Source organism: Mustela erminea, chromosome 2 (assembly GCF_009829155.1).
Source record: "Mustela erminea isolate mMusErm1 chromosome 2, mMusErm1.Pri, whole genome shotgun sequence".
NCBI classification, from domain to species: domain Eukaryota; kingdom Metazoa; phylum Chordata; class Mammalia; order Carnivora; family Mustelidae; genus Mustela; species Mustela erminea.
This window is the reverse complement of record NC_045615.1, coordinates 57,749,248-58,016,493: the sequence shown is the minus strand read 5'-3', so window position 1 is coordinate 58,016,493 and position 267,246 is coordinate 57,749,248. Positions and strand designations below refer to the sequence as shown.

General features: G+C 39.3%; 4 protein-coding genes across 6 annotated transcripts; 2 read left to right on the top strand and 2 right to left on the bottom strand.

The window, feature by feature from the left end:
- The first annotated feature begins 24,649 nt into the window (after positions 1–24,649).
- Positions 24,650–43,781, top strand: C2H4orf54 (chromosome 2 C4orf54 homolog). The gene is made up of 3 exons (XM_032332984.1): positions 24,650–24,921; positions 25,758–31,240; positions 41,434–43,781. Exons 1-2 carry the CDS (start codon positions 24,848–24,850, stop codon positions 31,201–31,203), a joined length of 5,520 nt encoding a protein of 1,839 aa, XP_032188875.1. The 5' UTR covers positions 24,650–24,847; the 3' UTR covers positions 31,204–31,240; positions 41,434–43,781.
- A 15,629-nt stretch (positions 43,782–59,410) lies between these two features.
- Positions 59,411–115,731, bottom strand: MTTP (microsomal triglyceride transfer protein). Of its 2 annotated transcripts, none has more exons than XM_032332979.1 (18): positions 115,378–115,731; positions 97,716–97,903; positions 96,290–96,433; positions 90,506–90,613; positions 89,243–89,359; positions 88,792–88,931; positions 86,933–87,083; positions 84,662–84,819; positions 80,555–80,723; positions 79,616–79,723; positions 73,794–74,006; positions 72,065–72,276; positions 69,745–69,842; positions 69,500–69,621; positions 67,917–68,144; positions 63,917–64,041; positions 61,568–61,738; positions 59,411–60,094 (listed from the first exon to the last, which is right to left on the bottom strand). In XM_032332979.1, exons 1-18 carry the CDS (start codon positions 115,448–115,450, stop codon positions 59,923–59,925), a joined length of 2,697 nt encoding a protein of 898 aa, XP_032188870.1. In that variant the 5' UTR covers positions 115,451–115,731; the 3' UTR covers positions 59,411–59,922. The 2 variants fall into 2 exon arrangements, with proteins under 2 accessions (XP_032188870.1, XP_032188871.1); XM_032332980.1 differs by lacking the exon at positions 115,378–115,731 and adding an exon at positions 103,415–103,631.
- A 19-nt stretch (positions 115,732–115,750) lies between these two features.
- TRMT10A (tRNA methyltransferase 10A) lies at positions 115,751–134,439 on the top strand. 2 transcript variants are annotated; one of them, XM_032332982.1, is made up of 8 exons: positions 115,751–115,887; positions 121,489–121,694; positions 122,530–122,692; positions 124,046–124,117; positions 125,173–125,247; positions 127,623–127,772; positions 129,446–129,551; positions 130,746–134,439. In XM_032332982.1, the coding sequence occupies exons 2-8, from the start codon at positions 121,510–121,512 to the stop codon at positions 131,012–131,014; spliced, it is 1,020 nt and encodes a 339-aa protein (XP_032188873.1). In that variant the 5' UTR covers positions 115,751–115,887; positions 121,489–121,509; the 3' UTR covers positions 131,015–134,439. The 2 variants fall into 2 exon arrangements, with proteins under 2 accessions (XP_032188873.1, XP_032188872.1); XM_032332981.1 differs by lacking the exon at positions 115,751–115,887 and adding an exon at positions 115,996–116,245.
- A 6,527-nt stretch (positions 134,440–140,966) lies between these two features.
- On the bottom strand, positions 140,967–173,693 carry C2H4orf17 (chromosome 2 C4orf17 homolog). Its single transcript, XM_032332983.1, has 9 exons — positions 173,449–173,693; positions 166,658–166,877; positions 158,541–158,750; positions 155,946–156,010; positions 150,054–150,197; positions 145,777–145,858; positions 144,216–144,402; positions 143,255–143,298; positions 140,967–141,774 (listed from the first exon to the last, which is right to left on the bottom strand). Exons 2-9 carry the CDS (start codon positions 166,782–166,784, stop codon positions 141,587–141,589), a joined length of 1,047 nt encoding a protein of 348 aa, XP_032188874.1. The 5' UTR covers positions 166,785–166,877; positions 173,449–173,693; the 3' UTR covers positions 140,967–141,586.
- Between the last annotated feature and the right edge of the window lie 93,553 nt (positions 173,694–267,246).

The window sequence follows — 267,246 nt, the reverse complement described above, 5'->3', positions numbered from 1 at the left end:
TTTGTGCTTAATCATCATGGTTTACCAGAAGTCAACACTCCTGCATGTAGAACAGAATTTTCAAATTTGTCCTTCTCTTTACTTGGCTCAACAACATCCAAGCTTGGAGATTTCATATCTTAAATTTCCCCCCATAGATTAAGCAATATAGCCCATCGTCCTTTGACAGAGAAGTTGTGAGACTTCTTGCTAACGGTAAGCAGTAACAGAAGTAAGGAGTATAAATAGTTATTTTTATGAGTGCTAATTTCTCCTTGGACTAATGCTCATTTTGGAGTGTGAATTGTCTATGCAAATGATTTGCCCATTTTTTAATTGGATTGCTTTTTTGGGGGGTATATATAGTCTAGATATAAGTCCTTTGTCAGAGATATACATATAAATGAATATTTTCTCCTAGTTTATGGTTTGTCTCTTCATTTTTTAAAAAGGTCTATGACCTTTTTAGGTCTATGACCCATCTTTAGTTAATTTTTATGTACCGTGTGAGGTACAGTTGAGGTTCATTTTTTCCCCATATATTCTAGTTTTTCCAGCTCCCTTTGTTTAAAAGACTTTTCTTTCCTAATGAATTGTCTTAAAACCTTCGTAAAAAAAATTTAAAAAATGGTTCTGTATATATGAGTCTATTTCCCAACTTTCTAATCTGTTCCATCAATTTATTTGTCTGTACTTAGGATAATTCCACATTATCCTGATTACTATAACTTTATAATAGATCTGAAAATCACCTTAAAAATTGGTGAGTCCTCCAGATGTTTGTGGAATCATGTTGGATTCATATTGGAGTCAATTTCTACCAAAAAAATCTAATTTTTAAGTTGAGATTGTATTTAATGCACAGATTAATTTAGGGAGACTTAATATCTTAACAATATTGTGTCTTTTGATCCAGGAAAATTCGAAGTCTCTCCATTTATTTAGATTTTTTTGATCTCTTCCAACAATGTTTATAGTTTTCAGTATAGAGGTCTTACACATCTTTCATTAAATTTATTCTGAAATATTTTATGCATTTGTTGCTATGATTAAAAAGTATTTTCTAGGTGTTTTCTGCAAGTATACAAAAATAAGATTAATTTTTTGGTACATTGACTTTGTATTCTGTGACCTTATAAATTAATTTAGTAATCTTCATAGTGTTTTATAGATTCCTTGGGAATTTGTACGTTAACAATCATGTCATCTGAGAATAAAGATGGTTTTACTCTTTTCTTTTCAATTTTTGTTAGTTTCCAAGCCCTGTTGGAGGGTTTCCCTCCCTTGGCCCTACTGACACTTTGAGCCTGTCTTATGCATTATAGACTGTTTAGCAGCATCCCTTCCCCACCAGATGCCCGTGGCACCTTCCACCCACTCCCCGCCCTCCACCCTTCTGCCCTTCTGAATAACTTCAGGCAGGGGAGGCTGGTGAAGTCTCCAGGGGGCAGACTGTGCCACAGCAGGAAGAGGGGCAGAAAGAAAATAGCTCGAGCCTGGGAGACTGAAGAAAGGCACAGAGTCAAATAGACAAGAAGGGAGTTCCAGAAACAACAATTTGGCCAGTGTGATGGGAGCAGAAATGTTCAAGAACAGGGATTGTAGTTACAGGAGGGATGATGTCTTGGGGTAAGTTTCTGAAGGTCCAGAAATGCCAAAAATTTGTTTGTTTGTTTGTTTTTTCCTCATGTATCAGAGCAGAGCCCTGAAGAAATCAAATTAAATCTTAAATAGAAGACTGGTATTGAAAATAGATGAAATCAGAGAAGCTTTATCAAAATGTGCTCTGCAGGAGGAACCTTGGAACCTTCCCTTGAGATGGCTCCTGAGGCCCCTCCATGGCATGTCTCCTCTCCCCCTGGTGTTCTTTGAAATACGGATACCAACAGCAACTTTAAGTAATGAGGAGTCATTAATGGGTTTTGAAGCTCAGAAGGCAAGCTTTTCCCTAGTTGTGAGCCTTAAGAAAGTTATTTAGTCTCTCTGGGGCTCATTTTCTTTTTTGTAACCTGAAGATAATACCTTCTAGAGAGGTTGTAACAATTAGAAACAAAGTACTTGGCACAGTGCGTGGTGTGTAGGTGTTCAAATAAGTGTAATTGCAAAGTTAATGATCGTGACGATAATAATGGAAACAGAGGGTGTCGCCCGGCGCTGAGTTCCAAATTCCCGAAGTCATTATGAGATCTGTGTTCGTGACTGGTTCTCGGCTGACTCCAAAACCAGGTTCAGAAGACTGCTCACGCTCTGGAGCCGCCACCTTAAGGACCTACCGCTTGTGCACCTGTGGCTGCTCCCGGGTCTCTCTGGGCAGTGCCGTCCTGCCCCAGGCAGTCCTGAGTCGTGAGACACAATGAGCTTGTAGTGGACTCTCTACAGCGGTTCTGCATCCCTCGGCATGCCGCCAGCCAGAAGCACCGCCAGCCAGAAGTGCCATTCTGGTACGAGCCTGGTACGTCTGCGGACCACGCAAAGAACGCCCTCCTCGCCACCGAGCATGGAGAGGAGCACATTTCCTACTCTAGATGATCCTTGCTCCAGCTCTGGAGTGCCAGGAAAAGTAGCAAGTTACATTCTTATCCCTTCAGATTCCCCATATGCCCTTTTACGGAGAGAATAAATTTGAATTGTGTCCTAGCTGTGTGCATGCTATCTGTGGATAGTCACCCTTTATTTATTGATTTGTTTATGTGACAAAGAGAGAGAGCACAAGCAGGGGGAGCGGCAGACACAGGGAGGAAACAGGCTCCCGGCTGAGCAGGGTGCCAGATGTGGGGCTCCATCCCAGGACCCTGGGATCATGACCCTAACTGAAATCTTACACTTAACTAACTGAGCCACCCAGTCACCCCGATATTCACCCTTTAGAAATCACTTACCATTTTTTTATTTATCATAAATAAAACAAACTGATATGGAATTCCCAGCATGTGCCAAGCACTGGGTTAGGTAGGCATTGAAAGTACACTGACAGACCAGCCTGCAAAGTAAGATTGTTAAAATGCTAGTGATAGATATACATATCAAATATATCATATATAAGAAATATATATTATATATAAAATATGTAATATAGAAAATATACATATTATATTACTATATAAGAAATATATATTATATAAATATGTAATATATAAAATCTGTGTATTATATATAGAAAATATGTATTTATCAAACTCAACTATATATATGTATGTATATAGACTCAAAAGATATTTAATGTGGAAAGTCAAAACCCACTTTTCAATGTGTTTGTCTTTCCAGGGTGACTTCAGTGGCCCTGCCAACACCATCTGCTCCAGTGCAGAAAGACTACTTAATAGCCAAAAGCAGCTGCCAGTTCAGGCTTCAATGTACTCTTTCAGTTCCCTCCAAGATGACCTGAGTTGACCACCCTTCTAGGTAAAAAGGATTCAATCTCCATTTGACAATAAACCCTCAACCTGGGGAAAAAGAGGTCACATCAGCCTGGATGACTTTAAGTCACAGGAGGGTAGGATTTTTACGTTATCCCACCTCAAAAAGGCAAGAGTGTCAGTCCCTCAGAGGGTGACTAGGGTTTGGTCTGATCTGGGGTCTGACTGCTTCAGTACCACTGATGCAAGGAAAGATCATATTTCTGGAATATTGACATAATGGTTTTTCTTCCCCTGATATTTTGAGTTGCAGTAGAACACAGTGGCTAATCCCTAGGAAGGGGGTGCAGGCAGGGCGAAGGTGGGGGAGGCTGGGGAAGGAAAGGGAGTGAAATACATTGGCCTTGAGACTTTTTCCATTCTTAAACTTGAAATACAAATTTGTTTTGTTATAAGCTACCTTAACTGCTAAGAAGAACCAGTAGAGAGCTTATGAGAACAATGGCAAAGGGACTTGACCTTGGCAGGGGCACAGGGGAGGTCTCTGAAGAAGTTCCTGATTGAGATGAGATCTGGAATGTGGAGAAGCTCCTGGGGTCTGGGTAAAGGGCTTCTGAAGAAAGAGGGCCATTTCCGGCAGAAGGAAGGGCACAGGCACGAGCCCTGCAGCAGGAGTGCGCATGGCGTGCTTGGAGAAAGCGCCTGGGATGTGAATGGGCCCATGCTGGGAAAAACTTGTATGTTCTGCGGTGGCAGCATAGCAAGAATGTCCTTTAAAATGTGGGATTTATGGTTTTTCAGGTATGGAGGGTCAACTGATCAGGAGATGGTTATCACTGAAAAGGTCATATCCATAAATTCCAGGAGGAAGGGTGCTATGAGGGAGCACAAGGGTCAGTCAAGAAGGTAAGGGTGTGAGGGGGAAAATGTGAGCCAGGATTGTCGTCGTGGTTTCCGTGGGAAGGAATGTGCAAAGCAGGGAACGCCTTTTAGAACTGGCAAGTCTGAATAATTTCAGGGTGCTCTGAGGCAAAGGGTCTGCCTGGAGTTGTCTGGTATCTGGTTCTGGGGGTGACTGAGGCAGGGAAACAGTGGCTCTGAGTGTAAGAGCCCGTAGGGGAGGTGGGTGGTGGTGTGGGCCCTGGGTTGGCTGGTTTGGGTATGAAACTCACACTCATAGGCATGTTGTTTGTTAGCTCTAGTAACTGGCTAGTCCTGGGAGGGGAGTCTCTCCAGAGTCAGCAAGCCCTGAGATGTCAAAGGATCCAAAGTGCAGAGTAAAAGACACGATTAACCAGTACATTGGAAGAACATCAGGCAGAAGAGTGGCCAGAGTTAGCAAGAGGGACAGATGATGAGGAAGGACACCTTTCTCAGTGTTTCTGCAAGACTTCAGTGAAAACAGAGCTTTCCAGTTTTTGTAATCCTTTTCTCCTTTGGGCACAAACATACAGCTGGACCGGAAGTCTAATCTGGCTTGCAAGAACATCTGTGCTCAGAAGTGTCCCAGCAACTTACCTTCCAATTAGTCTTGATATAAATTACATTTCCTCCAATATGTCCTAGCCACATACTGGGCTAAGCCCAAGTGTTGGGTCTCTTCCTTGGGAATACATTTTTTCTTACATTCTTTGGCCAAATAGGCCCTAGGGCCGTGGTTCTCAACTGGGGACAATTTTGTGGGATATAGGACATTTGGCAACATCTGGAGACATTTTTTATTGTCACAGCTTGGTGGAGAGTCCTACTGGCATTTAGTGTGTGAAAGTCAGGCACGTGGCCAAACACACTAAAATGCATGGGACAATCCCCCCACCCCCAACAGAGCAACATCTCTCCCAAAATGTCAGAAGTGCGGAGACCGAGAAATACTGACCTAGATATTTGTATCCTGGAAGTGAATCAGGCCAGAATTTAAGCCTTGGCCCTTTGCAACAGAATTTTTCATTAATGATCACCTGACCCTGGTTATATTATATTTATTATTTGTATAATTTTTCTCTTAGTCTCAAGAAGTATCTGATTTTCCTCCTCCCTGTTCCTTCCTTATGTGTGTTCCTGGAAGAGAAGTCCTGAAGAGCATATGTGGGAAGAGTTGCTTAATCTACTCTCTTAAAGCACCATTCCAAAGCTCTTTCAGTGATGGTCTCATATTTGTTTTATTTATTTTTTGAGTGTCCCTGTTGCTTTATGAGATTGAGTCCAGTCAACAAGTCTTTAATGATTGCCTGCCATATACTTAGCATGTGTCATTCTCTGGAAATCTATCACAGTGCCTGACCCAGCTGTACATGTAAGGACCTGGCCCATGGGAAAATACATTATCTTATTTACTTCTCCCAGTAGACCTATAATTGGGGGATTAATACACCTCAGCTTGCATATGAGGCGATAGAGGCTTGGAGAGTCAAATCATGCCTAGATCCCATGGCTAGTATGTATTTGCTTGGATTTGAATCCAAGCACATGGTCTGACCCCAAAGCCAATGCCCCTCTTGTGGCCCTCCAAGACTCCTTCCTCTTGATGAAAACTGGAGACCACAACTCTTTACCCCATTAAGAACTATCCTCCAGTTGGCTCTTTTAATTTAGAGGAATTTAATTGATAAATCTAATTTAATTTAGAGGAATCTGTTAAGCTCATTTAGCTGAAAAAAAGGAAGCACAGTCCTGAACAAAAGGAAAATTATTAACCAAGGGAATAAACAGGCCTCATAATGGCCTGACTCCCATTCTACTAGAAAGTCTGACCTGCCAACATTCTGACTCCCACCTAATTAGTAGCTTACTTGAGGTATAAACTAGCAGAGATTTGTTAGGGATAATGACGAAGTTGGGGGACATTTCCTAACATTACTCCAGTTTTATTCTACAGATTGTTCCCTGGAAAAGTAAACCAGTTCTCCCAGAGCCCGAGGCGAGCCTTGAATGTGACAGAAGATGGAAAGTCTCATCAGAGCAGGCCAATTCCTGCTCCTGATAGAAACTTCTCATCCTCAGATATCAGCCCCCTCCCAGCCCTCAGATGATCTCTTGTACCTCGCAGACTGTCAGCAGTTTTTCTTTTTAAAAGTTATATCTTTCTGTATTGTTTTAATGGGGTTTTGTTCCCTGTTATGTCCATATTGCCACTATAAAATAAGACATGAACTAGTTAGCTAAGTAATCTTTAGGAAATACATAGAACTTTACCTTATGGTAGAGCTTTAAAAATAAGATGCATAAAGAAAGTTGCAGAACAGGACATAAGATGTGATGTAAACTGTGTTATAAAAAGAAAATATATTTAAATATATTTTAGATTTTTAAATTTTTTTTATTATTTATTTGATGGAGAAATCACCAGTAGGCAGAGAGGCAGGCAGAGGGAGAGGGAAGCAGGCTCCCTGCCGAGCAGAGAGCCTGATGCAGGGCTCAATCCCAGAAGCCTGAGATCATAACCTGAGCTGAAGGCAAAAGCTTAACCCACTGATCCATCCAGGTGCCCCTTTCAATATATTTTAAAAGGTACAAATTTTCTGGACTAAGACAATGGCTGTCACGGGGAAGAGAGTCTGAAGAGGCCAGACAGAGGACAGACAGCAAACATAGGAGAAGTTTGCTTTGCAAAGATGTGAAGACCTAGTCCACCTTCCCAGGTAGAATTCTACAGATGACAAGATACATTTTGAAGTCTTATGCCTCATCTGTAATTTAAGGCATTAGGTTCTTGATTTTTACTAAGGGCTGTGCTTAACTACAGATCATAGAGACTCCTGATAAAATACTTAGTCTATCTCAAACTGTTTTGCACCCCAGGGATCCACATTCTGATTTCAGATGGCTGTGCTTCCTACCAAAGTAACACATTTTCCTTGCACCAACGTATTACACTCTTTATGTCAATGCCCACCCAATCGGCACATTTCTGTTGACCCCTAGGGACGTTAATTTAGTTGTATGTCATTTCAGCGACCACTGGGCACAGAGAGATTTGTATGATTGGCATCCAGTCCCTACCCAACCAAAACAAGACAAGTTATTCAGCAACTGATCTCAGCTGAAAGCAGAATCAGTAAGTCTCTATAATGGTGGGTTTGCCAAGCAGAACTCTCTGGCCCTCCGACCATGTACCGACCAGTTACAGAGAGATCCTCCAGGTCACACCATTCACTCCACACCCCCGACTATCCTCCTCCTCCTGGTCCAACTTTTTTTTCAGGATCATACTGCAGTCTCTGCTGAAATTTAAGAAAGACTTCAAATCAGGGACACCTGTTGTAGTTGGAAATGACCATGTTGTCTGTGTTATAGTGGCCATTGAGCCTGACAGCTGCACAAATGCAAAGCCAGTCAGGGTCCCCTTCAGTAGAAGTGACTTCTCTGTTTGGGGGCAAAAAAAAAAGGTTCCAACAGAAGCTCAGAGCCTAGACTGTTGCTGTGAGTTTGTCTTTCTTGCTTGTTCTCTTGTTTGTTTTTACAGAAAGAACATTTTCTGGTCTGTCTCAAAGTGGGGAATCATAAAAATAATATGTATGTCTATCTATCAAAACATTTTATTTTTTCTTAAAACATAAATGTCTATTTTCCAGTGACTACTGTAGGGCCAAGGCTTGATCTGAGTGTGGACACACTGTTTGGAGTGAGGTTGTTGCCCCTTTTTAGTGAACCCCACCTTCTGATATGCCACGTACAATTTCCAGATTGGATTTCTTTACAGCGGAATAAGAACTCCAGGATACTCTTGAAACAGTCTGAGAGCATATTCCACTTAGATTTTTACAATCTTCCCCTACAGCGTTGACTTCCCCACGCATCATTCCACAGCCATATTTTTAGTGACTTGTTTTTTATTAAGTTTTCCCAAAGCCTTCTCCTTAGTAGTCATAGAAAAGAGGACTCTCATTTCACTGGCTTATAGAATATGTGATTAAAAGAATGTCATCAACGAGTACAGCTGGCATTGAGTGTTTGGGGGACAGAGCCCAACTGATCCTTGACCGGTCAGCAGCCTAGCTGGAAGGAGCAGAGCAGGTAGGTGACAGCAGGAGCAGCCAGAAACAATGCCCCATTACCACTAAAGTATCGTCAACAAGTCTTACTCAACTCCGGGAGAAGGTGAAACATATGAAGAAGGTTCATGGCATATCTACTGTTTATTAGTCTCCGTTAGGGTCTTGCAATGCTTTTGAAGCAGCACTGATGGAACTTTATGCAGAACAGAATATAGGACAGAAGTGGAGGTGATCTTGGGGAATTGGGTTCATCACCTTTCTGCTCCTTCTAGTGCCCTGATGTGGCCCTTGAAAAGCATCTGCAACACCTAGAGCTGCGTGAAGCATGATATGCAAACCTTGGACAGATCATAATGGAATGATAATCAGAGGTCTAAAGACACGGTGGCCAGAATTTGGTTTTTCAGGTTCCCAAGCTTCAACTTTTTCTGTTCCATTTTCTGACTTTTATTTCCCATGCAACTTGAGGCTGTCCCTCCTGGAACCGTTCTGCCATCTGGTCACCTCTGCATGGCAGCCAGAGACCAGGAAAGAACAGAGTAGAATAGGCTTGGCATGGCCCTTACTCTGTGGATAGCTCTCTGAACTTCTTGCCCCTACCATCTAATCCCCTACAAATCAGGGTGTGCTGGGAGAGGCAGCACTTTCTATCTGACCTTTCTACAAGACTGTTACTTTTCAACACTCTGCGGGCTGAAGAAGTGTTTTTATTGCTAAATACTTGGTCCCACTTCTGCCTTCAAATTACATCCAGAGAAGGTGACATCTGAGCTGGGCTCGTTCAGAAGAAGGGGACAGAAGAGTGGAAGGGCAGTCTAGGCAAAGTGAATATAAAATGCAAAAGCCTTAGGTTGAATGAGCCAGTACATTGTTCCAGAAGCAGAAGGTGAGAGCAGGGGCCAGAATGATGAAGGGTCCTATATCCATGCTCAGAAGTGTGGAGTTTGTCCTGAAGGCCATAGAAAGTCATTATAGGGTTGAAGGCCAGGGCATGGCCGGGCCAGCTCTGTGATTTAGATGGCTCGCCCTGTCAGCACGAGAAAACTGGTAGTGGTGGGAGGTGGAACTGAGAGGAGGGAGACCAGATAGGAGATAGGTGGCTATAGCAATGCTGGGGAAAGATGAAGCAGTCCCCCACGAGGGCTGTGAAAAGATGGATGGAGGAGAGGAGGCAGTTTCCTAGGGATTAAGAAAGCCTGTACTTGGAACATTCTCCAATGCTGAGGAGAAAGATTAAAATGACCAAAGCAACTTGAGGGAGCATGGGAGAATATGGACATGATTGAGCTTTGATTCAATTGCAAGGAATATTCCAGAGCTTCTAGTTTTCCTATCGGGGCTACCCCACAGATGGCCGGACGAGCTGTATAGTACCAGACGCTACAGAAGACGCTACTGACACACACTGCCCCGTATTCAGACCACAGCCCCTTCAGGTTATACAGTGCTACCATCTTGCTTCCTATGGCTGGGCAAACAAAAATTTCCAGAGGAAGTCTACATAGCGAGGTGTTTAAGCCCAACTAAAGAGAAGAGGTAAGTGTAAGGCAAGATGGTGAATGGTAGCTTTTAGGATCTAATGCAAGACGGAAAGAGTCCTTGCTCCACACGGGCAGGCACGGGGAGATGAGAAGAGTGTGGATGACAGCAGGACCTCAGGCCGTTGAAGCAGGACACAAAGGAGGTGGTATGGAGCACTAGACATCAGAACGGCCTGAGACAGAACAGCCCACCGATGTGGCGTGGCTCCGGAACCTAGATACCAGCCAGCCCCATCACGGACACACTGCCATGGTGCCCCCTTCAAGGGCTCTGGGAATGGGCTGCAGGGCAACCTGGAAGTCTGTCCAGTGCCCAGCCCCTCAGCAGCATCAGCAGCCACACACCATGAGGCACTTTTTTTCCCTCCTGTGTGTGGGAAAGGCTGCGGTTTGCACACACACACACCCCAGGTATGCCGTTTGTTCACCATTCCTAGTGCATCTGAATTCTGCAAAGTCAACGAATATGAGTCATTGGCCCTCAGTTTACCTACTTGATAGAGTTCTAAGAACTTGTGGGTGTACGGCACAGAGACCGAGTTTCAACATAAGCTGGAAGTCCCTACAGATGAAAATCACAAACAAAGGTGCCACGCGCTATGTAGAACGCAAGACCGGTGCCGAGCAGTGCCTGGCACAGAGCAGATGCTGCCCGAAAGTTCCCTGAATTCACAAATAAATGGGTTGTGCTAACTAAGCACTTCCACACAAACTGCCTCATTTGATCCTAACAAGTCTGTGAAGTAGGTGTTGCTATCTTTGTTTTATAGAAGAGAAAACGGAAGCTCTGAAAATTCACTCACCTATGTGCTCAAGGTCATGCAGCTACTAAGTGCTGTGGCTGAGACATTAACTGAGATCTTTTGTTTCCTTCCAATGCTCAAGAGCTGTTTGTAAAAGCTTCAGTCTGCACAATTCTGATTTAAAGGAACTTACTGAACAATCCTCTGGTAAAGAAGAAAACCATGCCCAATGCATATGTTGTAAGTCATTTTGGGAGTATTATTTTGGATTTTCCTGGAGTAGGGCTCTCCAGCTTATAAATGCCTAAATTCCTAGTTTACACTCATTTTAAAGATTGAGTAGCCAAGCACATAAATGATACAAAATGGCTGGTAACTACAAAAGGAAAAAGGGGGGGAAAAGCACAATGAAAAAAATATAGACTTCTTCTCTTCCTTTGTCCTGTTAGAATGTACTTCTCTTGTATTCAGCTAGCACTACAGAATGTTTTATTTCTTTTTTTTCTGTCTGGTTCAAGGCTGAAATATTTGTTTTCTAAAATTGGGACCCTAGTTTGTTGGGTTGACTGGATAAACTAATGAAGAAGAAACTGGTGTGTGGAGGGGTGAAAACCTGCTCCCCCAAATCACCGATGCTAAAAACCATAGATGGATGAAGTCCTAAGCTTTCTTCTATGCAAACGTGGAGGCAGCGGAACCCCATGGGGCAGGAAGCTCCTCTCACAACTGTCACTGCTCACGTGCACCACAGCGGGTGGGCTCTGATCACGGGTGTTCAGATCCCCATGCCTCTCCGCCTTGCCTGGGGGCTCAGAAGCCAAAGTAAGTGCAAAACTTTACGCCCTCTGGTGGTAACCCCTAGGCCTCCCACTGAAGACAGTGTTCTAGGTCCCTGTCCCCAACTGCTATTGAACTCTGCGTGCCGGGTGTGCTTTGTCTCCTGCTCTTTTTTGGGGTGAGAGTGAACAGAAGCCCAAGGATCGGGTGCTGGCTACAGAACAAAGATGTTGACTTCCATCAGGATCAAAGGTGAACATAAACCAAAAATAAGTACCGCACCTTGACCATCAGAGTCTTCCAGACGAGAAAACAGAACATGTTCTGGCAATTGTATCAGCAGACACCACTCAGGAGAATTTGTCTAAAGCAACGATTATCTTCACTCCATCTCCCCAGTCCTTATCTGACTGACAGAGGACTCACTTCATGGACACAGGACATGGATCGTGGCAGCCTGACCTAAGGTAGTATTTTTAAGAATGGCCAAGACTTCAGCCTGGTCTGTGATTAAACTCTGTTCATTCAGCCCTCCCCGATTCAGAACTCTTGTTGTTGTTTTTTTGTTTTGTTTTGTTTTGTTAATTAATTTACCTAAAACGCTGAGCGGAAATGATTGAACGTCAGATTTTAAAATAAAGAAGAAAATTCGCTTTGGATTGCAGTCGATCAAAGAGTATACAGGAAGATCTAAACACATCCAGGCATGCATCAAATTTTGATGGAGGTGGCAATGTATTCTTCAGCGGGCAAACTGCATATTCACAATGGTGTTTATTGACGTGCGCTATATTTAGCAAAGGCAAGTCTGATGGAACTTAGCTTTGAGCGAGCTGTTTGATCCTTCCTTTCATCGCTGCGTGGTGGGGAGGACCTTGGCGAGGCCTGGTGGGGGAAAAAAATCACCACCCAGCCTTCCACCTCAGGAACCACTGCTCTTGTGACCAAACATAGCCCTGCTGCCTCAGGAAGGTTTGCATAAAAGGGATTGGTTTTCATTTGATTCTGCAAATGAACTCCCTGTGAGAGCCTGGCAGAAAGGAAGAGAATAAGAAAGAAAGAAAAAAAAAAAATTAGGCAGCTCTGGCCAGGTTCCAAATGCTTCAAGCTGACAGCACAAGTGGTTTAATCTGCTTCTTTAGAGCTGAAGACATGCTTCACTTTCAAGGCCACAAACTTGGGACTTAATGACTGATTGCCTGAAATTCTGAATTTTTTTTCTGGTAAAACAGAAACAAAAACAAAAAACAAGATATGATGTTTGCACGATCCTGCATTAAAATGTTTTTAATTGTAGAAATGGCCCCTCCTTAAAAAAATTTTTTTTAAATTATAAAAATGCACGACTTCTCTGAGAAAGAATCATTTTGCATCTGTTGTTATCATATGATTATATTTGAACTGTTTAGAGCAGAAAGATATCCCTCCTTAAGATGGAATGTATGGAGCTGCTGGATCTAAAATAATTGTTATTTATTGACTGATCATTTACCATGGGCAAGCATTAGTCTTGGTTTTGTTACAAAGATAAGTAGCAGTGAAACATATTCACTGTTCCAAGGGGCTCACGACCTACCAGGTGAAACACAAATCTATGGCTATGAAAAGATACATGTTCGAATTTTCATACAGTGCAATGCGCATTACATGAAAGGTATGGGCAAGATACCGTGGAAACAAGGAGAGGTAGTGATGAATTCAGCTGGGTGGTTTTGGCTTCACCTGGATATGAACATTGGAGCCAGGCTTTAAAGAGATGCTATCTAACAAGACTTAGGAGTCAGGCCAGGACCAGATAGGGACATATTGTACGGCACTGGCTAACGGTGAGGCCAGCTCTGTTCAGATAAGGAGACTGGGCCAGAAACGGGATTACTCAGTTGCTACCACCTGTCAAAGTGCCATCAGATCTCACCTGAGCTGGAATGCTAGGCTGCTTGCTGTCTTCTTGCTTCACCTTGCTTCACGCTTCTGTAGAAGTCTTCTCTCTCCAGAGCCTCAAGACTCACCCCTTTAACTCTTTGCATCATGTATTTCTTTAACACGTCCTTATAGATACCTAGCTCATAGCAGGCCCTCTGCTAGACCCTTGGAATACATAAGTCAACAAAACAGAGAGGAACCCTGACCTTGTTGAGCCTATCTGCTTACAGTGGAGATAGTCACAGATGAAAACATAATGGATGAGTGTAAAGGAGTACTTTTTATAATATATTAGAAGGTAGTAAGTATGATTTAAAATTTTGAGCAGTGAAAGGACATCTGAGTAGTGGTGTTGGGAGTAGCTTGGAATTTTAAATAGCGTGGCCAGGGTAGAACTCATGAAGAAATTGACCTTAAGTGGGAACTTAAAGAAGTCAGAGGGAGGTCATGGATAATGAGGGAAGAGTGTTACAGGCAGAGGGAATAGTCAGTGTAAATAGCAAAAAGTAGAATGGTACCTCCTGTTTTCTAAAACCATAAAGAGGCCATTATGGCTGGACCAATGAGCAAGAGGGAGAGAAATAAGGATGAAGTCAGAGACGTAAGGGGGGTGATCTCATGTCAGGTCTTTTGAATATTATAAGGAATTTGGCTTTAATTCTGTGGTAAATGGGTTTTGAACAGGAGAATGACATGCTCTGACTTATACTTCCAAGAGGAAACAAATCTGGCTGTCCTGTTGGAGTTAGGCTGTAGGGGAAAGGTTAAAACAGCACAAATGCTTGGGATCCAGCTTTACTAATTGGAACAGAGAAGCTAGAGGCTGAGAGCAGGGGAGGAAGTGGAGAAAAGAGGGCTCTGGATGTATTTGGAGGACAGAGCCAATAGGATTTGCTGATGGATTGGACAAGAGGTGAGAGAATGGGGGGTTCAAAGACGACACCAAGGATTTTGGCCTCAGCATCCGGAAGGATGGAGTTCCCATGGGCTGAAATGGGAATAGCTATGAGTAAAAGAGATTTGGGGATAAAATAAGGGGTTCAATTTTGGACATATGAAGTTTGAGGTATCCATTAAACACCCCAGCAGAGACCTGAATAGGAGTTCATGAGAGAGGTTAGACTAGAGATATTCATTTGGGAATCACCACTATCTAAATTATACAGAAAGTACTGAATTTCTTGGGTGAAATCACAAAGTGAAAGTGTAAAGAAAAGAAGAAAAGAAGACCGTGTGCTGAGAAAAAAAGAACAAACATAAAAGACTGAAGGAGCAATTAATGAGGTAGAAGAAGCTCCAAGCAACATAGTTTCCTGGAAGCCAAATGAAGAAACTTACAATCAAGGAAGTTTCAATCAAGGAAGAAGGAATGGTCAACAGTGACAGTGTCCAATGCTGCTGAAAAAAGTAGAGGACCGAAAACCACTGTTCAATCCAAGGACTCATCTGTAACTCTTACAAGAGCAATTTTGTTAGAATGCTGAGAATAAAGTGTGATTGGGGCAAATCATTCCCAGCCTCTGTTTCAGAACCCTGTTCCCCTGTTCCCCTGTCTGCCCTGCATTTTAGCCTTCTATGTACTTTGCTGTTTTCTCCTTTCTGTCTTCATATCTAGTTTGGATTTGGTGCTTAGCTCCTTTTCTGTAGTTATAACTTTGAGTCCTTTAAATAATGACTGTGTCCCAGCCACAAGGCCTCCAGATGCCACAAATATAAACCCTTCCTAGCACTCTTGGACCCAGAACCTTTCTACTCTGATATTACCCTCATGGTTTATTGCTACTGGACTTAGGTTCAAGCAGAATAGACGCAAGTGTCAAAGAGCTTACCACAGATTGGGTTGTCGGCAAAACTTCCTTGGTGCACGGATCTTACCACGCTTCTTCTTCTCTGCAATCCAGCCTTTCAGTTCTCTTGAGGCCTGGATATGACAGTTGGCTCTCCCCTTCTGTGAGGCTGGAAGAGTCTTCACATCTTGAGCTGACCACATGTCTTGAGCTGACCAGAAGGCCTAGTTTCTCTTAGTGGGCATTGTGGCTTCCAGAGAGTTCTACTTCCCTCATAGCTTGTCTTCCTCTGAATTCTTTGAAGCTACTTTGGAATTTTCTCTTTCAAAGATCATCAACATTTGCAAATCAATCAGTGCGATAGAAACAAATCAATAAGAGAAGAAAGAAGAACCACTTGGTCCACTCAATTGATACAGAAAAAGCATTTGACAAGATACAGCTTTGTGGGCTTAGCTACATCTCCATAGTAGGATTAATTTAAAAGACTACATAAAGTTTGCTTTCGTTAAAGAAGATTGGGCTGTGTTTCAGTTTCATGATTAAGTGTGATTTTGGCTTTCCTTTTTCCATGGAAATTGACAAATGAAGGGAGAATACCTAGTGTAGGACAGACCTACTGATGGTGACAAGTTATCTGTTATCTTGGTGCATCCCCTGTTCTCCATATTATTGGCCTTACACCCAGCGGGTTGAACTAAATGACCTACATATTCATTCTTCCTGCAGATCTCTACTCCTCCTCCAACAGGGAAATGACAAGCCCACTGCCTTTCCCCCTGAGGCTATCAAAGGTGAAAGGCTTGGTTGAATCTTTGTTTCTAAATGAATATCTTGTATTAAAGATGATCTCTGCTTGCCTTTTGTATATACCTTTGACATATCTTGGGCCAGTAAGTTATGAAAACTTTACGAGATGGTTCCAAAAATATCAAAACTCATTCCCAGGGTGCCTGGAGTCATGAGGCCACCCATGGAAGCAGCAGCAAAACAGCAGAGGCCTCCCTATATGCTGGACAACATTTTAAGCACTTCACATGTCTTATCTCCCTAACCCTCACCCTGACCCTATTAGCTATTATTACCAAGGTTGGGGAGCTGCCTGGTGTCTCATTAAGAGTGCTCTACATTCTCTACTCACCAAACACAGGGGAGAACATTCTTACTCTCTCCATAGAGTCTTCAGTATGGTCCTCTTTGTGTGAGCAGCTGTCGGAGCTGAACTTTCAAAAGTGCAGCTCTGCAAAGTGAGAACTGAGGAAGACACACCCATCCACAGCAAAAGGGTAACTGTGAGGTCTAGAAGTGCATTCTGAGAGACAAAACACTTTGCTTAGAAGTTGGAACTCCAGGGGCACCTGGGTGGCTCAGTGGGTTAAAGCCTCTGCCTTTGGCTCAGGTCATGATCTCAGGGTCCTGGCATTGAGCCCTGAATCGAGCCCTGCATCAGGCTCTCTGCTCAGCAGGGAACCTGCTTCCTCCTCTCACTCTCTGCCTGCCTCTCTGCCTATTTGTGATCTCTGTCTGTCAAATAAATAAAGTAAAATAAATCTTTTAAAAAAAAGAAGTTGGGACTCCAGTCCTCTCCACGCCCACTTGCACTGCGATATGAATACACACATACGTGAAGTATTCACTTCAGCCATTTCAAATGGTTTATTTGTACCGCATGCCACAGTAGCAGAAATGAAACATATTTTAAATGTCATGGCTTAAAAAAACTCAAGTACTACTCCAAAAGTCAACCATGTAAATGAATCATTTCATAGAGGAAAGGCAACAAATAACAAATAGGAATTTGAAAAGAACGGGTCTCTGTCTTGGAAAGAAAAACCTGCCAGTCTTTCTAGATAGTCAGGTGGGTTTCGGGTGACCATTTGATTTGTCCAGTTAAGGTTGTTGGTATTCATTAAGCTTTTTGCATGGAAACAGTATCTAAGGTCTACAACTGGTTCCAAGTGGGCTCGTTTTGAGCCCAGAATGGGGAGCAAGCCTTCAGAATAGAACTCAGAGGCCAAAAGGTGTCTCTAACGTCTGAAATACCATTCTTCAACCCAAGTGCACTTGATTTATGCAAATTCAACCACTCTGTGGGGGTGGAAGGCTGGGAAATAAAATGTTATCAAATGTTATTTTGTATTTATTATATATTGAATACACACATGCACTATTATATTACATATTTTATGTAATTATGCAGATTCACATATTATGTAAGCTGTGTACTGAAAACCCTCAAATCAGACTTTACGAGCAAGTTAAAGGATTTCCAAGGATAATTTTGATCTTATTTGCTGTCCGCCTTGAACACAATCCTAGAATCCCAACCAGCCTGTGATTCCTTTGAATTAAATGGGCCTTCAGAAGGCAAGAAGGCCTATGGGATGGGTGTCTTCTGGGCCCAAGAACTCATTAATCCAAATCTGATAGTTACTAAGGTGGGGTCTCTATCTGTCAGACCCTGGAATTCACCAGAAACAGATAAGGAAATGAGGTTCGAGCAATTCAGGACTATTTTTGATCAGTCTGTTGGGTTTAATCCAGATCATATCCCAAAGTCAGTAAGAGCGTGTTTTGTGAGCTGCTGTGTTAAAAGTATGTTGTGTTGAGTTAGAAATGGTTTTCTTGCCCATGAGTTGGCTTCTGTAGCACTATAGGTATACAGAGAGGACAGTTCACCAGAGTTAGCTCCCCACCCCCCCCAAAAAATACTCTGCACCTATTTCTATTCTTAGAGGCTGTGTGTGTGATAATTATACAGAGACAAACTCCAGTCTTATGGAAGAGAGTATATGTTTACAGGGACTAAAATAGTAGCACATTAAAATCAGGCAGGTGTTTGACGGGGGAATGCAAAACCATCTTCTCAGAGAGGCTCTGGAAGTTTTTATTTAAATGTTTTCAGCAAAATAAACTGTTACTAGGAAAACATGTTGTTATAAATATAAGAAGGGTCCACAGGCTTGAAATGTATCTGGCTGATTTCTCCTTCCTTGTAATTCCACTAAGCCTACATGCTCAGCAGTGAAAGTCGGATCTCATCACGCCCTTGATCACCCTGTCTGCTGGCAGAAAATGGTCACTTTCTGATTACAGCAAACAGTCTTTCCTGATTGATGACCCCTCACCTTTTAAAGATTATGTATTCAGAGATCTCATTTGACCCAGGAGTCTCTTGCATGATATAATGGGCCAGTCTCCAGACATCTTACATTCTCTGTGGGAGAAAACACACACACACACACACACACACACACACATATGAAAGTGGGTGTAAACAGCAAAAGAAGAAAGAATTAGTGTGGGCAATGAGGTAAGAGTCACTTCATGATGGTGACGGTCGCCCAAGGACCAGAGATGGGGGGCTGGACCAGGATTCAGAGGGATTTTGAAACCTCCAAAACAGGATGGTTTGTATATAAGTACATATTTATTTCCAGGATAACTGTCAGATTGAAGTTGTCAGATTCTCACCGGGTTTTGTGAATTAAAGAAGATTAGAAGCATGGCCATAGGAGATCAATTTAACCAGTCTTGAAAGATTCATGAAGTTACGGAAGGAACAGAGGAGGAAGGCTGTTTCAGATAGTGGGGAGAATGCAAGACAAGCAAAGAAAGCCTCTGAGAGAGAAAAGCACAACAAGGCATACTGGAAATGGTTTTAGACTGGTGTGATAGGAACAGGGGATTAATATAGAACAGTGAAGAGACGGAATCCGGAGAATAGGTAGGAACTGAAATGAAACTGAAGAAGATTGGACTGTCTCCTACAGACTGTGGGGAATCACTAGACCCAATTCAACTGAAGAAATGTTGAGCATCTGATACATACAAAGCAATGTGTAGTGTCCTGGTTTGGGGGCTGGGGATGAGAGAGACACGTGTGAGGGAGAAGGACCAAAATTTGCTCACAGCCTAATAATAGTTAGCAAACATTAACACTTGTTCCCATGCTTACTATGGGCCAGCCCCTGTACTAAGTGCTCTAAGTGGTTTATCCCAATCAATTCTCAAACCCCTATTGAGGTGTACCCTACTGGCGTAAAAGGAAATTACATTACTTGTCCTTAGTTATACTGCCAGGAAAGGTGGAGTCATTTATTCAAACTCAGGCACTGTAACTCCACTGCCCAAGCTCTGGAACATTCTGTCGACTGTCCCGGAATATCCTGAGCTGCTGCTGCACGCCAGAGACAGCCATGACCCAATGTCTGTCATCAATACCAGGGTATTGACGCTTCTAGAGACTCCCAGAGTTTGCCGAGTGCTAGGTAAAGTGGCAAAATGAATACTGCATGTTTCTATAAATAGTCAATTTTATCTCAAGACTTGAAAAAATATATATGTCAGCAGATACAAGAATATAATGCATGTAAAAATCACATTAATTTTTAATGAACACTGCATAACATGCATACAGAAAAGCGAATGATCATAAGCATACCGCTTGCTATACTTTTGCACAGGGGATGTGTCCAGACAACCAGCAGCCAGATGAAGAAACAGAACTCTTCCAGAGCCCTCGTCTGCCCCTTCTCTGACACCACCCTCAGCAGCAGCCCTCACTCAATACGTTTCCCCTGCAACTGGCTTCTTATCCTAACGTCGCATTTGTAAGATGGGGCTATATTGTTGCAGGTAGCAGCAGCTAATATAAGTTAACATTAGTTTGTGGGATAAAACTTGATGCCACAATGAAGTTATTTGCTTGTTTAGGGAAAATTCCCCCATTTTGGAGGGAATGAGTTTGAGACTCCCCTTCCATTTGAGCACCCCAGTGACCGGTTTTGAGCAATACAGGAGAAAGCACTACATCTGGCGTCAGGAGAAAGGATTCTAGCCTTCGTTCACTACTCATAGCTGTGTGACCTTGGGCAAGTCACTAAAGTTCTCTGAACTGCTTTCCCTACATTAAAAATTTAAAGAAGTGGCGGGGGCAGGGGGGCAATGTCTAGGAGACCACACTGAGAGAGGAGAGAGGAAGGGTAGAAGGCAGTGACCATCTCATGGTTTATGACTGTATGAGTTGTCTTTGCTTCAGTTCATAGCTAAATGGGCTTCACTTAAGGAAAGCATGTAGAGGAAATAAATTTTTTCTAAAATAAAATTATTTTTTTCTATTACAAAAGGAAAGCATGTTTGTTGTCTTCGTCCAAACAACACCAAGCTGCATAAAGGAAAATTTGATGATAATTGTTCAATCTTACCTTCCCAGGGTACAGAAGCAATTTTAGTTTTGGGTTTATGTATCTACATGCCTCCTGTTGCTTCAACTCTCTGTTCCCTTAATGAGTTTTCTTATTGTTGTCTTTGAAATGGAATCATGCTAATACATTTTCGTCTGTAATTTTCTTTTTGTGGAAATTCTTTCAAGACCGGAACATTGTGGTCCTGTTCATTAAATGTCTGCAGAATTATTGTCTGCACAATGTACCATAGCACGCATGCACAGTAATCAATCAACCATGCCTCTTCTGATGAATATTAGGTGATTTCTAATTTTTTGCTATCACAACGTGTTGCAATAAACATCCCTGCACATATATTATTAAACCCTAATATTCCTATTCTGCGTGATAGATAGAAACCATCAGAAGGTTTTTTAAAAAGTTGCTTCATTTGCATCTCGAGACTTGAGTTTGGAGAAGATTGGAATGTGAGATTTGAAGTGAGGAAAGAAATGAGATCTTAAACAATTTTCATTATATTCCAAGTAGTCAGAGAGAACAGAAAGCTGAAAAATAAAATATTAAGTGTATCTTTAAAAGCTCATGTTTGAAATCGCAGAAGTCTGAAATCAGAAATGTGGGAAGGGGAAATTGTTCCTAAAGGAACACAAAACAGAAAGATGATTTTTGCCCCCAAAAGGCCATATGAAGAATTAAAAAAAAAAAGTCTTGTCTAAAATCACCGAAATGTCATTCGTGTCATTCTGTAGACAGGCAGCTGAGCTGATTGGCTATTTCAAGTCTGTTTCAGCGCCAACCTAAAAAAACTTTCAACAGCTCTTAAAGCCTAATGATGCATCTTCCCTCACCTGCTGCTGTTCTGGATCCTCAGCAGCCTCCGTCTTGGGGACCCTGCCTCCCGCCTCCTAGCATAACTGAGAGCCAAGAGCCGAGTCTGGAAAGATGGACAGTGCTTGGCTATTCGAAATGGTCATATTACACAGAGGAAGATTTATTTGTCCCATCAGCGCTTCCCTTTGAGACAGGTCTGGAAAGGATAATTTTCCTTTTCCTAGTAAGATCTGAAACACTAAAATCTGCACTCCTCCCTCAAGAGGGAACTATATGGAAGCTTCTGTCAGGAGCCAGGGGGAAATGGAGGTGGGAAAAGGAGGGCAAAGCCTAGACCACTGAGAGAGGAGGTGGGGAGGGCAGGAGACCAGGGAGAAGGAGCAACTCCTTGACACCGGTCCTGACAGGAGAGGAACAAGTAGGCAATCGCTTCGCACCACCTCTGCCCTCTGTGTGCAGACTTGAGCGTCAAAGTTTTATTTCTGGCGGTGAACTGTTTCTTCCTGTCCTTCCAAGTTTTAAGGGCATAGCTAAGGGGTTGCCTCTACGATGTGCATGGCACGCTCCTACTACAACGTGCTCTTCTTTGCACAAGTCTGTAGTGTTACTTATTCATCCTCAGGGTACATGCTGGTTTTTTATTCACAGGGATAGTTTTACACTAATTCTTTTAGTCTGTTTCCTTGGACTTTATGGTGACCAGCTGGTCCCCCGTGCAGGCAGCTGGTCAAGGCTGTAGGACAGCGAATAAGGACAGCAATAAGCCTGTGACCTCTGCCTCACACACCGAGGGCTCGATCACTGACGGAGCGTGGTGGGCTTGAGACCCTCAGAACCGGGTGGTCAGGGCACAGGCACGATGAGTCATGACAAGTCATGCCTTCCCGTTTATTCCATAAAGTGGGAACAATCGTTGCTCTCTTGTAGTGTTTTTGAGAGGATTAAACAAGCCAAAGCACAAACTGACCTCAGTAACGACAGAAATAAACTCTTTCCGGCACCCCCAGGGAAAAATAAATAAATAAATACAAATAAAAATAAAAAATAACGTGATGCCTTTCCTTCCGATGTCATTCTTAGGCGCGCCCACCTGGGCCGGGAAGCGGAAACAGCTGGCCACACTCTGGTATTAAGCAGTGACCAACAGAGAAGCCTCCTTCCCATCAGGGTGTGTGACCAGGTGTGCAGGGGTCTATGGGAAGCCTTACACAAAATTTAAAGTAATCAGAAAATCTCTCCCAGCTTTTGCACGCCCCGAGAATCTTGAGAATGTCTGTGTTTGGTAAATCTTTTGTCTGACTTCTGGTTTGAGCCCACGTTGAAACCTATCTCTAGTTCCTGTCTAATAGTCTGTATCTGCTAAAGGGTTCTTCCTTTTGAATGATATATTTGTCTGTTGTATTAGGCCACTGTCAGGGACCTGAAATATAACCATATCCTTTTTCCAGCTGGTGGATAGCCTGGTCTTCATTCTCAATTTCTTTAATCATGTTAAAGTTTCTCATACAATGATACATTTCACAAGACTTTCAGGGAATGCTAAGAACTTTCTCTGCAGAGATAAAAATAATGACACTGAGTCATTTCCTTTGTTGCTCTTTGAAATCCCATATAAAGTTATCTACCAAGGATACCTTGCCTGGTCTAGCAAGAATGCTTGCTTAACATGGGTTAATGCTGGTGGCATTAGTCACTGTTAATTGCTCAAGAGTTGAGATCAGGTAGGCAATCACTGAGTTCATCTGTAGAAAAAAAAAATGACTATAGTCATGTTAAGGAATAAAAGGCTTGACGGCTACCAAATGAGTATTTCTTAGTAACATATACCAACAGAGAACTGAAAATGCAGGGGCAGGCAGTTTGGAGTTCTTAATTGTGTTGACTTTACCTTAAAATGGGCTATTGTTTTCCATTTATGAGTTTCTTTTTCTTCCGCTTTTTTCCCCATCTTTTAATAGAGTCTGTCTTATTCTGAATTCTCTGTTTGTCTGAATTTTAAATAGAATTCATGGTTTGAATGAAACATTATTTTTTGGAAATTGACTTTATTTAAGAAAGATTTTCTTACAAGTTTTCCTCCACTGGTGTTCGTTTAATTAGAAAAGAGAAAAAGAGCTGCGCAGAGAATTCAGAGGTAAGTACCTCTTTTAGGATAACCCTTTCTTTTCGTCTCTTGGGGAGCTTGGGCTAGGGCTATGTTCTCTGGAGGGAGCTAGACTCTGGAAGCAGGTTTTCATAACTTCAGGCACCAGGCAATTATACTTTAACCTACACCCAGGGCATCTGACCTTCCAATTTGGTACTTTGCCAACTGCAAGGAGAAACTGCTGAGATACATTGAGTTATCATGACAGACAGGGCCATATGGAAAGTGCTGGAAAATTCCTCCTTAGACTATAATTGTCTTGATGGACAGACATTCTGCCTTGTATCCTCTTTGGAGTGTGTATGGCCCACAGTGTTTGAGGCAGTGTTCAGAATTTATTGTCCAAGGTCCCCAAGAAAGATTAAAATGGGGCATTGAAATTACTCTGCTTGCTTGAAGCAACCGATTATATTTTATTTTGTTTTATGTGTAAGGTCATGTTCCTTAAGCTCTGAGTATATAATGTATACACAGGTTGATAATATTTAAAAAACAAAACAAAACAGAAACAATTATGTGGTTAGTTTGCAGTCACGTGGATGGAATTGCCTAGTGGACGCCTTGTTCCCCTCTAATTGTGCACTTGGTGCCACAGAGAGCATTTGGGCAGAGAAGCCAGCAAGCCTCTGCAGCATCACAGTTCAGGTTCAAGCTCAGGAGCCAGACTGCCTGGGTTTGAGTCCTGCTCCCTAATTTCTTAGCACCTCTGTGCCTCAGCTTTGCTATCTCTAAAAATTGTACCTCACTCCTCAGGTTGTTATGAGGATTAAATAAAATAATACATACGCATGTAAAATTGCTTCGCGTTGTGCCTCACACACAAGAAGCGCTATATTATCTCTTAGTTGTGATTATCTCTTTTAAAGTTTTATTATCATTAAAAATTGAGGATTTTGTGCCATTACGTCTGGCTCCCCATAATCAAAAAAGTTGTTCACAAATTTAGCAAATTCTCTCTTTTCTTCTTGTTCTTTCATTCCCCTTCTCTCCCTCTGTTTCTTTCTGTTTCCTTTTCTCTTTTACTCTCCACCTCACGCTCTGGCTTATATCCACGCGATGACACTTGATATTTCCAGTCTTTCCTTATGTCATGTTTCTAATGGGAATGATGTGGGCAGAAGCAAATTGTCATGGGGAGAGTGGGGCTGTCGTCTCCATATCTCAAGTATGGGAAGGTAAATGCTTCAGTTGTTGGGGGCTCCCACTCCATACCTACCCCCACGCCTTTCCCGAGGAAGGAACATTTTTCTGTGCGGGGGTGGCATTCATGTTGGAAGGGGATGGGTGAGGATGTTATTTTTGTTCCCCACAAATGTGGATGTTTAAAATAGTGCTTTATTCAATCGGCATAAGTGACACATAGACTATGTATAGTGGTGAAATTGGGCCTGGCAGGTGATGAGGGCCAGCTCTCACCCAAACCAAGAGTCGTGGTTCTCCACTGATAGCACCCAAGGATCTGTGCTGAGGGTGGCCAGCACAGAACCCCCATCGTGGGGCGCCTGGTAAATCCCCTTGCACAACTACTGAATTATCTGACGTGGATGAACCTCAGAGCCAGTGAACTAGGACTTTGGCTTCATGTCCATGGGTCATGCCAGCGGGTCACATTTCCTCTCTGAACCTCCCTCCAAGCCACACTGTACGCATGAAGGGTAAGTGTATTCCTTGTTCTTTTTTGTGCCTTTTGATTCCACACCCTGCAGGTCTGGAATTCAGCCAGCCAAAACAAATCATGACGCTGCAGCTCAGGTTGTATTAAACTGAAAGTTTATTGTCTTGCCACAGTCTTAGAAGTTTAAGGAACTTTTCTCGAGATCGATTGGATATGTATGGATTTGAAGCAGTGTTCGTTTTTGACCCCATTGCTCCTTTTTAGCGACTATACATAAAGGACAATTTAAAGTGTTATGTCTTAAGTCTTTGAAAATTGCCCTTTTATACTTCAGGTCAGTTGAGTAAGGATTCTATAAGGGATTCTAGTTTCAAACAGATTTTGCTGTATGGAGTATAACTTCGGAGAAAAAGAGGGATGGAATATTTTATTCCTCTGAAAGTTTTATTACCAGAACTGATCTGATTTGAGATGAAAGAAAAAGAAAATGCATAGATTTTTGAGGCAAGCAGAGAGCCTACCATATGTCTAGGAGAGACTTTGAAATCTTTCTGGATCGTCCTGAATTCGTTTGAAATGCAATGCAAAATTTGGATTTTGTGTAAGAACAAGGGGATGAACCCGTTTAATCACACTTGAGAGTGAAAGATAGCGGTGAGTAAAGAATCCCTTCACACCAGCTAGATATCTCTACACCAGATTACACAGAGCATGTGGCTGTTGCCAGTGAGAACCCACATGCCTCCCTCCACGCTCAAACTTCCCTTGTCGTCTCAGAGCCTCTTCTCTCTCCCCTCAAGTGTGGTTTCAGTATGACTAGGGAATAGACACTAAAAATATTTCTGGAATGACGTGACCCACTCTCGCCCCATCCAGGAAAGGGACAAGGCTTCACAAGAAACAGCACATGCTTTCCTTTCATTTCTGGAAGTCCCTGGGTCGACCTACAGATGCTGCTCCTTCCGTGGCCGATGGCATTCAGACTCCTCGCCGCTGCCGACGGTGCCAGGCAAACAACTGGACAGCACAGCTCAGCTACGGGAAGCTGGCCACAATCTCGGCCGGAGCAGCAGCCCCCGGGCCCCAGACCACCTCTGCCACCACTGCCCGGAGCCTTCCCCCCTCCCTCAGGCTTGTCCCGGCCCCGCCAGAGGGGCTGAAGAACTGGGAGGTGGTGGCAGCAGCCGCCGTGGTGCCTGTAGCCTTGAGCCCGGTCCAGGCACGTGGGGCCCTGCTTCGGGCCACTCTGCAGCCCCTCCGGGGCCAGCGAGGGATCCGGGCCAGCCCCAGCGGCGCCGCTCACCACTGTCTCCTCCTGTCGCTGCAGCTTGGGCAAGGGCTCGAGATGGAAGCCGCCACTCTTGAGCTGAGTCCGCAGGCCAGACTGAGGGAGGTGGGCGACCGGGGGAGCAGAGCTCAAGATAGCCAGGAGCTGAAGCAGCAGCTGCCACTGCTGCCCAGGCCACCGGCCTCCTCCCAGCGAGAGGCAAAGTATGTGGAGATGTGTGCTTCTGCCGCAGCCTCAGGGGTGAGTCCCCGCACCGGGAGACTCACTCTGGATCACCGCCCGGGCGAGCAGAGGACCCCTAGGAGTCCCAGGGAAGAAGCCCAAGAGGAACGGAGCAGTCAAGAGAGGAAGGCTCTGACCCCCCAGAAGAATCCTGCTGCCTTGGAACTCTCCAGATCCCAGCTCTCCCGCACCGATGAGCACAGCAACCTCTCATCTTCCTCCTCCTCCTCCCCAGTGGACAAAGCAGAAGAAGGTGGCGTTTCCAAGATGGATGATACCACCACATCAGCAGGGGCTCTGGCCACCTCGTCTTCGTCTTTAGGCTTTGAGAGTGACAGTGGTGAGAGTGCCCTGAGCTGCCAGCCCAGGGGAGGAGGAGAAGGGGGAAGAGCAGGAGGAGGAGGAGGGGCAGACAGAGGGGGGGGAGGAGGAGAGGGAGATGGAACAGAGTGCAGGGACATTATTGCCAAGTCTCAGGGCAGCAGGGACCCCCCCAAAAATGAGGAGGCTCACTACATTACCACCCACGAGATCCAGCTGAGCGAGGTGGAGCAGGACATGGATTTTGACGTGGGACTGGCCTCCCGCTGGGATTTCGAGGACAACAACGTGATCTACTCATTTGTGGACTATGCTTCCTTTGGTGGCAGCGACGAGACCCCAGGGGATGTCACCACCCCGACTGAAGAGGACGACGACAACAGCTGCTACCTCAGCACCACTCCAAGCACCCATGCCACTCAGACTCCAAGCCCCACCAGCAGTGACCCAGCCCGTCCCAATGCAGACAGCAGTGGTCGCCACACCAGCAGCACAGAAGTGGGCAGCAGCCCCTCTGACAGTGACCCCACTCCCCCACCCACTGGGCCTGGCACTGCCACCCTAAGTGAGCCCTTGCCTGAGCCCCCGGAGGCAGCTTCAGGGGCAGCAGCCGTGGCCGCCAGCAGCTGTGGGAGTGCAGCAAGCCAGATCCTCCTATCAATCAAACCGACTTCCCGGGCTATAAATGAGCCTAGCAACGTGCGTGCAAAGCAAAACATTATTTATGCTGCCAAGCATGAAGGCGACATGAGCCTCCGCGTCTCTACAGCTGCTGAACACAATTCAAGTTCACTGAAGCAAGACCCGGCTGCAGCCGTGGCTCAGGACCATGCAAAGAAATTCATCGCTGTCCCTGCTCGCCTGCAAACCCGGTGCGGGGCCATCCGGGCAAAGGAGCTGGTGGACTACTCCAGCGGGGCCTCCAGTGCCGTGAGTGAACTGGACGATGCAGACAAGGAGGTGCGCAACCTGACCTCCCGGGCCTTCCGGAGCCTTGCCTACCCCTACTTTGAGGCCCTGAACATCAGCTCCCGGGAGTCCTCCACACTCTCCGAGGTTGGCTTTGGGCGGTGGTCGACGTTCCTGGATTTAAAATGTGGGGGTGTCGGAGCCAGGGTGGAGCAGAGCCTCCTGAGGAGTAGTGCGGCCTCCGTGGCTGCAGGTCTGAGGAAGGGCAGTGGGGCCAGGACGACTGCAGACCAGCTCTACATCCAGTCCAGGAAGTCCCAGACCAAAGCCTTGGAGTTCGTGGTCAGCAAAGTCGAGGGGGAAATCAAACATGTGGAGACACCTCTGTGTTTCCAGAAACAGGTCCAGACGGGTTCCCGCGTGGTCACCCTCCTCGAGCCCCTGAATTTCCGCAGCGAGAGCAAAGCCAGCTCAGCCACTGGGCCCTGCAGAACCGCCAAAGGCTCCGGCAAGGGCCCTGGGTCGGTGTACACAGACGATGGCTCGGAGGCCTCTGAGAGCAGCAAGCCCGCCTCCCGCGCCGAAGGCCCCCAGAAGAAGTCCAAGTTTGCTTCCAGTCTGCTCAAAAATGTCATCTCCAAGAAGATGCAGCGGGAACACGAGTTCAAAATGGAGAGGGGAGAAGTCACTGACACGTCCCACCATAACCCCTCCAGCACCTCCAAGGAGACGGAGGGCCCAGCCCGGGGGGAGAAGCCACGGGAGAGAGGCCTGCAGAGGCAGAGTTCTCGCCACTCAGAGGCCGGCTCTGAGTACACGGTGGTCAGCGTGTCCGACGCAGGTGCTGAGGGCTCCGTGGCAGAGTCTAAATCGCCAATTTTCAAAGCCAGTGCTCCTCGGGAGAGCAGTGCTGCCTCGGGTCGAAATTTCGCAGATGGACGCACTGAGGAAGTCTGTGAAATCAAAAAGAGTGCATGCGAGACCGTCAAAGGCATCTTCCTCCGCAGTCAGAACAGCGCATTCCGTTCCTGGAAAGAGAAGGAGGCCGAGAAGCGGGAAGAAAAGGCCCCCGTTGGGAAGCTGAAGCTTCCCAAAGGGGGCGACTGGAGGGCTGATCTTGGAGAGATCTCTGCCAGCAAGTCCACCATCATGTCGCGCCTCTTTGTCCCCAACATCCAGCAGACCCCCAAGGACAAGCAGCCGGGGAAGCAGGCCACCAAGTACCCTGCCGCCCAAGCCACCTCCACGGCAGTGATCCGGCCCAAGGCTCCCGAAATCAAGATCCGGCTGGGGAGTGTGCAACAGCCGAGCTCGGACTTCAACATTGCCAAACTGCTCACGCCCAAATTGGCCAGTGGCAGCGCCTCTAACCTCTTCAAGACAGTTGAGGACAACAGCAGGGCGCAGCAGAAGCTCTTCCGGGGAGACAACCTGGAAAAAGTGCCCCAGTTCCAGGTGAGAGACGTCAGAGACAAGTCCAAGGCCCAAGGCCCCCTCCATCAGGTGAGAGATGTCAGGAAACTAATCAAAGGGTCCGGGGACAGCAGTGACAAGGGCAGTGTTACCCCAGAGCAGGGGCTGACCGGGCCCAAACCCAGGCAGCTGGCTGCGGCAGGGGGCGGATCCAGATCCCTTTCCCCCATAGTGATTACGTGCCAGGCGGTGGTTAACCCGAGGGAAGAGAGCATGGACCGAGAGCCGAGGGAGAACGTAGGCCCTGGGGGCAGCACCAGGTTCTTGAATTCGTCCTCGCCAGAAGGGACAGTCTTGGTTCACAGGGCGTCTGGCAGGCTGCCTGTGGCCACCATTGCCCCCAATAAGCCTGAGCAGGGCTCCTACCTGCCTGTGCTCAAGATCGTCTCTAAGGCTTCTGCTCAGAAGACCCCAGAAAAGGCCAAGGAAGAGGAGGTCAAGGAGGAAGGGAAAGCCCCAAAGACTTCTCGGAACGCCCTGGAGAAGCTGACGGCTGCCGTGAGGTCCATGGAAGAGCTGTACAGCTTCAACAGGAACGAGTGGAAGCGCAAAAGCGACCCCCTGCCCATGATGATGGACAGCCATGTCCTGTCGCTCATTGCCAGTGAGGAGAGGGAAGGGGCTGCAGGGGCGGAGGGGGACCCAGACAAGCTGGCCAAACGACTGGGTGAGGTGGAGGAGCGGGGCACCGGAAACAAGGGAGGCGTGGTGCTGCGGGGGGGTCCGCTGGAGCGTCTGCAGCGGAGGAACTCCAACCCAAGTGCTGAGAGCGTGTCTGCCCGGGCAGCCGCCTTCGAGAACATGGCCAGGGAAAGACCTCGATCCCTCTATATCCCCCCAGTCCACAAGGATGTGGAGAGAACTCAACCCCTGCAGCCCCTCCCACCCCTCCCCAGCAACCGAAATGTGTTCACGGTGAGTACCAGCAGCACCCAGAAAACTGGGGGTGTCGCTGGCAAGTTTCCCCAAGGGCCTTCTCCAGAGAGTCCTTCGGCGGCAAAGGGCATCAAAACCCAGGGACTCCGGTCCCTCAAGATCTCTCCGGCCACTCGGGCACCTCCTGATGAGGTGACCACTAGGAAAAACAGCAGCAATTTGGAAAAGAACAATAGCGACTGTGAGAATTACCTGTCCATCCCCCTTAAAGGAAGCTCTTCAGCGGGAGAACTTCCTGGCAGGCCCGGGGCTGGGAGGGAGGGGCCCCCAGCTCCCGCAGCCCCCTCAGCGGCCACTCTCTGCAGCTTGCCCCCTCTGAGCGCCCGCAGCCAGGTCCCCAGCAATCCCAAAGGCTCTCAGGTCAGTGGAACCAGCCGGCCAGCTTGGCGTACCAAACCCGACACCCCCAGGGAGACAGTAGCTGCCGCCACAGGGCCACAGAGCCCGGAGCATCTCCCCACTGCCATCTACCACCAGCAGCCGCTGCCTTTCGCCCTGCAGGGAGCCCAGCCCCAGGTCCTGTGCTTCTCCCCACCCAGCATGCCTGCCGCAGCACCTGCAGGCCCAGCTTCAGTCCCCACAGACCCCTTCCAGCAGCCACAGCCCCAGCAGACCCAGCGCAAGATGCTCCTGGATGTGACTACCGGCCAGTACTATCTGGTGGACACACCAGTACAGCCCATGACCCGAAGACTGTTTGACCCTGAGACAGGGCAGTATGTGGATGTACCCATGCCTTCCCAGCAGCAGGCTGTGGCTCCCATGTCCCTCCCTGTGCCTCCCTTGGCCCTGAGCCCTGGGGCCTATGGACCCACCTACATGATCTACCCTGGGTTTCTCCCCACGGTGCTGCCCGCCAATGCCCTGCAGCCCACGCCGATTGCTCACACTCCAGGGGGAAGCGAGCTCTCCTCCATGGCAGCAGACCCCCCTGGCAAAGAGGCAGCTGCGACATTCACTGAGGCCCCATACTTCATGGCCTCTGGTCAGTCTCCTGCTTCCTCTTCCTCCTCGGCCCCGGCAGCCACATCCCAGCTTGTGGGGGCCAAAGGCTTCACCCAGCTGCACGGCAAGCCCGTCATCAGCATCACTTCGCAACCCCTGGGGCCCAGGATCATTGCCCCCCCTTCCTTTGATGGCACCACCATGAGCTTTGTGGTAGAACACAGATGATGCACCATCACCAGAGAGCAGAACGGAGCAGCTGCTGGTGAGTGAATGTTACTTTGATAATCAGTTTTCAGGGATTAAGAGCAATCCTATTGCTTCGTGTTTGAAGTTGCAGGGGAGGCGGTATGTAGAAAGGGGCATGTTGGGAGAACAGAACTAAAACCCCATCCAGATGATTAAGGAGCTAATTTTCTTACCAAGTTTCCTCTTCTTCCCACTCCTCAATCCCCGAAGCCAGCCTCTCCCCCATTGACCTTTTCAAACTGCCTGAGTGTTTTTCCCACCGGTGAGTAGGAGGGAAGTGAACCTCAGATCTGTCAGGTTAGCCTTTAGCGGAGGGTGGCAGGCGGAAGAAAGGAAAACCCGGTCTGGATTTTGTGGAGTGAGCTTCACTCTGTTCCCCCCACATCCCCAGTGACAGGAGGCAGGAACATCCAGAGAGATCCCTGGGAACACTGCGAATCTGGTTGCTCCTCACAAGGAGGGAGAAGGACACTGACATTTTCTTGTTCGGAGGATTTCCAAAATCCATAGAAAGGCTTCTCTCCCCCCACCACATCTTCTTTCTCTTGATTTTTCTTGTTTGAAGGGGCTGTATATTTTAAGCTCTTGTTTTTGTTTCCAGACAATTACTTTCTCCTGGGATGAGGTCAAGATCTTTAATATCTCTCTCTCTCTCTCTCTCTCTCATACACACACACACACACACACACACACACACACGACCTCCACGAAAAGCGGCGAGATCCTCCACCTGCAGTGGCTCCTTGGATGGGCTGCTGGGTTTGATCCAGTCTGACCAGACTGGATCCACTGCGCTCAGCTGCTAAACCCTGTAAGATGCTCCTTTTTATCTCTGCATCTCTCCCTTCAGAAAATAATCGACCTCCACTTGCCCCCCTCTAAAGAAGTCAGATAAAGTAGATCCCTAACACCTGAATTAGTCCACATTCACAGACTGGAATCCTTCCTGTAAATAAAACCATGGAACTTGACAGGAGAAGTGAGCTTGGCTTGTCTGACCCAGGAAGCTTCAGGTCAAACACCTAAGACAGGAGCAGCCTTCACATAGGAGCCCAAGGTGTCAGCAGTGTGGGGACAAATCTGCCTCCTCGGTTTCCTGTTCTTTTCAGAGTAGGATGTGTTGGCTTCCTATATCCTTCTGGGACTTCACTTTTCGATAAGATTGTACTGAACAAAGAAGGTGGAGTTCTTTTCTGAACTGAAAGGAACAGAACATTGTTTCTTTGAGCAATGAAAGAGCCTTAAAGTGGGATCGCTGAATTAGAGACACAGCTTGGTCTTCTCACCAGTGGTGTGTTCTTGGGCACACACATTCTCTAGCACTCATGACACTTGTGTCGATAGTATCTACTCCTCAAAATTTATCTGAATGTCAGATGACATCAGAATATATTTTAAAGTATAAAACCTTTTCCAAATTCACGGACTATTACGATGCATTATGCTTATTAGACTTCTAGACATTAGGCCACTGTTCAAAACTCCCTGGGTTTTGCTCTAAAAATTCAGGGGAGCCCAAGCCCCATTTTCCTTGCACTCTAGAAACAGATGATTCGAAATCTTCTTCTCTAAGAGTTTGCAACCGGAATCACAAAGAGGGGGTGTGAGGACTAAAGGTATATAATGCATATTTTATGCAATGTAAAAAAAAAAAATCCAGTATGCATTGAAAGACGCTCAGAATTAGACACTTAGTCCTGCAGGAAGAAAAGAGTAGCCTCTCGACAAAAATACTGTAATCTTCCAGACAGGTGGTATGTTTACCTAAAGCTATTTTGGGGCAGCTAATCCTGTGAGGCCTTTGTGTGAGCCATGGAGGTGCAGAAGCAAGGGGAAGAGAGGACAGGGCCCAGAGCAGGGAGCAGCCGGGCACACACTTGTATGCCGTCCCTCTAGCAGCTGCTTTTGGCTTTTCTCCTGTCTGCTGAGTCTGGAGAGATTAAGCATGGAGTTGTTGCCGTCAGACACAAATATAAATCTGAATTCTGAATGTTGGAAATTTGAACAGTAATGTTTTTTTTTTTTTAACTTTTTCCCCTTTGAAAGCATAGTCTTTTATTTTGGTCCATGGCCCTAAAGATAGAAGTACAAAAGCTGGCTTCTCAACTAGGAAGACTGGTCAGGAACTAACAATCAGCATTTTGTGTACAAGCAAAAATCTACCATCCAAACTCAGATAACTAACTAAAATCCTTCAAAACTCACCTTTCTGAGAGTTTGATACTGCTTTCCAAAGAAAGTTAGATACATTTTTTGAAAAAGTGTGCAGTTCTTTCTCTTGTGTGCAAAAGATTGGAAACATTGCTCGGATATATAAAAAACAATTACACTGTACACACTCATCGATCAACGATGCCCTCATATAGATGGTCAGGGTGAGAAGACTTGGGAGCTGGTTTCGGTTCATGATTTCCTTTGAAAACTAGACTGACTTCAGAGATATTCCTTGAGGTAGGGTAGGAGTTTATGTGCCCCTTTCTACTAAGAAGTCACACCAGTGATTTGATCCAATCGCAACATTTCACAGAGAAGAAAAATAGGGCTTAGAATGGAATGGCTTTGTCACAATCCCCAGGGAAGGAGATAAGCCAGGACCTGCAGAAGGGGCTCTTGGCTCCCAGGCCACACTTGATAGGAGGCCTGGAGCCAGGGAAGGATGGCAGAGAGCATAATGAGCTCTGCATTGTGACAGCCAGCACACCTGGGCTCCCCTCCGTGCTTCTCTGGACTTGTGTACAAAATGAATGTTCTAACGAAATGCACTCATTCCCTCACTCATCCAAAGAACACGAATTACATTTTTACACTCCACCAGTCACAGCGTACTCTGTGGCGAGGCCGTCCACCCATGTGTGCCCCGGTGTCACATGCCAAGAGCCTGCACGCCAGCAGGAGGCCACACAGACCCGTACGCACAGAACTGCAATACAGGATTCAAGTCCTGTCTTAACCTTTAAGATTCCTTCCAGCTCAAATAATAAGTATTTCATCGCCTATTTTTAGCGGCACGTTGTAACAGGGAGCTTTGCTTTCTCCCCCTGTCTCCCAGAGCATAACCAGCTGCCGTGCCTGCTCCCTCAGGGTTAGGTTCTGAATTTCCCTGTGGTTTAGCTCTCACAGGTGGGTCTTGCTGCTTCTTGCCTTCCTGTGGTCCACTTCTCAAACTTGGCCAGATCACAGCCCAGCTAAGAGGATAATTAGCAATATTGCTTCCTTTATCCTTCCTTAGTAATGAAGTCGCACATGGTGGTCAATGGATGGGGCAGTTCACAGCCCGTGACCCAGCAGGAGCCCGGGCATGACACATCAATGTGCTGGGGACACCGGTTTGTCGTTCGTTGACTTCTGGGTTGAAAGTCCCTTTTCCGCAGGATCTTTGATGCTTTTTCTGATGAGATTGGTTTTGGTTGAGCTTTCTGTCATTCAATACACGTAGCTGTATTTTTCCTTCCCCAACATATTCACATTCATGATTTTTCCTGCCCATCCACTTTGATACTGTATTTTTTTTTTAAGATTTTATTTCTTTATTTGACAGACAGAGATCACAAGCAGGCAGAGAGGCAGGCAGAGACAGAGAGAGGAGGAAGCAGGCTCCCCAACTCCCCGAGCAGAGAGCCCAATGCAGGGCTCGATCCCAGGACTCTGGGATCATTACTGTAAGGGCCTATTTAGTCAGAGAAGCTCCGTCTGGTTAACCAGTGATTTTGTTGTTTATGCAGTAAAACTTAAACTGATCCTGCCCCCCGCCCCCAGCGGAACTTACTTAAAAGCAAGTCCGGGAAACCAGTAGAATGTGGTCGACCAGTCCCTGATAACAGAGCCCAAATATAAGAGCAGGTCAGGTCAGGTGGAGACAACAGAGCCCAAATGCAGGGATGAGTCTCCAGGTGGAGACGTCCAATCAGTGGAGTGTGCATACTGTCCCCCTAGCTACCAAGGAGTGTGGGCCCCGCCTTTTAGGTGACTTTTGGGCGCCAATTCTGACCAAGGTGATAGGCTAGTTCAAATAGCTACTATGGGGTGAATTGTAATTCAATTGGCCACCTGTGTGTGACCTAGCATGACTACAGCTTTCTCTGTGTGTTGCAATCTCATTGGCCACCTGTGTGTGGCCAGGCTCAACTACATGGCCTTTGCTCTATAAAAGTTAGTCTGTGAGGCTAGGGGTGGTCGCCCTCTCTGTAAGAGGCGGCGGCCCCGAACGGTTGGTTTGATTCTTGATGCTTGGCGCGAAATAAAGCATTGCTTGACCTTCGCTTTGTATCAGTCTCATTCCTTTGATTACAGTCACAGGACCTGAGCCTAAGGCAGAGGCTTTAACCCACTGAGCCACCCAGCTGCCCCCTCGTATTTTTGTTTTAAAACATTCATTGAGACTTGATCACCAATGCCATTTGCAGGGCATAAAGATAAAATAAATATGTGATAATAACAAAAGGAAACTTTATTATTATTTTTTAAATTTTATTTCTTTATTTGAGAGAGAGCATGCCCAAGTAGGGGGAGGGGGAAAGGGAGAAACAGGTTCCCTTTTGAGCAGGGAGCCCGATGCAGGGGCTTGATCCCAGGACCCTGGGATTGTGACCTTAGTCAAAGTCAGCTGCCCAACAGACTGAACCACTCAGGTGCTCCAAAAGAAAACATAAATGGGTGCCATGCCTGCACCACAGAGGGTCACACAGTTGTTTTGTTTTACTGAAAAAAATCAGACGATTTTGTTCCCTGTAAGACTTGATCCATTTGTCTTCTCATTTCCGAGTGTGCTTTATGTTGCTCCTACACGTCGGTGTCTCTCTCTTCCTCACTTCCACCGGGTTCTTTCTGCCCCTCAGTGCAGCCCCACACAGCAGCAGCTGAAGTGGAAAGAGAGTAGGGCTGGGAACAGAGGCAGCCCTCAAGGACTCCTCAGATCGTCAAACCCTGTCCCTTGCGTTCAGATTCCTGGAAGGGAGGAGGGTGAGCGGCTGGGGTGACTGGGTGATGGACATAAGGAGGGCACGTAATGTGATGAGCACTGGGCGTTAGGCACAACTGATGAATCATTCATCTCGACATCACAAATGAATGATGTACTGTATGTTGGCTAATTGAATTTAAATAAAATTAAATAAAAAATAAAATAAAATTTCAGGAGGAAATTGGGGCTCAGAGAGGTTAAGTGACCGTTTTTACATCACAGTGTCCCTGAAGGCAGAGTTGGGACTTGAAACCCCAATTATCCTCTACAGAATCTCTTCCCAGCTGGCTTCCTTCCTGCTCTCCATTTTTGCCTCCTCTTTTTCTCTCTAAGGCCACTCTTCTCTGGTGGCCCTACCTCCTGGTGTCTGTCCCACCCGTTCACTCCCCATCCCTTTCTTCCCTGACCATTGGCTTAGGAATTTAATTTTCACTGCTTTTTATTTTCTTCTTCTTCTTCTTTGGTGATTTCAGTCCCTTTCAGGGTCTCCATTTTCCCATTTGCTTTTGCTGCTTTAGTGTGATGCTCCAGCTGCTTCTTCCTGTGTTCACCTTTTCTTTTCCTCGGTGGGTTTTCATCACCCACTGCACAGCCTGAAGGACAGGAGCTTGTGGTCTGCTGCCCCACCTGCCCGTTCTCTGCGGCTCCGTGCCAGAGGCGGGGGGCGGGGGGTGCGGGCATTGTTGGGTAGGGCTGCCGGCTGCAGTGCAGCCTGACTCTTCATTTGTAGTGCATTTTTCCAGCACCATTTATTGAAGAGACTGTCTTTTTTCCACTGTATATTTTTTCCTGTTTTGTCGAAGATTAATTGACCATAGAGTTGAGGGTCCATATCTGGGCTCTCTACTCTGCTCCACTGGTCTATGTGTCTGTTTTTATGCCAGTACCATGCTGTCTTGGTGATCACAGCTTTGTAGTAAAGCTTGAAATCAGGTACTGTGATGTCCCCAGTTTTATTTTTGTTTTTCAACATTTCCTTAGCGATTCGGGGTCTCTTCTGATTCCATACAAATTTTTGGATTATTTGCTCCAGCTCTTTGAAGAATACCGGTGGAATTTTGATCGGAATGGCATTAAAAGTATATATTGCTCTAGGCAGTATAGACATTTTAACAATGTTTATTCTTCCGATCCAAGAGCATGGAATGGTCTTCCATCTTTTTGTGTCTTCTTCAATTTCTTTCATGAGTGTTCTGTAGTTCCTCAAGTACAGATCCTTTACCTCTTTGGTTAGGTTTATTCCCAGGTATCTTATGGTTCTTGGTGCTACAGTAAATGGAATCGATTCTCAAATTTCCCTTTCTGTATTTTCATTGTTAGTGTATAAGAAAGCCACTGATTTCTACACATTGACTTTGTATCCTGCCACGTTGCTGAATTGCTGTATGAGTTCTAGTAGTTTGGGGGTGGAGTCTTTTGGGTTTTCCATATAAAGAATCATGTCATCTGCGAATAGAGAGAGTTTGACTTCTTCATTGCCAATTTGGATACCTTTTATTTCTCTTTGTTGTCTGATTGCTTTGCTAGGACTTCTAACACTATGTTGCACAAGAGTGGTGAGAGTGGGCATCCTTGTCGTGTTCCTGATCTCAACGGGAAGGACGCAAGCTTTTTCCCATTGAGGATGATATTTGCTGTGGGTCTTTCATAGATAGATTTGTAGTGCATTTTATAATTACATTCCTGAATCATTTTGTTTGTTTCTGCTTTTCCCCTCACTTAGCTGTGGCTTCCTCTCTCGCTGATTATCTGTGGCTGCTCTTTTATTATCTTCCTAATGTCTTCTTTGCCTTTTCTCCCTTTTTCTTTTCCTGGATTGTAGCTTCCCTCCAGCTTATTCTTTTGTACTTTTCTCTGCCATTGGATTGCCTTTATATTTTCTTCTCTGCCATCTATAAAATTAATAATAAATGAAAAGTAATAGCTACTGGGGATTAATCACTTATTACGTATCAAGCCTTAATATCATGCCATTTGATTCTTAAAATAAGGTGGTATATTTCTAATTCCTGTTTGACCCATGAAAAAATCACCTTTCCCAGATGAACAGATCAGCCGCAGTCCAGACCCTTCCAGCTCCCTGGCCCATGCTCTCCTGGATGACCCCTTTGTGCTGCTTTTTTTGCTCTCTGGTCTCCAGGCCTCAGTTTCTTACGGCAAAGTGTCCCTGTTCCCTTCCCTGGGAAAATGGGGAAGAGAATCAGGTAACAAATTGATCCTGAATCTGGCAAGATCTAGCAGATACCAAGTCTCCGTGTTCTCCATCCTTAGTTATTCGAACATCTTATGCCTCAAAAGGGATTCAAGGCAGGTTCAGAGCTTCCAGGAGAGGCTGTGGTGCCCAGTGGGTGGGGGAAGGGAGGTAACTGTGGTATGTGGGGAGGGGGCGGTGTGGCATGTCCAAGTGAGTGGAATGGCTTCATGCGCTGTAGTTGAAGGAGAGCTGTAGGAATTTGACTAAAGGCCAAGTGTATGCACCTTGAAGTTGGGCAGCTCTGGCTCAAATTCTAATGCTCGCATTACTTTGGACAAATGACTTTTCCTCTCTGGCCTTGGCCTCTTCAACTGTAAAATGGAAATACCTTGCAGGAGTGTTGTGAAGATTGAGTTCTAAAACCATTACAAAGGACATAGCAAACAGCTGTGAACTTCCTAAATGCCTCAGAACCCTTTAAGAATCCTTGATGGGCCCTCACCAGAGCAGATAATTGGCCCTTATCTAGGCAGATTTCCAGGGTGCCATCAGGGGCCTGCATCCAGGATTGCTTTGTCTTTGCCTCAACTGAAGGTTGTGCCCTCAGCCCTGTGGTCCCCTTTGAGCTGGCTTATCTTAAGGGGCAGGCCCGTTGGCTGTGGGTCAGGGTACTCTAGGACCAAGACCTTCCAGAATGTTATACAACTCTGGATATCGTTTACCAGCTGCATGTAGAGATTTTCCTTTGTGTCTGGGCACAGGTCTGTGTGGAGCAAGGGAAAATCTGACCCAGCATCCCTGCTGAGCTCTGTCATGTTCTGGTCCTATAATCATGGGAAGTCATCGAGGCCCAACTGCCTAGTGACACAGTGTCATCACCCCCTCTCATCTTTACTGACTTATTTGTGATCTCAGGTTAGGTTAAACTGGTGGGTCTTGTTATTTCATGCTTAATAGAAGTCGGAGCAACTTTATTATTTTCAAAATTTCAAGTAAAATTCCTTGGAAGTTAATGTCAGCAGAACCCGTGTCCTGTGAATGAAGGAAGAGGCAATATCCAGACGGTGATTCCCTAAAAATGATCCCAGCAGATTGTATAAACAGATTCGTCCTTCGTTTCTCAGAGTTTCCTCACCATCCCGTAGTTCACCTCCCACCCGACTCCACCACTGTCTGGAAGCCCCTTCCCCTCCCCCTCCCCCACTACCACCCTGTGTCTTTCTCACTCTGCTCAGAGAAGCTTCACAAAATCTTGCCCCGTGATGGACTCAGCCTAAGCTGTTGTCAGATCGTTGGGTCCTTGAATCTGAAATTATTCTTCTTAGTCTTCTATTTTCTTCTTCTCCCCTTGTAATTATATTTTCCTTTCCTGCTGCTGCTTTATAGGTTCTAAGGTTCAAAAACTTAAATTTAGCAAATGAGACGTCTCCAGACCTACCACAGCCCCTTTCATCTTGAGGGTCATTCCTCAATACATAAAACATAGAAGAATAAAATAAACAAACATGAGATATACACCCATGAAATCATAATTATTCTCTTTTTAAATATTTCATTTATTTATTTGAGAGAGAGGGCACGTGTCTGAAAGATAGCATGGTGGGGAAGGGCAGAAGGAGAGGGAGAAGCAGGATCCCCACTGAACAAGGAGCCCCAGTGGGGTTCAGGGCTCAATCCCACCACCCTGGGATCATGACCTGAGCTGAAGGCACACACGTAACTCACTGAGCCTCCCAGGTGTCCCAATAATCAAAATTATTCTTATAGACTTTTTTTCTCATATATTTAACACAGGTCAATTTTTTAGATGACAGGATTAAAATATCCCTTGCCAAGCTACTCTGATTGCATATGATTGATTAGATAGCTTTTATTTGATACTTTTCAGAAGTTATTTTTTCATGTGATAGAGTCTTCTTAATCCCTAACAAATATTACCTGTAGGACAGTCTATTTCTGTCTCCATAATATTGTGTTCAAATATCAACTTTCAAATGTTAACATAATTTTTTTTTTAGGCAAAGTGTTAGTAGATTTACTATATATAGAGAGAGATCTACAGAAAGGGCTCATTTTCAGTAGGCTTTTGAACTTGTCAATGCTTGTATTAGAATGGATTTAACTAAGTTATAGGCTCTAATCAATGAATCTCATTTTTTAAAAAAGATTTTATTTATTTATTTGACAGAGATCACAAGCAGGCAGAGAGAAAGGAGGAAGCAGGCTTCCTGCCAAGCAGAGAGCCCAATGCAGGGCTCGATCCCAGGACCCTGGGATCATGACCTGAGTCAAAGGCAGAGGCTTTAACCCACTGAGCCACCCAGGCGCCCAAGAATATCTTATTTTAATCAAAATGCAGTGTACAAAATCCAACACAATTTAAGTAGTGATCATTCACTTTTAAGAATTCCCAGTATATAGAGGTGCCTGGGTGGCTCAATGGGTTAAGCATCTACCTTCGGCTCAGGTCATGGTCTCAGGGTCCTGGGATCAAGCCCCACACCTGGCTCTCCACTCGGCAGGGAATCCGCTTCCCCCTCTCTCTGCCTGCTGCTCTGCCTGCTTGTGAACTCTCTCTCTCTCTGTCAAATAAATTAATTAATTTAATTAAATCTAAAAAAAAAAGAATTTCCATCATAAAGTTTACTCCCTTAACTAGATTACTAGCTCATGGTAAATTTCAGATATTTCTCTTTAGCTTAAATATAATTTCTACATGCTTTAAGAACATATCTATTACACTGTTTTATCTCTACTAGGGATGATTTCATTGAAACTAAACATTTAACTCTACAATCATTTTCAAACAGTTGCTTGAATCTAATTCAAGTTCCAAAGAGAGGTTCCACTCTGAGTACTTTCCTAAAGTCAATATAATGTCTAAGTAAGTTCACAAACACATTTGCCAAACACATATGAAAATGTGAACATCATTAGTGATGTTGAGATTAGCCAAATAGTTAAATAAAATGTATCTTGACATTTTTCTTGCTTCTTGAAAAGTGAGATTTACTTTTAGAACTAATGATCTTTTCTTGACTATGTTTGTCTACAGGAGCAAGACAGAAGATGGACTATTCTATAATCGGAAGGTTGCGTCGTAGCAACACTAAGAATTCAGCTGAAAAACTTCCTCTACATGTGTTATTCTTAGGTTTTGCTTCTTATAAACCAAGTGTGTAAGTTTCTATATTTTCCTGAACAACCCTGTTAAGACAGTTTGTGTTATTTTGGTGTTACTAAGCTGAGTGAATGGTTGCAGTTTTTCCCCTGTAAAAGGATTTCTTTTTATACTTTAATACAGAAGACAAACTTTCTCTTCCTCTTTCCCTCCTGTACTCATGACTAGGCAAACCATCCCTTCAGTGTTCTCATAGTTCAATCAAAACACACAGAATGAGATTGGTTCTTTTGTAAAGCGTGCCGGCAGATCAATAATTTGGATCACAGTTCTTCTTAGAGCTTCTCGGAATATGTGAGGATCAGATGGCAGAGTTGGAACACATGTTCGATTTTAAATACAAGGGGTCTGCATTTTGAATCCTATACCAGCCAAGCCTAGTCATTCCCTCGGTTACGTTCTACATGTTCTTTTATTGGGCTTAGCATGATTTCAAATGTGATTGTGAAAATTAGTGGTTTTAACACTCTCTGTTGCCTTCACGCAGAATGGCTTGAAACACTGAAGAGCCAGTGATTGTGTTTAAAATTAAGTTCTTAGTCTCAGAAAGGTATGAAATACCTCTTTTCCTCTAGGAATCCAACTTTGTTATGAGTGGATAGCCTTTGTTGGTCTTCCCTCCCTCTGTAGTTGCATGTTCCTCTCTCACTGATTGTTTGGAGCCCGAGGAGTGGCCTGTTTGGGGCGGGCGGCAGAGTGGAATGTACATTGATTCAGTGGTCCTGATTCTCTCCAGCTCCCGCCATACCGAGAGCAAGGACTAGGACTGTATCACTTGCTCTTTATGGGCTTACGATGCATCAAGAATCCAAATCACAGAATCTTTCAGCGACTTTCAATACTGCCTCAGTTGTAACTCAATTCTGAAGGTTATTTTAGTGAGTGTTTAGTGAGTCTTGAAGAGTTGATTGAACAGATAAATATTTAGATTGTCATCATTAATAAGTGTGTCAACATATATTCAACAAATGACACATTAGAATATTTCTTATTTTTAAAGAGAGAATAACTTGAAGGTTCTCCCAGACTTTCTTTAAGGAATCTCATCTTATCTATTTATTTATTCGAAGACAAGGCATCCTGGTAAATTTATTTTAGATCCTTATTTTGATTTTAATGATCATCAGTCTTTGGCTTCTGCCAAAAATTTAAAAAATTAAAAAAACACTTTTTTTTCTTGAAACCACTGCATTTTATGCTACTCACAACTGAAGATGTGAGTAAAAATCCAAGATTGGTTTTTATATGATTTATGTAATCTCATTACTTTGTAGTTAGGCTTCCTATATCAATCTCCTTTTGGAAAAATAACTCGATTTCACTTTTAGGGCCTTTCTTAAAGGGATCTTGCTCCAGAAAGAAATACTGTTGGGTAGAAGAAAAAGTTCAAGGCAGGCGTAGTCAGCTCTGGTCACAATTCAATTAATGCCCTGATAAGTGGCAAAATGAAGTGCAAAATATAAAACAGCCTCTGTGCATAGACAAGATGCCCTTGTCCCGTATTGAGGAAAGCCTTAGTCCTTGGCCACAGAGGTCTTCTCACCTAGGTACAGCAGCCGCTTCACCCCAGAACTAACTATATTTTTCACCATCAGAGAGCTCTTACAGCATCAGCCGTTCCTCGTTTCCTGTAGAGACTGGCTGGGTAGAAGGTCACTTAATATTAAAGGAAGAAGGTGCGATCAATTTCAAAGATCTCCAACGTGTAATACTCAAAGCAGCACCATGAATTCTCAAGTATTTGAACACATCTGGCAAAACTGACTGAGGAATCGGGTGGAGACAGTACCAGAATTGACGGGACTGTTTTAAAACCATGTGTGATTTTCAGGAAAAGGTTGATCATGCTCATATCGAGGGATTGTCATCAGTGATCATACTGAGTAGTCAGCTGCTTGCCAGGTCTTCAAAAAGAGACATTTCTTTCCTCGCCGATGTGGTAGAGTTATTACCTACCAATGGCCTGGGGATCCCAGAAGCTATTTATCCTTATTTATCACCAGCAGATCTCAGCCTTCAGTTCTCACATTGAGGTAAACTAGGACAGAAACTAGGAGAAACTGGTACAGAAAATACCAGAGAGGCCAAATCCTCTAAGAAGCTGTCGAGGACATAGGAAATGTCCAAGGGGTTAAAACTCTAACTTTAAAAATAATATTCTAGGAATGCCACATTGTTTATCGATAATTTTATGGTTCTCTCTTTCATCAAACCAAAAAAAACCAAACAAGCGCTGCTGGCCATTTACTACCTCAAGTGATGGGGAGGAACATGTTTAAAGACGTAAGGTAAATCTAAATCCTTATTTTCAGTGTTTTATTATTTCCTGAGGTTGCCTTGGTATTTGAATGAAGTGGTTGTACCCTTCCTATTTCAACAGAAGTTAAGTGAAATAAAATAAGAGTCTATGAAGCCTTCTTATCCATCAAGCTATTACCCTGACACTGTCCCTTTAGGTTCTGAACTAAGCTTTTATGTTTTGTATACACAAAACCACAGATAACACATGTAGCATTTCCTAAATAGTGCCTCAAACTGGAGTTGAAATAGAATTGTAGAGTCTGGCTTTTGCCATTTCCTCTCAAGGTTATATGCCAAGGTTACATGTGCGACTCAGTTTTCCAGAGGAACTGTGGGGCATTGTCTGCAGAAACCTTGACCCATGGCCTCTTTCCCCCGTTGGTTAAATGGTCAGGTTGAAATGGACTCCATTTGAGCTATTCCTGGAAAACTGAACACATTTGTAACCCGTTTGAAAACTTTAATCCACTGGAATATCTTTTCTTAAGAGCACTCACTGAAATTGCCCTCAGGATTAAATGAAGCCCAAATATGCCGTTAGTGACTTTATAGTCTATCTGTATGTCTGTATATGTCTTTATTCGTTGGCGTATATGCAGTTCTCTACATACCACTGAGTAAAGAAGCTAAACCAAATTACACTTGGACAGCTTTATGACAAATCTCACCTGTTAGCGCATGTTTCAAATTCATTCTTATAACACTAAGAACTATCTAGTGATATAAATTTCTTAATTTCAGATTTGACTTCATCATTCTTGCCTCTTAAAGAGCTATCATGCATTTTAATGGTTTTCGTACTTCATAGAAGTGGGAGTCTGTGTTTGCTACAAACGGAATTCTCATGCTACCTGAAATTATACTTTGGACTGCAGGACAGTGTTAATTCTTAAGTAGATTGACTGTAATCTCATGATAAGTATATATATGTGTGCACAAGAAAACACATTCAGTAATAGTCTCTGTGTTTAAAAACTATCATGGTATACATTTTCCTACGTGGTGCTTGAGTTTCATTCTACAGTTTACAAGGTGTAGGTTTGCACCCCAAATTCTCAGGATATACTATTTTACCCAAATACTTGAAAGAAAAAGGTGCCCTGTATTTTATCAGTACTGTTGAGGGGAAAAATTATGTGTAGGCTTGTTTTAGGGAACTACTTATAAAAATCAAATTCATAAACTACGTTAGGCTTTTTCATAATTTCTGAGAGGATATGCAGATAGCTATGATATATATATTTTCAAGAGACTGTTTCTATATTCTTACCTAACTTCTGGGTCCTAAGTAGACCTCACAGGTGCATAAAATCATTAATAAAGCATGTAGCATTTGCTAAATTGTACCTTGAGTTTGAATCTAATCAGAATAGCATCCTCTGGTTCTTTGGAAAAAAAGCACATCCAGCTGAGGCACTTGTGACTACAAGGCCCAGAGGAAGATTCCGCAAATTGGACTCATTTGTATGCCCCATGTCTCAGAAGAGAACTGAGGGTTCCCAGCAGTGTTTGTAAGCTGTTAACATTCTAGTTTCGTGTTGCCACGAAAGTGTATTATTAGACTTATTCCTATTTACTTCAAAATGGTGCAGAACACACACACACACACACCCCGCATCTAATTTGATTTCTTTTTTTAAGTTTCACAGTTGCTTTTTATAAGCTAATGTTAATGGCAGAGTCCTTGCCAGGACCCCTGAAATTACTTATCCTACTTGGATCTCTGTTCTAGCAGGTGGTCCTTTCTTTTTCTCCCTCTTTGAGGATGTAGGTTTCTATATTTACATGTAAGTCATATTATTGTATAGTAAAAGGCCGTGGTGGTGGAAAGGAATGTGAAGACTGTGGAAGTTGTGTCCCAAGCAGAGGAGAGGAAATCGTGTGGTAAATGATGAAAGACATTGGTTAATGTCGAATTGTACTTCTGCCTATGAAAATGCCAGAGGTAAATGGAAAGAATGTGAACATTAAAACTGCTCTCAAGACACAAGTCTTGGTGGAAATGTTCCTACCCGAGGTCTGATTCAATTAGAAGATAGAGTGAACTTGGCCAATGGGACTGTGAAATCAGCCCAGCAGCTCTGAGAATTACATTCTCGGTGTATTGCAGATGGAGAAAACTACTTAGACAAGGACTCTGTGAGACTGGCCTACTTACCTTTAACTGCGGCAGTCATAAGTGATTGTGCAATCTTGTGTAATGGTCTTTTATTTTGACTCTTTGGGAAAAAAAATGTTTTGTTGTTGTTGTTTTTCCAGTAAAAGCAACTGCAAAGAAAACATGCACTGTTTGTCTCTATTTTGACTCCGAAAACCAAGCTGTGGACAATTTGACTTTCTTCTGTATTTTAATTTAAATCCTCCACTTAACTAAAATCCTCTGTTGTAATGGTTCACAGCCAGGTTGTTTCAGTTTTCCATTGCTGAGGGTAAGCAGAAGCATCGCGGCTTCAGACAACACAAATCTTTTATCTTCTGGTTGTGGGGCTCTGAAGTCCGGCATGGGTCTTTCCCTGTACCAGAGTATTTCACCTGACCAACCAGCTGAAGATCTCTAACTGCTTGCATCATTGAGCAGCATTGTGAGGAGCGCCTGCCAAGGGGTGTGATGTTCTGGTGACACTAGAGACCAACCTAGACAAGTGTCCCTGAGGGCCCACTCAGAGGCCCAGGAAGGTAATTGTGCTTATGCCCCTCAAAGCACAAATATTAGAGGCACACATTTCGGACACCCAGAGCACGGTGAGAATCAATGCTGTAGCGTGTGTTCCATAAGTCAACCGTTAGTCAACCGAAGTGACTATAAACATTAAGATAAAAGCCCCCCCCAAAGATTTGAGTCCACATTCCACAAAGAGAGACATTGCAGATCCCTCACATATGTCCAGGGGTTGGGGGTCATGGGGCAAGAAAGAGTGGAGGACAGTTACAAACCTTAGGTTTTCCTGAGTCACCTCTGGCTTCCAGCTCTTGTTTCCAGTGACTTCTCAAATTGCACTGGAGATTTTGCTTCAAGTGTTCACTGTTACTCGGCACAGCATCGCCCTGTAGACTTTAAGGCCGTACACTCATTGAATCCTGAGTGTTCCAGACTCGAAACTAGTTGTACAGCAGGAACAGGCAGAAGGTTTAGGGTGCATGGGATGGAGATTAGCAGGTGCCCCCTCTCATGGCAGCCAGCGGCCTTAGCAAACACCTCAAACCCGAACCACGGATATCCCCGTTCTAGATCATCTCTGGCATCTCTGGCGCTAGCTAAGTTCACAGGCTTTGGAGTTCGTCTGTGCATCAGCCTCTCTCCCTGTTGCTACAGCCCTCTCCCTCCCTTCATCCTCTCCCTCCTCTGTTCCTTAGCTCGCTGCCTTAGAACTGTCCAATAGCCTCTTATTTCTTACACAGAGCCATTTAGCCACCTACTGGAGCCCCGCTAATGCAAGCCCACTACAATATGTGCAGAAGACCTCACCTTCATAACTCAGTACATCCGTCGTTCAAAAACCATCTCTTGAGCTCACGAATCTGTCATTTGGGTGGGGCTCAGCATGGAAGGTCTGGGTCTGCTTTACCCAGCAGCTCGACTAAGGACCAGAGACTCTACCTCCCAAATGGCTTACTCAAATGACTGGAAAGCTGATGCTATTCAGCCTGCCCTCTCCAGGGGCTGCTTGAACTTCCTCAAAACATGGCGGTGAGTTCCAACAATGAGTATCTCAACAGACAGTAGCAGATGTTGCCCGTTCTCGAGGCCTAAATTTACATAGTGACATGGCATCACCTTCTCCATAGTCCATTCGACAGGCAAATACAGAACCCAGATTCAACGGGCCGGAACACTGATCCCACCTTCCTCGACAGGAAAAGTGTCAAATAATTTGGGGACATGTTTTAAGACCAGCATCCTCATTAAGGTGTGTTTTTAAACAGACACTTTCTTTTAAAGGAACTCTAAAGTTGGTTCTAAGGTTAGTATAGGCTCAGTCAAAGATTCTAGAAAAAATCTAGAGTGAGAGTAGCCTATACAAGGTTTAGTGGGCGTGATTTTTCTGTGTGTGCTCAGTATATGTCGGAGTCTCATACGGCAGAAATCACTCTTGCATTTCTAGTGTGGAGGGACTCAACATCGTTTAAGAATGAATGAACGCCTACTGAATGCCAGGTGTTGTGATTCATGAAAAGGTTAGGATTTCAGAAAGCCTTTAAATATGGTGAGAATGCCTGATACGCTGATGAAGTTATCTAGTCTAAGCCTTGTCAAAGGCATGGAGAATGAAAGAGGAAACTGGCTGACGGCCACAAAAAAGAGATCCATGCCAATAACCCAACATGGGGCAGGCAGGGAGCAGAGGGCTAGGTGTAAAGAGAATCAGGAAAACCAGAGCAATAGCAGGAGACCAAAAGTGAAGGAATTTTGTAGTTGTCCAGGGGGCATGGAGCTACAAAAGAGATAGTATACCTACACTGGAGGAGATAGGGAGAGGCAGCCTGGCCAAAGTCCTTTGATAGGAAGCTTACCCGATAGAAGTGTTGAGAAAAGATAGTCATCAAAGACATAGTCAAAACTAGTATTTCTCTCTGCCCCTTGAAGTTACAACCTTGATCAACAGATTGTCCCTTGAGTGTCGTCTCCCCTGCACCGTTATGTACTTCAGTACCATCAGATACAGAATAAGAACAGGTTTTATTACATACATATGTATATGCACGCACAAACACACACTAGAAATAGAGTGTTGCAGAATAACATTATTGGATTACACATATTATTATAATGTGAGAATTATAAAGAGATACTATGTATTACCTCTAGCCTGAGGTTAGCACTCAAGAATTATTAACTGCAACAATATGCATCTCCACGGCAGTGTTTCTGCTTCTGAAAAATTCAAATTCACTGCTTTACAGGTTGCTCAAAAATATTCAAACCATTTATTGGGACACATTCTAGTTATAAAAATAAAGCATGTTCTTTGAAGGAAATTTAGAAAATGTTAGAATATTCTAGAAATTAGGAAAATTTGTAATCGCCCAGAGGTACCCACTACACAAATGGTCCCCTAGTAATAAATACTTATAAGTATATGTAATACTTTACATGATATTTTATGGTCTACTTTTTTGCTTCATGGAATTATACACTGACCTCCTTATCTCCCTATATTCTTAGATGACTAATTCTTAACAGCTGTTTCTTATTTCCTCATATGGCTGTATCACATCATGTGTAATCAATTTTATATTTTTAAGTACTTAGTTTTTAGTTTGGGGCTATAAAAATGATGCCTCAATGAACATCACTGAACACAAATTTTTCCAAGCATCTCTGACTACTTCCTTGAAATAAAGTCCAAGCCCTGTAAGTGGAATTACTAAATAAAAAGGCCATGAATATTGTTAAAACTTGTGACACATGGGATTTTGAGATGTTTTCCTACCTCTTATATTCCCCCCAAACATACACTCATGCTCTTGAAACTTCATATTTAAGTATTTGTGTAAAATTATCCTAAATATGAGGGGTGAGAGGCTCCTAATGATTTGCTGAAATAGATTTTCATTGTAGAAACTACAAACTCTTACACACACACAGTTTACAAACATTAGGAGAGATCAATGTTTTACTTGATATTAAGTCTCCTCCTCTTTCTCTAGAGCAAGGATCTCAAAGAGTAACCCCCATACTGACAGCATGGGCTTCAGAGAGCAGACATCACCTGTTCTCAGTGCAGATCCTCTGCTTACCTCAGGCCAGGTGAACCTGAAATGGGCAGGGGCGGGCATCATCTGTGTTTTAACAGGCCCTCCAAGAGAGTCTAGTGCACACCATTTTGGGAACCACCGCTCTGGACTCCAGTTCACCAACAACCACAGGCTGACACTTGGAAGGAAGCAAGAAGGTTGATGCCGCTGAGTAGAGAGCTCTGGTCTTAGCATACCATTTCCCAGTGGAATACTTCCTTCAAGATCTTCATTTTCCTCAATGATTTTTTTTTTCCTCGCAGAGCCAATGGACATCTGCTTCAAGGTTCTTGTGAATATTTTTAAAAGATAGTGCTTCAGAAATATTGCTTTCTTTCTTTTTTGGCAAAGTTAATCTAGCCTTTATTTCTTTCTCCTTTGTTTTTTGTGTTGTTGTTGTTTTTGAGGGGAGTGTAAAAGCACTGGGCCATGATGAAAGGGGAGAAAACTGATCTATTCGGGAGGATCTGACTGAAACAGATCTACGTTGAATAGCTCTTTGGCTATCCTGAAAGCAGTCTGAACATCCTGAAAGTTACAAACGCACTGACATCCATAGGGAACACCTCAGTACTTACTGACCATCACACCCTCTGTGGAGGATACTAAGGACTATATACATAGTCCTGAGCTTGAGAAGCTCATACTGTATTTGGGAAAATAAAATATTTACATAATGAAAGTAATTTTTTAGCAACACGAGACAATGAAGAAGGGTAGTCACTCATGTCGGTATGGTTAATTCCCAAGTGGGTGGTGTATGTAATAAGCATACCTGGGAAGCAGGTGTCCCAGCAGCTGGCAGCCTCCATGCGCAGGAAACGTGGTGGGAGCTGGGCTTGCTAAGATCCCTTTGGGCAGAAGGCAGAAGGAAAAACAAGAGCAGAGGAACTGAAATAGTTGAATGCTGGTGTGTTCAGAGTGTGCACGCTAAAGAAACAGGAGGCATATTGTTTATGAAGAGCAGCACATATGAGGCTGCAATGAAATGTTGACCTGAGTGTGGAGGGGAATGGATTTCCAGGCTTAGGGACTCAGACTGGACCCCAGGTAGTTAGCAGAGTGCAGTAGATACACACTTGAACTCTAGAGGGAGACTCCTGATTTAAATCCTGGCTCTGCTCTTTACCAGCTGTGAGGTCTTAGACCTGTCACTGAGTATTTCTGTGCTCCATGCCCCACGGGTGGTTCCTACTTTATACGGTTGTTTTAAGAATGAGATGATCAGATACCTATGAAGTATGGCACCTAACAGATGCACCTAACGTAAAACACTTGGTAAGTCATCCATGGCACCTAACAGATGCACCTAACGTAAAACATTTGGTAGGTCATAAAGGTGTAAATAATTTTAGGTTAGGCATAAATAATTTTAATTTTTAGAAAATTGTTTATTCATCCAATAAATGTTTCATATTCATGTCCCCCTTGGATTTCTTTAAAGGGCTAATGTCTTCTGAGAAATATATTAGAATACCACTGCTAGGCATGTCTTCATATCTCAATAATTTGGAAGATTCATCTCACACATCTTATTCCATGACTGTGGTTACATGGTTAATCTTCAGGCAAACTAAGTGTGAGAAGTATAAAAAAAGAAGTGGGGCTAGGTACTCCAAAGTAGAATAGTGACTCACTTCTACTAATGAAAGGAATTGGATAATTTATGCTTTTAAGTTTTCATATAAATTACAGTTAGTTAACATACAGTGTAGTGTTAGTTTCAGGTGTACAATATAATAATTCAGCACTTCCATACATCACCCTGTGCTCATCAGAGCAAGTACCCTCCTTAATCCCCATCACCTACTTCCCCCATCCCCAACTCACCTTCTTTCTAGTAAATATCAGTTTGTTCTCCACAGTTAAGAGTGTCTCTCAGTTTGTCTTTCACTGTTTTTCTTCCCCCTTTGCTTGTTTGTTTTGTTTCTTAAATTCCACATATGAACGAAATCATATGGTATATTTCTTTCTCTGACTTATTTCGCTTAGCAGAATACTCTAGCTCATCTATGTCATTACAAATGGCCCAATTTCATTCTTTTTTATGGCTGAGTAATATTCCTGTGTGTGTGTGTGTGTGTGTGTGTGTGTGTGTGTGTGTGTGTACCACTTCTTTATCCATTCATCAATCAATGGATGCCTGGGCTATTTCAATAATTTGGCTATTATAGATAATGTTGCTATAAATATATCATGGTAGTTTTGATTTGCATTTCCCTGATGATAAATGATGTTGAGCATCTGTTCATGTGTCTGTTAGCCATCTGTATGTCTTCTTTGGAAAAATGTCTATACATGTCTTTTGCCCATTTTTAATTGTATTATTCATTTTGGGGGGTGATGGGCTTTATTAATTTTTATATAATTTGGATACTAACTCTATATCAGGCATGCCATTTGCAAATATCTTCTCCTACTCCATAAGTTGCCTTTTAGTTTTGTTGATTGTTTCCTTCACTGTCCAGAAGCTCTTTATTTTGAGGTAGTCCTAATATTTATTTTTGCTTTTCTTTTTGTTTCCCTTGCCTCAGAAGATGTATCTAGAAAAACGTTGTTATGGTTGATATCACAGAAGAAGGAATCAGGTAGTTTAAACCTACATAGAACCTATTCTGGAGAGAATACATCCAACTTTTTTTTATTGAAGTATAGTTAACATACTGTGTCATATTAGTTTCAGGTATACAATATAGTGATTCAACAATTCTATACATCATTCAGTGCTCATTACAACAGGTGAACTGTTAATCCCCTTCACCTAGTTCAGCCATTCCCTTACCCACCAACCCTCTAGTAATGACCCGTTTGTTCTCTGTATTTAAAATTGTTTCTTTGCTTGTCTCTTTTTCCTTTGGTCATTTGTTTTGTTTCTTAAATTTCACATACGGGTGAAATCATATGGTATTTGTCTTTCTCGGACATATTTCACTTGATATTATCTTCTCTTGGTCCACCCATGTTGCTGCTAATGGCAAGATTCTTTTTTATGGCTAAGTAATATTCTATTATATATGCACATGTATATAATATATATGATTTATATATATACACGTGTGTGTACACACACACACACACACACACATATATATATCTCACATCTCCTTTATCCATTCATCTATCCATGGACACTTGGGTTGCTTTTCTATCTTGGCTATTGTAAAAACAATGCTACAGTAAACAAAGAGGTGCATGAATCTTTTTAAATTAGTGTTTTCATTTTCTTGGGGTCGGTACCCAGTAGTATATGACAATTCTATTTTTAATTTTTTGAGGAACCTCCACACTGTTTTTCACAGTGGCTGTGCCAATTTGTACTCCCACCAACAGGGCAGGAGGGTTCCTTTTTCTCCACATCCTCACCAATACTTCTTATTTCTTTTTTATTCAAACCATTCTGATAGGTGTAAAGTGATAGCTCATTGTGGTTTTGATTTGCATTTCCCTGATGATTAGTGATGATAAGCATCTTTCATTTGCATGGTAAAGGAAACCACAAACAAAATGACAAGGCAACCTACTGAATGGAAGAAGGTATTTGCAAATGACATATTCAATAAGGAGTTAGTATCCAAAATATATAAAGAATTTATACAACTCAACACCAAAAAAACCCAAATAATCCAATTTAAAAATGGGCAGAGGACCTGAGTAGACATCTTTCCAAAGAAGACAAACACATGGCCAAGAGAGAACAAACTTTTACATGTAATCCTAGAAGATTATGGCAGGAATCTTTCTAGTAAAAATAGAAGGATGAAAATAGCGTACAGGTTTTATGTGATGTTCCAAGTCAACTGTGAATAAATTAAACTTTTATTAATAGGAGGGTAGCAAATGATTACAAATTCATTGTAGATTAGCTGTAATCCCATGATGGAAGGTAAATGATGAACTAATGTACCACCAATGATGGACTCGTTATTGATCTAAATTTTTATATTCCTTTATAATCTCATCAATTAGAATATGGAATTACACAGTAGGTTCTCTGACAGCGAGAATTGTTTACAGTCTCTGCACACTCAAACTGAAGGTACACAGAACACACTTCACTTTGGGGTTTCAGATATCGTGGATAGTAAAGGAATCTGATACACAGCCAAAGGAAGAGGCCAATTCTGGTTGACGAGTGGCTGGGATAGAAGTAAAGAAATCATGTAGCTCAACTCAAATTTAAACTCCTTGGTTTTTCTTCACCTCTTCTTTCTTTCCTTTATGCTCTCTTAGGATATTGAACACATTTCTTTCACAGCATTTATACTATTGTGCTAAAACTATTTTTAGCCATATTAATTCCCTCACCTCACTGATTTTCTTGAAGGCAACATATTTTACTTTTTTTTTTTTTAACCTAGTACATTTCTTGATCCAAATAGACCCACCATGTTGTATAAAATGATGGATTAAATCAATGAATAAATTATATGGATGGAATTATCATACAAACCTGGGCTGGAATTTTTCCCATTCTTCCTTCCAAACCCCTCTCTATGCCTTACACCATTATAGATTGTGTGGATCAGTAGGCACTCTTGCCTCTGCTTCTGGTTGGTTTCAGCCAAAACTGACAGGAGATCAGAGGAAGGAAAGAAAGTGAGGTCACAGTGTTTGTTCCCCTGGTTCCTTCTGGGGGAGTGTGGTGAGGGCTGCTTGTGTTTTTTAATTTGAAGCCATAGTTCCATAAAGTTTATGTTCTCTGGGTTCCAGTGCTTACTCTCTCCCTTGACCTTTCAGGCTCCCTATTGTTATGAGCCTCAGGGTGCTGCACCATCCACTGTGGCTTTCCTTCATCCTGCTCCTATCTTTGTAACATTTATTGAGCTCTTCTCAAATTACCCACTTCGGATGTGCCATCCGTTTCACACAGCGACTCTGTGCCTGCATGGTCCCTGACAAAGAAAGAGAACCTGATAGTAGGGGTGTGGGGTGAGTAAGAATAGACAGAAGCTTAGACACAGGACATTCTGTTCGAGTTCCTGAAGAAGGCTGAGGACTGAGCTGAGATGCAGTCTTCTTCCCAGTGTTTTCTTCCCTCTCAAAATGCTATCCATCTCATTTATGATGTGGAGTCCTCTTACTGTTTTCTCCAAGAACTCTACTGGAACTTGTTCATTTTATGGCTGAATTTTAGATCCATTCTATGTTTTCTCATGAAAATACTTACTCTTTCTTCTTGGTAATGATCAGTCACACAGAACAAAAGCAAAGCAATTTGTTAAAGAAAGAATCGATGAAATCTGAAGTCAGCTTGGGCATATGGAGAAATGGGTAAAAGTCGTGCTGTCATAAAATATGAAAATGATTTTTATAATGTGAAACTAGTGATTTCATGATAAGCAAATAAGCAAACCTGGTAATCTTCCTGATCATCCATGATGCTTATGGGTGAAAATACAGAAAATAGATTAGCTCCATGGAGTCAGAATATAAAATATTGCTTTATTCAGGAGTTCTGTAGGACCACATATTAAAAGTTAATATTAGGGAATACTTACTAAGTGCTTGCTACATACCAGGCACTAGCCCATTACCTTAACTTCATCTTTACAACATCCTATGAGTGGCTGCTCATTTTACAGGTGCAGAAGCTGAGAGGCTGGGAGGTTTGTATAGCAGGAGCGCATGGAAAAGGTGAGACTGCAGGTGTGCAGGAGTATCTTACTCCAAATTGCCCTCACTGCTGTACTGCCCTACTTCCTGCCTTTCTGCATGCTCCATACAAGAGGTTTAGATATCCAAACCATACTGCACTAAGCCCCGAGAGTTAGAGGACCACTGTGCTCCCCAACTAGTTGCAAGGTAAAGGCAAATAAAGTACCAACGAACCTCGTTGATAACAAATAAGATCGAAGCTGATTGTTAAGTGAGAACATTGCTCACCACCTCTCTAATATTAAAAACAGCATTAATGAGAGTAGAAAACATTTATCAAATGCTACTGTATGCTTGGCACATGCATTATCTCAGCTTAAAATAACCCAGTGAAACAGAGATTATCATACCCATGTTAAGGATGACGATTGAGTCACATGCCTAAGATCATTCAAACAGTAGGCGGTGGAACTAGAATTCCAAACAGGGCCTCCTTTCTCACTCCCTGCCATCCCCACTGATCTTTAGTTAACAACTAATCTGATGAAGAGTAGTGAAGCTTCAGTTGATCTGAATCGGGAAGATTCTTGACGCCAGGATAGATGCTTTCCTCCTCCCCATATTTAGGGAGGGCACAGAGACTATTTAGATCCTTTAAACTTTCAAATAAGATTTTATGAATTTTCAAATATATTACTTAGTGAAAATAGAACTAGAGCCGTTCCCAGATGATGTAAGCCTGCCTTTTATGTTCTGTGATCATGACTGTCTGTCTGCCATTCCTCCTCATCACCGTCTTTACCGGCACTATTCTCTTGGCTATGGCTATTCTTACCACCCTTATTCAGTGGTGTCCTAGAGATTCTAGCCAATCCAGCCATAAGATTAAATTAAAGAAATTCAGATTGGAAAGGCAGAAGTAGAATGATCTCTGTCTCCAGATGGCATGATCTTTTACATAGAAAGTCCTAAGTACCTATCAAAATTAATTAAGTTCAGTAGGGTTGCAAGACTCATGATCAATATATAAAAACACTTGCAACAAACAATTTAGATTTGAAAGTAAATTTGAAATTTGAAAATAATTTCATTTATAATAGCATCAAAAGGAATAAAACATGTGGGATAAATTTAACAAAAGAAGTATAAAACTTAGACCCTGAAAGTCGTAAAACACTGTTGAAAGAAATTAAAGAACATTTAAGTAAGTAGAAAGATGCTCCGTGTTCATGCATTTAAATTTAAAGTGGCAATATTCCTAAAACTGATACACAAGTTCAACACAAGCCCTATCAGATTCCTAGCTAGCTTCCTAGCTAGCTTTGTAGAAATTGACTGGCTGATCTTAAAATCCATATGGAAACTCAAGGGACTCACAACAGCCAAAACAATCCTGAAAAAGAACAAAGGAGGTGAACTCACACTTCCTATTTCAAAACTTACCACAAAGCAACAGTAATGAAGAGAGTGTGGTATTGGCATAAAGATAGACATACAGATTAATGGAATAAAACTGACATCCCAAAATGATTGTTTATAGTCAATCGATTTTAAGCAAGGGAACTAAAAACAATTTAATTGGAAAGAGTCAGCTTCCAACAAATGCTGCTGGGACAATTGGATATCCATATACAAAGGAATAAATTTGGACCAGCTACTACACACATTATATACAAATTCACTCAAAATGGAAAAAATACCTAAATTTAAAGCTAAAACTGTAATACTCTTCATGGAGGAAAGATTGGTTGGCAAAGAAAATAGAGGTCTCTAAGTATACAAGGACTCCTGGTACTATCAGAGACGGAGACACAAGACCCACAGAAAAAGGGCATTGGCTATTTTGTAATACAGTTGCTGTCCCACATTGGCCATTCTCTTAACTACTGTCTGGCTTCTTCTAGCAGCAAATTTTTAAAAACCAAAATGATCTGGAAAATATAGTATGAATATAGAATTCACAAAGTCAGAGAGCAGGTCTTGGAAAAGACCACTTATATTTGAATCCCGGTTTTACTATTATTTAGCTGAGAAAATGTCTTCTGTGGGGTGAATTGTCCAAATCTCTTCTATGCCCCAGTTTCTCCATTCAATTGTATTGGCCAGCTCAGTAACCACGAGCCCCACAGGGCTATCAAACATTTGAAATGGGGCTAATCCAAATTGAGATGTGCTACAGGGTATGCAAATTATATAGCACAACTCAAAGATCTATTCCTCCCCCCAAAAATATCCCATTAATACTTTTTATATTTATTACATGTTGATACAACACTTTACATATATTGGATTAAAAACATGTTATTAAAATTCATTGCACTGGTTTCTGCTTATTTTTTTTAAAGTCACTGCTTGAAAGTTAAGCTTCTGTGGCTCACCTTATAGTTCTATTGGACAGCAATGATCTATAACATGGAAATAATAATGCTACCTACTCAATATTGTTATGGTGAGAATTAAATAATCTAATATATATATGATGTTTAAAATACCTGCCACATAACAAGCACTAAATAAGTGTTAGCTTTAAAGATATTTCTGAAGGCGGCCAGGTTCAGAGAAGCAGGGAACAACTTGTTGTGTGCAGAGATCTAATGAGATACAGGGAATGGCAGTAGGCCCTCCACAGCAGAAATGCAGCCAGACTAAATCCTTCAGGTTTGCAGGAAGAAGCGGACAGGGCAGAGGACTCATGTCCAAGGGTTGTACGCTTGTCCGGCAGACACCTGTGCTGAGGACAAAGCTGTCTGGACACTGATGTTTGAAACAGTGAATTGGTCAGAATTAGAGACAGCAAGTGAGGCTTACAGTGGTATTTCTGGCTCCAGTACATCATTTCAAAATATGGATTATCACTCCAGCCCTCCTAGACTTCTACCTTGTTCATCCAGAAAGGAGTCAATGTTTGTCCTATGCTTCAGGTTTCTTATCTCTCTGGAGGAAGTTAGAGCTGGTCATTCTCCAAAAGGGCGACCATGTTTGATGGAGCCAGGCAGACAAGCTGTTGGGAAGTAGTATAACACTGATGTCCAGGACACCACACACATCACTCTTGAGTCAAATACTATTTTGCATTTTACAGAAGCAGTTGTGGTGTGTTAAGCATCACCTGGCTGAGGTTCCTTGGCCCATGACATCTTTGGCTTAGTGCCCGAGGTCAACTTGCTTTTGCATGAGTGTATGTAGCATGAGTGTCTTTACAGAATGCTTCTCCCAAGACCAATGCCGCCATGACACATGGCCCCTTCTAGGTTTTGATTCCTGTCTTTCTTCTCATAACACCACAATGAAGGTACCAGTCCAGAGCCTTATGGAAACTGGAATTAGAGCTCGTTTTCAAGTTTGCAGGTACTGACAAGGTTCTGACTGTTGGTAATCTGTGGCTCATGTTCCACAGGGCTCTGACCTCCTATTAGAGAATCCATCCTGTTCTATAGAGTGTCAGAGGCTTACAGTGTATGTGTCTGAGCTCAGAAAGTGGCAGAAAGAGAGAAATATGGTGTTCAAAGTAATGGAAGACAAAGACAACTCAATAGGATGTCCATATATTTATTTCATCACATATCATTTAAAATTTACAACCAGAGGTGGGCTAGCTAAACTTCCATTGCATGTGTGTATGTGTCTGTGTTTAATGGACAAATGAGCACCTGTGACCTGTTTTGAGGTTATCACTAGCAACACATACATCTTGTTTATTAATAGGTATTTGAAAACGTTTAACATGGCTCTTTTAACTTGTACAAATAAAGACAAACTTTTCTTGATTTCATATTTTAGAAGTCCAAATCCATCAGGTTCTTAAAGCAGTAGTAAATTCTCTTGGCCATTCTGGGTTTTGTACAGACTGTAGTCAAACAGACTAGAACTTCCAGCACAAAACACTTGAATGAAGAAAAACTAATGAACATATGAAAATGTCCCTTATAAAGGACAGTGTCCCACATTGCAGTCTCAAAGGGACACAGCACAAGTAAAATCAAATGGAGTTTTTGAAGTTCGTATTTCTAACTTGTACTGCTAAGTCCAATATCCTTGCAGGGCAGAAGGCAGAGGGCAAAATGGCGTTCTTCTAGCAATGTGACCATGTGGTCAGTGGAAAGATGATGCTGTGTTTGAATTCTGTGTGCCTTCTACCTCAGTGCTTCGTAAAACTAATGACAAAGAGATAAATATCCAACCTTGAAGCTGTGAAAAAAGTCTTTAGAAAGTCTTATTGCCTCCCCCAACTTCCCCTCAAAAAAAAAAAAAAAAAGGTAATTTCTTGTTTGTTTGTTTGTTTTGTTTTTGTTTTTTCCCCGATTAGGCAAGATATTTGGTAGAAACAAGCATGTGTAAGGTCCTATAGAGGGCTTCAAAAACATTGACTGAAAAATCGTTGAAACAAAGTTGGGTTCTCCTGAGGGTACGTGTGTTTTGTTTTGTGTCTTACAGACAATTGTTTCTCCTTGGAATAACACTTTTACCACTGTACCAAATGGGATGGACAGAGGTACCAGAACACTAGGAATGCTGCTGGAAGTGTCTCATACGTTGGCTCAAAATGACACTATCAGTACTACACGGAATTGGGCCCATATTTAATCATTTGAGGTTTTTCAGAGGTTTTTACAAAAATCTTAAATACAGGTAAATATGTAAACACTGTGCTCTCAGAGAGCAAGTATATAGGCATGTCACATCGTATCCCTTCTCAGAAGACAGATCCAAGTGAAACCTTACCAATCAGTCTCAAAACCAACCGCCGGAACTACTCTCAGGCTCAGGGGCAAACACCACCTTGCACATGTCAGAGTTCTCTTGGTGGAGCGGGAATTCAGATCCCGCTATGAGGCTTTCTTTTCTTCTCCGAGAGACGTAACCTCTGCCTGTGGATAGCCTTTCATACTTGGTCTCAAATTGCCTGCATAATGACAGCAACAATAATAAAATTACACACATATTAAAGGGACCCCACACTCCTCTGAGCCAAGCTACTAAGCGTGTGTACTTGAAGCTTATGTTTCAAAGCAATTTGAGAAAGGACGGGAGTGCCAAAGACTACCAGCTTCCATTCCCATGAATGGGGTAACTGTTTTCTTCCCTTTTCTTTCTACACCGACAGATATATTTTGAATGCCTGGAATATGGGAGTCCTGACATATATTTTTCTAGAATGAAGGACCAAATTCCTCTCAGCTTTTTGGAGATGCTGTTAAGCTTTGCAGGCCTTGCTATGTCTCCCACCCCTCATTCCAGGAGCCCCACCTTGGGAGCACTGCCCTTTTGAGTAAGTGGCAAATCCAACTGGATGGAGGCTGAGAATGCAGACAGGCAAACATTTCTAGAGCTCTGGGCCAAGTGGAATGTGGAATGAAACCAGTTAGTCATGAGCTTGGCTTGGTGGTCACTGTATTTCGACCACTGGAAGGCTGATTTTTTTTTTAATTCATTAATGGAGATTTATTCTAAATATAAGCTAATATAAGACAACAGCTTTTATTCTGTAAAAATATAACCTATTCATATTTGTACTGATATCATTTATACATTCCTCATGAGTCATGAAATATCAGCACAATAAAGAAGGTGCTCAACTCTGGTCTTCTTATTGAAGGAGATGATATAAGATATGCTTGGTATTTTAAATATCCAATTGCCTTCATGGTGAATAATGTGTGTCGGAGAGACCTCTAGAACTACAGAAGAGTTGATGCTATCCAAAGCTTCTATTTCCATGTGATAGTATTGTTATAAACAACCGTTATAAGATTCAAAGGACACAGTGTAAATGAGAAGCTGTAGGGTAAAAGAGGTGATAGGAAGCTTCATGAACAATCAGGTATTTGGTATTTGAGACTCTAAGAGTTCTACCGAAAGCATTTTTTTTTTTTTCAATTCCAAGTCCCAAACTCTCAAGTTTAACCCAAAACTTAAACAAGACCAAGTTCCTATTGTATGATTACCTAAGAATTATGAATTAATTTGGGCTCTTAAACCAGGGTAAATGATTGCCAAGTATTTTGTTTTGAATTTTTGGTCTAGGAGATAGTTGTGAAGTTAGCTGATAATAAGTACACGTTCACTATTTTTGCTGAAACTACGTGGCAACTCTTAGGGTAATTCAAATCCCTTTGTTACCTTGAAAAAATAATTTCTGGACAAGAATACAATATTATCCCCAGAATCAAATTAATTAGTCCTCATATTTTCTTGGTATCCTAGAAACTGATTTTTAAACCTTATTAATTATTCTCTTATTTATTTAAAGGAAATTTATGTTTCACTGTATTTTTACCATTTTCTTTCAATTTCTGAAACTAAATGCTCAAAACTGGGTGTATGTTCCTGGAGAACTGGAGACTGCCCAGAACATTCCCCGAGCACTGCCTCTTACCTGAATGGGACTCCATCCTTGTCCATCTGCATGCAAACCAAGAACGGGTACTGAGAAAACTGCACCGTGGACACAAACTCGAGGCCGGCTTCTGTTTCTGCACTGATTTCCAGCCCAGCTTTCACAAAAGAGGAGTCAACGGTGATGCTGCCAACTATTGCCAGAGCCACCCTAAAGATTGAGGCCAAAAAAATCCCTGTTACTATCACATTTAATTGATCTGGAATCTGGACCAATAGCTCTAATTTCGCAGGGTCTGAACTTGCAACTGGAAGGAAACATATAAAGGACTACTGTAAGACCTAAATGCGCTCAGAGTTCTGCTAGCAATCAGGGCCTGGCTAGTCCCCTGGATGAGGCCTTGAAGGTCTGCCCTTCCCCTGCACCCGCCCATGGCCTTCAATTCCAGATGTCAGAATGAAGGATCTAGCAGGCACTACTGTGTGATAGCAAGGGCCAAAGGGAAAATGTGCCTGGAACCTGATCCTTTCAAGTCAGAACCACCTGAGCTAGCTTAAAAAAAAAGTCTAAACTCACAAAGACAGCTGACGTTCAACAATTTTCTTGGTAACTATCTCTCTGTGGGCTTCTATGGAGCTATTTTGGTTCCATTTCATTACTTTCTCTAAAGGGTCTTCAGAGACATAAGTCTATGGTTGTCCAGATATTTGAAAAAAATGTTGTGTCACCAAAAACTATTCCTACAGTGAGGCACGTACAATGAATTGCTCAAGGAAGAACAAATATGGTGGGTTCCCCAGTAGTTGCCTAGAGAACTAGACAGGCAGATTGGGTTGACAAGGGAATGTGGCTTGGATGACAACGGAGGGATAAACAATCCCAGTAGAAGGTTTACCTCTAGGATCACTCTAATTTAATTTAATTAGACTTTAAATGAAATTGTGTGAAATTATTCCCCCAATTAAATCAGAGCTCTATGCACAGGCTTTTCTGATAGAAGGATACTATCAAAGTTGGCTGTGAAAATTAAAGTCCCTGTTGCTGTTGTTGGTGCAAAAGTAGGTCAGAGGTGGTTTCATGCAAGTCCCTGAATCCCTTACCATATCTTCTAATATCTTACACTCAACAAAGGCTTAAGAGATATTTTTTAAATGAACAAATGAAAAATTAAAGATAGTTTGGCTACAGCATGGATACTGGTAAAGTCTTAGGGATACTGTGTCCTTTTTAAAAATCCAGATAATTTTGGGTGTGGATCTTGTTGATTTCTTTCAGCAAAAATTCAATTCCATTTAATTTGCGGGAACTTCTATCTAGAAAATAACTCAAAAAAGGGGAAAGAAGATAGATTCACTGAGAAGCCCTAAATTAAACTTCCTATCCCTCTGATGGCCTGTTTCATTTCTCTTCTTAGGTTCCTTTTAGTAACACTGTGGGTCACCTTTCACATTAAAATGTGCTGCCTTTTGATTTCTCAATGCCTTAAGTACAGTTTCATAGAAATCAAAACTTTAATTTTACCACTCCTATTTCACTTCTGCCCCACCGTATTTTTAAATATCCAAAAAGGGAAAAATCAATTGCACTTCCATTTTCTTTTCTTCAATTCCACAACAAACAGAAGAATAATTCTCCTGATTATCACACTGGTTTAGAACCAGTGTCTTATTCTCAAAATAAAACACGTCCATTTGACTCAACATGTACATTAGAAAAACTAAAAGAGTTGAGAACATTTTATTTTAAAAAAATAATACTAATGAAAAAACTTAAGGACTTAATATTTAAGACTTCGATTCTGCAACATGTTTTTATTTTTCTCCACTGAAGATAGCAAAGGAGTAAAGATTTAAAATCCCAAAAAGATGGATACCTGGGTGGCTCAGTCGGGTAAGTGGCTGCTGTTGGCTCAGCTCATGACCCCCCGGTCCTGGGATTGAGTCCCACATTGGCTTCCTTTCTCAGCAGAGGGCCTGCTTCGCCCTCTGCCTGCAGCTCCTCCTGCTTCTGCTCTCTCTATCTCTCTCTGACACGTAAAATCTTTTTTTAAAAACTTTCAACAAGAGGGATAAACTAAAAAGTTTGCTTTGAAGTCACCTTTCCTGACAATTTTGTCAGTTACCAAAGTAGAATAACCAAGAGCAGATGAACTTCTCATTCGTGAAGCAAGCACACCAAATACCAAGCATGATGATTCTTGGCTGAATCGATCAGATAACTGGCCTACTCATGAGAAGATATAGAAAGAATGACTTCCCATGGTTTTTTCCCACTCCGTGATTTAATAATTACAAATAGAAAACATAGGTTTTGAAAAGGCAGAGAGCTAAACAGTTCCAGAAGCATATCTCTGCAGTTCATTGAATAGAATATTATACATATGCTTACCGATTTTTCACCCGGGTTTTAGACTCCCGATACCACAGGCTAAACTCCATTGCACCTGAAATGTCAATAGCTATACCACCCTGGACATCCATATTGGCCTTTAGTCCAGATTGCAACTGAAGCTCCTAGAAGCAAAAATATTTAATAATAGTAATAATAACAATACGCAAATTTAGTCTACCCCTTCCCAAAGGCATGTTCAATCTCCTGCTATAGATAATGACATTTGAGTTGTGCTAAGGTTGGAGTCTTTCTTGAGGCTTGGAAACACATTATCCTAATCTTGATCCCTAGAAGCAGACTGTGCATTTGCTAAAGTATTTAGTCAATGTGTTTGTCAGTATTTAGCCTTTAAGTCTTGCATTTTCTGAGGACATTAGCTGGGGTGATGTTGGCTGAAAATTTCTTCAGCTGGATTGCCATCACATTGCCTGCGGACAGTGTTGGAAAAGATAATGGCTCTGGAGAAAAAAAGGCTCAGTATCTTTAATTTTGATATCCCTCCACAGATCTTAGGTTCGTGGTAGCCGGCAGCACGACTAACTTCCTTATGTAACTGTCCTACTCAGACCAAACAAGACCTGATTTCCCTAACTAAAAATGCCACGATTTTGCTTTCTAGAAAGGATCATATTTATCTTTCTGAATTCTCTCCGCTTTCTGAAATAAGTGGCAAGAAATCTCAATCAAAGGCATTGGTTTACAACCAGGTATACCAAAAAGTCTCCTTGTGGCATGAAGCTACTTTCAGTCTAAAAGACACTTGGATGAAAGTGTGAGCTTCTTAATATAGAACTCAGGACACATTAGGAGAGAATCTTAAGAATACTTACAGCTACATTTAGTCTAGAACTAAATATGGTTGTAGTGGGATGCCAGGTTGTCTCATGCATCATAACTAATATTGAAGGAACACAAATTATCCTGAGAAAGCTAGAATAATTATGCCCAAATTTTAACCAATGCCTATGAACTACAGAATCAAGATTTCAGAGTTCTGCATTTGAATTATAACCATGATTGTTCCCAAAGCTCAGTCACTTAAGTGTCCAACTCTTCTTTTTTCAAAATTTTTTTTTTAATTAATTTATTTGACACAGAGAGAGAGACAGAGTATAAGCAGGGGAGTGGCAGGTAGAACGAGAGGGAGAAGCAGACTCCCCGCCAAGCAGGAGACCTGTTGTGGGGCTCAATCCCAGAACCTTGGGACCATGACCTGAGCTGAAGGCAGATGCCCAACTGACGGAGTCCCTCAGGCAACTGCAAGCCTCCGACTCTTGATTTCAGCTCAGATCATGATCTCAGGATCATGAGATTGAGCTCCATGGTCAGCATATAGCCTGCTTAAGATTTCCTCTCTCCCTCGGTCCCTCTACTCTCACCTGTGCTCACTCATACATGCACACACACTCTATCTTTCTCTCTCTCTTCCTCTCTAAAAAGAATAAAAGAAGAAGTGTTTCTTTCTTTGGATCTTTTCCTTTCTTCCCTATTTGAAAACTATCATCTTGTTAGTCCATTCAATAAAAAAAAGTTCTTTGACGTGGATTTTGGTTTTCCCATTGGCCATATATTAGGTAGATGTCAAAACACACCAAATACCATGGAAAAGTCTATTTCACAGCTTTGAGACAATGTGCCTTTTGTGAAGGGAGAGCATTTCCACTGCAGTCTGGGTTTTAAGGAGTGCCTTGACTTTCTGGGAAGATTCCATTTCTCTCATGCAAAGGGACCATGACAGAATTCTTAGATGTAGTCACAGAGGAATTTTTCTGAGCTCCCATTGAAGGTCTAAACATTAATCCTTGTAGAGGGACACACCACTCTTTCTTTGTGAAAGTGTCTCAATCACATAGTGCAGTGGTTCTCATTTTTAAGGGTACAAAGTAAGTGGAACTAACACTTTTGAGTACCTACTGTGTCCCCAAAGCTCTACATTTGGTATGTCATTTAATTCCCATACTAATCTTCCATGGTCTACATTACATCTGAAGATTGAAAAGGAAATCAGGCCTGGTAGCCACACATGGAGGCAGAATGAATACCCAGACTGTCTCTAGGGAGGATACTTTTCTATTACCACACATGGCTATCACACAATCATAACTCTCTTGTCTCCTGGTGTGCAAGAAATCATGTTCTGAGAAATATTGTAATAAAGATCATAGGCTTATGTCCTCATTTGACCCAGAATGCATATTTATTGAAATTATTGCCTGTGAGCTACAAGAGCAAGATACATTACATTTGTATTGTAGCTAGTGTGACCCCTTGATCTTGGACCTCTGGTCTCAGAGGTGTCTCTTAGAGTTCAAACACTGATATTTTGAAAAATTATCCCATTGCTTCCATTCAGGAAAATATGTTCTTTGCTGGCTAAAGAGGATCTCCCTATTAAGCTGACTTTATCAGACATCCTTCTCTGAAGAGTAATCCAATTAGCCGAAAAGAGAGAGTGAGAGTAAGCACAGAGTAATTCCATCTGCCCTGGAGGCTTTGACAGGCTATCCACTGCCAAAATTTCCTTCAATGTCAGCACTTGACCTAGAGTGGTATGTGCCTCTGAAGCTGGGATGGCATTACTGGATTGCTCTGCAGAACCTGGGAGCTTCAAACAGCTTATTTGTATAGTAACCCCTGATCTGCCAAGTACTCCAACAGGAAATACACAGACATCGGGTTATGTTTTAATAGCCACAGGATGATCTTTGGCTTAGAATGCACTTTAGGTGCCCTCTCTTAACGAACAGAAGAACTTTACAAGATCATCTAGATCAGGAGTTGGCAAACTACGTCCTGCAGGCTAATCTGGCCCACTTGCTGTTTTTGTAAATACAATATTGTTGGAGCACTGCCACACTCGTTTGTTAATATATTGCTGAGGGCTGTTTTCACTCCAGGGTGGCAGAGCTGAGTAATTGCAATAGAGACCATATGGCCCACAAAGTCTAAAATATTTGCTTTCTACGCTTTACATAAGAAGTCTGCTGAGTCTGACTTCTAGATTATTGTGTTTTCATCAAGTTTTACAGTCTAATTCTGACCATCAGAGATTGTTGATGGGTAGCTGGGCACACACAGATGGGGCTGTACTGTCATGATTCCTGTGTCTTAAAATGTAGATCACTTCCTCAGCCCTCTTATGCCTTCTTCAGAGATTTTATTCATTAAGAATCCATCTCCCTTTCGGAGCACCTGGGTGGCTCTATTGGTTAAGCACCCAACTCTTGATTTCAGCTCAGGTCATGACCTCGGGGTTGTGAGATCAAGCCCCACATTGGGCTCCATGCTGTGCGTGGAGCCTGCTCAGGATTCCTTCCCTCTCCCTGTGGCCCACCCCCATGCCACATGCACACACATGCTCACTCTCTCTCAAAAAATTCATCTCCTCAGAGTTAATACTGCAATAGATACATGCAATGCAAAATTCTGATATAATCTGAGAACTGTTTCTTTATATGTGACCTTGGGGATTAAGGAATAGGACAGGTACTGCTGATTGTCCTTCTCTTCATTCATATTTACTACAACACAGACTAGTTTAGAGTGACAATGCACCCTTTGCAAAACTACACTTACCAGTTTTCCTTGCAGCTAGGGATATCCATAAGACACAGTTTTGACCAACAACAAAAGGGCTTAGGTTATTTTCTCCATAATTTCTTGTTTCTGTTAGCATCAGTATTTTCTCTTTTTTTTTCTTCTAGTTTTATTGAATTATATATGACATTACTGTACTCATGTTATATTGATTATTTTCTCTTTTGCCCCAACGGTGAGGAGGTGTTTTCATCAACTAACAAAGGTGAAAGAAAACCCTGCTTCCCTATAACAAAGAGGAAGCAGAGGAAGGGCAGCGATACCAATAGGGTGAGTGTTTAGAACGTGAACTCCTGGATAGGCTGAACCTTGTCCTGTATCCTCTGAGCACAGAGCACATTTCAAATGTGCCTACAAAAGGTTAGGTATTCAATAAATACTTGCAGAATGAACAGATTACCTGGGAATGATCTGTCAGCAGAATGAGTCCCTTCACCACACTGACAGGGTCACCAGATGCTGACAGCATTTTGGACATCAAATCACTGTATCCGTTGAAGAAAGTGACAGGTCTGAGCTGAACATCAAAGAGGATGGCTGACATGCCAGCGTAGGAGTCAAGGTTCTCCTCCCCCTCATCGGGAGTAGCTGCAATCAAGGCCTCCAGCCCTTGGGCTTCAATGACCACCTGGGGAAAAAAGGGAGAGAACAGTCCTGAAACCAGCTCCTTGCCTGCCCCGTAAGTGATGGTGAGGCTTCTGAGCTGTGGCTAGAACTTTCGTAAGGCTCAGAAATTCAGACATCTGCAGCAGCTAGGCAAACAACAACAACAATAACAACAACAAACTCCATGTCTGAACACAGGTTTTCTTCATTTAATGCTTACAACCATTTATCCCGTTTGTAGATGTCAAAAAAAAAAAAAAAAGTCACATGGCAGAGGTAGAACTCAAACCCCTTCTGTCTGACTATAAAGGCCACGAGCTTTCCATTTTATGATAGCATCCTTGAGACTCCTAGTCCCTCTCCCTCCAGGACTGTCACACATAATGGGTCAGCTGTCTTGCAGAGCTCCTAAAAGGAGATGGAGAAATGTTGGGACAGTGGCTATGAGGCTGCTGCTATGAGAGGGAGTACAGCACCCTAAGCCATGACTCACAACCTTCCTGTCCAACTTCTCTCTTAAGCTGAAAGAAAAGATGATAGAGGCTCGCATCAAGATCTCTCTCATACATAGGAATCATATATATTCTCGGTCCCCCATACCCACTGGGTGTTTGGCATTTCCGAGTGCATATCAGCAAACAGATGGTGATTCCTCAGGACGGAAGGGCATAGTATTCTGACTAGAGTCTCATCAAAGGCTATAGTAATACAATATGGATGAGAACTCAAGTTTGTGTGGCACTGGATCATTTTAATGCTTAAATGAGCTTATTGAGAAGGTTATATTTTGATCTACATAAAAACTAAAAAGAAAGTATATTTTATGATTAGGAAGCCTTTATAGATCGTAACCAAATTTTGGATAAAACTAAAGAGATGGAATTCAGCCAGTTGTCAAATGCCTACACTTTATTCTTTTTTCTTCTGGTAGTACTGAAAAATATAATGGACTCTTCAGAGTCAAAATTTTTATTATAGGGAGTCAATTTCTTCATAGAATCACCCAGAGAAGGAAAATATATTCCAGAGTTAGATACATGGAACATTAAGGACTATACCTATAAATAAAGATACAATATTTTTAAAAAAACATAAGTGAAAAATATTAGCACAATTTCAATGTTGTGAATAGGTTTGCTTTGAAATAACAAACGGATGTTTGGCAAGTCCAGTAAATCAAATTACTTAGGTTTCAAGTTCATACTTGGAATTATAAACCATATAGCTTCCTGCAGATGATGGACTCGTGAGCAACTTAAAGCAGAAGCCACTGTTAACTCATGCATCCTATGGCGTTATCATTGGTATATATGTTATTTTACTTTGGACTAAGTTTTTACATACTTTATGAAGCAAAACTAATGGAAAATGAGTTACCTGGCTACTGTGAAGGTTAGCTTTCCCAATGTACTGAAAGATGTTGAGGTTACTTCTCCTTAGGATGCCAGAACCAGAATAAAGAATGTCCAGGCTGTAAGTAGACGCCGAGTGGGGAGCACCTAATCACAACCACAAAAAACAAACAAACAACAAAAACCCAAACCCCTGTAATTTAGCAACAGTTCCAGCAATACCAACTTGGGGAAGGGAAGAGAGGGAGAACCACTTTTTGGGTGACATACGTTCTATGTAGCCAGTGTAGGCAGAAGAGGACCCACTCTTGGAGAAACGGTCATAATTATGAGTAACCATTTCCTTCAGAACTCGACGGACCATTTTGCTGCAACAAAGAAAAGGAAAAAGCTGCACATTCTTTGTAATGGCTGCTTCCCAAGTCAGATTTGGAAAACAAAAACAAAAACAAATCCTCAGGGAAAAGAAGATGGGGCCCAGTGTTCCTCATGCCACTCCAAGACTGGGGAGGTGCCCGCTGGAGTGCCAGCGTTGGGATTAGGGCTTTCCCCTTCATTCCTCAGATATGTGGAATTTGGGCTGGTATCAAAATGACAGCAAGGCGAGGACGCCCAGCTATGAGTGGCTTCAGCCAACTGGTGGACACACCTCAGGAGTGGAAAACACATGTTGTATGAATCATCATGGTTCTCTTGTTAAGTACTATATACTTTCAAGGAAAGCTATACCAAACTGGGGGTGGGGTGGGGGATGGTGTGCCAATATATTTCTTTAAACATTTTCCTATGCTCTCTCACATTATCAGTGGCTGATGACATGCCACAGTTCATTTCCAGGAATTTTTTCTACTTACAGAGTTTTCAATTAAAGAGACATCTCAGTAAAACCCATAAATAAATGATTATCTCCTCTAAAGTAAGTCTGAAATCTTACTCCTTTGCCTCTATCTTGTCTGCTGTCTAAGGAGTGTTGAGGTCTTCCAATCCTGATTACTTAATACTAATCATATCAGTAATAATAAAATTATGGCAATAATACAAAAAATATCAAAAGAATCAGCTAAAGAAATCTGGATCTAAATCTGAGGAAGAAAATTATTGAGGGGAGGGAACAGTAACCCTATAGGTCCCCCCTACACTATCACTAAGTTATAAGGTATTACTAGCCTGGACAAGAAGGGATGAGGAGGTCATGATGGCTGTCTTCAAATATTCAAAGGGCCTGCACATGGATGAATGATTTGACCGGCTCTTCTCTGCTCTACTCCAGGGATTGGGGCAAAGAGGGCCAATAGGAAGCTTTCAGTTACACAAAGAAGTACTGGTGATAGTCTTTGAATAATGACATAAGTTCCCTCAGAGGAGGGGGGCCCCCTGCCACTGGACTAGCGCAAGCAAAGATTGGACACCACCTGCCAGGAGACTAGATCCCATACCAGAGAGAGATACCAAGCAAAGTGGCCCTATAATGTTCTTTCCACCTCTAACCATTCTAGTCCCGAGAATCTGCAGTGTTGCGACAGCTTCCTCACCTTATCCTGGCTGCTCTCTACCCCAGTGCCTCCTCTTTTACTGTCCCCTGCATCATTAGGTTCACAAGACAAGGGTAGAAAACCCACCCAGGATCTCCTCCACAGAGTCTTATAAAAGCAAACAAAGAAACAGAAGTCAAATCCATTCCACTTGGAATACCTGGCTACAGACAGACTTTGCTTCTTCCTCCCTCGCTCACCTGCTCCTTCCTTATCTGTCCTGCTCTTTTCTCCCTTCTACTCACTCCTTCTGTACCTCTTTCTTTCACTGCCTTTAATTTTTTTTTGTCTTTATCTATTTTCCAAACTCCCCCATAATCTGTTTTCCTTTTCAACTGGAAATGCTCAAGTTTTATCTTTCCTGGGGATCCTGCTGTGCAAGTAACTCAGGGAAAATGGAAATTTCTTTTCCAGCCCTCTCAGTTCAGTGAGGAATGGCAGAGAGCTCTGGGGAAGCCCCACTTTGAAGGGAGACATCAGTGAATTCAGAAGAAGAGACCTGAGAATTAGACGGAAGATGAATCCAGTAAAAGTTACTGAGAATGATGAAGTCTGCTGATTCTCCTCCCCATACCTTGCATAGTCCCAAAACATGAGCCATGCCTGAAGCTTTTAACTTAAGTAGTAGATTCATTGATCTGTGATGGATGAGGCTTCAATGTTAGATCACCAACATTTGGAAAGTTAACATGAGAAACGACTTGATAAGAACATGTATCACTTTGTTGCACTATTGATAAAAATAGTCCTATCAAAAATGTAGTTGGGTTTTAAAACATTACAAATGTTTGGCAATATATATTTACCAGACTGAACAGGAGACCTAAGTAAAATCATAGAGTTTAAAATCATAGTGCCAAAGTAAAGTTGTTTTATCTGGCCCGCTAAATAGTTCTAGGAGGAAATTTGGCAAATTCTGGTTTTATATAACATAACCTAGCAAAAGGACCACACCATTATTATTAGCCACATGTGTACTACACCAATGTATAAATAAGCTTGAACAAATACAATAAGTTGGCTTAAATAAACAGGGAAACAGATGCACTCCATCATACCTTGCAGGCATTTCAAAACGTAGGATGTCTTGAACAACAGCAAGCATGTATTTATTCATTTCTTTGGGAAGCTCCCCAATAGAGAGTAGAATGTTTTTTACTTCCATGTAGGATGGATTGTTGTTTAAAATGATAGTGGCTGCGGTAGTGCGTACAGTTTTTTCATGAACTTTACGATTCTGGTGGTATATCCTGTTCAAAGTCTTCTTCACCTGTTCAAAGATGTTCAAACTTAGTGCATATCTAGATTTTTGAAGTTGATATTGTGATAGGAAGAGTTAGTGCTCTTAAAAATAGTCACATTCTCTTTTATTTCCCAGGGTTCTTTGCGATTAGGTTGGGACCATAGTTCTAGCCAAAGGACCATGAACAGAACTGCTGCGGGTGACTTCTGGACTGAGACAGTTAAGAGCTTGTGTGTCTTCTCTCTCTCTTCTTACTACTATTGTAGTAAGCTCAGGGCCACATTTTCCCTTACCTTCGTTAGGCATGGCATGAATGAGAACCTTTTCGTAAGCTGAGATTTTTGAAGCCCATTTGTTATTGCAGCATATCATGGCATTAGCTAACTAATATTGATTTTTAAAGATGGTACTAAGGAGCAATGGCTCTAGTAACTGTAGTAACTTCCTTACAATGAAGTCCCTCAGGATCTTTCCTTATCCTTTTTAAAAAAATTAATAAACTTCCTTTTTTTAGGACACATTTAGGTTCACAACAAAACCAAGCTGGAAGTACAGAAAGTTTCTCTATACCCCTTGCTTCTTGTCTCCCCCTGCCAGTATACAAGCAACCTCCCCTTCCATTAGCATCCTGCTCCACGGTCGTACATTTGTTACAGTTCACAGATTTATACTGACACATCATTGTCACCCAAAGTCCACAAGTTACATTAGGGAACCCTTTTCTTAATAAAACATTAACACCAAAAAAAAATCTGCCAAAATGCTGGCACTCTGTGGCGATAAATAAGGGCAACAAATGATTTTGTTCATTATCAGCACTGCCTAAAAATATGTGATATGAGCAGGGAAGGTTTTATATTACGCATTTATAAATAGTTCTTTCAATTCCACCTTTCTCTGCTTTTTTCAATCTCCCTGAAATACTGACCTTGTTCTCAAGCAGAGAGGAGTTAAACAACTCACCTGAGCACAAACAACTGGGAAAAAATAGCCATAATGTATAGTTCTGTCTGTCTCAAAAGCCCATGATGCTAGCTGTCATGCTTTGCAGCCTACCAACTTTGACCCAAAAGTGGTAGGAAGGTGCTCAGCAGCAAACTGGAAATATCATTCTCAGCAGGCAGCCCATCTTGAGGTTTAAAACTTTTCTGTTCTAACCCAAGTTTAATTTAGACAGCTTCCTGAAAATGCAGCTATAGGAACCAACACAGGAATTCTTAAGCCAGGATATTTCAGTGTTGAAACATTTAACAGCATCTTAAAACTTACGGAAGTAAAGGTATTTCTGGAAAGAATTTGTTTCTTAAAATAAGAGGATGTGCTTCAATATTTATGCTTTAGGATACAGGACATTATCTATTCAAAATGTAAGGCTGCTTCAGAATAGCCTTAAATTCAATTTATGAGTTATTTCTAAACAGGAAAGAGAGATCATTAGTTTGCGGAGGAAAAGAGACTGACTTCAGAGAACTTTGCATTTGACTCAAGTTTAGACAGGCTTCTTTTCCTTCTGTGAATGTTGCAAATACTCTCAGGGAATTTACCTCATCAGTTATGAAACGGACATCATATCTCTGGAGCGTGGTGGTGGCAAGGTGGCTGATGGGCCCTTCCCCTGCCTCTGCGTACTTCAGAAGGAGTGGGATGCCTTCCGGGAGCAGTGCATTCTTCAGAGACAGGAGGTACATCATGGTGTCCTCTTTTTTCTCTGCTCTTTCGAGTCCTCCCAGGATTAACTTCTTGGCTTCTACCACTGCCTAAAAAAATCACATACCACCTCAGACATATGTATAATCATATATTAAATAAGGCTTGGACAAGACTGGCTTCACTCTTGGGCCCAAGAAAACAACCCAAGTGTTAGAAAATTTTGCACTGGTTGGCTGACCAAGACACACAATGAAAATGGACACATATACTTGATGAAGGTATTGTGTTTTTTTTAAAAAAATGCATACGCTAACATATTCTTATGAAGGAATGAGTACAATAATTGATATATCTACTTGTGAACACATTCTGAATGTATAAAGTCATTTTTGATTCCTTTGTGATTGGTTAGTCATAAAATTGCCTGTTCATTGTATTTCTAAAGCAGCAATTAGATGGCACCTAAGTGATGCCACGTACATTTTCTTAAGTAACAATTTGGTGAAAGTACTGAACTTGACCATAAGGTCTCGTTCTAAATGTTTAAAAAGTGCTCGTTTCCACTTGAATCCAAATTTGATTAATGCTACCATACAGTTCAAAAAATATTTCTCAAATGCCTTCTATGTGGAAAACACTTTTTTTGAAAAGCTAGGTACTTTTCTGGCCTCGGGGAAAAAAAGAATTGAGTATACGTTAATAATTTAATGGAAAAGCAAATTACAAATGGAGACACCTAGATTCTGGTCTTTGCTATTACATATGTTTTAGGGGATTCAGTTTCATCTTTAAAGATTCTTAGGGTCTAATCCATCCATAGGGTTTGCAAATTCTGAAATTAGGCGGCAGGTACACAGACACACACACATACAATAGGGGAGAGAGAGAGAGAGTGGGAGATAGGGGTGGAGAAAGATATAAAAGGTCCCCAAATAGAAGGAAAGATACTAAATTTCATGTGTAATCAGAGAAATGTTATTTATTAACTATCAGATTGATTAAAAATTCAAAGGTTTGATAAATACTTTCCTATTGAGGCTATGGGGAAATAGGCATTCTCTTGCATTATTGGTAAAAGCATAAAATGGTACAATTCCTAAGGAAGATAATTGGCAAAAGCTAACATATCTGCATTTTGTTCCAGCAACCCTAGCCAACAATAAGAAAATATCTCCAACAATAAGAAAAAATGCCTACATGCATTTTCATGCAAGATCTTCATCTCAGCATGATTTTTAATCACAAAATAGTAGAAACCATCTCATGACCATATGCAGGAGATTCTCAATACACTGGTCCATAGACATAGTGGAAAACTAGGTAGTTATGAAAAAGAATGAGAAAGATCTCTGAGGACCAGTATGGGGTAATTTCCAGGGTATACTGTTAAGTGGAAAGAATAAGCTACAAAAGAGTGTATATAGAATGCTGTATTTTGTGAAAGAAAAAAAAGGAAAACATGTGTGTACATCTGCTTACTGTTGCAAAAAGAAACACAAGGAGAAACCAAAAACTAATGACAACAGGTACATGGAGGAGGCAGGCAAGAAAGGGTGAAAAGGCTAGGAAAGGGAATGGGACACCTTTGAGAATGTTTTTAAAACATAGTTTTGACTTTTGAACCATGTTAATACTTCATATATACAAAAAATAAAATTAAGTCAACAGGGATGGAAGATTGCCAAAATTGAATTCAAAGAGAAACAAACAAATAGAAGTATATATCAAATATAATTAATTAATTAAACATAATTAAACAGAAGAGAATAACAAAGACTTGATGCAAGAGACTTAGAATATAGAACTCTGACAGTACACATTTAGTGGGCTACATCCTAAAAACAAAAGAGCTGTGATGAAGTCTTACATTTTATTTAGTTTGACTTTTGTAGCAATACTAGTGTAGGAATTCCAAAACTATTTTGTGTGTGTTTTAGGTTTGAGTAAATGAATTTTAATATATTGATGTTCTTGAACACCAAAGTTCTCTCTGTAGGAGAAGGAAGATAAATGTATGGAATGGAAGGAGAGAAAGAAGTTTGTTACATTGGACTGGAATTAAAGATAACAGTATGAACTCACCAACTAATAAATATATATATATATGTACTTTGTCCATCGTAAGGGCCTACATGCAACTGTATTCACTCAGTAAGAACTAAAAGCATTTAGGGGTAAAATGCCAGATGTCTGCAACTCACTCTCACATAGTTGAATCAAAATAGAAAATAATTGAGATAAAACAATGAGATAATGGAAATATGCAAGATGTTAAAAACTGGCAAATTAGGTGAAGGAAACACAGATGTTCATGGAATTATGCTATTCTTATTTTCTGTAGGTTTGAATCTTTTCAAATACACATTTAAGGAAAAACGAAATTACAATGCAAGGAAGTCAAGACATAACAAAAAACTAATAAGAAAAAGAAATAGGGGACTTTGTACTCAGTGAGTAAACTTGTCTAGCTGTCACTCCGACTGCCATGGGGTAAGCAAGAAATTTCATGCTAGTAAATGCTCAAAAACTTTAGCACTCGATAGGATGGCAGGTACCTTTTGGGCAGTCAGAGCATTGTATGTCCAGTAAATAGCTTAAATTTTTGCTGAGAATACATCATTTTCTTTCTATTCATATGTCCTCAAATTAAGCTATAGGTAGATGAATATTCCACAGCAGAATGTTGAAACACAAACGTGAACATTTACAACAATCCCATCTGGTGGTTAATCATCTTCCAAGATGCATTTTTTAAAAAGTTCCCCCAAGATATTAACAAAATTGAATGACAGTGAAAGGGGATAGTCTTAAGCTCCCTACAAGATAACTTTAAAGATATGATGAGAACTTGGCTATCCTGTTTTCAGCCAAACTTTACATTTAATCCTTTGTTCAGTTTCCTTCTTATTCTACATTCTACTCTCTCCCAAGGTTGCAGCCACTCTGTTCCTGGCCCGAACTCCTCTTCTGGGCTGCAGGTGGCTATGGCCATCTCTCTTTTGGACTTGGTGACCCAAGTCCAAAGTCTCTTTTCAAGTCTCTTTTCAACTTGGTGACCCAGAAGATTTCAAAATTAACATGGTGAGAACAAATTCATAGCTCTACCCACCTCCCAGTCCCAAACTAGGTTCTATAAACCGTGCTAGTACCACACCTAGTACCCTACCCTGGAACCTTACTAGTCATCCAGCTTCTTACCTCTCTCACACTCCCCACATCCCATCAGTCACTGAGGACTATTAAATCTACCTCCTAACTGACTCTTGAATCTGTCTCCTTCTCTCACCTTACTGCCACTGTGTGAACTTCACTAATTCTTGTCTTGTTGTTGCAAATATTTCCAATCAGATCTTGCTGGCTTCTAATCCAGTCAACAGCTGGTCCCTGCACTCTGAATCTTTCTAAATAAGAAAGAAAAATCTGAGCATCTCATTCACCTGTCTAAAAACACACGATTCTCCCCTCTCTCTGCGGAGTGATGGCCGTTAGCCTCTCATTAATAAAGATCCAACTTATTTTCTCTCTTCCCTTCTTTCCTGTAGCTCTGCTCTCACCTATCTGCCCCACTAATATGAATACTTTGTGCTCCAGCTCCACAGAATTTCTCACTGTTCTCAGGCATACCCAACTCATTTTTACTTCAGGCCTTTTCATGCATTGTTATATTTCTCCTAGAATACCCTTTATTCCATACTATCGTGCCTTTACCTAAAAAGCTTTTCTAGACAAAGCTCAAATACTACTATTTTGGTGAAACCTTCCCCAGCACCCCCAAAAAGAAGAGTTTGCTATATATTCTGTATTCTCAGAGCATGTTGTTTATATTTCAATATAATTTTTTTGTTTCTATTTGATAAAAGGACTGGGAGTTCTCTGAGGAAGATAGAATATTCTATGTATCTTTATGTTAAGTAATAATAATAAGCACAGAGTAGATGCTTATTAAATTCTGCTGAATGGATGTTTCATATATGAATTCTGTCTTTAGTCAAGATATTTGATATATGATTACTGAAGTAAATCAGCTATTCAAATAATTATAGAAATTGAAAAAATATGTAAGAGGTCATATTTCTTTGATGTCATAGAAGTAATACAAATTTGATCTCTGCCAGAACTCAACAGGCTGATGTTCAAACATTTTCAATGCCATTTCTTTTTTTAGTAATCTTTCTCATACTTAATTTATATTCTAGTTTAGGTTGCCTCTTTTGGCACTATTTCAAGAATGTTCTCCCTATTATTTTTAAGAGCAAGCACTCAGCAAGGAAAATAATATAGTGGTGTCTTTTTTGAGAGAGAAGAAAAATGCTGACTAGAAGCTGACTGTATAATAAATGTGGACCAAAAAAGATTTTTTATATATTCAGCATCTTTTTTTTTTTTTTTAAAGATTTTATTTATTTATTTGACAGAGAGAAATTACAAGTACACTGAGAGGCAGGCAGAGAGAGAGAGAGAAGGAAGCAGGCTCCCTGCTGAGCAGAGAGCCCGATGCGGGACTCGATCCCAGGACGCTGAGATCATGACCTGAGCCGAAGGCAGCGGCTTAACCCACTGAGCCACCCAGGTGCCCCTATATTCAGCATCTTTAATCTATTTGCATTATAGAAAGATAGGCTGCTTTGGATATTAATCCATTTGGATTTTCTATATCTAGTTATGCTTATAAAGTAAGGTTTTGGTTTTCTATGAGAAAGATGTTAAAATTAATAGTCCACTCAGACAAATGGAGAAGCTTTGAGCAAATGAAATTAAAAACAAAATGTAAAATTTTGGATAATTAGAAGTAACTAAATTCCCTCCATCAAAACTCAAAACTGCACACCACACTTATTATAAAGCTCTCCTCAGGGCACTGCAGTCAGTCAGTTAAGGATCTGACTCTTTGTTTCTGCTCAGGTCATGATTTCAGGATTGTGAGATCGAGCCCTGCTTAGGGCTCCACGCTCAGTATGGAGTGTGCTTGGGATTCTCTCCCCCTCTCCCTTTGCCATTTCTGCTCATACTCTCCTTCCCTCTCTAAAATAAATAAATAAGCCTTTAAAAAGAAAGGTTCTCCTCAGGGGCCTGGGTGGCTCAGTGGGTTAAGCCTCTGCTTTCGGCTCAGGTCATGATCTCAGGGTCCTGGGATGGAGCCCTGCATCAGGCTCTCTACTTGGCAGGGAGCCTGCTCCTCCCTCTCTCTCTACCTGCCTCTTTGCTTACTTGTGATCTCTCTCTTTCTTTCTCTCTGTCAAATAAATAAATAAAATCTTTTGAAAAAAAGAAAAGAAAAGAAAACTTCTCCTCTAGGAGATAGCCCTAGAGTCTAATATGTTTCTGAGGAAAAGGACTATACCATACATGCCACTGAAAGCCACATATGTAGTGGGCACTCAATAAACATATATTGGTGAGGGAGTAATAGACTATTCACTTTTTAGGAAGTATTTGTTGAACATTATCTATGCATCAGCTATTATTTTAAGCAAGTGGTATTAATAAGACAAAGATCCATTTTTGCATGGCGCTTACATTTCCGTGAGAGACAGAAATAAGCAATAAATGTCATGAATAAATGAACTGTAAAGTATGCTAGATGACAATAACTGCTATGAAATAGAGAAAGTGGAGTAGGGTAAGGGAGATTAGGAGTGCCGGTGATAGCAGCCCAGTGAGTACGACATAGAAAGATATGGAACTGCACAACACATGAGGCTGGATTTGCACTTACTTTGAGTTTGCAGCCTTCATTCTGACACAGCTTCCTGACGAGGGCCCCAGCGATGATCATAACAGTTTCTCTGATGTCATTGCTCCCAAAGGAACCTTTGAACTTACTCTGTTAGCCAGAGTAATTGATAAACAGAGGTAAAATAGGTTATCAACACATTTAAGCATTTCCATGGGACATTTTTAGAAACATTTTTTTCAAGAAGCAAAGAAACCAACGTCTAAGGAAAATGTTTTATGGTCCTTGATAGCAAATTCAAAATTTTAATTTGGCAACACATACAAATTCACTTTCTAACTTTGAATTGAAGAGTTAATAGAATCTCTTCTCTCCCGGTCTTCTTAACATGAGTCTATGAACTCCCGAGGGGTTTATGGACTGTGTTCACTGTGTCAGTGAACCAAAAAAACAGTCTTTAAAAATTTGCATATGGGTGAAGAGGAGCTTCATGGCTTTCATCAGGTCTTCAAATGGTCCCATTTTCCAAAAAGATTATGAATTATTCCACTAGATTGTAAGTGGATAAGAGCACATTTTGTTTTTAAATCTTGGACCCAAGAGAAGTCTAGCTTTTGTTTCCAATACAATTTTTTTTGTATTAGAAGAATTGTATCTCTTCAACGTATTGTATATTAAATGCCAAGAAGAATTTTGAAGTCAAAACAAATCTTTTAAAATCAATTTCTGAAGCATAACCAAGAGTCATCTCCTCTGAAATTTTGTTCTATGTCATATTATATGATAAGTGAATATAATCTTTTAATTTCCTTATAATACAGTTTATGTTATTTTAAAGGAATTGCAAAGAAGATACTATGTGAAACAGTTGACTACAGTTAATGGATTAATGGATAGAAAATAATCCAATCACTGCCTAGATTCTTAATGAATATTTTAGTAGCTGAGAGCCTTTATTTTCCCAGTGTTCACTTGACTTACAATAAGGGCTCTCAGGAGTTCTTCATCGGGATGGGAGGCAAATCCACAGGCATAGAGAAACCTCTCCTGGAGGATAACACTACTGTCACTTTTGAAATCCAAAAAGTCCAAAATAGCATCTAATGAGTCTGAAGTCTGAGCAGAGGTGACAGCGTCCACCAGTTGAGGCCTACAAAAAAAGGAGAGTCATGGATATCAATATTTAGTGTACTTAAGGAATTATTTAAATCTCTACCAGTCACAGACTCTCCATTGATTTGAGTTTCCTAAAGAAGTGAAATTTTTAAATATAAACAAAAAATGATGGGGTCCATGGGTGGCTCAGTGGGTTAAGTCTCTGCCTTCAGCTTAAGTCATGATCCCAGGGTCCTGGGATTGAGCCCCATCAGGCTCTCTGCTCAGTGGAGAGCCTGCTTCCCTCCCCCCTCTCTGCCTGCTGTTCTGTCTAATTGTGACCTCTCTCTGTGTCAAATAAATAAATAAAATCTTTTAAAAAAATAAACAAAAAATGAATAACTTCCTCAAAAATACCCCCCATTTTATTTTAAACCTTTCATTTAACAACTCTCTAATTCAATGTAAACTCAGAATATAGAAACAAATTTTACTGTAATAGCCTAAACCAAACATAATTTGGAAATTTATATGTCAAAATTATACATGCAAAATTATAAATTAGGTTTAAATCCTTTTCTCTATGAGTAATACATCAGTTATTGATCTCAAATATTGATTCTCTTTTGTCTAATTAGCTTTGCAAATGTACACATTTCTCAAATGCCTAGTTTAACTCAGGCAGTATTATTTAAAGAAAAGATGGGAAATCCTTTTAATTTTAATTTATATCCGAGGGAGAAGATGTTGTTCATTTTTTCTAAAAATAAAAAATACCATGGTATAGTTACCATGTTCATGTTCAATGTTCAGCCATAATGGCTATGTGTGGACAGAGTAGAACTCCTATAGGCAAGTTCTAATTACATACACCAGCTGTCAGGCATCTGGTTGAGTCTGGATGCTAAAATTTCTGAAACTATTTGTCATAGTAATGAATATATTACGAATGTAGGTTTGTTCCACATTGTATAAACACACCATACATGTGTTTAGTGCTTTATATTTAAAAAAGAAAGAAAGAAAGAAAGAAAGACTTGCACTTTATCATTTTGTTCCTATCAAAAACCTAGTAGTGAATGAAGGAGAGACTGAGAGAGAATACTTATTAGGTGCCTATTACACAAGTACTGCACCAGAAATTTTAGGTGTGCAACTTCTCTTTTGCTTTCATTTCTTTGTCTGTAAGACAGGGCTAAAAATAGTGGTTACCTTAGAACTGTTGGGAGGATTAGATTACGTAATCTATGTAGAGCACTTAAAACACTTGATAAATATATGCTCTTAATAATACAATTATTTCATTTAACCCATGAGACATCTCTGTTAGTTTAGTGCTAATATTCCCCTTTATATATGAGGAAACAGACTCAGAGATGTTAATAGCCCCTAGCTATTAAGTGTATAGCTGGGGTTGGATAGCTGGTAAGTGTATAGCTCAGGTTTTTCTGACTCTGGAATCCATGATTCCATGGATTAATGTTAAATACATAAGTGTTTCCCAAAGTGTTGGGTTTTTTGTTTGTTCGTTTGTTTTTTTCCATGTGATTCTATTCCTATGAAATTCTGTAAGGAAAGGGATCTTCAAGATTAAGTTTAGAAAATGTTTAAGTAAACTTATATGTAATAATTTACAATTGAAGATGTTGAAAATTTCTGCAGCCAAGAGAATTATTTAATTTGGTTTCACCCAGCATTTTTCCAACTCGGTTGCTCACAGAATTATTTCCTCTTGGCATACTTGGTAATATTCTGCAAATTAACAAGGTACACACAATGGACACTTTGAGAAATGTTATATTCCACCACCCTGTCTTCCACTATGCTATAATAAATAGAAGGAATCATTCTCCGTAATATACAGACATTATAAGTGAGGATTGGAGAGGCTAAAAGTAAACAATTTGCTCAAAGATTGTACACTGCTGGAGGTCAAAATTAAAAACCAGGTCTCCCAAAATTAAAAACTTGCCTGGGTGGCTCAGTCTGTTAGGTGTTGACTCTTGATTTCTGCTCAGGTCATGATCTCAGGGTCCTGGGAATGCATCCCCTATGGGGCTTCCTGCCCAGTGCGAAGTCTGATTGAGACTCTCTCCCTCTGCTCCTCCCCCTGCCCTCTCTCTCCTTCTCTCTCTCAAATAAATAAACATTTAAAAAAAAAAAATACTGAACTAAACTGGGTCTTCTGATTTTAGTTCATCCTAGTATCCTTTCTATTACACTACGTTACCTGTGGGTTCATATTATATAGCATAATATTACATAAATATGAGTATCCCCTGCTTTTCCAAAGTTTGTTTTAGGCTACTTTGCTTTTACAAAAGACCTACGTTAGTACTGTTTTTGGTAACCAAAAGAAATCTGAAGAGGATTTTTGATTTTACAAAAAAAAAAAAAAAAGTTAAAAACAAAATAGCCTTCAACATGTTTTGTAGCAAGCCCATTATAGAGGCAGTGTGCCTCCTGAACAGCAAGTATGGTCACACCAATCCCCTTCCCTGGGACCTACACTGAGCATCTCAGCTTCAGGCCACCATAGCTTAGAACTGTACCTATGAGCATCTGAGCTATATCTCCATTTATTTTGTGTATCCATTTACAAGATGTGTTCTAAGGTATCAGAAAAACCTAAGAGAGATCATTTTTTTCGGTCTGAAAATGCTCAAAAATTTTCCATGTAAATTAATGGTAATTCTTTGCTTAACACCATTTTGGGTTACAAAAGGTTTAATAGGAAGTCTTCACTTATGGGTAGCAGAAGAAACCTGTAATCTGATTTAGAAACTACATCATGAAATTATCCAAATAATTGCTATCTTAAGGTTTTTAGGGTACAAATAAGGTTAAAGTTTAATTCAATCTCCATTCTAAACTAATAACAATTTTTTTTACTTTTCTTTGCCTTTCCTATAAAGATAAATCACCCTACAAACATATTTTAAAGTTCTATGATTAAAACAGGAGTCTGATAATCTCTGATTTTGTGTATTTTTCAACTTCTTGTTTAAATATTTATTTTTTGAAGAGAGCAACCAACTCCGGTTAGTCATATGGAATTCCTATCAATTTTAAAAATGTCCTTGAGGCAAGTAAATAACAAATAGAATCAAGAATGAACAACTTCTTCAAAAAAATCTCAATTCTCTTCTTGGAGAACTGAGTTCTTTGAACTCAGTGACAACAGCTACTGGTACTGTGTGTATGTGTGCGTGTGCGTGTGTGTGTCTGTGTGTGTGTGTGTGTGTAAGTTGGCCAATTTCCATTTTTTATTATGTTAATGGCTATTTTGACTGTCAAAGTAATTGAGCCACTTTCTGTATCAATAGGGTAATTAGTACCATACAGCTGAATTTGTATGTACAAATTCTATGTTACAGACAAAAACCACTTGCATTTACAAAGTAAATCTGAGAATTAAGTCAACTCTCTTTATTATACATGTCAATGAATCACACTTGGAGCAAACATTCAAATAATGCACAGATTTCTTTTTTCTAGATCCTTTTGACTATTTCCCTAGTTTTCAATTTTTCCATATTAAAAAATGGCTTTGATGGGTATGATCTTTAAAAAAATCACATTTTTCAATTGAAAAGTCATACTTTTTTTGTTTTTATAATCAACTCCAGAATCTTTTCAAATGTAAATTAATAGGTCTACGCACAGGGAGGCAGCACATGCTTACTGGGGTCAAGATGAAGCCCTGCCCTCCCTTATCTATGTACCAATGTAGACCTGATTTAAACTCATAAACACTCAAAAAATGTTCATTCTGACTCACTGCCAAAACTTTGTTCTCACATATTTCTGGCCAAGTGATTGTTAAATTATTGTATCGTGGCATAATAACTCTTTGATGAAAATGTAAAAACAACACAATAATTGATTTGGAAGCTGGACAGTTGGTTAAAAGGGGTCTTTCTTGCTTAAGAAGAACCAATAACCCAGAAACACTTTTCTACAGATAACCCCACACCAGATTCGGGAACTTACAGCACTTCCTTGCTTTCAGCCTTGAGGATCTGGAGGATCTCTTCTCTTCTTGCTGTCCGGAGATGCTGAATAAAGGCCAGGAAGCTTCTGACAGCCTCAGCCTTGGAGAGATTGTCAGGCTGCAGGTGTTTTCTGGTCGACTGCCAGTGCTCCGCCAGCTGCAAAGAAACCAGGCTGCAGGCTCATACCCCAGTCGGGATTCTGAACATCCGCATTGTCAAGGGACGCTCTCCCCAGAAAGAAAGCTTGCCTTGTAACTAACAAGCAAAAGAAGCTTTTTGTGTCTTACTTCCATATCCCTGATTGCCACCTGCCCCGCTCACATTCCTGTGACTCTCAGAGACAAATCTAGAGGCCTCCTGAACCCCTGTACGATTCCTCTGCAAGAGGACCATTTTTGTCTGTTAGAACTTAGCTCCAAAGAACCGAGGCTTCCAGGCCTATAAGGTCATTCATTACACCAAGGGAATTAGACCCAAGGCCAGGCTTTAACAACCGTCCTGCAATTGTGCAGAATTTTCTTTAAGGGCAGGAGATGTTGGAAGGGGGGAAAACATAAAACTGCTGAATAACTGTGTCAGGTTTCTTATGTACTGGGACCTCACTGAAAATTAATCTTTGTAATAACTTGAGCTCCCTATTCTATATCTTTATTTTATTGTTTTTAGGAAATGCAATGTTTAACTATGCTAAGGTCTGAACAGTTCATTATTTGCATGTTAAGTAGCGTAGTATTTAGATGAAAGCAATTCTCATACTATTGTTATTCTATTATGATTTTAACAATAGTAAATAATTCTAATTAGTGATATTCTGGCTTTGAAATATGCTAAATAATTGATTTTTCATAATTTACCACTTTTCCCCTCATTGTAAAAAATGTGTTTAATCCTGTTCGTGACCTCCAGCTCTCTAATTCTGGGGTATTCAGCATTCTACTAATATTTAAATTATTCGCTCCTAATAAGCAATAGACACATATTTTCTCCTTTTCAAATCCTTTTTGATTATATAATCTTAAGAGGATATCCCAAAGCAAAATTCCAACTATTCTTAGTTAAAGACCTACTGGGTCATTTTGAGGGCAGAGAGCATACTAGTGTGAATTCAGATTTTTTTCTTAAAAGGGTTGCAATAGTGACAATGTACTGAAATTGCAAAAGCAATTCCTCAAAGACAAAACCCTTCCTACAATAATGAAGAAGTAATTATCAAATCTAAAAATGACTTATAATTTTTAATAACCATGGGGAGAGAAATTAATAGTTCACAGCACTAAAAAAGATGATTGGTTTCATCAGTCACTTTCCTAAATAATTTCCACCTTCATATGACACATTATAAAATTTACTCTGCAACATTAGCTTATATATGGAAGAAAAAAAAATGAGATTTAAGAATGATGATTCTTACTTTTTGTTTTTTCCTTAGTTTAATTTTGATAAATTTGAGAAATTAGCAATGACTTAGTGTCTTATACTTTAAGCAAATTATGATATTAGTTCTTGATAATTCTACTTCTCTGAATGCCAATAATATCCAAGGGAATGGCATTTTCCAGTAGCTACCAACAAAGCATGAAGCCAAGGGCTTGTTCTCCTGACAAGAGGCTAAGTATTAGGAAATGCTGGACCCTAACGTCCTATACATGGCCACCATCACAAATGACTCATGCGATAAATGAAATTTCTCTTTGTTGGACTTAAAAAGTTATGATGACCTATGCTTTGCCTTGGAGATGTGCTATCTCATTTCTGTCCATAATGGTAAGGGAGTTGGGGCGTGGTAAAGAAAATTTTCCTAATTTAGCAGAGAGCTCAGTATCCTTTTTTAGTCCTCACATCAATACTCAGAACACTGAGCTCAGTAAAATATTTCACCTGAGGACTTACTGCTACTCAGTGGTAGAATTTTCAGGATTTAGATTCTTGTCCATGCTCTTCACACTACATGCTTTCCCCAAATTTCATTGGGCCCTTTACCCCCCACTGCATTCTAGGTATTATTATTCAGAAGCCGCCCTTAGGTCATAACATTTTTAATTTGAAATGAGTGGATGATGATTATTGGTTAATTACTGTTGGATTACACATCATCTCGGGTACATACTGTTAAGTACTAGTGCCATTTGAACTCAGTGGTGGCTGGTAGCCCTTCATAAGCTTTCTTCAAAGAATTAACTGAAGCTTCCATTGGAGACAAAAGGAAAATTAAATTTTAAGCCATGATTATTCCCCTATCTGACCACCCCACCAAGTTCTTCACACTTACAGAAGGGCATCCTTTACACTCGCTCTGGAAGTTCTGTCCCACGATGGGAAGGGCCCTGTACTCTGAATCAACAGCTTTAATTATGGCTGCAACCTGCTTTCCGGGTATCAGTCTTGGGCCTGCTTCAGTGGTCTTCAGCTCTAATTTCTGCCTGCACAACCAAGGAAGAGAAATATCACATTAGCAGCTTTCTTTCGAGTGAACAAGCTACCGATTGCCATTCTTTTGGCAAACCAGATACAAATTTCTTCACACTATGTGAGTCTGTGTCTTTCAAACTGCAGAAACCTCAAGATAATTATGAAATCTTCCTGGAACAACAATTTTACTCAAGGGCTTCAAAATCTGGTTCTGGATTTAAGAGAACACAGGGAAGAAAACTTGCTCAGATGCTGAAAAAGATACGTGCTATCACTTCTTTCAAATTTATCCCTGCTTTCTGAAAATATCATCTATACAACCATTTATTATCTAAGATAATTAGGAAATAGTATTTACTGAAAATGATTTCCATGATATTTTTGGCCTGAAATGCTTTCTCCCATCAAGATGTAGACTCTGTATGCTTATTCTTGATCCTGGGCAGGACTCTGTGATTTCCCCCAACTAAGAGAGGGACAGTAGAAGGAAACTATGTGACTTCTAAGGCTAAATCTTAAAAAGGAAATTCAGCCTTCATCTGGAATGCCAGCAGCACATGTCCCTCTGGAGACTTGAGCTGCCATGAACAAAGTGTGACTCCCTGAAGGTGCCATTTTGAGAGGCCACATGTTGATAAAGAGAAATGCTTGGGGAAACCATAGTAGTTTCAGTCTTCCCAGTCCAGATAGCAAATAGGTGAGGGAGCAACCTTTGAACCAGCTCTGGCCAGTGACTGCCACTGCAGAATAGAGGCCAAACAAGGCATGCCTCGCTGAGCCAAGGCAAGACCAGAATTCCAAGACAGAATAATAAAATGACGGTTGCTTTTTGCACCACTAAATTGGGAGTTGTTTGTTGTAGGGCAATGGAAACCTGATAGACCTGATAAGTAATTTAAAATATTTATTTTATACGAAAATACATGAAAAGAATATGGTGCAAAGCAAAATGCAAAATTCTATCCAGATGAGATTTCAAAAGAATTTTCAAGAATTTATGGTGTGAAGCACTTCTCCCAAGACTTTGCATCCACTGCACTTTGATATTAGAGCTACTTGAGAGAAAGCATTTGACAAGTGATGGCATAAGATAGAATATATTTAATGTTAGGAAATCTTCTAAATTAAAATCTGAAAAAAAATATACTCTTAGATTTAAAAATTCTAGTCCTTAAGCCCCTGTGAACTTCTGATCAGAGAAACTTTCTCACACTGAAATAATTGGCTTGAATACAGTATTATAAATCAAAAATACAAAAATCCTGTCATATCACTTTATGATGGAATTTTTATGTGTTTCTTAACAAAAACAAAAAGCTCAAAGAGAGAACATGCAAATGCCACCACTTTTTAACCTTACCATTGGAAAGATCTGACAGAGAAATTAGAATATAAACTAGAATGAATCAAGTAGTTTGCCTTTTTAAAATGTATTTCGATTCAATAAATGATTGATATAATTTTAAATGAGATTCTATTAAAAAACAGTATTTAATGTATGCCCTATATTATTGTAGATGACATGAAAACTAATGGTGAACAAGATATGATCACAGTTCTCAAGAAGCTAAAAGTCAAAATAAGAAAACTCTCTCTATATAGTAAATACATATATAAAACATATATACATTTAACATTTCTAACATGTATATTTAAAAGCCAAATACAATAATATATCAAAGAATAAGAAAGAGAATTTAAATTTCCTCATTATCTTACTTTGATACTATATTGCCTGCGATGGTCTGTAGAAAATTCATCCGAAAAGCATGTGTCTCTTCTGCGAACACAGCTATAACAAAGCTGTCTTCTATCTTATAGGTAGTAACAGATGTGGCTTTTGAAGTGACACCCAAGACCTAAATAAATAAATATGTAAGTAAATAAATATTTGTAGTTGCAACAATCAGCTTTTTATTTCTGAATCAAGTCAAATAGCAAACTCTCTTCTAATTTTCAAAAGAGCTTCCTCTTAAAACCTTTCCTTCACCACCCAAACTTGTAACATATGAAAATAAACCTTTTCATTTGGTATGTGTGAAACAATACCCTAAACTAAAAACTATAAATGTTCCCCAATTATTTGTTACCTTATTCTTCTATTATTTTAAATTAATCTCTATAAAATGTAATTATTTGGATGCCTTAAAAAGCATGATATCGGTCATACCTGATTTGAGGTTGTAAATCCAGATCTCTCTATTTTGCATGAATCCAAGGCCTTAATTTTGGTCACTTTGTCCTGATGAGCCTGGTATGTCACCTTACAATCTCCAGAGATATCTACCTAAAAAGAAAAGTAAAAGCATATTTTTAAGGATTTTCACATGGACCACTTAAATTCCAGTGGGAAGTGGCCCGAAAACTAGGGTTCCTGATATTGTGATTGGGGGCTGCTTTTTTTGTCCAGGCTGACAAGACCAAAGGACAGGAAGAATTCAGTCTTTTGTTGGGTCTTACGAGCCCCAATAATAAAGGATTTCCTACTTCTCTTTAACATCTAGGAAGAATTGGACAAATGACCTGGTCATAATCAAAACCTCTGGTAAGTGGATAATTACATGGGAAAGGGATCTGACTTTTAATGCTGTATGTATCTAGATGTGAGTATGGGCGTGCACTCGCTCTTTGACTAGCTGAATATAATTAGAAATCCTTAAAAACTTCTGGGATTAATTCAACTCATTATAAGTCACATTAACAATTTGAGTGTGGGGAAATGTATGTCTGTACAGACTGTTTAGCTTCTCTGTCCCTTCCCTTGGGTCTCAACTGGCACCACACATGGCTTTTATTCTAGTAAACTACCCAATATTCCCTTGGCCCAGCCCTGCCGATTAGATTTTTTTCACCCATTCCTGGGTTGGCTGAATTCAGAACAGGTAACTCAGACTCAGCCCCGCCTTTGACCCAAAATGTGATACTGGGAGAGACACTTAACTTCTCTAGTTTAACCCCAGTTTCTTCATCTGTAAAATGAAGGGGGTTGGTATAGACCTCTGGTTGCCCAAACTGACAATGCATCCAAACTCTCTGAGAAAACTGTTATAATACAGATGCTCAGATCCTCCCTGATCTATTGAATCAGAATCTCTGCAGGGAATCCACATCTTAAATAAGGTCCCCATGGGATAGTGATGTACAGTGATGCCACTGAAATGCTCCCCAATGTTTTCTGCACCTCTGCCATTTAGTCATTCTGTAAGTCTCCTTAGTATAATAGATTTGAATTTCCTTCATCCTGTATTTGGGTACAAATTGGGATAAATGGCAATCTGTTTCACATGTAAATGAGAATTAACCACCCTAGTTACCCTTTCTGAGCACTACCATAGTAGTAAATTTTTACTGAATTTCTTAAAATGGAAATCCATATAAGCAACTTCTGTAACTATGACAAATAATATACAGGATCCTTAATATTAGTAAGTACCTCATTGGTGGTTCCAGAGCTTAACTGCATCTGAAATAGGCTAGCCAGTCCTCTCTTGAGATTCTCTATAGCCACCGGTTCATTTGGATATGAGTAGAACTCTTTGACCTGGGGTTGGGGGGGGGGGGAGACAAACATATATGAAGCAAAAATGCATCATTTATCAAATTGGTTAAATAATTAGTGGGAAAGATCAGATTTTCACCCTTATCAGTCTGGAAGACAGAGATCTGTTACTCCAAAGCTGGGGATTTCTTTTTTTGTAAAAATATGTTATTTAAGTTTCTATGAAGCTAGACCATGAAAATTTGGGAGGCAGATAATTAAGGCTCTGAACATGATGGGCATAGCCTAGGGATGGAAAGAGTACACTGATTTAGACCGAGATTTCTGTGAAAGCAAGAAGGATTGCCCAAGGAAGAGAAATCAGGAATATTTTCTTTGAACATATCAATATGTTCCCTACCTGCAACACTGCTTGAAACAAAAATGAACCAATGTTTAAAACAAAGAAATCAGTTCTGGGAAGATAATATCAATTAACATACTTGAAATTCATAAGCTAGCACAACTTCTAAGGGCTATGACAAGGGCCTACACACGGCCATAAGATCCATGGACAAAATTCCACAGGGGTGATTTTCTCTGGCCCTCCAGAGCATTCATGTAGACCCTGGATATAAGGAGATAGAGATGGTTGGAGGATTTGAGGTTGGGATTGCTACCATTGCATGCCCTGACACAGGCAATGCTTTGAGTCCCTTCAGAACGCAGGAGATGAGGTTGAAATGAGGAGGATGACTGTGATTTGTCTGTAATAGTCAATGGCTTAGCTTTGCTTTATCCTTGACATTTATAGGCCCAAGGGTGATAACAATGTCTCATACCATTTTGGTAATTTAGGTCATGTTTAAGAAACAAGAATAAAAATACAGAGAATATTCTGGAAAGTCTGTCACTCTTCACCCTGTATTAACTCCAAACACCTCACACAATTTAGAAGTAGAGCATGAATTTGGCTTCCTTGTAAAAATCCTCAAGGTCTGTGGTAATTATAGCTGAGCATTCCTACTGGAAATATCCTGAATGCCTTCCTATTCTCTTTAAAACCAACCATGATTTCTCAAGTAAAACAGAAAGCTCAGTAATTACATAATGAATTCAATTAATACCAGTTGAACAATTCAACCTATATGAAAACTCCCTCACACCTTAGAAGAGAATATTCGGCCTGACTTAGCCAAACAAGTGACTCAAATCTCTATTTTTATTTTCTACATATACTCTGCCTAGCGATAAATTTACTAGGTCCTTTATCCAGCAATCAATTTTAGTCATTATACTGAACGAACCTATAAATTGTTGGAATTGTGTTTGTCCAGGTTAAAAAGGAACTGGAATGGTGACCTAAGCGTCTGAAAATCCATGGTATCATATTCTCAAACAAATCACTGGCAATTTCTCAATTCCAAGGCTGAGTTTCTGATGTTCTATTTTGTAAACTGGGTCTTCCTTCCTTTTCAGAATTACAGTGTAACTTCCTTTTCAAATTTCTGGAAGTATATCTCCAGATATCATGATTATTAAAGGTTCATAAGTGGATCGCTTAAACCCAGACACAGCCAGAAGGACTCACATAGTAGCAATACACATAGCCTACGACCTGTGATTTTTGTGGCTCGAGTCTTAAGTACTTCAGAAAGAGAAGAGGATCCATTAAATGGTGAAAACACTTGTATGGTCATCAGTATCCTCACTTTCCTTCCAGGCTATAAAATGTGCCTGAAGTATTTATATAAAGTTTTACTTAAAATTTCAGGCAACCTAGTTCTCTGATTTAATCTTTGGACTACAGAAAAGATTAAATGCTCTTTTATCAATGGCCCATGCCTATGGATTAAGCTTTGATCTTGACTGCTAGATCTCTAAAAAAATGGTATTAAGAACTTTTTTTCCCCTAACAGATTGAACAAGATAAATTGGAAGACAAAAAGAGTTTTTTTTAATTCTTCTATTAATATTTATTGTTTCCCTAAAACTAGAAAAGTGGACAAATCTGTTTTTCCTCACTTGTATGGCTGCTATCTTTAGGGCTTAAATACTGTTCTTTTAGTGCAGACCAAAGAGAATCAAAGCTCTGGTATCCGTACTAGCTAAACGCCAAACTGTTAGAATTGAGTAGGCTCTCAAAAATTTAAAAAAAAATAGTAAGTCAGAACTTCGCAGTTCAATCCATTTGGCTGTCACAGCAATAATCTTAAATTCATTATTTTGCAACAGGAACCAAGTAAGCTTTATTACATTCAGGCCATAAAGCTGATTTTCTTCATTCAGTTCTGAAATGAGCTCTGAACATCGGAGAGCACAGGACTCTTATCTAAATTCACAGTACCCACAGCTTCCGGAAAGCAACAGTGATACCAGCTAGTTACAAATTAAGTCTTAAACCCAAGGAAACCAAACATAGAGGAAGACGGGTGAGTTGGGAAAAAGGAGATGCAGTGCCTCTTTTTGTCAAATTCTGAGGGCCAATTTTGCCTTGGAATCCGTAGGGATTCATGATATTCTTTTCCTTGGGGGAAAAAATGTTTCCATACATCCCCTTAATTTTTACATTCTTTAAGAATAAGAGAAAGCAAAATTCCATTAACTGGCCCAAATAGCAAAAATAAACAAAAAGAATCCCAGCCAACAGACTTATCATTTTATTTAATCTACTTTTAGCTGGAGCGATGTCTTTACATACATCGTTGTTACACATATCTAACAGAGTATAGCTAGGCAATGACACGTTGGAAAACAGACGAGTGAAGATATATATGAAGAATTGAAGGTTTTCAAGGTGTCCTATTTCTTATATGTGTGTGAAGGAGCCAAACTGCCAGATTCAGGGAACAAATCAATGACCAGAAACAATACAAAATAAAGGGCCATCTCAGCAGCCACGAGGTTAATTTAATCAATAGTGACAGAGAAAACCAGAAATGGAAATCTGGTAATTATCCAGTTAATTGGATTAGCATTTCAGGCCCAAAAAAGAGTCCAATGCATCTTTTGCTTGTCAGTGTTAATCAACTTAACCAGGAAACTGTCATGTTTCCAACTTCACTTATGATTTGTAGACAAAACTAGAGCCATGCCCAAACACCTATATAGGGAAGATGAGTGGGCATGGAAAAAAGATTATGCGCAATAAATATGCATTTGAGTGTTTTAATGGGCTCTCGTTTATAATGCAAATGTAGGAGCTTAAAACAGGGGCTCCGGAAAGACAAAAAAAATACATGCTGCTCAGCATCCTTGAAATCACAGAAATTTCAGGGGGGTAAAACTTAATTCGAACCTGGGGTAGAACATATTTTTTAACAACACTGCCAATCAGAAGTTCAGATTTTCCTTTCACAATTCCTCTCATAGTAAATTGAAGTGATCATTTAAATAATGATCTTTCTGACAGTGATGTGGCTGAAAATTCCACATGGCATCTTAGTCTCCAGGGTCATATATTTTTTTTTTCCAACAAGTACTTTAATCATATCACTGATAGAGAGCACAGTGCACTTTAACCTGAGGCGATCGTAAATCATTACAATCACAGCTCATGTAGAATTGGCATGTCGTAGTCACCAATATAATGATGTGGCAGCTCCAGCCCAGCCTTTGAACAGTGAGGGCACCAAGTCCTTTTGTGTGTGTAACAAGACTTTGTACTCCACTGCTACCCAAGGAGCTATAAAATGGTAGGCTGTCATTAAGATTATAAATGCAACTAATATTTTACAGGCTCAAGTGTATTTACACATTGGAAGGCCAGAGAAGAAAAAAACAGTATTTCAAGTTGTTGTGCCATATGAAAATCAAGTGAGTTACTAGATATATTGAAGGATCAAATAGGAATATTACAAGTCCCCCAAAGAGGTGGTACTTCCCCAAAGCCTTACCACTGGAACAGTACAATGTAGAGGTTTCCAACCTAGCCTCTGAAATTAGACCTTCTGTTTTAATACCACCTCCACTGCTTGCCAGTTGTAGGACCCTAGGCAGGTTTCTTTACTGCTCTTAAATATGGTTTCCTAATCTATTACAAGATGCTTCCCAGAGCTGTCATGAGGATAGAAGAGATAATTCATGAAATGCCTTCAGCCTCTGGTGCACAGTAAGTGCTCAGTCTGATTTAGCTATTATTAAGCAAACGATAACCAAAGCCACTCTCAAAGTTCAACTCATTTTAACCCCAGGTATCCTTATACAATCATTCCTTTAGTTTACAAACATTCATTGAGAGGACACTATGAGCAAAGGCACTGAATCTACAGAGTTAAAGACACAATTGCGCCCATGAGCTTACTCTGAATACTGAATGCAGACGAATACAGAGAGAATCTCAACATACGGTGATAAACACCAAATATAAACGAGCCTAGAAGAATATGGGGTTTGGGAGAATGCTAGGAAATTCTCCCGCAACACCAAGTCAGTCGGTACAAGGCATGGTTCTGGGTACTCTGGGGAGGAAGGGATGGAAGTGCACGAAGGAGAGAGGGAGAGCCTGGAATATAAAGAGCAATGGGAATTTTCTCTACTGAAACCCATAATCCAATAATGAACACAAATGACCTAAGGACAGTGATAAGGGCTATGAGTAAGCTACAAGGTGCTAAGCAGGTTTTAAAGAGGGGTGATGATTTCCAACTGGTTAGAAGGATATAAACTTTATAAAAGAAAGGGCCTGTGAGCAAAGCCTGAGGCATGATAAGTATTTTGACAAGGAGAAGAAAAGCATTCTTAAAATGGGGATTCATATTTGGTTGTAGAAATTACAACACAAGAGTCCTTTTTTAGTATTTCCTATAAAAATGTACATCATTATTAGCAATATATCACATGTCTGAAATTTATACTTTAAAGTATTTGTTTTTACCTTTATTTTGAATCTAGAAAATTTTAATCTAGAGACATTTTGGAGATATATGGCACTTAAATTCTAATGATCTCTTATTATTTTTCTACTTTGGTACCTAAAATTGATCATCTTTACAGATACGTTTTTAGGTCTGTCAATATAGTATCTATGCTTTTCATAAGTCCACATATGTAATGTCTAGTAATTCACTGATCACAATTGTATCTTAATTCCAAACATATTTAGACCATTTTTAATAGACTACAATCAAATCATAAGTAATGTACACTTATAGAATTCTCTGAGCAAATTTCCAAATGGATATCATAGTATTCATACATTATTTTATTAAATAAAATGCTTTTCAAAATCATAGCTTTTAAATAAGCTCTAAGTACCTTTTTTAAAAAATCAACTCAACCTTAGGAATGCCATGCCCTTTCCAAAGCTTCAGTTTTGTACATTAGCCAGATACTGATATTCTTATGAGTTAATATCATTAATCCAAATTAGATCATTTAAATCTCATAATTTGTCTACTTTCCTGAATGATATAATCACCTGTGATGACCTAGTGAGTTACAGTATTTTTCTAATCCTTCTTAATTTAAAGGAATATACCTTTTAAGAATGCCTCTCAATAAATACTTGATTCTACTACAAAGATTTTCATAAAAATGGGAAACAAAAGGCTAAAAAATATAAGTGAATTCAATTCCTTGATTTACTTCTGAAGTATTTAATTTGCAATCTCTACTTATTCTTGAAAAAGTTCCATTACTTTGAAAGTGATGATATCATGATTACTTCAAAATAATAACTACTGATGGGAAGAAAAATTTGAAGTAGGAAAGATGTGGGATCCCCAAAATCACTTTTACCTTTCCATGGACTAGATGAAGGAGCACAGGTCTTTGTAAAGCTTCTAAGTTTTCTTTTCTTATGATTTTGGGTGGGTTTTTTCCTTTGAAAATGCTCTTCTCTCCTCTCTGCTCATTCACATTTTCAACATTTACATCTTTCATCTGGAATCATGGAAAGAAACCTGTTAGAAAAATTTGCTATGTGCATTTCCATTACAGTCTCTTAGAAAATAAAATGATAAAGCAATAAACAGGGTTGTCTATAATGTATTCTGTTGGTTTTCAATTCACGATTCTAGGACTTAGCCATTACCTTTAAAAGAATGGAGAAGGTACCCAAAAATTGGGTTTTTGAATTGGGTAAAAATTCTGATTCCTAAAGAAATCTGTGAATTCAGGTTTACAATAATTATGAATGGAAGGTGGCTCTTTTTTTGTCAGTTACTCTCCTTATTCATGTTGACGGTTGCTGTCTGCCTGGTCTCTTTACCATTTTTTTGAAAGGAATACTAACCCATTGTACTTCGCTTACATATGCAAAATTAAAGATGAACAGTCTGGTTACTGAAAAAGGAAGTACAGATGTTTTCCACAAAGTACTTTACTGTCCTATTGAGAAATGGCTCAGAGAGGTGGATGATGAAGTTTTGATCCAAAACTATGATACAACTATGAGAGACATCCAAAGAAGCAAAGATCACTTGGTACACGTATTACACTGACACCTCATTATAAAGTTTATCAACAACTACTTATCAGTTACAAGGGAACAGATCTTGGTCCTATGTACCTGTTTCACACTAACATGGAGAAGAATAACTGACTTTACTAGAGAAATCTATTGCCTTTAGGCTCTTAAAAGCAAATATGGAATCACTATATATTAAAACTGAAAGTTCAAGGCCGCAGAAGCCATTAAATTGACCTCCTTTCTCAACGCATAAATCTAATTATCATAACTGACCAAACACTGTGATGCAGGCCAATGCATGGTTCTTACCTCAGGAAGAACACAGAATTGGTTCACTTCCTCATTGGTAACTCTGTTACATGAAAGAACTCAGAAAAATTGAGACCTCCCTATTTATCTCTTCTTTATGCTAGAATGGTCTTGTTTTTCACATGACTATGGATTCCAGACTTCTCATTCCTAAAACATCTCAAGTGAATTTTAGTTTAAGTGTGCCTATTAATGCAAAATATAGAACTGAACATCATGCTATAGTTACTTACCAACATATACCTTCTTTTGCTTGACTCAACAACTTGGAAAGATCAGATCACTTTTGATTAGCAAAAACTTCAAAACTATAGATCTACTTATTTTAGTTATAGATAACAGACTAAATGGATACATAATGAAGAGCACAAAAGCATTGAATGATACTCTTCACAAAGACTTTGCTGACCTCCAATCTTCGCATCTCTGGTAGAGGATACCTACTGTTATTTGGATAAGTTGGTCATCATCGCCATCAGGATTCCTCCAGAGTAAGATGACATCCACATTAGATGAAATTCGGTAGCCTACACTGTCTTCTTGTTTTCCTTTGCCCCGATCAAGAAAAACTTCGGTGGAATATGTGAGTTTGTACAGCCGGTCATTATTTAATGAGAGACCAGTTGTGTGACCTGCATAAAGATTGTGACACAAGTCAAGTTTCAGTTGTAAGGGACCTGTCAGGCCAAGAACTGTGCTTTCTTGCTATAAAGCATTGCTCATCTAGCATAGTGGTGCCTGGTGGGAGCTTAGTAATATTTGCTAAATGAAAGATAATTCTATTCTCCATCTGCTAAAATTATAGACTTGGACAACAAGAAGAACAACTAACAAACAAATAAGCTTCCCTTTCAGAAAACTTTTGTTTGTATCCCTAATCAACAGTCAGATTATCTAATTTTGCCCTGATTGAACCATAGAACATTTTTTAAAGAAATGTCATCATATTGCTTTTAAATTATATGATTTCTCTTCTCCCCCAGCTTTATTGCGGTATGATGAATATGATTTAAAGTAAAGGGTTAGCCAGGAATCACTTTACAAAATTAATAAAAACATTTGTAATTCAGATATCATTTCAGTTTAACAGATCAATGCCACGGTAATTTTAAGGGCTAGAAGGCAATTCCTTGAATTGGATATTTAAAGACAATCCCCTGCAATGTAATTTACTCTATTAGTTATAGTAAATATATTTATTTAAGTTTATTTAACTCTAATAAACTTTAGCACAGGGGCACCTGGGTGGCTCAGTGGATTAAAGCCTCTGCCTTTGGCTCAGGTCATGATTCCAGGGTCCTGGGATCGAGCCCCACATTGGGCTCTCTGCTTGGCAGGGAGCCTGCTTCCCCCTCTCTCTCTGCCTGCCTCTCTGTCTGCTTGTGATCTCTGTCAAATAAATAAGTAAAAATCTTGAAGAAAAAAAATTAGCACAAAGGTACATTTTAAAGCTACACATACGTAAATTTAAATTAGCTGAATAAAATAATGTTTTATACATAAAATCAATCTTAATACAGGCTTTAATATGGCAGGGGGTTTAATGTCAAATAGTGTAGTGAGCCAAAATAATTGATACATGGAGCAATTCACCTACTCTCTAATTCAGGTTAACTTAATCCAAAGAAATGTGAAGGAGTAGGATCAACTCTTTCAAACCTAATGGGGTAGGTACCATTATTAGTTTCCTTTTACAGATAAGGAAAGGGAAGGGCACAGAGATTATACATTTTATCCAAGGTTACCCAGACAGTTAGTGATAGAGACAGGACTTGAACCCAGCCTGTCTGGCTCTAGAGACCATGCTCTTCCTTTATTACATACATCTAAACCTTTAGGTTGAACTCTTTCCCATTCCTAAGGAGTGAGTTAGGGATTCACTCATACATTCAATAAGGATATACTGAGCACCTACTGGGTGTTAGGCACTTTTCTATTTCTGGGGTTATACCTGTTATAAGCAGACAGAATATCTGCCTTTGTGAAGTTTACACTTGAATAAGGAAGAGATGGGCAATAAAAAAGTATATAAGCAAATTACAAAGTGTTAGAAATGCTAATGAAGAAAAATGAAATAAGAAAGGGAATAGGAATGTTGAGGGAAAGACCTTTCTGAAAAGGTAATATTCTGGGCAAAGGCTACTTAGGCTAGCCACATGGATATCTGTGGGAGGAGCCTTTCCCTCTCCTTGATCCCCACACTTTTACCTTCCCCTCCAACCCTCCCCCTCACACACACACATAAAGGTAATAGCAAGTTTAAAGGCCCTGGGGAGAGCTCAGCGTAGGTGTAATGAAGATCAGGAAGGCCCAAGAGGCTGCAGTTAAGTGAAAGACACTACAAAAGATGAGGTCAAACAGCTATCTATGGGTGACCAGGAGATTTTCAGGGACATGACAAAATTTGAGTGACAGAGGAAGCCCCTGGAAAGTTTTGGGTGGTGAAGTTACATGTTCTGACAAACCTCCAAAGAAAGGAGATCAGGAAACAAGAAATAGGAATCTAGAAAAGCCATGAAAAGGAAAGGTGGGAGGTGGGTATCTAAGAGTATGCATATAAAAACAGACTGTGTCTAAGCACCAATCAGGCAGAACCTCAGGTATAAAATCCAAGTCAGGAAAAACCTTGAAGGAGATAAAGTCTGTGACTATCCCTTGCCTCCCCTACCTCCACCTCTTCTACATTTTAACTGGGGACACGGCTACAAGTCAAACATTGGCTTTCTGGCTAGGAAAGGTATTTTGGTCAGAGAGGCCTACTTTTTATGATGCGTATCGAATTCCACAGAGGGCATAAAGGAAATACATATCTTATCTAATCCTCACAGAAATTCTGAAAGGTAAGCATTATACGACAAGCTGAGAAAAGCTGACTCTGCTTTCAATCCAACATAGCAGATAGAATGCAGAATTTGCTGTCTAAATTAATGAGATCCAAGTTTTGTGCACTACACAAAGATGTCTTCTGCTTAAAATAACTATGAAAATTTTGTAGGGAGGTAGCCTCTCTTAAATTCCAAAGATCTCCAAAGTATCATGCTGATCATTTTTTCCTTACTTTTACTTTACCAATCAAAAGAATGTGAAAACAGACAATATATTTTATATATATTATATATTATATATATATATATATATTATATATATATATATATAAAATAGATCAGTTCTTGCCTATGATTTGGAAGTGATAAAGCATTGGAAAAAGTATGCCTCATTCCATATCTTTTTCCCACTTTTTTTTTTTCTTAGAGAAAGAGAAAGGGATTGGGGAAAGGCAGAGGGAAAGGGAGAAAGAGAATCTTAAGCAGGCTCCACACCCAGAGCTGAGCCCAACATGGGGCTCAATCTCACCACCCTGAGATCATGACCTAAGCCAAAACCAAGACCCAGATGCTTAACCACCCACGTGTCCCTTTCTTACCTCTAACAGGAGATAAAACTTAAAAAGATTCAAATAAGTGGACTGCTGTAATACTGTCCCTGTTATCCTTTCCTCTTTGAAAAGTATTCCTCTGTTTATGTTATTCAGAGATCTGGCAACAATGGGCAATGGGAACATATTCTATTCATACTATTGACTTATTTCTTTCTTAGGCTATTGCTCTATAAAATATGCAAAATGGCACTTTTTGGAAACTAAGTTTAGATAAAACCTCTTCAATATGCTCCTTCAAATGCATTTAAAAATTTTAAGTGACTTAAAAGCAACAAAACTCTCAGTTTTGAACCTGTTAAGAAATATCTTAAAATATGCATTTACCAAAATTAGGTAAATTCAAGGTGAGATTTAAAGACAAATGCAGTATTGATAAGGATAGGTAATGGAATTTAGGATTCCAACAGAAAACTACAAGGCCAAAAGCAAAAGAGTAGAATGAAGGATAAGGGAAAAAGATTGGAAGATGATTCCTGTGAATGGACTGAATAGTGCAGGTCTGACTGGGGACTGAGAGAAAGACTGGAAATGAAGGGACAGTTCATGTATAGAGGTAAGAAGATTAAATAGAAAACTCATGCCTGGGTTAGCAAAAGTAAAAGTACTATAAAGAAATCTTGAGGAAAGCATTGAGAATAGATCCTGCCATGACAAAATACAATTGAAAAAAAGTAGGGAAAACTTGAGTCTTTAGGACATTCACACTCAGCCTATCTCTTCTAAGTAGACCCTAGTCCATACTAATTCTACCCTTACTTCTCTTCAGTCCAACCTGCACTCAGAATCCCCCCAGATCTGGGGATTTGCTAAGCAGTTGCATTTATAATTAAGTTTGAGGTGGGTTTTGAGGTTATACATGAGATCCCAAAATTTATAATGGTCTGATTTTAAAATAGACTTTTACAAGTAGTTTGTTTCTTAAATGTCAATCATTACAGAGGGCAAAGTATCTATAATGAAATCATGGTACCATAAGACAAAAAGTTATCACATCCAGGTAGAGAGAGCTGTCAAGTCCTCTACTTTTTATTTATGATATTTGACATAAGCAGCTTGTAGCCTGAAGCTAATGATGCTTCAGCTTTGGGGCTCTCCGACCCCTAAGCTCTTTCCGAGGACTTGGAAGGGGACCCTAGCAATGTGTACACATGCCATATCTTTTTTTATATAACATTTGCAAAAGTAAGATGTTTTTGCAATCTTTTCTCAAAGATGGCTCCTAAATTGCATAAGCTTCAGGTTCTAAAACTCCGGACTTGCCACTGAGCTTGTATACAACAAACTGTAGCTATCTGTCATGTTCTAAACTGTATTTCTGTATGTCATTGTAGTCTGTGTGTGTGTGTGTGTGTGTGTGTGTGTGTTTTAGAGTCTTCAGAAGTGCATGTATTGGAAAACATCAACTTATCCAATTTTCTCCTTTATAAAGTGGGAAAAAATAGAAGTGTACAATAACTACTATAGTTCAATAATTTTTCTCAAAATAATAAGGGTATTAGATTTGATACTATGATATATAAATCCCTCATATTTTAAACACTATAAACAATTTATTTGGCAGATATATCACATAAGGACTGTATTTTTAAATAATCAACACTTTGGAAATTGGTGAAAAATACCATCAAGAACCTAAAGTGTGATTTGCTTAGGTAAAATAATTTAAATTTAGTCTTGCATTTATTGCTTCAATAACAAAGATTGTCTCTCAAGAGAAATCTTGAGACTAATTTTATCTTAAGATCAAAAGCTACTTATCCCAAAAGTGTTTTAGAACTTTTTAAGTGAATTGTTTTATATCACTTAGAGTACATAGTTATTAAAACTGGATCCTATCATGCTAAGTTATGTGTTAGATCAATTGGTTTTTTACAGTGTGTCCTCTTAAGAGACTCTAAAAGTGTTTATTTTACATCAGGTACAACATGTAGAAATCCAAGGTGTTTGTTTATATACTAGGTGATTTTAACAAGATTCCATATTAATACTCATTCAGCTTTTAGAAACCATCCCTTTTAAAATGTTTGTTCTGAAAGGTATCAATTCCTATGTGTTTTTTAAAATCAACTTTTCTTCAAGTAGAAACTATAACTGGTAACACTATTAATCCAAACATAATAAGTCTTATTTCTTAAATCTATACCATGTAGTTTTATTTTCTTTAATTCACCAATTATGATAATTCTCACTTTTGAATGGTAATGCAATTAAATGCATGCTTTACCATTTCATTCATAATTCTTTGGGAGATCAAATGCCTTTTTCATTGGGTCTAATTCTTCTTGATGTCACATTGCTAAGCAACTAGAAGGAAATTTTAAAACTGGGTTTTTTTTTTTTTTTTTAAATCCTGTTTTACAATTCAAATGAAGGAGCTGCATTCAGTGAGTGACCAACAGCAGCAGGTAACAATAGCTGGCATTTCTTTTCTCTCTTTTAAAAATAGACCATGAATGAGAAACTGAAGCAAGGAGCACATTAGTCTAAGGGGCTGAAACTAAAAGGAACCTCTGTTTTCTTAATGTATGTAGGAATTTGAATTTGGTTTTCATTCCAACCCAGGCATGACTTCACGAATATTCAAAAGTTACGTAGTTTTGAAGATGGTTTAGTTAGGAACTCTTTCACTAGTCACACACACACACAAACACACACTTTTCCCCTCAATGATTAAAACTAAGGTTTAGCAAAAATACAAACTTACCTTTAACTGAAGCTGAATATGAGGAAATGAAGCAGAGAAAAAGCACGGCGAGGAGAATCATATTGACTAGCTACCCTCTAATGCATCCAGTTCCCAGCCAGGAGTCACTGAGAAGTGGACTCTTCTGATGGCAGCGAGGAAGTGACCCTCCTCAGAACCTGCAACAAGCATGTTTATCTTTGGGGAAAGGTCAGATTCCAAACTCCAAAATGAGGACCTAAGGTCGCCAAAGAACTCACTATTAATGATTAAACTTAGGTGGGCTGCAGTTTTCAGTCTCTCTACTTAATTATTATTTTTTTTTTACTTAAGAAGAAAGATCAAGAAAATTTTCACTTTTGAGAGCTAAACCAGTCTGCCTTCCTATAAATTCAGAAGTGTGGAAGGACGCTTGAGAAAAACTGGTGGTGATACTTCTCTGCTCAATGCACAGTCATCATCGTCCTATGTTAAGCGCTTTTCTGTACATTTTGCCACTTTATGTGGGAGGGTGGTGAGGATTCTCAAACTAAACTAAACTTAATTGAATTTTATTACATCATTAGAACTTTTTAAGACTATATGTATGCTATTATTTAAAAATCATTCTGAATTTTAAGAAATATTTTTAAATTTTTAAGTGGTAACACCACCAACCACTTCAAAATAATGTTATAGCAGATAGAGCTTTCCATTTTGAAAACTAGATTGTTCTCTTTATGTGTGAAATTAATGGGGTTGTAGTAAATCAGCACTATCACTAACATGCTAGCAGGTCAAGTGAGGATATTATAGCAGACCTCTAGCTATTTCCATGACAGGAAACACTTATCTGAGTCCTCAGATTGGCTAGGTGTCCCCTGTGCTTTCTGGATCCCATTTCTAGGAAAAGATTCAGAGGGGAAATTCTAGCCCTTAGCATTTTTGCTACAGAAAATTAATTGGGAAATTTCTCTAGAATTAAAGTGAATATTCTAGTTTGGTTAAGTAAACCAACTCTTGTCCTTGAAAACTTCTGCAAAAGAAACCTGCTATGAAGAAAACCTACTAAAATGAGATGGTTGGTGGGGAGTGGGGGTGTCTGTAGGGATGTTTTGGCAGGGAATAAAGCACTGGTGAAGGGCTTTATTTGAATGAACTTCAAAATACTTACAGCTATCTTTAAGTATAAACGGGTTCTTAAATCTTCCCTCTTCTTTCTCAAAGCCCTTTTCTAAAATCCTAACCTTAACATTATATCTTTTAGACAACCCAGATAAAAAACAGCTATCTTAATGGGGTCACAAAATGAAATATAAAATTTTTAAACTTCTAAAGTTAAGCATATTACCTCTTGAAATATATTTTGTATAAAGAATTGCAGGATGCGGGGGCACCTGGGTGGCTAAGTGAGTTAAGCCTCTGCCTTCAGCTCAGGTCATGATCCCGGGGTCCTGGGATCGAGCCCCGCATCGGGCTCTCTGCTCAGCAGGAAGCCTGCTTCCCCAGCCTCTCTCTGCCTGCCTCTCTGCCTACTTGTGACCTCTGTCTGTCAAATAAATAAAAATCTTAAAAAAAAAAAAAAAGAATTGCAGGATGAAAATTACCTTTATCACCTATTGATATTAAAACTTAATTTGCTATCCTAAGTTTCATATACAAATCATGGTTAAAGTACCTATACAAAAATAAAATGTTTGGCTGTGACTACATCAAAATTATAAATAATAAGTTTTCCTGGGGTAAACAGAAAAGGCCATTCTTAGAAAAATGCTTGTTGAAGAAATGTAGGTTTTTATGAATAGCAGGAATTATAAGTACAAGGTAATGTGAAAGTGCTTTGCTGCTTTACATTTGAATGGATTTCTATGTCCTCTACAATATCCGCATTACATACATAGTGATATGAAGCCATTATAGACACATAAACTTTGCATTCTTATTTGTTTAAATTAAAGATTGGTTTGATTCATGTGATTCTATGAAAACTATCTTTTGTATTTCCATTTGAGGCTCACAGTTACATAGAGCTTTAATGTTTGTGGTTAGACTATGCTATGCATGCATGATACGTGTCTCTTTGGGTAAAGTACCATTTGTTGTCAAGTGTTTGCCAGAGTCCAACCAATAAAAGACGTATCAGTATTGCTTCATAAAATAAATGTTGTTTCACTTGAGCATTTGCTTCAGACTAGAAAGAAAGCTTCTATGAATCATAGTATTAAACATTTCAGCATAGGATGTTCAAAGGAGCCTGTTTCTGTTAGTAATAAATAACATCATCCTTAAATAACATCATCTTTTTTTATTTTGCTTATAACTTTTACTTTGTACAAAGACATTTGAAAGACTTAAGACTGTTTTACCAGAAATAAAATAAGAATGTCAAACTCTTCCATATTCAGTGAATTCTGTGTACCGAAGAAGAAGCATTCTTCTCTGTTGCACGGTTGATCAAGTAGAGCAAATATGGTATAATATATGTGGAAGATACCTCCCCAAACTCGTCACCTATTTTACATGGCATATGAAGCAGGACAGAAGCACAGCACAGTATAAAAATAGCAGAAGCGGCCATCTATGAAGAAATTACTATGTATAATATCCTATGCTGAACACTTCAGATTTTTTCCACTATAGCCTAACAATCAATTAACATATTAGAAAAATGAGACTTGATTTAGTAAAGGGTTGATTTAGTAAATGAGGTAAATGAGGTAAATTTAGTAAATGAGGATTGTTTAGTAAAAATAACTTACGAAATAAAGAAAAATAAACCTTAAAACCTAATCACTACTCTATTCAAAAAATGTTATAGATAGGAAGTGGAAAAATTGATTTCTTAATGATGACAGAGAAATATTAATTGGGACTGTCACTAACTTTAGCAAATCCATCACAATTTTGTACAGTGGCGAACAGAGCACTTGACTGTTGTGTTTAGATGTTCCAGCCAGAACGTAAGGGGAAAAATTGATTTGTGTTAAGCCGGTCATAATCAAATAATAGATTTTAAAACAATTCTCTTGCAAGGAAATTCTATTGATAGTACATAATACAATGGAATATCTGCTATATAACTCTTTTGCAGTGACAAATAAGAGACTATGACATAAAGATGGATGACTAATTCCAAAGTGCAGTTGTGTTTCTCTTGAGTATCAGAGGTTATTAGGAGTTAACTCAGTTTTGTAGATTGGAAGATAAATGAACTTCACCCACTAGAGGTTGGAAGGAAATGTATTACCCTACCAGATAGAGATATAGTAAATTAGGCTATAAGATAGCTATAGAAGGGGGAAAAAAAAATCTTTATAACATTAGAATATTAGAACACCTTACTCTTTTCTTAGGGGAAAAAAAAACCCATGACATTAATAGGGGAAAAAGAATTAGGACATTTCAAATTACCCCTTAGTGGTCATAATAAAGTCTAATAGCATTTTTTTTTAAGATTTTATTTATTCATTTGACACAGAGAGATCACAAGTAGGCAGAGAGGCAGGCAGAGAGAGAGAGTGGAGGAAGCAGGCTCCCCGCGGAGCAGAGAACCCGATGCGGGACTCGATCCTAGGACCCTGAGATCATGACCTGAGCCGAAGGCAGCGGCTTAACCCACTGAGCCACCCAGGCGCCCTAATAGCATTTTTGATTCAGTGAGGGAGTTAGAATTTTCAAGAGGTCTTACAAAAAATAATTCTGTTAGGTTGAGAATATTCTTATGATGTAATGATCACTTTTATTCCAAGGCAAAAGTATAGGAGAATACACAAACTATTTTAAAAGGTATATCTTAAGAATTCTCTTGGGAAAAATAAGAACCTAGTTGCCTAACACATAAATGTCTTTCTTTAACAAGAATAAACTTGAGACTTAGGTTTCAAACATTTGAAATCTAAGGCTCTCTGAAAAGGATAGTAATTTTTCCAAAATGAAGTTATTAAACTTTACCCTCATCCCATCTACACACACACACATATATTTGACAACAACAACAAAACTCCTTATGGTTCAGTAGTAACCCAACAGCTCCCTAAGAGCAGTCTAACTACATTATCTTTGGCCACAAAAAAAAAAAAACCCTGAATTTCTAACGTTTAAAGGAGAGAAAGGATGACTCTCTTTCAGTAGACTATTGTAAAATAAAACAAAATTTAAATTTGGATCAGATTGATTTTAATTACTAAGGCAGTCCAGAGATTTCCCATATAGCCTACACCCAGTTATTCCTATTATCTTACAGTATTTGTAAGATTTGTTTTGGGTTTTTAAAATTAACAAACCAATATTGATACACTATTATTAACTAAGATACATGCATATCTCATTTCATTGCACTTCACTTTATTGTGCTTTATAGATCAAATTGGTGCCATTTTTCCAATAGCATTTGCTCACTCTATGACTCTGTGTCACATTTTGGTAATTCTTGCCATATTTCAAACTTTTTCCTTATTAATATATTTATTATAGTGATTCATGATTAGTGATCTTTGGTGTTACTATTTTAACTGTTTTAGGGCGCCACAAACCATGTCTATATAAAATGGAGAATTTAATAAATAAATATGTGTGCTCTGAGTGCTTCACCAACCAAGCTCTTCCCCATCTCTTTCCCTCTCCTTGGTTCTCCTTATTCCCCGAGACACAATATTGAAATTAGACCAGTTGATAACCCTACAATGACCTCTAAGTGTTCAAGTGAAAGGAAGAATCACATGTCTCTCACTTTAAATAAAAAGCTAGAAATTATTAAGTTTAGTGAGGAAGGTATGTCAAAAGCCCAGATAGGCCAATAGCTAGGCCTCTGATGCCAAACAATTAGCCAACTTTTGAATGCAAAGTTCTTGAAGGAAATTAAAAGTGCTAGTCCACTGAACACAAGAGTGGTAAGAAGGTGAAACAAACTTCTTGCAGATATGAATAAAGGTGGAGAGATCTGAATTGAAGATCAAACCAGCCACAACATTCCCTCAAGCTAAAGCTTAATCCAGGGAAATTTCCTAATACTCCTCAGTTCCCTGAACGGTGAGAGAGGTGAAAAAGCTGTAAAGTTTGAAGCTAACAGGAAAGTTTGAAGAAAAGTTGGAAGCTAGTAGAGGTTGGTTCATGAAGTTTAAAGAAAAGAGTCATCTCCATAACAAAAATGTGCAAGGTGAAGCAGCAAGTGCTGATGTAGAAGCTGCAGCAAGTTATCCAGAAGACCTAGATAAGTAATTCATGAAGGTGGCTACACTAAATAGATTTTTTGGTGTGGAAGAAACAGAAGAGGACGCCATCTAGGAATTTTATAGCTAAAGAGAAGTCAGTGCCTGGCTTCAGATCTTCAAAGGACAGGCTGTCTTGTTAGGTACAATGCAGCTTGTGACTTTAGGTTGAAGCCAATGGTCATTTGCCTTTCAGAAAATCCTAGGGCTCCTAAGAATCATGCTAAATCTACTCTGCCTGTGCTCTATCAGCGAAACAACAAAGCCTGGATGACAGCATATCTGTTTATCTGTTTCTAACATGGGCTACTAAATATTTTAAGCCCACTATTGAGACTTACTACTCAGAAGCCTTCCTTTCAACCCAAAATATTATTGTTCTACATCCTCTCCAACACACGTTGTTTCCTGTCTTGCTAATTTTGGCCATTCTAACTGGTGTAAGGTGGTATCTCAATGTGGTTTTAATTTGAATCTCCCTAATGGCTAGTGATGTTGAACATTTTTTCATGTGTCTGAGAGCCATTTGTATGCCTTCATTAGAGAAGTGTCTGTTCATATCTTCTGCCCATTTTTGGATATGATTATCAGTTTTGTGTGTGTTGTTTGAGAAGTTCTTTATAGATCCTGGATATCAACCTTTTGTCTGTACTGTCATTTGCACATATCTTCTCCCATTCGTGGGTTGCCTCTTTGTTTTGTTGACTGTTTCCTTTGCTGTGCAGAAGCTTTTGATCTTGATGAAGAGCAAGATCAAGTGGTTTCTTGAAATGGAATTTACTCCTGGGGAAGATGCTGCGACATTCACTGAAATGACAACAAAAGATTTACATAAAATTAATTGATGAAGCAGCAGCAGCAGGGTTTGACAGGATTGACTCCAATTTTGAAAGAAGTGCACTACTGTGGGTAAAATACTATCAAACAGCATTGCTGGGTGTGAGGTGTGAAGTAATAACTCACTGTGGTTTAGATTTGCCTTTCCCTGATGATTAATATTGTTGAGCTTCTTCTCATGTGACTATTGTCCATCTTAATGTTTTCTTGGTATAAAATGCCTACCCAGGTCCTCTGCTGATTTTTTAATCTGGTTGTTTGGGTTTTTTTTTATTGTGTATGTTCTTTTATATTTTGGATATTTACCCCTTATTGGATACGTGATTTGCAAATATCTTCCATTCAGTAGGTTGCCTTTTTAGTTTTTTGATGGTTTCCTTCACTGTGCAAAGGCTTTTTAGTTCAATATAATCCCTTTGGTTTGTTTGTTTTGTGTTTTTAGCTTCCATTGCCCTTGGACCAGGAGACTGGTCCCCAAAAGGTATTGTTAAGATTGATGTCTGAAACCTTATTGCCTATGATTTCTCTTAGGAGTTTTAAGGTTTCAGGACTTATATTCAAATCTTTAGTCTATTTTGAATTTATTTTATATATAGTGTAAGATAGTGGTCTAGTTTTCCTAACACCATTTCTGGAAAAGACTGTCTTTTCACCATCGAATATTTTTGTCTCCTTTGTTATAAATTAATTGACTATATATGCATGGGTTTTTCTCTGGGCTATATATTCAGTTTCATTGATCTATATGACTATTTTCATGCCAGTAACATACTGTTTTGAATGCTGTAGGTTTGTAGTATAGCATCAGATAGTGTGATACCTCTGGCTTTGTTCTCCTTCTCAAGATTACTTTGGCTATTCAGGATCTTCTGTGGTTCCATACAAATATAAGGTTTATTTGTTCTAGTTCTGTAAAAATGCCCTTGGTATTTCAGTGGGGATTGCAATGAATCTATAAATTGCTTTGCTATTTTAACAATATTAATTCTTCCAATCCATGAGCATGGTATACATATTTATCTGTGTCAATCAATTTCTTTCATCAATGTTTTACAGTGTTCGGAATACAGGTCTTTCACCTCAGTTAAATTTATTCCTAGATATCTTATTTTTGATACTATAATAAATGGGATTGTCTTAATTTCTTAGATAGGTATTAGTGTACAAAATGCAACAAGTTTCTGTATATTATCCTGCAAATTTACTGAAGTCATTTAACAGTTCTAAATTGTAATTTTAGTTCTTTTTAGTAAATAAAGCCTTTAGGGTTTTCTATACACAGTATCATGACATCTGCAGACATCTTCCTTACAAGTCTGGATGCCTTTTATTTCTTTTTCTTGTCTGATTATTGTGGCGAGGACTTCCCGTACTATGTTGAATAAAAGTGGTGAGAGTGGCCATCCTTATCTTATTCCTGATCTTAAAGATTTCAGTTTTTCACATTAAGTATGATGTTAGCTGTGAGTCTGTCATATGTGGCCCTTTTTATATGGAGACATTTCCTTCTATGCTCACTTTGTTAAGAGTTGTTTTTTTTTAATTAATTTTTTAAGAAAGATTTTTATTTATTTATTTTACAGACAGAGATCACAAGCAGGCAGAGAGGCAAGCAGAGAGACAGTGTGGGGAAGCAGGCTCCCTGCTGAGCAAAGAGCCCGATGATGCTGGGCTCAATCCCAGGACCCTGAGATCATGACCTGAGCCGAACGCAGAGGCTTTAACCCACTGAGCCACCCAGGCACCCCGAGTTTTTTTTTTTTTTAATCATAAATTGATGTTGAATTTTGTCAATCTCTGCATCTCTTGAAATGATAATTTTACCTTTTGTCAATGTGGTATATCATATTCATTTATTTGTAGATGTTGAATTATCCTTGCATCCCTAGAATAAATCCCATTTGATCACGACTTATGATTCTTTTAACGTATTGTTAAATTCAGTTTTCTAATAATTTGTCGAGAATTTTTGGATCTGTGTTCACCCAGAATATTGATGGTGTCTTTGGTTTTGGTATCAAGATAATGCTAGCCTCGTAAAACGAGTTTGGAAGTGTTCCCCCCTATTCAATTTTTTATGGAATAACTTGAGAAGGATAGGTACTAACTCTTCTTTCAATGTTTGGTGGAATTCACCTGTGAAATTGTCTGGTCCCAGACTTTTATTTTTTTGGAGACTTTTAAAATTACTGTTTCAACTTCATTACTTGTAATTGGTCTATTTAGATTTTCTATTTCTTTTTCTTTATGATTCAGTCTTACAAGGTTATGCATTTCTATGAATTTATCAATTTCTTCTAGGTTTTCCAATTTGTTGGTATATATTGGTCTAGTAATCTCTAAGAGAACTATTTCCTTTTCTTATCTTACTGCATTAAGACTCCCAGTAAGATGGTCAAATATATATATGTGTACTTTTTGTATTTTGTATTCTTTGAGTTCTGTCACTCCTCTTCAAATCTTCTTTTCTTCAGTCACTTTATTTCTGAGGTTTTTGTTTGTCTGTTTTATGTTGTTCTATCTTCTATCACTTAAAAAAAGTCTTTCGGGGCTCCTGGTTGGCTCAGTGGGTTAAGCTGCTGCCTTCGGCTCAGGTCATGATCTCAGGGTCCTGGGATCGAGTCCTGCATCAGGCTCTCTGCTCAGCAGGGAGCCTGCTTCCTCCTCTCTCTCTCTGCCTGCCTCTCTGCCTACTTGTGATCTCTCTCTGTCAAATAAATAAATAAAATCTTAAAAAATAATAAAATAAATAAAAAATAAAAAAATCTTTTGGTTTGAAATATTGGGTTATAGTTTTCATATGCTTTTTTCCCTATTTCATATTTTATTATAACAACTTGAAAAGGATTTAACTGTAATCCTTTTTGTGGTATATTTTTAAGCTAAATAAGTTATCTTTTACCTTTAAGAGGAAAGATTGGGTGTAATAGATTTCTAGCCTCATGGTTTTAAAACTTCCTTTTCTCATGTTTTCCTACAATGACACCTATGTATCCTTGTCATTTCTGAGCTCTGTCTCTTCTCTCTCACTTTGATTTGGACCTTAATTTTTCTTTGCCTCTATTGTCCCATTCCTGTTCAATTTGGATTCTATTCCCAGAAGTTTCTTCTAAGTGTTGGGCTTTGCCCAACAGGGGAGCTCAGGTTTATTAAGTTTTATAAGTTCATAAACTCCATATCTCTCCAGCACTTTCAGACCTTCCTGCTCCTCCCTTTCTACTCACCCTGAGATTACAGACAGCCCGTTTTGCTCTTGATCTCATATTGGTCTCCCTTGCTTTTCAGTAAATACTTGTGGGCAGTTTGGGGGTCCTCCCATTCTCATGGCCTTCAGAAGCTCTGTTGTCATCCTGTTGTTTCTTCCTACCCAGAAACTGATACTAAGTTGACAGTTTGTTCCCACCTGCTCATATTATAAGCTTTATGAGGCTTCTTTTTCACTTAGTTATGTTTTAGTCATGGTCTGTATTTGTTATTGTTATTGTTTTGCTATCCAAGGTGTTCAACCTGTTTTTAAAAAGAGATTCAGACTACAATGCCTCCATAGTTATCTTCACAGAGCTTCAATATTCATGTATTAATTGGAGAGGGGGTACGTTACATCAAGTTTTAAACTTTTCCTATATATTTGAAATCAATCAAAACACAAGTTGAAATTATTATATTATTCTGCCTTTTAGATAACTCCAGCTAATTTAAAAATCAATTTGTTTTGCTTTCTTAGCCTGAAATTAATGTACTCACAAGGATTAGTCTATTCCCATACCTCCCCACTCCCAACGTGCTGAAGGACACTCTTAGACTTAATGAAATAATACAAGTAGGCTTAAAATAATGCAATTTGTGATTACTGCCCAATGTTCTCAGGCCAAACATGTGGAGGAGCTCATGATTGTATTTATTACCATTTGTTATTGTTGTCATTGTTGTTGTTGTTGTTACAGATTTCTGGTTCTATCTGAGCCCCTTTCTCACCCTACAAACTACAGTCCAACTTAACAAACTGGCTGCTAATTATCTGACTGTGGTCCACATGTTTTGTTTAGCCTGCTCACTATTTAAAAAATGAACAAAATAGTTGTCAACACTTAAAAACCAGATTTTACATAAAAATCCGGTTTCCTGGCTTCTCTTTAAAAATTGAGATCTGGTGTAATGAAGCCCATATTCCTACTTGGAATCAGTGCCCTGACTAAACAGAGAATGGTCTCTCAGGTTCGTACTTTTCTCCCAGATAGTTTCTCTCATTGTTATCTTCTAGTCCTCATAGACATTATAGGTTTGCAACCCATGAACTTGAATCTCTTTTATTTCAAACTCTTATTTTGGCTTAAACCACTAAATATTTGCTAATGATTTCTAAATCTGTTTCTACTTAGAAATCCCACATACTCCCCGGAACCCACATATTCAATATCAAACTATTTTTTTTTAAACCTAATTTTCTCCCACTATTCCCTAAATGACCCAGTTAACATAATTGCGTTCCTATAGTTGTCCAAATTAAAAAACCCTTAGGGTTATTCTTTCCTCTTTTCTTCATCCTATCCACAGCTTTTCAATCATGTGCCAAATTGTGACATGTCTTTGTTTTTATAGCTCCCAATATTTGAATACCTTTTTCTTCTTTATACCTGGAAAACCACTTACTTTCCAACATGGAGCAAAATTATTCAATTTCTAAAACTATATTTCCTGTCTCCAAGAGCATTTAGTTGCTCCTTTTGATGTATAGGTATCTCAAGTACATTGTATGTTGTATGGGTATTTATTTACTGCTGGCTTGCCACTAGTCTATGGATTCCTTACAAGGACACAGATTATGATCTAGTTATCTTTGTATGAACAGTACTAAGACAAAAACATGAACTCGATAAACACATGAATTTTATAAATCAATGAAGGTTATTTCATATCATGAATTTACTTTCCTATACTTTCTATATTATGCTTCAATTTCTGATTAATCCCCCCCTTTTTTTGCTGGCACTTTTTTGGTGCTTGATAGTAGAATCATTGATAGTAGATCACTTAAATATTTGCACCACATGACTGTAGAGTTAAAATGGCTGTATCAAAAGAAAACTTAGACTCTGCCATGAAAATATGAAGGTTTTTAAGGTAACTTAAAAAAATCCTGCCTTAAATACATAAGGATGCCAAATAGTAACACTGAAAAAATATATTATTACTCATAAACAGAATCCTGAGAGGCACTGAACAGCTGTTGAAAAACTTGGCACGTCATTATGCCAGCCTGAGTTTAATGACCTACATGTGAAGGGCTACATATCCAATTACTAATCCTCACTCAGCTACTCTTTGCCCTGATATAGAGGCAGCTGGAAAAGAGATGCCCTACTAACATCAGAAATGGATCCAGAGTTTGTTGTCAATGTTCAGTTAAGAGATCTTTTAGATTTAAGATGAGGAAGAAACAGGGAGTAACCCGCAGTCTTATAGCTGACCTAGTTTTTCAAGTAAAATTTGAGGGTTTAAAACAAGAATGCTTTCAGTTTTGTGATGAGAGAACTCAAATTTTGAATTTAATTTTCTATTCATTAAAGCCTTTAAACATGTTCAAATATGTTTTCAAGTATCAATAATTTACTTCATAATTCTTCCCATACCAATATGGCAGTCTTCTATTCATCCATTCAAATCTCATTCTTATATTCAAATTCTGCAACAATCACCTATTAGAAGAAGGCTAAAATAAAAGCTAAAATCGACAGTCTACTAGATTATGTTTCAGTTCTCCCTCAAGTTGACTTGGTCTATATATAGCAAAAAGATCATATAAGGTCATGTATTATGAACAATGAAACGTCACATGATGTTTTGCAAAACTGTAAGAAAATTAGTTCAAGGAATGAATGGAGAGTAAGACTTAGGGTATAATGAAGAAAAAAAAATTAAACATTCTAGATTTAAATGCATCTTATTGGGAATTTGACTCACTCTTCCAATTTGATTTTCCATTTGAGTTGTGTGAAATCATGTGATACTGACAGCTTTCTTCCGTATACATCATAGTTCAGGCGTAGCTATGCTTTCCTCCATCTCCAGTAGAGAATTAAAGAGCTCTCCAACACTGCTTCGCATTTAAAATTTATAAAAGTAGTTATGCCTTACACCCTTCCTCTATCCCCATAGGAATATATAAATGAATACATGCCTGCAAGCATACACTTGCTTTGAGGTGCAAAAGCAGACATCATTGTAACTACCTCCCCTCCAAAAACCCTCACTCCAGACCCCGCCCAACATGAACTCCCTCCCCTTTCTGCAGGTCCAAATGTGGCGCAGTTTGATGACGTAAAGACGTACGCGCCCCAGCCTCCTACGCGTAGCCGTCGTCCCTGCCTCTGGGAGTTGAAGTTTCCTTAGGAAGATTCGTGAGCTCTATCAAGACCATTTCGAGAAGGCTCTGGGTTGGTGTTCTCAGTTCCCTGACAACTCCTCGGCTCCGTAAGTCTCTTGGCACTGCCTCTGGCTCCTGCCTACTCTCTGGTCTTCTTTGGGCGCAAAAGGGGCTCTTGGCGATGCCATTCTCGACTAGCAACACGGCTTCCGGGGGAGAGGGGAGTGGGGCTGTAGAAATGGAGCCGCGACTCCGTTCCCGAAGGAAGTGATGTCACATAGAGCGCGTCCCCCGCGCCACGCAGCTCCCTGATTCGCTGGCTGTAGTTTAATCCCTCCTCGAGTGCGTCCGCCGACGGGTGCCCTGGAGGGGAGTGTTGGGCGAGGCTCTGCCCACCCGCAGTGGGAGTGCCGACGGTCGGCGTGTGTGTGGGGGTCGGGATCCGGTCCCTAGTGTATGAAGAGAGTGAGTTTCCAAATAATGAAGGGAGAGGGAAATCTGGGCCCCGAAAGGCTGGCAAACGAGTGTGGTTCTGCCCCGTGGTGGCTAGAGACCGCGAGCTGTCGCTTTACCTCTTTAAACCCGCCTCACCGCGTTTCTCCCAGCGAGGGGCGGACGTAGCTGAACGCTCAAATGCTGAGAGCCCCAGGGAAAGTTGCTGCAGGTGCAGGTAGCCCCATGGTGGTGAGCCGAGGATGGTTTTTAAGAAGACAGGCGTTACTTGATTTCAGCGAACTATTTTAAGTGTTAAAATTCGGGAATTTTTTTCTAGAAATATAAAGAGGACAGCAACAGATGATGACTTTCTCCCTTTTGGTTTTGGTGGTTTTAATTCCTTCCCCTCTCCCTAGGCCAGCCCAGCTAAATCGTGCGCCTTCGATACCGCAGATCTGGCCGGCGCCTTTTAACGAAGGTTTTCTTTCCCTCTCACTTTTCTTAAACGACCTGTCACTGTCAGGTCATTCAACTCCATTTTGCAGTTATTCCAACATTCGTTTGGGTCTTTCAGGTGGGGAGGTTGTCATAAGTAATGAAGACTGTTTATTTAGCCCAATCAAAATCCTTTTTTTTTTTTTTTTTTTTTTTAACTTTTGACTGGTGTATGTCTGTGTTCCCTGCTGGAAGCTGTGCTGAGAACTGGAAATACAAGGAAGATTGAGATGACTTTTACTTACTTATTTGTCTCACACCAAATGGCCTTAGTCACCTTTATCCAGTTCTTGGTGTTATCAGACCACCTGATAACCTAATTCTTGTAACTAAGCAAACCAACTTTGTAAAAATTCTCTATTAGTGTAAACTAAATTTCACACAGATATTTCTATACAAAATATTCTTAAGTATTTGTTGAACGTGGTTGAATAAATGAAAATATACTGTGTCACAGCATGGGAGGGAGGAACACAAAACTGCTATGGAGCTTATAAACTGTGGCACAAACTTTAAAAAGCAAGTATACCTGGTAAAAAATGCCACATTTTGCTTCAGGTCATCTGAACAAGCTAGTATATGGTGAAATGCTTATTGTATGGTATCGGAAGTGAGAGTTGATACTTATCTTTGAAGAGTGTGATGTAAGCAGCAATATATTGGGTCTCAAGCTAGCATCATTTTTATTTTGTGCCTCAATGCATCTAGATTATCAAAGCTTAAAAAAATCACTCGCTGCAGTGTATTTTCTTAATTCAGAATAGCTTTTAAAATAATGAAATTGTCAACCAGCTCGTGACCTTTAGGCCAAGTTAAATTTAGACTACTCAGGTACGAAAGACAAAAGCTCCCCCTGGTGTACATGAGCTGTAAAACATAGCTATATATTGCCTTTTTTTTTTTTTTTTTTTTTTTTTTTAATTTTCACATTATAGAGCCAGTCAACACTTGAAGTTTTTTAACAGAATAAAGAATAGCAAAACACGATGCCATTGATTAACAGAAATGTTCTCTTTTGGAATATGAGTCATTGTTTTATGAAGGGAGCAATTTGTTTCCTGTGAATTTTAAGTTCGCATATTTAGCTTAGTGGATCGGGTTTAACTTATTTTCTCTACCTTGTACGGTTTTGCATACATGCATTGCTTTTATTTAATGAACTATGTATATAAAGGAAGTAAAATAAAAGTGATTCTGGGGATCACAATATATATTTTAAAATTTTCTTTCTTCTGATTTTTTCAGGCTTGCTGATTTTCTCCATCTCCTGTTTCTTAAGTTGAATGCTTATTTATTTTCCAGCTTTTTAAAAACACTCTTTTAACTCAAGGTTGTACATTGATCTCCAGTTTACCTTTTTGCTTGTATCTCTCTCATCCTAATATTAAGTCTTTCATGTCATTTTGTTTCTCTGAATTCTGAGATTGTCAGGATGTCTTCTAATTCATCCATTTCCTCTTGGGCTCCAGGTAATCTGGAGTTTATCTTATATCTTTAAATTTTTATGTCTTTATTTACTGGTTTCCAAATAGGCTCTTTTCCATAGATTCTTCTTTTGCTTATTTTATACCTGCTTTTGTGTCCCAATTTCTGGTTTAGTTTTTATTGTTCTATTGCTATGATCTCTGAAAGATTCCAATCAAATTTATTTTAAAGTCTTTCACATTGTCCTATTATTTTCAGTTTTTGAAGAGTGGATTTATCTCCCGATCATTGATTTTTCTGGGATTTTCCCATCATTTCTTTGTGTAACTTTGCTTTGCATAGTCCTCTTACAGAATTATCTCTACCCACCCCTCAAAACCATCTTTCTGTCTGCTGCTGAATTTGTGGTTGCTCCTATCCTGGCCCTGTTAAATGCTTCCTTCCACGCACAGCTTGCAAAAGTGATTCAGATTTCCAATTCTATAGTATTCTAAGTTAATATGTCATCTCATCGTTTGGCTCCAGTTATAGCTGAGAACTAGACACGGCTTCCTTCAGGTTTCCCCAGGTAACGAGTGTGGTATAAGCCTTTAGTCTAAATTTCATCTGTTTTCAGGCTTTTCTTCATGGAAAAAGGAGCCCCATCCCCAACACTTAGTTTAAGGTTCATCTTAAACTCTCTGCTAGGGGTGCCTGGCGCTCAGTTGATTAGACTCTTGATTTTGGTTCCTGTCATGATCTCAGGGTTGTGAGATTAAGCCCTTGCTCAGTAGGGAACCTGCTTCTCTCTTTCTCCCTGACCCTCTCCCTGGCCCGGCCCCCACCAGTGCATGTGTTTTCTCTCTCTCTCTCTTTCTCTTTCTCTCTAAAATAAGTAAATAAATCTTTTAATAATAATTTTAAAAAGTGTTATTCTCTCTCCCATCCTCTTTAAAGCTAGGAGAACTCCCAGTTGTCTTTACATTGCAGACCCAGCAGGAACAACATCTATTTTAGTTCTTGGTTTTGAGAGAAGCTATTCCTTTTTTGTTTCCCCTTGGATCTTATCTACTGTTGTCAGGTATTTCAAGATTGAGAGACAGGATGCCTCAAAACATGAACTTTTGGCAACTATCTCTAGGAATAGTCTGTCCCATTTTTGTATTCAGTTGCATAGGAATTGAACTGGAGCTATTTTTTCTCCTCTTTCAGTGATACAGTGTTCTCAGAGCCCTCCAGCAGTAGGGGTGAAGCCGGACAGCTCTTTTACATTCTTTGGAAACCCTCATTTTCTAAATAAGATTTTGGATTTCTGGGAGAGAGTAGAGTTGAAGCTGGGTTTGAATCTTCGCTCCATCACTTTATTTTCTATTCATTCAGCAAGTATTTAGAGGACTTTGTCCTAGATTTGTTCTAGATGTCTTGTTTCTTAGGAATTAATTAGTACTTTTGTAATTTGAGGCAAGTTATTTTATCTCACGGTGCCTTCTTTGTAAAGTGGACATGATGCTTTCTACCTCATAGGGTTGTTTTAAGGATTAATTTAGATAATATTATTTAGCATAGTAAGAATTAACAAGTGTTCATTATAACCACTTTCATCACTTTTAAAAACTTTTGTAATATATTCACTCATTTGTTTATTCTGCAAATAAATAATAAGCATCTACTGACATCCAGGCACTCTGTTAGTAATGTAATGTGGTGCTAAATGTTAGGCAAAAGCAGACCTCATCCATGCCCACAGGCAGTTTCCAGTATAAAATCAAATTTGGGTTGTCACTTCTAAGAGATATTTACCCACAGACTAAGGGTACTGTTTGGTTAGTGGCATAAGGAAAACTTGCGAACTCTTACTTGGATTATCAGATGGTTCTTTCCCCTTCAGTAATTTGTGACTTAGCAAAATGCCAGGGTTTTTGCTGTAGCCCCTGATACACACATCTTAAAATTTATCTTTCAGTCAAAGTCTGGTAACCTTTGTATTTTCTTAGTTATCCCCATGTGTCCTGTTATAACATTACATTTTTAAAGAAAGCGAGAACCCTAATAAAACTGCGTAAATTATCTTCTCCAAGGTTTTGTCCTTTCCGTTATCTGAATTGTTGGAATTTTTCTCTTAGATTCTAGCTTCTCTGCACAGACTTGTTAGCCATCTCTTTAAGAAGGAAGAATCATAGAGTTTTCTTTAATGCCAGTAGAACATTTGCAAATCATGCTTAGTCTTTGCTAGGGATAAATAAATTTTTAAGTTGTAGTGCTAGTAATCTATTAAAGAGAAAAGACATTTTAGTATTTTTAGCTCTTTCCTAATCTGAGGGTAAATTCAGTTCTGGACAACAGATATGAAGATGGGGGCAGTTAATCCAATTAAATATGTTTGAGATGGTCCTGCACCTCCCATGACTGATTATAAGATCAGCTTACATATTTTGTTCTATAGCCAAGACTAAGGTGGATATTTATAATTATGTATTTACAATGAAATATACTGAGAGGCAACCAAATTTGTTTTCTTCACTGTCCAAAATATATAAATCTATAACATATCTTTTGTTAAAAATCATTTCCGAGTGTATAACCAGGTAATGAAAATAACCTTTCCCTTGTACTGTAGCATTAATGACAACTAAAAAATGTTCTTCCCATCACTTTTTTAAAGTATCTTTTCTTTCATAAAGCAATATATTTTCATTATATAAAATATAGAAAATGCAAAAAAGTGGGTAAAAATTAAACATGATTATGTGTACATATTCTTTTTAAAACAAAGTTGGACATAATGTTTATATTGTTTCTGGTTTTTATTTTTTTCTACTTAGTATAACCATTTCCTTTTATCACTGAATAATTTGGGGACACAAGATTTTTACTGGATGGTTAGTATTTCCAGCCCATGTTATAGATGAATTGTAATTTACAGACCCCTCTTGCTGACATGCAAGTAATTTCTAATTTTCATTGTTAAAAAGTATATTCTGGTACATATACTCTTTTGCATTAATTTTGTATATATTTCTAATCCATTTACAGGATTTTATTCTAAGGAAACAAATTATTGGGTCAAAGGGTATCATGACATTTTAAAGCTCTTGAAACACAGATCTGCGTAACTTTCTGGAAAAATTGCCATGACTGCTAATAGTATATGCAAACACCCATTTCATCAAATGGTCTTTGCCAGTAAATGACATTTAATTGTCTAAATTTATATTTTTTTCATTATTGATAGGATTTAATTTTAATTACATCTTTTGGTCTTTTTTTCTTTTTTAACTTTCCGTGTGTGTGTGTGTGTGTGTGTGTGTGTGTGTGTGAGGGAGAGAGAGAGAGAGAGAGAGACTTACCTGTTCACATCAAAAGTTGCTTTTCAGTTTTTTCAGAGGCATCAAATAATGTCTTCTGAAATGTTGCCAGCATTTACTGAGTCTTCTAATGTTGAAAGAAAGCAAAGCTTAAGTGAAGATCAAGAGAAGAGCCAGAAGCCAAGATTAGGTGAAGAGTTTGAACCAATATCTAAAAGACAAATGAAGAAGCTAATTAAACAGAAACAGTGGGAAGAACAAAGAGAGCTCCGCAAGTATGTTTCAAAATGTATATATGTGCTGTACCATTCAGGAGTGCTGAACTTTGCATAGCCCTTTGACACATCAAAAGTAACTGTGATAATTAAAATTGGGGCTACGTATGTTGTTAGCACTGTCATTTGGCTGTTATTTGTTTCCATCTTGGTAGATTTACAGTACACTTTTTGTCACGCAGAGCCTATTGTGAGTAGCAGCACAGTTTCTGAAATAGCTGACTTAGATAAGGGATATAGTTAGCATCCGTGTCCTAGATATAGAACAAAAATAACCACCTCAGAAAGATCAAATTTGGGCCTAACATTGATTTTGCTAGAAAAACCTTTGGTTTTGGTGAGAGCAGTTAAGCTGAAGCTATTATTATATAATGCCAACATTTATTGAGGGAAAATAAACTATAGTTGGTGTAGATTATAGGAAAAGTATGAAGTGCTTTTAAAAAAACACTCTTACTTTGCTTTATTCTATATTAATGTTGTTTGAAAATCATGTAGGAGAAGAATGATAAAAGTAAAAATTCATCCTTAAGTCCAAAATTTAGTATTTTACAAAGTCTTAGTACAGTGTAATACCAATGATAAATGAAATTAAGAGTAGTGAGGGTCTGTGTAGAAAGTATTTTATTGCTTTTACAAAATAATATTCTTTCTATCTAAAGCTTTTTGGTGGACAATATAAAATAGCTGACATTTGATCCACAGAAGTGGCAGTTTTATGTGGTTCAGCCTGCTAATTCAAAAAAAACTATTGGCTTTTTTTGTCTATTTAGAAGAGTCTTGTAAATATCTGAATGTGTAAATAACAACAAAACGTTTCAATTCCTAATTTTAGACAAAAGCGGAAGGAAAAACGCAAGAGAAAACAATTAGAGCGACAATGTCAACTGGAATCAAACGTAGATGGAAATGACAGAAAACGCATTCGAAGAGATGTTGTCCACAGTACACTCCGCCTTATCATTGACTGCAGTTTTGACAGCTTGATGGTATTAAAGGTATCATGAATCGTTGTCAGAAAAATCCTGTAGGTAAAGTAGGTTGAGGGGCGCTTGGGTGGCTCGGTAGGTTAAGTGTCTGCCATTGGCCCAGGTCATCATTCCAGGATCCTGGGCGGAGCCCAGAGCCTATTTCTTCCTCTCCCTCTGCCACTCCCCCTGCTTGTGCTCTCTCACTCTCTCTCTCAAATAAATAAAGTCTTAAAAAAAAAAAAAAGTAGGTTGAATAATTCTTGCTTTAATAGGTAATATCACTTTAATGTAAACTTATGTACTAAAATGTATCTTAAATAAAGTTTTTCAAGATCATGCCCCCCTAAACTAGCTAATAAATTGCTCTTATATGCATAGAAGAGAGAGACAGACACGGTAATTAGATTATAAGACTCAGTAACTGTATATTAATCATAAAGATCCAGGAGTTTTTTGTTATTTGTCCTAATCAGAAGAAGAAAGTAAGAAATGTGATTGGTTTAATAGAATTATTTCTTATTTAGTAATTTGAGAAAACTGGCTATCTGAACAATGTAGGAAAGAAAACATGCTTTACTTACTTTCCAAACCATTAGTAGGTTATGAAATAGCAGTAGTGTGGCTCTACAAGAGTTTTTCTTCTTTTGTTGTCTTTTATTTATTTATTTATTTTTTGAAAGATTTTATTTATTTATTTGACAGAGAGAAAGCACAAGTAGGCAGAGAGGCAGGCAGAGGGAAAGGGAGAAGCAGGCTTCTGGCTGAGCAGGGAGCCCAATGCAGGGCTCGATCCCAGGACCCTGGGCTCATGACCTGAGCCAAAGGCAGACTAGACTCATAACGACTAAGCCACCCAGGTGCCCCCTTTTGTTGTTGTTGTTTTTTTTTTTTAAGATTTTTTTTTTTTAAATTTATTTGTCAGAGAGAGAGAGAGAGAGTGTGAGAGAGCAAGCACAGGCAGAAAGAGTGGCAGGCAGAGGCAGAGGGAGAAGCAGGCTCACTGCCGAGCAAGGAGCCTGATGTGGGACTCGATCCCAGGACACTGGGATCATGACCTGAGCCAAAGGCAGCCGCTTAACCAACTGAGCCACCCAGGCATCCCCCTTTTGTTGTATTTTAAGAAGAGTAAATACTTTCATGAATGAGCATTTTAAGTGGGTACAAAATTGAGTTACTGATCAGGGTATTGACTTGACTTATAGTAATTATTAAGTCAGTATGTACAGAAGTTGAATGGAAAATGTCACAAAGGACCTGTATTTCCAGAGGAAAAAGTGTACTGTCTTGACCCTCTCTTTTGCTTATTTTATTCTACTAAGATTATGGAATGGCCATAGGTGATTTTCAAAGTGCTGCTTTAAAAATTGCACTCTTTTATAGGACATTAAGAAACTTCATAAACAGATTCAGCGATGTTATGCCGAAAATCGGCGAGCACTGCATCCTGTGCAGGTATGTTTGGGGAATTTAAAACAGATTCCAGGTTCTTTTTTCTGGAAACTTCCTCTGGAAAAGGCGTAGATAATCCCAGTTGCCTATACAAGAATCTTACAGATGCTTTTCCCTAAAGAACAAAATGCCTATTTGAAAAATGTTCTAATTTGCTACAAAAATAAAGTATTTTCAACATTTTTTCCTGTGTCAGTCTTAGTCACACGCTGCACAGTCATTGTGTTTTGTACCCACTGACCTCATTCCTGTGTAGTTGAACATCTTTGCTAAAGGACATATATGTATTTTCATACCAGTTTCTCAGCTCTCAACTCCTTTCCTCACAGAAAATGAGGGAACTTCCCCCAGCTTGATGTGTGCCATCGTGCCTGTTGGTTAGGTTTCTTCTACCTAAAGGATTTTGAGTCTATGGCCATTTGGAGAAGTACTCCCACTGTTAAGAGTAGATTGGGTCTTTTTTCTATTTGTTTGAATTCTAGGTGACCTAAAAATGAACACTGGCTCACTGATGTTAAGAACCAGAAATTCTTAATATATTTCTGATTAGATATTTATTTTCTTTTTATCAAGTAATAGTATTTTTATATTTTTACGTCTTATATTCTTCTCACCCTTGATTAGACTTGGAATAGGTGTCAGGGTTTAGAATCAAAGGAAAATTATGAAGACTTTGGACTGGTAAAAAACAGTGGTGGCAAAAGAAACTGAATGAAAACTTGACATAAATGTAGGGAGTTTGTAGAGAAGCGATTATTAAGGGAGAGTCAGATTGTAGCTGCTTGTAAAATGGGAGAAAAATGTGGATGGAATACTCAAAGTAATGGGTTATGAGATACACCAAACATGTCACTTTTATCATACATTTATTCTTGTATGTTTTAAAGCATGTCACAAATTTTTTTTTTGAAATGGCTATATATATATATATATATATATATATATATATATATATATATGGTTCATTGATGATCAGATGATTTTAGAAGAAAAATAAAATACTGGACTCTGGTAGTTATTTGCTCTTTCTTTCTGTGTCCACCAATCTCTTTTATCAGTTTTACTTGACAAGCCATGGAGGCCAATTGAAAAAGAACATGGATGAAAATGACAGAGGATGGGTCAACTGGAAGGTAATTAAAATAGATGAACTCTCACATAATTCCAAGTATTTTTATGCTTAAATTTTTTACTTAAATTCTAAGTAATGCCAATAAATACAGGAGTCGACAGTCTCTAAACCCTGTATATCACTATACCTAAGTCTAATGTTACTAATGGTAGAAGCTAAAGAAACTGAAATGCCTATTCACATGTTCTCATTAAGTCTCACTTATTTTGCCACCTTTATCTTTTTATTTTGTTATTTCTTTTTTTTTTTAAATTTATTTATTATTTATTTTCAGCATAACAGTATTCATTATTTTTGTACCACACCCAGTGCTCCATGCAATCCGTGTCCTATATAATACCCACCACCTGGTACCCCGACCTCCCACCCCCAGCCCCTTCAAAACCCTCAGATTGTTTTAATTCTAGTTAGGTAACATATAAGGTGAAATTGGTTTCAGGTGTAGAATTTAGTGATTCATCACTTACATATCACACCCAGTGCTCCTCAAAACAAGTGCAGTCCTGAATTCCTATCACCCATCTGGCCCATTCCCTGCCCACTCCCCACTCCAGCAACCCTCACTTTGTTCTTTACTGCCAACTTTAAAACAGTTTTTTAAAACAGGAAAAATTTTAAAGTCTGTGTGTATAATCTCTACCTAGCAAACTGGTAATACATTACCAGAGTGAAATCTCTTTAAAACTTGGAAATGTACTTATATTCTGTTTCTACTAAATCTGTGCCATCCCGTATGGTGACCACTATCCACCTGTGGATATTGAACTCTTGAAATGGGACTGGTCTGAATGGAGATGTGCTATAAATGTGAAATATACATTGGATTTGAAAGACAGTATAAAAAAAAAAGAGAGAATGTACAATACCTGCTTGAAATTTTTAAAAAAACTTATTATATGTTGAAATGTTAACATATTGGGTATAATGTGTTGGGAACAATGTATTAAAATTAATTTCACCAATTTTTTCTTTTTTAAATGTGTCTACTGAAAGATTTAAAATTACATATGTGGCTCACATTTTCTTTTTCTTTTGGACTAAACTGTTCTCATTTGCAAAGATAACAAATAGTTTGGATTTAGTACTAATCCCTGAGGAACCTTGCCCTATTCTGAGAAGTACTGGGTTAGTCCTATTTTTTTTTTTTTTTCTGTCTCAGAGCCAGTTTTTACGTGATAAACTTTCCCTCTCACACTCACTAATCCCATAATACTGCCTTTTTTTTTTTTTTTTGGAGAGGTGGGTGGGGGAGGAAGAGAGAAGATCCTAAACTGGGACATGGGGCTTGATCTCATGACCTTGAGATCATGACCTAAGGTGAAATCAAGAGACACCTAAACGACTGAGCCACCCAGGCACCCCTGAATTTATTTTAATAATAGCCTATGGTATGAAACATTTTCTTCAAAAGCTTTCCTAAGTTTTAAAGTACAATATATTTACCAAGTTTTATACCCATGCCTATTTTCCTAAGAGATAATGTAATTAGTATAGGCATACTTTCAGTTATTTTCTGGCTTGTTAAATTTAATATTTATACCACCAGTTTTCCAGAGACTCACAAGTTAACTGGTCTTTACTTAGGGCCCTCTAGGACCCCCCATTAAGCATGGCCGTCAAATTAATAATACCATTTTCCAGAAAAGCAGCTATTTATTACCTAGTAGGTTATACATTTAAGGTGAAAAATCTCCTTCACTTTTTATTTCTTTAAAAATTACTAAGTAAATGCCATCTGAGTCTGGTGATGCATCATCTCTTATTCTATCAATGTAGTTTGCAAAATTTTGACTGCTGAGTGTTGTTCAGTCTTGTACTTCTGACCTGATAATTTTGGTGAAGATTTCAAATGTGATCTTTGTAGAAACAGATGTGTAGAATTTATTAAATCTATAGTCCTTTTGTGATGATACAGGCAGATGGATAGGAAGGATTGGAAGAGGCATTCTTTGGTTAGAGAGAAGTTTGAGCAGATTGTGGCCAAAAAAATACATTTGTTTTGTTGGAACAGAGCCAAAGTTAGAAAGCTACATTAGTGCCATATTCAAGAAAGAGTTACCGAGTAAAAGGGTTTAAGTTTCATCCTAAATCATTGAAAGTAGGGTTTTTAGAAAGTGAGTCTGCCATTGGTATATAGAAGTAAACTGGAAGGATCTGGGGCTAGAGACAGGGAAATAGCAATAGGAGGCTGCTTAAATAATTGGGGTGTGAGGTGATGAGGAATTGAAGTAGTAGGTTCTCAATAATTGTAAAATATTGTTTCATACTTCCTTTCATATGCTCTCGGGTGGCTTTGCTTAAGGAAAAGAAAAAAATCCTTTTTAGCCAATTTTTACAAAATCTTATTAATAACATCTTTCTACTTATGTCTTAAAGGATATACACATCAAAGCAGAGCATTATAGTGAATTCATAAAGAAAGAAGACCTAATTTATCTAACATCAGACTCACCTAATGTGCTGAAGGAATTAGATGAATCAAAGGCTTATGTGATTGGAGGGTTAGTAGATCACAACCATCACAAGGTACTATTAAGTTTTTATTTTTACTTTTGCTCATATTTTAAAATGGATATCACCAATTTTCTTGATAGTAAAATAATACCAATAGCTGATCATTATTGAATGCCTACTATAATCCAGTCACCTTTCTAGCTAAGAAAGCATTTCACATATATTTCTAGTTTGCTTAATCCTCCCTACAACACAGTGAGGTTAGTGTTATTATCTATATTTTATGATGAGGAACTGGAGACACAGAGAAACTAAGTCTAAACTCAATAGTAGTAGGTGATAAAGCAGATATTTGACACCAGCAGATTGTTCCAGAGTCCACATGCTTAAATGATATGCTGTATTGATAGTAGATGCTGCTGATGGTAAGATTTATACCAAAATTAATGCCAAATGGTAAATTTATATGAGTTTTTAAATACGTAATTTTCATGGGATGTGTTTTCTATTCTCTTGTATTTTGTACTTTTGTCTCTTCCCACCACCTCCTTACCCTCATTTGAATGAAAAATTACAGAAATTTACTTTATAAAAGAAAACATTATTTTGTTCTTGGCCAGCTACTTTGCAGTATGCTAAATTCAACCCAACTCAAGAAAAACATGTTTACCAGTTGTCTAAGGAAATGCTATCAGAATAATATGAAATAATTCATTATTCTTGTATAACATCACTCTGAGGTAGAATTGTCAGTACCGTTGGGATAGTTTATATCATCTTGTCCATTATGATAGCCATGTGCTGTTGAGCACATGTAATGTACATAGTTTGATTGAGAAACTCATCAATTTAAACTTAAGCAGTCACAGTTGTGGCTGTAACTGGGGAGTGCAGCTCTGTAGCATCACAGGAAATTTGTATCAGAATGATCTTTAGCTTCTTAAAATTTTTTTCTTAGTGGAAAAAATTCTATTTTGTTGTTTGTGTAGAATCATATTTTTTTCTCTAATGTTCTATGTTTTTCTGAACTACATTAAGTTTGTTTTCAAAAGCACCTGTCTCAGTCTATTATTTGTCCCTAAAATTTGCAAACTACTGGTTAAGAAATTTAGCTCTTCTTTCTCCTGTACTTTGTCTTTTGGCTATTTCAGTTCTGTTTAGAACAGACTTTAAGAATTTTAATTTTGAGGAGAAAATTTATATTTAACAATCTTTTAATTGGTAGGGAAAATAAAATTTATAGGCAATTTAAAATTTTTTTCAAATCAGGTTTTCATTTACTTTGTCTTTGCCATTTGTGCCTCTTACTGTTATATAATTGAAACATAGTTTTATCTTTATATGTTTTTACATTTACGGGAAGAGTGATGATGCTTCTCTAGGAATTCAGTTTGAGTATTTTAAACTGAGAGGAAGGCAGTGTGGAATGGTGAAGAGCTATCTGAGTCAAAAGGCATGAGTCAGATTTTTCTTGTGGTTCTTCCACTGAGGAGCTTTGTGTTGGGGTAGGAAACACTAAATTAGTCTTTGGTTTCCTCATTTGTAAAGCTGTTAAAGCAAATCCCCTAAACATTCTGGACGATACTTTCTGTCGAAAGAATGCTTCCATATTAGCAATTACACAAACAAACACACACACTTCGTCAGATAATGTTCTCTGAACTAAAGTTGTTTCTTATTCTGTTGTAGACTGTAAGTTAAAATAATCTAATGTTCTAGTCCGAGTTATAGTATCTTTGTTTTAGGGACTCACATATAAACAAGCATCAGATCATGGAATTGATCATGCACAGCTCCCCCTTGGAAATTTTGTGAAGATGAATAGTAGGAAAGTTTTGGCAATTAATCATGGTAAGCTATAAGTGGATTATGAAAATATGCTTGAGTGAACAGTGTGAAGAATAACATTACCTTTGGACAAGTAGAAAATATACATCTTGCTGGAGACAAAATTATAAAATGTAATCATTTATAATTTGAATATTGCATATTTTAGAAAAAATTAGAAATGTAGAAAAATACGCTATAATTCCACTACCCAGAGTTACTTGCTATTAACTTCTTGGGTGTGTACTTCCAGTTCTTTTCCTATGCATATATAATATTATTTGTTACATAATTGGATTTTTACTCTGTTGCATAAATTATTATAAATTTGGATGTTTTCTCCCATTTATAATTTTATTTTCTGTCATTGAATCATTATTAATGGCTACATAATATTCCATCATCTGAATATACAGTAATGTAACTGTTGATTTTTCTTTTTTTCTTTTTTACTTTTGTAAATAACATTGTAGTAGATACGCTTAGACCTGAGTTTTGCCTGGAGTTTTGCTAAGATTTTTTTTTTTAGTGGAGATTTTTGTTAGTATACAACTACTTATTGGGCTCTTTTTATGTGCTAAATTAAACACTTTCTCTACAGCACACTCTAGGGAATTACAGAAATGAATTTATTGATTCAAGGAATGAACTTCTAAGACCTTTGATAGATAGTGGAAATTACTTTTTCATAAAGAAATTCAAATTATGCCCTTTAGCAATATATTAAAATGAGAGTACCTTGCAGACAGTATTTATATTCTTTATCTCTAATGTAAAAAAAAGGGGGGGGCAAGATACTCCCCAGAGTGAGTGACTCTCTATAGGAAGGACAGAAAAATTTAGATTAATGCTAACCGGTTTTTTTGTTTGTTCCTAGTTTATGTTAGCATATAAAGGATATAGAAGTGAAACGGATAAGAAGAATAAGAAGGAAATGAAAATGGTGCCCTGCCTATTGATAATAATTGACAAAAGATAATGGTAGATCTTTGAGTGCTCAAGAACTGAATTGAGGAAAAACTAGAGATGAGGTATCAGGCCTAGTGGGCCTTGGGGCAGATTGGCTCTTACAATGCATAGGAGAAGAAAGTGATACAAACAATGTAGTTACTAGGACATCTTAGCACTCTTAATACAAAGGCAGTGTATTTTAAAATACAGAATGCAACATTGTGATGAACCTGGCCAAGAAATGTATGGATTTTTTCTTTGTTGCAGTGTTTGAGATTATTCTGGAATATCTGGAAACCAAAGACTGGCAAGAAGCATTTTTTACTATCTTACCCCAACGGAAAGGAGCTGTTCCCACAGACAAAACCTGTGAAAGTTCTTCGCATGACAAGACATCTGTCAGGGTTGAAGATGGATTGGACAGTGATTCTAGTGAGGAAGAAAATAGCAGAAATGAACTAGAATCACCACATGAAGAAGAAAAGCAAGATAAAGAAAATAGTAATGAATCTACAGTGAACTCTATGCCACACTAATGTTATCTGTTGTTTTTTGTTTTTTGTTTTTGGTTTTTTTTTTTTTTTTTTAGTTTAAGGAAAGCCAGAGAAAATGAGGTGCTTCATAGAATATTCTAACTGGGAGAAAATTTTATTTCCTCTTATTTCTGTTGTCAATTTTTAAAACTTTTTTTAGAGCTAATTGATAAAAAGCCCTTATAAGAAAGTATTTTTTGTTTTTACATAAAATTTAAATGTATAATTTTTAAAATAGTTTTCTAAGTCTCAAGAGGTAAAACTTCATTCTCTCTTATTTACTGGATTATATTTTTTAGAATGTGCCTTCTGACCTTTCAGTTTTATTTTTTAATGTTTATATCAAGTGTCTTTCTGATTTTTGCCTACTTAGTTGTAGAGGTAGATATTCATCAATCTCCTCTAAGTCTACTGAAATGTTCTGTCTGGGAGGTTACCTCCTATTTGCAGCTTTTTTTATTCAACTTAGTTACTTCAAAAGAATGCAGTTATCTTAGGAAGAAGTATTAGATTGATAAACTCAACAATTTATTTCTTTTGGACTATGGAGCCCATCTCTATTCCTCCTCTGTGATGCCTTTTTGTGGCTCTAAAGCAATCACCAAAGAGGGTAAAGAATCTCTTTAATGTCCTTTCCAAAGTTCAATAATGGTGGTAACTTATTTCAATTACCAAATGTAATTCTTCAGACTAGATTATTTTAAAAGGCCATTGAGTATCAATTTTGTCTTAAATTTAAAAGGAGACAGCTCTTAGCTGTCCTTTCCTTCTGTATGTACTTCTATTAAATAATATATTTCTTGGTTCTTAAAGTGAACAAAGTTAACTTTATATGTGCATCTGTCTACTAGCATATAATATACAAGCTAATATAACTGTATGTTCCTATAAATAAGCATGTATGAAAAATATATAATTGTATATATATCCACAATCATGTATGATTCTCAGTTAATAACAGAACTGAGTCGCCAAATATCTGTATAATTGCCTCAATGACTGTGTTGAACAACACTAAGAACTTGAATTTCAGAAAGTGCAAAAATCCATAGCTAAACTTTTATATGAGGACATTGGCAAGGTGGGGCTGAAAGGAGATGTTTTTATTTTCTCCTGGTAAATGTAGAGCAGATATGTTTAAAATAGTGATTATTCTTTGTCATAGCTAAAGCAAGATTTCAGAAGCCTTCACTGAGTTTGGTTAAATTTTCTGTTCTTTTTACTCACTGGCATCTCAAATTATGTACACATTTGGTAGAAAGTTCATTAGATTTAGTATTGATAGTCACGGTCTCTTAATTTTTGTTGCTTTATTCCTAGTAATATAGTTATCCGTTTAAAGTAAGGTCTGTGAGCAAGGTACAGAAATAAAAGCCTCTACCATTCTAGAAGAGCAAAGCATATATCTCAAGTTGTATTTCTCAGAGGTTCAGGTTTTCCTAAGTACGGTTTAGTAAAATGAAATCCAGTTAATCCTTGAAAAGTGTGGGGATGAGGGGCAGCAACCCCCTCACACAGTTGAAAATCCATGTATAACCTTGTCTCAAAACTTAATAGCCTACTGTTGACCCAAGATCTTACTGATAACACAGTAAGTGTATTAACATGTATTTATATGTTATATGTATTATATACTGTGTTCTGAAAATAAACTAGAGAAAATGTTAAGAAAATCATAAGAGAAAATACATTTACAATACTGTACTGTATAGAAAAAAATTCACATATAAGTGGACCCATGCATTTCAAACCTGTGTTGTTCAGGAGTCAACTGTATTATGCCTTTTACTTAAATTATTTAATATGGAATGAGGCACAAGTTAATTTTGAAAGGAGGGGGAAAATCATTACAGGCACTGTGCACTTTGTCACTCATTATGAAAGCCCTGTATTATTTCCTAGTGCTTCCATAACAAATTCCCACCCGGTGGTTTAAAACAACAGGAATTTTTTCCCTACAGTTCTGGGGGCTAAAACTCCGAATCAAGATGGATCATGTACCCTCTGAAGGCTAAAGGGAAAAAAGTCCTTCCTAGCCTCTTCTTCGTTTTTGGTGGTCCCAGCAATCCTTGCTGTTCCTTGGCTTACAGCTGCATCACTCCAGTATCTGCTTTGTCATCAAATGGCTTCTGCCCCCAGTCTTCCTTGCCTGTGTCTGTGTCCCTCTTATAAGCATAGCAATCATTGGATCAGTGTCCAACATAATCCAGTATGACCTCATCTTAACTGGATTACATTTGCAAAGATCCTATTTCCAAATAAGGTCACATTTAAAAGGTACAAGATACTAGGACTTGAACATATATTTGAGTAGGCACAATTCTATCCATACAAGTTTATATATTAGGCTGTTGATGACAAGGAGATACAACCTTCACCTCAGGGTAAGATTACAATGAGAAATAAGTAATTGCTGAGGTATTTAAAAATCTTTTTAAAATTATGGTAATTTAATGTATTTTAACATTGTTTTGGCTTATTGAGGTGCCTTATTTAAGACTTCATTTGCAGTGAAGTCTCCTGTATTGGGACATAATAAAGGTAAGGAATTCAGTTAGTATTTAAATAAATGCATCCAAAGGAAATATGTCTCCTGAAATAATAAAATTTTCTCTCACTTCATTTCTTCAAAAACCTGAAGTGTTAATAAATCAAGCTTGTTGATAAAGGAAGGAGCGTTCTTTGGATTGATTCCCCAGAAGTCAGTGTGTTGCCATCTGGAAGCATTTGAAAATACTTGAAATTGGAAAAGAAAACAAAAAAGGCAAGCACTTCTGAAAGAATGTTAAGGTGAATGAACAGTTATGAAACCTATCAACTATTGCCAATTAAAAAGGAAAGTGATAGACCATTTTATAGATGGAGAGAGTCACAGATGATATAGGTAAAAGGCAAGAATTGTCCATAGAGCACTGAGAACACATACAGACAACAGTTGTAAGAAGAAAATTTTAAAAAGGGAAAAAAATGGCAGAGATTAGAATTAGACAGCAGTGGGGTATGGTGCTCATTAAACTTTGACCTCAATTGGCAGAGAGATGCTTATGTGTGTTTCTAGCTCCTAGTCAAGCACATAGAATAGGCTTTTCATAAATGTGAAGGGAAGAAGCAGTGTCACAATGAAAAGACAACAGAGTTAGTGGGAAGAATAGGCTTAAATTTTGGCACAGCCATCTTTTGATTATGACTCTGGGGGAACTTAATGAACTTCTGTCAGTCTTTGTGTCCTCACTTGTGAAATAGGAATGTTACCCATTTATCCTTTCTCTTAGGGTTGAGCAATCAATTGATTTGAAACTGAGCAGAAGCTAACTTCACAATACTTTCTCATTAACATTCCTTCATATCTTGCCTTGTTTCCCTTGTTTCACATTGTTTGACATGATATGCACCCCCCCCCAAAATGAATAAACCATATATAATCCTTTGTTTCAGACTCTGCTTTCTGGAACCCAGATGTAGAGAAGATTTTAAAATGTGAACTTCTAAATTAGCAGAATGAGCACTCGTGTAACAAAATATGGATATCATGGATCATTTAGTGAATTATTTTAAAAGACACTGAAAACAATGCTAATATAAAACACAATAACCTCACAAAACCAAATCTCTCCTATGAGCAAGTATAAATGTTGAAAACCACCAGTGTTGAATTAAAAAGAATAAAGAAGGACATATTGGGCTAATAAAAAGAAGTCAAATTTAACATTAGGTAAAGATCAACACATTATAATTAAAGGAACAGAAGGGCAGGTTGTAATGTTCAAGAATGCAATCCTTATGGGCGCTGAATGGCTCAGTTGGTTAAGTGTCTGCCTTTGGCTCAGGTCATGATCTCAGGATCCTGCTCAGTGGAGAGTCTACTTCTCCCTCTCCCTCTATCTACCGCCCCCCCCCACCCTTTCACTGTGTATGCGTGGGTGCATGCTTTCTCTCAAATCAATAAAATCTTTAAAAAAAAAAAAGTAAAAAGAATGAAATCCTTAGTTAAGATTTGACAGTTGTGAATATCTATACACAAAGCTTAGTATTCAAATTCACTGAGGAAAAACTGGGATTACATGAAATACTAAGAAATTGATTAGTAGAAGGAGACTTTAAGGCATACTTCACAACCTATGATAGCTGAAATGGACAAAAGATAAATATATGGGAGATGTAAATGCTATAATTAATAATTGATAAATATCAAGTTCTCCAAGCTGAAAGTAGTTTTCAGCATCCATGTAATGTTCATTAAAGTATCTATATATTAGGCCACAAAAGAAAATATTTGCAAACATAAGCAATAGGCAGCTTATCTGATAATATATTAAAGTAGGAAATAAACTTGTGAGTGGGAGGAATGCCTTACTACCCAGAACTTTTTTCAGTAAAAAATTTTGTAAAAATTAGTGTTAGAGATAAAGTTGGTCATAACTTCATTATAAAATTGTGGACTGTGTTTGCACATCATGTCAAAATGTATGAATCAAAATGGACAAAATTACAAAGACCACAGAAATATAGACATTTTTATTACGCATCTTTCTAATTGATAAAGAAAAGTTAGATAGTATATATAAAATTTGAACAGTACAAATAACACATTTGTTCTAATGGATAGAGCTGCAAATTTGCATCCAAAAATTTTTAATTTCTCTACGAGGCATTTATAAAATTGACCATATGCTAAACCTCAAAACTACCCTCAAGAAGATAAAAGGATTGGTCATTTTTACAGATCACATTATCTGACCACAATGCAATTAAATCATTTAAAGATATAACAAGATTGAAAAACAGTCTATATTTGGGAATTAAAAAAAAAAACTCTTCTAAACAACTTGGTCACAGAAAAAAGTAAAAATTAGAAATATTTAAAAGTAAATTTAATGAAACCATGAATTAAAACTTGTGGAATGTAGCTAAAGCAACATTTAAAGGAAAATGTATAGCCTAAATTGCTTACGTTAGAAAGAAAAACTATCTTTATTGAGCTGTGCATTTAACAAGTTAAAAGAAGGACTGCAGAATAAATTCACAGTTGAAAAAGGAAAATAATAAAGATGGCAATAATAATTAAACATCATAAAGAGGCTCAAGGAAAAACTGACTCTTTGAAAAGACTAATAGACTAACATCTGGCAAATTAAAAAAAAATTTTAAGAGGGAGGGAGAGAGAGAAGACATAAATATGGAAATTAATAATGGAGATATTAGAAACAAATATTATAAAATACTTCATGTCAATACATTTGAAAGTTTATATGAAATAATTAAGTTGTAAATTAAAATTACCAAAATAACCTTAAAAAATGAAAACTCCAAGAATTTCTTAACTCAAAAGTAAACTGGTGTAGTGTTTTAAAATCTAGGCCCATATGTTTTATGGGCATATCTCTGAGACATACCAAATGTAAGTCAGCTTACACAGACTCTTTGTAGATAATTAAAAATGAGGGTACACTCATTTTATGATGCTTATTAACTGTGCTGTTGAAGTCTTTATATTTTCCCATGTATATATAATTTTAATTATGATAAAACAATACTAAATTTACCATCTTAACCATTTTTAAGTGTACAGTTTAGTAGTGTTAAGTATATTCACATTGTTGTGCAACAGATCTATAACTGACTCATCATGAAGCACTGAATTCTATGTCCACTAAACACCCAATTCCACCTCCCCTATCCCACCTGCCCTTGGTAACCGCCTTTCTATTTTGCTTGAAATTTTGACTACTTCAGATACTTCAAATGGTGGAATTTGAAACACAGTATTTCGTCCTTTTGTGACTAAAGTCCTTTTGCTTAGCATAATGTCCTCAAGGTTCATCTATGTTATAGCATGTGACAGGATCTTCTTTTTAAAGCTGCATAATATTCCACTGTATGTATGTACCATATTTTCTTTATCCATTCATCTGCTTCCACCTCTTGGCTATTCTTAATAATGCTATGAATGCGGTATGAAAATATCTCTTTAAGATCCTGCTTTCAATTCTTTTCCATATGTAGAATGAAGTGGGATTTCTGGATCATATGGTAATTCTATTTTAGTTTTTTGAGTTGTCTCTAGTATTTTCCATAGCAGCTGTACTATTTTACATTCCCACCAACAATGCATAAGCGTCCAACTTATCCACGTCCTTCCCATATTTATTTTCTGTTTTCTTGATAGTGGCTCTAATGGCTGTGAGGTGATATCTCATTACAGATTTGATTACATTTCCCTAATGATTAATGATGTTGAGCATCTTTTCATGTGCTTCATGGCAACTAGCATATCTTCTTTAGAGAAATGTTTATTCATGTCCCTTGCCCATTTCAAATAGCCATGTCTTTTGTCATTGAGTTCTAAAAGTTCCTTATATATTTTAGGTATTAACCCCTTACCAAATATATGATTTGCAAATATTTTTCCCCATTGCATAGGTTGTCTTTTCATTATATTGTTCCTTTTGACAAAAAGTTTTAGAGTTTAATGGAGTCACATTTGTCTGTTTTTTTATATTGTTACTTGTGTTTTTGGTGTTATATCCAAGAAATCATCGCCCAATCCAATGTTCTTAAGGGTTTTTGCTCTGTTTTCTTCTAAGAGTTTAAGTTTCAGGACTTACATTTATGTCTTTAATCAAATTTGCGTTAATTATGTATATGGCATAAGGTAACTTCATTCTTTTGCATGTGGAATCCTGTCTTCCTAACACTATTTGTTGAAGACAGTCCTTTCCCCATTGTGTAGTCTTAACATCTGTGTTGGGAATCATTTGGCCATAAATGCAAGGGTTTATTTCTGAGCTCTCTATTCTGTTTCTTTGGCCTACATTTCTGTCTTTATGCCAATACCACAATATCTTAATTACTGTTGCTTTATAGTATGTTCTGAAATCAGTGAGTGTGAGGCTTACAACTTTATTTTTCAAGATGTTTTTGGTTATTTGGGGTCCCTTGAGATTTCATATGACTTTTAGGATTTTTTTTTCTATTTCTGCATGAATTGTCATTGAGATTTTGATAGGGATTGCACTGAATCTATAGATCTTTTTGGCTACTGTTAACATTTTAGCAATATTTTTTTTCAACCCGTAAGTTTAGGATGTTTTTCCATTTATTTTTTTCTTTGATTTCTGTTAGCAGTGTTTTGTGGTTTTTAGTGTAAAAGTCTTTGACATCCTTGGTTAAGTGTATCCCTAAGTATTTTATCCTTTATGATGCTGTAGTAAATGGGATTTTTTTCTTAATTTCCTTTTTGAACCAATCATTGTTATTGTTTAGGAATGCAACTGATTTTTATATCATCAATTTCACTAAATTTGTTTATTAATTTTAACAGGCTTGTGTGTGGTATGTGTGTGTGCATATAATCTTCAGAGTTTTCTTCAAATAATAGGATGTCATATACAAACAGATCATTTTAGTTTGCCTTTTCCCCAATTTTTTTTGCCTTTTATTTCATGTTGTCTGATCACTCCGTCTGGAATTCTGTTCTTGTACAATATTGACTGAAGTATAGTGATAGTGGGCATCCTTGCCTGGTTCCTGATCATAGAGCAAAATCTTTCAGTGGTCCTCCTTATCAAATATGGGGTTAGCTGTGAGCTTTTAATATATGGCTTTTATTATATTGAAGTGGTTTCTTTCTATTCCTGGTTTGTTGAGTATTTTAATTATGAAGGGTTTTGTCATCTTAAAAACGTATTCAAATACATGAGAATGAATGAATATAACTGTAGTAATCCAACTCAAGACATTGGAATACTAATGAATCTAAAGAAACTAAAATAAATAATGAAAGAAGATATTAATGAAATAAATTATAGAAACATTGTGGAAAATAGCACTGAATCCATCTGATTTTTTGAAAGTAATAATAAAATATAAAAGCCATTAGCTAGCTGAATCAAAAAAAATAAAGTACATAAAAATGAGATCGCAGGGTAAATATAGCAAGGAATTTAGAATTATAGTAAATCTTTCTTAACTCTAGAAAGATAAGTTTGGAAACATGGATGAAAGGCTTAATTTTCTCAGAAAAATCAAAATTTCCAATCTCAGTCCTCCAAAAATACAGAAAACATAAACAGGGCAGTTACAATAGGAGGAATAAAATTTTCAAAGGGCTAAACACCAAACCTACATGGTCTGGGTGGGTGAATTTTACCAAGTTTTCAAGGAAAATGGATGTGCAGTACCATTGTAAACTCTCTGTAACAGGGGAGAAAAAAGAGAGAGGAAAGCTTTGACATTAATTTTATGAAATGAGCCTGGTTTTGATACACATCAGTAGTGCCTAGCGGTTAAGCAGATAGGTTCCAGCCACACTTTGAGTCAGCCACTAAACCTTTGTGTCAGAGAGAGTTAACTATCCACCAGAATTCAATTTTCCTCTCCACAGAATATAGTTGTAACTGGAATATGATTCCCACTTAAGAATTTTATCAACCCCCTTTCAGCTAGACCATTTTTCAACCATGGAATGTGACTAGAAGTGATGTTTGCCATTTCAAAGCCAAGATTTTAAGTAGATGTACCCTCTTCGTAGAAGGCAGAATAATGTCAAGATCCTAATCCCTGGAACCTGTGATGTTACACAGTGAGGGGAAGTCAAATTGCTAATCATTTGCCCTGAAGATGATCTTGACTAAGCTGGATACCAGGCAGGCCCAGTGCAATCATAGGGTCCGTAACAGTGGAAGAAGGGGACAGAAGAGTCAGTGTCGGAGGGAATGTTGTGGAAAGACTCCACTGGCCATTGTTCGCTCTAAAGATAGAAGGGAGCCATGAGTCAAGGAGTGTGGGCAACTTCTAGAAGTTGTAACAAGCAAAGAAACAGATTCTCACTTAAAGCCTCCAAAAGGAATAGACCCCTGCCAACACCTTGATTTTAGCCCAATGGGACCCATTTCAGGCCTCTGTCCCAGATATGCAAGAGATTAAATTTGTGTTGATTTAAGCCACTAAGTGTGTGGTAATTTATTACAGCAGCCAGAGAAGGTCAAGACTTTCCTCCACTTCCCTTTCCATCTCTTTTGCCAGCAGGATGCAGTTGATAGTGATACCCTGGGTGATGGTTAAGTCACAAGATAGAAGGATCCCCGGTCCCTGAATCACCAAGTAAAGCAAAATCACCTGCTGACTAAAAACACACACTCTGTTGGGTTTATTTATTTATTTTTTGTTATTATGTTCAGTCAGCCAACATATAGTACATAGTTAGTTTAAACCAGGTGATGGGTATTAAGGAGGGCATGTGTTGCAATGAGCACTGGGTGTTATATGCGACTAATGAACCATTGAACACTACATCCAAGCACACACTTAGAACTCTTACGTGAGAAATAATCCCTACTGTATTTGAAAAGTGACATTTGTTACAACAATTTATCCTATCCCGATGAGTACGACTCTCAGCACCTCAGTTTTCTTATTAAAAAAAGAGAGAATAGCAATAGTATTTATCTCAAATAGTTATCATGAAAATTAAATGTTACTATATCCACTCAGTTTTCTTATTTAAAAAAGAGAGAATAGCAATAGTATTTATCTCAAATAGTTATCATGAAAATTAAATGTTATTATATCCAAAATGTTTAGAATGATCCCTGACACACAATTAAGTGTGATATAAATGTTGTCCATTAAAATTTCATAGACATGGAGTGCCTGGGTGGCACCAATGGTTAAGTACCCAACTCTTGATTTTTGGATCAGGTCATGATCTCTGGGTCATGAGTCGAGCCCCATGTCAGGCTCCACATTCAGCACAGAGTCTGTTTAAATATTCTCTCTCTCCCTCAGCCTCTCCCCCCACTCCTTCTCTAAAAAAAGAAGAAAAGTGTTGCACACACCCATACACACATACACAAAATTTATAGGATCTCTTGAATATCATTGCAAACATTCTAAAAGATTGGCTAGTTGGTAGACAGAATCCAGAAATACACTGAAAGAATAAGAGCTATGGCCCAAGAGTGGTTTATTTTAAAAATACAAAAAAGCTAAGTATTAGGAAATTTGTTAATATCACAATTAGCAAAGAGTAGAAACTACTTCCTCTCTGGCTCATAAATTAGTGATAATTTTTGTATCTTTTTTGGGGACAAGGCCAGTATTTTTCCATTATCACTACAGAATCCATTCAGTGTTCTAACAGCACTGAAACATGGTAGACTGTGAAAATAGCTCAGATGTTAAAATTCTGTGTTTTTGTTTTTATTTTTCTCAAGAGTTTGGGGCACGCATCAAACTGCAGCTGCATAATTCTGTTATGGATGGCTTTTCTAGAATCAGGACCTTATGACCCAAATACAATTGTACAAATACAATCAGTGCAAGACTAGAAATGTAGCATATAAGTAAACATACTTCTTTTACACATGGTACCAGATTAACTACAAATAGAAATACTGTCTCCATTATTATTTATTTAGTAGCATTATATACAGGTGCTTTGAGATTTACATGTGCCACCAATTACTGATTCTCTGATACTGAAATATTTTTTAAAAATAATTTGATGTTGTTATGGAGTGAAGCTCATGTCTGTGAAAGAAATAACTCAGTCTAGAATTTCTACCTTTGGAATGTTTAAGGATAAAATGCTCTCTGGGGAGAGAGATTGAATCCTTGTGGCATACTCCTTGCAGACATTGGTTTTGTTGATATGTTTTCCTGAATTTTAGGCTTGGGAGGAGATTTTGGTTTGTTGAAATATTCTGCAATGGGGATTCTCATATTATTTCTTCTTATAAACAATGGAGGCCTGTCCTCAGCCTCTGAAATAGAAAAACAGAACAAAACAAAACAAAACAACAAAATAAGACCAAAATTGAGACATCAAATATAGCCTCTGCCATGTTTTAGTAGCAAATGACTTACAAAAAATATATAATGTTTAGGTGAATCAAATATACCCCAAATTCATAAAAGAATCTATACTTATCTTTCTCACCACCAGCACATTTTTTAATGCGTTATTGGTCCTATAACATGTAGGATATGTTCTATCCTCTTAAAATCAAACATTATTTTGGAAGGAATGAATTAGAACTGCTGATCTGTAAAGGTGACAGGCAAGGATGGGACAAGTGAGAGAAAGGAAAAGGATCTATGGTTCTGATAGACAAAAAATAAAATAGACAAACAGATTAAAACAAGTTAATTATAAGAGCTTCGCAAGACCTATAAGGTCAGACCCAAGCAGGAATTAGGATTTGGAGAGATGCTATCACCACTGGAGAATAAGAAGTGTTATTGGGGCTTCTTATACAAAACTTCTCCAAATATCTAGACCTGGGCCAACAGGTAAGACATAGAATTGAGTAATGGAAACCAACCCCGTCGTGATTTTGTCATCTTGGGTGAGGAGTTTGGTGGAAGTCAGACACGACAGACTATCCTTGGTGTGTCAGAGTAAGGGAGTATTTTCTAACTTCTCTACTGTATTTCTCATTGCCTGTGAGCACAGATAGCCTCTTTTGGGTTTGGTTAACCCCCATAAAAGCTGCTGGGGCTTAGAGTGACCTCAAAGAACTCTAACTGATTACCATGTGATTCCCTGGATAAGAGAAGCTTGTAGAAACATCAGGATAGACTTTTGTTTCAGGCTTAAAGACCTACTTCCTAGTTGTTGTTCTATGGTCATTTTTGTCACACATGTTTTAAAGTAAGGAGCTGCCAAACCCACAAGGATTTGGTCTATTGTGGACCAAAGTAGGACATTCTACAACTCTTATTTCTTCTTGGTTCAAATTGTGGAGTGTGGCTGGGTTTCTGATGGGGACACAAACTGCTCCTCTCTCTCGTACTTCACCTGTCTCGTAGAACATCTGCTTGCAGCCGATTGCCATTTTACTGTTTTCTGTGATCGACTTGGTCTCTAATTAAAATAGCTGAGCTCGATAGTTAAAAGCTATGAAGAACCAAACTCTGAGATCATTGTCCTTTTTTTAGGTCAGTGCAGAGCTATTGGATTGGCGTGTCCAAACCTACACTTCCTGCTACTCTGTTATCTTACTTCTAAAAGAGTATCCATTGGTCTCCGATGAGGCACTTGACCTTGCAAAACAAAGTTAAGTTTATGTCAAATTTATCTCGGTAAGAAATTCAGCAGACACTGTCCCTTAAAGGTAATTGGAAATCAATATTGAATTTTACTGCCTTTAAAACCACAGATCCTTGTCTGTATCCCTAAAGATTTAAATACTTACTGGTTTCCCTATACCAACTCAGTAATTATCACAAACTGTACTTAACCTTTTGGCACTTCATTATTTCCTTCAGATCCTTGGCTTGATACTCTAAATAATCGGAGAAAGAGAAAATGAAATTCACAGGTATATACAAGTACTTTCTACTGACTGCACTATCATCAATATGTTAACTACATACATATTTTAAACATTCTATCCCGATTCTTTGTTTTTCAATGCAGACAGTATTAAGTATACTTTCCAACAAAAGATTCTTCTGACTTTGAGTAAACATCTAAACAGTATCATACATTATTCACTAACATAGAGAGACTAACCCTATTTCCCAGTTTCCAATTTTATGGAAACTTTAAGGTGGAGACAAATTGCAATACAAAACTCTCTGTCTCAGTGATTTTTTAAGTGACTTGGGTTTTGAATATTTAATTTCTCTTGATTTAAGCTTTACCTAACTTTTAATTTTAAAGCAACAAGATTTTTTCTTCTGACTTAAATAATATCTTATTACATTTTCACCACATTGAGTATGCATATGTATTTTCTTCTGTCATTGAACTAATAACATTTAAGAAAAATTTATACTAAAAAAATTCCCAATTCCTATAATACTTATTTTCATCCTAGCAGCCTCCAGGAGTGTGCCAGAGAAAATTAAATGAAGCAGTTTATTTTAATCTAGCACTGTTCTACACAAGAAAAGTGATACTTGTGTAAGATGCATTTAATAAAATATGTAATACAATTTTGGTGTCCTTTATTGTTTTCATGTTTAGATCAAATGAAAAAAAAATTTTCTTAGATGTCTGGATGGCTACAATAGGATTTAGAATGAATCTCATATTACATTTATGAAAGTGAAAGAAAACAAATACACATTGTGGTCATTTACTGAATAAAGAAGAGACTGAAACATCAGCATGTTTAGCGTTTTGAAAGATAATGAAAAGAAAATTTAAAGTCTTTCTGTACCACATGCCCTGTAAATAGCCATTATATCTAATTACCTGGAGGGTTGATGTTCTTGCCTCGTTCTGGTCATCACTTTCAATTTTGCAGGTGAATTTGGGGGTGATTTAACTTTGGGTGGCTTCCTAGTCCCTGCTGCTAGGTTTGCTGTGATGTTTCTTCGTTGGGCCAACAAGTTTATTTCAGCCAGTTCAGCATGAATCAAAGCCGAGACCCACTCTTTTTCTGATTAAAAAAAAGGGGGGTAGGCATGAAGGTTATAATTATCACGTTGGCTAGAAACACAGGATTTGTTATTTTATCCAGCACTGTAGTGTGAAAGGCTGGTGATATGTTTGCTGAGTGGACATTCATTTGTGAGTCAACGTTTCTGTGGACAAGCTGGGTCACATCACCGTGATATCTGTGACCTGTGATATTATGGACTGCCCCAAGTAGTTAACTCACTGAAGGACTCGTCCCCAAATGGCAATGGAATAACCTAAATATTGAGTACAAAATTTCAGGTTGTTGCCAAATAAAAAAAGAAAGCATATCTATACAAAATAATAAGACCAATATGACCTCATTAAAATATAGACTGATAAATAATAGTTGCAAGCATATCTTAAAGATAGATACCGAAGTCATCACTGAAATGATGTTTATGATGATTTGATTCATTATTGTTCTTCTTTTCTTGTATTTTTTCTGATGCATCTGGGTTCCCCCCTCCCACCCCCAGCAGTAAGCACTTATTATTTGTATATATTTTTTAAAGTTACATTCTTAAAAAGGAAAAAAAAAGTATAAGAAGTAAAGACTCCTTACCCGCAAATACTTCTTAATTGCTTGCCAAGTAGTCTTGAATTTCTAGGTAAAGGACTATTTGCAAAATGCTCCCTATTCAAAAGTATTAGTCTATCCCTAACATGCTGATATTTCCTAACCTTATTAGTGCAGATTCTCAAAGAGTGGCCCCCAGACCAGCATTATCAGTATCACTTGGGAACTTGTTAGAAATACAAATCCTAAGGCTCCACCCACCTCTGAAGTTTTGCCTTAGTCAGTCTGAGGACCATTTAGGTCTCAGGACAGCTACTCTGCCAGTTATGGTTGCCCCCCTGGGACTGGCACATGCTTCTATGGAACAGTCCACAAAGGTCCCAAAGGAGCCTGGGAGAGGACTGAACTGACGGTTTTGGTGGAGGAGTTGGCAAGGCTGTTAGACTCCAGAACTTGGAAGGCCATGCTCCCACCATCATATCAGAGAAAGGAAACAGACTCTGCACTCAGGGTTCACATCCGGCCAGAAGATATGCTCAGGGAGACCCCTGAGGTCTACACGACCTCGAGAAGCAGCAAAAACCAACCCTGGACACAAGCACTTCACATCACCCCAAGAAGTTTCAATTGGGACATGCCAAATTTGGGGTCATCGAATGACCAGTTGAATGCAGTCAGAGAGGGCTGCAGAGACTCGGATACTGAATCAGTAGGGAAGTAAGAGTGCGGCAGTATGTTTGCAAAGCCAAGGTCGAAAACTTCAGATATTGGCACATCCCTATTTTCTGATAAGGCACTGAGCTCAGTGTTTGCAAATGCTTCTTTTAATCTCACCTTTTGAGCTTGCGTGAAGCAGCCACTGTAGAACTTCGGCCAGGGAATCAGTGCGTAAAATGTTACAGAGCTTCGCCAGAATCTGACAGAGAGTATTAGAGTCACACAGGGAGCAAATAAATGGCACATGGTCCCTAAGACTTCCTTTACCTCCTCCATGATCTCATCTTCCCAAAAGTCACTCTACACGTGACGCTCAGTTAAGTCAGTTGGGATGTTAACCTGGGAACCCTATGTCAAATAGTATGCAGTGGAATCTTAAAACAAAACCTCTCCAACACAAGCAACAGTTTGTGGAAGGTGATACAGCGTTCCTCTGGTTTTGTCTGCTCAGTACCCACATTTTCTGGAAGCAAGATTCACTTTTCTTCTTTTGGGGAATGGATCTTACCCTGCTGTACCAGGGTCTTTCCCCCCCTTTTTTTAAATTGTTGTTGTTTGTTTAAGATTTTATTTATTTGACACAGAGAGACACACAGGGAGAGAGGGAATACAAGCAGGGGGAGTGGGAGAGGGAGAAGCAGGATTCCCACCAAGAAAGGAGCACGAAGTGGGGCTTGAACCCAGGACCCTGGGATCATGTCCCGAGTTGAAGGCAGATACTTAATGACTGAGCCACCCAGGTGCCCCTGTACCAGGGGTTCTAACTGAAATTTTCCATAACTGTCTGGACTCTCCCTGACTGCACTGCTCTTCTCCGTAGTGGGTGAATCTAGCTGGAGTCATTTTTCCTCAGTTCCCTGAACACAGTGGTTGGCCCAGTGGGGAGGGGGGGGACATAATTCCCTTTTGTCAATCAGAATCCCTCCTTGACATTTTTCATCTGAAGTTAAGGGCTGACATGCGGGTGATAGAGGAGATAAATATATGAAATAACTGTAATAAAAATGGACTATAATAAGCATCAACATACAAACATGAGGCATGGGTAATGATGATTTCAGTTTGATCTTAAATTGTGTCTATTCTTAGAATTTAGACCCATCTGAAATTCAGTCATATATATATTATATATATTTATAATAATAATAATTATAATATTATATAATATAAAGAACCCAGATTATCTAAAACTAAGCCCATCTTTCTCCTTCTAGAACCTGCTCCAATTGGTTCCTCCTCATCCCCCTGTCTCGGTGGATAGCATTTGCAAACACTGAAGAGATGTCCAAGCCAGACGCAGAGATCCATCGTGGACAACTCCCTTGCATCTACAATATGTTGCTGGACAACAAGTTCAGTAAATGCTTCATTCTCGATATTTCTCACATTTCTCCATTCCTTTTTATCCCTACAGCCCTGACCTTGTCTAAACTATCATCAGTTCTTGCTTAAGCTACTCTGCAACATCCTTTTCCCTAGTCTGCCTGAAATTTTTTCTTTTTTTCAAAAGATTCCCAAAGCTACTTTGCCTTTAATGGTTTTTTCATCAAAATGGTGGTTACACAGTGCTCCCAGCTTCTTTTAACTTACAGATCGCTCTAGATTGAATGTGGAAATCATCCCAATTGTTTCTCCTCTCTGAACTGTCATAAATCTGTGCTGTCTGTTGCTTAATGCCTGAAAACAGTTTCTTCATGTGTTTCCCCAGTTATGTATAGTTGTTTACAGCAGGAAGCTAAGTCTTGGACCTAATCTAACATTTGGAAGCAGAGTGCCTTCTGTGCCATTTTGCCTCCACCTTCCAAATTAATTCTGCATATTGTATCTAGAGCGATTTTTCTAAAGTACAAATCTGACCATGTAATTCTTATATTTACAAAGTGATTTCAGTATAAGTCGGTGTTTGAAATTCTTCACTAGCTTCCCACAGCACTTCAGGTGAATCTGAACACTTATTTCTGGTCTATGCATAAGTCTCCAACCTCAAACCTTAAAGCCTTCTCCCTCCGAATCAGCCTTAATGTTTTTAGTTTCTTGAATGAACAGTGCTCTCGCTTCTTAGCCTTTAGATATGAAGGTCTCTTGTCTGGGAATGATCTCTTCCATACTAATCTTCATCTTTTAATTGTATCTTAAATATTCTTTAGGTTTCTTTCCCTTTGAAGAATCTCTCAGCTCCAAAATCTCCTAAATGTTCTTACAATGCCTGTACAATCCCTCTCATAAGCTATGTGAATAAAGGAATGAAGTGTATTCCCAAACTCCAGTATTTTGTCATTGATAACAAAATAAATGAAAGTATTTGGCAGACTTTCCATGTCAATAGTAAAGAGACTATTATTTCTGTAAATTCAAGATTTTTGAGAGGAAGTCTAAAGACAAGATATCAGGAGACACAGAATTCTGTTTTTCTTTTCCTATAAAGTAATAATTGTGAAACTGTATACTCTTTCATACACACTCCTGCACAAACATGTCTTGCCTTCACAGCTATTCAGAATTACCAGCCTGGATTGCAGGAAATAGGAAGAGAGTTCAGATTTTTTTTGTAGAAGGTATGAAAGGTTGGAATACAACCAAAATGGATCTATTTTTAGGACTCATTTATACAAGCCAAAAGCCAGTGTTGGTAAGACTTATATTCTCACTTGACCCCCTCTGTTTTCATTTATTTCACAAATAGCCACCAACTATTTGATAAAATGCCATGCTGTGTATGCAGCAGTTAATAGTTTTCAAGCAAAGCGATGAGTGCTGACGAATGAGTTGTGAAGTGGATAGAAAGGATCCTTTCCGTCAAAGAGTTTACATTTTAGTGGATTTTGTATTGATGTCCAGTTAAGTCAATATCTGTGAGGTAGAAGACGCTTTTGAGAGGAGGGCTCTTTTATAGATGCCCAAAGTCCAGTTCTGTAGGATCATGTTGCTGGCCCAATATTGATGCGCCTAAGGAAGTAAGACAGCCTGACTCAAACTCCACTCAGTTTATGGTTTCGTTGTGTTTATCAGATGTGAGCATATCAGATGACCTATAATAGGCAGGCCCTATGTCAGTTAACTGATTGCCTACAGTTCCACTCTGACCTTGATAAAACTTTTCTTTTTAATTCTTGTATTCAACATTCAGTAAATGCTTATTAATGATTACTAGAGGCCTAGCACTTATCTAGACATAGGAAGATAAAGCAGGAACCAAGACAGAGGAGTATGAGATCCCATAAGACTTAAATTTTAGTGTGAGTGAAGTGAGAGGCAGAGATATTATTGAAACAAATAAATACGAACATATCAAATAGGACATACGCTATGCAAAGAAGAACAGAGGTAATAGCATAGAGGGGAAGTAGGTAGCTACTTCAGACTGGGTGGTCAGGGAAAATGTTTCTGCGTGATATTTTAACTGAGACCTTAATGAGAAGACGGTGACCACTGAAAGGATCAGGGAGAAGAGATTTCTTCTAGGGAATCAGTGGTGCCAGAGTGTAGCAGTAAGATGGACAGTGATTCTGAAGACTCTATATAATCAGGAGTCTTTCACCGGAATCATCACGAACGCATGTATAACCACAACTCTTGTCTACAGATACTCTCTTCTCTTCTCCTTTCCTTTTATTTTCCTCATTTTAATCATCAGCATAATTATACCCAACACCACTGTTATGCTTTCCTTTTAAAGTAGTTCCTTATCAGGATTATTCAAGAACAATCCTTATAATATGCTCTTCTATTTATAAGTGCTACTACAGAGGACTCATTTAAAACTGCCATCAAAGTCATCATCACAACACTTTCACCCTGAATTCGTTGCAGCGGGTCTTACTGTGAAGCAAGGTGGAGGTTTACCAGAAGGATCTAACGAAGGAACACAAAGGAGGAAAGCAAATATTAGCTGATTGAGTCGCTCTTCGTTTTATGTCCTTCTCAGAAATAACCGTGGTCGGAGAGAACCTTCCAGTCCTCTGATGTGACACAACTGTAAATACAACGGAGTTTATAACCCCAGGTGGCGTAGGTTTGAGGAAACAGTTTTCCACAGATAAGACGGAGAGATGGAAGTTGATAGGAGGAACGCTGCCTTAAAGTACGGGAAGGAAATGTATAGGTAACAGCGAGTAGTGCTTCTCAAGCACTAGGAAGATGATAAAGAAAAACATGGGGAGGAAGGGCCCAGTGTTTGGCAAATGCCAAGTTCTTCCTTATGTCTAAACCAAGGGTTGTGCTTCTGTAACAGTGACTGGAAATAATTGAAGGAGGCCTTGGATTTCAGGCTAAGGGGTTTTAAATCAATTTGGTTGTTAAGGGAACCACTAAAGAATCTGAAGGATGTTAGTAATGTGATGTTTTGTATGTTCATGCTCTTCCCAGGTTATGGATTTAAGAAACCTGCCTCTTACTTTGATTTCCTGGTCCAGATAATTTGGTATGCAAACAGTATTCTCTTTGACGTCAGTCTTGGTACTCAACACCTCTGAAGAACAGGAGTCAGCACTGGAGCATGCTTTTGGAGGAGACAGTGGCTTTTTTACCTTTATTTCTTCCTAAATCAAAGGCATAATATAATCAATATGCATATCCAGCCTCTTATGTTTTCTATGAAAGTTGAATATAAAATGAATAAGAAATATTGTAGGTAAATAAAGGGACATACATGAGAGTAAAGAGAGGTTAGTTTTAGTCTTCCCATAAAAATCTAATTATCAAATATTTGCATTTGTAGACAGAGCACATAGTGAGATTATTTACATTAGGTGAAGCCATTTTAAACCCTTGGTTAAACACCAAGATAGTAATTTTTGAATACTATGTAGCCTTGGGGCATCTGGGTGGCTCAGTGGGTTAAAGCCTCTGCCTTCAGCTTAGGTCATGATCCCAGGGTCCTGGGATTGAGCCCTGCATCGGGTGCTCTGCTCAGCAGGAAGCCGGCTTCCCCTCCTCCTCTCTGCCTGCCTCTCTGCCTCCTTGTGATCTCTGCCTGTCAAATAAATAAACAAAATCTTAAAAAAAAAAATACTGTGTAGCCTTTATTGTCTTGCTGCTCCAGATAACAACCAACTCATAACACATGAGATCGTTCTGTCAAGTTAGGAAGACTTATGACAGAAAGAAGACAGTCAAAAGATTTTATGCAACATCTGTGAAGACAGACAATACATGCTGCTTCCTTGCTCTGCTGAAGGGCAGCTGAGAGCTGGAGAACGAGAGAGGTCAGCTAAATTACTTCCCCTGATCAACTGGAAGAGGAAAGAGAAGGGCTGTTTTCTTGTTCTAGGAAGTAAACAGACTCTGTAATTTAAAAATTAAAAAAGGTTATAAGAGCTCTAAGTCCAAGAAGAGTTATAGAAACCTTAGATCTATGTGCTTATTCCAAGGAAGGATTTTGACCTTCAGAAGGAAGTGATATTTAACACATGCAGAAGCCAGTGGCTGAATATGTCAACAGCGGGAGACTGTGATGATTGAAATTGATGGAACAATATTGAACTACTGACATTTAGTGAAGATAAATCTATGCTGTATATAGATGTATTCCTCTGTTAAAGTTTATTATATAATAAGATTTCTTGTTTTAAGGAACAGCAATATATGTTTTTTGGTTCAACCTTCCCACTGGGCACAACTAAAAATGCAGATCAAAAATTTGAAAAAATTATAACTGTTAAGGAGTGAATCAAGTAGGAATTAATAGGCCAAAGTAAAGGGGAAGTGAGAAGCCTCAGTTGTAAGGGAGTATAGTAATCATTTTTGCCCTGAAGTCATTGTAAAATCCTGAAGAGTGAGAACTTTTCTTTTGACAGCTTCAAAGGTCCTGAAAGAGAGAACTCAAAGCTCAGGATCCAAATAAGGGCCAACAAAGGGCTCCCCTCTGAGATGAAAGTGATCCAGAAGTGAGATGGTCCTTGAAGAAATATAACCTGAAGTCAAGATCTGAACTTGGTTTAAGTTAATCGAGGCTGGTAGGCCTCTGGGTTCCTACAGAAATAAACACAAGGTTCTCTTTGGAAAAAAGTGCTTTGGCCACAAGCTTCAGATTCCTACAAATAACTTTTCATACATAATGTCCAGCAAGTAAGTCATGAGACAAAAAGAAATTATAGGGCAAATTAGAAAAAGTTTTAAATTAATGCTGAGAGCAAAAACTATGAAAGCAGTTAAAATAATCCTCAAAGAAGAATTTACAGCTAAATATATATATTAGAAAGATAGAAGAAGTCAAGAACAATAAAATAACATATGTGACTGGAAAGAAGAAAAAGATAACATAAATCAACAAAATAGAAAAGAAATATATAACATAGAGAATCAAAAAAATGCACAAAAACTAGTTCTTTGTTAAACTAATTGATAAACTACTTTGGAAACTGATTGAGGAAAGCCAAAGACATAAATTAATAAATCTGATTGATAAAAGGGTACATCTTATAGATATTACATGTATTTTAAAAAGAACATGAGGTAATTATGTATAACATTATCAATAAATTTGAATGTTTCAATGAAATGAATAATTTCACAACCAAAATAATTTCAAGAAGAAATAGAAAACCTGAAGAGTTCTATAATGAAACAGATTTCAAATCAAAGAATGTTAACAGGATTGAAGAAAGGAATTTTATAATGATAAGAGGGTCATTTTACCAAAAGGACATAACAAGCCTACATTGTAATACTCCTGATAAGAGAGCTTCAAAATACATGATTAAAATCTAGATTTAAGTACTATGTACTAACTGATTATGCCACTGGAGCTCTGAAAAAGATTGGTATAAATTAAAAGAGAAATATAGAAACCCACAACTATGGTCAGGGATTTCACCACCTCTTTCTCAATAATTGATAGAAAAAGTGGAGAGGAAATCAATAAGGCTACAGAAGACCTGAATGACAGTGTCAACCAACTTACCTGATATTTATACTACATTCTACCAACAACAGCAGAGTGAGCATTCTTTTCATGGCACATGGACATTTTATCAAGGTTTACCATATTCTGGGCCATATAACAAGTTTCAATAAATTTACAGTTTCAAAGTATACAAAGTATCTTCTCTAACTACAGTGGAATTAAATTGAAAATAAACCACATAAAGATATCTTTAAGATACCCAAATATTTGGAAATTAAATAACATAATTTTAAGTAACCCATGGAGAAGAAATTAAAAAGTAAATTAGGAAGTACTTTGAACAGAATGAAAATGAAAACTCAACATTGTAGGGGCGCCTGGGTGGCTCAGTGGGTTAAAGCCTCTGCCTTCAGCTCAGGTCATGATCTCAGGGTCCTGGGATCGAGCCCTGCATCGGGCTCTCTGCTCAGCAGGAAGCCGGCTTCCCCTCCTCCTCTCTGTCTGTCAAATAAATAAAATCTTTAAAAAAAAAAAAAAAACCTCAACATTGTTAAATTTGAAGCATGCAGCCAAAGCGGTGTTTATTTAAAAATCATAATAATATATGACCATCTTAGAAAGAAAAACGGTCTCAACTCAATGACCTAAGCTTCCATCTTCTATAAAGACAAGAACCAAAATCGATGAAATAGGAAAAGAAAAACAACAGATATCATCAATGAAATGAAAGGTTTATTCTTTGAGAAATTCAATAAAACTACCAAACCTCTAGTTAGATTCATCAAGAAAAAAAAGAAGATACAAATTCCCAATGTCAGGAATGAGAGGCAGAACAGCTCTACAGATCATATAGTCATTAAAAGGATATGTTATGAATGACTTTATACCAGTAAATTGAACAACTTAGATGAAATGGACAAATACTTTGAATAAGTATGAAAATAAGAAAATGAATTTGTAGTTAAAACTCTAACTCTAAGAAAACTCCAGGCCCAGACAGCTTCACTGAAGAATTCTACAAAATTTTAAGAAAGAAACAGTACCAATTCTACATAAAATCTCCCAGAATTTTAAAGAGAAATTCTGAACTTACTCTATGAAGCCAGGGTTATTCTAGTACTAAAACCACAAAAGACATTACAAGTAAACTGCAAACTCGTATTCATTATGAACATGAATGGACAAATACTTTGAATAAGTATAAAAATAAGAAAATGAATTTGTAGTTAAAACTCTAACTCTAAGAAAACTCCAGGCCCAGACAGCTTCACTGAAGAATTCTACAAAATTTTAAGAAAGAAACAGTACCAATTCTACATAAAATCTCCCAGAATCTTAAAGAGAAATTCTGAACTTACTCTATGAAGCCAGGGTTATTCTAGTACTAAAACCACAAAAGACGTTACAAGTAAACTGCAAACTCATATTCATTATGAACATAGACCAAGAATGTTAAACAATATTTTATGAAATTAAATATACAAAAAGAATAACACAACATGACCAACTGGGTTTCCCACCCCAGCAATGCAAGGGTAGTTTAACATTTAGAAGTTAACCCATGCAATTCACCATATTAGCAGATTTAAAAAGAGTGATCGTTTCAAATACATGTAGAAAAAGCATTACGCAAAAACCAATCCCTATTTCTGATACAAACTTATAGAACACTAGGAATGGAAAGGAACTTCCTCAAGCTATGTGAAGAGCATCTATAAACAAAAAAACTGACATCACATTCAATGATGAAAGTATAAGGTTTACAGCTATGATTAGGTGTGAGGCAACAGTGTCTGTTCTCATCACTTCTATTCAACATTGTACTAGAGGTTAGCCTTTACAGTAAGGCACAATAGAGAGGTAAACATCATGTGGACCTGAAACTATGATAGAAAAATTTTAAATTTGGACTTCATCAAAGTTATAAATTTTGGTTCTTCAAAAGTCATTGTTCTAAAAATCAAAGGTAAGCCTCAGATTGGAAAAAAAAAATTTGCAAAATGTATATGTGACAAAATAATTTTTATCTAGAATATATAAAGAACCTTTAAAACTTCATAATAAAAAGACCCACAACCCAATTTATAAAATGAGCAAATATTTGAACACACATTTCTCAAAAGAAGATATATGGATGGCAAGTAAGAACATGACAAGAGGGGCACCTGGGTGGCTCAGTGGGTTAAAGCCTCTGCCTTTGGCTCAGGTCATGATCCCAAGGTCCTGGGATCAAGCCCCGCATCGGGCTCTCTGCTCAGCAGGGAGCCTGCTCCCTCCTCTCTCTCTTCTGCCTCTCTGCCTACTTGAGATCTCTCTCTCTGTCAAATAAATAAATAAAATCTTTTTTTTTTTTAAAAAAAAAGATTGTCGTAAAAGAAAAAAAAAAGAAGAAGAACATGACAACCTCACTAGACATCAGGGAAATGCAAATTAAAACCGCAGTGAGACACCACAACAGACGCACTAAATTGGCTAAATTTAAAAATACTGACCATCCTAAATTTTGGCAGGATGTGGGGGAAAGGAAATCGGTAAACTGCTGGCAGAAATATAAATTCATACAACCACTTTGGAAAACACTTTGGCAATTTCTCAATAATTTAAACCCATACCTATAATAAGACCCAGTCGTTCCACATCTACCTATTTAACCAAGAGGAAAGAAAATATATACCCATACAAAGACTTGTACCCAGATGTTCATATCAGCTTTGGCAAATATTGGAAACAAGCTAAATGTGCATCAACGGGTGAGCATGTACACAAATTGTGGGATACCCATTGTGGGATACTCTTATACAACTGAATACTAATTAGCAATAAAAAGGAATGAGTTATTGGTCAACATAACAACATGGGTAAATTTAAAAATAATGCTGCTGAGTTAAATAAACCATTTTTAATGTTTCTATTTAAATTCCAGTCGTTAACATACAGGATTATGTTACGTCAATTTACAACAACATGGATGGAACTAGAGGGTATTATGCTAAGCAAAATAAGTCAGAGAAAGAGAAATGTCATATGATTTTACTCATATGTGGAATTTAAGAAACAAAATAGATGACCATAGGGGAAGGGAAGGAGAAATAAAATAAGATGAAAACAGAATGAGACAAACCATAAGAGACTCTAGGAAACAAACGTGAGGGTTGCTGGAGGGGTGAGGGTGGGGGGTGGAGTCACCGGGTGACGGGCATGAAGGAGGGCACGTGACGGAATGAGCAGCGGGTGTTACATGCAACTGATGAATCACTGACCTTCACCCGGGAAACTAAGAATACAGAGTATGTTAACTAAATTGAATTTAAATTAAAAAAATGTTTTAAAAAGCTGTAAAAAATATTGTGAAATGTACCTTTTCAGAAAGCTATGGGAAGAAAAGGAGAGGAAATGACAGAAATTGAACTGAATAGATAATTGTAAATAGTTGTTTCTTTACCTTCTTAATTGCTAAGGGATTCTCACTGGAAGTTTTGAAGCACTCCTTGATTTTTCTACAGGGCTCTGAAATGATATTGCAGGAAAATTATATTTAGATCAAACTGAAAAAACTTCTATCACGTGACACAGACATCAGTTGCTGAAATAAATGAGAGTATACCTAGATTTCAAATAAGGTCAACTCAGAAATATGTTTTTAAATATTGGAAACCTTGCAGGTAAAGTTATACTACAATAACATGATAAACATTTATGTTTACACAACTAATTCAATGCCCAGGAAGATGGTACAAAGAAAGACTGGAAGAGCTTTCTCGATCTGGATAAACTAATTTTTAAAAGTACATATTTCAGTATGACATGTTTTTCTGTTTTCTGTCCATATAACCAACACCTTCTCTAATCAAAGAGATTATATGTGCGCTGTTTGACCTGTGGCCAGAAGGAGATGTGTGCTGAGTTATAATTTCATTTTTTATTTTATTTCTTATTTCATCAATCTCTCACCCCCACACATTTCATAGATTCATCTTACAAAACCACGCTAAAACCATTTTAATGTTTACATAATTCCCTTTTGCATTAATTTTGTTATATTCTCCATAAGCAATGTTATCTTTTTTATGGAAAAACAGTTAACATAATTTCTTAAAAGATGAAAAGATTTGGTGCATTTCCCAAAAGTAACTGAAGTCATTAGTCCTAGCTGTAGAAAGAAAAATATTGTAAAGTTACCTTTCTCTAGAAGAGAGCAAGGAGGAAGTAGGAAGAACGGAGTTAGGGGCTGTGAGTCTATCAAGTTAGTGTTCACTGGTGAGAAACAGAAACCACTCTATTTTAAACTAGACTGCAAATTAGACAGAGAATTAGGTGTTTGCAATTTCACTGGAAGGGCTGGAGCAGTAAACTCTGGTGTTGACTGTCACAAATCACTTCAAGAGCAGAACCTTGTCCCTGGGCAACCCATGGGGCACAGCCTTTATCACAATCAGGAGAAACGGGGGTCAGGATGCCCCTCACACTTCAGTTGCTGTCACAGCATCTGTGAGGCTAAAGATTAGGCACTGGGTCACTGCTACTGTCAGAAAGCCACCATATCTGGTGACTTTGCCACAGACACCCATAACTCCAGAATCTGAGCACTGGGATATCATAGCAGGAAAAGCCCTTGTCTCCAGTCATGCCTGAGGGCATACAGCAGCCAAAACAATGACCTGAGCCCCACATCTGAAATGTAAATCTTACCAGATGGTGACACTTCCCATCAAGGGGCTTTTGCAAACGTAACTGTTAAGTTTCTGGGTTTTACGGTATGAGAAGGAACACCAGAAAGAAGGTGGCATATGTGGGTTTTTGATTCCTTGTTGCTAGTATGTAAGGAAGAGGAACTCCTGAAAGCATGAAATGAGTTAACAAGTGTGAAGACCTTAGATTGGAATCACATGGTAAGTACTAATGGTCCGTCTGATGGTTATCCTTTGAAGGATAATATATTTTCCCACATTATACCAAAATAATTTTCATGTGCCCTGAAACTTTCAGTAATAAGAGAAAGAGAGGGGCGCCTGGGTGGCTTAGTGGGTTAAGCTTCTGCCTTCGGCTCAGGTCATGATCCTGAGGTCTTGGGATCGAGCCCCGCATCGGGCTCTCTGCTCAGCGGAAAACCTGCTTTCCTTTCCCACTCCCCTGCTTATGGTCCCTCTCTTGCTGTCTCTGTCAAATAAATAAATAAAATCTTAAAAAAAAAAATCAGAGAAAGAGAACTGGATACAATTCCCACCACCCAGAATTCCTTCTGTTTTACCTAGCGCTTTAGATTTTGCCATACTATAATTTTTAAAAAGATATTAGTGTAAGACATACAACATAATGATCTGATATGTGTATATATTGCAAAATGATGATCACAGTTAAGTGTAGTTAACTATTCCCTCACAAAATTTACCAACTCTTCCTTGTGATGAAAAATATTAAATCTCCTCTTGTGACTTCCAAAAATACAAAATTGTTAACTCTTTGTTCTGCTGATTACAGAACATATACTTTTTGTTTCAATTCAGTAAACATTAATTAATTGATTACTAAAGATCAAACACTGTGCTGTAACCTGGGGAGACATCAAGAATACCAGAAACACAGAAGGCAATAACACTGGGCCCCGAGCTTCAGGAGCTGACCGTCTGGCGGAGGAAGACGGAACCACAAAATTCCATCGCTACTGCATTTCCCTGACTCACTTTTTGTTGCAGTGGTTTCCCCAATCATGTTGGCTAAACATTCATTTTTAGTACCTCTTAGGTACTTTTGTCGGCATTAGAGACAAGAACCACACATATATGTCCTGGACATATTAAAGACAATAATATGTATTAACATTACTGAACTACTGTAATGAGATTAAATGAGTGGTAACTTTTTATAATGAATTTCCTATTTCATAGTGAGAAAATTTCATGACTACTTAAAAATTGCTGCAGCTATATTAACAATCATAGGGACTATCCTCCCTGCCCTCGCTGCTCTCCCCCCCATCCCCCTGCCGATAGTTTGCAGGAGGCCTCAGGAAAGATTTCATGACTTGCAAGGGACTCACCAGAATGAGGCCTTGGGGGCACCTTGACATTGTTTGGGGCTGGCGAGACTCCTCTGACGGGGCTCTCCGGGGCTACAGCGCTGGGTGCATAACCGCTTCTGGCAAATGGTATCTCATCCTTCTCCAAGTGGTTGAACTGGCCAACACCCCACAATGCTCCCAATGAGTTGTCATCATCATTCACGGTACAGATGGGAATGTTATTCAAACCTAGGTAAGGATAAACAGACCAAACAACCACATTAGGTTTGGGGCAGATTTTCTTCGAATGATCAGCCATTTCCCAACCAGATATTGTTAAGTGTACACAAGATGTCAGACTATAAATTGTATGGACCAATGCCAGGTGGATAGTCTTTGAAGGTCAGTGTAGCAAATTATATTTGCCATACATGCTTCCTGAAAATGTTGTGCCATCTTTGTAGCCTTGAGAACCAGGCTCACATCTTTGATCTTGGGGTTAACAGTCAAGTATAACAGATCTGCTTCTATCCCAGACAGACCTCTCATGTCCCAAGTCTTGAGGATGACTGAGGAACTATGTTAGCCCTCTTCGTGAGTATCACATTCAGGGGTTTGGAAGCATCCAGGATGTCTCAGTACACGGCCTCTGAAAAGACATACATTGGCCCTGTTTTTGTCCTCGAAGAAGGTTTACACGGCAACGGGAGCTCGGAAGAGGAGGCAGAATGAGGTAGATTGTGGTGGAGGGAAGGAAGGAAAACACCGTACAAAGGAACCTCCTTCCTCATGTCTAAGCTTTCTAGGCGCCTTCACTCTCTTGTAATAGTTATTTGCCTTTGACTCATTTATTGAGTTATAGACAGATCCTCTTCCTGGTATCAATGCCATGGTCATGACATACTAGACAGCTTAGGAAATGAAGGTATACAGGACTTTGCTCTATGTTAAACAGTGAGAAGTTTTGAGAGATAGGAATGGATGTCTGCTTTGTTTCCAAGAAGTTGCACAGGAAGCTTCTGAATAGTGTTTTTCATACTTGCCCATTTTTCTCAATTTCCTTCTAGGACTATCAGTCCACCGCCTTCTTATCTGTTCAAATGACATCAAAAAGTTCTTTGCTGAAAACCCTGACTGAAATTTACCCCCTCACACTGTCCCTTTGAGTGCTTTTATTCTTCCCATAGCATTGGTGACCTATCATATCGGTTTGCATATTGCTGGGCTCAGCTGCCCTGGAATGTAAGCTTCACGAAAGCATGCACTTTGTTTGTTTTGTTTTGTTTGCCACTCTATTCCTGGTGTCTAGAATAGTGCCTGGCACAAAGCTGATACTCTATGATTATTTATCAAATGAATGAATAACACAGCCAAATATAAACCTTTGATTTAGTCTGATACTTAGAACTTTACTGATAGTAACTGGTTCCAAATAGAAATGAGAATAAAATTTTTGAAAATAACACCACATCTTACCATTTTATCTTAGTGATTGACCAGGTGCATGGTGAAACATTACTTACCAAATGAAATAAAATATTAATATGGAGACAGGTCAATGGCAAAATCCCTATTTTCTCTGTTATCTCCTTTAAATAAAAAATGGTAATAAGTAATATGAAAGAATTCAGATTCTATCTATCCCAGAGTTAGGAAAGAACTACATAAAAATACAGAAAGTGCAATGTCATTAATGGCTTCAGAGTCAAATGGGACAGTATTAAATGATTTAAAGGTAGTCGGGGAAATGTGAAACTCAACCCAGCAGTGAAGGAGATCTGGACAACATGAGTGAGAATTTCATTAACTTCCTCAAAATACAGGAGAATTAGGTAATGGAGTCTGGGGCTCAGGAAGGACCAGCTCCCCCTACTGGACATCAAATTTCTGTTCCGCAGGATCCCAAAGGACTCGCCTTTCAGAGACTGCTGGGTGAAGATTCAAAGTTCACATTCCTGCCTTATTTCTGACTGATATGCAACCCCAGTTTAATGCGAAAGTAACTCTAATTTTTTTTTCCTTTTTTTATTTTTTTTTCCCAAGGTAACTGTTTCCCTACTTGATGGTGTGCTTTTAACTTTGGGAAGGTTTCAAATAAAAGATAGAAATTATAAAATGTGAGAACTACACACTATTCTTATTCATTGGTAAAGTTTAGTAAAAATCATTGCATGTGTGTTTTTAAAATGTATATAATATTAGGCAGAAAAGCACGAGAATATCATTATGTTGGTAAACAGTATAGAAGTGTTTTAAATAATATATTTGTCTATATTTATGCTTAATTTATTTAATTTATAGGAGTTATTTATAGCTTGGTGAGAATTCACACGATAAAGATGTGAAATATTTAAAAAAATCAAGTCTACTTAATGCATAATTGACATTTAAATCTTTAAAGGTATTCTTTTACTAAGTTTACGAATGGGACTAAATATTAATCAAAGATCCCCTTGAAGTGATTGTTAAAATTTTCTAGATGTATAAGCAAAATAATAAAATTTATAAGGTAAATTTAAAATTTAAGTTTAAAATTTTAAATATTTAGGGACGCCTGGGTGGCTCAGTGGGTTAAGCCGCTGCCTTCGGCTCAGGTCATGATTCCAGGGTCCTGGGATCGAGTCCCACATCAGGCTCTCTGCTCAGCAGGGGGCCTGCTTCCCTTCCTCTCTCTCTGCCTGCCTCTCTGCCTGCTTGTGATTTCTCTCTGTCAAATAAATAAATAAAATCTTTAAAAAAAAATAAATAAAATAAAATAAAATTTTAAATATTTAAATATAAGTTGAAGTTTAAATTTTAAAGTTAAATTTTAAAGTTCACTTTAAAATAACAAGTAACTGCATTAATCTTTATTGTGCATAAAACTTTCCATCAAGAATGCCAAATACTTACTATCAGGATAGCAAGTGCTATAAAAATATTACTACTCCACATCACACCCTCCTCTCCAGGCCAAAGATGATCCAGCCTCTACAGACCAGCAGGGGAGTGGGGGTATGGAATGTTTTTCCCCCCCCTTGCTCTTCCACTCTTCCTTCCCCACTCACCGCTGTCAGCTCCTCTGGAGTTGGGGTGGAGGAGGAAGGAATAGTGAAGGGGACACAAAGTCCTGCTTGCTTAGTGGTTTTAATTTAGTGTTGAGGCATCTGTGAAAACAGATCTGTGAGGCAGAGAAGAAATGCTGGCTCTTTCTCTTATGAGGTATTTTTATGGGTTCTTTGGAGACCCCTGGCTGAGGAAATCTCTGACACTGTTCATTGTCATGGATAATGTATCTACCAGATAATTGCTAACATCTCTTCCTTCCCACCTTCACCCCAGGTGAAACGTCACCAGCCTCTTTGGGTTGGAGTTGTCCAATGAGTTAGTCCTCTTGGGCTGGGTCCTTGCAAGACAGTTCTCGACCAGCTTCCTCCAGCACACAGGAAACAACACTCTGCCTGGTCTTCTGTGGAAGAACAACTCAATCCCAATCTGTGCCACTGACACAGTGAGCTTCAGCCAACTCCAGGCAGCTCTTGTCTTGAGATTTTAGAGGAGAATCAGACACCATTCTCTGTGTCCTCCATAACACAGAAGATACAGAACAAGTTCACTGTGTAGTCTCCCCATGATCCACTACAGAAACAGGGTAGGGCAGACCAAGAACAGCATGGGCAAGGAGATAGCTAGCCTGTGAGATCAGTCTCCTCTCTAGACATTCTCCGTAAATGATTCCCTGGAAAGCCCTGGACGTTTGGTAAAGGCAGCTACTACTGCTCTTCATGGAGGCGAAGGGAAGTACACAGCACCCCAGTGACTCTTTTCGAAGAAATCTTCAATCTCTCTCCTTTCTATCAAGTTTTCTCCAAAACAAAAAAGCCTAGAGATAGGCTACCATCATAGGGCTAGTTTCTAAATTACTTCTTAACAAGTCATGCATAAATGATCTCAAAATACGGCTTTAGCAAAAGTTCCAAAAAGCCTCATTTAATTCCATGACTAAATATAATGCTTTTTGCCATGAAATAGGGGTACTCAAATTTCTTTGGCTACTGTGCCCTTTGTTCAAACACATTTTACTCCATCTTTGTCTCTTGCCCAGATTTCTAGGACTCTTCTGAATACAGCTTAAAAACTTCTGCCAAGCAAATGTAATTTAAAATCATTTCTCTCTGTTTTCAGAGATGTTTTCTATCAAACATCTCTGCTATTTCTTTTCAGTCTCTTTCTCTGGATTTTCTGGAAATCTCTGGGTTTCCATCCCTGTGTTTTTCAGAGTTTTGTTGGGATTTCTTTCTTGGGCGATAACATTACTGTTTTAACCTAAATGCTCCTGCTTTTCACATCTACTTTAGCCTCATCTAACCCTTAGCCTCCAAGTCCTCCTATCAATTTCTCTACTTGGTCATTTACTCCTGAATGTTCCATTGGCATATCAAGTACAAGGTTGTCTGAAATGAAGCTTTTAATCTTACCTCTTACATATGTCCTTCATCCTATATGCTCAAGATTAATAGTTGGTTCACTATCCACCCAGTTAACCAAACTAAAAAAAAAATTGATAATAATTTGAGACTTTTTATTCCATCCTTAAATCCAGTAAATGCCCCCAAGTCCCGCTAATTGTTTCTTCTTAATTTTCATCATGTATCTTCTAGTATAAACCTCTTGAAATGCATTCCTGACACTCCTCCAGTGGTTTCCCTATCTGTGTATTACATCTGAACTTCCAGCATTCTTCTATCACTGCCCATAACACAATGTATTATAATTACTTCCTATTATTCCTTTCTCCTCCAAGTACATTGTGAGCAGAAACTGGCTTATGTTGTGTTGCTAACAAAAAGCATAGATGTATCACAAATGGAGACTTAAATTGACATTTCTTAGACCGAACAAACTTACTGATGATTTAATTTTTTAAGGACTTATCTACTAAAATAGCACTAGATCTCACAGACTTAAACATTTGAATGTTGGTAAAATGGACCATAAGAATTATCTTTGGGGTGAAACCAATGAAACCAGTTGTAGTGTCCTTGTGCTGAGTGTGGGTTCAAGCTACAGATCTGTTAACAGTCAGAATAGAGCAGGTTGCTCCTCTTCTCTTCCTCATGCAATTCCAGTTACTAGGCTTTCTAGAATTAGCATGGATTTCCTTGAAAGATTTCCAAAGAAAATTTTCTATCCAATTGAACGTATATTTATATGTGGACATACCGTACTATAAGCAAGGCTTTGTGGTACGCATTGTAGGGGATTTGAAGACATAAAAGTCAACCTTTGCCTGCCAACAGTTTTATACTGGATTATAGGTATAAGATAATTCAAGGCAGAATGTGAATTACATATACAGGACTTATATATCAAGTACTTTCAAGTATTTGGAAGTCAGAAAAAAATACTACACTCAATTTGGTAATATTTGCCCTCACAGAGAAAAAAAGTTCTAATGAAATGCAACGTTTTTCTCATGTGGGTTTTAAAAACCTGTATCGTCAGATTTTGCCAAGACAACAGATTCCAAGCCATCTATGACTTCTTTATTGTAATATCTGTTTGCTCTCTCTTGGCCTTCATTTTCCTGATCTTCTTTAGGAATTTGTCTTTGGTGTTCACCCAGCCATTCTCATTCAATCTTATTTTATCTCATAATCCTGTGATGACTTTCCCTATACTGCTCATCTGGGCTTTTCTCTTGCTCTAACCCAAAGTTCAGTCTTCACTTCTCTGCCCTGCTGTCTGCCCTGGCCCATCCTTCGTCCCTCTCACTTGAATGACTGGGTCAGCCTTTCAAATGATCTCCTAACCTCTTCTAAGGCCACTGTTCCCCTTCCACTTTCTACAATACAGCTAGAAGGAGTTTTTTAAAGAATGAAATCACTTGCTCAAGGACACACAACTAGATAGCTGAGGTACAACATGAACCCTTCTTAAAATCTTTTAGAGGCTCTAAATTTTTATTTAAATTTTATCTATATTTAAGCTTCCTTCTTTCCTTCCACAAGAATTATCTAGTACCTCCCATATCACAGCCACACTAGGAAACGGAAGATAAGTGGTGAGCAAAAGAGACACATCTTCAGCCTTCAAGGCGCTCACAAATTTGTGGAAGATACTTGATAATAATGAAATAAAAATATTTAGTCATAAGCTGCAATAGTTGCTGTCGTAGATGTGGGGATGCATTACCCAAACCATGCCTTCAGGACTAGCACGCTTATCCATCCACCTGACATGTGTCAGCGACTGATGGCTCATGCTGAGTCCCTCTCTGGGAATTGCTCTCAGCTGAAGACAGCTCTCATGCATGATGGAAACTTGACCAATAAGTGGTTGATGGGGGTTACAAAGGCCTGACTCCCCTTGCTTTAAGCTGAGACACCTCCACAGAGCTGTCCATGGCTCCTTATGGGACTGACTGAGGCTTCTTTTATTTACATTACCGCTGTCCAGTCCTGCTTTCCTGGCCCCCTATACGTGTTGTTCCTAAGAGCAGTTCCCGATAAACCTCCTTCACACAAATCTCCATCCCAGAGTCTGTTTCCAGAGAACCTGATCTAAGACCATTGCCCCGATAGAGTACTATGAGAATATACAGTAAAGAAAGTGAATTTAGATTGAGGATGTGGAGCCTAGAAGTCTTTTTTAAGTTACACTTAAACCAAAACCTGAGAAACGAGAAAAAGCGTATAATGAGGGGATTTTTTGGTGAGAGGAAATAGTATGAGTGAAAATCCAGAGATGGGAAAGTTCTTATTATACGTTCAAGGAACTTAGGCAAGTGCAGTATGGCATACATATAATGAAAATGGGTGGGTGGGTGGCTATTGATAGGAGATGAGTCATAAGAGGCAGAGGCCACAACATAGTGAACATTTTAGTCTACATCAAGATAAACGTTATCTTAGATACATGGGAAGTCTCTGAAGGGTTTTGAGTAGGGCATTGAAACAGTTAAATTTACATTTTAATATGATCTTATTCCGTGGAGAGTGGATAGGATGAGGGCAGGGTTGGAAAGAGGGCAGTTAGGAGGCTACGAATTACAAAAGTAGCAGTCAGACCCAGAGATAATAATGGCCTAGAAAGGAGCTGTAACAGTGGCCAGGGAGAGAAGTAGCTTAATGTGCAAAATATTTAGAAAAGAAAGCGACAAGATCAAGTTAAGTATTGCAAGAGGAAAGGAAGGAGAGAAAGGAGGTCAAGCAAGACCCAAAATGTATGGTACCACTTACTAGTTCAGGTAGAGTAGTTGGAGAAATACACTTTTGAAGGAAGATCCAGAGTTCTGTTTCCAAGAGCCAAATTCAAGGTGCCCATGAAGCATCCAATGCCTCACATATAGGTCAAACAGGCAATTGAATATGGAGGTCTCAATTTTAGAAGAGTAGTCTGAGTCCAAGACACCCATCTGAAAGCACTTGGTCTATTCAGTTTTTGAAACTTGTGAATGAGTAAATTGTAGTGGGGTCACGGTATAGATTAAAGAGAGAAAATGGCTAAGGACTGGGCTGTGAGGGACTCCAACATTTACTACAGAACCGGGGGGAAAAAAAAACAACTCTGGGAAGGAGCAGTCAGAGAGATAGGGGAGTCAATTAGCAGTATATGATGTTACAGAAACTAAATTTTAAAAGACAGAAAGAAAAAGAGAGAGAAGGAAAGAAAGAAGAAAGAAAAGAAAAGAGAAAAAGGGGAAGAGAAGACATGAGGCAAAGATGGAGAAAAAGAGAGATGGAAGGAGAGAGGGAGGAAGGGGAGAAAGAAGAGAAAAAAGGAGAGAAAGTAACAGAAAGGGAAAAAGGGCTAGAGGGTAAACTGTATGCTTCTCTAGGGCTAATATTTAGCCTGTAAGTGCTAGCACGAATATGCAGTTTGTTGAAATATTGAATACTTCTATACCAATTGGTCAGTTGTTGCCTGTGAACTCTTTGGCCCCCCTCCAGGTCCCTTTCCTAACAGTCAGGAAATCCCAGGGTTAATGCCTGGCACAGGGGATGCTTGCAGGCTCTGCTCTAACCTCAAGTCTGGTCTCTGGTCTCGATGGTCCATACCCGTGCCTCACCATTAGATAAGTATTCTGAGTACTATCCCTGTGTTTACCCACCAGAATCATCAAGTAGCCCAAATGCAGGGAGAGAGAGAGATTCTAGGATCTCGAGTTCCCTTACCTTTGATGTGGCAGACCCTTCTGGGGTGAGGGGTGTGCCGGACTAGAAAACAGCTTCCATTTCGAGCCATGATATGGCTGCCTTTGCTCTCAAAGGGAAGAGCAGACGCTGGGGACTTGAGGCTCATGTTCTTGAGGTATTGGTTTGCTCCTCTCTGCTGTTGCCCCAAAAGGTCCTGGGGTTCTACCTTGTTAACCTCACTTCCAGAGGTGCTTAGACCCTGAAATCATAGAATGATAGTCGTTCTGATGAGGGGTTCTTGACATTTCCTTACACGTCAAACATTTCTTCTTTGTTTGCACTGCATTATTTCTCCTGTCGAAACAACGTAAGGCTATTTTACTTTGGACCAAATTTTTGTAAACATTGAAATGAATACTGGCATGGGTGGAAAAGAGGCATTTTTCCCTGGAAGACTCAAAATCTTAAAATATGTTCTATATTTAATTACATTTAAGGTCACTTTGTTAGCTTACCAACGTAAAAATACATAACGTGGCTATCAATTTTGAAATAATAAATGAAAATGAGAGCTTTAAACTATAATACCTACAACTGTGTTTTATATTGATGCACCTTTCCTATTATGATGTGATACATATAATGAGGACCCTCCCTATTATGTTTTAGACAACCAGCTTCTTAAATTTGTATCCTCTTCTGAGAAGAAGGTAAAACCTAAAGGAGAAAAGAAATCTGATAGTTACATCTACAAATGATGTTGCATCTACAAACGATAAACTAGGGAAACTTTGGCATTCGTTAGTTGCAATATTCAGTAATATTTAATTATTTTCTCTCAGTCACTCAGCAATCATTTATTAGACACCTACAGTGTCATAGGCTTAAGCGATCAAAGATAATGTTATGGCTCTTTGGGAAGTTACAATTATGTGGGGAAATTTTCTGGATGAGAAACACAGGAAAGAGTTAAATAAACTTTTTCTCTCTCTCTCTCTCTTTTAAGATATTATATATGTATTTGTCAGATAGAGAGAGAGAGAGAGAAAAAGCACAGGCGGGGGGGCAGGGACGGCAGGTGAAGGGAGAAGTAGGCTCTCTCCCGCTGAGCAAGGAGCCTGATCCAGTACTCAATCCCACTAGCATCATGACCAGAACAGAAGGCAGTCACTTAACTGACTGAGCCACTCAAGCGTCCCTAAACAAACTTTCTTAAAGATGGCATAATATTGGGATGCCTGGCTCAGTCAGTTAAGCATCTGCCTTGGGCTCAGGTCATGATCCCAGGGTCCTAGAATGAAGCCCTGTGTCCAGCTCCATGTTGGGCTCCCTGCTCAGTGGCAGCTTCACCCTCTTCCTCTGCCATCCCCCCTGCTTGTGCTCTCTCTCTCACTTTCTATCAAATAAATAAATAAAATCTTTTTTAAAAATGGCATGCTATCTTGAAATTTAAAGAGGATTTTATATTTCCTATCTTACATGGAAATCTTATTCATCATAGCAGTACTGGGAAATATACATTTTACTACTAACCATGGCAGGGAGTTTTTCTGGTTAGAATAATTTTCAGCATTCAAATACATCCATGTTCTAGAAACTGATCTCAAGATTGGGGCACACATTTTTAGTTTATTGACTACCTTTTTAGACCATAGAATCTGTGTTCAACTTTTTCATGGTATATACTCAGAGTCTATGGTATATAAATTTCCAGCCCTGTTGTCACAAAACACCTAATATTAATAAATTCTAAACTTATTCTAGGCTAAATAAGATATATTAAAATATTTGGAATTCATAAAATACTGTTATCTAACAATAAAATGTGTATTTTCTTATTGTTCCTCATAAATAATGAGGACTTAGTTCTAACCTCTTTCCTTAACTCAAACTGTAGAGTCACTGATTCTTTCTGTGTGATATCTTTCATACAATTAAGTTAGTAAATTCATTTTGTCTCTATTGGGGAAAAAGTATACAGTAGGCAATTTGGAGAGTGGAAAGGACACTGAACTGAAATTTAAAACTGATACATATGGTCCTAATTTGTCATTAACAAGCTAAGTGACCAAGGATAAATACCTTTATTTCCTAGATTTTGATTTGCTCACCTGAAACTTGATGGGATTGATGGAGTGGTCAGCTAGAATATTCACCTGTTCTACTATGTGTGTCTTCCCCACATCAGTCATTCTCTTAGTTTAATTTGAAGGGTAGGGATATACTTTAAATTCTGGTGTTATAGGTCAATAAACAAACAATGAAGAAAACTCTTCTTTTTCCTCTTATGAAAATTTTGGTGCCTCCAAGAAGTTTGAAATTCATACATTTAAAAAAGTGCTATAAAATTTACTCTGGGATTACAGAAAACTTAACTATATGATGTTGTGACTTTTATTGCTTCTATTGGAAGTTTCAAAATAATTTCAAAATAGTTGAAAAGATTAAGGCGATATGTAAATATTTTATCCATATATATCATTAAAATATTTACAAAATCAACAAACATCATGGACTATTGAAAGTCTGATTTAAACTTAAATTTTTAGGGCCACCTGAGTGGCTCAGTTGGTTAAGTGGCTTCAGAGATCATGATCTCAGTGTCCTGGGATCGAGCCCTGGATCAGGTTCCCTGTTCTGTGAGGAGTCTTCTTCTCCCTCTCCCTCTGCGCTCTGCGCCTCCCCCTTGCTTATTCTCCCTGCCCAAATAAATAAATAAAATATTTTTTAAAAACCTTAACTTTTCAGAAATGAGGTAAATGAATAACTCCAGACAAAGTTGTACTTTGAGTTGTTCTAACAAGTGATCTAATGATGAAAAAATAAAACTACCTCGAACCTGAAAAAAAGTGAAACTATATTTCACTTTATGAAAGACATTGTTAACAGAATGAAAAGGCAGGTCACAGACTGGGAGAAAATATTGTGATACACATATCTGATAAAGGACTTGTATCCAGAATAATAAGGACCACTTAACACTCAACATTAAGAAAACAAATAGCCAAATTAATAACTGGGCAAAAAAGCTTAACAAATTCTTCATCAAAGAAGATAATCAGATGGCAAACAACCATGCATATAAAAAGATACTCAACATCATTTTTCATTAGGGGATTGCAAATTTAAACAATGACATACTGCTACACACCCATTAGAATGGCTAAAATCCAACATACTGACAATGCCAAATGTTGACAGAAACGTGGAGCAACAGGAACTCTTATTCATTGCCAGTGAGAATGCAAAATGGTATTTTATTTCTTTTAAAGCCACTTTGGAAGACAGATTGGAAGTTTCTTACAAAGCTACACATACTCTTACCCTATGATCCAGCAATTGCACTCCTAGATATTCACCCAAAGGAGTTGAAATCATGTTGACATAGAAACCTACACATGAATGCTTGTTCATAATTACCAAAAAATGGAAGGAACCAAGGAGTCCTTCAATAGGTGAATGGATAAATAAACTGTGGTACATCCATACAAAGAAAAGCAAAACTCGTTTAGTTATTATAAACATACATATGGAATACTATATAAACATACAATGGAATACTAAAGAAAAGCAAAACTCTTTTAGTTATTATAAACATACATATGGAATACTATATAAACATACAATGGAATACTATTCAGCAGTAAAAGACATGTGCTATCAAGCCATGAAAAAACATGGAGGAACATGCAATGTATATTGCCAAGAAGCCATATGAAAAGGCTACATACTGTTTGATTCCAACTATATGACATTCTGGAAGAAACAAAACCATGGAAACAGTTAAAACATGAGTGGAGGCCAAGAAGCTCTCAAGGGGAGGTGGGGGAGTAATGAATAGGTAGAATGCAGGAGATTTTCTGGGCAGTGACACTAACCTGGATTATATTGCTCTAGACCATAACTGTGGATCCATGACATTATGCATCTGTTGAATCCTAAAGAACTGTACAACACAGAGTGAATGCTAGCTCAAATTACGGACTTCAGGGGTGCCTGGGTGGGTCAGTAGGTTAAGCCTCTGTCTTTGGCTCAGATCATGATCTCAGGGTCCTAGGATCGAGTGCTGCATCAGGCTCTCTGCTCAGCAGGGAGCCTGCTTTCCCCCTCTCTCTCTGCCTGCCTCTCTGCCTCCCTGTGATCTCTGTCTGTCAAATAAATAAATAAATAAAATCTTTTAAAAAATTAAAATACAGAATGGACTTCAGTTACTAATAAGGTATGATATTGGTTCATCAATCATAACAAATGTACCACACTAACACAAGATATGAATAATAGGGAAGACTAGGTAGGTAAGATACTTCCTGTGCTTTCTGCTTAATTTTTCTGTAAGCTTAAGAACTACTCTAAAAACTAAGGTCTATTAATTAAAGAAAACAAACAAACAAACCAACCCAGAAACTACCTCAAGTCTAAAGAAAAGCAAAACTCTTTTAGTTATTATAAACAATGGCCACATCTTATGCTTCCACCTGTTGCTGATACTGATTTTAACACTCTTTGACTGACAATTCATTCATCATTTATTTTAATGTATATAATTCTAAAGTTCATGAATTGGCTTAGAATAATTTTTCTCTATTAAGGTATCTCTTTGTTATAAGCACTGATTTTGGACTATAACTTTTTAAGACTTATAAACTCAAAAGAAATGAATGAATCATTAATTCTCAGATGTAAGAATAGATTTTTCCCCCCAAAGACAAGAGAAATATGAAAAGAACATATTATTAAAATATTATTAAAATAAGGAATTAACAGAAGACCAGAAAATTATTTACTCATTGGTAAACAAAGATTATCTTTATTATACAATCAAAAATATCACTTATTTTATAATGAAGTGACTAAAAATTTTCCTAAATCAATGTTAGAGATACCCTTTAATGCAAAACTGGTCGATGCATATCATGGATGGATTCTGTAAGACTAAACCAGTTATAATAACTTTCACAAATAAGCCATGGATTCTTTACTATACCCAAATACAATTTTATGAAACATTTTTTTAAAAACCCCAAACAAATAAACAACAAAAAAGAAAACACAGAGAAAACAAAACACACACATACTTGTTTCCACTATTTTAACTTGTTAGGTTTTTACTGTATAATATGGAGTAGTTCCCAACCTACTTCTCCACCGTGATGCACATGATAGGTGGTGTTCACAGGGAAAGACACATCCCCATCTCATGTTCCAACTTTAAAGAATGCATTCCACAGTTGTGGAGAAGCAAAGGACTAAAAACATTTTCAGTCACTGCAACTATGGTGTGTCAGTAACTGTTGTTCAGAAAAGCTGTATGTATTAATAGGTTTTAACTTCAATCTTTCCAAACAGGTAGGCAAATGACATTGCCACTAAATACCAAGAGATAGTGTGGGAAAACTTACCCTTCTTTATATTAATTCCTTTTAAAAGCGAAATGATTTGCAAACATGAATATTTTAGCTATTATTAGTAAATATGTTGTGTTTTGCCTAACCACCTGTGTTGCAAAACCTTGGTGGAGCCCTCCTGACTTAGAGGCTATGCACAAAAGATCTGCTGAATGAAAGTAGCCAAATTCTGTTTATAATTCTATGTTGCTTGTGATGCTAGCATTCTGCTTTCATTCTGGAGAAGGGGAAAAAAAAAAAGCTGTATAGTGGTAGCTGAGGGAAAATCTGATTAAAATTACCATTCGCCATACAGGGAATTATGAAAGTGCTTCTGAGAACAACATTTTCTTTCCTACAGCCTCTTGAATTGACCAGTATATTAGCAAATCACCGAATTTTATGTAGACTCCATGACACAAAATCCTCAAATCTATGTTTTAAAAACATTAGTAATCATCTAGTCCTAACTTTGGCCATTGTTATTTTTAAACTATGCAAATCTGTATTAAATATTAATAATCTTAGTCCAAAATAACACTTATGTACGATGTGTGTTTAAAACAGGAGAACATAATACATGATCGAGAAGAGCTGAAAGTTACTATGAATTCCCAGAGATGCAGAGATTACATACATAGATGATGAATGCTGAAATATTTTGCGTTTGCTAGGAGTAGCCTAAAATGTACACCACTCAGATCTTCACTTCATTGCTCTGCCTAAAGGAGACTTTCTCCAAAAGTCTTCCTTACCCTTCTCTAAAGTAGTTCCCTACCATCTCCCCAGCCTCCGTAACGCTCTATCCCTTACCCTCCTTAAGCTGTCTTCATAGCACATGTCACTTTTTTTTCTTTTTTTAAAAAGATTTTATTTATTTATTTGATAGAGAGAGATATCACAAGCAGGCAGAGAGGCAGGCAGAGAGAGAGGAAGGGAAGCAGGCTCCTCACTGAGCAGAGAGCCCCATGCGGGGCTCCATCCCAGGACCCTGGGATCATGACCTGAGCTGAAGGCAGAGGCTTTAACCCACTGAGCCACCCAGGCGCCCCCACATGTCACTTTCTGATTTTTTTTTCCATTTCTATATTTATTTTCTGCTTCTCACCATAAGATATCATAATTAAGCAGGCAATGGTCTGGTGTCCAACCTCTATATTCCCAGTATCTGTCTCATAGTATATGCTCAGTATTTGTTACATGAAGTTACTATTTTCCGCAGAATGTGGAATAAATGTGGAAATAAATTCCACAACATTAGCTCATTTTATTTATATGATCTCCTCAACAACAGATGGTTTACTTTAAAACATAATACCCCATTACCTCAAAACAGATTTATTTAGCCTTCACATGGTCTTGAAAAGAAGATGAACCTGAGGTTCATTACCTAAACCATACCAAACCTTTTTGAAAATTATTTTAATGATGAATTTAAAATTATACCTGAGGACAGTTTTCAAAGAAGGTGATCTGGTTGACAGGAACTCAAGGTTGCTGATACCCTCCAAGCCCCATAATGGGTCTGTACTTAGTTGTCATTGATTTCCTTTAATCTTTGCACTTGAGCTGGGAATTTTTAATTGGCAGAGACAGACTAACGTCTGATGCTTTCAAAAGAATCTCACTGTCTCCCTCCAGTTTCTCCCACTGTTACTCCAAGGAGCCCACGGGGCTCCCTGGTTGTTAAGATACACTACACAGCTTAGCAACGTCGTAACATTCCTTAGGGAAATCTGAATTCCAGAACCTCTTCACCTGCCATTCTTCTCAGAGCTTCACTTACTCACAGCCTCACAAAACCACGTGGGACCGGCAACTTTCCTCCGTTTCAGACATAGCATAGTGTTGAATGGAATGCAAGAGAAAGAGAAAAGAGAGGGCAATTTCAGTCATATTGATACTTCTCCCTGTAATTCTGCTCGAAGAAACATACTGTGCAGATGTACAAATGTAATCAAACTTAGCTCACCCAAAACATAGGGGAGAAAGTGTGAGTGATTTTAAAGACATCCCAGTCATCCTGCTTGGTAGCCAGGATGTCCATGACGATGACTTGTTCAAGAGCCTTGAAAAGAAATTCAAATGTAAACTAAAAGTCAATAAAGAAACATTAATACAGTTAAAGTCATAAAATTTCCTGTCAAAAGTGAAGGTGGAATCATATGCAGTAATTCCATATATGCATGCATGTGCACACACACACACACACACACGTTTCCAACTATCAGGATTACATAGACTGGGACTTCCTTATCAGACCATATATGATTTTAATTTCTGAATTACAGTCTCTGAAATCAACATAAATAATTTGTAAAAGACAAACACGAATTGAAACAATACAAGGATAGCACATAAATGAGTCTGTTTTTTTCTTCTTTTTTTTTTTTTTAGATTTTATTTATTTATTTAACAGACAGCAATCACAAGTAGGCAGAGAGGCAGGCAGAGAGAGAGAGGAGGAAGCAGGCTCCCCGCTGAGCAGAGAGCCCGACGTGGGGCTCAATCACAGTACCCTGGGATCATGATCGGAGCTGAAGGCAGAAGCTTAACCCCTAGCCACCCAAGCACCCTTAATTAAGTCTGTTTCTTGACTGGCTCAAGAATTAAAGGCTAAGCATCTCCTCATGCCTATAACTCATTTAGGATTTATACCACGCCATTTAACTGTATTTTATGGAGGATTTAAAGGATTTTCTGAGGTAATTTTGACATTCTGAGATTTTCTTTCTACACTTTGTATCAGTTAGGCATTTGCTTTACCCAGCAAGTCACAGAGACTTATTTCTCTGTCACATGAGAGAGTCCAATAGTCCAGGGTTCGTATAGAAGCTTCATGGTGTCATTTTGGACCCGGGTTTTTTCCACGTTTTAGCTCCATCTTCTTTAACATGTGGTTTCCCTCCTTGAAGTTAACTCTTATCCAAGATGCTCCCTAAAGTTCCAGTCACGCAAATGGCTTCTCTGTTTCCAGACATCAAATGCATAGTTCAGGCAGAAACAAAAGGAAAGGGGGGTAAGCACAGACAACACATGCGATGGCTCTGTGCTTCCTCCATAAAAGTCTTCTCATGAGTCCCAGGCAATAATCTAGATGCACTGATCACTTCTAGCTGCAAGGTGGAGATAGAAAATGTAGCTTCTTCACCAGGCACGTTGCCACTGATTTTTAGAATAGGGGCTCAGTTACTAACAAAAAGGGGAGATAAAGTATATTGGGTTGTAAACAGCAGTCTCTAGCACAGATCCTGACATTCAACCCTAACCTCTGTGGAAGAAGTGTCCATGCTTTCTGTGTAGTTACACCTTTCATTAGACGGAGCCAAAGGTCCATCAGACATATGGGGGAGACATATCCCTGGCTATGGAACTATGGGTCTATTATAGTCCCTTTATGAAGACCTATGGGACCTCTCTTGTCTCATTACTGGGAAAAATGATTCAACTGGTTTGTTTGGGCACAGTTTTCAGTAATTCCGTCAGAATCAAGGGATAAGAGGTTGCTCTGTTGCTCTGCTCAGGGCACACATGTATCTTCGTTGCCTTGGTAACAGACTACCAGTCTCAGACACTATTATTTTCAGCAAAGACAGAAAATAGATGGAGAGATTTCTTGGAATATGTGCATGAATTTTTGAATGGTGATTAGTAATTTTAAAAAACACTGTCTGGGGCACCTGGGTGGCTCAGTCGGTTAAACATCCAACACTTGATTTCGGCTCAGGTTATGGTCTCAGGGTCGTGGGATCAAGACCGGTGCTGGGCTCTGTGCTCAGCATAGAGTCTGCCTGTCCCCCTCCCTCTACTCCTGCCCCCACTCAAGATCCCATTCTCTCTCAAATGAATAAATAAATAAAATCTTAAAAAAAAAAACAGCAATGACACTATCATCATAAGCAAGCTGAACCCAGTTGTTCATCATCCACAGATATTTTGAGTATTATATGGACCGAACTGTGTCCCCCTAAATTCATATGTTGAAGTCCTAACCTGCAATGTGACTACGTTTGGAGGTAGGACCCTTAAGGAGGTAATTAAGACTAAACGAAGTCAAAAGGGCGAGTCCAAATCTGATAGGACTGGTAACCCTGTAAGAAGAGGAAGAGACACCAGAACTCTCTCTTTCCATGCACACAGAGAAGAAAGGTCATGTGGGGACAAAGCAAAGATGTGTCTGTCTACTGTTAGGGTCCGTAATCAAAGGAGCGAGACTGATACAAAGCGAAGGTCAAGCAAAGCTTTATTTCACGCCAAGCATTGAGAATCAAACTGACCGGTCAGGGCCATCTCTTACAAAGAGGTGACCTCTCCCAGCCTCACAGACTAACTTTTATAGAGGAAGTTGAGACTGGCTATACACAGGTGGCCAATGAGATTGCAATACACAGAGAAAACTGCACAGTCCTGCTAAGTCTGTAACACACAGAGAAAACTGCACAGTCATGCTAGGTTACACATGGGTGGCCAATTGAATTTCAATTTACCCTAGTAGATATATGCATGCCCCACTGACTGGATGTCTCCACCTGGCCTGACCTGCCCTTGTATCTGGGCTTTGCAAGTAAGTTCCTCTGGGAGGGGCAGGGTCAATCTAAGTTCACCGCATAAACACAAAATGACTCCCTCTAGCTAAGTAGGCCCTTACGTCTACTAGCCAGGAAGAGAGGCTTTATGAAAAACCATCTTTTCCAGAATCTTGACCTGGGACTTCCAGCCTCCAGAATGGGGGGGTGGGGGGGCGGGAAGAACTTCTGTTGTTTAAGCCACCCTATCTGTGGTATTCTGCTATGGCGGTCCTAGCAGATGAATACAAGTGTGAATAGCGGGACACTCTCTTAGGTCCATTTTCTCCATACAATAAAAAAAATGTAGCCACACCTAAAGCTGTGAACTGCTTAGATCTATTCATCTTTATCCTTATTTTGCATTTTCTATATCTATATCTATAGATATGCCACTGTTGTTTGCTTAACATATAAGAAGGTAATGTAAATAATTTAGGAAAGGCAAAAATGCTTATTTTAAATAATGTAAGAATAAAAGCTTATTTCATCTGGTGTCTTGTCCACCCTCTACATTGTTCCGTCAATTTTGGAAACACATGATTGAGCCCTAAATTTGCAACAAGTTTCTGCAATTACAGAAAAGGATACCTTGTCGTCACCAGAGTGTAACAAAAGTATTGATGTTAAGTAGAAAGAATTCTAAATTAGCCTCTCCATTTCCTCCCCCCTGGTGTATAATCCCCATCCCTTGATTGTGGGCACACCTGTGAATATGGTAGATGTCGCTCCTGTGATTAGGTTACATTCTATGGCAAAGATGAAGAGATTTCACAGATATAATTAAAATCCCTCATCAGAATTGCTGTGAGTTCATCAAAAGGGGATTGTTTGGGGGTGAGTCTGACTTAATCTTTAAAGGAAGATTTAGGCTTTCCCTAAGATCAGATAAGCTTCCCTGCCAGCCTTCAAAAAACAAGCTATTGTGAGTTCTACAGCTGCAAAGAAATGAATCTGCCAACAACCCTGAGGGCCTGGGAAAGGACTCCAAGCCACAGAAAGATCTCAGACTCAGCTGGTACTTTGATTGCAGCCTTAGGACATAGGACCCAGGTAAAGTTAAGCTGTGCCTACACTCCTGACACATGGAAACTGTGATGTAACAACTTCGTGTTATTTTAAATTGCTAGGTTTGTAGTCATTTACTAGGCAGCAGTGGAAAATTAATACAGTAAATATTACTTAAGAACACTATTTACAATTGATACTCAAATATATAAACAATGTCTGTTTCATGTATGAGATTATGATCTCTTCAAGTGAGGCAGGTTTTGAAGGTGGTTCACAGGTTTGGGTCATAAAATATATCTGCGTGGTCTCAGGGGTGTGTTACAGTTGTGGGCTGCATGCATGTTCTTGGGTAGCAAGCCAACAGGGTGAAATTCAGCCGCCCTGCCCTGACCAGGTGTACTGACCATTTTCAGCTATGTCCTCTCCTGTTGGTTGGTATCTGTGCCGCACGAGTTGTTGGATATTTTGAGTATCATCTCTCATTATAGGATAATCTCTGTCTTCTCAATTTTTTAAAAAAAGATTTTATTTATTCATTTGACTGAGAGAGAGATCACAAGTAGGCAGAGAGGCAGGCAGAGAGAGAGGGAGGGGGAAGCAGGCTCCCTGCTGAGCAGAGAGCCCAATGTGGGACTCGATCCCAGGACCCTGAGATCATGACCTGAGCTGAAGGCAGAGGCTTTAACCCACTGAGCCACCCAGGCACCTCTCTGTCTTCTCAGTTTTGACAGACTGTCTAAAATGGCCTAAACAAACCAGTTCCTTGAAGGAAGATGTGATCATTGCCTAAACTTGACATTTGAAATGCCTCAGGTGGGAGCTCATCGGGAAAGCACGGGTGATATAGTGGGAAGACAGAGCACGAGTTAGGCCAGTGTAGCACTTCACGGGGCATTCAGAGGTTTATGACCATCCCAAGACCATGTGACAGGCAAAGCCTGTCATAACTCTAGGACCTTTCAGTTTCAGCACACTACTGATGCTATTAGTAATGCAAGCAGGAGGCTGGATGTTCTCAAGGCCCGTCTGATAGAAAAGAACCTTAGCAGGAAGCCCAGCCCGGCCCATGGAATTAAACTCTTGAGTGAGCGAGAGGTAACTGTCTAAAAAAGGGTTAAGCAGAAGCCTTTTCTTTTGACTGTTTTTGCCAGGATCTGTGTGTGAATGCGAGCATACGTGAGTGTGTGTGCATGTGTGCGCACGCACGTGCACATGTAGAGGACGTGCAGGGACAGGCCGCAGGTGTCCACTGTGATCCCTTCACTCTTGCCATCCTGCACATAGTCTGTGTGCTCTTTCGCCCTCAAGGACATTGTGAAAACAAGTCATTTTCATTGGGGAATGTCACTGGGAAGAATGGAAGCATGATGAGAAAGACAGTTTCACAGAGAGATGATGGAAAGAAGTCAGGCTTCTGTCTCCTTCTCAGTATCAGTCCTGTCCATTGCTGTCTCTCCCTCGCTCTCAGCCTTTATTCTCACTGCAGCTGAGGTCTCTGTGTTGCTGCATTTTAGTTTTGCTCTCACTTTTCCTCTAATAGTGTTTTTATTTTATTTTAATTTTTAAAAAAATTTTATTTATTTATTTGACAGAGAGAGATCACATGTAGGCAGAGAGGCAGTCAGAGAGAGAGAGAGGAGGAAGCAGGCTCCCCTCTGATCAGAGAGCCCAATGTAGGGCTCGATCCCAAGACCCTGAGATCATGACCTGAGCCGAAGGCAGAGGCCTAATCCACCAAGCCAGCTACCCAAGCGCCCCAATAGTGTTTTTATTTTAATTAATGTCTCACTCCACAAGCTGCATATCATTCATTCCTTTCAGAATCTCTGAAATTCTGTGGGCCAAGCATTGTGCAAGGCGCTGGGCACACAGCTGTGAACAACAAAAACAACAAAAACCTGATGGCTCCTTTCTTCAGAAAACTCAATCACAGACTCGAACACATAAACCGATATCATCTCCCCGCTTGTCCATTATCTGTTGGACAGAATGTCCGAAATGCATGTCCATATAGGAATTAAGGTTTGTCCAACCAGGTCATTCTGAGGAAGATGGTAGAGGAGGAGTAGCCTACATTCTCCGTGTCACATAGGTATTCCTAGTGTAAATAACCCAGAAAACAACCTGCAGAGTGGAGAGACGCTCCACAGCTAAATGGACAGAAGAGGCCAGATCGAAGAGGGTGGGAAGGGCAGAGACATGGTAGGGAGCCATACTGACCAGCATGACTGTCCATGGGAGCGAGGGACACTAAGAGTGCAGAGAGGAGAGAGGAGCAGGCCTCACAGTAGACACCCCAGGTATGTGGGTCCCCCACACTGGGAAGAGAAATCCTCATAACATTTGGCTTTGAAAACCACAGGGGCTTAACTTCCCAAGTTTTTATAATGAGTGGAGCTTAACACCTAGAACTTTAAAATTCATCAGGCTCAACCAGAGGGCACTAGGAAACAGTCCCTACCCTTACAGAGATAGCAAAACAAACATCCCTGCTGAGATACAGCATCGAAGTAGCAGTTTGAAAAATACCCGGGGTATAAGAGAGGGAGATTTGCTTGCTAATCCCAGAAAGTGCTGGAAAGGTAAGGGTCTTTGGGAGACTTCTCCAAGAACAAAAGAACTAGCAGGCATCATTCCCCTTCATCCCACACCAGCCCAGATGCACAGACACCTGCAGGAACCAACACAGTGCAAACATTCTCCACCTAACTTGCTAATAGTGTGCCCTCTCCATCCCCACTCCCACATTCTCCTGCTGACCCAACCCTCCAACCTGTTCTGGGTAGGAATTCCCCAAAGCGGCTACAAGTCTCTTCTCATGTCAGACCAGCACAAACTTCGCTAACACCACGAGCCCCACCTCTGGGTTCTCCCACGGACTCCCCAGCGTGCCCTTGGCAGGTAACCATCCAAAGCGACACAAGCATGCCTGTGTGCAAAGCAGCCCTGATGGTGATCAACACCACTCCAGAGTGACTCTTGCCCTGAGGAGAAGGGAAGATAACCACACACATCAGTCTGACTGACCCCCCAGCGGTGGTACCCTACAACAGTAGGGTATACGCGACATGCAGAAGAGACATCCCTGAAATGTAATCCCTGAAATGTAACAGAGGACGTTGCACTGCAGGGCATTATAGGATTTCTTCATAAGACCACTATGTAGGAGGAGATCTTGCTGACTTTCCTAAAATATAGGAACAGACACACAGTGTTTGACAAAATGAGGAGACAGAGGAATATGTTCCACATGAAAGATCAGGACAAAATCACACCAAAAATACCTAGATGAAATGGAGATGAGTAATATGCTTGATAAAGAATTTAAAGTAATAGTCATAAAGGTGCTCACTGGACTTGAAAAAGAGTGGAGGACCTCAGTGAGACCCATAGCAAAGAGATACAAAACATAAAAAAGAACCAATCAGGGATGAAGAACTCAATAACTGAAATTAAAAATATACTAGAGGGAAGGGCACCCAGGTGGTGGAGTCTGTTAAGTGTCCAACTCTTGGTTTCAGCTCAGGTCATGATCTCAGCGTTGTGTGATTATACCCTGTGCCAGATTCCAGCCTCTGTGTTTGGTCAGAATCTGCTTGAGTTTCTCTCTCCCTCCCCCTGCTCTCTCTCTCTCTCTCTGAAAATAGTAAGTAAATCATTTCAAATAATACACTAGAGAGAATACAAATAATACACTAGAGGAAGCAGAATGAATTAGTGACCTGGAGGACAGACTAATAGCACCCAACGTGGAAGCACCCAAATACATAGAGCAACTAATAACAAACACAAAGGGGGGCACCTGGGTGACTCAGTTTGTTGAGCACCATCTCTTGGTTTCTGCTTAGGTCATGATCTCAGGGTTGTAAAATAGAGCACTGCATCCAGCTCTGTGCTCATCAGGAATCTGATTGGAATTCTCCCTCTCTCTATCCCTCCCCCTGTTTGTTCCCCCCACCTCAATTAATTAATTAATTAATCAAAATAAAATTTTAAAAAACTAAGGAAGTAATCAAGAGTAATACAATAACCATGGGGGGCTTTAACACCCCACTTACACTAGTGGATAGATTAGCCAAACAGAAAACCAACACGGAAACAGTGGCTTTGAATGACACATTGGACCAGATGGATTTAGCAGAGATATTCAGAAAATTCCATCCTAAAACAGCAGAGTACACATTCTACTCAAGTGCACATGGAACATTCTCCAGATTAGATTACATTCTAGGCCACAAGACAAGTCTCAACAAATTCAAAAAGACTGAAGTCATACCATGCATCTTTTCCAACCACATTTCTATAAAACAGAAATCAACCACAAGAAAAAATCTGGAAAGAGCACAAATATATGGAGGTTAAATAACATGCTACTAATCAATGAAAGGGTCAACCAAAAAATCAAAGGTGGAATAAAAAATACATGGAAACAAATGAAAATGAAAACCCAGCAGCCCAAAAATGGGATGCAGCAAAGGCTATTCTAAGAGGGAAATTTATTACAGTAACACAGGCCTACTTCAAGAAACAAGAAAAATTTCAAATAAACAACCTGACCTTACACCTAAAGGAGCTAGAAAAGAAAAGAACAAACAAAACTTAAAACCAGTAGAAGGAAGGAAATAATCAAGATTAGAGCAGAAATAAATGAAATAGAAACTAAAAACAAAACAATAAACAGGATCAATGAAACCAGGAGCTCTTTCCTTTGTAAGATCAACAAAATTGATAAAACTTTAGAAAGACTCATAAAAGTGGGGGGAAACTCAAATAAATAAAATCAGAAATGAAAGATGACAAATAACAACTGATATCACAGAAATACAAAGGATTATAAGAGAATTTTATAAAACATTATATGCCGGGGGGTGGGGGGTTGTGTGAGCCTGGTGGTGGGTATTAAGGAGGGCACGTATTGCATGGAGCACTGGGTGTGGTGCATAAACAATGAATCTTAGAACACTGAAAAAAAAATCACAAAAAAATAAATAAAAATAAATAAAAAATTTAAGAAATCATTATATGAAAACAAATCAAGCAATCTAAAAAAAAAAATGGATGAATTCCTAGAAACATATAAACTACCAAAACCAAATCAGGAAGAAAAAGAAAATTTGAACAGGCCTATTGCTAGCAATAAAATTGAATCAGTCATCAACAATTTTCCAACAAGCAAAAGTTTAGACTCAGATGGCTTCACAGGTGAGTTCTACCAAGTATTTAAAGAAGAGTTAATACCTACTCCTCTCAAATTCTTTCAAAATATACAAGAGGAAGGAAAACCAAAACTGCATGTATCAAAATCCCAGATTTCAAGATAGTAATTAAATGTAGTAATTAGAACAGGATGGTACTGGCACAAAAACTGACACATAAGTCAACAGAACAGACTACAAAACCCAGAAAGGAACCCATAATTAATCTTTGATGAAGGAGGAAAGAATATCCAATGGGAAAAAGTCTCAAACAGATGGTGTTGGGAAAACTGGATGGCAAGATACAAAAGAATGAAACTGAACCACTTTCTTAGACCAAACACAAAAACACAAAAATAAACTCAAATGCCTTAAAAAAAAAAGGTGGGGGGGGGGTGCCTGAGAGGCTCTGTCGTTAAGTGGTTGCTTTCGGCTCATGTCATGATCCCAGGGTCCTGGGATCCAGCCCTGCATCTGGCTCTCTGCTCACTGAGAAGCCTTCTTCTCCCTCTCCACCTGCCTCCCATCCCCCACTTGTGTTCCCTGTCTCTCCCATCCTCGCTTGTGTTCCCCTCTCTTGTGTTTTTCTCTGTCAAATAAATAAATAAAATCTTAAAAAAAACAAAAAACAAAGAAACAAACAAACAAAAAAACTTCAAATGGATTAAGGACCTAAATGTGAGACCTGGAACCATGAAAATCCTAGCGAGCATAGGATTTTTCTAACACTGGCCATAGCAGCATTTTTCTAGATATGTCTCCTGAGACAAGGGAAATAAAAACAAAAATAAACTATTGGGACTCCACCAAGATAAAAAGATTCTGCACAGTAAAGAACACCATCAACAGGGCGCCTGGGTGGCTCAGTGGGTTAAGCCGCTGCCTTCGGCTCAGGTCATGATCTCAGGGTCCTGGGATCGAGTCCCGCATCGGGCTCTCTGCTCAGCAGGGAGCCTGCTTCCTCCTCTCTCTCTGCCTGCCTCTCTGCCTACTTGTGTTCTCTGTCAAATAAATAAATAAAATCTTTAAAAAAAAAAAAAAAAAGAACACCATCAACAAAACTAAAGGACAACCTACTGAATGGAAGAAGATATTTGCAAGTGTCATATCTGATAAAGGGTTAGTATCCAAAATATATAAAGAATTTATACAACTCAACACACACACAGACATAGACACACAGACACAGACACAGACACACACACACACACACACACACACACACACACACAAAGAAATAATACAATCTAAAATGGGCAGAAGACATGAATAGACATTTCTCCAAAGAGGACATACAGACACATGAAAAGGTGCTCAGCATCACTCAACATCAGGGAAATACAAATCAAAACCACAATGAGATATCACCTCATACCTTTCAGAATGGCTAAAATTCACAACACAAGAAACAAGTGTTCTTGAGGATGTGGAGAAAAAGGAACCCTTGTACACTGCTGGTGGGAAATGCAAACTGGTGCAGCCACTCTGGAAGAGAGTATGGAGGTTCCTCAAAAAGTTAAAAACAGAATACCATCTGATCCAGTAATTCCACTACTGGGCATTTACCTAAGGAATACAAAGACACTCATTCCAAAAGATATGTACAGCCCTATGTTTACTGCAGCATTATTTACAATAGCTAAATTATGGAAGCAGTCCAATGTTCATCGATGGATGAATGGATAAAGAAGAAGTGGTATATATACCATATATACTGGTACGTGGTATATCCCGGTATATACTGCAAAAACATGGATGAATGTAGAGGTTATAATCCTAAGTGAAATAAGCCAGAGAACGTCAAGTATCATATGATTTCACTACATGTGGAATTTAAGAAACAAATGAAGAAAGAAAGAAAAGAGACAAATAGATTCTTAACTTTAGAGAACAAACAGGTGGTTACCAGAGGGGAGATTGTTGGGGGTTTGGGTGAAATAGGAGAAGACCCTTATCATGATGAGCTCTGTGTCATGTACAGACTCACTATATTGTATATCTGAAACAAACACAACACTGTATGCTAACTATAGAGGAGTTAATTTTTTTTTCATTTGTCCATTGAATATTAACTGTCCTTAATGCAATGTGGTATCTTATACTGTTGTATCCTTGAGTGCAATGAAAGGCTCAGAATGCATATTTTGGGGGAATTACTCCACTCTTGGTTTTTCCTTCCTATCCTTAACTGTCTTCTTGAATATCTCATAGGCACCAGAAAAGATGATTCCTATTCAGCCAACTAATAATAGCATAGTAACAGCATGCTGTCGGGGGGTCTAACCCAAGTCTGTTTGAGGCAAGACCTACCTCCACACCTGCCTGCCTAACATAGTAACACAGTTACCTCTAAAGCTATATGAAGCCCTGTGCACTATGATTAACTGGGAAATGTGATGCAGACACTTAGAAATGCATTCTAACATTCTAATTCTGTTCTTGACTAACTTCACTTAGCATAATCCCCTCCAGTTCCATCCATGTGGATGCAAATGGTAGGTAGTCATCCTTTCTGATGGCTGAGTAATATTCCATTGTATATATGAACCACATCTTCTTTACCCATTCATCTGTTGAAGGACATCTCAGTTCCTTCCACAGTTTGGCTATTGTGGACATTGCTGCTATAAACACTGGGGTGCATGTGCCCCTTCTTTTCACTACATCTGTATCTTTGGGTAAATACCTAGTAATGCAACTGCTGGGCCACAGTAATTTCTTACAAGACACATTTCCAAAGGCAAGGGGGACAAAAGTGATAATGAACTTTTGGGACTTCATCAGGTTTTCTTTACCTTCTTAAAACTAATTACAAACCAGCGCTCTTGTTTATTGGATAAATTAGGGAGGCACTTATGTTTATGACTTCCTTTTTGATTGATAAAGGTGGGACGGCCGATTATTATTTTGTTATGAGCTTCCAAGTTTGTAATAGCTCATATCTTTACCATAGTTTTCCTTTGAGAGTAAGGAAATAGTGAAAGTTAACTCCTAAAGTCTTCATTATTTTAATAATTCTTATTAATTTTTATTTTGGAATAATTGTAGATACACAGAAAAAAGGGAATGTCCTACAGAAGGATCTGATAGGTGGGGGAAAGGGGAGGAATGGGAAAGGGTCTCAACAGGAGAGTGAAAGAGACGGGAATAGAGTCTGCAGTGACAGAAACAGGCAGAGGGGAGACAGGGAGGGGGAAGAGGTGGTTAGTAATGCACACAGAGAAAAGAAACAAGGAAAAGTGCAGAGGTTGTTGCTGGGTGAGAGGGCACCTCTCACAGCTTGGGCTGAGGAAGTCTGTGTCCCCAAAGTAAAGAGACAGTAGAGGAGAGACAACGGAACATATGGTAAATAGACCCCATTTATGGTGCTTCATCGGTGCCAAACCTTTAATCTCTATCATGGCATCTAATCCTTAAGCTACTTTAGGAAGCAAGCATTACTAGCTACGTTGTACAGAATACGACACTGGCAGCCAGAGAGAGGAAATTATTTGCTCTGAGAGCACAGATGTTAAACCAAGGTCTATCAGATGCCAAGTCCAGTGATCTTACTCCTGACCAGTGGGCACCGAGTCAGGCCCCCCATGGTCTGGAATCTGCTCAGGCAGGAAGAATGGCTCATGCCATGTGCGAGTTCACCCTGAGAGTGTCCCATGAGGGCAGTGTAGGTTTGCATATGTCTCACAGCTTTCTCTGTCCCCTGAGGATTCCACAAGCTCAAGAGAAGGGCCACTGGGCCTGGCACAGATGCTCTGATGGCTAGTTACGGGGTGACTTCACACTTGAGCACTTTGCCAGTCGAAGTTGATTTTCGCATCAAAATATAGGGATGTGAGAGGACCAGTTTCATTGTTTTGGCTACAGAGGGCTAATGGTTGTAAAGGGCAGAGCACCAAGCCGGCGCAATACACAGCGTGGTATTATAAATACCACGACCTTCTTTCCCCACAGTCGGCTCCCCAAACTTTGAGGCGGCATCGATCCTGTTAAAGCAGAGGTTTCTCCCAATCCCCAATGCCTCCTGCTTCCAGCTATTTTGGTGCCACAGACACCACCACTCCCCCCCCCCCCCCCGCCTCCCATGGGGGCTACACAAGACAGGGAGGGTCAGTGCAGGGTGCAGCGGAAAACAGGGACGGGAAACTGGGGCGAGCCCCTGAGGTGAGTGAGGTCAGAGCAAGGGCGCGCCATGAGATCGAGGGGAAAGGCATGGCCTGCTGCAGCTGCGACTGGGGAGACACAGATACACATCAGTTAATGCGCCTCGGTCTCGCACGGAGTTTGAGAGTGTAGGGAGGGTCAAGGTCGATCTTGAGAAAACTGGCAAAGTACAGAAGCCGAATAAGGAAGTTAGAACTGCTTCCTCCCTGAACACCAAAACTGGTGCTCAGTAATGTCACATCTGTTGTTTAGCCGAGCAGCAGAGGCAAAACTGAGTTCCTAGATAACCATGAATAGATTGGCAGCCGCCAGAGTCAGGGGCTGGGGTGGGGGGTCATATTATCCAAGCTATTATGCAATTTGCTTTCCGCACTTACCATGGGATGTGATAGCCCATGTTTCACTCGTTCACTGCTGCCTAAGAAACTCCCCTCACCCCCAAAACTTAGTGGGTGAAAAACAAGTTATTTTTTTCTCAAAATCCTCTGGGTTGGCTGGGAGGTCCTGCCAGTTTCCCCTGGGCTCACTTATGTGGCCATGTTCAGCTGGAGGCTGGGCCAGCAGACCCCACAGAGCCTCGCACATATTTCTGGAGCCTTAGTGCTGGCTGATGGACGGGTGTCTCCATTCCTGACCACATGGCCTCCCACCATGCAGTAGGCTACAAGAGCTCCTTTATGGGGCAGTTCCGAAATAAGGGCTCAATACAGTTTGTTGCAAATAAGTACTTAGTATTACAGTTGTTGTCTGAATACTCAGCTGCAGACTCTTTTCAGTGCTATTTGCTTTTTTATATTGATATCTTGTCTATCCAACTAGGTCATACGTTTCTTAAGGAAGGAGAATCTTTTTCTTTTTCTTTTTTTTTTAAGATTTTATTTATTATTTGACAGAGAGAAACACAGTGAGAGAGGGAACACAAGCAGGGGGAGTGGGAGAGGCAGAGGGAGAATCAGACTTCCCACCAAGCCGAAGGCAGAGGCCTAATGACTGAGCCACCCAGGTGTCCCAGAAGGAGAATTTTTCTATTTCTTCTTTGTAGATCAAGAAGAACTTAGCATACATAGTGCTGTCACAGGATTTCTTTTCCTTTAGTGCTCGCAGTTCCTGGTCACACTGCTTAGAAGAATGAAGAGGTAGCCGAGACCAAGAGTGGTGGGCCGCGAAGTCAGGTTGATGGAGAGCACAAAGCTCCCAAAGAGGAGGAGGACCTGCGAGGGTTGCCACCGGAGTGTCTAAATCGCAGGGTTTTTATGGGCTTGCTGGTGGACTATTTAATTTGATTAACCTTCTAGGCGCCTGTCACCCCATCAGGTTTTTGTCCTCTACCTGTCACGTAGGAAAGGGTGGAGGGCTCCTTCGAGCGTGGTGTAAAACCCTTTTAAGAGTGGTTTCCTCTTGGTGGGGGTTTCTTTGTCCCTGACTACCTTTCTTCCAACTGTCCTTTATTAGTGTCTTGGACATGGATGCCTTTAAATTAATAGCTTGTTGATTGGTTGATAGTGTTTTCAAGTGTTGACATTAAAATACCCTTGTGAGCTGGGCTGACAAATGGTAAAAGTGTGAAGTGAGTGGAGCACAAAACCAGATGGAGTGTTGGGGAGCACAATAAACTGAGGAATGCAAGACTAGTCTTCAGAGAAGAAAATGCAGGCATACCTGTTTGCCTCATTCAGCGTAACGTGTGACAGCAAGATCAGTGTTTTTCAGTGTGGTCTGCACGCCCTTCATATCAGAATCACGTGGGAGGGGTGTGTGTCAAAAGCACAGCTTCTTTTACACCATCACCAGAACAGCTAAAATGAAAAAACTCAATAAGACCAAGTGTTGGTGAGGATGTGGAGCAACTGCTTCTTGCATACTTTAAACATGCTTTCAACAAAAGCGGAAATGTAATTAAAATTATTTTTCTAACATAAGTAAATATTTCTAAAGCTAAAAACATCTTCTTAATAGCCTTGTTAATTACTAGTCTTCCTGGTGAGTTAAAAATGGAGCCCAATACAAAATCCCATCTTTTTACACATGTTTTGTTTTGATTTTTTTGCTTATTTTAGGTTTCAAGAGCAAAGACCTTAAACTTGTGTCGATTTTATGGCCTAGAAGATTAATGTAGACCTATTAAAAACTCAGGTATTGCACACGGAACAAATTTAGGAAGGAAGTGACTCGCATCGTTCAGGAAAGAGGTGTGTGTTAATATAATACATTTTTAAAAAGATTCATTTATTTTAGAGAGACAGAATGTGTATGCATGGATGGAGGGTCAGAGGGAGAAAATCTTCAAGCAGACTTCCCCACTGAATGGGAAGTCGGATACAGAGCTTGATCTCACCAACCATGGATCGTGACCTGAGCTGAAACCAAGAATCTACTGAGCCATCCAGGTGCACCTTAGTATATTGCTTTTTAATTTAATTTAATTTTTAATTTTATTTATTGATTTTATATATATAGAGAGAGCACAAACAGGGGGAGTGGCAGAGGGAGGGGGAGAAACAGCCTTCCCACTGAGTAGGAAGCCTGATGCAGAACTCGAACCCATGACCCTGAGATCATGACCTGAGCTGAAGGCAGACACTTAACCCACTGAGCCACCCAGGTGCCCAATACATTTTATTTTTAAATATTTTAATTATTTTTATTTATTGAGAGAGAGAGAGAGAGAGAGAGAGAATGAGCAGGAAGGGCAGGGGGAGAGAATCTAAAGCAGATGCCACACTAAACACGGAGCCTTACAGGGGGTTTGATCTCCTGACCCTGAGATCAGGACCCGAGTGGAAGTGACCTAAGTCGGCCTCCCAGGCACCCCAAAATATTTCATTTTTTAAAAAGAAGAGGAAGGGGCTCATTTTGAACTGAAGTTGAAATAATATTTATCAGTATTATTTTCTTATGTGACCTCTATTCCTACATTTCTAACCTATGGATACTTTATTCCTAAATTATCACAATAGTTAGCTTTTATTTTATTATCAATTTATACCCAAATAAAGTATTTTTCTATTTCCTCTAGATTTTTATCTTTTTAATATAGAATGTTCAAATTAGGGGATCCAAGCCTAATAAATCTTCAGGCAAAAATATTTGCATTTTCCATTTGCCACATAATATTAAATAAGCAACTGTAATTAATACTCTAATCACTTACTTTTTTAGTATCTTGAGATGTTTTGAGACATTGTTTTTCACCATCTAGGTGAAAGGGGAGGGGTGTAATTAAGTCTAGAGAGGGGAAAAGTTTTCATTTCCAGGCATATCTTCCTGAACCAGAGCTCCAAGGGTTTTTAAACTGCATTCACATGTGAGTGCACCTGTTTCGAAAACTTACATGGTTGATTTGATGTGCAAGAATGCCTTCACAAATCTTTGAGTGACAAGTGCTGGGTAAAGAAAAAACTCAAAGAATAGGAGTCAGTACCCATTTTAGGCTTTAGAAGTAGGGACTATTAATTTTGCAATGATTGTAGCAGTCTTATTGGCGAAAGAAAAAACAAGTTTTGTAATAATAAGACATGGCAAATCTATTGAGCTGGATATTCTTCTACTTTCTGTGATGCTGGTTGCACCGATGGAGGGCAGGCCCTTGTGCGATGTGGGCAGACAAACACATGGTAGGATACACATGTAGTTGTGGGATCTGAAGTGTTACATGGTACTCACAACCAGGCAGCAGGCCATCCATCCCTGAACTGAGGTGACTCCTAGGAATAGCACTGCATGGTCAAGTGAAGCCAGAATTCTCCTCAGGAAGGAACTTTGGTTTGCTCCAGCATAGAGTGGGGGGTGTCATATGTGTGTATGTATGTATGTGTATATAGGACACACAGAAACACAAATACAATATTTTACAAATGCTGTGAAGAAATGAGAAGGGGAAGGTGATGGAGAATAATAAATGTTGGAACTATAATATGTGTCTAAAAAATTATCATAATCAAGGGGGGTATCAATCCTCGATAGGATTGTGTAATGGATAAAGTAAAAGCTCTCTGGATTCAGGGCCCTTGGGTTCAACTCCTGGGTTCAAATCCAACATTGTCATTTACTCTCTTATTAGGCTATTTTCCTAACCTCCCTGAGTCTGTTTTCCCATCTGTAAAATAAGAATACTATTTATTGCATGGGGCTATTATCTGAGATTAGATATAGGACTAGTCTATTTAAAGAGCATCTGCAGGGGCACCTGGGTGGCTTAGTTGGTTAAGCGCTGTCTTTGGTTCAGGTCATGATTCTGGGATCGAGCCCTGCATCTGGCTCCCTGCTCAGCAAAGAGCCTTCTCCCTCTTCCTCTGCCTGCTGCTCCCCCAGCTTGTGCTCTGTCTCTGTCAAATAAATAAATAAATAAATAAATAATTTTAAAAAAACTTCTACAGAGAATCTTGGAAAATAGTACAGCCTTATTTTGTCTATATCATAATGCACTACTAATGAAATGTTCTGGAAGCTTTATGTACTGATTGTCTCCATTTTTATATTACAGTGGTAAAGTTGCATTTCCATTTTCAAAACCTTGATGACAAGAAGTATGAAGTCTTTCAAGAAAACTATCCTGGAATTTTTAATTTAGTCATGGCACTATTCGCCAATTACAATTAATTTTTTTTAAAATTCCTCCACTGAAACCAAATCTGAGCTGCTCTCAACAAGATTCAAGATAACTCAGCCTATCACTTCTAGATTATACAAACTTTCTATTCAGTCAGAGCCCCAGTTTAGCCACATCCATCAATCCCAGATTAACCACATCCTAAAATTCTTCCTAACCACTGGCAGCCTCAGATCCCGTATATCTTCTTCACACGTGGCCACCCCTAGATTCTTTTTCCCTGTGTGCTATATCTCTAACTGGTGTTTGCCTCTGAAAAAAAGAGCGTCTTCTAATTGAGTTTACTAAAAGAAGGGATCTGTTGCATTATTTCATGCTATTGATACCTATAACTGTAATGACATTATACATTTCTTTACAGTATTCAGAAAATAACTTGATAAAAATGAAAATTTGTGGGACACCTGGGTGGCTCAGCGGGTTAAAGCCTCTGCCTTCGGCTCAGGTCATGGACCCAGGGTCCTGGGATCGAGCCCTGCATCAGGATCTCTGCTCAGCAGGGAGCCTGCTTCCCTTCCTCTCTCTGCCTGCCTCTCTGCCTACTTGTGATCTCTGTCTGTCAGATAAATAAATAAAATCTTTGAAAAAAAATGAAAATTTGCAAATGGATAAAAGATGGGAAAAAATACATCTCACAGAATAAGCATGTTCTGTGTAGTTTCCAATCTGATCTATGTCTTTAGAATAAAGTTCTCTAAAGTTATTAAAGGAGAAGTCTAAAACCAGGAGATGTATAATTACTAATATGGAGCCAAAAAAAGTTTTCAGGTCTACCACATTGTAAGGTACACGATTATAAAATAATTATTTATTAATTCAACAAACACTTACTGGGCGTCTCTTGTACCAGCTTCGCACAGAGTCATTCCTATTCCTTGTAAGATACCGCACAGGGACAGCACATCCCTGGATTAGAAGCAAGTGGTTTTGTACAGAAGATTTCCTAGGGGCTAATTTATGCAGCAGAGAGGTGGTAAAACACAGTGATTAAAAGCACGGGCTTTGGAGTCAGGCAAACTTGGATTTTGTCCTGCTTCCTGCCCTAGCTACGTGATTTGGAATCTGATGACTTCACACCTGAGGTTTTAGTTTCCTTTACTGTTAGTTGTAGATTCCAAAACTACCAGCTTCAGGGATTTTTTTAGGATTCTATGATAATGCACAATATCTGGAATATGGTGAACATGCTATAAATGTATTTTCTATAAATGTAAGAGTAGTTTTATCACTGAAGTAGCTGAGCAGGTGCTCTATGTTTCTTGGGAGGGGCAAGGAGAGGAGGTGGGACTAGAGCTCTACAGTCTCAGCTCCCCCGACCCCTGCCAGCCTCCCCACCCGCCCTGCTTCTGGTTCCCACCCATTTCAGATAGCTTAAAGATCTCACCAGTGGTTTTGTTCCAGGATTCTGAACTTTCCATCTCTCCCCAAACAGTTTTCTGTGAAAGAAATCATCTCTTCATCCCATACCTCCAATAAAACAACACTCAACAAAGCAGGCTCTACACACCACCGACCCTCCAACAAGACACTAAGCTATAAATTAAACGTGTCATTTGTAAGTAACCTATTGAGATGTATGTTACTAGAGTTCTTTGAAATTGGCCTATTTCTCAAAAACTAACTTACAGAAGGTCAGTGTTTGCCTTGGGAAGAGATGGGGATTTACATGCTCCCCCACTAACTTGAGTGAAGATTAAGCCAAAAGGGGTTGTCGGGGGATGCAGGGTATAGATGCTGACGTTGCAGCCAGGCCTGGGCTGATCATCGTCGGTCAAGGACAATTCCAGGCATTAGCCAGATCCCCAGGAAATTTAGGAGGATGTGAAGGTGTCCAATATAGGTTATACCCAGGCAAATAAATCACAGAATGGCTATAAAGATCCAAAATAATGCCCAATATTTAGACTACACATGTTCACAGCAGTGCTGATTTTTATAACAAAAACCTGGAAGCTGTATAATTGAAATGTAAGAGGATGAATTAAATATTTGTAGGTAAAGCTATAGAATAATATGCAATAACATGGAAAATACTAATTATTATTCCATGAAAACAGTTTATGGAAAAGAGAATAGCAGAGCGCTTTTCACTTTTTAAAAATATTTGTGCAACCCAGATTGCCTCAAATTCCCTAAACTTCAGGGCCACCATTCAAAATAATAATCACTGCAATTTCTATTCCATTAAATGGCCCAGAAGTCTAGATTTATTTTGTCAGTAAATGGCCAAGAAGTCTAGATTTATTTTGTCAGTTTCCTTTCCATCTGGGGGTCACCAGGTAATTCTAAAACTAATTCACAAATGATTCCTGATTTTTCCTTGTCACTTTAGCTAGCCCTTTCCCTCACCCCAGGCTGCTGCTCAGGGCTCCTCTCCAGATCCTGTCTGGCCACTGGCTGCAGTCGGAGCCCTCCCAGTATTCTCTGGCTCCAAGTGTAATACAGACCCTCCTAGTACCAACTAAAACGTGATCACTATCACACTTTCTGTGGACCAACTTCTCTTCTGAGCAAATATTTATTTATATTTATTCTTCACAAAGCCTAAGAGTATGGTATGGTTATTTACATTGTTTTACAGATGAGAACATCAAAGCAGCAAACGTTTCTGTAACTCTGTCACACAACTAGAAAATATCTACATCAGAATTCACACCTGGGTATTCTGGCTCAAAGGTTCTGCTCTTATCTAAGAAGCTAGCCCGTCTTCACCAATTCCCCAGGGCACAGCAACGAGGTGGTAACAATCCACAAAACATGGCTGATGAGTGGGGAAGAACAGGAGAGAGTTGAATTGAGGAGCAGGAAACTGAATTTGGCATTTCATGACTCCTGGATGACCAGCATAATCCTTACTCTAGGGCCTCGTGATATGTCCCAGCGCCTCACCCACATCTCCCGAGCCCTACACACACACACACACACACGCACACGCACACGCACACGCACACGCACATGGGTGCGCGCGCAGAGGGCACTGTGCTGACTGCATTTCCAGTCTCCTCAGTCCAGCGCCTACCAAGACAAGAGTGGCTCTCATACTGATACTTCACATTCACACACTCTCGACTTAAAGAATTATCTGAAGGGGGCCGCCTGGGTGGCTCAGTGGATTAAACCCTCTGCCTTCGGCTAAGGTCATGATCTCAGGGTCCTGGGATCAAGCCCCACATCAGGCTCTCTGCTCAGCAGGGAGCCTGCTTCCCCCTCTCTCTCTGCCTGCCTCTCTGCCTATTTGTGATCTCTGTCTGTCAAATAAATAAATAAAATCTTTAAAAAAAAAAAGAATTATCCGAAGGAATAATCTCTGTTTGCCTCTTGCAGCCTTTAGTGGCTGCAGGTATTCCTTAGCTTGTACTTACAAGACTATTTGTCATTGGATTTAGGACCTATCTGAATAATCCAGGATGAAATTATCGTGAGATCCTTAACTTAATTATATCTGTGAAGACTCTTTTCCCAAAAAAGGTTGCATTGACAGGTTCCCAAGATTAGGATAAGGACACATCGCTTGAGGGGCTACCCTATAACCCAGCACAAAGTGACTGTAGGGTCATGGGTCTTATAAACAAGATACTGTGGCAATGGAATCAGTGCTTGTGTGTGCGTGTGCACATTCATATCTGTGTGTGTGTGGGTGTGTGTGAGAGTTAGAAGCAATCTTAGCATCTATGTCAAGGGTTTTCAGCAGAAACCCTGAAGACGTGAGTAAGTTCCCCAGGTTCACGCAGAGAGCTAGCTAGTGCCAGAACTGGTCTCATGTGTAGAAGAACCAAAAGAAATGCAGCATCTTCAATCTGGGACCTCTGGCAGCTTCACAAAATTCAGACTTAAATGAATGGGCTATTTGTTTCTCACATTTCTGTCCCCTCATTTGAATAAAAGGGAAAGCTAGCAGAAATGTTAATTGAGTTCCTTGGAAAGTTTAGGATGGACAACCTCAGTTCAGTTCATTAATCAACAAAACAGAAAAAGGGAGATGATAAATTTATTTTTTTCCAGCTTGTGGATCTTATTTCTATCAACTCCTATCAAATGATCTGTCTACAGATGAGATATTAAAACTCAAAGCGGAGTGCTTTTGAATTGTTCTTCTGGCTCTGAGAAGAGAGGGGACATTCACTGGAGAAGTGCTCTACACCAGATGTTTAAGTCTTCATAAAAAAGGCTGAAAGAGCATTCTCTGTCACGTGCATAGCCATATTAGCTATTTCACAAATATTGAGAAGTTAAGGTGATAGTTTCTTCCTGATTTTTTTTTTTAAGATTTTATTTATTTATTTGGCAGAGACACACAGAGAGATGGAACATAAGCAGGGGGAGTGGGAGAAGGAGAAACAGGCTTCCCGCTGAGCAGGGAGCCCAATGCGGGTTTGATCCCAGGGGCTCGATATCATCATGACCTGAACCGAAGGCAGACACTTAATAACTGAGCCACCCAGGCACACCCTTTAAAAAAAAAAAATTATAATATGTGAATAGAGGAAACAGAGGAAAGATTTGGTGCGCCAATTTAAAAATATGTCTAATTATAGAATATTTAAACTTGTCAAAAAATACATCAGAGTGTCGTTGTTGGGGGGAGGGCAGCGGGAAATTCAAAATTGTTTTCAAACTGACCTTGAGAATCCTACTGTACTTGATGACCGCCCTGCAAGGGATTTTTATTTCAGTCGCAAGTGTTAAATGCCATCTTTACCACGAGGTGGCGGCAACAGGCTATACTGTGCACAGCCTTGGCTGTGCCCAGGTCAGCCAGGGTAAGGGTCAGCCTTCCGGGCAGGATCTGCTATGGCCATTCAGTTCCCTCAACTAACAAACCTCTCGGAAGGAAGGAAGGAAGGAAGGAAGGAAGGAAGGTAGGAAGGAAAGGAGGGAAAGAAAGGGAGAGAGAGAGAAGGAGGAAGGAAGGGAGAAAGAAAGGAAAGAGAGAGAGGAAGGAAGAAAGGGAGAGGAAGGAGAAGAAAAGAAGGAAAGAAAGAAAGAGAGAGAGAAAGAAAGAAAGAAAGATTGATTCAACAAATATGCACAGCTCCTTCAAGAGGATCCTCTTAATAAATTAGAACATCTGCAATAGATTGCTTCCACTAGTAGAACAGTCTACATCTTGGCTTTGCCATTTACCAGTTTTCTCCTCATCCAGGTTGATGCACTATTATGTAGCAGGAAAAGCAAATGAACAATTAACATAACTGTTACAGAAATGTATTACATGTTCAAAAGTGCTAGAGAAATATGGGCTGCCATTGACTAGTAAGTTATTATTCCAGGATGAAAAAGAGCTGTAGAGTCAGGCCTCCAGCAAAGACTTGCTCTACAGACCCTGACTGTTCCCCTAGCACCAGCTGTCCTCTTCCCTTTTCACCCTGGGCTTATCCATGCCTGTTTTGTCAGTGCCTCCGCATGATCTGAAATGTTGTATATTGAAGGCACACCTGACAGCTCAGCTGCTTATTTATGATGGGCTGGGCATCCTGTCCTTATTCTGGCATATTATTGGCCAACTTTAACTGCACTCGCTATTTTTTTCAACCCAGGCTCTGAAACAACCTACCAAGGAAGGCTTTTTTATTTTTTTTATTTTTATTTTTTTTTAAAGATTTTATTTATTTATTTGACAGAGAGAAATTACAAGTACACCCAGAGGCAGGCAGAGAGAGAGAGAGAAGGAAGCAGGCTCCCTGCTGAGCAGAGAGCCCGATGCGGGACTCGATCCCAGGACCCTGAGATCATGACCCGAGCCGAAGGCAGCGGCTTAACCCACTGAGCCACCCAGGCGCCCCCAAGGAAGGCTTTTTAAAACACAAATTGCAGGCCCTATTTCAGAGCTCCAGAAGCTCTGCCAGGTTCTTCAGAGGTTTCTGATATCAGTGTTGTCCTTGCAGTGTAAGAAGGTCATGCCTTTGGCTATATTCTTGAAAGGACTGATGAGTTAGTGCTGCCTGGGATGTCCCAGACCCTGAATCTGTCTGGCAGGTCCTCCTTGAGTATTTGTGCAGCCCAATCTCTGCATAGCAACGTGGTTATTCATCCTTGTCCTTTCGTGCCCTGCCACCTGCTGCTAATGATACCGAACAACTCTCAGTTGCCTAGTGGGCCTCTGGTGTAAGAGAACATGCACCTGCCCTTACTGTGGTTTCTGGGACCCACTTTCTGAGATCCTATGTTTGTCTGGATATGTTCAGGATTCCCATATCTACACTTTCTGTACCACTTCTTGCTAAGATCCTGGAGAGAAGAGATGCTGTAATACATCCCCCTTTTGGCTAGAGGTCCCTCATATGTTAGTTTCCTAGGGCTACCCTAATGCATCATACAAACTTGATAGTTTCTGGAAGCCAGAAGTTCAAAATCAAAATGTTGACAGGGTGGGTCTTTCTGGAACCTCTCAAGCATAATCTGTCCCCTGTGTCTCTCATAGCTTCTGGAAGTTGCTGGCAATCCCTGACATTCCTTGGCTCATAGAAAAACCACTCCAATCTCTGTCTCTGTGGCCAGATGGTCTTCTTATAAAGACACCAGTCATTCAGTTGAAGGCCCATCCAACTCCAATATAACCTCCTATTAACTACTTACATCACATTTGCAAAGACCCTAGTTTCAGATAAGATCACATTCCGAGGTTCTCGTAGACATGGATTCTGAGAGGACAAGATTCAACACACTCCTTTCTTCCTAATTAGGTCTTGTAAGAGCATGAGGCACCATTCAGGAATGCTTGAGATTTTACCCACACCATGAGTCTGTATCTCATGAAGGCTCATTTATCCAGATTCAAAAAAAAAAAAAAGAAAGAAAGAAAGAAAAGTTAGCTTTTCATCATTGAACACACACTTAAAAATGCAGTTCAGAGAAAATACTATGAAATACAAATTTTTCAAAGCTTTCTTTTTCTTTTTTAAAGATTATTTATTTATTTATTTGACAAAGCATGAGATCACAAGTAGGCAGAGAGAGGGGGAAGCAGGCTCCTCGCTTAGCAGAGAACCCAATGCGGGCCTCAATCCCAGGACCCTGAGATCATGACCTGAGCCAAAGGCAGAGGCTTAACCCACTGAGCCACCCAAGCACCCCCAAATTTTTCAAAGCTTGCCACATGTACCTTAATAAGTCTTGTTAGGGGGCGCCCGGGTGGCTCAGTTGGTTAAGCAACTGCCTTCGGCTCAGGTCATGATCCCAGAGTCCCGGGATCGAGTCCCACATCGGGCTCCCAGCTCCATGGGGAGTCTGTTTCTCCCTCTGACCTTCTCCCCTCTCATGCTCTCTCTCTCACTCTCTCTCAAATAAATAAATAAATAAATCTTAAAAAAAAAATAAGTCTAGTTAGCATGCATCAGGTAGCTACACTCTGCCAGGCTTACCACTGAGCTTCAGTAACAGTAGTAAAAGCTAATACTTGTTGATCATTAACTGTTAGGGAATATGTCAAGTGTTTCCTATATAGTATCTCATTTGATTTTTTAACAATTCTGTGACTAAAGGGCTATCAGCCTTATCCTCTTTTACAGAAAGAAATTAAGACTTCCTGAAATTGGGTAATTTATCAAAGGTAAAACCATTCTCAAATGGATGTCAGAGTAAGGTGATTGAAGTTTTAAACACTGTTCAGTGTAGTCTCCTCATAAGAAAGACATTATCTTTTCCATTTGGCAGATGAGAAAGAAATGAGTACAAGAAGTTAAGTCATCTGCCTGAAGTCTTCTGGCCAGTAAATCTGAAATGCAAATCCTGGTGTATTTTACCTTCAGTCTAAATTTTGTTTATGATTCCTGAGTGACATTTTGGGCTCTACGGTGGCCCAGATGATGATGGCAATGGAGAATAGAGGATAATTTGGATCTTTGAGGATTCAGCTGATAGAAAGAAAGAAAGAAAGAGAGGGAGAGAGGGAGGAAAGAAGAAGGAAGAAAAGAAGGCAGTAGAATAATGGATAATGACCAAAGAGTTTGTTAAATACACACGGGCCTGGCTGTGCCTTTCTTCTTTCTTGAAGCTGATTGATTCTATGTGTGGGTGAGCAAGACAATAAAGGTTTCACACTACGTTCTGCTGCTTGGCTCTAGGGCCATAGGGGCAATCCTATCTTACACTTCAAGCTGAGAATGATGATGGCTCATTGTAGAACTTGGATGTAAGATTCAGATCATGTGTCTGTTTCTAGATCATTTATTTTCTCTTTCTTCCTCCCTCCCCTTCTTCCTCCTCTTTATAGCCCGTAATTTTCATTGTCATTCAAGTAGCATTTCCCCTTTGAGATTACCTCTGAGGCTTATTTCAAATTGTATCTCAGTCCCTCATCTATAAAAATGCACTTATTCATGATGAAAATGCTCAACAAAGTAGGTTTAGAGGGAACATAACTCAGCATAATAAAGGCCTGATATGAAAATCCAGGCTAACATCATATTCAGTGGGAAAAAACTGATAGCTTTTCTTCTATTGTCAGGAACAAGACAGGGATGTTTACTCTCACATTGCTATTTAACATAGTACTGGAAGTCTTAGCCTTAGCAAACAACAAAAAGAAATAAAAGGCATCCAAGTTAACAAGAAGTAAAACTGTCACTATTTGCAGATGGCATGATATTACACATAGAAAACCCGAAAGACTCCACCAAAAAACTCCTACAACTGATCAATGAATTCAGTGAAGTAACAGGATACCAAATCAATGTACAGAAATTTGTTGCATTTTTATATGCCAATAATGATGCAGCAGAAAGAGAAATTAAGGAATAGATCTCATTTACAATTGCACCAAATACCATAAGATACCTAGGAATAAACCTAACCAAAGAAGTGAAAGAACTATACCCTAAAACTATAAAAAAATGATGAAAGAAATCAAAGATGAGACAAAGAAATGGAACAACATTCCATGCTCACAGATTGGAAGAACAAATGTTGTTAAGATGTCTATACTACCCAAGCAATCTACACATTTAATGCAATCCCTATCAAAATACCAACAGCATTTTTCACAGAGATAGAACAAACAATCCTGAAATTTCTACAGAATAACCAAAGCAATACTGAAAAAGAAAAGTAAAGCTGGAGGCATCACAATTCTGGGCTACAAGTTGTATTACAAAGCTGTAGTGGTCAAAACAGAATGGTACTGGCACAAAAATAGACACATGGATCAATAGAGAAGAACAGGAAACCCAGAAAGGAATCCACAACTGTATCATTAGTTTATCTTCAACAAAGCAGGAAAGATATCCAATGGGAAAAAGACAGTCTCTTCAACAAAAGGTGTTGGGAAAACTGGACAGCAGCCTGCAGGAGAATGAAACTGGGCCACTTTCTTAAACCATTTAGAAAAATAAATTCAAAATGGATTAAAGTCCTAAATGTTAGACCTGAAACCATAGAAACCCTAGAGAATATAGACAGTAACCTCTTTGACACGGGCTGTAGCAACTTCTTTGTCTCAGAGGCAAAGGAAACAGAAGCAAAAATAAACTATGGGACTTCATCAAAATAAATAATTTCCACAAAGAGGTGCCAGGTGAGTCAGTTGATTAGGTACCTGGCTCTTGATCTCAGATTATGTCTTGAACCTAGGGCCATGAGTTCAAGCCCTGTGTTGGGCTCCATGCTGGTTGTGGAGCCTACTTTAAAACACACGCACAAACACACACACACACACACACACACCCCTCACAAAACAAAACAAAACAAAAACCTGTGCAGTGAAGGAAACAATCAACAAAACTAAAAGACAACCTGTTGAATGGGAGAAGATATTTGCAAATGACATATCTGAAAAGGGTTAATATCCAAAACATATAAAGAACTGATAAAACTCAACATCAAAAAACCAAATAATTAAAAAAAAAACACCAAATAATTAAAAATGGCTAAAAGACACAGAATACATTTTTCCAAAGAAGATATACAGATGGTCAACATGAATAGATAGTCAACATCACTTCTCAACAAAGAAATGCAAATCAAGGGGCGCCCAGGTGGCTCAGTGGGTTAAAGCCTCTGCCGTAGGCTCAGGTCATGATCCCAGGGTCCTGGGATCGAGTCCCACATTGGGCTCGGAAGGGAGGGAGCCTGCTTCCTCCTCTCTCTCTGTCTGCCTCTCTGCTTACTTGTGACCTCTGTCTGTCAAATAAATAAATAAAATCTTTAAAAAAAAAGAAATGCAAATCAAAACTATAATGAAATTACTTCACACCTGTCAGAATGGCTAAAATCAATAAGACAAGAAACAACAGGTGTTGATGAGGATGAGAAGAAAGGGGAATCCCCTTGCACTGCTGGTGGGAATGCAAACTGGGGCAGCCACTCTGGAAAACAGTATGGAGGTTTCTCAAAAAGTCAAAAATAGAATTACCCCAGGACCCAGCAATTGCACTACTGGGTACTTAACCAAAGAATACAAAAACACTAATTCAAAGGGCTACATGTACCAGATATTTATAGCAGCATTATTTATAATAGCCAAATTTGGGAAGAGTCCACTGACTAAAGAATGGATAAAGAAGAGGTGGTATATATATATGGTAGAATATTACTCAGCCATAAAAAAAAAAAAGAATGAAATCTTGCCATTTGCAATGACATGGATGAAGCTAGAGAGTATTATGCTCAGTGAAGTAAGTCAGTCAGAGACCAATAACATGTGATTTCACTCATATATAGAATTTAAGATACAAAACAAATGAGCAAAGGGAACAAAGAAAAAGAGAGAAAAGCAACCCAAGAAAAAGACTCTCAACTATAGAGAACAAACTGATGGTTACCAGAGGTGAGGTGGGGCGATGGGAGAAATAGGGGATGGAGATTAAGGAGGTCACTTGTGATGAGCACTGGTATAGGGAAATGTTGCATCAGCATACTTTTCACCTGAAATGAATATTACACTGTATGCTAACCAACTGGCATTTAAGTAAAAACTTAAAAAAAAAAATAGACTTATCATTATGTGCTTTGTGGCGGTTTTGTGAACATTAAATCAAATCATGATTTAATGAGCTAATAAATGTTAGCTATGTCAACCAAGGGAATAATCACTTACAAAAATAAAGATACAGAGCATGTTTTGACCAAGGTAACTTCTAGCAAATTGCAGACTATATTCAGATGAAAAAGGCCATCTATTCTCCTTCTTTCAGACTGGCAGAAATTTGGCCATATTTCTGCTTTTCAAGCATATTCTGATAGAAAATATTCTGTTCCTGTTTTTCCCCATAAAGTATTGAAATGTTTCTGAAAATTGCTACATTTGAGTATCCAAATCATATTTCTAAGACTAGTTCTCAAATATGGAAGTGAAACCAATGTCAAAGCTAAAAAAAAAAAAAAAAACAAAAACCCTTTACTAGACTGTGCATTGATTTTTAATTAGGAAAATAAAATAATATAAATATAAGCGTAATTAAACCTTTTTATTTTTAAATTAGAGGGTCTTTGTCTTTAAATAATCCAGAACAAGTCACAGATTTGTCAGTTTGGTTCTCTTCTTTGGACTGTTGCTCAGACCTCAATTTAGCCACTAGCTTTTCCAAGATTATGCAATCCTGGGGTCTTGTCCTCAGTGAGAACTGCCATATGGCTCCATCCTGCCACATAACTTCATTTCTAAGGCCAGAAAAAAATAAAGCAGAGCTATGAATCTGTGACCACAGTTCTTCAACAAGGCCCAGGGTTCTTCCTCCAGGAGTGAGTTTGGCTACAGGGCCTCATGTTTGCTAGAAGACAGGCACCTACTGCTTCATCTCAAAGTGCTATTAAGCTCTTCCTTTTGCTTTATCATTTAGAGGTAATTTACATTTCATACTTATACATCTCCTTTTTTCCCCCCCAGGCACACTATAAAAGTCATGAGAGAGTGTTGCATCTGTGACATTGACGTCCTCTGAGAGAAACTGGCAAAGATAAGCCAATTCTTGAAGATGCTATACTTAACCCTCCTAATGAAACAAACAATGATAAAGGATCCTACTCCATGTTGTCCTGAAACAGGCACTGGGGGGCGGGGCGGGGTTTGGAAATAGATGAAAAAAAAAAAAGAACAAATCACCAGCTCGACTTAATGACATATAACGCTTCCCAGAGTCATAGCTGCCTTCTTCCCAGGGCCACACCTCCTGCCTTCTAGTTCGTAGACATGCTCCCTTTCCTGTTGCTTTGATGATTTGTGGCATACCCTTCTCAGTAAGAAACAACCCTTAGGCTCATATCTATAAAGATCTCGCAGGCTTTGGTGCCTTGGGGTTATTTTCAACTTGTTCTCAGCCACATACACAGCAAAACTGATCTATGGTTTTTTTTTGTTTTTTTTTTTTTAAAGGGGAAAATTGGGGGGGGGGGTGTTGGGCAGGGGAGTACAAACAACTTGGACTATCTTTTCACTCACTTCCTGATCCCCTCAAATGGAAATTCTCATCAGCAGCACACTCAGCTGGTGAGTTGAGCACAATGGAGAGTTTATGTTTAGCAAATGTGAAACTCTTGCATTATTATGAAAAATCTGCTTTGGATTCTTTTCTTGGGCAGGGTGTGCCTGCGGAAGAAAATGCTAAGCACCATCTCGCAGGGCGGTTCTGAAAGCCAACACCCTGCGCCTGAAGAAAGGATCAGCAGGATCTTCCCCTGCCAGGTTAAAGCTGCAGAAACCCCAGCCCAGCCTGGCTCTCCAGCCTGGGCCCGTCCCCACGCGGCTTGGCACACTGGAAGGATGAAAGGATGAGTTTCAGCTTTCATCTGGCTGTCTGACCACCTGAGTTCTGCGGTGCTGGAGAGAGAAACTTTTAGGAACAGAGGCCAGAAATAAATCCCATCCTGAAGTTTTGGCGACTAGCAGTTGTGTGCCAGTCAGCCTCACAACTGCACGAGTCCCTCCGCCATGATGAATGACTCAGCAACAGGCCGAAGTTCATTTCCCTGTAGGTCCCTTTTCTTCCTCTCTTAACCTTCTCACTTACGGCCATTTTCTTTTACTCACTGACCGTTTAATAAGCATCTCCGCACGTTACTTCGCGGAGGTTGCACGACAAGCCGTAAAGCGGGTATAACTTCCTCTGTGGGCAAAGGTCAGAGCATTTAGCATCTTGCCGCAAGGCCTAACGGGTCGCTGCTGGAGCTCACGCTTGAACCCAGTTCTCCTGACCCTGGTCACTGTTTTCACTTCCCCGCTCTCATGTTGAGACGGGGGTGTTCAGAGTCCTGTTTGCGGTCTGAAGGGGGAAGGATCCGGGCTTGTGAGAGAGGAGGGCTCTGACCTCTGAAGCTAAGGTGACCCCGCACGCCACACACCTGCATGGACCCTGTTGTGATTTAGAACCAGCCGAGGTGACCAGTAGGTCTCCATTGGCCTGAGACTCTCCTGGCTGTGGCACTTAAAATCCTGTGTCCTGGGAACTCCTTCAAACCTGGGCAAACCAAAATGGTTCCTCATCCCATGTGTGGGTTATATTTCGCTTCTGCTCCGCCTGAATTTCTGGTAGTACCTCCAGGTTCAGAAGATTCTTAACCTTAAACTCTTAGGAAATGTTGGAGATTTCTGAGACCCCACAACTGGTCTCTGCAAAACAGTTTTTGCTGAACCTGGACTCCTGGTCATTCTGTCTCCAAGTGTCCCACTATTTTAAAAATCCTAGCCCTTGGTTGCCAATGGGAAGCAAGGTAATTCGGTGGAGTTTTGCTACTCATTATGCACCAGGCAGGAAGAGCTTTATGATCCTCACCACTAATCCTCAGCATATCATGCAATGTAGTCAGTACTATTCACATTTTACGAATGTCCAGCTGAGGTACTACACATTCGAGCAAGGTTCCAGACCATGTACCAGGTGTACATGACTCCAAAGCCCTTCCTCCTTCCTGCAGCACGCTTCCCCAAGTTCTTCCGGGTCCCCTATGTCTTATCCTAAGCAAATTAGAGTTGCCTGGGTATTTTGAAATTAGCACCGTTCTTTCTTGGCTCTTGGAAACTTCTGGAGTAGAACAAGGATCACAGTCAGGAGATTCAGTACCCTGTGAGAACTGGCCCCAGAATGTCATAGAAAAACGGTAAAGAGGTTTAGAAGAGAGATCCAGCCGGCAACTCCTCCAAACCCAAATTTGGGACAGATGTGCTGTATTACCCAACATGACTGCACTTTTTTTTTTTTTATGACTGCATTTAAAAAAAATTTATTTATTTTCCATGTAACAGAATTCATTGTTTATGTACCACACCCAGTGCTCCATGCAATACGTGCCCCCCATAATACCCACCACCTGGCTCCCCAATCTCCATCCCCCCACCCCTTCAAAACCCTCAGATTGTTTTTCAGAGTCCATAGTCTCTCATGGTTCATCTCCCCTTCCGATTTCCCTCAACTCCCTTCTCCTCTCCATCTCCCCATGTCCTCCATGTTATTTGTTATGCTCCACAAATACGTGAAACCATATGGTAATTGACTCTCTCTGCTTGATTTATTTCACTCAGCATAATCTCTTCCAGTCCCTTCCATGTTGATACAAAAGTTGGGTATTCATCCTTTCTGATGGAGGTATATTACTCCATAGTGTATATGGACCACATCTTCCTTATCCATTCATCTGTTGAAGGGCATCTTGATTCTTTCCACAGTTTGGCAACCGTGGCCATTGCTGCTATAAACACTGGGGTACAGATGACCCTTCTTATCTTTGGGGTAAATACCCAGTAGTGCAATTGCAGGGTCATAGGGAAGCTATATTTTTAATTTCTTAAGAAATCTCCGCACTGCTTTCCAAAGTGGCTGCACCAATTTGCATTCCCACCAACAGCGTAAGAGGGTTCCCCTTTCTCCACATCCTCTCTAACACACATTGTTTCCTGTCTTGCTAATTTTGCGCATTCTAACTGGTGTAAGGTGGTATCTCAATGTAGTTTTAATTTGAATTTCCCTGATGGCTAGTGATGATGAGCACTTTTTCATGTGTCTGATAGCCATTTGTATGTCTTCATTGGAGAAGTGTCTGTTCATGTCTTCTACCCATTTTTTGACATGATTATGTTTTTGTGTGTGTTGAGTTTAAGAGGTTCTTTGTAGATCCTGGATACAACCTTTTGTTTGTACTGTTATTTGTGATATCTTCTCCCATTCTGTGGGTTGCCTCTTTGTTTTATTGACTGTTTCCTTTGCTGTGCAGAAGCTTTTGATCTTGATGAAGTCCCAAAAGTTCATTTTCACTTTTGTTTCCTTCGCCTTTGGAGACATATCTTGAAAGAAGTTGCTGCATTTTTTTTAACTGGACTTTTCATTTTTTTAAGTAGGTCACCTTCTGTAGTTTGGCTTTTGACATTCAATTGTCCAATCAACTCTCCTAGAAAAGGGATTAAGACCAGAAAGATTTATACTGATATTAAGCCTCACTCAATGCACTACTTTTGGGGGGCGGGGTTAACATGCTGTAGGATTTTGCCAAGGCCTTTAGAAGGAATTTACAATTGTGTGGCACGTCCCATGTTGGCTTTCTTTTGCCTTTGCTCGTAAGTAAACAACTTTTCATTGCTGAGAATAAAGTTTGTTTTCTTTGGTTTGAAGGCTGAGACTCAGAATGTTTGTCTATACCTGCTTACCTTTGCTTGATAATACCTGCAGGATATGCTGGTTTTCTTTAGTGTTTTCACTGCTAAAACAATGACACTCAACATTCAGGCCTGATCAACCAGTAGTGTGCTTTTATCTGGTGGGTTTAAATTTGACTGTTGAGATTATATATTACATCAGGAGAGATATTTGTGGCAGTCATACCAGTTTTTTCTAAGACAGTGTTGTCTGTATGTATTATCTGAAAAATATTTCATAGTGTTAACAGCTTTGTCTGAAGAGTTAGAAAACCGGCCTCTCCGATTCACTCTATAAGAGTAAAATCTTCCTTTTATGGAAAGAATGTACTTGGAGGTGAGTGTGCGAGTGTCACCACTAAACACTATAAGAAGTAAAATCACTTATTTGTGGAGCATAACAAATAACATGGAGGACAAGAGGAGATGGAGAGGAGAAGGGAGTTGAGGGAAATTGGAAGTGGAGGTGAACCTTGAGAGACTATGGACTTTGAAAAACAACCTGAGGGTTTTGAAGGGGCAGGGGGTAGGAGGTTGGGGGAACCAGGTGGTGGGTATTAGGGAGGGCACAGATTGTATGGAGCACTGGGTATGGTGCAAAAACAATAATGTTATGCCGAAAAGAAATAAATAATTAAAAAAAAAAAAAGAAGTAAAATCTATTTCGGACACTCTCCTGTGGATAGAGGCAGAAGATCCAGAAGATGATAGCATTATTACATCTTAAATTAAGAAAGAGTAGACTGAAGTGGTCAAGTAGCTACTTTAGAAAAGCTATGGCTCAGTGAGTTAAAGCTTCTGCCTTCGGCTCAGGTCATGATCCCAGGGTCCTGGGATCGAGACCCACAGCAGGCTCTCTGCTCAGCAGGGAGCCTGCTTCCCATCCTCTCTCTCTGCCTGCCTCTCTACCTACTTGTGATCTCTGTCTGTCAAATAAATAAATAAAATCTTTATTAAAAGAAAAGAAAAGCTAAGCATTTGTTCAAGTAAATGAAAGCCCTTGACATTTGGAAGTCAGTATACAGGCTGGATTTTGGTTTCCTTTCTGCCCTGAACTTGCACCTTTGTGCACACTGTTAGAAAATTTCCAGTGATGGGGCACCTGTGTGGCTCAGTCAGTTAAGCATCTGTCTTTGGCTCAGGTCATGATCCCAGGGTCCTTGGATCAAGCCCCACATCGGGTCCCCTGTTCAGCGGGGAACCTGCTTCTCCCTCTCCCTCTGCTGCTCCCCCTGCTTGTACTCTCTCTCTGTCAAATAAATAAACAAATAAAACCTTAAAAAAAAAAGAAAGGAAAAAATAAAACTTCCAGTGATGAACTGAGTAACCTCAAGATGACACTTTCCAATTATAATTAATGATAAAGTATATAATTTAAGATATAGTGTAAGAGCCATATAATTTTTATATAAAGGTAGCCATGCAGTAGTGTGGTTTGCATAAGGGAGATATATATATATATACCTCCCAAGTTGCTATAGTGTTTCAGGGTACCTCATGAAAGGAAGCATTCTCTTAACATTGGGGATTATTTTTTCTCTTTTTTTGAATAAACATTTTCTTTTTAATTAAAAAAGTGAAAGGTGATTGATTGTTCAGCTTGCTAGGGCTGCCACAACAAAGTACACAGACTGGATGGCTTAAACAACAGAAATGTATTTTTTCACAGTTCTGGCAGCTAGAAGTCTGCAATCAAGGTTAGCAAGGTTGGTTTCTTCTGAAGCCTCTCTCTTTGACTTGTAAATGGCATTTTTTCTCCTTTTTCACAGGGTCTTCTCTCAGTACATGTCTGTGTATGGACTACTCTGCTTAATTTTTTAAAAGATTTTATTTGTTTACTTGGGAGAGAGAACAAAGTGTGGGGGTAAGGGGTAGGGGCAGGGAGAAACAGACTCCCCACTGTGTATGGGGGTAAGGGGTAGGGGCAGGGAGAAGCAGACTCCCCACTCCCCTCATGTGGAGCTTGGATCATGACCTGAACAGAAGACAAATGCTTAACCTACTGAGTCATGCAAGGTACCCCATAACTTCCCTGCTTAAGGACTCCAGTCCTTTCCACAGTTTGGCGACCATGGCCATTGCTGCTATGAACATTGGGGTATAGATGACCCTTCTTTTCACTACATCTGTATCTTTGGGGTAAACACTCAGCAGTGCAATTGCAGGGTCATAGGGAAGCTCTATTTTTTAATTTCTTGAGGAATCTCCACACTGTTTTCCAAAGTGATAGCACCAGCTTGCATTCTAACCCAGATGACCTTCAATGGATGAATGGATAAAGAAGATGTGATCCATGTATACTATGGAGTATTATGCCTCCATCAGAAAAGATAAATACCCAACTTTTGTATCAACATGAATGGGACTGAAAGAGATTATGCTGAATGGTGTAAGTCAAGCAGAGAAAGTCAATTATCATATGGTTCGCTATTTGTGGAGTATAAGGAATAACACGGAGGACATGGGGAGATGGAGAGAAGGGAGTTGGAGGAAACTGAAGGGGGAGATGAACTGCGAGAGACTGTGGACTCTGAGGAACTGAGGGTTTTGGAGAGGAGAGGGGTGGGAGGTTGGGTGAGCCTGGTGGTGGGTATTATGGAGGGCACGTATTGCATGGAGCACTGGGTGTGGTGCATAAACAATGAATTCTGGAACACTGAAAAGAAATTAAAAAAATAAAAATTAAAAAAAATAAAAGGACTCCAGTCCTAATGGCTTACAGGCCTACCCTAATACCTCATTTTAACTTAATTATCTCTTAACACACCCATCTCTAATACAGAGATGTTCCAAGGAATTGAAGATTAGAACTTCAACATATGCAGGTTAGGGCAATACAATCCAGCACATAACCATAATCATTTTATAAAATGTGAATAATCAGAAAATATGAGAGGGAAAAATCAACAATAGTCTTATATCCTAAAGACTACCATTGATTTCATTATTGTTTATGTTTCCCTCCTTTCAGTTTTCCATCCATAATGTATGAAGTTATACTCACACAATATATAAAAATTTTCACTCTATTTTCCTACCTTATTGTATTTTCTAAATTTATTATGATTTAAGAGCATTTTTAAATGTTTAACTCTGTTTTCTAGATTTACCATAATTTATTTCATCATTTCTCTCTACTGTTTACATATTTGTTTACAAATATTGTTTATATATTTTCCTTTATAAACAGTGCTGTGATGACCTCTAATATATATTAAGATTTTTCAGAATTTAGCATTTATTCAAGGTAGATTTAAAAATGGAATTATAGGGTAAAAGTGTCAAAATACTTGTAAGTAGTATCCAAAGTTTTGGTTATGCAAGAGGAATGAGTTTTGGAGATGTAAGGTACAGGATGGTGAAGACAGTTGGCAATATTATGTTGTATACATGAAAATTGCTAAGAGAATACACCTTAAATTTTATCTTCTCAACACATACATAATAGTAACAATGTAGAGGTGAAGGATAAGTTATTTAGTTTGACTGAAGATCTTTTCACAATGTATACATATATCAAAACATCAAGTTATATTTCTTAAACATATATACATTTCATATGACAAAGATATCGTAGAAATGTTGATAAAAGAAATAAAATGTGGTCATCCACAAAAATAAAACAGTCTTAAGTATCCTGATGTGTATACTACAAGTTATTTTCCAAAGGTGTTCATATAACACCCATTACCATTTCACCACCCTTTTGACAATACTGTGCTTTCTCACATAGTAAAAAGTCATTGCTCATACTACCTAAAGCAATTTATAGATTCAATTCAATCTTTATGAAAATACCGACGGCATTTTTCACAAGACTAGAATAAATAATCCCAAAATTTTTATAGAACCACAGAATACCTCAAATAGCCAAAGCAATCTTGAGAACAAAGCTGGAAGTATCACAATTTTAGATTTCAAGATATATGACAAAGCTGTAGGAATCAAAACAGTATGGTCCTGGCACAAAAATACATGCACAGATCAATGGAACAGAATAAAGACTCCACAAAGAAAACCAAGATTATATGGTCAACTAATCTATGACAAAGGAGACAAAAATATGCAATGGGAAAAAAACCTCTTTAACAAATAGCGCTGAGAAAACTGGAGCTACATGCAAAAGAATGAAACTGGACCACTTTCTAATACCAGACACAAAGAATTTTCTTTATCCTCGATCTTCCCTCTCCATCATCTTATATGTAATCTAGCTGCAAGTCCTATTAACTTTACATAGAGGCAATATTTCAGATTTGGCCATTTTCTTCAACTCACCACCATCATCACATCTTGACTGGAATGATGCAACGGTTTCCCTTCTATTGTCCTCATTATTCTTCATTACTCCAATAAGTCTCCATTTATCAGCCAGAGTAAGTTCATAAAACATAAATCAGACTGCTTTCCTTTTTCATCAAGAATCTTTCAGTAGATTTTATAATGGAAAAATCTCATCTGTCCCATGACAAAATGGCCACACTTGTCTCTCTTGAGACCCTCAAGCCTGCTGAGCTCTTCCTGCATAAAAGCGCTTCGATCACATGCTCAGTCTGAGAAGTTCTTGTTTCTCTGTCTACTCTACCTGTAGAGTAGAAACTCTACAGGTAAGAAACCTCTTCACATTATTCAAGGGAACATGACTGCTTCATTAAAGTGTGTTCCAAATCTCAAACTCTCATTATATCCAAACTATCATATCCAAAGATGTCCAAAGATGTCTCATTATAGATAAGTCCTCCTCATTAAATTATGAGCTCCAGGAAGGTATTGATCAAGTCTTCTTTAATCACTACAGTGCTTATCAAGGAGCATGAACACAGCAATGGCTTAATAATTAGCAGTTGGGCAAAAAGGAATGTATGAATGAATAAAAGAAGGGGATGTCCAAATATGTGGAAGAAGTGTGGAAAAAGATGAAGGAATTTGTGGAAAATATGCAGTAGATGTGGAGGCAGATTTGTCCTAAACACGAGCCCATGACAAGTCTGAGGTCCACAAATCTAAAACATTAGTGTGCATGCACATATCAGTAGCATTTTCAGTCACCACTTGCTTATAGATTTCTTTGGAAAATTCTGGAGATATAACGTTCTGTCCTAGATAGAGGTGATAAAAAAGAAACATTGGATTTATTTTTACAATTTGTATTTATAATTTTTTTACTGTATAAGATGTATTGATACCATATTAACACCTGACTAATATACTATTAAAAAAGACAATCTCCACTTTGAGATATTTTTTTTTTCCTGGTAGCTGTGTCTTAAGGCAAATCACTTGAATGAACATATGTTCTTGCCTTTGCCTATTTGAAAATAGGTCACACTTACAATATAAGAGTATGTGAGGGGGAGGTCTCCAAACCCCCCTTTGTTTCAATGATTCACTGGAAGAATTTATGAAACTCAGAAAAGTGATTATCCTCATGTTTCCAGATTATTACAGCAAAAGGATACAGATCAAAAATGGCAAACAAAAAAGGCACATAGGGCAGAGTCCAGGAAAGACCAGGTACAATCTTCTGGTTATCCTCTCCCAACGATATCACATGGACAGAGCTTAATTTTCCCCGCAACAATGTGTGTCAACCATGAAAGTTCACCCAGATCTTGAGGTCCATGGTTTCTATTGGGGAACATAGGCATGGAACACTCCTGTGACCAACCTCAGCTATTCAGACCCCAGTATCACCAGAAGTCAAATAGCTCAAAGCCCCAGATATGCAAAAATAGGCATTCACCATACATGATTATTAGCATAAACTATCATATCCAAAGATGTCAGATATACAGACACTCACATAAGGCAGGATAACCTAAGGACTCAAAAGTTATCTTTTAGGAGCTTATCAAGGGTCAGTCTGAAAACTTCTGGATTATGGGGCACCTGGATGGCCCAGTCAGTTAAGCAACTGCCTTCAGCTCAGGTCATGATCCCAGGGTCCTGGGATTGCATCCTACATCAGGCTCCTTGCTCAGCGAGGAGTCTTGTTCTTCCTCTCCTGCCTGCCATTCCCCCTGCTTGTACTCTCATGCTGTCTGTGCCAAATAAATGGATCTTTAAAAAAAAAAAAAAAAAAGACTTCTGGAATAGTGAAACCAGATTTTTTTTTTTTTAATTAAAGAACACTAAGGGAATGGGAACAATGAGGAAAAACAATGGTAAAAAGTAGAACCTAATTATATTTTAAAATTCCTGTATTTTGTATTTTTATTTAAGACTATGGTATTCTTCTGCAATAATGATATGGATAATTTACTACAGACATTAATTTATAATTCCCATTCCTTCAAAGAGGAAGGTTGGGGAAGGGAGAGGATCGTGGGTTTGTTGTTCATTTTCTTGTTTGGTGGGGTTGTCATTGTTTTCAGATGGAAGGAACAGTTAGCAGGATAGGGCCATGATCCATTTAGAGGCTCAGAGGCAAGTAACAAGAGGGTCAAGAAACTATGACTTGGCAGATGGATAGCTGAGACCTAGGGAGAAGTTGAGTGGTACAGTTTTGTGATTAGAAAGATCGCACTTCAGGGCCACCTTGGTAAGTCAAACAATTACTAGAGATAAAGCTGAATGAGCTTCAGAAGACTGAGCTAAACTCCTAAGCTTTCATGCCTAAATCTAGAACCTGAAATGCAACCAGCAACAAAAGCTTCTGTCTCAAATCTGGACAATAAAGCTAGTACATAAACTGAAAGGAAAGACAGAACATACCCATTTGAGTTTCTGGTGCAAAATTCTCCCCATTAAGGAATCCATCAATAAAGTTTATTAAATGAATGAATGATACTCGAGAGAATGACTGCACTGGCTTCAAAGCTTCAAATTCAGGAACTAAACTGAAGGATTAGGATGCCATAACTGACATTAAAACCCATGGACAGTAGGTGTAATATATCTGTAGTTCTCTGTCAATCTCTGATTATAGGTATAGACATTTTAAAACACATGCACACGTATATGTACACAAGGTATTCCTTCAGGTGGTCCCTTCAAGGAAGGACAAAACCAGAGAATCAGAAGGTCTTAAAATAGACCCTGCTTACCCATAAGCCTCTGCATTTAGGGAAGAAGAAAAGGGAGGGAGGGAGGGAGAAAGGGAAGGAGAAACTATCACAATAAGTGTCATACCTGTTCCATGGGTTTCCCTGTGTTCAGGTCTCTCTGATACCTGATGTGAAACAGGATTAGGACTCTTCTAGCAGGAAAATAACTTCTGGCTAGAGCCTTCTTTAATATAACTGAGTAAAAATCCCAAAACTGATTAACCTCATTACCTTCCTAGAGGAAGGATGCATACGCATGGACCACTTAATGGCTATGTGGAGGTTTGACTTTGATGAAAAAACAATTTATTTACAAATGACTCTGAGTTGTGGTTATTTAAGGAAGTGTTAGTCAGAGCAAACCCATATTTAGAATAACTCTGTGGAGAAGAGGTAATAGAGATCTTGCCACTTACTTCATCCCGTTATGAGGTAAGATGAGGTTGTGGGTGGTGGCCAGAAAGGCTACAGAAACTCCCACACAAAGGCTTGAATAACGTAACATTTTATAAAGGGTTTTCAGTTATCTGGCAAATACTGTTTTTGTTCCTTTTCTGTTCTCAGACCTTCTGCTGTTTCTAATCCTCTTTGAAGCATTATTGTTAGAATAAGTCATCCAATCCTGATATCATACAGAGCCTCTGAATTTTGTGTTCTTGATATTGCCTTTTTATCCTACTTCTAGCATGTACAGGTCACCCTGTGGTGAAATTGTGCTGTCTTTGACCTGGGAGGGATAGCCTTTCAGTCATCATGAGCTGTAAGCTGGCTGGGTACCCAGGTTTCTTGGATTTACCTAAACAAAGACAAATTTGAGAAGGCCATAGCTATGGTTGCCACCAAATGCATCAATTCCCAGGATTCTATAAAGCCCATGGGTGAGGTGATTTCAGAAATGACAGGCGATGGGCGCCTGAGTGGCTCAGTGGGTTAAGCCGCTGCCTTCGGCTCAGGTCATGATCTCAGGGTCCTGGGATCGAGGCCCGCATCGGGCTCTCTGCTCAGCAGGGAGCCTGCTTCCCTCTCTCTCTCTGCCTGCCTCTCCATCTACTTGTGATTTCTCTCTGTCAAATAAATAAACAAAATCTTTAAAAAAAAAAAAAAAAAAAAAAAAAAAAAAAAAAAAGAAATGACAGGCGACACTGCAGCCTAGGGGTTTTGAAGTCATTGGGCATCTTGAAATGGTGATAAGAGCCAAGATAGGGGAGCCATACAACATCCAAGCTCTTTGATTGCACAAGGCAAAACTCACTTTCTATAGCTTTGTTAACAACCAACTACAGAAATAAACCTGCTATGCCCAAACTAGTAACCATGAAGCAGGTTTATTTAAAAAGTCAAAAGCTTATGTGTGTCTTCTAACCGTAAGTATCACATTACACCACTCTCATGTGACCAGAGTGCAAGGCAGTCAAACACCTAGACAAGTTTTTGTGTTCTCTTTCTTGTATACCTGGATTTCTTGTATATCTCTTGTATATCTTGTGTATCTTACATATCTTGTATATCTCTTTCTTGTATATCTGGATTTCTGGACAAAGGTGAGTCCATCTCTTATACTTTAACCAGCCAAATATCACAAAGTGATATTTGGATCTCCCTCTGAGATCCACAGGGAAAGGGCACTTTTCCAAATTTGGCAGTCTTATCCCCCAAATCCATGATGTAACCAACCACACTCCTTATGCCTGAGTTTTGTTTTCCTGAATGTGAATTCTCTTAAAATAGAAGCCTTCAACTTCTTTTTTTTTTTTTTTTTAAGATTTTATTTACTTGACACAGAGAGAGACACAGCAAGAGAGGGAACACAAGCCGGGGGAGTTGGAGAGGGAGAAGCAGGCTTCTCACTGAGCAGCAAGCCCCTGGGCTAGATCCCAGGACTCTGGGATCAGGACCTGAGGAGAAAGCAGATGCTTAATGACTGAGCCACCCAGATGCCCCAGCTTTCAACTTTCTAAAATGTGCCCCCATTGCAGCAGCCAGTAGCACCAGATCCCCCTTTAGATTTGAGAAGTAGGTCCAGGGTATATTATTAGGGTCTATTGATTTCTAGATGATACTTCGATGAACACTGGTCTTTGAAAAATGTGCACAACTATTGTTATAATCCAGCAACTACTCAGAAAACCACTTGGACAAATGGCCACAAAATGTGGGTTTAACCTCCAAGATGTAATCAAAAAAAGAAACTCCTTTGTCTCATGTTTTAACATTTTATTTTCATACCTTTTAAAAAAAGATAAGTCAATTGACTTAGTAGAGTTAATTCAATTTAATTGAGTTCAAATGACTTTTCAGGGTTCATCAGAAGTGGTGATATTGGTCTGAAAATAGCACAGGAATTTTCTCTTGAGTATTGGTCCATGGTCCATTGAAATGCCATGAACACTGACCACAATAATTTCTGCTCTCTGCCTTGAAGAGCAAATGTATGAAAAAGTTAAATTAAGACTAGAATTACATTGTAATTTTTTAAAAGATCTTATTTATTTATTTGACATACAGAGAGAGAGATCACAAATAGGCAGAGAAGCAGGCAGGTGGGAGTGGGAAGCAGGCTTCCAGCTGAGTGGAGAGCCCGATGCAGGGCTTGATCCCAGGACCCTGAGACCATGACCTGAGCCAAAGGCAGAGGCTTAACCCACTGAGCCACCCATGTGCCCCTGTAATTTTTTGTTTTAAGCAAGCAGAAAACAAAGGCATGGGGACCTAATTTTCAGCATCATGACTTGGAAATTGAACTATTTGCTGGAACCACAGTAACATGTAGGACATTTCAGGGTCCATGAGATATTACAAAACAGAAGGAACAAATAATCACCTTTGTTTTAAACTCAGATTGATGCCCTTGCAGACTGCTATGGAACCAGCATGGTGCAAGTTGCTCCTCCATGAGCCAACATGCTCACCCACAACCCTATGCTGCTCCTCACTGGACATTGTGTAGGGGTAAGGACAGCAGAGCCTCTTATCTAAGAGTGGTGTCTTAAACCTTGGAGCTTCAACAAGTGAGAGAAGCCTATTGTCTCATCATAACCCCCCTTACAGAATTTCCAAGGATGGGTATAAAATGAAACCACATGATATGAAGAACAATTACCCACCCCTCACCCTGATTTAGGGCTTTTAGTTGGCATGTGTTTAAAATTGGCATTTACAACTCAAGTTCCTCCAAGGCTCGAATAGAAACACCAGCACTGTTTCTATCATAATGATTTGTAGGACAAGAAGTTCGAGTTGATTGTTCTCAAAATATTCAAGAATGTGTATTAAAAATAGAAAGTATCCAATTCACAATAGCATCAGAAAGAAATTCTGGACCCTAAGCCAAAATATACAAAAAGAATGTGTTACATTTTATAGGGACAATTGAGAGTCACACTAAAATGAGTGACATGGACAATGGTCAACTCTCAGTCCTGGTCTTGTAAGAACAATCAGCAGAATTTGATACTGCTGGTGGCTGCCTTTTTCTCAAACACTCTGTTCACTTGGATTCTAGATATCACTTTGTTGTTCTTCTTGTTGTTCTTCTCTTTTTTTATTTTCCTGTCTCCCTGGTCACTCCTTCCAGGAATCTATGCCGGAGCCTCTACATTCCTCAGACATCTAACTTTGGGGTATCCTAGGGCACAGTCCTCAGACTTCCTCCTCTTTACTTACCTTTACTTCCAGGGGGATCTCCTCTGGTCTCATGGCTTTCAATACACTGTTTATGACACTTAAGGTTATCTCTTCAGCCTAGACCTCCACCTGAGCTGCAGACTCATATATCCAATAACCTTCCTGACACCCCCACTTAGATATTTGATAGACATGAAAACTCAACTTGCCCCAGACCACACATGATTCCACCACCTCTAACCTAAGACCCCACCCTACTCCTCCAAATCTTCCCCCTGCAATAAACAATAGCTCCATCATTGCTGTTGGTCACGCTCCAAAACTTGGATTATGCCTTCTCTCTCAAATAATGAATGTTTCATCAAGTCCTATTGGCTCTATCTTCAAAGCATACCCAGGGTCTGACCATTTCTCACCAGCACCTTCACTTGTCCATGCCACTATTATCTTTTTCCTGCATTAGAGTAACTTCTTAAATGGCCTTCCTGCTTTTGTCCTTTGCCCCTATATAGAATGTTCCCCTCAGAGAAGCCAGACTGTTAAAAATGGGAGTCAGAGCAGGTCACGCCTCTCTCAAAACCCTCTAATGGCTTCCTTTTTCACTCAGAATAAAATTCCAAAATATGCAATGGCCAAAAGGCCCCACATGATCTGGCCCTCTGACCCCAGGTGCTACTATTCTTCTGTCCTGGCGCTGTTCAGCGACACTAGGCTCCTCCCTGTTCTACGGGCCAACACTCGACCTCGCTGGCCTTTGCGTTTACTCTGCCCTCCCTCTAAAATATTCTTTCCCAAGATTTCTGGCTAGCTCATTTCCTTTAGGTTTTTGCTCAAATGTCACTTTATCAAGCAGCCCTTCCCTGAACTTTATTAGGTGGCATTCCTTCCCTCCCTCCCCACCCTCATTCCCAGGCACTCCCTCCTGCCTCTACTCTGTTTGTCCTTCATGCTCGTCACAGATTACGCATTTATTGTCAGTTCTCGACACTGAAAGGAGACGATTCTCATGCTTCCTGCGAGCGGTGACTTGGTATGTTTCACTATACTGGCAGCCCTGAAATGGTGCCTGATACTCAGTCCATACTCAATAGGTATTTACTGAATAACCGAAGTTTACTTCTAATATTCCTGTATAATCCAGAATCTCCCCATACCACACACACAGTCCAAGTGAGGAGGCTCAACTTATATCTCTTATTGTTTGTTCCTTAATTCAAGTCTTATTTCCTTGAAGGAGTCTTCTCTAAAAAAACCCCATCCATACCAACCAGCCCCTCACTCTTGTAACCCAATTACTGTGGAAAGAAAACAAGCTTTGGCTTCACATCGACCACTAGGTCATGGGTGATCTGGCTGTAAGCAGAGTGCTGAGTGGGCTCCAGGGAGAATGAGAAGAAAGGAAGTGGAATCGCAAACAATGAACTAGAAACAATTCTTTCTGTAAAGACTGTTTTATGTAAAAGGAACACATCCAGGGCAACAAAAAGAAGATGCAAGCCTCAAGAAAGGGCTTGTTGTTGTTGTGGTTGTTGCCTTTGTTTCTCAAGACAGGTGAAATACAGCTTATGTGTTTGCTCGTGAGAATAGCCATTATGGGAAAAAAGTAATAATTCAGCAGAGAAAAGGGATAAATATAAGATAAAATATAAAGATCACTCAGTAAAACCGAAAGAAAAAATGTGTGTTTATTTATAGGTTGGGAAAGTAGAGATAATGTTCCAAAACTAGTGACTGATTTCCTGGCAAAGAAATTTGACCCAGACCAGTTGATTATCTGTTTTATGTTTTAAAATAAAATCGGTAAAGAATTTGAGCTCCTCTTATTCAGGACAAAGGTCTCTGTCTGGTGATCTCGATCCCTCCCCACAGTCAACTTTTAAAATGTAATACTTATCAATGTACCCATTTCCTTCATATTTTATTTCTGATTATTTAATCTAACAAGATTGATATCACTGATTATTTCTTCATAGATTTTGTGTATCACTGTCCTATATTAGCCACTTTTTTTTTGTACCGTTGAAGTCATTGCTTATTACAGAAAAAGAAAGGAGCATGCAACATTGGCATTTCAAGAATAATGAGTGTTTCATTCACTCACAACAAGCAAGAGGATTCAACAGACCCGCTGGACTGATCTGGTATGAAGTAATTGCATTGATGACTCTTCAAGTTGTGATCACCAGATAGAGCCTGGCAATTATTTTGAACAGCTGGCTGGTATTGTGCATCTATTTATAAAACCGTCCTCTTCTACAAAGCTGGAATCTTTTTTTATTTTCTTTTTCACTTGATTTCATCTTGGCTATTTTTTATCTCATCATAAAGATGCTTATTTTTTCAAGTAAGGCCACAGAAACTTACTTTACAGTTTTCAAAGTGCTTTTTCTAAACCTACTATCTTCTGATCCTTCTATTATTATGGTTGTTGCAACCATTTCCGGTTGAAGAAACCAAGATTGTGAGCGGCAAGTAAATAACTTCCCAGACCTCACAGAGGCAGACTCAGTGCAAAGCCTGGGCTCTTCCCACCACTTTCGAGCTCCTCTGGCAAAGAGTGGGCAAGCTCCGGGCCAACAAGGACTTTTCTTGTCACACTACTTATTGCTTCTGAGGGTTGGGCAAGAGTTGAGGTAAGATATGAAAATTCACAAAAATATCAACTGGGTCATCCATCTCATAGGTCAGAGATCCTGTGTATAAGATGAAATAAATTTCATTCACTGAGTCTAAATTTACCAAACATCCACTACATACCAAGGCTTTGGGTTTCATTAGCAACAGGAACTGTGTTAATGAAATCTGAGATCCAAATTCTCACTAGTTTTTCTCCTGCATACCTTTTCACTGTTGTCTCTAGTCTCTATATCTGGTCTAGATTACTAGATCATTTTATCATGAACATTCAAACCATTTATAATAATAATTTTAAAAAGTGGTTCTAACTGTCAGGATTGCCCACATGCCTTTACTCGGTGAAGCAAAAATAATAGCTTAATATAATAATTACAAATTATTGTCCAAAGAAATAAATTCCACTTTCAGGAATTTTGCTTCAAATATCCCACCTTCTGCAGTGACTTCCAAATGAATATTTATAAACCCAAGCTCTTCAATTTCTACCTACTTCCTGTAGAGTTCCACCTTAACGTCCCACTTGCACCTGCTTTGTCACAAACAGTTCTTTCACCAGCACATCTCATCTCAGGAAATAATGCCCCCTTTTCTGCTTTTATAGACTAGAAGCCACAGCCTCACATTTGACTTCTTCACTCTTGCCTAGCACATAACAAACTGATGGTGAGACCCGATGGTTCCCCCTCCAGTATGCCTCCCTCTCTTGCTCATGATCATTACCTTAGCTCAGTCTAATCATCCATCATCTGGACAAGTTAACACAGCAGTGGGATAACAGGTCTCCTGTTTACTGCATTTTAGCACAATTGTCAGGCCTTCGCCAAGCTGCTAAAACTCAGCTTGTCCCCAAATGCCAACAACGCCTTAGAATAGTTCTGGAATTCTTTACTATTGGACCACAACCTATTTTATTTCCTAATGTATCCAGTCTTTCAAAAACTAAGAACTAAGCACCCATTCTTCTGCAGCATCTGTGCTACACTCTGGAGACCTAGTGAGGGAGGAGGTCTCATCTACTTTTATAAGTCTGCTAGGCATTCAGAAGTTTAAGTGTACTCAATTACCCTTCCTGCTCACACCTTGCTAGCCTTAAACATGCTTTCCCTTCAGCCAGAAAAACTCACTTCCTATTGTCAGCCTGTGGCAACCGTACTGATGCTTCAAGAATTGGCTCAGATATCCTTATCAAAGACCCACAAGAAGGAAATTAATTGGTGAGGACTTCAGGTCCAGGATATTACCAATACAGAATTTACCTGAAGATTCTGTAACAGATAGGAAGGCCAATTGGTTTAACTGTCATCTGGGAGGTATGGAAACAAATTACAAAAATGGTCATTCTCCCTTTCGCTTCTGAACTGTCTAGACATTTTGAGTCAAAGTGGCAGGAAATCTGTTGTATAATGGCGACCTGGAGCTCCTTTTTCACACTTCTTTCCTCTGTGATCATGGATCTGTTTCAAAAATATAAGCAGAAGTAGAAGATTTGGTGAAGATATATAATCTTTATAAAATAAATATTTAGAGGTTTCTCAGCCCCAGGAAGTTAGCGGGGGGCTTGGGTGTCAATAATACTAAAATTTTAAATTTATATTTTCTGCATCTGTAGTTATGTTTGGATTTTTACATTGAATAGTTTCTAAAAAGAAATTTAACCGCTGCCACCAGTTAGAGCCGACTGGGCATGTAAAGATAACGGTTTGTATTTCTTAAAGTAATAGTAATGCTATGGATGGTCTTTAACACATTGTAACCATATTATTTTGGATTGAAATGGAAAATTCTTTAAAACACTTTTTATAAATTAACTTGAATTGGGTTTTCAAATCTGCTCACTGAATGGTACAAATTCCTTGATGAGCTTAGGAAAGAAATAGGGTTATTTAAGGGCAAATAATATTTTTTAATGATTAACTTTAATAATCATTATTATATAACTAGGTGAAACCAAAAAGCATAGTAAAGTGCATGAGGCTTTTTTACCAGCATATATTAATATCTCAGAAAATATGCCTTTTTATAATATTACTTAAATATAAAAGTGTAACTAGAATCACGCTGTAAAACATATCCTATGGGGCATCTGGGTGTCTCAGTCTTCAAGCGTCTGCCTTCGGCTAAGGCATGATCCCAGGTTCCTGCTAGGTGAGCAGCTTCAGGCTTCCTGCTAGGTGAGCCTGCTTCTCCCTCTCCCTCCGCCTACCACTCTCCCTGCTATGCTCTTTCTCTCCCTCTTTGACAAATAAATAAAATCTTAAAAGAAAAATCCTAATGCTCAGCTCAGTAAAGTAGAATCATAAGTCCCCAAGCCCCTGTTTACTTACTAATGACTCTGATTTAACAAAAAAATGTTTTCAATTTGGTGCAACTGCATCTATCACCTTTCTTTATGTCTATATAATCTATCAATCTATCATCTATCTATTTCTTTATGTATATTGCACTAAAATTTCATAACAAAAATTGAATAGTTTATAAAATGTTTTGTGGTGATATATTTTGTTTGAAGAGGGCAGTTTTATTTTGTTATTGAGCTTTTCTTGGCCTTGGATAAAGTATTAAGACACCTGAAAAAACATATGAGATGCTTTGTAAAAAAAAAAAAATAAGTAAAGGAGGTATAGCAGAAATAGGGGGTTTTAATACAAGGCCATAATATAACTCAGGCAGACCTGCCTTGGTAGATTACAAAATCTCCCAAACCTCCACTTTTACACAATGACATGAAAAATGGTTTGAAGTCAAGAGTAAAAGTTTTTTTCCCTTCTCCTAGTTTGCTGATCTAGTTTAACTAGGCTTAAAAAGAACCAAACAGCTGAAATACCTAAAAAGTACATGGAATTCCTTTGTGAAGTACCTTCATCATCAGCTAAGTTTGGCTATAGCAATTTTCAAAGCACTGGTGATAGTCACAGTTTATTAATATATAAGATATATAACACACATAAATATATGTATTTATGATATAGATGTACAATCTATACTTAAGAATCATTTAGAGACATTTCCCTCGTCCATTAACAATGGCTACTGTTAGAGCCCTATGACCTAATTAATTAGGAAGTAAAAAGTGCCCCCAGAGAAGCATTTTTAACCAGAAAAATATGTGAAATGAATTATCTCTTATCTCAAACTTTAAAAAAACATTAAATAAGGACATATAAAGTTATATTCAAGTACAGTTACAGCAAAGAAATAAATCCAAGAAAGAGTAAACATGTTATCAGATAAGTTTTGATCATCTTGGAGTCAAGATGGAGAAGAAGTAGCAGGCTGAGACGACATCAGGTAGTAGGAGATCAGCTAGATAACTTATCAAACCATTCTGAACACCTACAAATCCAACAAAAGATCAAAGAGAAGAAGAGCAACAATTCTAGAAACGAAAAATTGACCACTTTCTGAAAGGCAGGACGTGCAGAGAAGTGAATCTAAAGCGATGGGAAGATAGACCATGGGGGGAGGGACTGGCTCCCAGCAAGCAGTGGAGCAACGGAGCACAAATTCAGGACTTTTAAAAGTCTGCTCCACTGAGGGACATCACTCCAGAGGCTAAACTGGAGTGAAGCCCATGCAGGGACAACGTGGTCTCAGGTCCCACGGGGTCACAGAAGGATTGCTGGTGTCTGAGTGTCACAGAGCTCACAGGTATTAGAGCAGGAAAGCCAGCTACAGAGACAGCAGAGGAATGAGCTCTCAACTCAGGGTTACCTTACACTGTGATCCATTGCAAAGGCCACTACTCTGTGAGTGGGGACACCCCTGGAAGAGCACGGATCTGAGGTGTTTGGAGACTCCAGGCAGGTCTGTGTGCCAGAGACAGAGATGCTTGGTCACAGGCTGGGTGAGCTTGGAGTGCAGCTGGAGACCAGGGAGAGGAGAGTGATTGAGCACTTTTCTCTGAAGGTGCACTGAGGGGTGGGGCCCTGAGCTCTCGGCAACTCCGGGCCAGAGATTGGGTGGTCATCATTTTCATTCCTGTCCTCCAGAACTCTATGGGAAGTTCCTGAAAGTGAACCCAAGCAGATTACTTAGGCTGGCCCCTGGTAAGTGTGGTGCAATTCCACCTCAGGCAAAGACACTTGAGAATCACTCCAACAGCCCCTCCCCCAGAAGATCAACAAGAAATCCAGCTAAAACCAAGTTCATTTACCAAGGAGAACAGTGGAATTCCAGAGGAGGAGAAAGCAAAACATGGAATTCATGGCTTTCTCCCCATGATTCTTTAGTCTTGCAAAGTTAACTAATTATTTTTTAATTTTATTTTTTTCTTTTGCTAAATTTAAATTTTACCCTTTCCTTTCTTAACGTTTTTTTAAAACTAGTTTATCTTAACAATACCTTTCAAAAAAATATTTTTTAACCTTCATTATTATAGTCATATTTTATCCTTCATTGTATCTAACTTTATTTTTTGTATACACATAGGGTTTTTTTTTTTTCTAAAAAAAAATTTGTGATACAACTTCTTCTAATAGATCAAAATATACCCTAAATCTAGCACAGGGCTCTGTTCTAGTCTCCAGCCTGAGCACATTCTCTCCACTTTCTTTTTCTTTATTCTCCCAACTAACCTATCTTACCAACTCCTTTTTTTAGAAATTAAAAAAAAATCATCTTTATAGTCATATTCTATCCCTTAATTGTGTTTACCCTTATATATGTTTTTTATTCTTTAAAATTTTGGGAGGTAGTTTCTTCTAAGAGACTGAAATGCTCCCAAAATTAAGTGGGTGACCCTGTTCTATTCATATATATATATATATGATATATATATATCATATATATATATATTCTTTTTAATATTTTTTCCTTATTTGTTTTCTTTTCTTAATTTTTTTCCCTGAACTTCTTTTTACCCCCTTTCTTCTCCCCACAATTTGGGGTCCCTTCTGATTTGGTTAAAGCACATTTTCCTGGGGTCTTTGACACCCTTTCAGTATTTTATTCTCTCCTTCATATACTCTTATCTGGATAAAATGACAACGTGGAAAAACTCACCACAAAAAAAAAAAAAAAGAACAAGAGGCAGTACTGAAGTCCAGGGGCCTAATCAATACAGACATTGGTAATATGTTGTATCTAGAGTTCAGGTGCAAGTGGGGCTCAAAAAAGGCGTGGAAGATATTAGAGAAACCCTGTCTGGAGAAATAGAAACCCTTTCTGGAGAAATAAAAGAACTAAAATCTAACCAAATTGAAATTTAAAAAGCTATTAATGAGGTGCAATAAAAAATGGAGGTTCTTACTGCTAGGATAAATGAGGCAAAAGAGAGAATTAATGATATAGAAGACCAAATAACAGAGAAAAAAGAAGCTAAGCAAACGAGAGACAAACAACTACTGGACCATGAGGGGAGAATTCTAGAGATAAGTGATACCATAACAGGAAACAACATTAGAATAATTGGGATTCCAGAAGAAGAAGAGAGAGGGGAGCAGAAGATATATTGGAGAGAATAATTGGAGAGAATTTCCCTAATATGGCAAAGGGAAAAAGCATCAAAATCCAGGAGGCAGAGAGAACCCCCTCAAAATCAATAAGAATAGGTCCACACCTCGTCACCTAATAGTAAAATTTACAAGTCTTAGCAACAAAGAGAAAATCCTAAAAGCAGCCTGGGACAAGAAGTCTGTAACATACAATGGTAAAAATATTAGATTGGCAGCAGACTTATCCACAGAGACCTGGCAGGCCAGAAAGAACTGAGCACTAAATGAGAGCACTAAATGAGAGCACTAATGAGAAAAACATGCAGCCAAGAATACTATATCCAGCTAGGCTATCACTGAAAATAGAAGGAGAGATAAAAAGCTTCTAGGACAAACAAAAATTAAAAGAATTTATAAACACCAAACCAGCTCTACAGGAAATATTGAAAGGGGTCCTCTAAGCAAAGAGAGAAACTAAAAGTAGTAGATCAGAAAGGAACAGAGACAATATTCAGTAACAGTCACCTTATAGGCAATACAATGGCACTAAATTCATATCTCTCAATAGTTACCCCAAATGTAAATGGGCTAAATGCCCCAATCAAAACATACAGGGTATCAGAATGGATAGAAAAAGAAAACCCATCAATATGCTGTCTACAAGAAACTCATTTTAGACCAGAAGACACCTCCAGATTTAAAGTGAGGGCGTGGAAAACAATTTACTATGCTAGTGGACATCAAAAGAAAGCTGGGGTGGCAATCTTTATATCAGGTCAATTTTATTTTAAGCCAAAGACTATGATAAGAGATGAGGAAGGACAATATATCATACTCAAAAAGTCTGTCCAACAAGAAGATCTAACAATTTTCAATATCTATGCCCCTAACGTGGGAGCAGCCAACTACATAAAACAATTAATAACAAAATCAAAGAAACACACCGACGATAATACAATAATAGTAGGGGACGTTAACACTCCCCTCACTGAAATGGACAGATCATCCAAGCAAAAGACCAGCAAGGAAATAAAGGCCTTAAATGACACACCGGACCAGATGGACATCACAGATATATTCAGAACATTCCAACTCAAAGCAACAGAATACACATTCTTCTCTAGTGCACATGGAACATTCTCCAGAGTAGATCATGTCCTGGGTCATAAATCAGGTCTCAACCAGTACCAAAAAGATTAAGATCATTCCCAGCATATTTTCAAACCACAATGCTCTGAAGCTAGAACTCAATCATAAGAAGAAATTTGGAAAGAACCCAAATACATGGAAACTAAACAGCATCATTCTAAAGAATGAATGGGTCAACCGGGAAATTAAAAAAGAATTGAAAAAATTCATGGAAACAAATGATAATGAAAACACAACGGTTCAAAATCTGTGGGACACAGCAAAGGCAGTCATGAGAGGAAAATATATAGCAGTACAAGCCTTTCTCAAGAAACAAGGAAGGTCTCAAATGCACAACCTAACCCTACACCTAAAGGAGCTGGAGCAAGAACAACAAAAAAAGCCTAAACCCAGCTGGAGAAGAGAAATAATAAAGCTCAGAGCAGAAATAAATGAAATAGAAACCAAAAAAAAAAAAAAAAAAAAAAAAAAACAATAGAGCAAATCAATGAAACTAGGAGCTTGTTATTTGAAAGAATTAATAAGATTGATAACCCCCTGGCCAGACTTAACAAAAAGAAAAGAGAAAGGACCCAAATAAATAAAATCATGAATGAAAGAGCAGAGATTACAACCAACACCAAAAAATACAAACAATTATAAGAACATACTATGAGCAACTCTATGCCAGCAAATTTGACAATCTGGAAGAAATGGATGCATTCCTAGAGACATATAAACTACCACAACTGAACCAGGAAGAAATAGAAAACCTGAACAGACCCATAACCAGTAAGGAGATTGAAACAGTCATCAAAAATCTCCAAATAAACAAAAGCCCAGGGCCAGATGGCTTCCCAGGGGAATTCTACCAAACATTTAAAGAAGAATTAATTCCTATTCTCCTGAAACTGTTCCAAAAAACAGAAATGGAAGGAAAACTTCCAAACTCATTTTAGGAGGCCAGCATCATCTTGATCCTAAAACCAGGCAAGGATCCCATCAAAAAAGAGAATTACAGACCAATATCCTTGATGAACACAGACGTGAAAATTCTCACCAAAATACTAGCCAATAGAATCCGACAGCACATTAAAAGGATTATTCACCACGACCATTTTATGGGATTTATTCCAGGGCTGCAAGGTTGGTTCAACATCCACAAATTGATCAATGTGATACAATACATTAATAAAAGAAACAACAAGAACCGTATGATACTCTCAATAGATGCTGAAAAAGCATTTCACAAAGTACGGCATCCTTTCCTGATTAAAACTCTGCAAAGTATAGGGATAGAGGGTACATCCTCAATATCATCAAAACCATCTATGAAAAACCCACCACAAATAACATTCTCAATGGAGAAAAACAGAGAGCTGTTCCACTAAGGTCAGGAACATGGCAGGGATGTCCATTATCACCACTGCTATTCAACATAGTACTAGAAGTCCTAGCCTCAGCAATCAGACAACAAAAAGAAATTAAAGATATCCAAATCGGCAAAGAAGAAGTCAAACTATCACACTTTACAGATGATATGATACTATAAGTGGAAAACCCAAAAGACTCCACTCCAAATGTGCTAGAACTTGTACGGGAATTCAGTAAAGTGTCAGGATAGAAAATCAATGCACAGAAATCAGTTGCATTCCTATACACCAACAACAAGACAGAAGAAAGAGAAATTAAGTAGTCCATCCCATTTACAATTGCACCCCAAACCACAAGATACCTAGGAAGAAACCTAACCAAAGAGGCAAACAATCTATACTCAGAAAAGTGTAAAGTACTCATGAAAGAAACTGAGGAAGATACAAAGAAATGAAAAAAATATTCCATGCCCATGGATTGGAAGAATAAATATTGTGAAAATGTCTATGCTACCTAAAGCAATCTACACATTTAATGCAATCCCTATCAAAATCCCATCCATTTTTTCAAAGAAATGGAACAAATAATCCTAAAATTTGTATGGAACCAGAAAAGACTCGAATAGCCAGAGGTATATTGAAAAAGAAAGCCAAAGTTGGTGGCATCACAATTCCGGACTTCAAGCTCTATTACAAAGCTGTCATCATCAAGACAGTATGGTACTGGCACAAAAACAGACACATAGATCAATGGAACAGAATAGAGAGCCCAGAAACTGACCCTCAACTCTATGGTCAACTAATCTTCGACAAAGCGGGAAAGAATGTCTAATGGAAAAAAGACAGCCTCTTCAACAAATGGTGTTCGGAAAATTGGACATCCACATGCAGAAGAATGAAACTGGACCATTTCCTGACACCACACATGAAAACAGACTCAAAATGGATGGAGGACCCAAATGTGAGAAAGGGATCCTTCAAAATTCTTGAGGAGAACACAGGCAGCAACCACTTTGACCTCAGCCACATCAACTTCGTCCTAGGAACATTGCCAAAGGCAAGGGAAGCAAGGGCAAAAATGAACTATTGGGACTTTATCAAGATCAAAAGCTTTTGCACAGCAAAGGAAACAGTTAACAAAACCAAAAGACAACTGACAGAATGGGAGAAGATATTTGCAAATGACATATCAGAAAAAGGACTAGTATCCAAAATCTATGAAGAATTTATCAAACTCAACATCCAAAGAACCAATAATCCAATCAAGAAATGGGCAGAGGACATGAACAGACATTTCTGCAAAGAAGGCAACCAGATGGCCAACAGACACATGAAAAAGTGCTCCACATCACTCGGCCTCAGGGAACTACAAATCAAAACCACAAGGAGATACCACCTGACACCAGTCAGAATGGCTAAAATTAACAAGTCAGGAAATGACAGATGCTGGCGAGGATGTGGAGAAAGGGGAAACCTCCTACACTGTTGGTGGGAATGTAAGCTGGTGCAACCACTCTGGAAAAAGCATGGAGGTTACTCAAAAAGTTGAAAATAGAGCTACCCTATGACCCAGCAATTGCATTCCTGGGTATTTATCCTAAAGATACAAATGTACTGATCCAAAGGGGCACATGCACCCCAATGTTTATAGTAGCAATGTCCACAATAGCCAAACTATGGAAGGAATCTAGATGTCCATCAACAAATGAATGGATAAAGAAGATGTGGTATATACATGCAATGAAATACTATGCAGTCATCGAAAGAAATGAAACCTTGCCATTTGCAACGATGTGGATGGAACTGGAGGGTATTATGCTTAGCGAAATAAGTCATTCGGAGAAAGACAACTATCATATGATCTTCCTGATATGAAGAAGTTGAGAGGCAATGTTCGGGGTTTGGGGGTAGGAAAAGAATAAATGGAACAAGATGGGATCGGGAGGGAGACAAAGCATAACAGACTCTTTATCTCACAAAAGAAACTGAGGTTTTCCAGGGAGGGGAGGCAAGGAGAGGGTGGTGGGGTTATGGACATTGGGGAGGGTATGTCCTATGGTGAGTGCTGTGAAGTGTGTAAACCTGGCGATTCACAGACCTGTACCCCTGAGGCTAATAATACATTATATGTTGATTTTTTTAAAAAGATATGTTTTTACGTAAACTTTACTTTGACTGGATTAGAATTTCCTATCAATTACATTTTTATAAATGTTGCATATGTCATGATTTCATATATTTAATATTTGTTATGAAATTTTATGAAATCTTTTTTCACTTCTGTGCTTGTCATGGCCAAATAGTGAAGAAAAAGACCTTATACTATTTTGCCAGAAAACCTTCCTATGAATGGTTTTTTGAATCATCAGAAAACACTGCTCTTAAGGTGAGATCAGGAAATTGATAGTTTTTGTGTATTTTTCATTTTTAGTCAATGAAGCCATGAAGCGATGTCAAACTGAATTATTGGATGTTAAATCAAAGGATAAATAAGCAAGAAATTCCTAAGGGATGTTAAAAGAAATATCATTTTTAATTAAGCTTCTTTTTTAAGGAATAAAATTTTGATCACTTAATGTGTGAGGGGTATTCATTCATTTGGCAATGTTTTTTCCCTCTTCAGCCATGTACCATGTACTGAGTTAGGTAAGCAGCTAGCTCACAGTGGCAAATAAAACAGATATCGTCTCTGTCCTTATAGATCATATAGTGTAGTAAGAGACCACATAAATAAGGGAATGACCGAGGTACCATGTTAGAGGGGAAGAAAAGGTAGAAAAAGAAGGAATGTTCAGCTTTCCAGAAGGTGATTTGGAAGGCAAGATCACTTTAAGCTCACATGTTAAGGATGAGCTGGAAACAGGAAAAATTCTCCCATTGAAGGAACCACATGGCCAAAAGCCAGTAATCTGGAAAAGTTGATAGTATCCTACTGGGAATTATAAAAAGGCTAGCACAACTGGTATTTGCCTCAAAATGTTAGAAAGATTGTTTGGGTTCATGAACCTGAAAAAAAAAAATGTTAATTCCTTAAGGACATTTTTGTGTATCTATTTATCTCAATAGTCAGTTCCCTTATGCATTTGTCCAAAAGAGAACATGATTTAGTTTTCACCAAGATTGGTATAAAATTATTTTAACTTAGAGGAAGAAAAAAAAAGGAAGAAATAGCTACATACGTAGCTTTCCCCATGACTTCCTCCACTCTGTACCTCCCTGCACTAGCGTTTTCTTGTTTCTCGCTCCTTTTCATATCTAAAAGGTTTTCTAGTCCTCTGTAATAATTAGCTGTGCCCTCATAAAGTAATATTTATCTTTCTCATCCACAAATATTTGTTCATCTTTTTGTTCCTCATTTCTTCACAGAGTTGGATTCCCTTCATGAAAGGAAAAGTAAAAATCCCTGTTATTCCAGGCAATTAGCCTTGGGTTTCAGTAGTTCTTTCCACTAACTTGCTGACATTGCAAGTCACCCCATGATCTGAAGAGAAGTGACTGATGCCTTGCCTGAGAATTCAACCCTTTATACATATAGTTTCATAAAATAGAGACTACTGCAAATTCTTTCTTTAAACAGTACCTAGTAGAACATCCTGTGCCCAATGGACACTATGTATTCTTGACTGATTCAACAATCCAGTTGAAAGGATATGTATTTCTGGCAGTACCAAGCATCCAAGACACTAAATACATCATCATGTTAGCCAAAGAACTGAATGAAGTAGCAAAACATGTTCTCGGCCACTGCTCTTTCTGGCAGTCAAATTATCTAATTTCATATTTGGATTTTTTTCTACTCTGAATGAATAAGACTCTCACTTAAAAATCAAGTCATCATTTCAATTAAAAATAATGTTTACCCAAACTTGTACCTATGGGGGGGGTGGGAGGAACAGTGTTTTAACTTTGCTGGCATTTTATAAATTTCAATGCAAATTTAGCAAAGAACCATATACTTACATAACTACCTGGCATATCTCAAAAGTAGCACTATTTACTCAGCAAAACATTTAGTAAAACTAACTTGGGTATTAAAAAAAAAAAAAGCCATGAAGCCCAAATAGCATATGTAATTATGGATTAGAACTTAATCAAAAGCCTGATATGTCCACCTGCGTCCGAGGCCTGGATTCCAACTCTCAACATTGAGGTTCCATCTTGTTCCAACTTTCACAGCCTAATGTAACTAGAATGAGGGCTTCTGGTTTCTCTGTCTTTAGGAAAAGAATGCTGAGGAGTGCTTTCCTAGGAATAAAAGGTGGTAAAGAACTTCTACTTTATTTTTGCAAAACAGAGGACCCACGCTAGTGCTTTCATTCTGGCAACTGAGAATCACAGAAATGGGCTCTCTTCATTCAGTGGAAGCCACCAAATGTCCTGCAAAGCACATGGCAGAATTCTAAAGAAACTCTCCAGTGTGTCCACCTAATGGAGTAATAACTCAGAAAGAGAGAGGACTACATTCCAAAACCTCAGCCCTAGCACTGCCAGAGGCCCTGTTTCATTCCTACTTCCTTCCTAGAATGCTTGGTAAAACAAATCTCACCTGATTTGGACTATTGTCACTTTGAAACTTAAATAAATAAATTATTATAATCCTGGTTTGTTTTTTTTTTTGAAGTCAGTTTCCTCTTATTTTGAGGTTTCTTTTTTTATTTTTATTTTTTTGTAATTTTTTTTTCATGTCCCAAGATTCACTGTTTATGCACCACACCCAGTGCTCCATGCAATACATGCCCTCCTTAATACCCACTACCAGGTTCACCCATCCCCCCACCCCATCCCCTCCAAAACCCTCAGTTTTTTTCTCAGAGTACACAGTCTCTCATGGTTTGTCTCCCCCTCCAATTTCCTCCAACTCCCTTCTCCTCTCCATCTCCCAATGTCCTCTGTGTTATTCCTCATGCTCCATAAGTAAGTGAAACCATATGATAATTGACTCTTTCTGTTTGACTTATTTCACTCAGCATAATCTCCTCCAGTCCCATCCATGTTGATACAAAAGTTGGGTATTCATCCTTTCTGATGGAGGCGTAATATTCCATTGTAAATATGGACCACATCTTCTTTATCCATTCATCTGTTGAAGGGCATCTCTTGGCTCTTTCCAGTTTGCTGCATGAACATTGAGGTTTCTCTTGTTTGAAGAATATTGTCTCATCCTTTCCCCCAGTTGCTTCACGAAGTAATTCAGCATGGAGAATATCCCATTATCCAAAGTCTTTCCTCCAGTTGTAATAAGGGTCAAATCCCTATACTGGATGTTTATTTCTGAGACTCAATTAGCCGCTAGCTGCCAGACTTTCATAGAGGCAGTTAGGCATGTTCCTTTAGTGTCGGTGCAGTAGAAAAATGTTTGTAGGAGTAGTAAGAGTACCTAAAAGGAGAAACACCTAATCATTCCCTGAAGTCTCCTCACTTAGGAGACCTCTAACATGAGGTCTTTCTATCTTTAACCAAGAATATTCTCATTTTCACAACTTACACCATGGAATTATACCTGACAGTCCATGCCCAGTACTTTTCCCTAAGAAGAGGTGGGCAGGGTGCCTGGGTAGCTCCGTCATTAAGTGTCTGCCTTCAGCTTAGGTCATGGTCCCGGCATTCTGCTATCACACCCTACATTGGGCTCCCTGCTCAGTGGAGAACCTGCTTCTCCCTCTCCCTCTGCTTCTCCCCCTGCTTGTATTCACTCTCTCTCACTGTCTCTACCTATCAAATAAATAAACAAAATCTTTAAAAAAAAAAAAAAAGAATAGCTTGGCATTTTGACCTTACTCATCTGGACGAACTCTCCAACTACTAGGGAATAATCATCTGGGCAATTCAAACTAGTCTGACCCAAACTAAATCCTTTATTCCCCCCAGAGTCAACCTACCTCCTGGGTTTCCCATTTTAGTTTGTGGCCCCATAATCCACTCAAACTGGAAAGCTAGACACCATGCTGGATTCCTCCTCTGCACCAGTCTCCACATGTAATGACTCATTAAGGCCTCTTGGTTTTACCTCCTAAGTAAAAAATGAGCTAATTTCCTCTCATTTCCTGCTAGCACATTTCCTGACTTGGTTTCCTCATCTCTTGCCCAAAGGCCTGCAATAAACATCAAACATGTGTCACTGTCTTGCAAAATGGCTTTGGACTAATTCGTCCAAGGCCTCCAAACCCACCCCTGCCAATGCCCAAACTAGTATTCACTTTTCTTGCTCTTTAAGATACAAATCGGCTTTCTGAGTGCAAAGGAGAAAGCATCACCAACCTCCTCATACCACATTCTCTCACCTAAGGCCTGAGAGCGGGATGGGCATGGACAGGATGTGTGGAGTAGAGAGGGCATGCCCCATTCACCATGGATCAGCTCTGTTTGTGCCCCAGTTGGTTTCTGTTCAGGTGGGAGCGAGGACAAGGCCCCACCTGACAAGAATGGATAGAATGCCAAGCACAGATGCCCCCTATGGCTGGGACTCTGACCCCACTGATGTTCTCTCCTCCTTTCCACCAGAGCAGGAACTGTTTCTTTTCCCTTAGGAAGGAGTTTTATTTTTCACTGGCTTATTTCCCCTGAAAAACAATGGAGAATTCAGGGTCCAGATACCATGAACTTAACTGCTTTATCTTTCATTGGAGAATCATGACATTCTTCTCGTTGGATTTACTGAGTTTTAAAATTTAATTTTACTACTAACCATTGAAAATACAGCCTATATGATCCACTTAATTTTCCCTAATCTTTGGAAATTATGAATACTTAAAGAGAAATGTTGCTATCCTATTACCTTCCTGTAAAGTAATTACAGGGAGAACTAGGAAATTCCATATACCTTATCTCTTATCTTATTCCCCTCTGGTTTTTCCCCCACAGTCCCCAGGTGAGGCATCTGAAAGACAAATCTGACTACATCATCTCTTTACTTAAAAGTCCTTAAAAGACCAAACTTTGCCTCCTTCAAAGACAAAAACTATGAGTATGAATCAGAGACCCTGCTTGATGGACCAGCTGACCTCCCCACCAGCCACTATATCACCCACCATGTTCAGGCAACACTGAAATGCTTGGGTTCTCCCCTGCACACACCATGCTTGGGTTTCTTCTTTTCCTGGCTTTCTCTCTTGCTTTTCCTCCTCCTAGAGTTTTCTCCCATCCTGCCCCCTTGTCTTAGCAAATTCCTGCTCAGCTGTCAGGATTCAGGTTAGTTTTCACTCCTCCAGAATATCTCCTCTAACCTCAATGCCTCTCTGCTCATTCAATAACAACCTGGGTATGAGTCCATCATTGAATGCACCACAACACATTGTAGCATTCTGTTTATGTGTTTGTTCCCTCACAACTAATCTCTCTCCAGCAACTAATCCTCTCTGCTGGCAGAGAGGTTAACAAAACCAGATGCCCAATAGTTTCTTAAGTAACAAATGCACAAATGGAAGGTTGTCAGTCCAGTGAGGACTGATTTCCTCTGTGGATCTGAGAAAGGAGCTGGGGGTGGTAGTATCTAGTGAGGCCAAAAAGTTAAGAGTGAGTCCACTGTCAAATTAGGAAGACAGATGAGACATAACTGCTCCTTTTCACAGGTGCCTCGGGACACTCATACAAATGCCTTGTCTATTTCTCTTTTCTAGCAGGGTTGAGGACAATGAAGTCACAGCCAGAAAGTTTGTGCTTAATGGCAACACCAGACCCTGAAATGCTGGACCACCTCTGCAGCTTACACAAAGCACACCCCGCCACGTCTGTCCTGCACAACCTAGGAACTGCTTTAGGAATAAGAGAAAATGTATAGAAAATGGTCTGTTAATCCATGTGGAAATCACATTTGAGTTTACAAATTATGTCACTGGCTGAGAGTTTTAGGAAAGTGTGCTTATATGCCTACTATGACTCTAAATCTTTCTTTTATACTATATTTATATTTATTCACTTTTAATCTCACTGAATTGATCCCATTCTCCCACTTTATTTATTTATTTTTTAATTATGTTATATTAGTCACCATACTGTATGTCATTAATTTTTGATGCAGTGTCCCAAGATTCATTGTTTATGTACCACACCCAGTGCTCCATGCAATGCATGTCCTCCTTAATACCCACCACCAGCCTCACCTGTTCCACCCACCCCATCCCCTCTAAAACCCTCAGTTTGTTTCTTGGAATCCAGTCTCTTGTGGTTTTTCTCCCCCTCTGATTTCACCTCCTTCATTTTTCTGTTCCTTCTCCTAATGTCCTTCATGCTATTTCTTTTTGACCACAACCCAAGCAAGATGTACCTCTTTTATAGGAACCTTAGGGTTATTGGCCTCTTGTTCCTTCAACCTGTCTTCTAGGGGAGAGGCTTGCCATGCTCTTACTCAGGCAACCCTGTTTGGGCAGAATTTCCCTGCCCCATATTGGGGGAGATGGGCTCAGTGAAAACTGGTGTTGAGGGGCTTTTGTGCTCTGGCAGCTTTCCCTGGCAGCTTTCTGCATGTCTTCTGAGAGTCAGAGCATAAGTGATGGAATTCAATCCTCTATCTCAGAACAGAGAGATCATAGTCTGTTTTCCAGAAAGCCCTCCAGGCCATATTGACTCCATTTTTTACTGTGTTACTAAAATCCACAGCTCCTGGATTGTGAGCCCCACAGTAGTACTGCCAGCCCTAAAACCAACAGCCACCCCCAGTTCACATACATGCCCCCGCAGCTCCGGGTTTCAGTCTGGGGGGCTGCCCTAAAGTCCTTTCCCTGCAGCTTCTGGTCTGCAAGACTGTGCCTGGTCCCCAGCATGGGTCTTTTTTGCGCTTCTGAGTTATTTCAGTTTCCCAGCACCAGCACTTATGGCGGCTTCCTCCACCTTCTGTTTATCTTCCAATATCTGCCCAAGAATTGCAGCTCTCTGCTTCATACCTCAAAACCATCTGCCAGAGATATTCTGTTGGTATAGATCTTGATATATCTTCTTACATCTCAGGCTGATTTTGTGGGTGTTCAGAGTGATCTGGTAGATATCCAGCTCAGTTCAGGGGACCAGTTGAAATAGGATTCCCTGCTCTTCCACCATCTTGGCCCCCCGTCAAACATAATTTTAAAGCAACTATTATTAATCAAAGCCATACATTATCACCCAGCTTCTAATCAGGATAAAACATCTAAGATTACCACACTGAATTCATAGAGCCCAACCAAAAGAAAAGCAATTTGACCTTTTTGGCTCTATAGTCCTACCAAGAAAAAGACACATTTGTTTAATATCTGAACTAACTCTTTGCTTCTGTTACTTCCTTCTCAAAGTTTCAAGACCTCTAAGATCAAGAAATGAAATTTGATAAACTGGTATTCTATAGTAGAGTTAAAATCAACATGAAATCTACCCTTGACTTTGTGATGACCACTTCAATATTTACATGAATGTATTGAGTATTTATTTATTAATTTATTTGCTTTTCCGAGTTCTAGAGTAATTCACTGCTCAAAGGAGATTTGTGTCATGAAGAAACAAAGAACTGGGACCAAAAGATTCATTTCCCCCACCAAGAGAACCCACCAATCTATGGAACACACACGGATCTCTAAACAGAGCATCTGGTTCCACAACTTCTCAAATCACCCTCCTCACTCCTGTAGCTGGATCCATCTTATTTCACAAAGTTTCTTTCTCTAAAAGATGGGAATGGAAAAAAAAATTACTCTTTCAGAACCAAGGTTGGAATTTTATATATTTTTTATGGCACTACATTAAGTTTGAGCTTTAAGAAAATTCTGCTATATAAGACATTTTTCAGATTCTGGGGATATAAAACAACATTCATCTTTCAGAGTTTTATAGATATTCAAGCTCAAAGTTAGGTAACATATTAAGTTTACCCTGTGTTTCAGATTTAGTATTGGCTGGCTTCTCTCTTGGACTTTGTATCTATAATCCAGTTTTAGAAAGAATCAAGAACACAAGTATATTCATCATTAACCATTAATTTCAATGATTAATCCTGTGTATGATTAACTTAGCTTCTATCTACCCCAAGTCCAGAAATATGGTGGATATCACCAGAACAAATTTTGTTTAGTTTTAACAAATATTCCCAGATGTGCAGCCTCATACCAGTAGACTCTAAAGCCTAGGGTGGGTGACAGTCCAGGGAGGCCAAAGTAAAGACCTGGATACAGCGATTTAGAGTGATTTATTAGGGAGACTGTAGGTACAGGGAGTCTAGGAGAGGCCAAATGGACAAAATAGCCACTACTGGGATCTATGTGAAGCAAGTTTTTACATCATAGCAATTCAATCAAGCCCTTCTCCTCCCTGCGCCACCAGTATTTCCAAGGAACCGAGGCCTGCTGCTTGGACATTCTTCATTACAAGGTAGACACGCTTGGTGGCTACGCCAGAGCCCTTGACCCTGAACACTGGATAATACATTTTTTTGCACATTCTGCTCAGTGGAAATATAGAGGGAGGAAAGGGTCTCTATGTTTTTCAAGATTGTGATTAATAGAGGCATTCAAGTTATGCTTGCACAAACTAGCTATTCAGCATGTACCATACACAAAAGTGAGGCTCAAAGCCTACAATCAAAGATCCAGGGGAAGAAGGGCCTTCTTTGTAGTTGGTGCACACCCTAGGGGATATGTGGGATTTAAGGAAAACTTGTGGTTAGTTTCCTTACAGCTGTATAGAATAGGAGTCATGTCAGCACAAATGAAATGAGTGTTCGGTAAATGGCTGCAATTGTCTCAATGTGGTCCCTGGTCTCAGGAAAGCCAAAGAGGTCCCTTTGTTTAGGTCACAGTGGAAGAATGACCCATGGTCAATGCAAGTGGTTACAGTGTTTCAGGTCCTTTTTGGTTTCAGGTGCTTACCACATGGCAAAAATGGACTGTAACAGAAAACTAAACTGGACCTGTGTGAGTGTGTGTGTGTGTGTGTGTGTGTGTGTGTGTGTGTGTGTATTTTTGACTGTGTACAGCAAAATTACTGGTCTCTTTCTCCTGGCGGGGAACATGGAGTTTCTTAGGGTTGGTGAAGTTGGGATTTGGGGAGGCAATGCCCTTCTAGGAAAGTAGGGACGTGCAAGATATATGCACATAACTCTCTGTTGGGGTAAAGGATGATTTTTTTTTAAAGATTTTATCTATTTATTTGACAGAGACAGACACAGCAAGAGAGGGAACACAAGCAGGGGGAGTGGGAGAAGGAGAAGCAGGCTTCCCGCAGAGCAGGGAGCCAGACATGAGGCGTGATCCCAGGACCCTGGGATCATGACCTGAGCTGAAGGCAGATGCTTAAGGAGTGAGCCATGCAGGTGCTGTATGAACCATTTCTATTGGCCTTTGATCTTTTGGATGCTTGTGACTTTGGAGCCCCTGTGCAACAGAGGGGAGACAGAGGAAGACTTCTTCTTGGGGGTCTCAGTATTTCTTTGTCATACGTGAATGGGGTGAGTGCTGATCGATGCAGCCCTGGGAGCTGATGCAAGAGGCAATAGGAGAACCTGCTGCTCTCTCGTCTCCAGTGAGTTAAAGTGAGAGTGAGTCTAACTACCTTGTGTGCATGAGGCCTGTGTAGTACTTTATCAACTCCAGCTTTTTCTCCCCATTCCCCTCTTGTCAGATGTCCCTATCCAGTTCTATCCAGTTCTACCGGTAAGACATTCTGAGTCCCATTCCATGCATCTTAAACTTCATGGCCTGGAAAATATATACAAACAGGAAAAGGTCTTTAGTTAGTGCAGGCTTCTCCCACCCCCTCACCTCTTTTCCCCAGAGTCAGTTATGAGGTAGAGGCATATGGACCCTTCTAAACCAGAGAAATTCACACCAGGAAATGTCATAATAGTCTGCCCCAGTCCCACTGAGTAATCCAGTGTCCCCTCATTTGAGATCTTGGAGGCTCCCTGACAAAAGTTCTGGGAAAAACAGAATGGGAGGCTGTTGCTACAGCTCAGTACAGCCCCCATTTCACTTGCCAGTAAGAGCCCTCTGGACTTGCCTGTGATCTCCTAGAATTTCTTCATAGGTAATGGTCTGGAGTGTTCATCCTCTGTTTAATCCCATCAGCTCAGAGTGGCTCTGAGGTTTCTTACACACAGAATGGATGGGATGAGTAGGAAAGGGCAATAGACACATTTGGAGGTTCCAAGAAGAAAAGAAAAGGTCTGACTGATTGTCCTCCTTAAGGATCACACTTAGTTTCCTATCTGTAAGATGAGCATAACCCCATGCCCCATCTCCCTGCTGTGGCAATGGTGGGATACAATAAAGTCACATCAGTGGGCCCTCAGAGTCTCTAAGTCCAATGGTCACAGTCAGATAGTTCTTCCACCAAAAGGCTAAACTTTACCCACAAAGACATCAAGAGGAGGCTGTGAGGAGCAGGAGGGTCCTTCCTCCTTTAGCTCCTCCCCTACAGAGTCCTGTGGATTTCATAACATCTCCAGTAAGACTGTGGCCTCAATAGGATCACAGGCTCAACTTTGGGTTGAATTGCTAAGTGGTGATATTGTTCTCATACATATCCTATTCGCTCATTTCAAGCTTTCACAAGTGCTGTGTGAAGAAAGGGAAAAGGGAAACCAACGCTGATATGAATGTTTATTTTCATTGAGTCTACCCTCACTGGCAGTTTACAAGTGACAACTCTCTTTGTAGACTCCATTTATGTTGGAGGAAAATCTCATCCCCTGACACTCCCAAGTCACATTCCACTAGACTTGAGCCTCCTCAGGGGTATCTTTTACATGCAAAATATTAAGCTTTCCAATTTCTGGGTGACTAAGAGAGTACCTAAATTCTCAATCTGAAAGTAAACCAAACCCAGCAGAACTGGAATGCACAGAGTTTTATGGGAGGGAAAACTGAACTAATAATATGTATTGAGAAAAAAGGCAGGTAATGGATAGGCTGTGAGAGCTGGAAATGAACTTAAATTACTCCAAATTCTACCCCTTATTTTATAGGTTAGGAAGGTGGAAAATAAAGTCACACAGTTGGTTCAGAGATAGGAACTCATGATCGTAGTGTAGTTTCTTCTGCTCCTTTCAGTGGGACACTCTACATTCTAGCAGCTGGTGTGATTTTAATTATTAAGTTAGAACAGGAAAACAACAACAACAACAGTTCTCTGCTGCTTGCATTAAAAAGGTCAGGGTATGATGTGTGTCCACCAACAACCAGAATATTCTAACATCCAATTTGAAAGAACTTTATAAGTTGTCTACTGGGACCACCCTCACATCTGATGTTCAACTTCTCCCCACTGTGATTTGTGTAACGGTTGGATAATCAGCTAGGACATCTTCAAGCCCGCCCATAAGGATTTCACTGATCAACAGCTAACCTAGGGAAGTTGCTCATCATGTCAGGCCGGTCTGCCTCTAAGTCCAAGCCTTGCCCTGGCCCTGCATCATAGACCTGAGAAAACTGATCTGATCTTTTTTTCCTACATGCCTCTCTTCAGATGGTTGAAGATGGCTGTCATCTGGCTTCTCTGCCTTCATCTCAAGCTCACTCCTCTACAGAGCAAATGTCTTAGTTCTGTCAATGACTAGGCTGAGCAGCATGCAAAGATGGCAAAACCTTCAAGCAAGGACTATTTCCTGTGATGCATCCTGCTTTCTTGAATGCAAAATGCACTTATAACTAAAGAGAATATTAAGACATTTGAATTTATGGGACTTTTTATAGGCCTATAAATTTTACCATTAAGCATTGTAATGATTTTCTCCAGATTAAATAAAACAGATGTCCCTGACAAACTGAGAATATAGTAACTCATGGAATCAAAGGATGAACAACCAAACAATGAAGAGGATAGAAGGCACCTGGACCTCAAGAACAGTGGGACCCAGGAATAGAACTTGATCTCAGCACAGACTTCACTTTTATCATTTTATCTGCTTCTTTTTATTAAAATATTTTATTTATTTATTTGACAGTGGGAAAAAGAGAGAATCAGAGGATGAAGGGAAAGCAGACACCATGCTGAGCAAAGAGCTCAATGCAGGACTCAGTCCCGGGACCCCGGCATCATGACCTGAGCTGAAGGCAAACACTTAATTGACCGAGCCACTGAAGTGCCCCTATTACTTATTTATGTGAGGTAACTTCTCTTTCCTTCACTTAAATTTGGATTTCTTCATACATAGTGAGGTTAGTACCATTTCCACCACTGATTCATGTTCTCTTGATAAAAGGATTCATATGGGAACAGAGAATTTAAGCAATTCTGAGAAGAAGACTTTGATATGTGTACTCCCCCATGTGTTCTTTCTGCCTCTTTCTTCCCTCTCCTGCATCTTAGCCAGCATTGGTAGGTGCCAACAAAATTTATTATCCAAATCAGTTTAATTTTAAAAATCAATGGCTGTTTTACTAATAATTATGCTGAGACAAAAGGCACAAACAAACAGTAGCCCAGAAAAACTAAGAGACGGTTTTTCACTCTTACTTTCTACCTCCCCTTAAGACCTGTTCAAAGGAAAGTTTTAAATCAGTTATTTATATCTCTTCATGAATTAAAATGCTTTCTCTCTCAGGGAAATTTTATTATTTTTTAAAATATTTTATTTATTTATTGACAGGTAGAGAGATCACAAGTAGGCAGAAAGGGGCAGAGAGAGAGAGAGAGAGAGAGAGGGAAGCCGGCTCCCCAATGAGCAGAAAGCCCGATGTAGGACTCGATCCCTGGACCCTGAGATCATGACCTGAGCTGAAGGCAGAGACTTAACCCACTTTGCTACCGAGGTGCCCCTCTCCCAGGGAAATTTTAAATCCCAATTTAATTTACATCAAAAAATACATAATAATAAGTAATTTTATTTTCTTTGTAAAGGAAGTAGAAGAGGTTGCTTTTTTATGTTTAATTTCATAAGGGTTTTAAAAGATACTTTATGATTCTACACCTTTAATCAAAGACATTCCTGCTGCCAGCTAAAGATGTGTGTGTGTGTGTGTGTGTGTGTATTTTGGTTTGGTTTTGGTTTGGATTTTTTTTTTTTCTCCATTGTGGGACCTTGATTACAGATGAATACAGGAAGATAAAGTCAACTCAATGACTGTTAGATAATAAAGATTTCCCTGATCAACTTCATACTGTGTATATAGGCTTTTTAAAAAGCTGCTCTGAATTATAATTGACATACAAAAAACTGCACAGATATAGAATCATGACCAATATTTACTTTCCAGCTATTTTAAATAGCCTGGTTTTAAGCAATGTGACTATGATATGCCTTGGCATAGTTTTCTCCATGTTTATTGTGCTTGGTGTTTATTGAATTTTTTGGATCTGTGTATTTACAGTTTTTGTCAAACATGGAGAATTGCCAACCATTATGTCATCAAATATGATCATCTCCCCCACTTTTTTCCCTAGGACTATAATTATACATACATTAGACCTCTTGAAGTTAACTCACTTCTCACTAATGCTTTGTTCATTTTTTCCCCCTGTATTTAATTCTGGATCGTTTCTCTGTCTCTCTCTCTTTCCTTTTCTTCAAATTGACTAATCTGGGTGCTTGGGCAGTTCAGTCAGTTAAGCGTCTGCCTTTAGCTCAGGTCATGATCCCCATGTCCTGGAATCAAGTCCTGCATTGGGCTCCCTTTTCCTCAAGGAGCCTGTTCTCTCCCTCCCCTTGCTCCTCCCCACTGCTCATGATCTCTCCTCAGCCTTTGTCAAATAAATACATACAAATATTTTAAAAATGATCTTTTCTTCTGCAACATCTAATCTTCTGTTAGTCCCATCTGGTGTATTTTTCATGCCAGACATCAAAAGTTCAATTTGTATCTTTTTTATTGGTAAGAACACATATAAAATTTACCATCTTAATCATTTTTAAATGTACAGCTCTGTAGTGTTAAGTGTATTTACACTGTTGTAAAACAGATCTCTAGAACTTTTTTATCTTACAAATCTAAAACTCTATGCCCATTAAACAACAACTCCTTTTTTCCTCATGGTAACCACCATTCTATTTTCTATATTTATGTATTTGGCTACTTTAGAGAAATCATATAATGTAATCATACAGTTATTGTCCTTTTGTGACTGGCTTATTTCACTTAGCATAATATCCCCAAGGTTCATCAATGCTGTAGTATGTGACAGGATTTCCTTTCATTTTTAAGGCTGCATAACATTCCACTGTATGTATGTACCACATCCTGTTTATCCATTCATCTGTCAATGTGTTACCCCAAACTCTTGACTATTATGAGTAGTGCTGCCATGAACATAGACATCCAAATATTTGAGACCCTGCATACAGCTCTTTTGGATATATACCCAGAAGTGAAGTTGTTGGATGATATGGTAGTTCTGTTTTTAATTTTTTTAGGAATTGCCAGTTCACAGTTTTTTGTGCCATTTTAGAATCCCACTAACAGTACACAAGTTTTCCAACTTCTCCACATCCCTGTCAACCCTTGTTATTTTGTTTGCTTAATAGTAACCATCCTAATGACTATGAAGTGGCATCTCTTTGTGGTTTTCATTTTTAACACTGATGATTAATCATATCTCTTCCAGAGAATAGAAAAAGCAACATTTTCCAGCTCCAATTATAAAGCTAGCATAAATATAATAATACCAAAATCTATTACTGCATCACAGAAAAAAGGAAAATTACAGATGAATCTTACAAAAAAGAGATGGAAATATTCCAAACAAAATAAATTCACCATATTATAAAAAGGATAATACATCATGACTAAGTAGATTTATTCAGGAATGAAAAATTGGTTTAGCATTTGAAAATCAATGTATTTCAGCACATTGACTGAAAAAGAGACAAAGCTATATGATGATCTTGATATATGCAGCAAAACATGAATTAAAGAGACCTTTCTTATTCTGATAAAGCATATCTACATATCAACCTACAGTAAATATCACTTATAATGAATTATTGAGACTGACAATGAGGCAAGAATACTAATAGGAATACAACTCCTATTCAAATTTTAGTGGAAGTCCTACCCAGTGTAAGGATGTAAAAAGAAGAAAAACAATGTTTAAGAATCAGAAAGGCAGAAATAAAACTTTCATTATTCCTAGATAGCATATGTACAGAAAATCTAAAAGAATCTTCAAATTATTAAAATAGGGAATTTAGAAAGATCACTGATACAAAGTCAATCTATTTCTGTATAGCAATGACAAACAGAAAATGAAAATAAAAATAAAGCTATGTTTCACCCATAAATAGATCTAAAAATGACTAATAATTTAGTATATAATAATTGAAATTTTAATGAATGCTTAAGGGAGAGATAATTCAGTAATTTGTATTGGGATACTTGATCATATTCCTACCTCATTCCAAATATCTAAATAAGTATCAGAGATTAAGATTTATACATTAGTAGTAGATTTACCCCATTAGTAGTAGAAGACATATGTTAAAGGTGGGGGAAAAAGCCCTAGAAAAGTTCTAACTGCCAAAGACAACTTGGAAAATTTTTCAAATTAAACATAAATGGCTAATGTATTCTCTACAATGATTTCTTGCATATCAGTAAGAAAAAGATCTCTCAAAAATAGGCAGAGGAAATGAATTAATGAATTAATATATGGAAGAAAAACAAATGGTCAATAAGTACATAAAAAATTAAGCCTCAGTAATTAAGAAAATTAAAACTAAACCAATCAAACAAAGAAAGACTTCAAAGACTGAAAAGACTAATATGGGTGGAATGTAGGAATCAGAGATTCTGACATATTGTTCATAAGTTATGGTATATCCATACAGTAAAATATATTTTTCACCAATTTAAAATATCATAGATGGACATTTGCCAGCATGAAAATATTTTTCAAAAAAAAGAAAAAAGACAATATTTTCACTATTCTGAAGTGAATTTGAAAAGTAATGAAGAGTGTAAGTCATATAAAGTTGTGTGTACAAAGAATTCTGGAAGCAAATAGACCCAATGTTATTATTCATGGTTATCTCTGGGTGTTGGATTTTATTCTTTTTACTATCAGATCTTATATTTCTATAATATATAGTATTACTTCCCAATAAATTTGATGTCATTAACAAAGGAAACATTACACTGTGCTTGTAATTTCTATGAAGGATAAACATTTCTGAGGAAATTATTTCCTACAAATATTACCCTTACCTGAGACAGTTCATTAACATGAACAGAGAACGTTGTCTGTCCCTGGCACTGATTTCACTGGGAATCACGTGAAATGCATACATTTACTTTGGATGTTTAGTTTCACTGGAATTCTTTGTGATAAGGCCACTCTCATAAACAAATGATAATACTGTTTTCCTTAGGCATATTTTCTCTTAAGCTATGGCTATTTTGTTTTGCTGAATAATAAACTTAGTAGATAAATGCCTTCTTTGAATTTTGCTGTAGGTAGTGCTGTTAACTGAATTGTGCCCCCCATTCATATGTTGAATTCCTAATCCCTAATATGACTATATTTGGAGTAAGGAAGTATGTCAAGTTAAATAAAATCACAAGAACAGGATAGGATTAGTGTTCTTGTAAGAGAAGACACAGAGAACTCACTCTCTACAACAGAGGGAGGACACAATGAGAAAGTAGACATCTATTGGCGGGGAAAAGGGCTCTCATAAGGAACCAAATCGTCAGCACCTTGATCTTGGACTTCCAGCCTTCAGAACTGTGAGAGATAAATGTCTGTTATTTAAACCATCTCATCTGTGGTATTTTGTTATGGTAGCCCAAGCTAAGATAAGTGGTGAAGTATTTGCTTAGACCTGTGTTGGCTGGTTCAACAGCTCTATCAGAAGAAATGGCATATTAATAGTCTGTTTAATAAATACTGTCTATGGTGAGAAAACTACTACTGTACTTGATTACTGAAGAGGGAATTAGCATTGCTTATAGTTATTGTCAAGCCAAACTGTTTTTCCCTCTAATAAGCTACTAACATGAAGACAGTTGGGAGTTTCCTGGAGGAATGTTACACTCCTCCTATCACAAGTCCTTGTCAATGGGCTTTAGGTTTAAAAGAAATTCAACCTTATTTACGTTTCCTTCCACCTCAGCCTTCCTCAATTTTATGGAGGGGAAGGTGATGTTAGGGCTTCAGGAACTAAGTTATGGGTCTTTGGAGGTTAGGCTATTGATAAGAAAGCTTCTTCCTTGTAAATCAGTAGGACATTTATAAACTAAGGGAGACTCCTGTCCTGCAAAATTGTAATCTCTACAAGTTAACTGTTTCTTTTTCCTTTAAGGCAGCCACAAGTGCCTGAGGAATGTCACATATATCCCATTGGGGAGGGAGAGGTTGTGGGGTGTCAGCTTCTGCTTTGTCCTCAGCTAGCCTTTTGCTCCCTCATCACTTTGATTCCATCCCCTTCAGTTTTCCTTTATATCCACTTTAAAGTGATGTTAGGATCTCTCAGTGAGATAGTATTTGTTAAATGTGATTGGCACATGGTAAATTCTCAACAAGGTCTTAGTTCCCTTTCATGGCCACCCATTTCTCCCATGCGCTGGGAGAAAATAAAACATAAAATAAAAATGCTCTGCCACCTGTATCTCAACAATAAATTGCATGGATCATAATTAGGAGTTTGAGTATGATCTCTTCTTTTCCATTTTCTTTTCTTTGTCTTTTCTTTTTTTTTTTTTCATTTTATTTTTTCCACTTTAATGCCACTGCTCTAATTTTGAATGTTTATATCTTCTTACATAAAATAATATTTCTACTGCAAGAACTCCTGTCCCCCCACACACCTCACAATATTCTTGTACAAGGCTAGTGGGGGATTTTTATAAAACACAGCTTTCATCCTTTCACTTTAATAATGGGAACTTTCAGCAGCCTCATTCTTTAGATAAAAGAAACGCTAAGCCTTTAAACTGGTGTTTGAAGTACAGTTGACCGAACATGGGTTTGAACTGAGCAGGTCCACTTATATGTGGCGGTTTTTTCCACCAAATACAATACAGTACTGTAAATGGATTTTCTTTACTTTATGATTTTGTTAGCATTTTCCTTCCTTTAGATTATTTTATTGGAAGAATATAGTGTATAGTATATATAACATAAAAATATGTCTTAGCTGTTTATGTTATCAGTAATGCTTCTGGTGAAAAGCAGGCTATTAGTTAAGTTTTGGGAAGTCAAATGTTATAAACGGATTTTCAGTTGCATGGGAGTTGGCATCCCTAACCACCACCATGTTGTTCAAGGGTAAACTGTAATATATACTTAGATCTTACCTACTTCTCAAGATTACCTCCCTACGCTGTGGACACTCAGACAAAACATGCCTTACCTTGCCCCATTCTATTCAAGGGATTCCTCTATTTGGAATTATAATTCCCTCATGTGTTCACTTGTCAAAATATATAAAACCCTCTTTATTTTTATTTTTTAAAAGATTTTATTTAGTTATTTGACAGAGAGATCACAAGTAGGCAGAGAGGCAGGCAGAGAAAGAGAGGAAAGCAGACTCCCCACTGAGCAGAGAGCCCAATGCAGGGCTCGATCCCGGGACCCTGAGATCATGACCTGAGCTGAAGGCAGAGGCTTAACCCACTGAGCCACCCAGGCACTCCTAAAACCCTGTTTAAATGTCAATTCTGTGGAGATTTCCCAATTGCACTGGTTTGACTTATTTGATAACTCTTTTTATGCTTCTACGAAAGGATTTTTCTAACTTTCCCTATAAAATCTTCTGGAATTTAAGTTTCTTGCAAACAGAAAGAACATCAAATTCAAATTCAAATTCTTGGTATTTGTGTAGCTGTCTCCTACTGAGCCCTCCATGCTGCATGTGGAGCCGGCTTAAGATTTTCTTCCCCTCTCCCTCTGCCCCTACTAGCCCTCCCTCCCCAGCTTGAGTATATTCTCTCTCTTAATAATCATAATAGGAAAAAATGACACCTTCTTCTACATTTCATCCTTTCCTACCTACTCAGGATTTTTTTTTTTTTTTTTTTTTTACAATCTGTGATTAAAGACAAAGAACCATAGTTCCCAATGTAACATTCCCTATACAGATCAGTATATCCCACACAGACTGTGCTATCCACCACATCCCACCAGATCTGGCTGTCTTACTTGCCAGCACTATTTAAACTCTTCCCACGCCTCCTACCTTCCATTCTCACCCCACAATTCCAGAGGGAAGATGGAGTGTGTTGATTTGCAACAAACTGAACGTGAAAGGAAATGTCACTGGAAAAGCACATGAGCTGTTAACAGAGATTTTAAGGAATTCACAAAGAAGTATGAGGGACACAAGTGAGGGATGGGGGACAATAGACGGAAGAGATTGCAATCTCAATGTCAACTAATAGTGCTTTGACTCCAAGCTTTAAAATTCATAAATTCTATCACATTTTGGCTCCTGCATTATCTTTGATGACCTTTAAATTTTAGGGTCTTGTAGGAGGAAACTGCCAATTTTGCCACATAAATGGACTTCACTTTAGAGTTGAAGTCGCTGATCCTTGAGCCAGTAATATTCTGTTACTTTATAGCTTTTCTGGAAATTTTCACAACTCCTTAGATGTCAGTCTTAGATTTGACCAGACTTGACCCCTATTTCCATTGTTATAATTTAAAAATATTGTTTTAATATTGTTCATTAATACCTTTTTATCATTATCCCTTCCTGATGGTGCTTTCATTCTGTCCTTGCTTTCAAGTACTATGTGCTATGTGCTATGCCTCCCAAATACTATACTATACTATGCCTCCTAAATCTACACCAGTAGCCGAGGCCTCTTTTTGGAACTCCAGATTCATGTCGGCCAAATGCCCACTGGGCACTTCCCTTTGGATGGGCATTAGGCACCTCAAAATCCACATGTCTAAAGTATGACCCATCACCTCCTCCACCAACTTCTTTCTTTTCTGATCCCTCTATAAGTGCAAGAACCAGAGAATCAATATACATTTCTCTGTCTCCACTTCTGACATCCAGTCAATCACTAACTCCTGCATTTCATGTCCCAAACATCTCTTGGTCTCTATGATTACCCCCTACTTGTTTAGCTCACCACCTCATGTAGGCTGTCGTGGTCTTTCCTGTGTGCTACTACAATAGGCCCCTGCCTGGTTTTCAGTGTCCAGCTTCATCCTTATCTATTCTATTCTTCACCACACAAATACAATGGTCATTTGAACATGCCAAAATGATTACAAGCCCATTTAAAAATACCCAAAGTTCATAGTTCATACACATATATAAAATCTCCAAAGTTTCTCAATCACTCTTATGGACAAAGTCTTGAGTCTTTGTTCTCAGAATTCCTTAGGAAAACCATCTAGGTGGAGGCCAAGACTTCCTGGCACAACCACATAGTGTTTTATTTTTCCTTGTGGGGACAGATGTGATTAATAGCTTTGTTTTCTATAATTCTTAAGCAAAAAATGCCAAAGGCTAGACTTCATTCTGACACATATTGAATATCTACAGTAAAAGGGGTACACATGTAATGTGCAGCTAGAATATCAAAATACTCTCTGTTTAGAAAATTCAATATATTTACCTTTTATTTGTCCATAAAATTCAGCAAGAAGCTTGTCTTCTGTATCCTAAATCAGAGCAGAAAAATGTTGTGATTCAATGCCACTATGAATGTACATTATTTGCCCTGACAAAGTAATAAACAGAAACAGAACACCCTCCTCTGTCCTTCCGGGGAAGGTGATCAGGTTGTCCCAGCAGGGGCTCAGCTGTAAGTGGCAAGTAAAGCTCTTCTGTGGTCTTCTAATTAAAACATGAGCTGTTCTATCTCTGGGTCTCAGTTTCTGAGGCAATTAAAAACTTCCATTTTCAAGGACAGAGCTAGGCACAACACAGTACTAGCTGAGTAATAACTGGCTTCTACACCAGTGTAGAGAATAATGACAAAGGTACAGGTGGTTGAAGAATAGGATTTATAATCTCTGTAAGAAAAAATTCAATTCAGTCAGTTTTCCCACCAGACATGTGTGTCTTGACCTGTTCTTTCAACAAAGTTGTTGCAGTTTCTCTACTTCCTTAACTTAAACATCTAGATTATACTTTTTCTTATTAAATAATTAAAGCTTTTGCCTATGAATACAAAATGTCCAAAGTTTTATTTTTAATATCTTCTTTGAAACAATAGCTGGTAGTTGTTTTTGTTTGTTGATTTTTGTTTGAATCTGTGCAGTTAGATTTTAATTTAATTTTCAGACTGTATGACTTGTACAACTTCTGCTCTTTGGAGTTAATAAAAGTGTTGTGGGGCACCTGGGTGGCTCAGTCAGTTAAGTGTCTGCCTTCAGCTCAGGTTATGATTCCAGGGTCCTAACATTGAGCCCCACTTCGGGCTCCCTGCTCAGTGGAGAGTCTGCTTCTCCCTCTCCCTTTCCCCCTGCCTGTGTGCGCTCTCTCTCTCCCTCTCTCTTTCTCCCTCTTATTCACTCTCACTGTCAAATAAATAAAAATCCTTAAAAAAAAAAAAAAGTGTTGGGGCACCTGGGTGGCTCCATTGGTAAGTGTCTGCCTTCAGCTCAGGTCATGATCCCAGGGTCTTGGGATTGAGTCCTGCATTGAGCTCCCTGCTCAGTGGGGAGTCTGCTTCTCCCTTTCCCTCTGCTCATGCTCTCTCTCAAATAAATAAGTAAATTATTTTTTTAATGTGTTACTATATCCTAGTGACGAATTTCATAAATCTTCCATAAATGTTCAAAAATGAGAATAGTCTCTATATGCAGAGTATGTCGCATATATATTTTTACCTTATTATTTTATTATTCAAAATAGTCTTTACAGATCAAGTATTTGAGTGTGCATGAGTGAATAATGTGCATTTGAATCACCTAGGCATTTTGTTAGAATGAAGATTCTGATTCAGTAGGTGTGGGCTAGGCCTGAAATTCTGCATCTCCAGCCAGTTCCAGATGAATCCCGTTCTGCAGGTCTGTGCACCTCACTTTCAGTAGCAAAGTCTTAAGCCATTGTCCACCCAGATTTTGTGACTTAGAGTACAGGCATCCTTACAGATGGAGTAGCCCAACCTGTATGCATTCCTCTCCCTTGGATTAGATCAGCACTTCCAAGTTCCCATTAAGGGTTTCTGTCTCTCATTTTCCCCATAATTCTAACTTGTAAAATATCACATTTATTTAATACTAAGATATTTCTTGACAATACAACTTTCCTCTTATCAATACAAAATTGATACCTCTGTCAGTTTTCATACTTTTTTGCCTTGCCAGTTACTCTATATGATATTTATGAAATCATTTTGATTTCTTTTTCATTTGAATTTTCACAGTGTATGCCTAAAATGTAATAGATACTTAATATAATTAAGTTAAAATTAAATAAAGTTACTGTCATCTTTTCTTTTATTTTTAATCCTTATCACTTTAAGAAATTCTTTTTTTAACTCATTCTACAGCTTCTTGATGAGTATCTCAAGTTTGTCCTCCAGATTATTGATATGATGTCAGAAGTGTTAATTCTATTTACTACTTCCATTTTGAGAGGATCTTTAAACTAGTGTACCTATAACTTATTGTATAAGTTTCTCATTCACTGAGATAATACTTGGATCCCAGCTTTTGCGTTAGCCCAATGGGAAAAGTACCTATTTCATGGAGGCTACCATTCATATGTTTGGAGACCAATGAAGCAATTGCTTTCTAAAATGATGATATATATTTATATAGATTTATTTTCTTTTATATTTGGGGGTGTTTCTCTCTTTCCTTAAGCTATAGTGTCCTTTTATAAGCCCCATTGTAGCTTTTTCTTGTTTACTTTTTCTTAAATGACATCCAGGCACTGTATTTTTCAAAAGATAGGATGAGTGGAATAGTCTTCAGTTTCCATTCTCTGCACTTGAGAGCTCATTTTATAACTAAAGCTAAGGATTTAGTCTATGTGCACAGTTCCTAGGTCATTTTATATTGGCTAGCAATGCAACTTCCATTCAGTGCTCAGTTCCTACTTGAACAAAATAACATATGGGACTAGACCTCATAAACTGTTCCCACACCTTAATTCTATCCACATTTGCAACACTTTTCCTTAGGTCACTAAGCATTTCAGGATGCCATGTGATTTCTCCAGGTCCCTTTTCATATAACATGTTATATTCATGGAAAAGCCTGGACCAGGGAAAGGAGGCAGTGACACTGTAGGATCTGGTCAGGAAGAGAAGAATAATTCTGATGGGAAAAGATAATACTTCGTAGTTCAGGAACTCGAATTTCCCAATGGTTGTTTTAGAACCCTTTCCTTCTTAAAAAAAAAAAAAGAAGAAGAAGAAAAAGAAAGAAAGAAAGAAAGAAAGAAAGAAAGAAAGAAAGAAAGAAAGAAAGAAAGAAAGAAAGAAAAGAAAAAGAAAAAAGGAAAAGGAAAAGGAAAAGAAAAAAACATAGGAGAGAGAGAGAGAAAACAAAATAATTTTCTTTTTCTTTGTTGTTAAATTTCCATCTGATTCAAAGGCTGAGGTATGTGATATGCTTCAAAGAAAATGCTTCTCAGTACAAATGGGAACTCTATTCTGACTATGGCCATCTGAATTTCTACTGTGGACACCATTTTTATAGTCATTGCTGATTTGGTTTTGTTGACTGGAAGTGTAGCAGACAAGCTACTCTCCTATCATGCCGAAGCAAGGGTGCAATAAGGTTAGAGAACTAAGACACCTGTGGTCAGACCCCTGTGTCGGTGAGATATACTAGAAAGCACATGAAGCTCCTATTCCAGATAATTTGTCAACTCTGTGTGACCTGAATACATTGCATAATCTCAGAGAACCTTTGGTTTCATCATGTATAAAATAACTTAGACCTTAATTATCCAATCCAACCACAGAAAGTTTGTAAAAAAAATCTCAAAGTGCAATAGGAGTGTTTTTATTTTTCCTACAGAGTTTTAGTGTCAGAAAAGCCTTATAAAGCAGATGTTCTCCACTTTTCAAAAGACAGAGGACCTAGAATTTAAAATGGTCTTAATGGAATATTGTGTAATGTTAACATTAAACTCAGAGCAACTAATTATGCAATTCTGAGATAATAGAATAAACACATAGACAGAGGTGTCAAAAGTTTAAGTTTATGGCAGGAAGAGAAAACATGTTCTTTTGCCTAAGTCTACTTCCTAACATTATTTTCATGCTCTATACAATAAACTGACACACATACTCTTTTCAATTATCTATTGTTTTTAAGATTTTATTTATTTATCTTAGAGAGAGACCACAGGGAGAGGGCCAAAGAGAGAGGGAGAGAATCTCAAGCAGACTCCATGCTAAGCACAGAACCCAATGTGGGGATCAATCCCAGGACCCTGAGATCATGACCTGACCCAAAACCGAGAACCAACACTCAATCAACTGCACTAAATGGGCCCCTCCACCTATTGTTTTTAGAAGTTTTACAAACTTAAGATTAACTTTAATTGAACTTCTGTCTTTCAGACCCTTGAGAATATTTTATAGGAGGTTGCAGAATACAGCCTGCTTTTAAAGTTTTTTAACTAAATATTTCAATCGTGTGACAACATGAGTAGGAAGAAACCAGCCAACTCTGACTCAAGGGCCCAGGCACTTTGCTGAAAGAAATACTGCTCCTCTTCACAGTCGCTGAGCAGTGTTCCAAACAGATTTTAATTTTATGAGAGTAAGATTTTACATTTCTTTTTTTCTTTTTCTTTTTTTTTTCAGGTCAGAGGTTTTAAAACAAAATTGAAAAGTGTGGTCTCATTGTACCTGGAACATGGCCACATGAAACAAGAAATACTTTCTATTATATTTGGTCAGCAGTGCAAACAGGGTGAGCATGTAAAGGGAAGCCACAACTGGCTGTGTTTTTATTAGTGTATAGGCGTATCTGGGAGGGCTTGTCTCTTAAGGACCGGGAGATTTTCATTTATTTTTCATGTGGTAACTCTAAAATTATTGCAAATCATTGCAAATCACTGCAAAAGCATTGCAATGTATTCAGTGAGGACATATTAAGGTCAGAGAGCATGATGCTTTCCAAAAGTGAAAGAAAATATCTTCCTAGAAGGAGGGTGAATGGATGTTTCTACTCAACAACCATACTCTGTAGCTTTGGTCAGAACAGGGAAATCAGAAAAACACTGGAATTTTCCACCCAGTTCCAAAGCTGGGCTGAATTACAAATGTTTGCTTCTCTATGACACCATCTCCTGCTAAGAGCTTCTTCTCAATCGACCAGAAATATCCATTTGACTGGTGGCTAAAGAAATACGGATAAGCATTTTTCCTATTCAATTCATGACAGTTAATATAGGACTTCGAAGTAAGACAAGAAACTCAAAAGCCAAGGCTTTATAGGAAGAGAATTTTCTAAATTCCTTTCTTTCATTTGTTTAAACCTGGAGAAGACTCCGATTTCTCACACAATGTAACACCTATGTGCCTTCTGTGCATGATAGCCAGGCCTTATTGCATGGTGATAGGAAGAAGGTGTGATGCAGAAGAAGGCAGGGAAGTCAGTCCCTGTTACTAGGGGGCTATAGGAAGGAAAAGGGAAAGAGAGATGTGGAAAACAGTCAGATCTGAGTGTCCCAGCTTCTCTCTGGGCTTCAGCCAGGATTGGGTGTTAGGAAAGACAATAGGGTTATTTTAGATATGTTTTTTTTTTTTTTTTGCTTTAAAGAAAGCTTTATTTACTACATACATCCTAAGAATATATTGCAAATGGAGGAAAATCTAAATAAATTTAAAAGCTTTTCAAATACAAAGCAACTAAAGATAATTAAACTGCTAACATGTTTGAAAACAGAGAACACTAAAGCTTTTTTTTTTAATATTTATATAGTTTGTTCTTAACCCTAAAAAAAAAAAAAAGTTCACATTTCAAGTTATAAACTTACCTCAGTAGTGTATGTGAAATGGTTTTGAAACAGAAACAGACAGACCATAGAGAATAGGCTCACCAAAATCTGTTTTTAGGGTAGTTTGGTAGTTGCCATGTTGAGATATCAATTTTTTTTCTTTTCTTCTCATTATTGTTTTTTTTTTTCTTGCAAATAATTTACAGGTATATGTAAAATACAGTAAGACCGCTGGGTCAGAGTCTCATCTAGTGAACCTCTGCGACAATCCTTCATTGGAAGGAGTTCTTTCACGCTAAGTCAAGGGACGAGGATCTGATCCAAATTGCATTTAGTTGATGACACAGTCTGAAAGGTTCGATGCAGCTTGCTGGGTACATCATCAGGAACATTGCACAATCATTTTATGTCATTTAAGAACAATGGAAAGAAATGTTAGAAAATTTTAGATATTTTAGATATGGTTTTAAAAACATATCTTGCGTATATGAGATGCAGTATGCATAAAATTTTTTTACCTTATTACAAATGCTTGTTGAATAAATTAATGATAAGTAAACGAATGAACCAAACAATATAAGGGAGAAAAAAATAAGAGCTTAAGATAATTTATCATCTTCAACAGTAAAGTTCTCCAGAGAAATACTAAAATCTCGGCAATTTCTTTAGCACTAAGATTATGGTTTTCCCCAGTATTAGGTCCAGTAGGGATGAGCCTGAAAAAAATTGCCAAGTAGATAGTAATTTCTTTTCTTTTCTTTCATGAATATTTAATATTAATAGAAATCACAAACAATTCTATTTATGATTTTTGGATAGAAGCATGTTGCAGGAGCTACGAAATTCACACTTGTGGTCTTCGATGAGAGGTCTTTCATGATGGTGCTGGTGGGTAAAAAGAAGGAGTTTTAATTCGTCGGTTATGTTTTCTTTAACAAAAAAGATCTGAAACAAATATGACATAATGTTGCTGGTTTTTAATTGACAAATGTTAACTTTGATTAATTCCATAGGCTTTATTTTTTTAATTTTTGTGTTTAAATTTTTCAAAATTAAAAAGAAATCAGAGGAAAGGCACTGAATTTTCCCAGTGAAGCTTGGAAAATCTCCAAGAAAAGGTGACAGCTGGGTGTTAAAGGCAGGCTAGGAGTAGGCAGGTTTTACTGGGTGCGGGGGACTTAGGAAAAGGAGATGCAGAGTGTTCAAGGCCAGGGCATATGTGCATTTTTTTTTAAGATTTATTTATTTATTGGTGGTGGAACAGAGGGAAAGAATATTCAAGCAGACTCCCTACTGAGTGCCGAGGAACTTAATCCCAGGATGCTGAGACCATGATCTGAGCCAAAACTGAGAGTCAGAGGCTTAACTGACTGAGCCACCCAGATGCCCACTCTGTACTTTTTAAATGTTAGTTGAATGACTTATTTATATCAAGATGCCCCTTCCCTGCTACCTTCCTCATCTTCATTCCAGCTCCTCTATTTCTGGGCTGGGTACATAGTAAGTAGGCTATTGTTTGAAAAGTTAAGTGTCATTTGATGATTATTTTAGCCCCAGATAATCTAATGGGGTTGGAGGAGGAATGACCCAAATATATAAAATTCAAGATTAAAATAGGGAAATAACCACAAATTCAGAGAAAAGAGAAAGTATTCTTGGAGAATATTGTGCTTGACCACACACAAATTCAGCTGGGAACCAGTTGAAACTGGTAATTTTCTGAGAAAATACAAGTCACCAGTTTGACTCAAAAAGAACTAGAAAACCTCAACAGACTAATATCATGAAAGAAACTGGTAAAGAAGATCTCTTTAATGTGAGAGGAGGCAAGATGGAGAACAATCAGGGGACCCTGTTTCAACTGGTCCCCTGAATTTACCTGGATATCTACCAAAACATTTTGAACATCCACAAAATCAGCCTAAGATGTTAGAATATATATCTGGATCTCTACATGCAGAAAAGTGAGTGCTTTTTGCAAGCTAGGACAGGCGGAGCTGTGAATCTGCAGGGATATATTGGAAGATAAACAGGAGGTGGAGGGGGCTTCCATAAGCTGGCCCCTGGAAAGTGATGCAACATCAGAGTGCAAAGCCATAGAAATCTGCTCTAGGGATAGACAGTCCTCTCTGAAAGATGCTCTGGAAATGAAAAGGCAGAATTTTACATGGGACATTGTGGTCTCAGGATAGGAAGAGCCACAGAGTAAAAGAAGGGCCCTGAACCATAGAGTGCCCAACCAGTAGAGCCAGGGAGCAGGTTATGGTCAGTGAGTTCAGGAAGGAACTTTCAGCTCAGATCACCATAAACAAGGAGCCAGGCTGGTCTATAATCACTCTTCTCTTGGGCAGCCTGAAAAAATCTTGAACCTGTGTCCACAACCAGGCAAAATCTTGCAGAGTGATAGAGGCCCAGAAAAGGCTCTAGAGTGGCACTCAGACATGATCCAGGAACTCTGGGTGTGACCTGAGCCTGCAGCTGCTTGAGGTTTTAGAATCACAAAAGCCAGTGCTCTTGAGCTCCTGGGACTACCTCTGAAAGAATTGCTTTGGGTGTGCACCATAGGCGTCTGCAGTTTTCAGGGGTACATAGGGAAATGGAGACTGTTTGTCCTGGAGGGTTTATTAAAGAGGGCAGACTGTAAATTTTCTGCTTTGGGCCAGAGGTTTGGGTGCAGCCATTTTTGCTCTAATCCTCTGAAGAGGAGCAGATAACTCCAGGGAAAAAAAGACACACGGAATACCAGTTTCCACTGAACCCATCGCCCTGACAGAAGGTGGGAGCGACTCCACACAGGGAAGGTTACCTGAGAAAGAGTAAGGCAGGCCTGTCCCTCAGAAGACAGGCTAGAAGACCAGGTGGAAGAAAATGCTATGGATCCCACAAGATTGTAAAATCACAATGCCAGGGAAAAATTATATATTGAACTCCAGGTGTAGCCTCATGAGTTGTTTTGTTTTCAGTAAATTCTCACTTTCTTTTTATTTTTTATTTTTTTTTCTTTTTCTTGTGCTTTATCTTTTTTTTTTTTTCCTTTTACCTTCTCATTTCAACTAGATGTTTACTATGTCAAATTGTATTTCATAGTAGCTTTTCAATGTGTATTTTTTCACACCTATGTCTTTTATAGATATATGCTTTATTGTTGTCCTTTTCCCACTATTCAATTTTACCTTTATATATATACACGAGTTTTACTTTCTTTACAATTTTGGGATGTGGTTTCTTCTAACACACAGACCAAAATACACCCAGGAACAACTGAAACACCCTGTTTTGTCCACATTGAGAGATTATACCACTCCCTTTTAAAAAATTTGTTGAATTTCACCCTTGTGTTTCATTTTGGCTTGGTTTTTTTGGTGGTGGCTTCAGACCACTCCATCTTTTGCTAGGGTTCATCTTGCTCAGGTCGTGGTTGGTATTTTGGACTCTGCTCATTCACTTAACCAACCCTTGACAGAATGAGCAGGAAGAAGAACTTCAACAAAGAAAAGAAACAGAGACAATGTCCTCTGCCACAGAACTAATGGATATGAATATAAGCAAGATGTCAGAGATAGACTTCAGGACAGCAATCATAAAGTCAATAGCTAGGTATGAAAAAAGCATTAGTGACAATGTAAGATCTCTAAGAACAGAAATGAGATCTAATCAGGCCATACTAAAAAATATTGTGAAGGAGATACAGTCTAAACTGGATACTCTAACAGCCAGGGTAAATGAGGCAAAAGAAAGAATTAGTGATCTACAAGATAAGCTGATGGAAAGGAAGGAAGCTGAGGAAAATGCATATAGCCCACTAGTAGCATATGAGAAAAAAAATTAGAGAGATTAAGATACTATGAAATGTTCCAGAGTTAGAATTATTAGGATCCCCGAGAGGGTGGAGAAAAAGAAGGCTAGCACATATATTTCAGCAAATCATAGCTGAGAACTTCCCTAATCTGGTAAATGAAACAAGTATTCATGTCTAAGATGCAGAGAGGACCCCTCCCAAAATCAATAAAAATAGATCAACACCCCAACATATAATAGCAAAGCTTGCAAATTTACAACTAAGGAAACAATCCTGAGAACAGCCACAGAGAGGAGGTTGCTTGCATTTGGAAGGAGGAGCATCAGAATAACATTAGACTGATTCACAGAAACCTGGAAAGTTAGAAAGGGCTAGCAAAGACATATTCAGCGTACTAAATTAAAAAAAATATGAAGCCAAGAATATTTTATCTAGCAAGGCTGTCATTCAGAATGGATGGAGAGAGAAATAGCTTTCAGGACAGGCAGAAACTGAAAGAATATGTGACCACCAAGCCAGCCCTGCAAGAAATATTAAGGGAGATTCTGTAAACCTGGAGAGACTCCCAAGAGTCACATATACCAGAAAGAAACAGAGAAAACCTATAAAAACAGGGACTTCACAGGCAATACAATGGCACTAAATTCACATCTTTCAATAATTACTCTGAATGTAAATGAGCTAAATGTTCCCATGAAAAGACACAGGACTTCAGACTGGATAAAAAACCAGGACGCATCCATATGCTCATTTTTGAACCTAAAGATACCTCCAGATTGAAAATAAGGGATGGAGAACCATTTATCATGCCAACAGACTTCAAAAGAAAGCTGGGGTAGCAGTTTTCATATCAGACAAATTAGATTTTAAACTAAAGACTAGTCAGAGATGCAGAGGGACACTATATCATACTTAAAGAGTCTATCCAACAAGAAGATCTAACAATTGCAAATATCTATGCCCCCCAACATGGGAGCAGCCAACTACATAAGTCAATGCTAACCAAAATAATCATATTGATAATGATACTTTAATAGTAGGAGACCTCAACACTCCATTCTCTGCAAATGGATAGATCATCTAAGCAGAAGATCAACACCGAAACAAGAGCTTTGAATGACACATTGGACAAGATGGACTTCATAGATATATACAGAGCATTCTACCCTAAAACAACAGAATATTCATTCTTCCCAAATGCACATGGAACTTTCTCCAGATAGACACATACTGGGTCACAAATCAGGTCTCAAATAATACCAAAAGATTGAGATTATTCCCTTCATATTTTCAGACCACAATGCTTTGAAACTGGGACTCAATCACAAGAAGAAATTTGAAGAAACTCAAATTTTTGGAAGTTAAAGAGCACCCTGATAAAGAATGACTGGGTCAACCAGGAAATTAAAGAGGAGCTTCAACAATTGATTTAAACCAATGAAAATGAAAACACATTGGTTCAAAACCTATGGAATACAACAAAGGCAGTTCTAAGAAGGAAGTACATAGCCATCCAAGCCACCCTCAAAAAATCAGAAAAATCCCAAATGCACAAGCTAACCTTACATATAAAGGACCTGAAAAAAGAACAGCAAATAAGGCCTAAACAAAACAGGTGAAGAGACATAATAAAAATTAGAGCAGAAATCAATGAAATAGAAACCAGAAAAACAGTAGAACAGATCAACAAAACTAGAAACTGGTTCTTTGAATCAATAAGATCAATAAACTACTAGCCAGACTTATCCAAAAGAAAAGGGAAAGGACCCAAATCAATAAAATCATGAATGAGAGATCATGACTAACACCAAGGAAATAGGAACAATTATTAGAAATTATTGGGAATCAAGATGGCGGAGTAGCAGGCTGAGACGACATCAGGTAGCAGGAGATCAGCTAGATAGCTTATCAAACCAGTCCAAACACCTACAAATCCAACAGGAGATTGAAGAGAAGAAGAACAACAATTCTAGAAACAGAAAATTGATCACTTTCTGAAAAGTAGGACCGGCAGAGAAGTGAATCCAAAGCAACGCAAAGATAGACCACAGGGGGAGGGGCCGGCTCCTGGCAAGCTGCAGAACAATGGAGCACAAAATTAGGACTTTTAAAAGTCTGCTCCACTGAGGGACATCTCTCCAGAGGCTAAACCAGGGTGAAGCCCACGCAGGGTCAGTGTGGCCCCAGGTCCTGCAGGGTCACAGAAGGATCGGGGGTGTCTGAGTGTTGCAGAGCTCACAGGTGTTAGAGCGGGGAAGCTGGCTACAGAAACAGAGCTGAGGAGTGAGCTCTCAACTTGGGGTTACCTTGAACCATAATCCATGGCACAGGCCACTGCTCTGTGAGTAGGGTCCCCACAAGATCCGGGGAGACTCCCCCTGGAAGACCTCAGGGATCTGCAAGGGTCAGAGACTCCAGGCAGAGCTGTGTGCCAGAGACAGAGATGCTTGGTCACAGGCTGGGTGAGCTCGGAGCGCGGCCGGAAGCCAGGGAGATGGGAGTGATTGAGCGCATTTCTCTGAGGGCACACTGAAGAGTGGGGCCCCAAGCTCTCAGCTCCTCCAGGCTGGAGCCTGGGAGGCCTCCATTTTCATTCCCATCCTTCAGAACTCTACATAAAGCATTCAGGGAACAAAAGCTCCCGAAAGCGAACCAGAGCAGATTACTTAGCCCGGTCCCTGGTAAAGGCAGTGCAATTCTGCCTTGGGCAAAGACACTTGAAAATCACTACAACAGGCCCCTCCCTCAGAAGATCAACAAGAAATCCAGCCAAGAGCAAGTTTACTTACCAAGGAGAACAACGGAATTCCAGAGAAGAAGGCAAAGCATGGAATTCATGGCTTTCTCCCCATGATTCTTTAGTCTTGCAAAGTTAACTAATTTTTTAATTTTATTTTTTTTCTTCTGCTAAATTTTTTTTAACTTTTACCCTTTCATCTTTCAACATTTTTAAACTAGTTTATCTTAACAATACCTTTCATAAAATAATAATAATCTTTTTTGAACCTTCATTATTATAGTCATATTTTATCATTCATTGTATCTAACTTTATTTTTTGTATACACATAGGGTTTTTTCTTCTAAAAAATTTGGGGTACAACTTCTTCTAATAGATCAAAATACAATGTAAATCTAGCACTGGGATTGTTCTAGTCTCCAGCCCGAGCAAATTCTCTCCACTTTCTTTTGATTCCCCCAAGCAATGTACCTTATCAACTCCTTTTTTAGAAATTAATAAAAAAAATTTTTTTCATCTTTATAGACATATTTCATCCCTTCATTGTGTTTACCCTTATATATGTTTTTCATTCTTTAAAATTTTGGGAGGTTTTTTCTTCTAAGAGACCAAAATACTCCCAAAATTAAGTGGGTGACCCTGTTCTAGTCACCAGTCTAATATTTATATATTATTTCTTTTTTATATTTTTTCCTTATTTGTTTTCTTTTTTAAATTTTTTTTCCTGAACTTCTTTTTACCCCTTTTCTCCCCCACTCCCATGATTTGGGGTCTCTTCTGATTTGTTAAAGCACATTTTCCTGGGGTCTTTGCCACTCTTTCAGTATTTTATTTGCTCCTTCATATGTTCTTATCTGGACGAAATGACAAGACGGAAAAACTCACCACAAAAAAAAAAAGAACAAGAGGCAGTACTGAAGGCTAGGGACCTAATAAATACAGACATTGGTAATATGTCAGATATGGAGTTCAGAATGACGATTCTCAAGGTTCTAGCCGGGCTCGAAAAAGGCATGGAAGACATTAGAGAAACCCTCTCCAGAGAGATAAAAGCTCTTTCTGGAGAAATAAAAGAACTAAAATCTAACCAAGTTAAAATCAAAAAAGCTATTAATTGTGGGGGCTGAGAAAAATCAAGGCCATCTCACCTCAGGTTTAGCCTTAGCATAAGTATAGCCATCTTAGCTCCAGCAGCCATCTCAGACTCCTGTGCCCAACGGCTGATCTTTCCCCTACTTTACTTTAGTTCTAAGGACCCCCGCCCTGTTTTAGTAACAAGAACCCCCACCCTGCTTTGGTTTCAGAAACCCCCACCCTGCTTTAGTAACAGGAACCCATAAATACCCCTGCCTTAACTAAGCTTGGGGTCCAAGTCCCTACTCCGCTGTGTCAGGTATACTTGGGCCCAACCTTAAGCTTGTTAAATAAACCCTCATGTGATTGCATTGGTGTTGGCTCCTTGGTGGTCCCTTGGATGCAAAAACTTGGGTACAACATTTGGAGGTCCCACCGAGATCTGGGAGACTCCCAGGACCCCAACCTGGAGGGTCTTGCGCCGGCTGGTGAGTGCACTCCTTTTTATCTATTTGCACACATAATTTGGGAGCTCCAATCTGCATTTTTACCTGTAGGAATTCCAACTTGTATCTGGGCCAACATTGGCTCAAGCAGACATGGACACGTGGCGGGCTGTTGTCCCTTGCCTCCACAGGGGGTTCGAGTCCCCCACCTTTTCAGGGGGTTAGAGTTCCCCTAGGCCGTCACCAGGGGGTTCGAGTCCCCCATTATTTCAGGGGGTTAGAATCCCTTAAGCAATCACGAGGGGGTTCGTGGTCCCCCAAGACAGCCAGGGGGTTCGAGTCCCCTAGGTGGTCAGGCATCTTGTTTCTGTTGTCAGTTGTGCTGTTTGTTAAATGTATGCTAGTTGTTAAGTTTATGGGAATTTTTGGAAGAGGCATCCCTTACCCCCGCCTGGAGGGCAAGATCCTCATCTATGAGGAAAGCTGGCTGCCATTGCGGTCAGATTCTCCCTTAACTTCCTTTCAATTTTGTCTTCACGGCCACGCCAGATCATTTGTCTGTGTGAGTGTGTTCTTGTTAATTATTGTAAGTTTATGTGCCTTGTTGTGGACTGAAGGCATGATGGGACAGACACAGACTAACCCTCTAATGATTAACCTGATGATTAACCACTTCTCGGATGTCAGGGAGAGAGCTCATAACCTGAGCACAGACTATGAAAGGGAAAGTTTTGGACTTTCTGCATGTCTGAGTGGCCAGCTTTAAATGTAAAGTGGCCCTGGGAGGGAAACTTTCAACTGCCTATTATCCTACAGGTTAAGGCCATCATCTTCAGGGAAAAACCACACGGCCATCCTGACCTTATATACTCTGACCTTATATACTGGTCTGACAAGACATGATAGACAAGACATGATAGAGAATCCTCCCTCCTGGCTTAAACATTTTCTCCCTCCCAAAGCAGGACCTACACCCAAGATCCTGGCCCTGTGGAAACCAACTCCTAAGTCTAACAAGAAAGCAGAGTCCCAACCAAAGTCTCTGCTTTACCCGGTGTTCCAGGACACTCCCACGGAGGACCTAAATTTTCTGCTGCCCTACCAGCTCTCCCCACCCCCCCGTCTGCACCTCCAGCAGAGGCCTCAGAGGCTGTTGAGGGAGTGCCACCCCCTCTCCCAGATTAGGGGCCCCCATGCATGGGCCGGCAGCAGGGACACATGGACGGACCCATTGAGCAGCCCCAGCCTCAAATCTGGGACGAGGCAATTCCATTGTCCTTCCCCTTCATGCCATGGGACCACCCGCCCCCAGTGAAACAGGGGGAAAACCAATGTTATATCGGCCATTCTCTACTAGTGATTTATACAATTGGAGAACTCAACATGCAAAGTTCTCCGATAACCCAAAGTATCTGATTGGTCTTTTGGATACTGTTCTTTTCAGCCAACAGCCCACCTGGGATGACTGTCAGCAGCTCTTGCAGGTCCTCTTTACCACTGAGGAAAGAGAGCAAATCCAGATGGAAGCCTGGAAGTCCATGCTGGATGACGACAGACAGCCAACTCAGAACTCCGATCTCATAAATGTAGCTTTCCCCTTGTCTTGCCCCGTTAGGGACTACAACTTGGCAGAAGGTAAGGAGAGGCTCTGGGTCTACCGCCAGACTCTAATGGCAGGTCTCAAGGCTGCAGCACGCAAGCCTACCAATCTGACCAAGGTATATGATGTAAAACGGTAAAGATGAGAGTCCCAGTGGCATTCCTAAAAAGGATCATAGAGACATTCAGACGGTACACCCCTATGAATCCAGAGGCCCCAGAGGCCAAAGCTGCCATAGTTATGGCTTTTGTTAACCAAGCCGCTCCAGACATGAAAAGGAAATTACAGAGGGTAGAAAGACTAGGAGAGAAGAGCCTACGGGATCTGATAGTGGTGACAGAAAGAGTCTACAATAACAGAGACACCCTGGAGAAGCAACAGGCTAGAATAAGTGACCACCATCAGAATCAGAACCTGGCTAAGATCCTACTGGCTACGACCATGGATGGCCCACATGAAAAACAGAGAAGTCTTAAGAAGCTGGCTTCAGGAGAAGGTAAGGGGGATGGCCCCCACTGAGAATGCCCCAAACTTAAAAGAAACCAGTGTGCTTATTGCAGGAAAGAAGGCCACTGGCCAAGGGCCTGCCCCTGGTTAAAGGAATCCCCCAACAAAAGACCAAAAGCCTCCACTACTATCTTGGAAGTCAAAGAGTTAGATGACTAGGAGAGTTGGGGGTTGGCACCCCTCCCCGAGCCCAGGGTAACCCTTAAGGTGGAGGAGCAACCAATTAAATTCCTATTAGATATGGGGGCCCAGCACTCTGTCTTGCTACAACCTCAAGGGAAGTTGGCAAATAAGACCTCATGGGTACAGGGGGCCACAGGCACTAAACAATATTCATGGACTACCTGAAGAACAGTGGACTCTCTCAGTGAGCTTGGTAACCCACTACTTCATGGTCATTCCTGAGTGCCCCTACCTCCTGTTAGGCTGGGACCTACTCACCAAGATGGGAGCCCAAATTAGTTTCCACCCTGAAGAGGCAAAGTTTCTGGATAAAGAGGGACACCCAATTCAGGTGCTTGTCATGAACCTGGAGGACGAATATTGTCTTCACCAAACGCCCCTAGAATCAATGACCGACATTGACCACTGGTTGCAGGAGTTTCCCCAAGTGTGGGCAGAAACCAGGGGAATGGAATTGGCCCAACATTGGCCAGTGATATACAATGAACTAAAGCCGGGAGCAGAACCAGTCAGAGTCTGCCAATATCCCATGCCTCTCACAGCACGCACGGGGATCACCCCACACATCCAGCGACTGCTAGACTCAGGCATACTGCAGCCTTGTCAGTCAGCATGGAACACTCCCCTGCTGCTGGTATGAAAGCCACACTCTAATGATTATAGACCGGTCCAGGAATTGGAAGTTAACCGATGGGTGATGGACATGCACTATGGTCTCAAACCCCTACACCCTCTTCTCCACCTTGCCCCCAAATGAGACTTTGTATACAGTGCTAGACCTAAAGGATGCCTTT

Coding starts and splice junctions, on each gene's coding strand:
- C2H4orf54 (XM_032332984.1), top strand. CDS start 24,848: ATGTCCATGGGTCATGCCAGCGGGTCACATTTCCTCTCTGAACCTCCC. Junction 24,922..25,757: donor CCACACTGTACGCATGAAGG/GTAAGTGTATTC, acceptor CGCCCCATCCAG/GAAAGGGACAAGGCTTCACA.
- MTTP (XM_032332979.1), bottom strand. CDS start 115,450: ATGATGTATACGGAAGAAAGCTGTCAGTATCACATGATTTCACACAAC. Junction 97,904..115,377: donor TGGAAAATCAAATTGGAAGA/GTGAGTCAAATT, acceptor ATCTTTATGCAG/GTCACACAACTGGTCTCTCA. Junction 96,434..97,715: donor ACCAACTTATCCAAATAACA/GTAGGTATCCTC, acceptor CCATGATTCCAG/ATGAAAGATGTAAATGTTGA.
- TRMT10A (XM_032332981.1), top strand. Junction 121,695..122,529: donor GAACAAAGAGAGCTCCGCAA/GTATGTTTCAAA, acceptor TCCTAATTTTAG/ACAAAAGCGGAAGGAAAAAC. Junction 125,248..127,622: donor GAGGATGGGTCAACTGGAAG/GTAATTAAAATA, acceptor TATGTCTTAAAG/GATATACACATCAAAGCAGA.
- C2H4orf17 (XM_032332983.1), bottom strand. CDS start 166,784: ATGAGCCTCAAGTCCCCAGCGTCTGCTCTTCCCTTTGAGAGCAAAGGC. Junction 150,198..155,945: donor ATCCCTTAGCAATTAAGAAG/GTAAAGAAACAA, acceptor CCTTTGATTTAG/GAAGAAATAAAGGTAAAAAA. Junction 144,403..145,776: donor GCTTCACGCAAGCTCAAAAG/GTGAGATTAAAA, acceptor TTTTTTAATCAG/AAAAAGAGTGGGTCTCGGCT.